Source organism: Pinus tabuliformis, chromosome 7 (assembly GCF_031772625.1).
Source record: "Pinus tabuliformis cultivar Carrire ecotype Pingquan chromosome 7, CPIR1, whole genome shotgun sequence".
NCBI lineage: Eukaryota > Viridiplantae > Streptophyta > Pinopsida > Pinales > Pinaceae > Pinus > Pinus tabuliformis.
This window is the reverse complement of record NC_142293.1, coordinates 320078497-320366854: the sequence shown is the minus strand read 5'-3', so window position 1 is coordinate 320366854 and position 288358 is coordinate 320078497. Positions and strand designations below refer to the sequence as shown.

Here is a 288358-nt window from a genome sequence, read left to right as displayed (position 1 = left end):
TGGCAAAGGCTGTAGAAAATTTCATGGTAGGTTAACCTGATAATGCAATATAAATCAAAGTAGAGTACTATAACCTACTTCTACTATCAATTTGCGGAAGCTTAAATATTGACCTGAACAATATAACTAGGAGAAGGAGAATCAATGGCACAATACACATGAAAATACTTTGGGGAAAGCCTCAGCTAAAAACCCCACACTATTGTATTATCATACATGGTGGAAATACATAGGAATTATACAAAGCCTTAGCTCTCACAGCTAGCTAGCTCTCAGTACAATCCTCACAGATGCTCACAGGAAATCTTGGCTTCTCTCCAGCCTTCCTCTCTGTCCTCCAAACCCCTATTTCCTTGCGTTGTTCCTTGTGGATGATTCCCAGTTACCAAGTGGAAAACCCTGCCTCCAAAACTGCGCAATCCTCAAGGATTTATCCTTGACTGCATGCATGAGTTTTCTCCATGCTAAAACACATGCAACTGATAGTACATTTTCCTTGAATTTAATCTCAACTAGGTCTTTCTCAGAATAGACATGCATGAGTTTCTGATGAGGGAATCTTCAGTTAACTGGAGTAGCACTAGTTGAGTGCACTAATGCATCAACTAACTGTTAACTCACTATTAGTTCCTCAAACAGTTTGGAACTAATTTAACTGGACTTAACTCAGTAAACTTAGTTAACTAATTACAACTCAATCTTATCTCCTTAATTTAAGGGATAACTCTTGCATGAATTCAAAAAGACTTCTAGCTTGAATTTCTCCAACTAAGTAATTTAAAATAAATTAATTAATTATTTCCAAGCAGCTGTTAAGACTAAATTCGATTTTAATTCATAATTTAATTCAAGGACAAATTAAATTGGAATATTCCTGTTTCCACATTTCAACACTCCCTCTCAACAAGAAATGGATTAATTTCCACCCTGATCCTGTCTCTATGGAACTCGAATTTACACTTTGACAATGCCTTTGTCAAAATGTCAGCATCTTGTTCCTCTATCGAAATATACTACAGCAACATGATCCTCTCGACCTGAGAAAAGCCACGGGCAACAAATATTGCCTTATGCTTCTCCACACTACCATCAACAACTTACTTTACCTTGCAAAGCAAACGGGAACTCACAACTGACTTGTTCTATAGTCTCGGAACCACATCCCAAACACTGTTACGAACTATGGAGTCATACTCCTCCACCATAGCATCAACCCAAATCGGCTACTGCACTGTTTCCTCAAAGGAAGATAGCTCGGTCTCAACACATTCCCCAGCAAGGGCCATGTATCCATTGTACCTCTCAGGTGACCTCCTCTATCTGTGCTGAGAATATGTTACTCCCACATTCTCTCTCACATCCTCCAACAATCTCTCAGCTTCTCTTGTACGCTTTCATCCATCTCTTGAAGACTCTGCTTGAGTGGATGTATCCACTCCTGGAACCTCTGCATGCGGCTGCTCCGCATCAGTCTGAGGCTCCTCCTCCTTAGGAACCAAAAATTCCTCCATATCCTGTAGTTGGAGCTCCCTCTCAAGGGAAACTCGCATGGCCTTCTGCTCATCAAACTTGAGATCTCTGCGAACCACTGTCCTCTGACTAGTAGGCAAGTACACCCGATAGTGGTGAGGTGTATCAATGTACCCCAAAAATATCCCCAAATCTGTTGTCGACTCAAGCTTCTTCCATGCATCTTTTGTCACATGGAAATATACCGATGAGCCAAATATCCTGAAGTGACCCACATTTGGTCTCTTATCGGAGAAAGCTTCCTCTGGTGTCTTCATCCCAAGTATGCAATGCGGGCTTCTATTATGCAATAGACTATTGTGTTGCATGCCTCGGCCCACAAGTGAAGTGGTAGCCTTGGTCATGCAACATTTCCCGTGCTGCCCCTACAATAGTTTTGTTCTTCCTCTCAGCCACCCAATTCTTCTGTGGGTTATGAGGTTCCGTTAACTCTCATTTAATTCCTTCCACTGCACAGAAGTCCTTAAACTCTTGAGAGACATATTCTCCACCGTTTTCACTTCTCAAGGCCTTGATCTTCATCCCTGAATCTTTCTCGACCAAAGCTTTGAACTCACAAAACTTTGTGAAAGTTTGGTCCTTCTTCTCCATGAAATAAATCCAGCATTTACGAGAATAGTCATCAATGAAAATCACATAATACCTTTGCTTTGCTGTGGATTCCATCGAGAATCGTCCACACAAATCAGTATGAACTCGCTCTAAGATATCCTCTACTTGACTGTCTCGACCATGAAAGGAAGACTTGGTGTACATTCCCAAGGTACAACCTTTGCATCTGTCAACTTGCTCAAGTTGACCTTTGGGAAGTCCTGTAGATATCTGCTGCATTATCTTCAAAGCCCCATGATGCAAATGGCCCAACTGCCTGTGCCACAACTCGCCAATGTCTTGGCTTTGAACCAATTGTACTTTCGTACTCAATGCTACACAATCATCTACCTCTAGTTTATAAATATTCTTCACCCGAATCCCTATCCTCTTGGTCTAACCCGTGTCTATGTGTCTTAGGAATGCCTTTCCTTTACTGAAGACAACATTGTAGCCTTTGTCCTCCAACATCGCGACCGATACCAAGTTCTTCTTTAGTCTAGGCACATATCACATCTATCAAGGTGAGAGGAGCTCCATGATCCCTCTGGAAAGCAACCATACCTCTCCTGAAACACTATACCTTCCGTCGTCACCCATCTCTATGCGCATCTTGAGATCTTTCTCCTTTAAGGCACTGAATAAATTTTTATCACTGGTCATGTGGAATGAGGCTCCACTGTCAAGATACCAGACACAACCAATCATCGATGACACCATGCATGTGATGAGGGTAAAGTCCATTTCGAACTAAGAGGCTAATGCCTCACCTTCCGATCCTTCCGTGGATCCCTTCTTGGACTTCTTCGATGGGAAATTAGTCGCATAATGTCCCATCTTGTGACAATTAAAGCATCTTACTTTGGACTTGTCACCTTTCTTCCCTCCATGAGAAGAATTCGATTTGAAATGGAAAGCCTTCCCCTTCCCTTTCCTCGCCTTACTTTCTAAGGCCAAATTTTCTTCATCATCATTTTTGGATGAAGAATCATCTCGTGTGCTCCTCCTGATCTCCTCCTGCATAAGATCCGACCACAGTCATTCCCAATCCGACAGTTTATCCCTTTCATTCACAGAGTCTTGGTAGCTATTCCAACTCTTTGGAAGGCTAAGAAGAGCGATGCTCACCATATCATCATCGAAAATAGTTATTCCCACACTGCCAAGCTCATCTTTGGAGGTGGTGAGCTTGTTTAGATATGTGGAAATAGTATCACCCTTCTCCATCTTGATTCTTTGAAGCTTATCCTTGAGCTCCAATTTCCTCTGGTCGCTATTGTTCTAGTAGAGGTCCTTCAATGTCTTCCACATTGAAAATGGAGTATCCTTCCCATGGAGACTCGAAACAATATGGTCTTGAACTCCCTCAAGGATGATTCGTCTCACCTTCGCCACACACTTCTTCCACTTAGCCAACTCTTGTGCATTAGTTGAAGCTGGCTTTGGGATTTCTTGATCAATGAATTCCTTCAAGCCATTGTCTTCTAATACAACCTTCATTCTATCTTTCCATGCTATGTAATTCGAGCTACCTTCGAAGGCATACTCGAGTCTCAAGCCATAGAATGCCATTGGCCAACCTTTAAGTATGATATGAATTCAATTTGCACCTACAACCCCGAACTTCAAACTCCGAATTCTCTTCTCAGTATACTATTCATAGCTCTGATACCATGTAGAAAATTTCTACAAGTCTAGCTCTGATACCATGTAGAAAATTTCTACAAATCTAGTTTTGATACCATGTAGAAAATTTCTACAAATCTAGCTCTGGTACCATGTAGAAAATCTGATGGTAGGTTAACCCAATAATGCAATATATATTAAAGCAAAATACTATAACCTATTTCTACTATCAATTTGCGGAAGCTTAAAGATCGAGCTAAACAATATAACTAGAAGAAGAAGAATCAATGGCACAATACACATGAAAATATTTTGGGGAAAGCCACAGCTAAAATCCCCACACTATTGTATTATCATACATGGTGGAAATACATAGGAATTATACAAAGCCTTAACTCTCACAGCTAGGCAGCTCTCAGTATAATCCTCACAGATGCTCACAGGAAATCTTGGCTTCTATCTAGCCTTCCTCTGTGCCCTACAAGCTCCTATTTCCTTGCGTTGTTCCTTGTGGATGATTCCCAGTTACCAAGTGGAAAACCCTGCCTCCAAAACTGCGCAATCCTCAAGGATTTATCCTTGATTGCATGCATAAGTTTTCTCCATGAGAAAACACATGCAACTGAGAGTAAACTTTCCTTGACTTTAATCTCAACTGGGTATTTCTCAAAATAGACATGCATGAGTTTTTGATGAAGGAATCTTCAGTTAACTGGAGTAGCACTAGTTGAGTGCATTAATGCATCAACTGACTGTTAACTCACTATTAGTTCCTCAAACAGTTTGGAACTAATTTAACTGGACTTAACTTAGTAAAATGAGATAACTAATTACAACTCAAATATAACTCAATCTTATCTCCTTAATTTAAGAGATAACTCTTGCATGACTTCAGAAAGACGTCTAACTTGAATTTCTCCAACTAATTAACTTAAAATAAATTAATTAATTATTTCCAAGTAGCTGTTAAGACTAAATTCGATTTTAATTCACAATTTAATTCAAGGACAAATTAAATTCGAATATTCTTGTTGCCATATTTCAACAAAGGCTTTGGAAAGGCTTTCATAAAGAAATGGCATTTTGGCACATTTACTTATGAAAATAATGGAAATTAGGAGAAAAGGGAGGTGAAAGGTCATAGGTTGCATGTGAGGAGGAAAATGAAGGAAAATAATGGAAAATGAAGAAAATAGAGGCCTCATTAATAAAAAGTCTTATGAGGATCGGTTCACACACTTTTGTTAGTTCAATTTTGGAGCTCTCTCTCTATTCTCTCTCTCATACTCTTGGACACTTAGAGTTTTCTTGGAGCACTCTTGGAGGAGTGTGTCATACTTGGATTTTTGGAGCACGAAGGCAAAGGAAGAGCAGGAAAGTGCAAGAGGACATGGGGATGAATAGCTACAATGGGTTTTGTTTGCAGGTATCAAGTTTCATGTATGTGGTATATAGGTTATGATCTGTAATTGGCATGGAGGATCGCCTAGATTGACAGTGGATTTGCCTAGCCTTGCCATTTCCTAGATAGCCATTGTGTTGTGGGTTCATTTCCTATATACAGTGATTTACACGTATTAAAATGGTACCGAAAGGTACTTGGGGTCACTTGAAAGTAAACCTCCAATTGATCATGTGGAGGAGACCATTTAGCCCATCTAGATGAAAATCATCATAATGTTGTATTGGCTAGCGAAGCTTACCAGAAATGTGTCAAATCCCAATACGATCAAAACGTTAATCCTCGTACATATTCAGAAGGTGACCTAGTCTTGGTATATGATCAAGCTCATGACAAGCTAGGTGCAGGGAAATTTGAGCCCATGTGGCATGGACCTTACATCATAAAACATGTATTAGCTAAAGGTGCCTATGAGCTAGTTAATTACGATGGTGTTCCTTTGGGAAAGCCCATAAATGGTCTTTACCTAAAGAAATATTTTGCATAAAATTTTGGTGAATATTTGTACATTATTTACCATTTTTAGATATGTGTGATAAATTAGTGTTTTTTACTACTTCTCTTGCTTATCTCATTTTTACACTTGATTTGCAGATGTCGACGTTTTCTCCGACTTACATTGGCTTCGTTGATGGCACTAGTCATAATAGCCATAATTTATCTTCCACAACCTGGTTTATCTATTCACCCAATGGCGAGCTAGTCTCTATTCACAGAATATATCTCGGTCAAACAAAAACAATATAGCAGAATATAGCACAGCCATTGAGCTATTAGTTGATGCCATTACAATTGGTATCTGATGTTTAATCGTTAGGTTAGATTCACAACTCACAATATTACATTTAAAAGATGTCTATTTAGTAAGGAGTCCAACCATGTTAAGGGTATTTTTATGAGTCCGTCTCTTGGAAAGGCAATTTGATTATATTGATATCAACACATCCCGAGATATTTAAACACATTTACAGATGCACTAGCAAAACATGTGTTAAATAGACATTTGTAACGTTTGTAAATTAAAAACAATATTCATACATTGATCGAGATAAAAATAGGTAAAAATTAGAAGATCTTTCATTAAAATAGAGTTTGGGTGTGACTATAAAATATGTCATCCAAGGACATAAGGCCTGGTGGCCTTTTATTTTTCTGAATATGCTGACACCGAAAAGTAAAAAATGGTCCTAAAAAATAGAACAACTAAGCCTAACGATGCTCATGATAACACATGATAGCACGAGCAACTTGACATAGCAAAGGTCTGAGAGACCCTGGAACCCCAACTACATGCATCTGATAGGCACGTGGAATGTCATCGACTCCAGTCTCTGGGTTGTTGGCAGTCAACCTCTTAAGGTTGTGCTCCAACTTTGTCATGATGCCATCTACCTCTGGGTTCGCTACCACAACTACCATAGGATTCTCACCTCGTCTATCGTACCATCTCATCCCGGCTAGTCAGGTTGGACCCACATCATTTCAGATAATTAGCCTCTGAAGACAAAAACACTTAAAAATTTGAAAATTTTGAACATGTGTCAAAATGATAAATTATTACCTAGATCACCCCACTAAGCTCTGGCTAGAAGTGGGATATCAAGATCACCTCTGTAATCCATCCTAGCATACATAAAGTCCTTGATTAGAATAATCTACTGGCTCAGCCAGTCAAAAAAATATGTGTATACCTCACTACAGGGCCATCACCGCCATGGCGTGCCATCAGTGCAACCCACCTCATCAAGTGTGGATCCCTCGAACCCCCCTCATCTGCCAGAATCTGTTGTGGCCGAAGAATAGGAACCCTCTTTAGGGCAAAAACAACTAGAATGGCACCATAACCGAAATTTTTTAGTTTACCATTCTTGCACCTAGTCAACTGGCCCTTCATATTTACCACTACTGCCTCACACCAGTTGTATACCGTGGACTCCCAACATTCCACAACCGTCTACATCTATGCCCATGTGGCTAGATGAAGGGCAGCATTGCCACACAGTTTGCAAACAGTGAAAGCAATGGTCCTCAAGGGTAAAAATTCGATGGTCTGAATGTCAATCCGTCCATCTTTGGGTGGTGCACCCCTACAAAAGCGTCATAGGTATCCATCAGTAGTATCTCCCCCTGCTCTCGATCCAAATAGTGAAAGATTGGCTCCTTGATGAGACAACCCAATCAAGAAATAGATTTCATTGGCATCAATGGTGAGGCGATGATCAACAATCACAAAACACTGTTCTTGGACATTCCAGGTCCTCACCAACCACGTCATCAGATCTACCTGGGCTTTCATCCCAGGGATTAGCCATTATTTCAGGAGGCCACAAGTCCTGAGAGCCTGCAAAGTGGTCAGATCCGCCAAAGCAGCCAAATCATTAGCTTCATGCTCTCTTTCCCTCCACTCCATTTTTGAGCAATCAAATGACCTGAAATGACCATTTTAAAGTAGTTAGAAGCATTTTTGAAACTTATTTCATGTTTTTTTGGGCTTCTAAATTTGTTTTAAAAATAGCCCACGGCACGTGCGCAGCCGCCCTTTTATGGACAGGGTGCTGCTGCACGTAAATTTCCAGTAGAATTACGCGCAGGCTGAGAATTTCCGTATGGAAAATTTTATCGTCCTACGGGGGCCCAATTGAACAAAACCCGCATAGGGTGAAGGACACATCTTTGGACAAATATTTGTCGCAAAAAACAAAATGAAAGCTTAAAATGAAAAAATAAATGAATAGAAAGCTAAGTTATGGAGAGATCTTCTACCTAGAGGAGACAGTGAGCGATTTCGTCCATTGGTTGGCTCAGAATCTGTCATGGAAGTTTCATGGTAAAAACCCATCTCTCTGCTATGAACTGGTGAAAATGCAAATGGTAAAAATAAATTATTTTTCCCCACTTTTATAAGTTTTTTTTAGCTTAAAAAATATTATTTTTTATATTTTGAATCTTTTTGAGAGGGAAAACACCTTTTGGAGCAGTTATGACGGGTTATTGAGTTTAAATGTGCAGGATTGTTTACGGAGTCAAGATAAATAATTTTTGACATTTTAGCAAACTTTTATCGCTTTTTATGCTATTTAAAAATTATGAAAAGAGAAAATCATGGAGTCTTCTTTTAAGCCCTTTTTATACTTTTTCAAAATGAAAATATTGTCGAGTACTTGCTTGTTTGAACTCGTAAAAGTAAATGAACAATCGTCCACTCAGTATAAGTTTACCCCTTTTACGGACTGAGCCAGGACTGTTTATGAAAAAGGTATATGTTGATCAAACATGGTCAATAGAGTTATCTCTTGTATTATTTTATCCTTTTTCAAACCTGAGAGACTAAACTGATGAAAAAGAACTTGATGGAGTCTACTTATGTTTTTCTTCTGACTCTCTAAAAATGAAAAACGTCGAGCTTTACTTTCTTCGAGCTCATTAAAATTTTACGGTTAAAGAGCTGAATGAGTTTTCTTTTTGTGTCTTTTTCAAACTCAAAAAATAAAACGACATCAAGTTACCCCTTTACTGGACTCGTAAAAAATTAAATGGTATAGGACTCGTTAAGCATAACGAGACCAAACCATTCCTTCTTAGGGTTCGTTAAAAATACTTCGATGGACTCATCCAAAAAATCAGCTTACAATCCAAGCATATGTTATCCTCCTCAAGATTGTAAAAAATAAAGAGGTACTTTCAAGTAATGATGGGGGAAATTTGGGGAAAGTGCCCATTCTACATCATCAATTAAAAGGTAGCATGTCACTCTTGAACACGACGCTCCATCACATTCATGTCCGGGTTGGGAAATCCATTTGCCTTATAGTTAATCAAACCTTAGTGAAAGTCTTCATCGTTTTGGGTATTATTGCTAAGTCAAATGCTTCCAATCATTATAGTGTCGTTATTTGTTCAAGACAAATTCAACCTTGTTTCAAATTCCTTTGCAAAATATTTACCTTCATTCGCATCGGCCATCCTTGAGTCAGTCCTTGCAATTATTTTCAAAACTTGATATCATGTTTCGTGTCGTAAGATTTCCTATGACAAATCACTTCCTATCAACTTCAACTCATTATCTAGGAAGCTAATTTAGAAACCTTCAGTACCTTGAAACCTGCATGCCTTAATGGCAGGTTTTTCGCTTTCGATGACAGGTTCTCATCATTGGCCTTCGATCGAACAATTCTATGAGTGTTCGACATCAGATCACATATTCACACTTCATAGAGTGTACTGGGAGTATCTTGAGAGCCATTGTCATTATTGGTGGTTTCTCTCGCGCTTGTTAACTGTTCACATCATTGACTGGTAATCAATTGGTTTCTGCCATGTTTAACTTCGAGACACTCACTCACATGGTTAGAATCGTACTATGGATAGAGAGATGGAGATTAAGACCCTGGATCTAGTTTCATCAATCCAGGTTGCGAGGAGATTTTATATTCATGATTAGGTAGATAGGTGGCTATGTCCATGCTATGTTGACCATCTATATGATCTTAGTTTTTCCATGCTTGTTCATTGAGTTCTCTTTACTCTAAGTATGGGAATGCCTACCTCAAAGATGATTTTTGATATATATTTTGCATTATGTTCCCTTGAATGTTCCTTGCAGGTTTCTGACCATTGCCTTTGATCCAATCCTTGGAATGATAAAGCGCTTTAATATTTTAAACTTATTTTTCAGACTTCGCACTTTAGGGGGAAATCTATTACATGTCAATTTGTCTCCATGAGACTTGATCAATTTATGGATATTTTTACCATCTATGAACATGTTGAAACCAGCTCCCTTAGAAGTCAAACAACTCAATATATGTTGAAGTACATGAGAAATTTGGGTCAAATAGTTCTCACACCTTGTTAAGTTCCACCTGCACCGATTTCTCTAGTGTTTCCCGTGCATGCATTGAAATTGACTCTGAGAATAGCACAAAGTTGTGCTCTGTCTGTAACTATAAACCCACGCAAGTGAATTCTAGAAAGTAAAAATAAAAAGTACATTCTAGAAACATAATTGGTCGAATATTTCCCAACTAAAAGCTTCCAGGTGATGATTATTCGAACTATAACCCTCATAAGATGCATCTCCATCCCTTTTCTCATGGTAACCTAATCCATCATTAAAGGAAGTTCATACTCTTCTTAGGAATCTGAAACTTCCTCCACTTTGATCTATAAAAGGACTAGAGGGTTGAGGGATGAAGGAGGTCAGAATTCAGAAAATACAAACTTATGATATTAGTTTGAGATTGGAGAGCTTGTCATCTAAGGAGGATATTGAAGGCATTTGGGAGGGACCTCACGGCATCAAGGCGAAGGTTGTAAGGCTCCTCTTATCTTCTGATTAATACAAATGAACACTTTCTCCCATTGATTTTATCTTTTGTGAAGATAAATAGTTTGCAATTGTTTATTATATTTATTAATACAAATTCAATCCCTTATTTTCTTGATCATTAGGCTAAGTTGTTTGGATTATTATATCACATGTGATTTTGATCCTTTTATGGTTTATGTTTGCAGGTCCAATCAAGCATTGAAGAGATGCATCAAGTTATAGCCAGGGGTCTTCATCAAGCATTTCTTGAAACCGGTAAGAGGTCTATCCATTTGCTATATTTCTTATAATTCGAACAAGTTCAACTTAGGGAAAGATTTAGTTCATTGTCATGATTGTTTCTAGTTTCCGTTTAGGATCTAGGGAGATTGCTCTTGTTCACAAGAGGGACTGTCTGGTGTAACAATCAGTAGGCTGCATCTGCTGAGATTGATAAGTTGTCATCCAAATTGGAGGAAGAGTTTGCCATGATCACCAAGTTACCTCCAAGGGTGAGGTGGGGTGATTTAGAGTTGTAGCCCCAGAGAGCTACAACATGGGCATGATTCTTGAGGAGGTCCACCTCATGAATTAATACGTTTCTATGGGAACCTAAGACATGTAGTAGCAAGATGGATCAATGGCAATTGGTGCAGTCAGGTGTCAAATTGACAGATGCAATAGCTAGTAGCAGGTCAGAGACTGAGCAGGGTTGGTAGTAGTGCAGATGGCACATAGCAGAGTTAGCAGTAGCGCAGAGGCTTCAATGACAGTGTAGAGTCTAGCAACAGTCAATACTCAGGTGACAGATGCATCATAATGACCATAATTGGTTCAATATTTTGGATACTTTTCCGTTGCAGTTGCAACAACAACAGTTGGAAAGGGTTGCAGTGCAGATGAAATGTTGGCAGCAGTTCAACAGGGCCAACAACAATCAGATTTGCACAGTAGTTGATGGGTAGCAAATCCAAACATCAGCAATGCAACAAGAGATGGCACAGAGATAGAGTGATGCTTTAGTGGGTTGCAACACTAGAGCACATTCCTCGGTAAGAGGGAGTGTTGATTTCTGTAGCATCGGATGTGATCTAGCCTTGAAATTTTGCAAAGATGATAAGACACATGCATTCTCTAAGACTCATAAATCATTTTGGAAAATTCCACCTATATATGTTTTAATTAAAATAATTAATCATTTTTAATGTATTCCTAATTCTAAACATAGGAAATGTGATTAATTAAAGGGTATTAATTAAATCTGGTGCAAATCTTCTAAAAGAAGACGAGGATCAACTCCCAGTTAATATTATCCTTTGATTATGTTTTAATCTTGGCCATTGGTGCTCCAATGAGATATGATAAGAAGGAGCTTGATGGGCACTTGGAGAACACACCAAGATAGTGAGATCTAGAGATCGAATTCTCAAGAGTAGCAGCGTGAGTTGTCAGAGAGAGATCAAGTGACCTTCTTGCAGTGAGGGACAGGTATAGTAGATCGAACGAGATTTTTCCAATCCTAGTGAGTGCAAGGTAGAGAAGGCATTGATAGGTCCAGAGAAGTATTGTAGTGCCATGCAGAGGCAACATAGTGCTTCAGAGGGAGTCCGATATTTTACTAAGGAATAGTCAAGATCTAGTGCCAGAAGCGGGGGTGTGAGTCCTGAAGGCCATGGGGTCGAGTTTCCAATGGGTAGAAGATTAGAAGAGCGTGACACAGTACCTTGAGCTGTGACGCAGTGACTGCATGAGCCCATGCATAGACTGCGCAGAGATAGCGTAGGGAAACTCATCCAAAACCCGAATCAGTGTCGGATCTCCAGTGACAGTGTGAAATATTTTCTCATTACTTCTTTTCCAATTTATTCTCCGTATCGAATAGCTAGTTTTGGCATCCAATGATTTGTACTCAGATTACTGTTGCATAATAATCAAACCCTTAGTTGCTACACCAGTTTTCCCAAGTTGAGTTTTTTGCGGGGACGTTTGTCCAAAAACAACGGTGTAATTGTGTGTGTGTGTTTATTTCTCTCCTGTGTAGTATTTTTCTTCCGTAGTATTTTATGTTGTGAAGGCTATAATATATTTATTTCAATGTTTACGATGTAACACTGTAAATAAATTGATTAAAAAATTAACAAGTAGGATAAGTCTAATCAGTTGATGCAGTAGGAATTTGGGTTTCTGAATTTTCACACTACATGTACCTGTACCTGTACCTATACCTATACCACTACCTATACTCTGCTGCAACATATGCACAATCTCCATATACCTGTCATCCTGCTGACATGCCTGCAAGATCCTATCCTATAGATATGCCTCATAGGAGCTCATAGCTGTTATGTGATTTACTTGTATCTGTGTGCTAAGAGCATCTGCCACCATGTTTTTTTTACCTTTGATATACTTGATCTCAAAGTCAAACTCACTAATCATGGCCAACTACCGATCATCCCTGCCATTCAGATTTGGTTGGTCAAATAGATACCACAAACCAATGTGAGCACTCATCAATACAAACCTCCTGCCAAGAAGATAGTGCCTCCACATATTCAATGCATGTATGGTTGCTACCAACTCAAGATCATGTGTTGGGTAGTTGTTCTCGTGCTCATTCAACTTCCATGATGCATAGCATACCACCTATCCATCCTGCATAAGGACTCAACCAAGTCCTTTCTTGCAAGCATATGTACACACTACAAACTCTTTGTCCAGATCTACAACCTTTAACACAGGTGCATATGTCAACAACTGCTTGAGCTGCCCAAAAATGGCTGCACACTCCTCTATCCATTAAAATGTCTTACCTTTCCTATGCAATGATGTGATAGGATAAGAAATCTGCAAGAATTTCTTGATGAATCTTTTGTAATAACCTGTTGACCCCATGAAAGATCTCATCTCATCCACATTCATGGGAACTGCCCACTCCATGATAGCTCTTACCTTTTTTAGATCCATTGCTATGCCCTCCTTAGAGACAACATGTCCCAAGTAATGTACCTCAGTCTAAAAGAAACTACACTTGCTGAGCTTAGCATACAACTAATGCTCCCTCAACAATCTCAACACTGCTGCCAAATGCCCACATTGCTCTTCTTCATTTTTATAATATACCAATTTATCATCAATGAACACAATAACAAACTTGTCCAAATACATATGAAACACACTATTCATCAAGCACATAGAGGTAGCTGGAGAATTATTTAAACCAAATGGAACCACAAAAAAATCATAATGCCCATACCTAGTCCGGAAAGTTTTCTTGTAGATGTCCTTTCTTTAATGTGTACCTAATGATATCCGGATCTCAGATCAATCTTCGAGAACACTGCTTCTCTCTTCAACTGATCGAACAAGTCATCAATACTTAATAACATATACCTATTCTTGATGTTCACTTTGTTCAACTACCTATAATCAATGCATAACCTAAGAGTACCATCCTTCTTCTTCACAAACAATAATAGTGCACCCCATGGTGATACACTTGGCCTAATGTATCCCTTGCCCAACATTTCATTAAACTGTAGCTTCAACTCTACCAACTAGAGTGTACTCATCCTGTAAGGTGCCTTTGATGTCGGAGTTTCCCCTGGCACCAACTCAATAGAAAAATATACTTCCCTGTGAAGTGGAAACTTTGAAATATATGCATGAAATACATTCTAAAACTGTTGTAGAATTGGGTACCTGCTCAAAACATCTGCATCCTCAATTTCCTTACCTTTGTCATTAGAAATGTGCACTACAAATAACTCACACCCTTTCCTGCGACTATGCTTGGCCTGCATAACTATCACCATTCTCACTGATGTTGCTTTCTTCTTACGCTGCAATACTCTTTGTTCCCCATTGTCATCCAACCACTCAATGGCTTAGTCATAATGTAATATCCCTGATGAAAATTCCATGCAGTAAAAGTTAATAAAGGAAAAAATAAGACCATGGGTAAGGGACACATATTCCAAACTGAATGTTGGGCAAAGATATCCTAGTGGGCATCACTGGATGTGTTTATGGCTAAAGGAAATTGGAAAAGGCAAAGGAAAAGGCGTTAAAAAGGAAAAAGGTATTTTTGGCACACTTATTTATGAAAATAAAGGAAAATAGGAGAAAAGGGAGGTGAAATGTCACAGGTTGCATGTGAGGAGGAAAATGAAGGAAAATAATGGAAATTGGAGAAAATAGAGGCATGATTGTAAAAAGGCTTCTGAGGATCAATTGGCAAGCTAGGCCAGTTTAATTTTGGATCTCTCTCATTATTCTTTCTCTCTCTCTCTCCTCTTGGACACTTAGAATTTTCTTGGAGCCCTCTAGCTTTGGGGCAAGGAAGGAAAAGCAAGCAAAGGGAAAGGAAGGAAAACAAGGATCAAGCAAGGAAGAGTAGGATCAAGCAACTTCAGTAGGAATACTTGCAGGTAACATATTGCATGTGTGATTTCCTAGCTGTTTTTGACATGCATGGCTTTGCATGTTGGTGTATGGTTCTCTTGCTGTCGGTGGCATGGTTTTTCCGAGTTATGACATTGGTTTTTAGCCTAGCCTTGCCTTTTTCTGGATGTTGTGGTGTGTTGGGATGTTGATCCCGGTTTTGAGCTTTGGAATTTCTGAATGGATTTTGGAATCCGCAGTGGAGATGGTCTCAAGGTTCATTCCCAAAGGCCTAGGAAGCCCTTGACCAATTTTGGTGAGATACACGGTAAATCTTGAGGGAGGTGTCTCAGTTTAGGGCCTAGTGATTTGAGATTGGTTTGCGGTAAAGCTTGAGAGCCAGGGAGATGAAAAATTCCTCAATGATAGTGACGGATTCCATATGGCATTCCAAGTTCGGTTCGATTTTGTGATTAGAGCACCGGTTTTGGTGTGATCATAGTTTATTGAGGGTGGATGTGGTTTAACCTCTGGATTACCTTGGTTGATTTTGGATTGGTTTATCCATGATATCCCACATTCATGCTTGGAATATGGCACAGGGGTCAACTGACTGAAAGAAATATTTGGTTCAACCATGTATATAGTCGGGTGGTACGTGGAAGTCCCGAACCTGGTCAGATTTGCCTATGTTTAATAAAAGCTAAGTTCTCTTACTTTTGTACTTGTTTATATGTGGATTTAATGGATGTTATATCATTGTCATTTTCATGGTTTAATGTTGGTTATAAGCATGGTTATATGACTAGTTATTGTCATGGACATTTCATGTATTTACTTGTAACTGAAAGGATAATTGATGCAAAACCTAATTGATGTCACAACAATTCAAGGGAGAAGGTGGTGATCCTTCTTGTCATGTCTCATAAGATTTTTCATTCATTCATGCTCTGTCTTGTATCCTAGACCCGTAGATTGTATTAATGCCAAGTGTTTGACAAAATGTCAGTCCTGGTTGGGGATGGTCAAGTCTAGACTTGGAGTTAGTTTTAGGTTTATTAGTCTTGTCATATAGTGTTTAATGGATTCTGGAAGTTACAACAAGTTCTAGGCTGTGGCCGGAATTTTGGGCTTGAAAAGCGCCTTAAATCCCGTGGACTCTAGCATAGTTCTGCTGGAAATAGTCCCTGGACGCAAGCATGCAAGATTATGGGAGCGTCTAGAGCTCTCTGGATGTTGGCATGCCCATAGTATGTGAGCATCCATAGGTTTAATATCTTAAAAACTTAGTGGGACACAAGGACATGATACATGTGTGGTTGGGATGGCCAATGGGAGTGTTGTTGTTGAAGTGGAAGATATGTTTGATGGGTTTCCGTCGATTCCACTTCTTTAAGGATACCTAGGAGGTTGAATCATATCATAGTAGCCTTTCATCACATGTTTACCCTGGTTGGCCAGTTACTTGGGTAGATATGGGAGGAGGGCGTTACAGAGTGGTATTAAAGCAGGTTGCGCTCTCTTTGGGGCATGGTTCACCCCTCAGATTGGATAGGTTACGTGTTGGTCATGCATTCATATCGATTGCATGTGTCCCTTGTATTGTAGTCCATGTGCTTGTTGCATTTGCATGGCGTTGATCATGGTGGTAGTGATGTCACCATGTGGAGGTTGATAGTGTTGTTGTGGAATGTGTCGTCACAAGTGTATGGTTGTATACGTATTTGTTATGCATGTTGGTGTCTATATGTTGTTATGCATGCATTTTCATGGTTATAGTTATGAATGTATAGTATGTCAAACATGCATTGTGAGGTCATTGTATGAAATTAGGTCATAATGGTGCTTTTGTTATGTTATGATGCTGACATGTTGGCTGAGATAGCGCAGGAGATGTAGATCATCAAAGGCAAGTTGCAACAAAGGACTTCGGGGTAAGAGCAGATCATCATACAAGTTTGTATGGTGGGCATGCAGGTATGTTAGTTAATGGAATGTTATATGCATTAAGGTTATATACATTAGGTTTATGTACATGTCTATTGATGTTATGGTTACATACATGATAGATGCTAGTTGATTAGTGTAGTCATATGCACATGTGTCAGATAGTCATGAGTGGTAGTAACCTATGGTTGTATGCATTTGTCTTGTTGTTTTATGTTAGATAACTTGATGATTATGCTATAAGTTAACTTGTTATTTTTATATGATAGTTAACTTGATGATTAGGTTATATGTTTTTTATGAGCATGATATATAACTTGTTGTTGTTATATGCTATTAACTTGATGATTAGGGTTATTACATTAAGATCTTGATGTTATATGTATCACGCTAAATTGGATTGGCCTATGCAGATGGTTAGGGTTATGACATTCAGGTATGAGTCAACTTGTTTGTGACATTGTATTATACTAATCTATACTGATCATACATATGTGATTGCTATGCATAAATGAAAAATGTTTATGAGTTTATGATGTGAACATGTTAGCTAGTGACTATTATGGATATCACGACCTTATTTATTTTTGAGTTGATATGTCGTGAAGTTATATCGTGCTAATCTGGATTGATTGTGAAGACAAGATAGCCTCCCCTGAGATACATTAAGGTATGATCTTGCTTATGTCATCTAATTTGTGCTTGAATGCTTGATTGGTGTTTGAGTGTTGGTTTCTATTATGTCTCCTATATGTTGTCTAAAAGTTTGATTACTTGCATGATATGAGTATGTGTCTATAAGATTACCTGAATGAACGATATTGTTTTAAGATGATTGTATTAACACATATGTGTTGAGATAGCTGACATGTACTTGAGTGTAGTAGGTGACAACCGTAGTATTATGTCTAATGACTATGAGTTGACTATGAATTATGACATGATTCCCAATCTTGGTAAAGGTTGATTTCAAATTGATAGATATGATCGTATTGATATTTGGAACATGTGTTTGACATGCGTAAACAATGCAGGAAGAATGATTGGTATTAGCATGACAAGGTAAAATTTGATGTCTTTATATAACTAACAGTTGGGTGAATCATGTGACAATGCATAGTAACACTCAATTACAGCAAGGAAATGGTCAAAGAAAGGAATTGGGCAAGATTTTTTTTTGCTATGTTTGGAAACCCTAATTCCAAACGAATGAGCGCTTTGCATACATGAAGTCTTCTTAACCTTAATATTGTTTGACATTATGTGGATTTGTGCTAGATTCATGAACTTGTATTTGACAAGTATATTAGCTAGTCTCTAGTTACAGGTGAATTTGTAAAGGGAATTGGAGTCCCTTGAGAGTTGGTGTGGATGTGTTCAGTTGCAAGCAACATGCTTGGAACAACAAGGTAAGGTAACTAGTGTATTGTTATGTTTATTTAAGCACTGACAATTATGTGTTGATGGCAGTATGATGCAATGGAATGCATGGAAAAGATATTGCCATGGAATCTTGAAGAAGGCTCAGGTTCAACTTTCCCTTGGAAGCACTGGGAACCATGGGGATTGAGTCATGGTGCATGTTGTTAGTCTTGTGCTTTGGTCCTTTGATGATTTTTTGTGCCTGATTGTGATTTTGTTTGCATCTTATGCATGGCCATGCCACTTTGGTTGTGGTGTCATATTGTTTTTGGTTTGACATGGTTTTAACTTGTTTATTTCTTGCGTTTCCTTTTATGTTTGGGGTTTGGGGAATTGGTTGGGAAAGAGGAAAGTGAATGGAGCCCAGGGAGATATCAATGAAAGCCAACACATTATGTAAGTCCAGGATGAAGCTTAGTGCATGTATAAGGGTAGCTGAAGGCAAGCGTATAACAACTAGTTGGATTGGTTGGGTCCATTGGTGTAAATGCATGATGGCTAAACAATCATGAGAAAAGTAATCGAGAAAGGTAAATAAAATATATTTGAGGCGTCAGATGCCTTAGCTATGTTGGGAATTGTTGTTCTCAATGTTGTACATGCGTTGCATGGATAAAGGAAGTTCTCTTAACCTTGACCTTACGATATCTGGTAATTATGTTGTGATCGTGATTGTGTCGATGTATATATATGTATACATGTATGTATGTAGGTATGTTGTTTTCTAACGAGATCATGATTTTTTTGTGCTAATGTTATATATATATGTATGTATGTATGTATATATCTAACTATGTCACTATCTGACATGAAGAATCGTTCTTGTGGAGGAATGATTGCTTATGCAGGTGAATGGCATGAAGAGATTCTCGGTTCATGAGAAATCAAGTGGGAAGAATAGCTTGACAGATCTCTAAGGTCAATATCATGTGGATATGAATTGATATTATGTGATTATACTATGTCTATGTTTATGTTATAAACAGGCTAATGCCGAGATATACATCAACGAAATGAAAATTGTTATGCAACCAACTCACAAAATAGAAGAAATAAATAGATCAATGACTTCAAAAGTAGCCTCTTCGAGGGGGAAACCTACTTTACATTAAAAAAATGAACAATTCTTGGATGATACAAATGAAAAGACCTCCTTTCTATATATAGGATTCTAAGGGGCCCCAATACAATCAAAGCCTACATAACAATAATATTGTAGGGGCACAAAAATAACAATAGTGGGCTTTGGCATAATAATAACAACATGGGGACTACATGGGCATAATAATACAATAAGGGGGTTGCACTTGTTGTCCCTTAAGAAACCAACTTCTTGGATGTGGAGAAATTATGCTTAATACATTAAATTTTATTATGCATGTCACTTATTTTTATAATGTACCTTCATGTGAAGGACCTGAAGGACCTAACTTTTAACCCTTAATATTTAGGTGATATGAAAATCTTAAAATGCCATGTGATGTTGGATATAAATGTTGTGTGAAGAATATCTTAAGAAATTAAAGATAATATGTTGTGTTTGATAGAAACTATTCTCTGTAACTTAGAAGAAATATAGAGGAAAGAACTTTACATATGGGAGCACTCTTTTAAGGAATTTTAACTTTATTCACATAAATAAACAAAGACATGTAGCTTCATTACCAGAGAGGAAGAAACATAATGAAAGATAACAAAAAATTACAAAATCATACCCAACATTGTATGGAAAACCCCTGATTCTTTCATTAATAATCAACCTATCAAGTACACAATAGCATAGTCTTCAGGTTCTTCAAAATTCAGACCTTTCTTCTATAATTTTGCCTCTTTTTATACATCATGAGATAGTTGGTAACTACCAAAACTGCCAAGCTGCTTAACTACCTTCTAACTGTCTAAAGTAAAATTCATTACAGAATATCACATTAGAGGGTAAAAGACACCTCATTTTTCTCAAGAAATAAGATAACATGAAGTAACAAAAATTAAAGTATGATTGGTGATTGTTGCTCACTATTTGAATCTATAGGTTGAGTAGGTGGTGGTCTTGCTGATGCATCTTTGGTTTGCTCTATCATCCATTCTTTGCATTTTCTCCATAATGGTACATTTGACTTTGGTGCTTCCTCTAACTTGTCAAGTGCTATTCTGCAAGTTGCAATCCTACTATAAGTAGGCTTATCTGTAAACAGAGTCTTTACCATCCAGAGAAGCTTAAAATCTTTGTTAAGGTAGTTCACAATGGTGGCTCCCTTTAATACTGCTATCTTTTCATGAGTGTTATCAACTTTTCTCTTTGCCTCAACTAGCAAAGTCTCATATGTCTTCCATGGCAGCAAGTTTCCTTGTAGATCCCAGCAAGAGGGAAGTCCAACTCTAACTCTTTTATGAAACAGGATGTTAAACTTGGAAACTGCTTCCTTCATCTCATTTATCTTCTTCTCAGCAGTATTCCTGTAAATATTTCAGACAATCATCTTGTTAAGATGTATTGCACATAATGTTTTGTCTGGCATGTCATGCTCCTTCAATACTGAAGTAGATTTAGAATTAATGAAATCTATCATTCTCTTTGCAAACTTTGATCTATCTAAATCTTTTTGCTTATTTTTCATGACCATCTCTTCCATGTCTCCGACTATTGTTTTCTCTTAAGAGATAATAATAAGAAATTCCCAAATTCCCTTGATAATCTCAATGATTTCATCCCATAGGATTTCCCTGGCTTGAATCAAGGACATGTTGCCCTTCATTTTTTCCTTTAGCCTTTTGATTTCATCTTCAACCCTTAGAAGATCTTCCCTGTACTTCTTCTTCACTCAAATTCAATAGCTTGCAAGTTGTTTCCAATTCTCTTTGTGCTTTCTTTACATCATGCTCAACCATTTTAAGCTTTGTTCCCATCTGTAAAACCTATGTTGCTGGATCATCTGTGTTGGCTGGCATTAATATTGTACAAACATGAGTGTCTACCTGTCGTTGCAGCTTATCCAAAGATTCTGTTAGAGTCGGTCTAGTAACCCTCCATCAGCGATCAAAACTCTTTGCATTTGCATAAGTAGGTGTCTCATCAGTGTCAATTTTTGCATTCCATTAGGCATGCCATAACCCTGATGGAGGAGCTGGTGTTTTTGTCTTCCTCTTGGCATTGTTGGATCAAAGTCATTTCAGTCCTTAATCTCTTTCAAGCTTACTTGTCTTGTCTTGAGGTCAAATTCCTAGGTCTAGGGCTTTGGTCAAGTTTGTTTACAAGGTCATGTCTCTGAAGGTCAATAAGTGCTCAACAAGCCAGAGGGATGATTTTCAAAATGTTTCTTCGCAAATTTCTATCTTGTACAGTTAATTTTCACCTTGGATTTAAAAACCCTGTTTTTAAAGCCAAGGTCATTTTTCAAATTTTTGTAAAAAGTGATGAAATTTCAAAAAGCTTCCAAGGACAGCATGTAACCCTGGCTCCCTTGCCAAGATCCCTCAGATGATATCCTTGCAAAAAGTATCGAGCAAAAGCATTAAATGAGTCAATTTCAGGACAAAGGAAACCAAAATGGTCAATTTTATAAAGTGTCAAAGAAAAACATTATAAAGTGGGTTTGGGCATGAAATTATTTCAAATCAAAGTTATAAAAGCCCAATCTCCCTCCATTTACCCTCATTGTGCATCTAACTCACTTGCAAGAGAGATTGGGCGAGGGTTGGAGCGAAATTGTGAGCAGACCAGGCGCGCGACCCGTCAGACCAGGCGCGCGACCCGTCAGAGGCGCGCGACCCATCAAGCGCCTTCCAGCAGTGTTATTTTCTAACGGGCGCGACCCGTCAGTGGCGCGCGACCCGTTGGGTGAGGCGCGCGACCCGTCAGCGCCCTCCTTACCAAATCACCTGCAAATTCATCCAAGGAGCCAACAAAATTGCTAAATTGCCTAAGGTAGGCCCTCCAACTTACAAATTGCTGCATGTTATGGTTAAAGACATCATGAATACATGTTTTAAAGATCTCATTGTGCAAGAGAAAAAGCTCTATATGGCTGTGGTTTAAAATTGTAAAATATGCCTAGGGTTTTATGCTGTTTTAAGGTTTTTCCCTTGTAAATCATTTTTCCCATTTCCCATGTCATTTTCCTTGTCTTTCTATATAAATTTCCCTTTTAAATTTGTAATGAAAACCTAAACCCTACCCCTTTTCCCTAAAAAATGAAGAATCAAGCCCTAACCCTACCTCTCATTATACCCATGTAAACAATGTATATAATGATGCATATGCAATGATTTTTGCAATGTTTTTTCCCTTAAATCCCTGTTTTATATATTTATTCCCATTTTCCCTTTAAAGGTGTCCCTCCCCTAACATTCCCCTCGTGCTCCTTGTCCCCTTGAAACAACATATAAATCAGCATTTTACAAGGTAGAAACAGCAGTACATTTTGGCCACTCTGCTCCTTAAACAATGTCAGAAACCGAAACCTATGAGCAGAGTGATGACCAGGCATCAGCTTCAGAGATTGAGGTACAGAGGAGGCCTCATAAGGGTGGAAAGGGTGGTCATCATAGGCGAGAGGAGCCCACCTCTTTGACAGATTTACAAGCTTGTCCTATGGCAGTCTCATGTTTCCAGTACATGTCTTGCTATGAGTTTTGCGAGAGGATCTCTCGGATTCAGCACCACAGAGAGTTGGCTCGCCTATTTGTTTTACAATTGCATGATGGACATGTCAACCTTGCCGTGGTGGACTTTACATTAACACCCGAGATGATTGCACAGGCCACAGGGATACCTAATGTCGGAGAGGTATGGAATAAGCGCAAGGTGTTGGACAATGTTCATTTTGAGCCTTTCGTTAGACCAGCACTCATGAGACACTTGCCAGGAGTGTTTCCCTTCAGATTTCTCAGGAGTGAGTATGCTCCCATGATGAGGCTCATCATGCTCTATTTTACCTGTGAGGGCAGATTTTCACAGGTATATTCGTACCATATTCGCCTATTGATGCACTTCACACGGGTACAGATGATGAACATCCCTGTTTTCTTTTATCAGAACATTGAGAGGATGGTGTCCATGATGCAGAGGAAGAGCTCGACACAGCAGTATAGGAGCCTTTACCATTATGGTTTGATTCAGCTTGTGGTGTTACATCAGTTGGCTCAACAGGGCATCTCATGGGAGGAGTTCATCTCTCGTGAGCTTTTCACAGCACCACCACCGCCACATCCTGAGGTTATTCACGAGGAGGGAGGACCATCACAGCAGCATGACATCCCCGTCACTAGACATGTCAGCTCCTCACCTTTGGTTACTTATCAGAGAGGCCAGAGGGCCTTATTTGCAGCAGCTCGGCGAGTACTTCCTCCACAGCATGTGGAAGGGGTCTCGCCTTCTTCATCAGCTCAGCGAGTGTTATCTCCACAGTAGGTGGAAGGGGCCTCGATTTCTTTAGCAGAACAGGCAGCACAGAGGGGCAAGCAGCCCAAGATTGATGAGGGGCCATCAGGTGTTCCAGCTATCGAGCTTATTGATCTTGATGTCAGTTCTCCTAGCCTAGAGTCGAAGGAGATCATTCAACACCTTAGAGCTGAAAATGATGCATTGCAGAGGAGATTAGAGGGGGCACAATGGACAATCTCATATCTAGAGCAGCGCAACAAACAGTTGGAGGATGAGCAAGCTCTTGATGAGTTGTGGAGGATCCGTAGTGACCGCAACTTGAATCGAAGAAGACCCGGTGATCCATTGCCCGCTGAGCGAGAGTCCATGCTTATCCAGCTCAATGTTCACTTGGAGAGGTTGTTGGCTAAGGCCAACCAAGATAAAAAATTGTTGAGAAACATGAAGAACCATTATTGAGCGAGAATGCACGTGTGCAAGGCAAAGATGAAGATGTTCCAAAGGCGGTTGGCCAAGGAACAAAAAAGGAGAAAGAGGCCCGATCCCCTCCATATCTTGGCCGAGGCCTCACTGAAGGACCAAGGCACTAAATAGCCTAGCCACAGCACAAATCCCAAGAAATTTTGAGCATTTTTGGTAAATTTTGGTTTTTTCAGGCAATTTACAGGTTTTCTCCATTAACGGGTCTCACCCCCCGCGCGACCCTTCATCCTGGCAACTCCATTTTGCAAAAACTCAGCATTTCCAGATTTGTCATGAGAAGTTACATATGCTCATCCATGGCCAAGAGATTTTATGAAGTTTTGGGCCTCCAGAAAGTCAAAAAACAAGCAAAAAATGACTTTCTGCCACATTTTTGAGACACAGAAAGCAGTCTTGGGAGATTGAAATTTTGGAGGGGCAAATGACCACCAAATTCAGAAATTCCAGTTGGGTTGGAAAGTAGACTCACAGAACTTTCCAACAAGCCTACTCTTGCTCAATTTGGACACCTAAAAGTTCCCCAAAAGTGGTCCCAAAGGCGCGCGACCCGTCAGGCAGAGGCGCGCGACCCGTCAGGAAAATTTCTCCAAATTTCAGTGTACAGCTCAGAAAAACGCAGTTTGACCCTGTTTGACTTTTTGGGGTGGATTATTATCCTCTTTGATGTAATTAATGTACTTTTATGACACTTTTACACTTATGTACCTCTTCTAGAAGATTCATTCATGAAATAGGTGAAAATTAAATGAATGAATTGGTTTCCTAGCTTATAGAGGCAAGTTGTTTTGACTGCCTAGTTTTCAGTGCTTAGTTTAGAAGTGGTTGAAACAGCTCCTAGGATAGTGAGATCGACCCATGGAGGTAGGGAAAGAGGTTAGATGATCTATATTATGTACTTTCTTGCTCATTTTCATGGTTGGACTCTTGAGGGAAAAGCTATCATTGTATTATTCACTGTATCTCTGCAATTTTTGGCTAAGGAAAACCAGGGTTTTGCAGTCCTTTTTGGGATTCTTGTGGTTACATGTATTGATGGTGTGTTTCTCTATGTACTTGTAAGTGTGTTATGTGAATCATTTCCTTACTTTTCCTTCTGCACATTAAACAAATGAAGTGATAAAGTAGAATTCATGACTGTCATGCTCTGCTTTTAAGTTTGTTTAATTTCAATGTTTTCTACTGTTTAAGGAGAATTCAAAGTTATTGTTTTCTCTCCTTAGCTCCTCACCTGTCTTTCTGATCCATTCACCTCAATCTAAGGCGTCAATACTGTATCCTATCCCGCCCCAAAGAACCCCCTGCAGAAACTGTGTCCTATCCCCGCACCCAAAATTGCCACTCCTCAATTTGCCACCAATAACCCTAAAAATTCCAAATCAACCCTTTTGATCAGTTTACTAGCCTAAAATCAGTGTTACCCTATTGGTTATCTCGCCCATTGAAGATCTTTATCGAGATAGACCGGAGAGAGCCCTCTCCCGCCCCGTAGGGCTAGCTACGAGGCTAAGTGGTTTGATGTTGCCTTGAGGTTTACCTTCCTCAGCCTGAGGTGAAATTTCAAGCGCTAACATATTGGCGACCATACTGGGGAGAACAAACTAATCGTTTGCTCATTGACGTGTTATTTCATAAGTCTTAGACGGAGCCTGAAGATACGCCAGGTAGCCTTCGAAAACGCTCTTGTTTTACATCAGCGTTAGTAGATAAACGCTGCTTCAGTCAATCTCCGTGAGCTTGTGAACGTAGTGCTTCATTGACACTTTATCCTAGTATAATTGTTAACTCTGAGCCGTGGATGATAGGTTGAGAGTTTTCACAGGCTGAATGGTTTTTCTTTCCTAGCCTTTTTGAGAAAAACAAGCTGGCTACAGATCCTAGACCCATTTTCAAATCCCATTCATCTCCAGCTATAATCAAGTATTTCGAAGATCTAGACTTTAACGAAAGCTTTGAGTTGTCTCTGTTTAAAGTCAAGTCTGAAAGTGCGCTCGACTCTCTAGTCCTTGACCCTGATTTTGCAGCTGATATTGAGTTTGAGAGATATAACAAGTTGGTCGAAAATTTCATTTTGAGACATCTCCAGACACATATTCAAGCTACTACCCTTGCTGATTTTGTTGAGAATATCTCTGATCATATTGGATCCACTATCACGGCTCACGAAGAATCTTATCCTCCTTATGTTTCAGTTTCGCCTATAATCACCTATCCCGAATCCACAGTCGGTTCTCCTTCTACAACCCATACCCCTCCTACTTCTCCTACCCCTCCGACTCCCCCAACTCCACAAACTACAGCTCCTCTTATTATAGTCCCTGCTATCACAGCTCCTCCTCCTCATACTCATCCTACTCCTCTTCCTAAAGCAATGGCTGCCCGGTTTGCCCCACTTGCTCTTCCACAAAATCTTCATGATATGCCAGCCGATTATCAAAGTAAAATCCCCATGTTTGATGGCACTCCACAAAGTATTTCTGCTCAACAACATATTGAAAAAATGACAACTTTCTTCGATCTATATGAGATAGATGAAGAAGATGTTACCATGCGATTGTTCGTGCAAACATTTGGGGGAGAAATTAGAAAGTGGTTCAGAGGGTTGACAACTAGCAGCATTGCCACCTTGGAAGCACTTCAGAATCAGTTTTTAGATCGATGGGAAATCAGAAAGGATCCGCTTCAGATTAATGCCGAATACAACAACCTCAAGCGTAATCCGGGTGAGTCCGTTCAAGATTACATAATCAGATTTAATACAGTTTACAACGCTATTCCTGATGATTTGAGACCGTCAAGAAAATCAACACTTCTTAAGTTCCCGGATGGCTTTGATCCGGAGATGGCCTACTCATTGAGAGACAGAGATCCTCCTACCTTGGAGGATATGCAGAAAATTGCTGTCAGTGTTGAGGCAAACTTAAATGATAAAAGGGCAAGAATGAAGGCAGAAAAGCGAGTCACAATCAAAGAAGAAGCATCCACATCAGATCAGCTTCTTCGTGAAGTTGAAAAGCTTAAAAGGGCATTTGAAAATGTTCGTATTGATAAGCCGGAGCCTCAGATTCGTAATCCTAATTTCCGAGGTGCACAACAGCAACAATATAGAATTAAGCAGCGTGAAACAAAGGCACAAGAGACAGCAGTTCAGCAGCAAATGAAACCTCCTTTTCAGCAGAATTTTGTTAGCAAAGAATCAGAGGATGAAGGTGATAATGTTGGAGAGGAAAATCACTTCTTCACTCCTGATGATATGCCCACTTATATTACAGAAGAGGAAGAGTTGGTGAGTAATTCCATCATTCCCCAAGATGAGCATTATATTTTGTCAAACGATGCAATACTTGAAGAAGAATCCGAAGAGTATCAAAGAGGGTATTTGCATGCTTTATCAGCTCAGCAAGGTCAGCAAAGGCAATTGAGAAACCGAGCTGCTCCCATAAATCCCATTCAGAAAAGGAAAGATACATCAGCAAAGAATGATTCGGCTCCCCCACACACAACAGGAAAAGACATCGTTGGTCCTTCAACAAGTCAATCACCATCAGCAGCCAAGATAGACCAGCCATCAAACGCACCAAGAGATAGAGGTGAAAAAAGAGATAATCCGGCCAAAGAAGGTGAGAAGATTTCAGCTTTCAGTTTGGAGAATGAGATTGCAAAGTTGAAGGTGTCTATTCCCTTGACGGAAATCATGAAGAACAACACTTACCGAGGCCAAATCTCCAAGATGCTGAATTTCGATCCAATGCTAGACACGATGAATGTAGAAGATGATCAGCCTGAGCTGATTTTTGGGCCCGCTTTAGATGGTGAGTCTCTCGAGAGTGATGTTCCTCCGTTCTATATCAGTTTGCGACTACATGAGTATGTGCTACAAAATGCAATGTTTGATTCAGGAGCTTCACATAATTTGATGCCCAAAGCGATTATGGAGAAGCTGGGACTTGACATCACAAGGAAGTATCATGATTTGTATTCGTTTGATTCCAGCCGGGTGAAATGTATTGGTTTGATCAAGGACTTGGTGGTGAGTCTAGATCAAATCCCAGCAAAGAATGTTTTGATGGACATGGTAGTGGCGGATATTCCTCCGCGATTTGGCATGTTGCTTTCGAGGTCATGGGGAGCCAAGCTCAAAGGTACACTTCAGCTCGATTTTTCCTATGCTACAATTCCAGTTTTTGGTCAGATGAGGAAGTTATATCGGGAGCAAAAGATGAAATACATGATCACTAGTAAGGAAAAGCCCGTCAATCATCCTGTAAATTATGTACAAACAGATTTAGAATCTTTTGTTTTGTTTGCGGATAATTTCAATGAGATAGATAGTCAGTTAGTTCAAGCAGAAGATATACCAGATATTACAGAGAATTTTAGAGAAGTTTTGAGAAAGGAAAGTGAAGAAAGGTCTGCTGTCATAAAGCCAATGGCTGAAACAAATGGGCAGCAAACAGAGAATGCATCGACATCACAATTTCAGCACTTAGAAGACGATGAAGATGGTCTTTGGACCATGGATTTTGATGGCGCGGTGGGCAGCGATGGTGCTGGTATAGGTGTGTGGATTCGAAGCCCATTTTCAGTTCAAAACCAAGTTCCAAGCAAGGTACGGGTATGTTCATATAAATTGGCATTTGATTGTTAAAATAATGAGGCGGAATACGAGGCTCTTATTGCTGGTCTGAAAATCCTTTGGAAGTTGAAGGCAAAGAAGATAGCGGTATATGGCGACTCCGAGTTGGTTATCAAGCAAGTGAAAGGTGAATTTCAGGCCAAACATCCTCATATGCGAGCATATCGGAATGCTGTCCTAGATATCTTAAAACTGTTTTCAGAACATACTTTGACATGTGTGCCCCGGATTCAAAATGGTGTTGCGGATGCATTGGCTAAGGCAGCAAGTAATCTGAAAATACCCATGAATTCCAGCAATAAGTTTGAGATATATGTGAAGCATCGTCCTACAGTTCTAGATAATCAAAGGTGTTGGCAAGTTTTCCAAGATGACAAAGAAATCAAAGATTTTCTGCAAATTGAGGGTAAATTCGAAGACATCTCAATAGACACGGAAGCTGAAGGAGTAAATCAGATGGACGTGTTGCAGCTCAAGGACAATTACATTCCTAAAGGATTAATTCCTTTAGAAGAATTGTTCGATCAAGATGATGTGGCCCGCAAACCAACTTTGAGGCCAACGGAAGAAGGTGTCGAAGATGTGAATCTCGGGACAACCGAAAATCCAAAGATGGTGAAGCTCTCGAAAGCATTGTCGCCCAAGGTAAAGAAAGAGTATATCAGATTGTTGTCTTCGTTTTCTAATGTTTTTGCATGGGACTATTCAGATTTGAAAACTTATGACACAAGTATCATTCAGCATACCATTCCCATAAAGCCAAATCAAAAGCCTTTCCGACAAAAGTTGAGAAGAATTAATCCTAAGTTGCTGCCATTGATCGAGAAGGAGGTCAACAGGTTATATAAGTCTGGAATCATAGTGCCAATCCGATTTTCTGATTGGATTTCCAACTTGGTGCCCGTGAGAAAGAAGACCGGTGAGATTCGCTTGTGTATAGACTTCAGAAATCTCAACAAGGTGTCGCTGAAGGACAATTATCCGCTGCCCAAAATGGATCATATATTGCAGCGGGTAGTTGGGGCATCAAGGATGTCATTACTTGATGGTTATTCCGGGTATAATCAGATTTTGGTACATGAAGATGACCGAGACAAGACAACGTTCACTACTCCGTGGGGGACATTTCATTATGCCAAGATGCCGTTTGGATTGAAGAACGCAGGTGCCACATTTTAGCGGGCAATGGACATGGCCTTTGCTAATGAGAAAGATGTCTTTTTGGTCGTTTATCTTGATGATCTGACCGTGTTTTCTAAATCTGATGAAGAGCATTTGTTTCATTTGACTAAGGTGTTCCAAAAGTGCAGAAAGTATGGTATCTCGTTGAATCCGAAGAAGAGCCTTTTCGCTATGAGCGAAGGCAAGCTGCTGGGTCATATTATTTCTAAAGATGGCATTCGTATCGATCCTGCACGGGTGGAAGCAATTCAGCAGTTAGAGCAGCCCCGAAGCAAGAAAGAGATTCAGTCCTTCAATGGTAAATTGAATTTTCTGCGTCGCTTTATTCCCAATCTTGCCGAACATCTTAGAGAGATAACCAACATGCTCAAAAAGGACAGCGAGCTCAAATGGACTGAAGAGGCGGTAAAGTCTTTCAACTTGGTAAAATTAATTTTATCTTCAGCCCCAACTTTGATCAGTCCAGATTATACACAAGATTTTTTTTTTTTTTCATTTGCTTCTGAGCATACGTTGGCAGCCGTGTTAATGCAAAAGAGAGATGGAATTGAGAAGCCCATAACTTTTTTCAGCCGCATCATAAGGGACGGAGCGCTGAATTATAATATCATTGAAAAGCAAGCATTGGCATTGGTAAAAGCTTTGAAAGATTTCCGGGTGTACATACTGAATTCTCATATTTTGGCCTATGTTCCCAACGCAGCTGTTAAGGATGTCTTGGTACAAGCGGAACCGGAAGGAAGAAGGGGTAAGTGGATCGCTGCACTATTAGAGTATGATGTGGAAATTAAACCTACCAAGTTGATCAAGGGTCAAGGTCTTGCTAAGTTGATGGCTGAAACGAATCTTCATGTCCTTGACATCAATTTGATTGCTGCCTTATTCGATGAAGACGAAGAGAATTCAGCTCTACAGGTATCAGATATCTTTGTTTCCTCTCCTTGGTATGCTGATATAGTATATTTGCTTCAAAATTTGTCTTCACCCCCTGGGATGCCTAGAAACAAAGCTAGAACATTGAAGTTAAAGGCTGCCAAATTTTGCATTATCAAATCTGCGCTTTTTTGGAAAGACCCTGGTGGCATATTGCTGAATTGTTTAGTTGAAGAAGAAGCTAAGACAGCTGTTGAGGATTTTCACAAAGGTGACTGTGGGGGTCACTTGTTTTGGAAGACCACGGCCAATAAGATCTTAAGAGCTGGTTTCTATTGGCCTTCTTTATTTTCTGATGTATATAAAGCAGTTAAGAGTTGTCATGAATGTCAAATTTTTCAAGGAAAGCAGAAATTACAGCCGTTACCTCTCAAACCCATTGAAATCAGCGCACCATTTCAGCAATGGGGCTTGGATTTTATTGGCGGAATCCACCCAGCATCTTTCGGGCAGCATCGATGGATCTTGACCTCCACAGATTACTTCACGAAGTGGATTGAAGACATTCCCACCCGGCAGGCCACGGATTCGGTAATTATTTCTTTTCTTGAGAATAACATATTGTCACGTTTCGGCTGTCCACATAAGTTGATTACAGATAATGCAGCAGCCTTTAAGTCGAAGAAAATGGTTGATTTTTGCTACAAATATAACATCAGCTTGGGGCATTCAACTGCCTACCATCCGCAAGGAAATGGGCTGGCCGAATCTTCGAACAAATCTCTAGTGAACATCATAAAGAAATTGCTGGAAATAAATAAGAAGAGTTGGCACAAAAAGTTAGTAAATGCATTATGGGCTGATCGGGTAAGTCAAAAGAAGTCAATTGGTATGTCACCCTTTGAACTGGTTTATGGGACAGATGCAGTGTTTCCTACTTCTCTTAGTATTCCGGTAGCAAAGTTGCTTCAAGAAGCAGGTGGCGAGGAGAATCCTATGCAACGGCGATTAGTCAAATGATTCATTTACATCAGACACGAGAGGAGGTTCTTCAAAATTCTCTTAAGTTGCAGGAGCGCATAAAGAAAATCTATGGCAAAAAGGCCAAACCAGATGATTTTCAGATAGATGATGTTGTTTTGAGATGGGATGCCCGAAATGAAGACAAAGGGAAACATGGAAAATTCGACAACTTGTGGAAAGGTCCCTACAAAATTGCAGCATACCGTGGTCCAAATGCTTTTCTTCTCAAAGAAATGAACGGTGATGATTGTCTCGGTGGGTCGGTGAATGGCCGGTTGCTCAAAAGGTATCATGCTTGAGCATTTTCTGCTCTAATCACTCTCATTGTAATTACCATTTTACTTTCATTCTGCATCAAGTGTGAACTGATCTCCCATCTTTAGGCTGGGGCCCGCGGTGAAGGCTATAATTCTGAAGATGGTGATTAGTTGGTGTGAGTTTTTAAAGTTGTTTCAGTCAGTCTATTTTCTGCATAAAGTGAGTCGGTTTGTGTCAAAGTTAGTTTAAATTTCAGTCAATTGTCAAAGTCAATAAAGTTGTCCAACTTTGGGTCACATGTGTAAATATTGACTCCATTGCCCAATGATGATAAAGCACTGGTCTGCTTTCCCAGAGGTCTAAGGTTCTTGGTACCTCCAAGGAGCTACCATCCCCATTGGAGCCAATGTTAGAGTCGGTCTAGTAGCCCTCCATCAACGATCAAAACTCTTTGCATTTGCATAAGTAGGTGTCTCATCAGTGTCAATTTTTGCATTCCATTAGGCATGCCATAACCCTGATGGAGGAGCTGGTGTTTTTGTCCCCCTCTTGGCATTGCTGGATCAAAGTCATTTCAGTCCTTAATCTCTTTCAAGCTTACTTGTCTTGTCTTGAGGTCAAATTCCTAGGTCTAGGGCTTTGGTCAAGTTTGTTTACAAGGTCATGTCTCTGAAGGTCAATAAGTGCTCAGCAAGCCAGAGGGATGATTTTCAAAATGTTTCTTCGCAAATTTCTATCTTGTACAGTTAATTTTCACCTTGGATTTAAAAACCCTGTTTTTAAAGCCAAGGTCATTTTTCAAATTTTTGTAAAAAGTGATGAAATTTCAAAAAGCTTCCAAGGACAACATGTAACCCTGGCTCCCTTGCCAAGATCCCTCAGATTATATCCCTGCAAAAAGTATCGAGCAAAAGCATTAAATGAGTCAATTTCAGGACAAAGGAAACCAAAATGGTCAATTTTATAAAGTTTCAAAGAAAAACATTATAAAGTGGGTTTGGGCATGAAATTATTTCAAATCAAAGTTATAAAAGCCCAATCTCCCTCCATTTACCCTCATTGTGCATCTAACTCACTTGCAAGAGAGATTGGGCGAGGGTTGGAGCGAAATTGTGAGCAGACCAGGCGCGCGACCCGTCAGACCAGGCGCGCGACCCGTCAGAGGCGCGCGACCCGTCAAGTGCCTTCCAGCAGTGTTATTTTCTAACGGGCGCGACCCGTCAGTGGCGCGCGACCCGTTGGGTGAGGCACGTGACCCGTCAGCGCCCTCCTTACCAAATCACCTGCAAATTCATCCAAGGAGCCAACAAAATTGCTAAATTGCCTAAGGTAGGCCCTCCAACTTACAAATTGCTGCTTGTTATGGTTAAAGACATCATGAATACATGTTTTAAAGATCTCATTGTGCAAGAGAAAAAGCTCTATATGGCTGTGGTTTAAAATTGTAAAATATGCCTAGGGTTTTATGTTGTTTTAAGGTTTTTCCCTTGTAAATCATTTTTCCCATTTCCCATGTCATTTTCCTTGTCTTTCTATATAAATTTCCCTTTTAAATTTGTAAATAAAACCTAAACCCTACCCCTTTTCCCTAAAAAATGAAGAATCAAGCCCTAACCCTACCTCTCATTATACCCATGTAAACAATGTATATAATGATGCATATGCAATGATTTTTTCAATGTTTTTTCCCTTAAATCCCTGTTTTATATATTTATTCCCATTTTCCCTTTAAAGGTGTCCCTCCCCTAACATTCCCCTCGTGCTCCTTGTCCCCTTGAAACAACATATAAATCAGCATTTTACAAGGTAGAAACAACAGTACATTTTGGCCACTCTGCTCCTTAAACAATGTCAGAAACCGAAACCTATGAGCAGAGTGATGACCAGGCATCAGCTTCAGAGATTGAGGTACAGAGGAGGCCTCATAAGGGTGGAAAGGGCGGTCATCATAGGCGAGAGGATCCCACCTCTTTGACATATTTACAAGCTTGTCCTATGGCAGTCTCATGTTTCCAGTACATGTCTTGCTATGAGTTTTGCGAGAGGATCTCTGGGATTCAGCACCACAGAGAGTTGGCTCGCCTATTTGTTTTACACTTGCATGATGGACATGTCAACCTTGCCGGGGTGGACTTTACATTAACACCCGAGATGATTGCACAGGCCACAGGGATACCTAATGTCGGAGAGGTATGGAATAAGCGCAAGGTGTTGGAAAGTGTTCATTTTGAGCCTTTCGTTAGACCAACACTCATGAGACACTTGACAGGAGTGTTTCCCTTCAGATTTCTCAGGAGTGAGTATGCTCCCATGATGAGGCTCATCATGCTCTATTTTACCTGTGAGGGCAGATTTTCACAGGTATATTCGTACCATATTCGCCTATTGATGCACTTCACACGGGTACGGATGATGAACATCCCTGTTTTCTTTTATCAGAACATTGAGAGGATGGTGTCCATGATGCAAAGGAAGAGCCCGACACAGTAGTATAGGAGCCTTTACCATTATGGTTTGATTTAGCTTGTGGTGTTACATCAGTTGGCTCAGCAGGGCATCTCATGGGAGGAGTTCATCTCTCGTGAGCTTTTCACAGCACCACCACCGCCACATCCTGAGGTTATTCACGAGGAGGGAGGACCATCACAGCAAGATGACATCCCCGTCACTAGACATGTCAGCTCCTCACCTTTGGTTACTTATCAGAGAGGCCAGAGGGCCTTATTTGCAGCAGCTCGGCGAGTACTTCCTCCACAGCATGTGGAAGGGGTCTCGCCTTCTTCATCAGCTCAGCGAGTGTTATCTCCACAGCAGGTGGAAGGGGCCTCGCTTTCTTCAGCAGCACAGGCAGCACAGAGGGGCAAGCAGCCCAAGATTGATGAGGGGCCATCAGGTGTTCCAGCTATCGAGCTTATTGATCTTGATGTCAGTTCTCCTAGCCTAGAGTCGAAGGAGATCATTCAGCACCTTAGAGCTGAAAATGATGCATTGCAGAGGAGATTAGAGGGGGCACAATGGACAATCTCATATCTAGAGCAGTGCAACAAACAGTTGGAGGATGAGCAAGCTCTTGATGAGTTATGGAGGATCCGTAGTGACCACAACTTGAATTGAAGAAGACCTGGTGATCCATTGCCCGCTGAGCGAGAGTCCATGCTTATCCAGCTCAATGCTCACTTGGAGAGGTTGTTGGCTAAGGCCAACCAAGATAAAAAATTGTTGAGAAACATGAAGAACCATTATTGGGCGAGAATGCACGTGTGCAAGGCAAAGATGAAGATGTTCCAAAGGCGGTTGGCCAAGGCACAAAAAAGGAGAAAGAGGCCCGATCCCCTCCATATCTTGGCCGAGGCCTCACTGAAGGACCAAGGCACTAAATAGCCTAGCCACAACACAAATCCCAAGAAATTTTGAGCATTTTTGGTAAATTTTGGTTTTTTCAGGCAATTTACAGGTTTTCTCCATTAACGGGTCTCACCCCCCGCGCGACCCTTCATCCTGGCAACTCCATTTTGCAAAAACTCAGCATTTCCAGATTTTTCATGAGAATTTACATATGCTCATCCATGGCCAAGAGATTTTATGAAGTTTTGGGCCTCCAAAAAGTCAAAAAACAAGCAAAAAATGACTTTCTGCCACATTTTTGAGACACAGAAAGCAGTCTTGGGAGATTGCAATTTTGGAGGGGCAAATGACCACCAAATTCAGAAATTCCAGTTGGGTTGGAAAGTAGACTCATAGACCTTTCCAACAAGCCTACTCTTGCTCAATTTGGACACCTGGAAGTGCCCCAAAAGTGGTCCCAAAGGCGCGCGACCCGTCAGGTAGAGGCGCGCGACCCGTCAGGCAAATTTCTCCAAATTTCAGTGTACAGCTCAGAAAAACGCAGTTTGACCCTGTTTGACTTTTTGGGGTGGATTATTATCCTCTTTGATGTAATTAATGTACTTTTATGACACTTTTACACTTATGTACCTCTTCTAGAAGATTCATTCATGAAATAGGTGAAAATTAAATGAATGAATTGGTTTCCTAGCTTATAGAGGCAAGTTGTTTTGACTGCCTAGTTTTCAGTGCTTAGTTTAGAAGTGGTTGAAACAGCTCCTAGGATAGTGAGCTCGACCCATGGAGGCAGGGAAAGAGGTTAGATGATCTATATTATGTACTTTCTTGCTCATTTTCATGGTTGGACTCTTGAGGGAAAAGCTATCATTGTATTATTCACTGTATCTCTGCAATTTTTGGCTAAGAAAGACCAGGGTTTTGCAGTCCTTTTTAGGATTCTTGTGGTTACATGTATTGATGGTGTGTTTCTCTATGTAATTGTAAGTGTGTTATGTGAATCATTTCCTTACTTTTCCTTCTGCACATTAAACAAATGAAGTGTTAAAGTAGAATTCATGACTGTCATGCTCTGCTTTTAAGTTTGTTTAATTTCAATGTTTTCTGCTGTTTAAGGAGAATTCAAAGTTATTGTTTGCGCTCCTTAGCTCCTCACCTGTCTTTCTCATCCATTCACCTCAATCTAAGGCATCAATACTGTATCCTATCCCGCCCCAAAGAACCTCCCGCAGAAACTGTGTCCTATCCCCGCACCCAAAATTGCCACTCCTCAATTTGCCACCAAAAACCCTAAAAATTCCAAATCAACCCTTTTGATCAGTTTACTAGCCTAAAATCAGTGTTACCCTATTGGTTATCTCGCCCATTGAAGATCTTTATCGAGATAGACCGGAGAGAGCCCTCTCCCACCTCGTAGGGCTAGCTACGAGGCTAAGTGGTTTGATGTTGCCTTGAGGTTTACCTTCCTCAGCCTGAGGTGAAATTTCAAGCGCTAACAGATTCTTTAAGTAAAGAATCTTCTTCAGTTTTCTGCAACACATCTTGTAGGATATTTTCCTTTTCATTTTCTACTTCATCTATCCCTGCAGCAATGGGATTCTCACTTGTAGGTAAATTCAATTTTTTCTTCAAAACCCCAATCTCTAACCTAGCAGATTGCAACAATTTCTGAATGGCAGGCTAATCATCAGGATTGACACCTATTTTTATGATAATTTTCTTTAGTTCATCCACCAGAGCATTCAAAGCTCTGGTGTTGGATTTCTCCAACTTCAATTGTTGAATTACCTTATTTAGCATTTTTTCTACCTTAACAGTTGCTGCATTTGTTTTATGTAGATCATTTACGATCAATTTCCCATTTTTCATGTGCAAATTGATCTTATTAAGCATTGGAAGCTTGTGAGTGTCAACAGGCAAATTTACAGTCTTGAAATTACTAGTGGACCCAACTGATATTTCAGTAGGATGAGAAAAAACAATTTTAAGTTGGCTCTTCTCCAAATCCATAGCAAATAACAATCTAGTTTGTTTAGGAGCAACTTGAGACTTAGCTTGAGTCTCCATATTTAGCTTCACCTTCTCATTTCTCTCAGCTATTTGAGAAAACATACTTTGAATTAAAGGAAACTGATCATGAGCAAGTTCAATGGAAGATGGGGAAGCCGGGGCACCTTCTGTTTCTCCTAACTAAATCACCAAACCAGGTTGTCCTGAAGACATTGCTTCTTGAAGCTTAGTCCTTTTTGTTGCTTTAGATTATTCCTCATCCAAATCAATAACTTCTTCTCTAGCCCTCTTGACACCTTTTCTGTAATGCTAGGGGTTTCAATCTCTGTCCCCTGAATGTTCTGCAAACCTCCATTTGCCAATTTCTTTGTTTCTAGTCTACTTTCATGCACAAAGGCTAAATATGCATTCTCTAGCCTTCTCTTGGAAATAATTTGATGAGGGTCATAAGCCCACTCAACCACCAGTAAAAGGCACATGTCATTCAATAGCCTCTCGACCTCTTGGGAAGCCTGTCTGGTGTTCACAATGAAGGGTCCTACTGCTTTGGGCAACTTAAAGAAATAGCCTTTCTTCATAGGAACAAAATGAACCTGATCTACATTCAAGCTCTACCTGATAAATTCAAGGGAAAAAAGCCTCATTGGCACAAATTTTGGTAATCTGTAAGGCTTGAGAGAGGCTCCATAAAGCCTAATCTTTGCATGCTCTTCAAAGATGAACCAATCTCCACACCTCACATCCTTACTAAATTGAATAAATTCTTGAGCTTTAGGAAGAAATGTTGGGCGCAAGATTCCATTCAATATCTTATAAACCACTAGAAGGAATAAAGAAGTGAACTCAAATAAACCACTATCTCCTAGATCACCTCTTATCAGGTCTGTCCATAATACCATTGACTGCCTCTTCTTATTTATGTCAACAAAATTTAGTCCCAAATCTGTAAAATGTTCAGCATTCTGGTAGAAAGATGATAAGTAATAACTGAAGGAAACTTGAAGGACCTTGTAAGAGGCAAAGTCATGAATTGGGTATTGATAGTATCCACCCAGAATGTTGGAATATCTAGTACTACCTCTGGCTTCATCATTAAAGAGAAAAATCCCAACAATACTTTATCAACCTACTTGGAGTCTTCTTTCCCTAGAATCTTAGAAATTACTTGCAAGACAAATTTTATATCAACTGCAAAAATGTCTAAAGAGAACAGATTCCAATCTAGAGAGAATTGACCAGATTTAGGAGCCAGGAAAGAGGTAACATGAGAAGATTCATGGGGGATAGGTCATCATAATATGAAGCCAAAGACTCTTCAGTAAAGGTGGTGTACGCTCCAGATGTAGGGTAATTCAAAGCTTGGTGAATTAATTATGAAGTTTTGAAAAACACTCTCCCCTGACTGATTCATTACAAAACACTTCTTGGGGTACATTGCTGAGGCTAACCATTGAATAAATTTAGGGAACAAATGAGTCCTTGGGACAAAAGCAACTAAAACACCTGACCTAACCATTGCCATGAATATAGGGGACTTTTTATGGTTCAGAATGACTTCTTGATACAGTGAAAGATGCTTAATTGTGCAGAGGGTATTAGAAATATCACGTTCGACATCCATTAATGGGGTATGGATGACTGAGGAAGAACTTACTTGTTTGGCCATGGTGTCTGTAGAAGACAGTTGCTGGGGACAGTTGTTGATGACAGTTGCTAGGATGGTTACTGACTCAGAATGCTGAACTAGAGGTGAGTTTGCTTAGTACTAAAAACAAAAGACTAATGCAACAGGGTTTCACTGTTCTTTTATATATATGGTAAGCAAAACAGAGGGAAAACCTGTAATTAATGTAACTTATTAATGGAGTGGCAGATGAAGTGACGGGGTACAGTAGGTGAGGTGGACGGTAATGAATGAGAGTGGCGTTTGACGTGGAGGAGACAAGGTGGAGTGAAATGATGGGGGTGGCTCGTTGTGGGGGCAAGGAATGTACGAGAGGTTCATCAGGCTTGAACCCCCGCATCGATCTCAAGTTTTAGATCTTAGTCAACTACCTCGACATCATGGTCAACTGCGAGGGTTGAGCCTGATTTATAACTCGTGCTCGTTGTTCCCCCGCAGAGCACTTTACCCACCTCTTAAGCCATCACTTGTTTATATTTCATAATGTCACTCGAGCTTTAGCATATTAGTCAGGCCCCACCTTATATTGCATTTGAATGCCGCGGACAGTATAAATTAAATCACTATTTTCAAACTTTCGAACTCTCTTTTGATTTTTAAACATAATATTTGATTTTTTATTTTTATTTTTTGTGATAACATTGAAAATTAAATTCAAATAACGATGGATGCTACAACATCACTAATAACAATAAGGGGTTACACTAGTAGTATAGGGACCTAACATGCCCCTCTCCTTCAAAAAGTGTTGTCCTCACTGCTTGAGTAGTTCTGGATGCTTCTGTATAAAATTCTCATCCTCCCATGTGGAATCTTAAACGGGTAAGTTCTTCCACTTGATGAGATATTATGAAATTGATTGATTTCATAGTTGTCAATTTCTTTTTTCTGTGACTGCTTCAAGTTCCATTATGACTTTTCCTTCCTTGTCAAGTTCTGGCACTATTGTTTGAACTGGGATCTTCTCACCTATAACCTTCTTTAAGCATGAAACATGGAAAACTGGGTGCACTCAGGAAGATGCAGGAAGCTCCAATTTGTATGCCATAGTACCAATCTTTTGTAACACCTTGTATGAACCATCATACTTTGGTGATAATTTAGTATCCTTCTTAACTTGCTTGAGGGATATTTTTTTGTATGGTTGTAGTCGTAGAGATACCCAATCACCTACATCAAAACTTATTTCGCTATGATGTTGATCGAATTGTTGTTTCATTCTATTTTGCGCCAAAGTGAGGTTATCCTTTAAGAGTTTGAAAACTTGTTGTTAAATCCCAATGTGATCTTCCACTACTTGAACGTTAGAATTTTCTTTTAAATATGATGTGATGGACGGTGGATGATATCCATGAAGTGCCATAAATGGGGTTATTTTTTCTACAATATGGAAGGAAGTGTTATACCACCATTCAGCCAGAGGAAACCACTTGACCCATTATGTTTGTTTATCAGATACAAAGCAATGAAGATATCCTTCCAAACATTTGTTCACTATCTCAGTTTCCCTTCATATTGAGGATGATAAGATGAGCTATGAGCTAACTGAGTACCCAGACAAGAAAATAGTTCTGTCCAAAAATTTCCAGTGAAAATGGGATCTTTGTCGTGTACAATAATCTTTGGGTTTCCATGTAGCTTTTGAATTGTTTCCATAAATGCAGTAGCAACTGTACTAGCTTTAAATGGATGAGATAATGCACAAAAGTGTGCATACTTGTTAAGTCTATCAACTACCACCATGATGACACTCTTTCCTTCGGACTTGGGTAAACCTGCGATAAAATCCATTAAAACCTCCTCCCAACGTTGGCTTGGAATAGATAAAGGTTGTAATAGACTTGGGGTCTTAATTGTCTCAACTTTATTTTGTTGGCAAACCAAACATTCTACCACAAACTTTTGAATATCAAATTTAAGGCCATCCCAAAAAAATTCCTTCTTAACCCTGTGGTATGATTTTACAAATCCCAAATTCCCTCCTAAGGGAGAGGTGTGAAATTTGAGAATAATCTTTTGTTTGAGTTGCGAATTCTTACAAAGGTATAAGAGACTTTGTACCATAACGAATCATTTTTCCAGCTAAATGTATTATATGTACTAGGATCTTGCTGCAACTTTTGAATGAGTGCCCACACTTCTTCATCATTCTTTCATTCATCCCTTGCTTTGTTTATCCAATCTGGTTGGATAATAGAAATGGAACAAAGAAATGCTTCCACATCCTCATCCTTTCTTGAGAGTGCATCTGCAACAACATTTTTCTTCCATTTTTTGTAGATGATTTCAAAGTCATAACCCAACATCTTTGTGACCCATTTTTGCTGCTCTTTTGAATATAATCTTTGTTCTAAAAAGTATTTAAGATTATAATGATCTAATTTTACTTTGAAGTGTCTTCCCATTAGATAAGGTTGCTATTTCTTAAGTGCATGTAGTATTACCAACATTTCCTTCTCATAAATAGCTTTGTTAAATACTTTCCTTTGATTGGACGACTTTCCAAAGCCATTGGTATTTCTTCTTGCATTAAAACAACACCAATACCATTTCCTGAGGCATCACATTCCACAATGAACCTTTTTGTGAAGTCTGGTGTAGCTAAGACCAGTGCTTGGCACATTGCCTCTTTAAGATATTCAAAGACATTCGTTGCTTCTGGAGTCCAAGAATTCATCTTTCTTCAGTAATGTTGTTAAATGTGTTGCTATTCTCCCATAATTGTTAACAAACTTGCGATAATACTCTCTCAACCTGAGAAATCCTCACAAATAATTTATGGATGTGGGGATTTTCCATTCCTTAATGGCTTTAATTTTTCTAGGGTCTACCTTAACACATTCATGAAATACAATATGACCCAAATATTCCACCTCTTTTACTCCAAAGAAACATTTAGAGGTTTTTGCATATAATTGTTTCTCCTCCAATAGTTTGAGCACTCTATCAACATGTTGAACATGATCATTCCAAGACTTGTTGTAGATTAGTATATCATCAAAAAATACTAACACAAATTTTCTAAGGAAGGGTTTGAAAATGGAATTCATCAAACCTTGAAATGTAGAAGGTGCATTGGTAAGGCCAAAAGGCATGACCAAAAATTCATAATGACCCTCATGAGTTCTAAATCCTGTTTTCATAATGTCTTTTGTCTTCATTCTGATTCTATAATATCCTGAATGAAGGTCCAACTTGGTGAAGTAAATTGTTCCATGCAATTCATCCAATAATTCATCAATGATAGGAATGGGAAATTTATCTTTAATAGTGAGCTTGTTGAGCTCCCTATAATCCGAACACATGCGCCATGATCCATCCTTATTGTGCACCAATACTACTAGAGTAGAGAAAGAACTTTGACTAGCTTGAATTATACTAGCCTCTACCATTTCTGCAACCATACGTTCAATTTCACTCTTTTGGGAATAGGGATATATGAAAGTCCTAATGTTTGGAGGAACACTTCCTGGAATCAAATGAATAGCATGATCATAATCACGAATAGGGGGGAGGCCTTTGGGAGTCTCAAATACCTTTGAATGATTGTCCAAGACTTTTTGGAGATCTAGAGAAATAGATGATTTCGATGTGGGAACTTCTAGCGAACATAATTGTGAAATTACGTCTCATTTTTATTTCTTTAGAATATTTTTCATGCCGTTAGAGTTGATTATATTTCCCACTTTCCCTGCGATATCCCTTAATTCAATTTCGTTTCCTTCCGAAAAAAAATTTCATGAAAAGTTCTTGAAAATTAAAAGTTATCATACCCAAAGATTGTAGCCATTGGACTCCTAGTACAACATTAACACTACCCATTGGAATGGAAAGCATTGGACTATTCAACACATATTCTCCTATGGATAGCTTGATATTATGGAACTTTCCAGAGCAATTTATGCTTCCTACATTTGCAACCATCACTTGACACTCTAGTGTTGAATATAGGAAGCAATTCAATTCCTTGGCTATCTTACAATAAATAAAATTATGGGTACTTCCCGAATCAATCAACATTATTACCTTTTTTTTCTTGATATGTCCTTCTATCTTGATAATTTGAGGAGCGGTAATTCCGAATAATGCATTACAAGATATGGTTGGATTCATTTATTCTTTATCTAGGGTTTGTTCCTGGTGTGTATCCTCTTCTTTTGATGTTTCTTGTTCATTTTCTTCATCCTCTTCAAAATCTATGTAAAATAATTTCTTCTTAGCACACTTATGACCTTTAGTGTATTTGCTATCACAACTATAATAAAGCCATTTTGCTCTTTTTTCTTCCAATTGTTGTAGTGTCAACTTTGTAGGTTGTGGAAGGCTAGGAGCAACAACACTTCCATCTTTATAGTTGAGAATGATAGGCTTCCTTGTTGCCATAATTTTGCTTTCAATTTTTCTTGCCAACCTAAATGCCTTCTCCAATGAATCAGATTCCCAAAGGTGAACCTCATGTTGGATGTTATCCTTTAAAGTCCCTATGAACACATCAATCTTATGCTCCTCTGGAATATCTTTTACCCTTATATTCAATTTTTGGAAGTCCTCAATTTGCTCCACCATTGAACCCTTTTGTTTGAGATTTATCAATTGGCTATAAAAATTGTTGCTTTTTGCATCCTTATAATGTGCTATCATTTCTTCCATAAAAATTTCCCAAGTGACAATTTTTTTACGAGAGAAAAGCCATCGATACCATACAAACTGGTTGGGTTCCAAATATAAAGTTGCAATGCGTACCTTTTGTGTGTTTTGCACATTATGGAGATCGAAATATTGCTCCATATGTAGTATACATGTTACAAGATCCTTGCCATCAAAATTCCTCATATCGATATTTGGAACATGGTGGGTCTTCAATCCAACGTTAGAGTCTATGAAATCACGAGTAACATTTATTTTGTTCTCATCATGAGTTTCCTTTACTATCCTTTCGCTATTAGTAAGAATTTATTGTAGAAACTTTGTAAAATCTATCTTCAAATCTTCCATGTTGCCTTTAAGTTTTGCTTCTATACCATCCATCTTAGCTTCCACTCCATTCTTTAAACCATCCATCTTAGCTTCAATTACTTTTTTTGAGAGCGAAATTTGTTGCACTTGGTCTCATAATTTTGATATATCATGTTTCATTTCTTCGTCTTCTTCATGTGTCATAGAAGAGATTTCAGGTTGCTTACTAGGTGTTTCCATTTTCTTTCTTTGGGTCATTAATAAATGATAATTATGCTTCACAATTCCCTTTGAATCACTTCAAACTACTTTCTTAAACAAAACTTATGCAAAATTTAAAAAAAAACTACACACCTTTTTTGTTTTTTCGCTTTGTATGAGCTCGATATTCAAACAACTGTAACTCTGTAATTTCAGATCTCCAAGTTGTGAAATTTCGGCCTGTGATAGCCCTCGACGTTCTCTTTCCAAAACCACAAGTCTAATCACAATTGGATTCTCCAAGAAATAGTTATGCCCAATCTCCCACGATGACCTAATTATAGACTCCTTCAGTAGAGAGAACTTGTATGACGTGCCACATGTCACTGTTTCGACCTTCAGCTTTGAAAACGATACCCAACAAACTACTTTCCATCTTCTTTCTATCACTTTTTATGAAATTTTAATATGACCTTCAGAGAGAGAGTTATCATGATTTTCTCAAGGTGACCTATTTGAGATCGAATTCGGGAGACTGCAAAAACCCTAACTTCCTCAGTTCATATCTTCGAAAATATAGCGATACAAGATCTGAAATTCAGTCATGAGATTCATCACGATTTGGACTCAAATGGGTTTTAATTTCAGCTTCTGAAATCTTCGTAGAAAAAAAATATATAGAGAAAATTCCACGATGGCCTGTTTGAAGCAGTGAAACCCTAGAATCCAAAGCTCTGATACCAATTGTTATGCAACCAGCTCACAAAATAGAAAAAAGAGAGAGATCAATGAATTCAAAAGTAGCATCTTCAAGGGGGAAACCTCCTTTACATTACACAATTGAACAATTATTGGATGATACAAATGACAATACCTCTTTTCTATATATAGGAGTCTAAGGGGTCCCAATACAATCAAAGCCTACATAACAATAATAATGTAGGGGCACAAAAATAAAAATAGTGGGCTTCTATGGGGCATAATACTAACAACATGGGGACTACATGGGCACAATAATACAATAAAGGGGTTGCACTAATAACAATAAGGGGTTACACTAGTAGTATAAGAACCTAACAAAAACAACGTGATGCGCAACATGCTAGGATAAGCATGGATGGCAGAGAGACCCTGGAAGCAAGGTTGCTTGGTAGAGATAATGTGGTTTTGGGTGTGTGGTACTACTGTTGTGCATATATTGTATATGTTTTACATGTTGCATCTGTGATGTTGTGTGCATGTGTTATTGTATATATAGTGTGTGTACATGTTGTTATGCAATGTTATGTACAGGGTGGGACATATAATGTTGTGTGAATATTGCGTATGCAGTGTTGGGCATAGATGTGTGTGATGCAAAATATGTGTATGTGCACTTGGTTAAGGAGAAGGCACTAAGTGTTTGTCTGGTGTGGAAACCAATCCGGAGTCTGTACGGAATAAAGACAAAGGTAAAAGCTAAGTGATCACCAAAAAAGATCTTTAATTGAAATTGTGATTTATTCGCTGTTAGAAAGTGTTAATGCATGATTTAAAAACACCATTAAATACATAAGCATGGACAACTGAATAATAATATTATAGCAAATTAGAACAACAAACCATGAGAAGAAAAGTGACGCAAGAGATTGATAACGGAGTTCGGCTATCTCAAAGCCTACATCTCTGGGCCCAGTCTTCAACGGGGAGGCCTTTATATTAGAAATTCAAAGCCCAAAAAATACATCAAAGTTACATCAACAAGATCCCTAGCTGGTCCAGTTGTGTTCTGCTCGACCTCAAAAATCCGATGCAACAACTGGCGCTAAAAAAGACCCCCTACAACTCCCAGAATAAACATGCAAAGTTCTGCCTCCAAATCTCCAAAGCTACACATAAATTATTTTATGTTGTACAAAATGTCACAACTCTCCTCCTTTTTTTTAACATGGACTTACATTACAAGTATATGTAGTATATGAATAACCCACATATAGTAATGTATTAAAAAATTCTCGTATTGTTATAACCAACTCCATATATAACATATTCGTTATAAATCAAACCCATATAAAATAATACATATAGTTTTCGGTGCAATCAAAACTATACTCATCGCATAACATTCTCAGCGGTGGTATAACATTAGAACCCGTGGCCTGTCGTTGAACTGTATTTTTGGTGAATCCAAATGATGCCATATCCCACACCATGTGACACCTAATGCAGTGGAACTATGGCATATAGTCGTTACAACCATATAGTATGTGATAATTTCGGCGGTTTCGGAGTATGAATGTTACCATACACTCCGCACCATATGGTTATACCATAAACTCCACACATTTTGGTTATATCATAAACTATGTTTAACACATAGTTTAACATATACATATTGTCCATGGTCGTGTTTAACTTTATGTAATATTCTCACCATATATGCGTTCAACCTTATGTTGTAATATATGTGTTGGATTATTTTTCATTGCCTTAGTTTTAACATAGGTTTATAAAATGCACCATTTAATATATGTTGTCTATAATAAATCAAATGCGCCATATGGATTTTGAATATATGGTTTTTTTTTTAAATGACATTTTAATATATTATCACCATGTATATTTATCTTTTTAATTCATTCAATCCATTATTTCACCTTGTAACCAAACTGAAGATATTACCACTATAACGAAGGTGGAGATTTTCCACTGAGTTGAACCTGTACTTCTGCCATGTGTCAAGCAGTAAAACATTGTTTCGTCACAAACTTCCACAAGCAATTTCTCATTCATCTGGAGCCCAAATGCACTCGTTCAAGTTCTGTTGGAGTCATTTTTATGAGCTCTACGCAATGACGTTGCTTCCACCTAAATCCAATAACTTTGAATTTTAGGCTTTTTCTAGATCCTTGATCAATTTCAGATAATTTCCTCCCCACTTAGACCCTTTTGGACCACCAAAACGCTTAAGTTCCATAAAATAAATGTGGGTTCCATTTTTGTACTTAGCCAGTATTTATCTACTCTGTTTTGAACCTGTACACTTTACTCAGTCATGCAATCGTCAACAAAACACACAAACTGCAGAAGATATCAAGTCCTTTTTCACCCACATCTACATTCATATTTGTTGTTAATATCCAGGAACCACTAAACAATAATAAACCCATTAACAACATTGAAAGTATTGACATAGCTGAAACCATACCTTACTTTCCTTTCATAGCTAAAACAAAACTCAACTTATCATGCTGCAACTCTTGTTGATGTACAATTTTGGATTCCTTAAGTAGAGCTATCTGTTTGTAATTAACTTTAATGATCTCTTGCTTAGGTTCTTTAGATTGTACAACAACATCTTTATTAGCATAAGCTACTTGTTTTAATTGTTCAACTATAAAAAGAGATTTATCTGCTTTTGTGTGATGAGAATGTACAACATATTCAATTCCTTTTTTGAACAAGTGATATTGATTTTGTTCCCTGTAAAAGATTGTTTTTCTATCATATAAATACGGGCTACCCAAGACCATCCCACATGTATCTAGTTTTACCACATCACACATCACCTTATCCTTAAATTGAGAAGTTATTGCAAACGGTAACATGCATTCCTCAGTTACTTGTAATTTATGATTTCTTCTCATCCAAATTAAAGTATACAGTTTACGATACTTTATGGTTTTCAATCCCAATTTCTTAACCACTTTTTCTGAAATTATATTAACTTGAGATTCACTATCTAACAATGTGTCGATCTTTTTATGTCCCATAACAACCCTTATATGAAATAACTTGCCTCTGGAACTATTAGAATCATTACCTTCATCAAATTTACTAGTCATAATCAATGATCCAATCTGCGTCTCATTGCCTAAATCTGACCCTAGGTCCAATGGTTTCATTGTTGCTGCAACCTTTTTCTTCCCTTTTCTGATCCACTTTGGTTTCATTTCAGGATGCAATTGCCCACAATGATCCTCATCGTGGCCCTCTTTCTTATAATGCTTACAAGAGAGATTTTCAACCTCCTTCTTGCCGAAGTTTACTTTCTTCACTTTCCCTTTCCCCTTGCTCTCCATTCTGGCTGTCAATTTTGATGATACCCCAACTCCCAGCTTACCTGCTTCAATGTAAGTCACTTGTACTACCACTTCATCCAAGTTAGTAGGACTGAACATAAATACAATATTACGAACATACTCAGGTAATCCTCCTATGTATTTCATTAGAGTTTCTTGAGTATACAAAGGAATATCTAACATCAACGCCTTCTTACGAAACTCATTTGTATATTCCTGCACTGATTGACCTTTCCTAACTTTTAGTCCTTGCCATTCTATTAAAGGTTTTTAACTATATCCCAATGGATAAAATTTATTTCTAAGTGCAGTAATAAAATCAAACCATGATGGAAAAATCTTACTGATATGCTTAGTACCTTTTTGTAACTTACTCAGCCACCAGATCAACAATGTGCCCATTAAACAAAACGATGATAGTTTGATTTTGACTTCATCTTCAGCGATTTGTTGCACGCTACAATATACCTCCATTTTCCTGACCCAATTGTCAAGCTTCTCGACATCAACTTCTCCATTGTACATGGGTAACTCAAACTTAACATCGAGTTTCAACAACGGTTTCGAAGTTTTAGATGGATTCAAGAGAGAAGTGATAGGGTCTTTTTGATCGCTTTCATCTTCTTTTCTAGATTGTGATGGCTGCCCTTCTTCATCTTTAGACTTTGTTGTCTTAAAATCTCAATACATTTCTTCGACCATGGCTCACAAGGTCATGAAAGCATCTACGAAGCTTGCATCAGATCCAAACGGATGATCACTACTTGCCTCTTCAGCCATTTCGTCTCCTCGAGTTGTCCTTCTTCTCGAGCAACTTCTAGATCTCCTACAACAAGTTCTCATTCACCAAGCTTATATTTTCTCTTGGTGATCATGCCCAGTCGAAATCATAGTTAACAACAACCTACTTTGATACCATATGATCCCCAAAAAAGATCTTTAATTGAAATTGTGATTTATTCGTTGTTAAAAAGTGTTAATGCATGATTTAAAAACACCATTAAATACATAAGCATGGAGAACTGAATAATAATATTGCAGCAAATTAGAACAGCAAACCATGAGAAGAAAAGTGACGCAAGAGATTGATAACGGAGTTCGGCTATCTCAAAGCCTACATCTCTAGGCCAAATCTTCAACGAGGAGGTCTTTATATTAGAAATTCAAAGCCCAAAAAATACATCAAAGTTACATCAACAAGATCCTTGGCTGGTCTAGTTTTGTTCTGCTCGACCTCAAAAATCTGATGCAACTGACGGCGCTGAAAAAGACCCCCTACAACTCCCAGAATAAACCTGCAAAGTTCTGCCTCCAAATCTCCAAAGCTACACAAAAATTCCTCTCTGTTGTACAAAATGTCACAGCTCTCCTCCTTTTTTTTACATGGAATTACATTGCAAGTACATTTAGTATATGAATAACCCACATATAGAAATGTATTAAAAAATCTCGTATTGTTATAACCAACTCCATATATAACATATCCGTTATAAATCAAACCCATATAGAAATTATAATACATATAGTTTTCAGTGCAATCAAAACTATATTCATTGCATAACATTCTCATCAGTGGTATAACATTAGAACCCATGACCTGTCGTTGAACTGCATTCTCAGTGAATCCAAACGATGCCAAATCTCGTGTCATGTGACACCTAACACGGTAGAACCATTGCATATAATCGTTACAACCATATAGTATGTGATAATTCTGGCGGTTTCGGAGTATGAATGTTACCATACACTCCACACCATATGGTTATACCATAAACTCTGCACATTTTGTTTATTTCATAAACTATGTTTAATACATAGTTTAACATATACATATTATCCATGGTCGTGTTTAACTTTATGTAATATTCCCACCATATATGCGTTAAACCTTATGTTGTAATATATGTGTTGGATTATTTCTCATTGCCTTAGTTTTAACATAGGTTTATAAAATGCGCCATTTAATATATGTTGTATATAATAAATCAAATGCGCCTTATGGATTTTTAATATCTGATTTTTTTTTCTAAATGACATTTTAATATATTATCACCATGTATAATTATCTTTTTAATCCATTATTTCACCTTGCAACCAAATAGAAGACATTACCACTGTAACGAAGTTGGAGATTTGTCACTGAGCTGAACCTGTACTTCTACCATCCTTCGAGCAGTAAAACATTGTTTCGTCACAAACTTCCATTTCTCATTAATCTGGAGTCCAAATGCACCCATTCAAGTTGCGTTGGAGTCGTTTCTACGAGCTCTACACAATGATGTTGCTTCCACATGAATCAAGTAACTTGTGAATTTTAGGCCTTTTCTAGATCCTTGATCAATTTTGGATCACAAATGATTGATTAAATGATAAGTATCAGTATATTATTTCAATTTTATTATGCGTGTGAATTATGATTCTGGTTACATGTGATTTATGATTTTGATCTATGATGGTTGTGTTTTGAGCTAAGCTAATGTAATATATTTATACATAATGATTTGGTCAAAGATGCTAGTTTGACTTGTTGTGACAAGAAGTAAACAAGATAGCAAGTGTACCTTATTTATGGGCTACCAATGAGCTATGATTTGAAGGTATTTCAATTTATTTTAGTCTAATGGCAGTTATGTTCTTGGTGTAGGGAGCACAAAAATGCCCGGGTTGGATGATTGAAACTTGCAAGCATTAGCAACAACGACAAAAAGAATTAGAACAAGTAACGGTATGTTGGTAAAGCACTTCAGGAGTAGGGCCATTAATACATAGTTTAACATATACATATTATCCATGGTCGTGTTTAACTTTATGTAATATTCCCACCATATATGCGTTCAACCTTATGTTGTAATATATGTGTTGGATTATTTCTCATTGCCTTAGTTTTAACATAGGTTTATAAAATGCGCCATTTAATATATGTTGTATATAATAAATCAAATGTGCCATATGGATTTTTAATATCTTCTTCTTCTTCTTTTTTCTTCTTCTCTCCTTTTTTTTTTTTTTCTAAATGACATTTTAATATATTATCACCATGTATAATTATCTTTTTAATCCATTCAATCCATTATTTCACCTTGCAACCAAACGGAAGACATTACCACTGTAACGAAGATGGAGATCTGTCATTGAGCTGAACCTGTACTTCTGCCATGCCTCGAGCTATAAAACATTGTTTCGTGACAAACTTCCACAAGCAGTTTCTCATTAATCTGGAGTCCAAATGCACCCATTCAAGTTGCGTTGGAGTTGTTTTTGCGAGCTCTACGCAATGACGCTGCTTCCACCTGAATCAAGTAACTTGTGAATTTTAGGCTTTTTCTAGATCCTTGATCAATTTTGGATCACAAATGATTGACTAAATGATAAGTATCAATATTTTATTTCAATTTTATTATGCGTGTGAATTATGATTCTGGTTACATGTGATTTATGATTTTGATCTATGATGGTTGTGTTTTGAGCTAACTTAATGTGATATATTTATACATAATGATTTGGTCAAAGATGCTAGTTTGACTTATTGTGACAAGAAGTAAACAAGATAGCAAGTGTACTTTATTTATGAGCTACCAATGAGGTATGATTTGAAGGTATTTCAATTTATTTTAATCTAATGGCAGTTATGTTCTTGGTGTAGGGAGCACAAAAATGCCCGGGTTGGATGATTGAAACTTGCAAGCATTAGCAACAATGACAAAAGGAATTAGAACAAGTAGCAGAATGTTGGCAAAGCACTTCAGGAGTAGGGCCATTGTGGGACATTGGTACCCAATAGTGTTCATTGATTGCCATGAGCATGCTATGGCCGGTATGATGGTTTTGAGGCAGGTATATGCCTTGGCTGTTGACCTTCTGATGCGAGGAAGCCTTTCAAAGGGATGGATTGCCTAGGATAGGGGATGTCAGGGAACTTGGAAGGTGAGTGACTACACAAAAGGAGTGACCGGATTGGCCGAGGGACTGTGTAGCAGAGAAGGGAAGGTCATGGATATATATTTTTTTGGTCATTAGCATTGCCAAATGGAATCAAATGCACATTGGAAGTGTGCCCTAGAACAATGAGCCGATAATTATTCACTGAGAGGACAAGTGGTGCAGGATTATAGCGCTAGACATTAGATGCAGTTTGACTGTGGCAGTGGATTTTGGACTTCGTGGGAAGGAGGTGAATCCTAGTATTACTTTGAGGGTGGAGGTGTGAGCCTCTACATTCCCTTGTTACAGATCTAGGCATTGTATCCTTTTATTTGTTGGTTTAGAAAATATGCATATGTGTATATGTGGTTATTGCAAATACTATAATGAGCTATGTTATAAAGCTCTAGTAAGTGGTATGGTTGTTATATGGTCATGTTGTCATGATGTTTTTCTTTTGAGCAAGTATTTCATTGTAAATACTACAACGAGCTAAGTTATAACACTACATGGGCAGTCTGTTTTCTTTTAAGCGATTTTGTTGAGGTCTTGGTGTGGCTTAACACTGAGGATGGTGTTCCCTAAGGGGGAGGGTTATGTAACAACCCTCGTGAAAATTCCCTGTAATAAAAGTTAATAAAGGAAAAAATAAGACCATGGGTAAGGGACACGTATTCCAAGCTGAATGTTGGGAAAATATATCCTAGTGGGAATCACTGGATATGTTTATGGCTAAACGAAATTGGCAAAGGCAAAGGAATTAAAAAGAAAAAAGGCATTTTTGGCACAATTATTTATGAAAATAAAGGAAAATAAGAGAAAAGGGAGGTGAAAGGTCACATGTTGCATGTGAGGAGGAAAATGAAGGAAAATAATGGAAATTGAAGAAAATAGAGGCATGATTGATAAAAAGCCTTCTGAGGATCAGTTGACAAGCTTGGCCAGTTCAATTTTGGAGCTCTCTCATTATTCTCTCTCTCTCTCTCTCACTCTTGGACACTTCGAATTTTCTGGGAGCACTCTAGCTTTGGAGCAAGGAAGGAAAGCAAGGACGAGTAGGATCAAGCATCTTCAACAGGAATATTTGCAGGTAACATATTGCATGTGTGATTTCATAGCTGGTTTTGACATGCATGGCTTTTCATGTTGGTGTATGGTTCTCTTGTTGTCGGTGGCATGGTTTTTCTGAGTTATGATAGTGGTTTTTAGCCTAGCCTTGTCTTTTTCTGGATGCCATGGTGTGTTGGGATGTTGATCTCGATTTTGAGCTTTGGAATTTCCTGATGGATTTCAGAATTCAGAGCAGAGGTGCTCTCAAGGTCCATTCCCAAAGGCCTAGGAATCCCTTGACCAGTTTTGGCAGGATACACGGTAAATCTTGAGGGAGGTGTCTTGGTTTAGGGCCTAGTGTGTAGAAATTCCCACTGTAGATCACCTGATAATGCAATATACTAAAGCAAAATACAATATCTACTTCTACAACACTTTGCGGAAGCTTAATCAATTTGAGCACAATCAATGAGAACACATATAACTGAGAATGAGAAGCAATCACACATAACAGAGAAGAAATATCATGGGGAAAGCCTCAGCCTAAAACCCCAACTCTGTATTATCATACAAGTGGAAATGTAGTCCAGATTACAAAAAGAATCAGCTCACAAGCTATCCTGCTCTCTCTGCAATCCCTCTGATGCTCATAGACAGTCAAAGGCCTCCCTCAAACCTTCTCCTCTATCCTCTAAGTCTCCTATATTATTGTGCAATTTTTCTTGGGGTCCACTGAAGCCACATGTGTGAATTGGCCTCTTCACACACTCACTAACCTCTAATCTAACTGCGCAGTCCTGAAGGAGATAAATCCTTCTCCATGGATGAGTTTCCTTTATAGGAAAAATCCATCCAACTGATAGTACACTTTCCCTCCTCTGATCTCAACTGGGTATCTGTCTGAACTGACATGCATGAGTTATTCATGAGAGAATATTCAGTTATCTGAAGAACAACAGTTATATGCATGCAAGCATTAACTAACTGAACTCACATTAATTTAAACAAACTATTTAAATCAATCTAACTGGAATTGACTCAGTTAACTGAGTCAACTAACTACAACTAAAATTAGAACTCATCCTTATCTCTTTAACTTATTGATACATTCCTCAATTAATAGAGAAATTGTTGCATGTCCTCACATAGACTTCATGTTTGATTTTTCACAACTAATTAACTCATGGTGAACTAATTTATTTATTTTCAAATAGATGTTAAGTTCAAATTCGAATTTTACTTCCTATTTTAGTCTAGGGACTAACTTAAAATAGGAATCCATCCTGAACTACTAAAAATAGAATGTTATTTTTAGCACTTCCATTTTTCATTCCCTGTTGCTCAATCTAGCACTGGTACCCAAACTGCTATTTATAGCAGTGCTATTTTTAATACTTCTATTTTTAGCATTTCTTGTTGCCATTTTCAACACTCCCTCTCAACAAGAAAGACTTCAACTCAAACCTGATCCTGTACCTTTGAAATGTTCTACATGCAACACTTCTACCAAGTGTGGTTGCTCCAGCAACTCTAGAAACAAAAAAACTCCCAACTGACCTCTCTGTTGGGATAGAAACATACTCTAATGCTGAAGCTCTAACTGCTACTGACAAGTGCTCCCTCTTTGACCTCTGAGCTGCTGCAACACTCTATGCATCTCACACCGTTGCACACCTCTCTGTGCCATTCGGCACTGGTGCAACGCTCCTGTGCATCTCGCATTGTTGCAGCCTGCTATCTCTACACTGTCATGGGACTCCTGCACTGTAGCTCTCTCTTCCGCTCCATCCGCATCTTTCTCTACCCAATCAGCGATTCCTACTACTCCTCATCGGGGCTCCCATAGCAAGGTCTAATCAAAGAGGTTGGGTGCTTCAATGATCCTGCCCCCATTCCAGCCTTCTTGGGACTGTCACTCCACATCGCCCGACCTCCTACCTGGAGGTATGGATGCATGTGATCCCTCTGCCCACCTGGCTCGAAATTTCCCCCTACTGGAGGTCTCTACATGAGTAGATGTCTCTACTCGATCTCCTCTCAACTTCTCTAGTTGTGGCTACTCCACAACCTCCTGAAGCTGCTTCACCAATCATGGCTCCTCCACAATCTTTTGAGACTTCTTCTGGCGCTGCATGTTGAGAGGTAATGTACTCTCCCTCTCAACCACCAAGTCTCCATCAGTTTCCTTGCTCTTCAACTTGAGCCTCAAGAGCATACATGTTCTTGGCTAGCACACCAATCTAATTCATCTTTTCCGCCGTCACGAAATTTTCTAGAAAAAAAGCTGATTTTAAATCAGCGATATCTCCCTCATCCGAACTCCAATTCAGCCGATTTTTTTGTTTTGAATTTTGGTCTTTTTCTGCAAGGAATCCAGATCTACTATTTGTTTCTAAAAATTTGCACAAAAAATTTAGATATGCTCTGAAAACTCGCGGCCCAAAACTCAAAACTTCGAAATCTTCTCTAGTATATTGTTCTCCACTTTGATCACCTTTGCTCCGATACCATGTAGAACTTTTTTTAAAAAACCTCGCTCTGATACCATGTAGAAATTCCCACTGTAGATCACCTGATAGCAATATACTAAAGCAAAATACAAGATCTACAACTACAACACTTTGCGAAAGCTTAATCAATTTGAGCACAATCAATGAGAACACATATAACTGAGAATGAGAAGCAATCACACATAGCACAGAGGAAATATCATGGTGAAAGCCTTAGCCTAAAACCACAACTCTGTATTATTATACAAGTGGAAATATAGTCTGGATTACAAAAAGAATCAACTCACAAGCTATCCTGCTCTCTCTGCAATCCCTCTGCTGCTCATAGACAGTTAAAGGCCTCTCTCAAACCTTCTCCTCTGCCCTCCAAGCCTCCTATTTCTTTGGGCAATTTTTCTTGGGGTCCAGTGAAGCCACATGTGTGAATTGGCCTCTTCACACACTCACTAACCTCTGATCTAACTGCGCAGTCCTGAAGGAGATAAATCCTTCTCCATGGATGAGTTTCCTTTATAGGAAAATCCATCCAACTGATAGTACATTGTCCCTCCTCTGATCTCAACTGGGTCTCTGTCTGAACTGACATGCATGAGTTATTCATGAGAGAATATTTAGTTATCTGAAGAACAACAGTTACATGCATGCAAGCATTAACTAACTGAACTCACATTAATTTAAACAAACTGTTTAAATCAATCTAACTGGATTTGACTCAGTTAACTGAGTCAACTAATTACAACTCAAATTAGAAATCATCCTTATCTCTTTAACTGATGGGTAAATTCCTCAATTAATAGAGAAACTGTTGCATGTCCTCACATAGACTTCATGTTTGATTTTTCACAACTAATTAACTCATGGTGAATTAATTAATTTATTTTCAAACAACTGTTAAGTTTAAATTCGAATTTTACTTCCTATTTTAGTCCAGGGACTGACTAAAAATAGGAATCCATCCCAAACTGCTAAAAATAGAATGTTATTTTTAGCACTTCCATTTTGTATTCCCTATTGCTCAATCTAGCACTGGTACCCAAACTGCTATTTATAGCAATGCTATTTTTATAACTTCTATTTTTAGCATTTCTTGTTGCCATTTTCAACATAGTGATCCAAGATTGGTTTGCAGTAAAGCCTGAGAGACAGGGAGACGGAAAATTCCTCAATGATAGTGATGGATTCCATATGGAATTCCAAGTTCAATTTGGTTTTGTGATTGGAGCACCGGTTTCGGTGTGATCACAATTTATTGAGGATGGAGGTGGTTTAACCTCTGGATTCCCTTGGTTACTTTTGGATTGGTTTATCCATGAAATTCCACATTCATGCTTGGAATACATCATGGGGGTGACTAATTGAAAGAAATATTTGGTTCAACCATGTCTACAATCAGGTGGTACATGGAAGTCCCGAACCTGGTCGAATTATCCTATGTTTAATAAAAGCTAAGTTCTCTTGCTTTTGTACGTGTTTATATGTGGATTTGATGGATGTTATATCATTGTTATTTTCATGGTTTAATGCTGGTTATAAGCATGGTTATATGACTGGTTATTGTCATGGATATTTCATGTATTTACTTGTAACTGAAAGGATAATTGATGAAAAACCTAATTGATGTCACAAAAATTCAAGGGAGAAGGTGGTGATCCTTCTTGTCATGTCTCATAAGATTTTTCAATCATTCATGCTTTGTCTTGTATCCTGCACCTGTAGATTGTATTGATGTCAAGTGTTTGACAAAATTTCAGTCCTGGTTGGGGATGGTCAGGTCAAGTCTTGGAGTTAGTTTTAGGTTTATTAGTCTTGTCATCATGTGTTTAATGGATTCTGGAAGTTACAACAAGTTTTAGGCAGTGGCCGGAATTTTGGTCTTGAAAAGCACCTTAAATCCTATGGACTCTAGCACAGGTCTGTTGGAAATATTCCCTGGATGCAAGCATGCAGGATTATGGGAGCGTTTAGAGCTCTCTAGATGTTGGCATGTCCATAGCATGGGAGCATCCAGAGGTTTAATATCTTAAAAACTCAATGGGACCCGGGGGCATAAAACCTATGTGGTTGGGATGGCTCTTGGGAGTGTTGTTGCTGATGTGGAAGGTATGTTTGATGGGTTTATGTTGATTCCACTTCCTTAAGGATACCTAGGAGGTTGAATCATATCATAGTAGCCTCTCATCACATTTTTACCTTGTTTGGCCAATTACTTGGGTAGATATGGGAGGAGGGTGTTACACCTAACAATCCACCTTGGTTCTATGAAGGTACAACCAATCCATGCCCAACAACATACTATATGATCCCAATGGTAATACATTCAAATGTGTTGAGCTAAGCATACCATTCAAATAAAATGTACAAGCTCTTACACAGTGATGAACTCTCTTCTTGGTACCTGTAGCCAACTGCACTAACCAAGACTTTGCATGCACTTATTTATTCAAACCACACTTATCCACCAGGTCAAGATTAACATAACTATAATTAGATCCATGGTCAATCAAAATAGAAACAAATTGACCACAAAGCTTATTGTCCATCTCGATAATAGACGCCTGGTGATTTGCATGTTTGTTATCTAGTGCTGCATAGATCCTAGGAATACTTTGCCAAACATCTCCCACTGCTTGTGCCTCCTTAATATTGTAGATCTGTGTTCTGCCACCTTGATGTTGTGGACAATCTCTCCTACGATTCTCTCCTCGACAAGTCCAACACTACACAGGATCCTTATTCTGCTCAGATTGAATTCCTTGTCCTCTGTCAGATGCATTGAACTTTTTAGATGTCGTTGCATTATCTTTATTAGTTGTACCCTGAGGTCTTGCTCACTTCTTGTCCCAATTTCCTTTGTTATTTACATTACCTTTCTAGTCCGTCTTAGCCTCAGATCTGTGCTTTGATTGCTCATAGCAATGCTTTAGCTTTCAGATGGACTCCTCCAATGATCTAGGCTCATTGAACTCAATCTTGTCTTTGAATGCAATCGATAATCCATTAATGAATCTCTGAATCTTGGCCTTCTCTTCCTTGATGTAAGGCACATACCTCAACAGCTCCAAGGACCTGCTAGTGTACTCCTCATCGATCATGGATCCCATCTTTAGCTCATAAAATTCTTTTTCCTTGTCATCAAAATATATTTCTGATAGATACTTCTTTCAGAATAGACTCTCAAACTCACTCCACATCAAATCCTCCTCATGAATGCCATTGAAATTCTTCACATCTTTCCACCAAATATATTCTTTACCTTTGAGACTGAATGTAACTATTTGGGCTTTCATGTTCTCTGAATAATCATGCAACCTGAAGAACTTACTTATACCAAGCAACCATGCCTCTGCATCCTATGTTTTCTTCATCTCTCCATCAAATGTAGGTGTCTTTGCTTTCTTAAACTCGTCCGGAAAATATCCCCTGTCACTCCTCATGTAAGGATGATAACAATGTCGATCATAATGCCTGTCAAAACTAGAACTAGAATAGTAATTGTGTCAAAGGGAAGGTAATAACATCATTATTATCTTCAGAAATATCCCATCTTACATAAATCACCTCCACAATACTTCACCCTTCTACAAAGATAATACTTTGATATTCCTCTCATGGGACTCCCTGGGCTCTATTATATACCAAGAAATATGGAGGAATTACATCCCAATAATACATGTGTGATCATGTAATTTCACATATTTATATAATAAATTATTACATGGGTATTTTACTCCATGATGAATGTGGGATATACCTCTTTTACATAATATTAAAGTTTTGTTTGATATGCTTAAACATTATAACCTTCCAAAGGGGCATATTCCAACACTCCCCCTTAGTTATGGCTATGGATATGGAACACTTATGGAAGAAGATTATGTTACATCAATACTCCCCGTTGATGAAAACTTCCCACATTCCCAACAACTTTCAAAGTTGCACAAACTTCGTCTCTATCATGGATTTGGTCAATATGTCGATTACTGTTTTTTTGGTGGAACAATACTCCAAAGAATATTGAACACAGTCACAAGCAACAAGCAACACTTCCAAAGAAGTTTGAACACTATCACTATTGCCACTTCTGAGGAAGTAAAAAACACTCCTAAAGAAACCTAAAAACTAGCACAAGAAATAGGAAATACTCTTTAAGAAGTTTGAATAATTCCACCAATAGTGTTGATCAAACATAATTTTATAAATATACATAAATATAACTCCTAATAACAGTGGATGATACACAGTAATATGAAGTCCTCAAGCATATATGAAATGCACTTTGTGACTTTCATCACTCCAACCACGGTCTACATTGGTAGTCGACATTGGTCCACAATTTTACCTTTCACATCTTCGTTGCAAAGATTTGAAAGCATGGTTTCCTTGTTTCCAAGAATTTGGATTCTTTGGTAAATTCCTTTGATTCTTATGAGGATGATGATATGGCATATATGTGGGCTCAAGTTATGACTCACTAACAAAAGTAAAATAAACTTGTACATCAACAACATTGTCGTCAACAACAATATTTTCAATCATCTCATCTGTTTGCTCAATGCAATAAATAGAGCATGACTCTTCTAACAATGTAATTTTGAACTATTCTTGCAACAAATAACACCACCTTGCATTTAACAGGACTAGATGTAGGTATTCAAGCAAGAGTAGCAACATTATATCGAAGATCTACTCTATATGGTTATATCTCAAGGGAAATAGAATTAGCAATGCCCTTTCAAATCTCCCCAAGTCTACCTCTGGTATATCCCATCTTCCTCAACAATCAGGACAAAATACACATAGTTTGTTTTTTAAAGTTGGGAGAAATAACCTGAGTAGTGGCCAATAAACCATGTGATGAAACAAAAATATCAACATCTATAGTCTTCTAATCAACTAAAATACAAGCAATATAATTAATAGATGAGCTTGGTTGTTCAACATCATCAATTTTCTTTTCAACATTCTACAGTCCTATAGGTTTTGAATAGTCTCATCATTTTTAGTCAACCCAATCAAAAAGGGGTCATGATCTTCCTTCAAAGCTTGATATTGTTTTTTCAATCCTTCTTACTATGTTTGCAATTGAGCAACAATATGCCACAAGGTAAGGAATTATTGACAAAGTATATCACAACCTTTATCTCCAAAGAATGGGCAGTAACATCATCAGTCTTGTCATACAAAGAAGCTAATTTTTCCACCCCTCAACCGGGTTATTTTCAACTATTACATGTACTTGAAAATTGTCCGAGATAGTTTTCCCATTGAGACATCCTGCCTATTTACAATGTTCCTCCCATATAGATAAATATTTGGCATCAATTGGTTTCTTATTGACATCATTGATTATGCGCCACAGGTTCTTACTCTTAAGAATACCTATCAACTTTATCCTTTGAAGATAGTTATAACCAATGAGTTGAAAAACCGAAGCTAATTTTGAAGTCATTATGATGAATAAGCAAGAGATGAAACTAAAAAGCAAATCAAAAAACCAAATAACTAGTAGAAAAGTGTAATAAATTGATTTTTTTTACTTACCAATAACTTACCTTTGCAAGATTTCAAGGGAGCCCATCCTCTCCAGGCAAAATCCCCCAACTTATTATAAAAGAAAATCTTTCCAAAAGCATTGGAATTTTAAATAACAAAAAATATTTTATTATTTTGAAATTATCATATTATATTCTATGATAATGTAAATAATATTTTACTATTATTATATTATATTATATAATAATAACAAATTATTTCGAAATATAGCTCATGAAACACTATAGATTTAACTCCCTTTCACCTTTAGAAAGTATCTTATTTTAAAAAATATTTAAGATATTATTAAACCTTGTTTGATGGTATATATATATATATATATATATATATATATATATATATATATATATATATATAAACACACACACAAAAAATATTTATCCTTGGCATTTAACAAAGGGAGAGATCTTTGCAGACACGATGATGGAGGACATTAACAATGGTAAACCCTAGACGAAGTCATAGAGTTTGTTGAACCTAAACCTTCATGTTCATAATTATGTGAACCCAAAAAAAAAATTAATCCATTGAGGTTTGTCAAACCTCAAAACCAAACCCAAACTCCAATTGAATTGAATTAGTTGTCAAACCTAAAGCCAAATCAAACTGAACTAAACCCTAACCCAAACCAAAACACGAATTTCAAGGAAAAATGATTTCTTTTGGTGAGGTTTATTAAGTTCTAGGGTTTTGTTATGGCGCAAAATCACTTTTTCTATTTCTTGAGCCTAATGATGTATTCACATTCATGTTGTGGAGAGTCCAAACTGGAGTTTGTTTACTAAGTTGTGAGGTGTGGATGGTGATTGTTGTGAGTTGTTAGTCATGAAGCACTAGAGATTGTTGGCTAGAGATTGTCTAGAGGAGTCATGAGCCACCAAGCCATGAGTAGTGAGTCGTTGGAGATTATTGTCTCATTTTGAGCTTATTTGTTGAGTCATGACTCTGTGAGTCGTTCTCATGGTTGGAGATTAATACTCTGGACAAGTTCAGCATGAGCACTCATCAATGTCGAACAATGATTGTATGTGTTCTAGATTTATCATTTATGTTTGTTGTTGTCCCTTGACCTCCCATTTATGTCTATTGTGTCATTTTTGTTAGGAATGTTGATGTGTTCCTTCTCACATTGCCTCTACATGCCTTTTGTTTCACCCATGTGTCTCTACCATACATATTTCCAGCACCCACATATGATTTCAAATGTTGTTCTTCACATCGACACTACTCACGCCACCTTCTATGGCATAAAATTTAATGGTTTCCCATGTTAAATCTCATAAGATAAATCTCCTATCAGCAACCACCTCATTTACATATCTTCTCAGAACTTTAGATGTACCGATGACCTGGAAATTTATGCTTTGTTAAGTCAGTTTGATACCATCAATCATGTTATTTATATTGAAATTCAGTCCATGTTGATCACTTATTGCATAGATCTTTCAAAATCACATCCACATGATGTTTTTTCTATACAACTCACTTGTGTTGGCCCCTTTTTAAAGGTCCTAGACATGCCTTGCTTGATTGTTTCCAAGCCACATCACACACTGCTAGAAGTCTTTATATGCCTCGCACCCAACACAAACCAACTGCAACACCTCCCAACACAAAACACACGATAGGTTTTAGACCACAACTTTGTTGATTTTTTATGCAACATCAGGAGGTATTCTCGTATGCCAAGTGGCCTCATAAAGTTGGCCAAAGCAAAATATGCAAAATGAAAAATTTTAACTATGAATTTTGGGCTTCATGTAGGCCCCAAGTGTCAAGTCGGCCCCACCATGAAGGGGCGTGATTTTTGGACAAAAATTCACCCATTTAAGTAATATAAAAACTTAAGATGAACCCCAGATTTGGACCAATTCGACCAACACACATTCTTCTATTTTTTGATCCACATGTGTCAAGTCAAAGAGGAAGAAATCTAAAGTTTGATCGAAATAAAGAGGTTGTCAATTGACTGAGTTTTACCTTCTCTATTTAGACTAAGATTCTGTTGAGTTTGAACAAAAGTTTGACTAAGTTTGACCATTGAAAAGGGTCAAGTTTGACTGCAAAAGAAAGGAGACTTTGACCGCAGACTTGGGACATAGTCAACCACAGTTGACCGCAGACCTCTTGCTGCAAGATTGAGTTGACATCAGGGCAAATTTCAGATTGTTGACTAGCTTTGACCAACATTGAATTTTCTTATATTTGGAGGTTTGACTAGCATTTACTAAGCTAGTATTTGACCAAGTTTGACTAGTATCTTGGGCTTGAATTTGTGGCACAAATTTCTAGTCTAATGCTTGGATTTGTAAATATTGTTGAAGAACAAATTCTCCTTAGAAGAAGAGTTGTTGGGTGTTTCCTAGGGTAATTTTGTTGTCTCTATTGTGCATGACTATCTCTTTTTGGTCATACTATTCTCATTGCATTATTGTTGAAATTTTATGTGTGTAATTTCTTAATGATATATGTGATATAAGATAACTGAATTGGAAATCATTGGAAAGTAATTATCAAGATCAGAAGATCAGTTTCTACTTTGCATTATTGTAGAAAATTCAACATACTTCACCCACAAGTACAGGTGATGTTTGTGACCTCTAAAGATGAAATATCAAATGATGCAAAATAACCACAAAAACACTTTATGAGTGTCACTAACATGCTGAAATAGGAGAAGAGAACATGTCCCAAAACTAGTTTTAAAAAGTTTTTGCATGTTGAAAGGACTTGAAAATTGTCCCCAAACCATTGGTAACTTCCATCAAAATAGTCCCTGACAAATGAATGAATATGGTAGAAACTATAAGCATTAAATTGGCCTCAACTCAGCGCAAGAAAATGATCAAGGAAGTTCCCACCTTTCATCTACATAATTGCCAATTTTCATGTCAAGACAAATCTAGATTACTCCATTTTTATCATTTTTTATTAGTATATTGGGACTCATCATGGTCGTCATTAGTGTGGCAATCAAATTTGTCCACTTCAAATTCATCCTCAACATCATCTTCATCAACTTTTATGAAATGCAGAATGTCAATTGCTTTATTATCATACCCTGAAGCACCAAAAATATCTTCCAACATTGTAATATGCTTGGTCTCTTTGCTAACTGTTTACTTAAACTTAGCACAATGACCTCACAAGTAAAAGCTATGTGTACAAGTGGAAAATCATAAAAGGAAAACCCAAATTTTCATATTTATGATGAGTATTGGTTTCTTGATGCAAAAAAAATTGTTATGGCACTTCCAAGTCAACAGTCAAGGAATGGAAATATGTGGAGGAATCAGAAGGGTTGGGAGACATCTGAAATGTACATTATGTAATGTTGAATTTGTTGTGTCTTTAACAAGAGTGACGGACCACCTATTTTCTATCACTAATGGTAAAGGAGATGGTGTTGAAGGCTACGAAACTGTATCTGTTGAACTCAAAGAGACACTTGAAAGGATTATGATAAAATAAAAGGCCAGGTGGATGCAAGAAAACAAATTGCAACCCATTCAAACTGAGGTTGGAATGAAATGCAAATGCAACTTACGTTCCTTATTTTCTTCAAGCATGGCTACAACTGGAAGTTCATCTCAACCAATGAAATCAAGTGGGATAATGACAATTAATTCTTTATGGAAGTTTGTACAGAATCAAGTAGTTGATGATGGTGTGGCTGGCATCTTTTTCGAAACTGCGATCCCATTTAATGTGACCAAAATCCCTTACTTTATCAATGCCATTAATATGGTTGCAGATTTTAAAAAAGGATATGTACCTCCCAACTTTGTGACTATAAGGATGACTCTTATCAAGAGGTCAAAATAAAGAGTGACAAGTAGATTTATGAAAATAAAAGTCTTGGAAAGAAACAGAATGCACAATCTTATCAAATGGTTGGTCATATATGATTCATAGGTCACTACTCAATGTTTTGGTTTATTTCTCTTAAGGATTATTATTCTTTAAGGTATTTGATGCAGCAGGACATAAGAAAATTGTTGAATACATTTTCAATATTATAGGGGAAACCATTCTTGAAGTTGGAGAAGGAAATGTGGTCCAAATTGTAACTGATAGTGTCTCAAATTTTGTGGGAGAAAATGTTTTTTTTTGTTTCCACTGGAAAAATCCGTAATTTTCATTATATTAAGAAAATTACATATAGTAGATGTCGTTGGCATATGCTGTAGTGTTCATACAAAATCCACCACGCAGGGTGATGTATCAGAGTATATACAAAAATGAGATAGAACATGTATGAGTCTGGCTGTATAGCCTGTTCGAGATCATGTAGGATCTATTTGCATTCAGTATGATAAACATATCTATGTACAGCTTTTCATCAAAGTCAAAAATACTACATTACTGTCGGTTACCGGGACTGTTGTCCCGCTGATCTCTCTGATCTATGTATGGCCTATGAAAAAACCTGTATTCTTCAGTCCCCTGCTGCTCCACAATTAGCCATTCGCCTCTGGGAAGTATCGTGGCCTCTTTGGATAATTTGTCAGCCTCGCTGTTATGTTTTGTGTAAATGTGTAGACAAGAGAAATGATTAAATGCTGCCTTGAGTGTATGTGCATCATATAATATATTGCTGAGAGTGTGTGTATGACATATAGTGGCATTATTGATCCAATTAACATTGTGGGAGAAAATGTTATAACCCAACCCACCCCTTTTAATTATGTGGAATTTAATCTATATTCAGGAACATTCCTTCTTCTCTTCCCCCCTTTCTAAAGCCATTGCTTAAAATATTAATCAATAGAAGTATTAACCTAAATGGCTAAGACGTGACCTTAAGTGCAATCGAACCATGGTTTTAATCAACAATTCACGTACATATATCAAGGTTTGAATTATAAAAATTTTAATCGAACATTGTTTTTCCTATCAATTATCTCACGAGCTCAATCTGTGAAGATCTTCCTACCTGTTTCAAATCAATGGCGAAAACGCGTCATCGAGCACTAACGTGATCGTTATTTAAACAATCTGCATTTCCCTGATGAATCTTAGTCGTTACACCTCTTTACATTTGAAGGCTCTCAAGTTCGTCAAGCAAGAAAGAGCGAGTGCATTAACACACTTCCCTCCACCCCATGAGATTTAACCGTCCACCATTTGCATGCTCAACGATCGATAAGAGCGCTAGGCCCAAATATACGAGGAACTTGACCTGTTCGTCGGACCTAATGGATGGGACCGTGCATCAATTTTCGAGCACATTTATTCTCCCTTAATTAGATTGTAATGGGTCTCTAACCGACATTTAACATGGTTTTTCCAATAAATACTTCTCTTCTACTAACTTTCAAGCTTATTTGCTCCTGCGAGCTCGCTCTCCCTGCATTTCTTTTATGGTCTCTCCGCCATAGCAATGGTCTTTTTTGTGCGAATTGTGAAACCAATCTCAACCCATTACCCCCTTTTTACTAAGTACGTACTCGTTGAACACTAATTATTCTACCTTGTATTATAAGTTGGTTTATCTTCAGAAGGTGTTAGAATGTCCAAAGAAATCTCAAAGGAAGTCTGTATAATTAAGCTAGTAGGTATTAGGGATGTAAAACCCACCTTACCGATGTTTTAACTTTGAAGTGAACCTTGAATTACCCATCCAGAAACTCCCAAGATAGCACTTGTCTTATTCATTTTGGGGTCTTCGCTGCCACCCTACCACCTGTACATTTCGACCCTGACTCTATTCTCCTCTTAGCCAAGTATTTTAGGACGGAATCTCGAACTATTCTCTCATCGGTAGATAATCAGGCTTTCTTGGAGGTAAATGAAGTTGTTATTTCTAAAATGTTGAACCTACCTACCTTGGGAATTGATATTACAAATAAGGGATTGGATGAATAATTCATCACTTGGGCAAAAGAAGATAAAACCCAATTCTACAGAAGCCTATTTCAAAACCCTAGCCTGGACCAGAAGCTAGAGTTCCCCTTGTCCAATACTTTGCTCAAACCCTTCTTTCAGAATATAGCCTCACTGCTCGTCCTTATTTTTGGCCTACAAACGACTCAGAGCTAGATGAAACTATTTTTCTGGCTATTCAACTTATCACCACCAACCCCAACAACATATTTATAAATTTTCCTAAGTATTTGGCCAGGGCCATTTGCCATTGATCTCATCATTTTTATCCCTTTTAATGCATGTCGCCATTATACTTATTTACTATATCTTATCTTATTCAATTATCCTATTTTTTTTGTCAACCAAGCTGATACAAACCTTCAAAGATAAAGATGACAAGGAAATGCAAATATTTCAATGGATAGGCCTTATATACCCAAGACGGGTTCCACATGGTTACCTCTAGTACATTAACCGTTTTTCTTTCTATCTAAGAATTAAATTACTTGGAGAAGCTACAGATAGGATATCTGAGGAGCAAAAGAGAATTTTATGATTGACTAAGGAAGAGAGTATAGGGATTGGTTCCTATATCCTGATTATTCCGCGATTAGGATATATGGTTTTGAAGAGGAACCCCACTGCTTACCTAAATTCATCACTCCTCAAATATTTTCTTACGAGGTTCAAAGGCAGAGGATCACTGTGAATGAGTTCCATTTCATCTCAAAAAACAAAAAAAACACCTTTTAGTTATCCATGCTCAATTATGTTTCTCATTGCTAAAAATAAGAATGTTGTTAATGTTATTGAAAAATAAATGATTATGTTTGGTTTAATACATGATGATTGTTAGCGTTATGATCCCAATGGTGTTGAAAAGTGTAACTAGGTACAGTCTTCATAATAGCATGTAATTATGATTTTATGTAATGAGATGTAAAGAACAAAATAAATTTATTGTATTGCTTACTTCATGGGTTTCATGAGCAAGAGATTTTATTTTTGAGTCAAGACTCCCATTGAGAGATTTTAGGAATTATTTTTCATCTAGTCATAAAATGATAGAGTCACTCATGTAATGAAGTCATATTACACTTTGTAAAAGGTTAATCTTGTCTATGTAAAGTATCCTCCAAGACCTTGTCACTTATCCTCTTCAATTTAGCCTACAACAATGGAAGAACATGCTAGAAGAAGTCGACCTAACTACTTGTGATCATGTCAGCGTAAAGGACATGAGATGAAGTGTATATATAGCCACACTCGACCTCACTTAGAGGTAAGAAACTCATAAGTCATTCAGTGACGAAGTGCAAAGAAGAAGGATACTAAACAGAAGTGTGAAGAAGTGATAAGGAGAGTTTCTTCTAGACAAGTGAAGAAGGATTCTTTTGGGAAAGCAAAGAAGGATTATTCTGGGTCAACAAATGAGAGATTCTTCTAGGTCAGCAAAGGAGAGATTCTTCTGGGTCAACGAAGTAAATTTTCTTATGGGATAGCGAAGGAAGGATTCTTCCAGGGCAGCGAAGAAAGGATTCTTTTGGGGTACTTGTTCTGGATAATCGAGATAGAGTACTAGAGACCGAGATTCTTTAGAGGAAGACAGTAAGATCATAGAGATCGAGTTTCTCTATAAGAAGTCGAGGAGAATCCAATGTGTAGGATAGATACTGAGTTTCTCTAGAAGGAATCGAGGAGAGCAGTTCAAGATCAAGAAGAAAGTCGAAAGAGGAAGAGAAAGAACATCAAGGTCAGTGACAAGGTTCTTGGGAGGATACTAGAGTCAAAGGTCTTTGTCATGGTCTTGGTACTCATCAATTGAAGATCTAGAAGAATAATTTTTATTGGGTTTTCCTCTCAAGAGGTGAGAGGTTTTAGCCTTGGATGACAAGCCTACATACTATGTCACTTGTCTTTTATTGTGCATATTGGTAATTGTCATAATGAAAAGAACACAATAATAACATAACGGAGAAAAGACTATAAGCTAAGAAGTAAAAGTAAATCACAAACAATTATCAAGCAGAGAAATCTTTTAACTATTTCTGCCCTAGATTTATCAACATGTCATCAGAGCTAAGATGTTGAAGTTAAGAAGGGGCATTCAATCAAGAAGACATCAAGCCTTGAAGAAGGATCGTAGCAAATCCAAGGGCTACCAAGGGCAAGATCTTCAAAACCCTAGATAGAACAAATCTACACCAGCAAGAGTCTTGAAACCATCTTCAAGAAGGAAGACTAGAACATTTAAGGAGGACCATGCATCAAGCTCTCTCTCATCATTCTCTCAAGAAGAAAATCCTTCGTCAACATCAAGATGAAGGAGGAAGCAAGTAACAATCACTCAAGTAAGTCTATGACTATATCTGATAATACCAAAATGTCCTTTTGTAAGGAAAGCAATAAGTTAGTTGGGGCTGCAAATTCCCTTGCATGGAAGAAAAGGACAGACCTAAATATTATTGAAAATGAGGTTATATATCACATCAAGGGGTCGATAACCCAACCTCCAAAAGAAGATACTCAAGCACGTGCTAGATTCATGAAGGGAGAAGTGAGAGCCCAGAGAATTCTTATAGAATCTATATAAGACTCTCTAATCCCATGTGTATCAAAGTTGGAGATTGCAAAAGCAATATATGGCAAACTAGTAGAGTTGTTTTCCGTAAGTACTACATGAGAAGTAATCTCAATAAGGCAAGCACTATACAAACTGAAGATATTCAAGGAAGATGGAATAGCCTCATACTTTATGAGGATATCAGAAATTTGAGATCAACTACAAGAACTGGGAGAAGTCATGTATGATAGAGAGATGACCACAGTGGTACTAAATGCACTACCAGAAGAATGGGGTAACTTCACTTCAAGTTTATATGGGAAGAAAGAGACTACTCCATTTCAAGATCTATGGTCACTCTATAAGATCGAAGAAACCATACTGAAGGAAAAAGTTGATGTAGGACCAAATGGGCAGAATCAAGCATATGCTATCATGACAAGAAGAAAAAGAAAAATTGAAAAGTTTGGCCCTCCAAAGAAAAAGAAGAACATAGCCAAGTTAAGATGCTATGGTTGTCAGAAACTTGGGCACCATAGAAAAGATTGTGCTAAACGTAATAAGGGCAAGAGGGATAGGGAAGAAGCCCACTATGACTGAGATGATCTTCTTCACTAAAAGGTACTTTTCACTTGTAATTTATAGATAGTAAGCAATGTAAATAAGATAAGATGCATCAGATTAGAAAATAACATCGTGATAGAAGCAATATTAAGAGCTCTTGACATGGGAATCATAAAGGATGTATGGAATAAATTCTATTAATTACAAAGAATGGTAGCTCTTGAAACCCTCATTAAAACCTCAAGTGATACTTATAGAAAGAATTAGAGATCATCATCGATTGGGATCATCATCCAATAGTCAATAAGGAAACATCCGCCGGGTGAGGATATGAAAGATCCTCAAGTTTCTCTGATAGAATCCTCATCAAAGGATTCACCGATCTAAAGGAAAGCAAGTGTTTCATCAAGAATTCGAACTCGTGGGATTCTAGGGGTGATGGTATGATGACATATCAAGAAAGCAAGTCTAAAGGATAAAGTTCTTTCATTCAAATGAAGCTACTTCAAGAAGTCTAGATGACCAAAAGGAAAGATGAGGTATGTATGCTTACATAGGATATTATGAAAGTCATGCCATATGGTTGCAGATAATATGGATCACTATTTCCATCTTGGGAAACATGATCAAAGAGAAGAATGGATCTCCTCCTCCAAAAGAAGGCAGAAAAGCATAAGTGACACTAAATGAAATCAACATAATATGTTCTCATATGAATCATGAAGGATCTCACTACAATTAAGAAACTCTGATTAAAAGCTCCAGATAATGGAGTGTGTGGAAAGAAAGGAAGAGATCGTGAAAAATATGCAATAGAGGGAGAAGGCATTCAACATTCGATACCAAGTAGAGTTTACTAGAATATCTCCCTGAAAATATATGAAGACTCTTATAGGATTCAGAAAAAGGTGGAGAACCTTTACAATGGATATCTGTGGGAGATGTGTCAACATGTACGCAGGATGTTGATACCTATAGGGAGATTTCATGATGAAAGACCATCACAAAGGTAATGTTTGATACAAGTATTTTTGAACTAATCTTTGGATGGGCGTATGTAGGACTGCCAAAAGGAAGATCTGTGGTTTCGGAAAACATGGCATGAAGAAAGCAGCATGACGTGAAGCAAAACCAAATGGAAAATTGATGGATCACTTTCTGATGAAAGAAGGACATGACTAACTCATGGATGAAAGTGATGGATGGTCTGTGCCCTATGAAGAAGTCCCCAAAAGATGAAGACTCCACAACAAAGAAAAAAGTGATGACATCGAAGAAGAGAGGAGTTCTTCAAGCAACTGGTTGTTCCATGATCTCCACATGAGGAGTTGTTGTAGGTCCCTAGTTAAGAGGGAGCCTGAAAAGAAGTTTCTTACTTGGTAAATTTGAAATTCCTAAGCCAAGAGAGAGCTTAGGTACATTCCTTTTGTAGGAATGAGTACATTCCTTTATTGGAATATGTCCTCCCTATTATATAGGGAGAGATAGACATGTCATTCTAGTATTAACCTAGGAAGACAAAATGGAGGATTGGGTAATCATTTGGCATCCGATACTCTTTAAGGATGAGATAGGTCATCCAATAGAAGAGTAGTCATGGAGGACCGATATTCTTTGAGGAGTGGGAAGTCCAAGATAAGAATAGTCCTCATGGAACACACCATGAGTACCTGAGTAAGGGATGTTCCGAGAGAGACAATGATGAGAGTGTTTATGAATCATTGGTCTCGTCAGCATTGAGCTCAATCTTGTGGAGAGATGGACTTATTAGTCAAGGCCTTCCTATGCAACAATGTTGTTTGATATGAAGCTATACAAATGAGTTACCAATTCGAATTCTTCTTATGAGAGATTCTTCAGCTTGAGAGAGTCCAAGTACCATTATGAATACCTCTCTATTTAAGAGGGAGTGTTGAAAAGTGTAACTAGGTTCGGTCTTCATAATGACATGTAATTATGATTTTATCTAATGAGATGTAAAGAAGAAAAATAAATTTATTGTATTGCTTGCTTCAGGGGTTTCATGAGCAAGAGATTTTATTTTTGATTCAAGACTCCCATTGAGAGTTTTTAGGAATTATTTTTCATCTAGTCATAAAATGATAAGAGTCAAGGTCATGTAATGAAGTCATGTTGCACTTTGTAAAAGGTTAATCTTGTCTATGTAAAGTATCCTCCAAGACCTTGTCACTTATCCTCTTCAAGTCGACCTACAACGATGGAAGAACATGCTAGAAGAAGCCAACCTAACTACTTGTGATCATGTCAGCCTAACGGACATGAGATGAAGTGTATATATAGCCACACTCAGCCTCACTTAGAGATAAGAAACTCGTAAAGCATTCGATGAGGAAGTGAAAAGAAGAACGTTGCTAAACAGAAGTGCGAACAAGTGATAAGGAGAGTTTCTTTTGGGCAAGCGAAGGAGGATTCTTCTGGGTTAGCGAAGGAATGATTCTTCTACATTAGCGAAGGAGAGATTCTTCTACACCAATGAAGTAAAGTTTCTTCTGGAATAGTGAAATAAGGATTCTTCTGGGGCAGTGAAGGAAGGATTCTTCTAGGGTACTTGTTCTGGATAACCAAGATAGAGGTCTAGAGATCGAGATTCTCTAGAGGAAGACAATAACATCATAGAGACCAAGTTTCTCTATAGGAAGTCGAGGAGAAGCAAGTGTGTAGGATACAAACCGATTTTCTCTTGAAGGAGTCGAGGAGAGCAGTTCAAGATCAAGAAGAAAGTCGAAAGAGGGAAGAGGCAGAACATCAAGGTTAGTGACAAGGTTCTTGGGAGGATACTAGAGTCAAGAGTCTTTGTCATGGTCTTGGTACTCATCAATTGAAGATCTAGAAGAAGAATTTTGATCGGGTTTTCCTCTCAAGAGATGAGAGGTTTTGGCCTTGGCTGACAAGCCTACATACTGTGTCACTTGTGTTTTATTGTGCATATTGGCAATTGTCTTGATGAAAAGAACACAATAATAACATAACGAAGAAAAGACTATAATCTAAGAAGTAAAAGTAAATCACAAGCAATTATCAATCAGAGAAATCATTTAACTATTTCTACCCTAGATTTCTCAGCACGTGGCATAATTTCTACTCTGAGAAAACAATCAGGTTTGTCAGCTTACATCCACGAGACCAACAAAGAGGTTGAAAAAATGGTTGATATTCTTTCCCTACCTCCAACTAGTCAAATTCAGGTAGTAATGCAGATGGAAGTGGAGCAGGACCAGACAAGAAACCACGGAAAGGAAAAAGAAAATCAAACTCTGATGGCTATAACAACTCACGCTACTGATACAGAACCCGCCCAGTGTTCAACATCTACACTAGCCCCTATTATGAAAAGAAAATCAAAATCTATGGAATTAGAGGAAGTCAAACGCAGCGTTAAAGCTAGAGAAGGCCAAGATGTGGACACTGAAGCCTTCGAAGAAATAGTGGAGCAATTAAACATAGAAATGCAACAAATTATTCATGAGGCTCAACCTAAAGACTTAGGAGGGCAAGCTTTAGATGTGAGGCATAGTTTCATTAAGGAGAAGTGAGTTGACATCCTCAGGAAAGAATTGAGGTTATTACCTCTACAGGCCCAAATGGTTGGAAGTGGTACTAGATGAAATGGTCCCCGCTGCTAAGCCAAGGTTTATTATATTTGGTGATTTTGAGACAAATACTTTTAATCTTACTACGCTACAACCCGAAGTTGATGAGAAACAACAATTGGTTGCCTCAAGGGCCTCTTCCATGGCCATTAATTTAAGAAAGCTATATGACTTTGATATGTTGAATTGGCATAGGAAGACTGGCAAAATTGTTGCCAGATGATTATTTTCCTCTACTACCAGCGATAGGAAGTTGCAAGCAATGTTGGAAAAGGTCTCGGAACAACCTTATATTGAACAAGTGGCCTTGAAAACTAGAGCTAACAAGATAAAGGAGCTTGAAGACAAGATAATAAAATAAGTGGGGCAACCCAAACATGTTAACTCCTTTAAGAGGTTATTAGAGGAGAAAAAAAAGGAGATAGAGGGTCTAAAAGTGTTAATTTTAGTTAACAATGGTATGTTCTATGCTTAGCACAATTTACTTCAATGTTTCTTATCAGCCCAATCACAATAATCACATTGATAGTAAAAGAAGATAGAACATGAAACAAAATGGAGAAGACAAGCCAAGAAGAGAGGACACAAGATTTGGCAGATGCCACGGAAAACACCAATGTGGGGAAAACTCGTTGATCAATTATTCTTATTATTATACCAAAATTTCAATAGACAGAGGGAGTAAAAAAGTCAAATTGACTTGCCCAATTCAAAGTCAAAACAACCCTGTAAATTTTTACAGTCGACTGTAGTCAAACTCCAGGCCTAACTAGGAAGTCAATGATGGTCAAAACAACAATCAAACTCCTCTTTTGAAGCTTGGTCAAAGGAAATCAAAATCGACCTCCGACAGCAGTGAAATTCAACCCAAAAAAGTCACAAAAGCTACGATCAAACTTGGTCAACTTGTGGTCAACCATGCAATCAACACAGATCAAACAACCCAAAAAATCTCGATTTTTGTGCCAGTCAATGCGGCCTAGTTAAACAAAAGTGTTCATCCAAAAATCACAGTCAAAATTGGTCAAGAAGCCCTTGGTCAGCGTTGGTCAAATCTGGTCAAACTCTCTGAAAATATGAAATTTTGGTTATGCAATTCAACCTAGAAAAATTCATCCTTCTTGCCACATGTGTGAGAGAGAGAGGTTGTCCAATGTTTGTACAAACCAATGAGAGAAGGAGAGAATGAGTGAATGATAAATGTGCCAAATGAGGAGGAGGGACACTTGTATTAATACAAGTCGATGAGGGTGAAGAGTCACGTCTATTGGGCTCCATGACCCTACATGGTGATGAGGCTAACCTAAACAAATTGTACATGAGTGGAATATATTCAAAATCATACATCTGCTTGTCCAAATGAGATGATCTTTATATCAATCTTGGTCCTCTCGAAAAGAGGAATCTAATGCAATCATCATCTCCACTGTCAAGTGAGTTGTCCCAAGGTAGAATTTGGCCCTAGTTTCCAATTTTAACACTCCCTCTCAACTAAGGAGAATTCCACCTGCCAATACATCTAACGTCATCAATCATCATGCCATCTTGTCGTCATGTATCATCTTTGTCATCTCATCTCTATTCTACTGAACCATGAGGTAATAATGAAGAAGAATTGATCGAAAGTGAGTCACAAGACCTTACCACTCTCCACTGATAAAAGTCAATCCAAAGGTAGAACCTCAAATTATTCCAGATAAAGTTGTTGAACACCATGCATCTTAAACATAGGGAGTACGAAAGTACACGATGCGTCCATCAGTAATGTTATAGTCCCTATCCATGTTTCCCAACTCATTGGCCAGATGAGAGGTACTTCCCATGAGTCTCAGACTACGTGGGTAAGATGTATGTTGGCACATCAACAAGAGAAGGTGAACCACTTATCCTGCTCATATGCCATAGGAGAAGGTGAGCCACTCATCCTATGCATATGTCAATCGTAGGGGAAGGTGAACCACTCACCCTACACACATGTGAATCATGATGGGGTTTCATAGGGGAAGGTGAACCACTCACCCTATACATAGTGCACCAATAAGGGAAGGTGAGCAACTCACCCTATGGTCACTCATAGCTCCAAGAAGAACCCCAAGTCCCCAAGAGCTTCTAGAGCTCAATGTCCAACTCAAGCAGGACCCTCATGGGAGGGTCTTTCCACGATTCCAAGTCTCGAAAGGTTAAGAATTTGATCCTCCCCAAGGGCTTCGTGAGGATATCTGCGACATACTCATCAGTCTTGATGTGTTGAAGCCTTATTGGTCCTTTTTGTACCATATCCCGGATAAAGTGGTACTTGATATCAATGTGCTTGGAGCGGTCGTGGAACATGGGATTCTCTGAAAGGTGAATCCCACTCTAGCTATCATAGAAGATCATGGTGGTATCCAGCACATGCTCAAATAGCTCACTGAAGAGCTTCCTCAACCAAATAGCTTCACAATAGGCCATACTAGCTGCAATGTATTCTGCCTCGATGGTGGTTAGTGCAACCGATTTTTGCTTCCTACTCATCCAAGAAATTGAAGTAGATCCTCATGAAAAGCAACATCCATACGTGCTCTTCTGATCCACCACACTTCCAGCCCAATCAACATATGTATATCCATGTGGCCTCAAACTCCCGATAGTGTATCTCAATCCATAATAGATTGTGCCTCAGAGATATCTCAAGAGATTCTTAACAACAATCCAATGTATGTGATGAGACTCGACCATAAATTGACTCAATGTATTCATAGTGAAGTGTATGTTAGGATGGGAGTTTACCAAGTGTTGACCTAGGTTGTCATTGATGTCAATATGGCAATATTCTAGATACTAGATGATGATATGAAGCCAAGGGGAAGCAAAGCAAATCCATGAAGAAACAAGAGCAAGGCCATCAAGAAAGCCAAGCCATGAGCCATCTTTGCAAGACATTGCAAAGCCAAAGGAAGACATTGGAGCAAGAGGAGCCACATCGGAGGAGCATTGCATGTAATACATGCCCAAGAAGAACCGAGAGGAAGAAGTCATCAAAAGAGGAGTTAACACATCAGAGGAGTATTACAGAATATAAAAGCAGAGCATTTCGGAGGAGGCAAAACAAAGCTATCAGAGCTAGAGGAGTATTGCAGAATATAAAAGCAGAGCATATCGAAGAAGAAAAACAGAGCATATCGGAGCTACAGAAGGAGCCATATATATGCCAAAGAAGAACTATCGAAGGAGCCATATATACGCCAAAGAACTATCGGAGAAGCACAAAGAAGAGCGGAAGAGTTAAAAGAGGTGGAGCAGTATATATATATATATATATATATATATATATATATATGCAATATACACTATCAAAGGCGAAATATAATGTATATATTGGAATACACTATCGGAGGCGGAAAATAGTGCATATATCGGAATACACTATCGAAGGCGGAAAATACATATATATCGAAGTATAGAGTATATATATATATATATATCGGCGAGTTCTCCTATGAGCCACTACCCGAAACCCCCGACTGCGATATACATGTGCGATATATATATATATATATATATATATATAAGTGTTCTGAAGCATGCTTTTAATTGTATTTCATATATTCGGGCTTTAAGCCTTGCCACGTTAAAACATGTGAATTGCATATATATATATATATATATAACTGCGATATGTTGCGAACCCGTTGCAACATTATGCAATGGTCTATTGTTATATCGCATTCGTCTATCGGTACTCGCATATCGCAATATACAAAGGGTTTTCACCCCTGAAAGCGCCAATTGCGATAAAGAATGCAGACCCACTGCAACATTGCAATATGACATAAGACTATGTCACATCCGCCATATCGCAAGTGCTTAAGGCCTTGCCGCATTTGAAGAGCCGATTGCGATATATGTTGTGGACCCAATCGTCCTATTGTAACACAGTTTAATACTATATCGCATCCAGCAGGGCCATCAGCCATCGACGATGTTATGGGCTCAACTTATATAGAACTTCCGGATGCTGCAACTGTCGATTGCGATTACACAGCAGACCCGATGAGTTTATAGATGCGGGCATAAGGCATTTGAAGTCTGGCCTTAAGCATTCAGTCGGTTTTTCCTTATATAATTGTATTGTCCATGGTTCTGAAGGCCAAAATACATAAATAAACACTCCCAATAGTTTAATGGCACTGAACGATGGCAATTGCGATTGTGATGGTGACGTGGCATGTGGGGCCTCCCTGAGTGGTACAGTCTCTCTGTTAACAGTAAAGTCATGTGTATGAACGTTATTAAAGAAAAAAGGGCTCTCTCTGATATTGTTTAATAAACATCATTTCCTTTGTAATTTGTCCTTCTCTTTTGAATTAACATGTCTGTGAAGCATTGGTTAATTCGAATAGGCAAAGGAAACTACAGCAATCGAGGAGGGAATCCAAAGGATCAAGCGAGCGCAGAGGAAACTACAGCGACCGAGGAGGAAGCCAAAGAGCTAGTGGAAAGGGGAAACCGACGGTCAGAGGCATCAGGAATATACAAAAACAGAGAACAAGGAAAGTTGAAGTGTGGTTGAAAAAGCTGGAAGAAACAGAGGCAGCCGTAGGGTCCAGTAGAACAAAAAAGGGCCGAAGGTCCAACAGGACAGGAGGCATTCGAAGGAAGAGCATCTCTGCTGATCGTGTTACCCTGTGAAAGACTCAGACCTGTGATGAATTAATCAGGTACACAATGCAGTTTGTAGAACAATTCTGTGATGTAATAAATAATGTTTTATCTGACATTGTTTGAAGGGAGAAGTAGCCAGCAGAAAAATAGTCATGCTAAAGCATTTACTGTGACAATGAGAACAAATGCTTGAACAGAAAGTTGGTTCTTGTGCAGAGCTTAGTGCAGCTAATAGTAGACTCACTAAAGCTGTGTGGAGACATTATCAGAGATCATGGTGGCTATTGCAGAGTCTGTGTGGCCAGAATGAAGAGTTGTAAAGACTCCTTCATAAGAATACTGGTTGCCATTGATGTTGTAGCATGGAGACTACAATGAAGCTGTAAACAGACAGAAGTCAGTAAAGAAGAGTTCTGAGAGCAAAACATTACTATCAAACATGCCTTGACAAGATTGGGTCGGAACCCTTGGGGTTGGTGCCTCAGAAGTAGGAAGGATTGGTGTCCTTAGGGCTAGTGCCTTAGAAGTTGGAAAGATTGGTGTCCTTGGGATTGGTGCCTCAGAAACTAGAAGGATTGGTGTCTTTGAGGTTGGTGCCTCAGAACTGAAAGGATTGATGTCTTGCGAGTTGGTGCTCCTGAGTCCAAGGTTGGTGCCTTAACAAAAATGGAGTTGGTGCTCTGGAGGTTGGAGCCTCACAAAAGTCCAAGTTAGTGCTTGGCAACTGATTGCAACCATTTATATATTGTATCTATTTTATTGCAAAGATTATATTAATAAAAGCATTGAGACTTCTTGTTCATCTTGTGTTCTGAATATAAATGTTTTAACTAGTAAAATAATAGTTGAAAAAGAAACATTGATTCACCCCCTCCCCCCACTCTCAGTATTTCCAACACCAAGAACATTAGGGCCCCCACAAATTGGCTATATTCGGAATAATTTGCCAATTCAGGCCCAACAACACTTCCACGTAGCTTCTTGAAGTTGAGTTCCATCAGAGTAGACACAAACTTGCAATCCACCATCCCACATCTCTCGAGCAGCTTCACAATGTATTTTCCTTGAAAAAGGAAAATCTCACTTGGATTTTTCCAGACCTTCGGGACTAGGAAGTAGTGCATTGGTCCTAGGTCCTTCATCTCGAACTTGGAAGCCAACTCCCTCTTGCATTGATAAATAAGAGGGTGTGCACCTGTCAGAAAGGGATCATCCACATAAAAGACCAGAATGAGAGGCATGTCATTTTCAACCTTGAAATATAGGTTAGGGTCAACTTCGCTCCTTGTAAACCCTAGCTTCATAAGATAGCTATCAATCCTCTCATACCAAGTCCTATAGGCTTTCTTCAACCCATAGAGGACTTTCTTCAATTTGCATGTGTGTGTCCTTCGATCCTATACTTTGAACCCCTCAAGTTGTTCCAAGTAGACTTCCTCCTTAAGCGAGGCAAGCAAGAAAACAATCTTAACATCCATTTGGTGTAGGCTCCATCGTTGAGAGGCAGCAAGAGCAATAATCGAACGGACAGTGGTATATCGAGCAATTGGTGCAAATATCTCATCATAGTCCACTCCTTCCTTTTGAGAGAAACCTCGAACAACGAACCTGGCCTTGTATTTTTCAGCACTCCCATCAGCGCCATGTTTGATTTTGTAAAGAAATTTAGAAGTGACCACAAACTTGTCCTTGGGTCTAGGAACCACATCTTAGACATCATTCTTCATGACAGATTCGTACACCTCATTCATCGCATCCTTTCATACTTGGTGTTTCATGGCTTCTTCGAACGTACAAGGCTCAAATTGAACAATAGTACTCATAACAGCAAAGTACCCTTGATACATGTTTGGCTTCTTACTTTCACGAAATGTCCCACTTGGAGCAATATGCTTTTAGCGTCTTCAAGAGTGTCTTTGAGCCACAAAGGTCTTTTTCTTGAGGAACAGAGATCACTAGGAGGTGGATCAATAGGATCCATCGAGCCTTCAACATCGGGCATAGACCCATCAGACAAAGGTACATCCTACTTTCCTGTAGCATCATCAGTGTCTTTTCCTGAAATGGGGAGATCTTTGGCTTTCCCAAGAGCAATGTCTTCATTGAATGTAAAATCACGGCTTACTTCCACATCTCGTTGACCAGGCACATAGATTCTATATGCCTTCGAATTTTCATTATAGCCCACAAATGTTCCTTTCTTCCTGCATGCTCCTAACTTGTTTCTCGTCTTTAGGCGCATGAAAATACACGAGACAAACAAATATTCTAAAATAAGAAACATTAGGTTTCTTACTAGTGAAAACTTCTTCGGGTGTCTTGAAATTTAATGCTTGATGTGGACACCTATTTTGAACATATATGACAACATTTGCAGCTTCTCCCCATAAGAACTTTGGTGGGCCTAGATCATGAAGCATGCCACAGGTGGCTTCCATGATCGTTCGATTATTTCTTTCAGCGATCCCATTTTTCTCAGGAGTGTATGCAATGGTTGTCTCCTTCTTAATGTCAACCTCTTAGCAAAAGTCATTGAATTCATTTGATTCATATTCAGTTCCATTGTCGATCCTTAATATTTTTATCTTCTTCCTTGTTTGATTCTCCAGGATTTGAAAGAACAAAACCGTTTGAACACTTCATCCTTCTTCAAGAAATAGATCCATATTTTGCGAGAGAAGACATCCACAAAGATATCATAATATAAGTATCCTCCTAATGATGTTATGGGCAACATACCAGATATGTCAGAATGGTTTGACTTTCACTTGAAGGGAATGGTCCCCTTGTAAGTTTCCAAGTTGCACAACCTTGACAAATACCTTCATGGTTCATGTTGAAGTCGGGCACACCTGCGACCATCTTCCTTACCCTGGGTAAGGCTTTGTAATGAAGATGGGAAAATCTTCGATGCCATAATCCAAATTGAAGAGAAGTATCGCAAGACATTGCTCCCAAAGGACTTCCCTCCAACTTGATAAATACCATCAACCCTAAACTAAAGTGTAAATGCATCTTTAGGGTTTCTTTGCCAAAGACATACTTTTCCATAAATGAATACTACCTTGAAGCCTTTATCTTCCATCGCAAAAATAGATAGCAAGTTCTTCAAATCAGGCACATACAATACTTCTTGTAGATGAATGGTTTGACCTTGATTCAAGTGAAGAGTGACAGTACCTATTCCTTTCACGGGATAGGTGGCATTATCTCCAAGTATGATTTCCAAGTTAGTCTTCTTTTCAACCAAATTTGAGAGGGCCTCTTTGTACCCATTGAAGTGCCTTGAGGCTCCACTATTAATCAAATAATGATCCAATGTATATGGAGGAGAGACAGTAGATAAAGAGGAAATAAGATAAAATTCATTTTGTTTTTCTACAACATTACTTTCCTTAAACCTGGAATTTCTTGACCTTTTGCGAGGTTGACCATTTCCATATCGAGCTGCAAAGCATTCATCTTTCCTTTATTGTTGAACTTGTTGTTCCTTTAATTGTCATTGCCTTTGTAATTGTTGTGCTTGTTGTTGTCATCATCCCTTGGAGTATCCTTCTTGTGAGAACACTCTCTAGCATAATGGCCAAACCTGTTGCAATTGTAGCATCTTCCTTTTCTTCCTTCTTTGAATCCCAGCTTAAATCCTTGACCTTGTTTCCTTGGACCAACATTGTTCTTCCTCTTAGCATGAGCAAAGAAAGCAGTAGGATCGTTTCCATTTGAGGACTTAGCTATCTCCATCATCCTTGTTTCTTCTTGAGTACATCTAGCCAATAATTCATCAAAACTAGGAATCCTATCATTGTTGAGGATGGTGGTGTTAAACACATCCCATGCTTTTGTAATACCTCCAAGTGCAATGAGAGTAAGCTCCATGTCATCAACAACTTCTCCAATAGATAGAAGGTCATTCTTGATTTCGGTAATCCTCGTGAAGTAGGACTAAATAGACTCTCCTCTATTCATCTTGAAGTCCTTCAACTTGTTCTTGAGAAAGAGGATTTGATTTGTATTGTTTACTTTGAACATCCTAACCAACTTATCATACATCTCCTTAGATGTTTCCAAATCAGAAATATAGGCAACCAAATGATTTTGAATGGAGTCTACAATAATTTTCTTAGCTTTGACCTCACATTTCTTGTATTGTCTTTGCAGTAGCAGGAGCATTTGAAGGAGGTTGCACCACTCTTCTCTTTACGTAGCCCATAACATCATTCTCTTCCAAAGTCAAATCCAAACTCACCTTCCATACATGATAATCGGATTTGTCCTTGGATTTGAAGTATGATGTAGTCGTCCTTAAAGCTAGACCAATATTCTTGTCCAACAACTTTCCTTGTTGATTGCTTTTCTCACTCTTGCTTGGGCTTTGTCTTCAACTGGGCTCTGGTACCATGTTAATTTTAGTTAACAATGGTATGTTCTATGCTTAGCACAATTTACTTCAGTGTTTCTTATCAGCTCAATCACAATAATCACATTGAAAATAAAAGCAGATAGAACATGAAACAAAATGCAAAAGACGAGCCAAGACAAGAGGACACCAGATTTGGCGGATGTCAAGGAAAAACCCCAATGTGGGGAAAGCTCTTTGATCAAATTCTTCTTATATTATATCAAAAGTTCAGCGAAGAGAGAGTACAAAAGTCAAATTGACTTGCCCAATTCAAAGTCAAAACAAGCCTGTAAATTTCTGCAGTCAAACATTAGCCATAACCAGAAAGTCAACGTTGGTCAAAACAACAGTCAAACTCTTTTGAAGCTCGATCAAAGGCAATCAAACTCAGCCTCCAACAACGGTCAACGTCAGTGCAAAACAGTCACAAAAGTTGCAATCAAACTTGCTTAACCTGTGGTCAACCCTACGATCAAATAAGCCTGCAATCAATGCAGGGTAAACAACCCATAAAATCTCGATTTTTGTGCCAATCAATGCGCCCTAGTCAAACATAAATTATCCTCCAAAAATCGCAGTCAAAACTGGTCAACAAGCCCTTAGTCAATGTTGGTCAAACTGTCTGAAATTTTGAAATTTCAGTTCTACAATTCAACCCAGAAAAACTCGTTCTTCTTGCCACATGTGAGAGAGAGAAGTTGTCCAATGTTTATACGAACCAATGAGAGGAGAGAGAATGAGCGAGTGATGAATATGCCAAATGAGGAGGAGGGACACCTGTATTTATACAAGTCAATGAGGGTGAAGAGTCATGTTTATTGGGCTCCATGAGGCTACATGATGATGAGGCCAACATGAACAAATTGTACATGAGTGGGAATCAATTCAAAATCATACTTCTGCTTGTCCGAACGAGATGATCTTTATATCAATCTTGGTCCTCTCAAAAAGAGGAATCTAATGCAATCATCATCTCCATTGTGTGAGTTGTCCCAAGGTGGAACTTGGCCCTAGTTTCCAATTTTAACAAAAAGCAATAGCTAAAATCTCAAATTATGATGATAATGTCCTGATACAGGGTTTTGAAAAATGAGAAGAGGTCGAAAGTCAATTGCCGACAATATAGAATTGTCTTGAAGCAAAGGATAAAGAACTTAGAGAATTGGAAAGCCAAATGGAAAAATTGAAGGAATAATTTGTAGCCAAAGAGAGTTTCTTAAAACAATGGCAGAATATAAGGAGACTATTGATAAAGCTCATCACTAACCACCACGTCCAAAAAGTCAAAGGAAGCCAAATTATCTAAAAGGAGAAGCTACTCGTAGAAATCTTCTTTTATCTCTTAAGTTATTTAAATTTTAATGTTCGTTTATTTAGGGACAGTTACCATCAAACTGTTATTTTTGGAAAAACTCTTATAAAAGATCATGTTCCTCGCTTAGAGGGGACCGACGACAGGGCTTATTTTTGATGTTATAAGATCTGCATGTACTTGCTATACAGATTCGTTATTGGCTTAATGACTCACTCATGCACCTTTGATGAATCCGTTGTTTTCTTTTTTGCGTGTACGTTTACAGTAGTTTATGATGTTATGAATTGTTGAACTTGTTTCATGATTCAATAACGTCAAATTTATTTTCCTTACCTTCCTAATATATACTACTGAAAGTTCACTTATTAAAGTATTTAGTTTTCAACATGCAAGTTGAAGCTCCATGAGCGTGCCTTTAGAACTTCGAATCAATGGCTTACTAGATAAATTTTAATTGTTGTGTTTATCGTGATTTTACAGTTATGTTAGTTTTATGTATTTATGAAACAAGTCTTACTTCGAATTGATTTGACTCATTCTCTTTAATTCGAAGCAAATTGTTTGTGATACTCTTGTTTTGATATATATACTATTAACTCAAAGTTTATTACTAGATTAATCTGAGAATTGTGAAATGACTATACTTGTTGTAGTGCCTCCTATGATTTTGTTTGCTTAGAACAATAACTTGAATCTTAAGCTCATATGTTAATTTGATATTCTTCTTGTGTAATATTTTCTCTATCTTTAATAGTTATGTGGTTCTTTACATTCATTTCTAATGCATGAAATGTGACAATGAGTCAATGGTGTTTTTACTTTAAGGAACTACAACTTCTGTCTATGGCTTTTAATTACTACAACTTTCGTTCTCTATCAGTAGTTGGTCTAATTCTATTTTCTTATTGGAAATTTATATAATTATAATTGGGGAATACCCCTGTGGTGTACAGAAGACCAGCCCGAAGCATCTAGAGTGGGAGGACAAGGTCATCATCAAATGTGTTCTTGAACAGTTTCTGCTCAAACAATTTGGGAACTAATAGCACGAAATATGATAATAGAAAAATAAATATGAATCTATTGGACCCCTTGTGTTACTCATCGTCTTGACTTCTTGTTGCATGATTTAACAAAGTCTCCATGGATTAATGAGGTTGTTCAAAAGGGAAAACAAATTTCCCACTTCATATTTAACCATCAACTCACATTGGTCTTGTATAGAAAGCAAGCATCAACTAACATTGGGCTTATATGTAGCACCATGTGGGAAACATCTCACCTTTCAAAGGAAGCTAAAGTGAAGGAGTTGGAACAAATCATTTTTGGAAATGCTTTTTGGGAAAACTCCATGAAAGTTCTCAAGATATGTTAACCAATCATTGATATGCTTCGCATGGTTGATAGCAAGACCCCTTCTATGGGTTTTGTTTATGAGGGCATGGATCATTGTAAAGAAGCTATTGCAAAATCCTTAAACAACGTGAAAAATGAATACATGGAAATATGTGAGGTAATAGATGAAGGGTTGAAGAAGTTGCATAACACGTTGCACACAGAGGCTTATTATTTGGACCCTAGATTGTCTGGGATAAAAACAAATAATGATTTAAAAGTCACAAGTGGCCTTTATGTAGGAATTGAGTGGTTGACTCCAGATCTAAAAGAGATTAGGAAGCTTAGAGAGCAATTTCGAGCTTGCAAGTCAAAAGAGGGGATATTTGGAAGCATTTATGTCACACAAGATAAGCCTAATACTCCTTCGGGAAAATGGTAGGAGTTGTATGGATCACAAACACCTGAATTGCAACATTTTGCAATTTGTGTTTTGAGCCAAGGATCAAGTACCTCTACTTCTGAAAGGATTTGAAGTAACTTTAAACACATACAATCAAAGAAAAGAAACCAATTACTATCTACAAGGTTGGAAGACCTAGTTATGTTTGTAGTAATTTACAATTTGGTTTGAGTAATGTGATGAAAGATACATCTAGCTCTCCTCTACCATGCTTTGAGGCTATTCAAAGTGCATAAGAAGATGATCTTGGTAGTGATGGTGATTCAATAGATGAGACTATTGATGATAGAGTTCCACTTATTGATCAGTTCAATGATCACACTTCTAGTGCCTTTATTAGGCGGAGCCCATGTGCTCTTGATGATTTAGAGTTTTTTGATGTTAAATTTTGTACAACAAGTACAAGGATTACAAGTGTTTGATATTATAACTATTTGACGTTATGGAATTCTTTTTAAGTTTTGAAATTTGATGAATATGTTCTACTTTATGTTCATTTCTTATTTCTTTGTGTATTGATACTCATTTTTTATTCTTATATATATATATATATATAGATAGATAGATAGATATATATATATATATCAGAAAATTCGAACCCAAATCAAAATTAATTGTTGTCGAACCTGAACCATGTGACTTAGACCCTAGAAAATTGTTTGTACAACACTAAAATGGGGGCTACCAAAACCTTTCAACATGGAGACAAAAGAAGGAAAGCTCAGTGAGAGCCAGACACACACAAAAGGAACAAAACTTGTATGCAAGCTCGTGCAATGCATAGATAGCTCAGTACATTTGTACATCTATACGATTTCCATACAATAAACTAAAGAACTACTCAATAACAAATAGTTTGTTTTGGCCCAAAGAAAACCTTTTGGAGCAATCGAATCCAAAAAATATTATGCCTCCAAATAAAAAACAAATCTAAAAACCCCCCAAAAAATTCCACATAACAACAGTAAACTTCATTCGTACACAGCGATACAAATTTTGTACTAGGTCTTACAATGCATCAACTTGAAAGAGGAAGGTCCCTTGTTTAAAAAAATCATTGAAAATAGATCCCTACAACAAAAGATATAAGCTTTGGAAATATAACTAGGCTAGGTGAAAAAAATAGGCCTCATAAAAACCAAATCTAAAAGTGCCAAAAAAACTTACCAACACTAGCTTATGCAAACTAAATAAAAACTTAGCAAACCAAAGTCGAAATTTCAACACTCAATCCTAGCCAACTTCATTGTTTCGAAGCCAACGATGAAGTCAAAATTTGAAAAATACAACATTGAGTGAAAGTTCCCAGATCTAGAAAGAAGCCTTAATGGCTACTATATTTGACATCACAATTGCGAAATAATAAACACTCAACAAATTGATAAACCAGTTGTTATGAAAAAATAATTCCCTGAAGGATATAGAAAATATTTACCAATTTTGATAACATGTTAGAATATTGAGAATATGAAATAATTATACAACAATACAAAACACCATAGAATTTTAGTAATTTAATCTCATGTGCATAATAACAATACTTAATCAATAAAAAATAAAAAGACAAGAAACAAAAGAACAAACACACATAATTAACATGGTAAAACCCTGATTAAGAAAACACCCACGGGAAAGTAATAACGTCTTTATTATCTTCAGAAATCTCCAATCTTGAGCACCTCCACAAATACTTCACCCTTTTATAAAGATACACTTTGATATTCAATTGTGTTATCTCATGGAGCTCCCTAACCTCTATTAAATACCAAAAGATCAAAAGATGTAAAGGAATTGCATCCCAATAATACATGTAAGATAATGTAATTTTATCTCTCTATAGAATAAATAATTACAAAGGCATTTTACTCCATGATGAATGTAAAATATACATCATTGACATAAGACATAAGAAAAACATAAGACATAAGAATAAATATTTTTCTGATGTAACCTATTACCTTCCAAAAGAACACATTCCAACAATAATATTGTTGGAATTGATGCCAATCAATATGATCACAATAAACCAAAATTGCATGTATATTTTACTATTTGTATTGCCATTCAAGTGATTTGTGGTTTATGGTTTTAAGCCTACAACTTCTTTGACTATTCATTTCTTGTATTGTGTTGTGTATTTATACTGAGAGTTGGGTATAAAAGAATTTATCAATTACAATGGACATAAATACTTTTTACCAAAAAATAAAAATCATAATCATATATAGGTGCATTGTAATCGTGTAATTGGGATAAACTAGCCCAAATCCATTAGAATATGCAGACACGTGGATCAAATTCTTTAAGTGCAAACCTTGTTTAGATTACATAAATTCAAGGAAAGTTTTGCACTTCAAAGGAACTCTTATCGCTCTCAATGATTGATAAATCCGAAGTTAAGATGAATCTGCATTGGTTATTATTTATTTTCTTTTTCTATTTTGATATACATTAGTGTGACAAACATGACACATCTCCCTATGTTATAGAAAGCACCTCTCAGCACACTAGTTCAACACAAAGTGAAACTTGTATGGATGACTTCAACCATATAGTAATTGACAATAAAGAAATATAAAAGACTGTTGCGGGTTGCAAAGACCACAGATGAGAGCAAGACATGCAATAGCACAAAGCTCTTATAGAAAAGATGAAAACTTGTTTCAAAATAAAAGTGTACTTCACTTTAAAGAAAAAAAACCCAATTCATAATACTAACAAGCAAAATTTGAACGCAATCAATTTACTTTTTCACTCTATGACTCAACTTCAGCACATTTTTTGCAAACCAAATTTTTATCAAGAAAATGCTTTCAGATAATACACAAATCCAACTCTTTGGAATAGAAAGTTGAAGAGACAAAAATATAAGAGTGACCAACTTCTTTTGGGATGTACAAGATACTAGAGCACTGGACTAACTAATAGCAGGGCTCCGATTAACTTCACAGGGACAATAAAATAGACTTGGACACAAGGCATTAAAAAAGGACCACAAGGATTGTTACGAGTTCCGAAATGACTGATAATGCTAGAGAAATAACCTAAACCTATTCACTCAAGTTGGTACTTCATAGTGGATGTCCTAAGCAGGGCCCTAATTTGAAAAGGAATTGACAGCCAAATCCATTGCACCTTTATCACATTAAATAAACAAACAAAAAAAATGCAATAGTAATTATTAGCCTTTCTTCATAAGCAATACACGGACAAGGGATTATATCGCATAGCAATTGTGGCTTCCCTACCCTGGCTTATATGCTGCCCCAAATGACAATATGCTTTGTACGTGGAAGTTTTATTAGTAGATAGTGGCTCCTTGGTCGTGGCTTATATGTTGCTCGTTTTCGTAATATACTTTGCAATTAGAGTTTTTTTAATAGAAAATATAAAGATATTTTTGAAGAAAGTACATACGTGGATATGAAGTCTGTTGCTTCATGAACAGAAAAATATCCCAATAATCACTTTCATTAGTCTTCATCAGCTTCAAGAACAATCGCTCAAGTTGGATGTAAACGATAACTCCACCCCTTTACTTTCAAAACACACAACTTATTAATAAATCCATGAGAAGACTCAAAACTACCTTTTCCACTTGTATCATCTCAAAACTTCTATTTCGTGAGCAGAAAATACTGGAACACTAACAAAATCAATCCCAAAATACAAAATTCTACAACAATTGCCTTCCATAAAACTATTTACCAAAAGAAAGTCCTTTAAAGCTGCAGCCCATTAACTAGACCTTGGATTCACATGCCACTAGAAATTTAATCTTGAAATTAGAAAAATCCAGACTTATCAATGACTAAACAATTTTCTGCCAGAGTTTAATAAGCGCAGACCCCAAAAATCATAGAGTTTCAACAAAAGTACTCATACTGGTAGCCCTCTGATAACAAAACAACCACCATCCTCTGACAGATATCCTTTCACCAACAATGTACATACAAGACCACATTGAGCCTCAGAGCAACCCTTCTCTGCCACAGCCAAACACATATTAAAGACTAAGTGGACAAAAATAACACACCAATGGAACTCATAGTGATAACACTGCAACAACACAACAAAGATTCAAAGTGCTTGACGCAAGCAGAAGTGGCAAAAAGCATCAAAAAGTCATCATGCAGTCAAGAGATAAACATGAGTTGGAAGTAACTTTGTTGAACCCCCAACCTCCAAACTGCACTTTAACCAACTGAACTAAACACCCATACATAACTCACAATATTCATGCCACAGATTTTGTCCATCTTTATATCCTCTCAACACTTCTCTTCACTGAAACGACCAAGTGACTTCAAAAATTCTGTTAAGAGACAGTTATCAAAGGATAAAGAGGTCCCTCTCTGCGGACCTAATAAGGTATTACAGAAAAAGTTTGTGTTTACAGCAGCACTAGGAAAAAATTTATCTGTGGATTAATCAAGTCCCTTGATACAGCCAAGGTGGGAATGAACCGTTGTATTTCAATCTGACAAACATGTGGGGAAAGCAGAGAAATGTGGCAATTCAAAACCACTTGCATGGGGAGCAACTTCTACGTGGACTGTCAGGAAATAATAAAGGCAACAGTGGCAATGAGACTGTGGGCTTAAGTGTACATCACTATGCAAACCTTCTAAGCATCTTCTTTCTAAAATGCAAACTATAAAATTTGAAATCTAAGGTCGCCTTTTATTTTGAAAATAAAAGAGTTGGATTCAACATTCCCCACAAAAAGAGGCCAAGTAAGCCTACTTCCATGTTAGGCAGGTAAAGAAATAATCTCCAGGAGAGGTTTCCAAAACTGGGGAGGCCTTTCGAGCTCTTATTCCCATGCATGACTAGATTGTGAACAGTAAACAGAACATGATGCCTCCCATTTGCAATAAAGATAATAGCTTGAAGTTTCATAAAACATTCCCAGGGCACAGTCTATTCAAAATGCATCTTATTTGTGTTAGCACTATCTGGAAGAAACCTAACTAGAAGAATGATAACTAGATTTCGACACCACAATGCTTTCTGAAATCTAGCAACCAAATATTTCATTTGAAGAAAGATTAAATTGAAAATGGGGGCTTCTAACAAAAGATGTAAGATTAAAAGATGCCAGTCCATTTAAAAAATCAGAGGCGCTAAAATCCTATGTTACGGGTTAGTTAGCCCTTTGTCAGAACCTGGCAGTTAATGATAGACTCCATGAAACGTGTATCTAATGGACCTTACATATTATTTGTCAAAAGTAAAATATTGAGGCATGTTTTTCGAAGTATCTTGAATCAGAATAAGCATATCTGTGGTCATTTTACACAAGGGACAAATAGTTGTTGATTAGAACAATTGGCAAGGATCTTCATGCCACAAAAAGAATCACAGGAATCTCATTCTTACCGAGGAGGTACAGGACAACCTTTAATGATGAGCTCAAACTTCAAACAGATTGAACTTAAGGGAATTTCTGGCCTGTCAGGCTTATCGGTTTAAATAAAGAATGAACAGAGAGGACACCATGCTCATAAGAAGGGTACCATCGGATTGTGATTTATCAAATCATAATGTCTTCATAAAAATGTACAAATGAAGAGCAGAAAGATGTTAGATAACATCTTCCTGTTTATTCATTGTTAATTGTAAAGTACTTAAATACTATGTATTTATGTAAAGTAAAAGCTAATTACTAATAATTCTAGTAGCATCCTCTCTTAATGGACACTCTGGAAAATACACCAAGATTCTCTAAAATTTGGAAACTTATCTAAACCAAGTGGCTTGGTGAAGAAGTCTACAGCCTGCCCTTGTGTTCTACAATATTGAAGTTCAACATCATCTTCTGAGAGTTGTCTGATGAAGTGACCCTGTACATCATTGTGTTTGGTGCAATCATGAATTGACATGGAAAATAAATGTTAGCATGGTTTGTTCAAGCATCAAATCTCCAGCCATTCTTCTAAGTCAAACTACCGCACATTCTCCTCTCACTGCTGCCATATTCCATGCCTCAATAGAAGAAAGCAAAACAAAATCTTGTTTCTTGCTAACCCATGAAACAGCAATTAAAATAAATACTTGTTGATTTCCAATCATCCACTGATCTTGCCCAATAGGAATCCATATAACCAGTCAACTAAAGTGCAGCACTTTTCACCATATAATAATGCAAAATCCATTGTCCCTTTAACATATCTCAAAACCCTTTTCATTGTTTCCCAATATTCCAGTTTAGTGTTTATCATATATCTAGATATGTAGCTGACTGCAAAACTAGGCTCTGGCCTAGTGGCTGAAGAATAAATCAAACATCCGACCAATTCCCTGTAAATCAACTTATTTATTGTTTGAGTCAACTTTAGCATAAATTTCCAGCCCTTTCTCCATAAATGTAGATGAATTTTAACAATCCATCATTTTGTATTTGCCTAACAGACCTTTGGTATTATTAGTTTGTGAAACAAAAACACATTTGTTATTCTGCCAAACTTAAGCCATAATGTAGGGGGCCTAAATCTGCTATATCAAAAGCGCAAGATAATTCAGATTTTACCTTAGTAATTGTTTTGACCTCACTAATTTTGATAGTAATGTCATCTACATATATCATCAATATTACCACATCACCATCCTTGCTTTTGAGGTAAAAACTGGAATAAAAAAAGCTTCTTCTGATTCCATTATCCTACAAATGTTTAACAATCTTTATGTACGATTGTGCAAAGCCATAAAGAGACTTAACCAATCTACATACCATATGTTTCTTTTCAACGACTTGAAAACCTTCAGGTTGATACATAGCAATCTCTTCCTCCAAATGACCCATTGAGGAAACCACTCTTGACATCCATTCAATAAATAGTTGAGCCACAATGAGCAGCAAAAGCTAAAACTAACCTTATCTTGACCAACTTTACAGTAGAAGTGAATGTCTCCTCATAGTCTATCCCTTCCCGCTGATCAAAGCACTTCACAACCAACATTGCTTTGTGCTTGTCAAGTGTACCATCTGTCATGTAATTGACGTTGATTTCTGTAGCATTGGATGTGCTCTAGCCTCAAGGTTTTGCAGAGAGGCTAAGACATGAATTCTCCAAGATGCAGAAATCGTTTGGGAAATTCCACCTAGAGACGGTTTAATCAAAATAATTAATCATTTTTAATGTATTCCTAAGTCTAAACATAGGAAATGTGATTAATTAAAAGGTATTAATTAAATCTGGTGCGAATCTTCTAGAAGAAGATGAGGATCAACTCCAAGTTAATCTTAGCCTTTGAATATGTTTTAATCTTGGTTGTTGGTGCTCCAACGAGAGATTATAAGGAGGAGCTTGATGGGAACTTGGAGTACACACCAAGATAGTGAGATCTAGAGATCAAATTTCTCAAGAGTAGCAGCGCTGAGTTGCCGGAGACAAATTGAGTGATTTTCTTGCAGTGAGGGGCAAGGATAGTAGACCGGAGGAGCATTTTCCAGTTTCGGAGAGTCCAATGCAGAGAAGGCAACAAGAGGTTCAAAGAGGCAGCACGGTGCCATAGAGAGGCAACGCAAAGCTTTACAGGGACTCTGTATTTTTGTTAGGAGTAGTCGAGATCTAGAGCCAGAAGTCGGGGTGTGAGACCGGAGGGCCAGAGGGTCGAAGTTCCGGACAACAATAGATCAGCTGGAAGGGTGACACAGTTCCTAGAAGTTGTGACACAGATCTGTGTAGGCTGACGCAGAGACTGCGCAGAGGCAGCGTGGGGCTAGCTATTCAAAGCCTAGATCAGATTTAGATCGCCAATGACAGTGTGAGAATATTTCTCACTACCTCTTTGCTGGTATATTCTCTATATCAAATTGCCAGTTTGGGCATCTAATGGTTTGTACTCAGATTACTACTGCATAATAAAAAAACCCTCAACTGCCAAACCTGTTTTCCCAAGTTGGGCTTTTCTAGGGACATTGGTCCAAAAACAACAGTGTAATTGTGTGTGTGTTTATTTCTCTCCTGGGACTAGAATATCATTAAGATAAACAATGAAAAACTTGCTTACATATTCCTTCAAGACTTCATTCATCAATCTCATGAATGTGTTGGGTGCATTAGTGAGTCCAAAAGGCATCACTAACCACTCATACAACCCACTGTTTGTTTTAAATGCAGTCTTCCATTCCTCTCCTTCTATAATCTTTATTTGATGGTATCCACTCTTCAGATCTATTTTAGTAAAATACTTTGACCCACTTAAACAATCCATCAAATCATCCATGCGTGGTAAAGTAAATCTATACCTGATAGTAATCTTGTTTATGGCTCTGGAATCAATGCACATGCGCCATTCACCTCCTTTCTTTGGACTGAGTACTGTCGGTACAACACATGGACTAAGACTCTCTCTAATTAATCCCTTATCCATCAGTTCTTGCACTTGTCTCCCAACTTCAGCATTTTCTTGAGGAGTTAACTTGTACGCTGCTTTGTTTGGCAAACTTGCTCCAGGTATTAGATCAATGTGATGACTAATACTCTTGATTGGTGGTAATGCATTTGGTAGCTCATCCACAATAATATCAACAAAATCATTCAACATAGATTTGATTTCTTTGAATAAATCATCTAAGTTTGTGGAAGTCAAAATTACCTTAGGTCTCCTTATGACAACAAAATGTATCTGTTCATCCTTCTTGACTTCTTGTAGCAATTCCTTCCCACTCATCAGCATAACACTGTTTCCAGACGCTTCTTTGTCTGCTTCATTCTTCAATGGCAACAGTGTATGTTTATTCCCATCCTTCTCTAGAGTATAAGTATTTCTACTTCCATCATGTATAGCTTTCCGATCAAATTGCTAAGGTCTTCCCAGCAATACATGGCATACATCCATTGGCATTACATCACATAATACCACATCCTTATAAGTACCAATTTGGATTTCTACTTTGCATTGTTCTGTCACAATAAGCTGATGTCCTTTTTGCAGCCATGATACTTTGTAAGGAGTAGGGTGTATTGTTTTCACTAATCCTAACTTGTCCACCATTTCTGTAGAAACTAGGTTATCAGTGCTTCCACTGTCAATTATCACTTTACAACATTTTCCTTTGGACTTGCATGTAGTTCTGAATAAACTCTTTCTCTGAGTTGGTTCTCCTGTCTCTTTCTCTGCTTTAAGCAATACCCTTTTCAATAACAAAGATTCTCCTACTTCGGGTGATTCTTCCTTATTTGCAATTTGAGGTTTTTCTTCCTTTGCCTCAGCCACATTCACATTCCACTGATTTGTTGCTTTATTATGAGGACAGTCCCATGATCCATGTCCCCATTCTCCACATGTATAACACTAAATTTCTCTTCCTCAGCCTCTTCCTCTGGGTGCAAATCTTCCTCTACTAAAGTCTCCTCTCTGTGGTGGTCTACTACTTGAACCTCCTGCTTCACCTGAGGGTGCTGAAATCTTGATCTGGTAGTTCCTCTACCTCTTGTTGAACTTTTACCTTTGTTCCTTTGATTTTGTTTCCTCAACATCTTCCCCTCTACTTTCAAAGTTGCTTGATAGGCATCTTCAATTGTCTTCAGACTCAACAAGCTGATTTCAACCTGTATGTCATATCTCAACCCATTGATGTATCTGGCTACCTTTTCTACGTCATCCTTTGCATGTCCTGCTCTAATGCTCAACTTATAAAATTCTTTTGTATATTCTTTGACAGTCATCCCCTTTTGTCTCAAATTCTGTAACTATCTGAAAAGATTTAACTGATAATCTTTTGGCATGAATTTACCTTTCAACCTACTCACCATTTTATCCCATTGTTTGATCTTGGACTTCCCCTTTCTTTCTCTGGATGTTTGTAGTTCATCCCACTAGATAGCTACATGACCCTTCAATCTGGTAACTGCAAATTTCACCTTCTTTTTGTCATCAACCTCCTCATAGTCGAAATACTTGTCCAATGAACTAATCCAATCCATCAACTCTTCTACATTGAGATTCCCATCATACAAAGGTATTTCCACCTTTGGTCTTCCACTTACTTTGGCCAACATTTTGAGAACTTTGGTAGCTTCGCTTTCATCCTCTTCTTCTTCCTCAGAAGATTCCTCTACAGCACTGGCATCTCCTTCATCAAGTGCTCTCCTTTGAGCAGTTTCCATTGTCTCCATCCTTGTACGCAAGTTTCGAATCTCTTCCAGCAGAACTGCATTCACTACAGGTCTCCCCCGACCTATGCCAGCTCCTCTCCTAGGTGGCATGTTTACTGTAGCAGACTTAATCCTTGAGCTCTGATACCAAATGATGTGGATGGTTACCAAAATTGATGTGGTAGTCTACAATTAGACTAATGGTTCACTTAAAAACCAATCAGTTGCACGTTAATAAGATTATGTACGTGTATTTCCTCCTGAGGGTCCCGCTAAGCTAACTAATCACCGTCGGTCCCACTTTGACTTTTCCTCTCCCGAGCGCTTCAATCTACACCATTGATTTTTTTACCCAATCCTACAGATATCACGACGTATCTTAAGCCAACTAGCCCGGTCGATCTCCACCGTCAATCTATCTTGTCCGATCCAACGGCTAAAGCACAATATCGCGTGCTATCTAGCACGATCGATATCAGGTCGAGAGCGCGCGAGAAAAGTGGTTTTCCCGTGCTACATGTCACCAGCTTAGGTTAATCGTGTGAATTTGAGAAATACCATTTACCATTCTTTAAGCACGCGAGGTACCGCTTACCACTTGGGAATATTGCCCATGTGCTTAATACGCACTTTTAATAAATACATTTTAACAAAGGTTTAGTGCTTAAGCCTGGAATAACCCTTAATGCTAACCGACTGTGACTTATCAATAAAATGCATAAACAGAAAATAATGATCGATTAGGGTCCAGAACGCCAATACACAGACTCGAGAGAATTTCACACGAGGAATAATACACAACGCCACACTTAATCAATTATTTCAATAAAATAGAAATTACAGAGTCTTGGCTCTCTCAGCTTGATTACAACAATTTGTCTTACCTCTGTTTTACTCGCAAACCCTACCTCTCTCTCTATCTCTCGCTTACTTAGTCTCCTATTCCATTCCCCCAATCTATCATTACGTTTTTTCCTTTCTTTTATGGATCAAATCCTATCCTAACAACATTGACAACTCAATCTCTATTTTTATCAGCTCAACCATTAAATCCCTATTTTCAAGCTCTGATACACACCTATACTAACACTTATCTCATGTTCTAAAAATAATACAATGATTTTAATTGTTACAATAATTGGAGTAAAGATCAATTCGAGAGATCCAACCCTCTCTCCTAAGAATTGATTTTGACCACTCAGGTCAATAAAATTCATCTCTTGTTAGCCACAACATGTGAACATACAATCACATTGTTGGCTAAGTCCAGATGCCCCTGCATCAGACTCCCGGGGAAGACAAGAATCATTCATCAAACTGTCAGGATTGACTCTGTATTCCTATAATTTTGTTGTTATTAACCAACTGGCATCCTCCATTGGTTGTCCCTTCCATTTGACTAGATACTGAAAATAATCTTGTCCTCTGGTTCTTTTGGATACTCTTTTCTCCAAAACAGCTTCCACCTCTTTCTTGATTGTCTTTGGCATTTGTTCTTCCCAATTTAAAGTCTGAACTTCATCTTCTGTAGGTTCCTTCTGTAACTCTGCCTCTATCTCCTTGTATGGATATAAATCTGCAACATTGAAGATAGGTGATATTCCAATCCTTTCTGGTAACTCAATTTCATAAGCATTGGTTGAAAACTTCCTCACAATTCTGCATGGCCTTATCTTTTTCATCTTTAGTTTATTATAAGTCCCAACAGGAAATCTTTCTTTCCTCAAGTACACCATCACTAGATCTCCCACTTGGAATTCTTTCTCTTTCCTCCTCATATCAGCTCTATGTTTGTATTTGCCAATATTTTCCTGCAATCTGTCTTTGACATCTTCTTGTAGTCTCTGCATCTGCTCTGCAAACTCTTCGGCCATTGCACTTCTTATCTCTTGTTTGCCCAAATTTCTGATCTCATACACACCTCTTGGATTCATTCCAAAAACAATTTGAAATGGACTCATCCCAATACTTCGGTTTGGAGTGTCATTATAAGCAAACTCAGCTTGAGCAAGTGCTAAATCCCACTGCTTAGGATTTTGATACACTAAACTTCTTGATATGTTTCCCAAGCTTCTATTTACCACTTCGGTCTGTCCATATGTTTGAGGGTGATATGTTGAACTGAAACTAAGGTTGGCACCTAGTTTCTTCCAAAGAGTTCTCCATAAATGACCAATAAACTTTGTATCCCTATCAGACACAATACTTATAGGCAATCCATGTAACCTTACAACTTCTAAAAAAATAGATTAGCAATATGTGTTGCATCACTAGTCTTTTTGCATGCAATGAAATGTGCCATTTTAGAAAATCTATCTACCACAACATAAATGGAATCATTTCCTCTTTGAGTTTTAGGTAATCCCAAAACAAAATCCATACTAACTGCATCCCATGGTCGGTCTGGTATTGGTAATGGATGGTACAATCCTGTACTTTGTCCCCTTAGCATGCTGACAGATCCTGCACTTCCCAACAAATTTCTTAACATCAATTTGCATCTTTGGCCAGTAGTAAAAGGCATTTACCTAAGCAAAGGTTTTGTCTTGTCCAAAATGCCCAAATAACCCTCCACTGTGTTTCTCCTTGATTATGTTTTCCCTCATAGAACATTTGGGAATGCACAGTTTGTTACCTTTAAACAGTAAACCTCCTTGGATAAGATAATCTAACCACTGGCTTCTATTATGAACTGCCGGATTTTGTACAACTACATAAATATCTTTAAATTTTGCATCATCTTTATACATATCAACCATTTCTTCAAATCCTACAACACCAACTCTTAATTCTTGCACAATGAAATTTACCCTGCTTAGAGCATTAGCAACTTTGTTCAACTTACCACTTGTATGTTTTATCACAAAAGTGAAACTCTGCAAAAATTCTACCCACTTGGCATGCTTCTGATTTAATTTTGGTTGGTTGTTTATGAACTGTAATGCATGATTATCAAAATACAATACAAACTCCTTTGGTAGCAAATAATGTCTCCATTTTTTTAAAGCTTGCACAATAGCATAAAATTCTTTATCATAAGAAGAATATTTCTTCTTAGCTTCATTTAGTTTCTCACTAAAGTATGCTATTGGTCTCTGTTCTTGACTTAAAACTGCTCCAATTGCAACTCCACTAGCATCAGTTTCAACTTGAAAAACTTTTCCAATATCAAGCAAAGCTAAAACTGATTTTTTGGTAATTTTCTTCTTCAACAACTTAAAATTTCGGTGTGCTGCTTCTGTCCACTTGAATGGCTGATTAGTCTCTTTGATTGTTTCAATAATTGGTGCACAAATCTGACTAAAACTTTTGATAAATTTTCTATAAAAACTTGCAAGACCATGAAAGCTTCTTACCTCAAATATGTTTCTTGGAATAGGCTAGTTCCAAATTGCTTGGACTTTCTCTGGATCCATTTTCAGACCTTCTTTAGAAACTACAAACCCCAAATAGATTAATTCTTCTTTCATGAAACTACATTTCTTCAATTTATCAGCAGTTTCTCTTTCTGTAGAGTTCTTAGAACCAACTTAAGATGCTCCAGATGTTCTTCTTTGCTTCTACTGAAAACTAGAATATCATCAAGATAAACAATGACAAACTTGCCTGCATATTCCTTCAAGACTTCATTCATCAATCTCATGAATGTGCTGGGTGCATTAGTGAGTCCAAAAGGCATCACTAACCACTCATACAACCCACTGTTTGTTTTAAATGCAGTCTTCCATTCATCTCCTTCTCTAATCCTTATTTGATGGTATCCACTCTTCAGATCTATTTTAGTAAAATACTTTGACCCACTTAAACAATCCATCAAATCATCCATGCGTGGTAAAGGAAATCTATACCTGATAGTAATCTTGTTTATGGCTCTGGAATCAGTACACATGCGCCATTCACCTCTTTTCTTTGCACTGAGTACTGTTGTTGGTACAGCACATGGACTAAGACTCTCTCTGATTAATCCCTTATCCATCAGTTCTTGCACTTGTCTCCCAACTTCTGCATTTTCTTGAGGAATTAACCTGTATGCTGCTTTGTTTGGCAAACTTGCTCCAGGTATTAGATCCATGTGATGACTAATACCCCTGATTGGTGGTAATGCATTTGGTAGCTCATCCACAATAATATCAGCAAAATCATTCAACAGAGTTTTGATTTCTTCAGATAAATCATCTTCGGGTGATTCTTCTTTATTTGCAATTTGAGGTTTTTCTTCCTTTGCCTCAGCCACATTCACATTCCGCTTATTTTTTGCTTTATTACGAGGACAATCCCATGATTCATGTCTCCATTCTCCACATGTATAACACTGAATTTCTCTTCCTCGACCTCTTCCTCTTGGTGCAAATCTTTCTCTACTAAAGTCTCCTCTCTGTGGTGGTCTACTACTTGAACCTCTTGCTTCACCCTTAGGGTGCTGAAATCTTGATCTGGTAGTTCATCTACCTCTTGCTGAACTTCTCCCTCTGTTCCTCTGATTTTGTTTCCTTAACATCTTCTCCTCTGCTTTCAAAGTTGGTAGATAGGCATCTTCAATTGTCTTCAGACTCAGCAAGTTGATTTCATCCTGTATGTCATATCTCAAGCCATTGATGTATCTGGCTACCTTTTCTACGTCATCCTCTGCATGTCCTACTCTAATGCTCAGCTTATAAAATTCTTCTGTATATTCTTTGACAGTCATCCCCTTTTGTCTCAAATTTTGTAACTGTCTGAAAAGATTTAACTGATAATCTTTTGGCATGAATTTACCTTTAACCCTACTCACCATTTTATCCCATTGTTTGATCTTGGACTTTCCCTTTCTTTCTCTGGATGTTTGTAGTTCATCCCACCAAATAGCTGCATGACCCTTCAATCTGGTAACTGCAAATTTCACCTTCCTTTTGTCATCGACCTCCTCATAGTCTAAATACTTGTCCAATGAACTGATCCAATCCATCAACTCTTCTACATTGAGATTCCCTTCATACAAAAGTATTTCCACCTTGGTCTTCCACTTACTTTGGCCAACATTTTGAGAACTTTGGTAGCTTCGCTTTCATCCTCTTCTTCTTCCTCAAAAGGTTCCTCTGCAGCACTGGCATCTCCTTCATCAGGTGCTCTCCTTTGAGCAGTTTCCATTGTCTCCATCCTTGTACGCAGGTTTCGAATCTCTTCCAACAGAACTGCATTCGCTACAAGTCTCTCCCGACCTATGCCAGCTCCTCTCCTAGGTGGCATGTTTACTGTAACAGACTTAATCCTTGAGCTCTGATACCAAATGATGTGGATGGTTACCAAAATTGATGTGGTAGTCTACAATTAGACTAATGGTTCACTTAAAAACCAATCAGCTGCGCGTTAATAAGATTATGTATGTGTATTTCCTCCCGAGGGTCCCGCTAAGCTGACCAATCACTGTCGGTCCCACTTTGACTTTTCCTCTCCCGAGCGCTTCAATCTGCACCGTTGATTTGTTTACCCAATCCTACGGATATCGCGACATATCGTGCGCCAACTAGCCTGGCCAATCTCCACCGTCGATCTATCCCGTCCGATCCAACGGCTACTGCACAATATCGCACGCTGTCTAGCACGATCGATATCAAGTCGAGAGCGCACGAGAAAAGTGGTTTTTGTGTGCTACATGTCACCAACTTAGATTAATCACGTGAATTTGAGAAATACCATTTACTATTCTTTCAGCGTGCGAGATACGGCTTACCACTTGGGAATATTGCCCACGTGCTTAATACGCGCTTTTAATAAATACGTTTTAACAAAGGTTTAGCACTTAAGCCTGGAATAACCCTTAATGCTAACCGGCTGTGACTTATTAATAAAATGCATAAACAAAAAATAATACCTGATTAGGGTCCAGAACGCCAATACACAGACTCGAGAGAATTTCACAAAAGGAATAATACGCAACGCCATACTTAATCAATTATTTCAATAAAATAGAAATTACAAAGTCTTGGCTCTCTTGGCTTGATTACAACAATTTGTCTGACCTCTATTTTACTCGCAAACCCTATCCCTCTCTCTATCTCTCGCTTACTTACTCTCCTATTCCATTCCCCCGATCTATCATTACGTTTTTTCCTTTCTTTTATGGATCAAATCCTATCCTAGCAACATTGACAACTCAATCTCTATTTTTATCAGCTCAACCATTAAATCCCTATTCTCAAGCTCTGATACACACCTATCCTAACACTTATCTCATGTTCTAAAAATAATACAATGATTTTAATTGTTACAATAATTGAAGTAAAGATCAATTCAAGAGATCCAACACTCTCTCCTAAGAATTGATTTTGACCACTTAGGTCAATAAAATTCATCTCTTGTTAGCCACAACATGTGAACATTTCACTTTGCTGATCTAGGGTTTGTTGTCGTTGATATAAAATTACAGAATTCAGCTTTTGTACTATTTCTCTCTGCTGAACTATTGAAGATAAAAGAAGATTTGATCAAAGGGTTTCCCCGCATTGGGGTTTGTCCGTGGCTAGCTGCCACATCTTGTGTCTCTTGTCTTGGCTTGTTTTCTGTTGATCATTTAATGTTCTATCTGCACTTTACTTAATGTATATGTGATTGCTAATCTGTGGCTAAGAAGAAGAAAAATAAGTAAACTTCTCTAAGCATAGAACATAGCATAATTTAACATGGTATCAGAGTTCAGGTGAGGACAAAGCCCAAGCAAGAGCAAGAGCAAGAGCAATCACCAAAGAGAAGGTTGGCAAGGCTATCTTAAAGAAATCATGGGGTCCTCAACACACTTCCCTGTTGAAGACAAACTCCGTGAGAAATTTGACTATCACAAATGGAAGATGTCTCTCGATCTAACATTAGAAGAGCAGAGAGTGTTGGACCATGTGAGAGGCGGGATTGTTGAGCCTCCATCAAACGCATTTGCTGCTGCTAGGAACAAATGGACCAAGGGAGAAGTCAAAGCAAGGAAGATCATTCGGGACTCTATCAACAAACGCTTGGTGGCCTATGTTTCCGAGCTGAACACCTCCAAGGAAATCTACGATAGACTAGTCAGTTTATTTAAAGTTAATGATGCAAATGAAGTCTTGCTTCTTAGAAATAAGCTTAAGGAAATTAAGAAGGGCAAAGATGAGAATATGCAAGCATATTTCTTAAGGATCACCGAGATCAAGAACGATCTCCTATCTATTGGGGAAGTAATTCCTGACAGGGAAATGACACTCACAACTCTTGGAGGACTGCCATTTGAATGGTATATATTCAAGACTACTCTTCTCAACAATAACGTAATTCCTGGATTTGAGGAATTAATGCCAAGATGCATTCTAGAAGAAAAGAGGATGGAAGAGCAAGAAATGCCCATACTTAAAGGTCATCCCTCTGCCTTTTCTTCTCATACTAAAAGAAGAAACAATTCTGGGCTAAATTCAAAGGAAAGGGTGGAAGTAAAGGACAATGTTAGAATTACAATAAAACGGGTCACTATGCTAGGGAGTGCCCTGATAAAAGGGACTTACACCAGGACGATGATCAAAATCCCTCTCAAGGCAATCAAAGGAATGGCAAGTCAAATGGCAGAGGTAAAATCACTGGCAGAAATCAAGGAAGAGGACAACCATTCAAGAAGGCAAGAAATTCTACGTATGAATCTAACATTGTTAATAATAAGCAAGATGAATATTATCTACCAACAGCTCTATCTACTACTGCTCCCCCGGACTCACTAGGAAATTGGCTTATTGATAGTGGTGCCTCAAGGAACTTCACTGGTTACAAAGAAGCTCTCTATAATCTGATAGAAAAGGAAACCAACCTAGAAATTGTTCTTGGAGATAATTCAAAATATCCCGTGAAAGGCGTAGGAAATGTCACTCTTCAATTGAATCAGGGTAATACCATCCACTTACAAGATGTATTATATGTACTTGATCTCAATAAGAACCTGGTGTCCATTTCAGCAATGGAAGACAAAGGCTACAAGGTGGCCTTCAGCGATGGCAAGGTACGTGTATGGAAAAAGAACTCTAAAGATGCTTTTACTCTTGGGTTTCAGTTGATTCATTATATCAGGTCGGTGGAAGTCCGCTGGGTGTCATGTCTTGTGACACATCTCTTCAGTCCGAACTATGGCATCGAAGGTTTGCTCACCTTCATTATAAAGCTCTACCCGATGTCAGAAAAATGGTGACCAAGATACCTAAGTTCACATTAGGGCAAGAAGGTGTATGTCTAGGATGTGCTGAATGGAAGCTCAAAAGGGAACCATTCCCCTCAAGCCAAAGCAAGACCTCTGATATATTGCATTTGGTTCACTCAGACATATTCATATGATGCCTGTGAACTCCTTGGGAGGATATTTATCTTACCTCACTTTTATAGATGATTATTCTCCAAAGGCTTGGATATACTTCTTGAAAAAGAAGGATGAAGTGTTCTCCTGGTTTCGGCACTTCAGTGCCTTGATCGAGAATCAAACCGAAAATAAGATCAAGATCTTAAGGACTGATAATGGGACTGAATATGAATCCAATGAGTTTCATGACTTTTGTAAAGAGGCTGGCATTAAGAGGGACACTACTACACCATATACTCCTGAACAGAATGGTGTGGCGGAAAGGAAGAATTGTACAATTGTGGAAGTTGTCCCAACATACATAGGAGGGGAAGGTATTCCAGTCATTCGTTATATATGTAATAAGAGTCATTCGATCGCTAAGTGATTGAAGTCATTCGTTATATACGATAGTACTGGAAAAAACAAGATTGCTTATATGTAAAACAGATACAACAAGCTTATCATAGTTGTGATAAAGTGGACCATAGTGCGATAGGACTGGGTTGGGCCGAGCCCTGTAGACGTAGGTAGATTGGTCAATGACTCTTGTTGGCCCGGTGTGCGTTCCAGGCTCAAGCTAACAACAAGATGGTTGTCCGTGCTATGCTCCATGATCAAAGACTTCTGAAGTTTCTATGGGCCGAAGCTGCAAATACCACCGTATATGTACAAAACCAATGCCCTCATCAAGCATTGGGTTCCAAGGCTCCCGAAGAAAAGTTCACCAGTAAAAAATCTGACATATCTCATTTTAGAATTTTTGGAAGCCCTGTATATTTTCATGTGCCTAAAGAAAAAAGGAATAAATTTGGTGCATCTGAAAAGAAAGGAATCTTCTTGTGCTATAGCGAAAATACTAAGGGCTATAGAATCTATGTAGCAAGTCAAAGGGAAGTTGAGATTAGTCATGATGTCACTTTTGACGAAGATATGGCTCTTACCAAGGTAGACAATCTTCATATTTTAAGGGGATCTAAAGAAGTTGACACCGGGGAACCGAAGGAAAACGAAGATGAGACGATGCCCGATGTGGAAGAACCTATGGATCCTATTGATCCTCCTCCGCAAGAGCCTTCCTCTTCTAGGAAGAGGCCTTCATGGCTTAGGGGGACACTTGATGATGTTGAAGGACACATTGCACCCCGAAGAACCTTCCATGAAAGTAAGAAGCCGAACAGGTATCAGGGATACCTGACCATCATGAGCACGATCATCCAAAATGAGCCCTCGTCATTCACACATGCCGTCAAGCATCAAGTATGGAAGGATGCTATGACTGAGGAATATGAGTCGATTATGAAAAACGATGTTTGGGATGTGGTCCCCAGACCCCCAGGACAAAGCATTTGTCACTTCAAAATGGATTTACAAGATAAAGCATGCAGTTGATGGAAGTGTGGAAAAGTATAAGGCTGATTTTGTCGCTCGTGGCTTCTCCCAGAAGGAAGGTATAGACTATGACGAGATATTTTCACCTGTTGCCTGATATACCACAATCCGCTCGATCATAGCCCTTGTTGCTTCGCAAGGATGGAACCTACATCAAATGGATGTCAAGACTGCATTCTTACATGGTTCGATCAAAGAGGAGGTCTATGTGGAGCAACCCGAAGTATTTGAGATTTATGATCGAGAATCTCATGTGTGTAGGTTGAAGAAGGCCCTCTATGGGCTAAAGCAAGCACCCCGAGCATCATATGAGAGGGGATCGACAGCTACTTGATGAAGCTGGGATTCACTAGGAGTGAAACCGACCCTAACCTTTACTTTAAGGTTATCGATGACAAGCCTCTCATACTGGTGCTATATGTCGACGACCTCTTTTTAACGAGTGCCGACGCTCTCATTCACGAATGTGAGAGGGCGCTGGCTTCTAATATCGAGATGAAAGACCTAAGACTTATGCACTATTTCCTAGGACTGGAAGTCTGGCAGAAATCAGGGGATATTTTCCTATCTCAAGGAAAATATGTGGTGAAGATATTGGAGAGATTCGGCATAGTGGACTGCAAGCCCGTAACTACCCCGATGGAGCTTGACTTCAAGAAGTTAAGCGGTAGTGCTGCCGGACCTGTTTTACGAAATGCTACCAAGTATCGTCAACTCGTCGGAGCATTAATGTTCTTTGTGAACTCCCGTTCGGAGATATGCTTTGTAGTCAACACATTGAGTTAACATATGGTTGAGCCTCACCACTCACATTGGATTGGTGCCAAGAATCTGTTGAGATATCTTCGTGGCACAATCACTCATGGGTTGAGATACTCTGCCGGAGATGTGAGACTACTTGGGTATACTGATGCTAATTGGGCAGGCAGTGTGGTGGACTGAAAGAGCACTTCCGGGTGCTATTTCTGTTTGGGATCTGCCTCGATATACTAGATGAGAAGGAAGCAGAAGTCAGTGGCTTTGAGCACCGCCGAGGCAGAGTACATTGCTGCTAGCATGGCCTCCTGTGAGGCAGTCTGGTTGTGAAAGCTCTTCAGCGAGCTGTTTGGATTTACATTGGACACCATCGTGATTCTGTGTGACAACCAAAGCGGGATCTGTTTATCAGAGAATCCCATATTTCATGATCGCTCCAAGCATATCGATATCCGGTACCACTATATTCGAGATATGTTGCATCGAGCAGCAATAAGGCTCGAACATATCAGTACAAATGAACAGGTTGCCGATATTTTGACAAAGCCCCTAGGAAAGGTCAAATTCATGACTTTCCGAGAATGACTTGGTGTCATTCAGAGACCCTCTTATGAGGGTCAAGTATGATGTATTGAGCTTTGGGAGCTCCAAGGGGGTGCGAGGTACTTCTTGGAGCGACATGTGACCACAGGGAGACTCACCATCCCCTGGTGGTGCACTTTGTACAGGGTAAAGGTTCAACCTTCCCCTGTGACACCCCGTGACAACTGTGGAACAGGATGACTAGTTCTCCTATGGGCCAGGATGATTCGTTCTCCATGGCCACTGTGGAGCAGGATGATTAGTTCTCCTGTAGGCCAGAATGATTAGTTCTCTGTGGCATCCACTGGACAGGATGATTCGTTCTCCTGTGGACAAGATGATTAGTTCTCCTGTCAAGGCATCCTACCCATGCAGTCTGGGACTCATGGGAAGTACCTCTCATCTGATCAATGAGCAAGGAAATGAGGATAGGGACCATAGTAGTACTATCGATGGGCGCATCATTGTATCTACCGTACTCCCTATGCTAGGATGACCTCCATTGATCTGCGATCAATGATACTGATCTGGGATCAGTGAGAGTGGTTCACACTCTGAGACTGACTTCGGGTCAGTGGAGGATGATATGATACATCCTCAATCATTTCTTATTCTTCATAGTTCGAGTAGAGCACAACAGAGCAAAGAAAAGCAGAGCAGAGAGGGGTCAAGCTGTACAAGACAGTACATTTGATGGATGGATAGCAGTGACGATCTGACGGATTTCAAATGAAGTTCTCCCTACTTGAGAGGGAGTTAAAATTGGCAACTAGGGCCAAACTCCATGTGGATCACCTTATTTTTCCAAGATTCCTCTCATCGAGAGGTGTAGGGTTGATCTAAAGATCATCCGATTCCAATAAGTATTTATGGAGATGTGAATTTATTTTGATTATGGACAAATTGTCAAGGTCGGCCAACAAACTTATGTAGGCTCAGAAGCCCAACAATGATGTCTATTCAACCTCAACGTTTACATATAAATACAAGGAGCATTCTCCTCATTTGGAAAATTCAATTCACTCATCTTCTCTCTCTCTCTCTCCTACGCATAAAAGGAGCCTCTCTCTCTCCCTCACATGTGGCTGAAAGGGAGACGTCCTAGGGCAAGGAAGACGCAGAAAGGACGCTTGGGCAGCAGGTCATCTCTTTGACTAGCATTGACCTTCCAAAAGTGCGGATTGGGTGTAGTTGCCTCTCCTAGGCAGACCGCAATTTTTGACACGAAAATTGAGGTGATCTGACCTCTGGTTTGACCGGTGTTGACTGCCCTAGTTTAGGGCTGCAAGTTGACTTCAGAAATCTGCAAATTGACTGAACTTTTGGGGTTGTTCAAGGGTTGTTTCTTCAGGCTGTTCGAGGACAAGTTGACCGGAAATTGACCAAGTATTTTAAAGGTCAATTTCATCTAGTTTGACCAAGTTTGACTTTGCTGATCTAGGGTTTGCTGCTGTTGATATAAAATTACAGAATTCAGATTTTGTACTATTTCTCTCTGCTGAACTATTGAAGATAAAAGAAGATTTGATGAAAGGGTTTCTCCGCATTGGAGTTTGTCCTTAGCTAGCCGCCACATCTTGTGTCTCTTGTCTTGGCTTGTTTTCTGTTGATCATTTAATGTTCTATCTGCACTTTACTTAATGTATATGTGATTGCTAATCTGTGGCTAATAAGAAGAAAAATAGGAACACTACTCTAAGCATAGAACATGCCATAATTTAACAAAGTTCTAGTCAGCATAAGACCAACGAGAAGGGTGACGCAGTTCCTAGAAGTTGTGACACGGATCTACGTAGGCTGACGCAGAGACTGCGCAGAGGCAACATGGGGCTAGCCATTCAAAACCTAGATCAGATTCACATCACCAGTGACAGTGTGAGAATATTTCTCACTACCTCTTTGCCAGTTTATTCTCTGTATCAGATTGCCATTTTGGGCATTTAATGATTTGTACTCAGATTACTACTGCATAATAATAAAACCCTCAGCTGCCAAACCATTTTTCCCAAGTTGGGTTTTTCCAAAAACAACGGTGTAATTATCTGTGTTTTTATTTCTCTCCTCTGCAGTATTTTATATTGTGAAGGCTGCAATAGATTTTTTTTGATGTTTACCGTGTAATATTGTAAATAACTTGATTCAGAAATTAATAAGTAAGAGATATTTAATCAGTTGTTGCAATAGGAATTCGGGGTTAGCCGAATTTTCACAATTGACCTCATATACACCTTTGCAACCAATAGGTTTTTAATGAAAGGGAACGTCCTCCAACAACCAATTCTCATTTTTCAACAAGAGATCATATTCAACTTGCATAGCTTTCTCCCATTCTGATCGCCGTTTGACTTGTCCACAACTCTTAAGGTTCACAAAAACATTGAATGTTAGCAAGTAAAGCATAATTGCAAAAATCAAATTTTTACCTCAAGTCCTTCCTCTCCTGGTTAAGGAATCTCATCTAAGAAAACATCATTAAATGTCTGGTAGAACCTTTCAGGTCATCTCTTAACTTCAGTAGTTTGTAAATCAACATAGATATCATGCCAATTTGAATTGATTATTAAATGTCTGGTAGAACCTTTCAGGCCATCTCTTAACTTCATTAGTTTGTAAATCAGCATAGATATCATGCCAATTTGAATTGATATCAGCACAAATATTGTGCTCATTTGGACTAATCTCAATAGCCTCATTACTCCCATAGATCTGGTCATGTTTGGTTGAACTATTCAAAATAGTTAGATTTTCAACAATATCAAAGCCATCTGCAAGAAATGTCAAACCTAGTTTATGGTTTCAACTGTCCAGAAACACGCTAGCATGTTCATCTGTCATAACACCCTAACTAAAAATACACTTGTCCGCTTCCATATCAACCAATCTATAGGCTTTATGATAGTCACTATACGGTATACCCCATAAACATTAATCTCTTTCAATCCAACTCATTGTGCTTCTCATCAAGAATCTATACATAAGCCACTGAACCAAAGGCCTTGAGATGACTCCAGAACAAGCCTCCTCAAGAGTCACAATTTGAACCAACTTTGTAAGAGAACTATTTACAAATATATAATGGTATGGACTGCCTCTGCCCAATATATGCTAGGAAAGGAATTGTTCTCTAGCATGCACCTTGCCATTTCCATAAAAAAGCACTTTTGTCTTTTTACAACCTCATTTTGTTGTGTAGTATATAGCATAGTATATGGTCTCTGTACAGTGTATACCTTCTTGATTACAAAAAAATATTGAAACTATGAGAACAAAATGCACCAACATTATCAATCCTACTAAATATGATGCTTCTTTCTAGTTGCTTCTAAACTATAACTTTAAATTTTTTTAATTTGAAAAATATATTTAATTTTGGTTTTAGGAAATACACCCACATTCTTTTGGAAGAATCATCTACAAGCAGCAAAATGTACCTTGCACCATAAAATGTACTGTCTTAATCGGACCACAGAATGAATTCAGGTAGTTTGTCTCTCCAAGCATTCCCTTCATCAAAAGGCATTCTCCATTGCTTCCCCACAAGAGATGTACCACAGATAATGTCTTGCTTATCCAAAGCATCCATAAAGCCATCCACCATTTTCCTATTAATCAAGAAGGAAAGGTAACATAAATTGAGATGGGCATACCTCGTGAACTCATATCTTGTCCTCTGCCATCCATTGAAGCATGCTCCTCAATTGTACTAGCACTCACCAAGTGAAACAATCCATCCTCTTCAATATTTGTGCCAGCTAATTTCTTGTTATACTTTATCAACAATATAGCAGATGTTGTTGCTAAAGATCACATTTAAATGAGGATTATGCTTCCTAATTTCACAAAGAAAAATGATTCTTGTCTAATTCAGGGACAAAGAAGACATTAAAGAAAAGAAAACCACTAAGACAATCCTTTTTCACCATCTTTATATTCTTCCCACCACCAAAAATCACAGGAATCAGAACCTTTCTTATCTGTTGTAAAATCAAGACATCAATCCTTTATGTTAGTGAAATGACTAGAAACACCAAAATCAATATTACAAACAGTTGAGTTTACATAGACCTCCTTATTCCTTGCCATAAAAACATAACAATCATCCTCTTCATTATGCTCAGCCAAATTGGCCTGCTTCAGTTCAGTTTGACAAGCACCAGAATTGTGCTTTTCATGCCACAACATCCTTCAACAAAACTTGCTTTATGACAAATGTCTCTGCAAAAAGAGCATTGACAAATTTGTGTCAATTTTCAAATTACTTGAATAACTAGGCTTGTTGCTTTCTTTGTGACCACCATGAGCCTTACTACCCTTTCCTTTTACTTTAAAATCCACTACCAAGGTTACCTATGAAGTGTCATGACCACTGTTAAGTCCAAATTGCTTCCTCTCCCTATCTTTCTACAAAAGCTTATTGCGAAGTTGTTCAAACATTTGTTCAATATTAGAAAGTAATATTGAATTTCCAATAAATTTTTGGAGGGTAGACAATTCCATGTTATGATGACATGATCATGGCCTTTCATCCTTCTATCGGCAGCCTTTACTAGTCTTGAATATCTTTTATCTTTGATAATGATTTGGAGTAGAGACATGCCCTTCCATCTCAATAAAAATACAAAATATTCTTCAAAAAATAGCCCAACCTTTATTGGAAGTTTATTGCAAATTCCAAAGATTCTGCCAAATGGTGAATGCATCATCCCAGTTTGAACTTTAAAGAGCATCTCATCCATGACAGAAAGCTTAATAAGCATGACAACCTCTCTATTCTTCACATCATACTTTTCTTGGGCATCTATATCGATTCGATTCTAGATTTACTTTCCCTACACCAATTTGATCAAACCTCAATACTCAAAGATTGGTGTTTCCATGTACTAAAATTTTTTCCATTAAGTTTTTGGTTACCCTCGAGCATAATATTTGACAATGTACCCATTTTCAAATTATTAACCCAAAATTAATTTTGTTCCAAATGGTAACAAAAATACTTTCACTAAAAATGGAAACAATCCATAATACATATAAAGCAAACTAGCAAAGTGGCAGTACGGTGTCAACTGTATGGGGCAAATTGAAAGCAGCTTCTCAAAAAGGCAGTTGTATGATGTGAATTACAGAGGCAGTTCTCAAAATTACCAAAAAACAAAAGAAGACTTACCTTGACTCCTAGACACATGTGGACTAAACTCATACGACAATGAACACATTCTTCATATGTTAACTACTTTCGTATACGTGTAAAGGCTATCAAATTCATATGGCCATCACTAAGTCACTTTGAACAGAAATCATTCTTCCTTCTCTACATTGGACTTGATATACTATGGTGACTTCCTTATCTATGTTCAAGATGTACTGCAATGCCTCGTACCATCACTGGTCAAGGCAACACCTAGGGCTTCAGCCAATTTCAGCCTTGGTTTCTTCTCTTCATCACTTTGACACCATATCAGATTATAAAAATGCCTCATACCATCACTGATCAAGGCAGCGCCTAGGGCTTCACCCACTTTCGGTCTTTGGTTTCTTCTCTCCATCGCTTTGACACCATATCAGATCATACAAAGAGTGAACAAAGAGGACAACTTGCTCATGAGAACAGAACCACCAGATTGTTATTCATCAAACCATAATGTCTTCTTACATATGTACAAATGAAGAGAAGAAAGACATTACTTAACCTCACCCTATTTAATCATTAATAATTCCTAAGTACTTGGTGCACTAGGCATTTACAAAGAGTAAAGCTAATCACTAATAAATAACCATTATTGATAATTACATAAACAGGGCTGAATTAGCAGGTCAGATCACAGCTAGGGTTAATATATTCAGGAAAGGTGTGCAATCCCTAGACCTCAAAGCTAAAATTGACAACTTGGCTTTCCTAGCATATGTTGTGTAAAAAATCCAGATCACAGCTAGGGTTAATATATTCAGGAAAGGTGTGCAATCACTAGACCTCAAAGCTAAAATTGACAACTTGGCTTTCCTAGCATATGTTGTGTAAGATGACTGCATATAGGACCGAACTAATTGTAAATTGGAAGAGGAAAAAAGATGGAGCTAGGGTTTTTACTGCGCAAGAATGCGTTTCTGGGTGTGGCCGCCTTGCTCTATCCTTTAGATGGCTTGAAGGGCAGTCATGGTGGCCATGATTCATGGAGGCGATGGAGGAGTTTATACCATACGACTTCATCGTCCACGCTTGGTCTCTCTGGTTTATTTTTATCTCATGGGCTCTCGGTGGTCTGTCCTCACAGGCCAACTGGAATGCTATGGGCGCCTTGTGGTTTGTTGATACAGACGGTTTTGGGGTCTCGACGGCTGAAGCGGGCTTCCCTCCACAGTTTGCTTTGCGCTCAGGAAGTGGGTCAAGCAGGGTATGCGCCCAGTGGTGACCCAGGTTTTGGGCATGGGCTTTTGTCTACCCAAGGTATGCAGCAGGGGGTAGTGCTGGGATTTCCCGGCGGAATCTCTGGCTCGGGGGTGGACACAGGTCGGACACTCTACCTGCTCTGGTCACTTGACGTCACAGGCAATGAATCTTTCTTCCTCCTGGTAGTTTTGGACCTCGGAATTACAGAGGAGGTGATGCTTTGTCTCTTCTCGGAACTGTTCTTTTGCAGGTTTCCCTTGAAGCAACAGACCTGCTCATTGAGCTTGGCAATCGAGGCGTGGGCTCAAAATTTCTCGTATGCCATCACCTGCCCAGAGCGGCCCTCGGTGGCTTGTGCCCTCTCCTTTGACGCGTGCCCTGGGAGCAAAAAGCGAGAGGAAGGCACCAAGTTCCAGGCTGGTCAAGGAACCGAAATAGAGCGGAGATCTGCAACGACATCCTGGCTATCATCTGGAAAGAGGAAACCCAGTAAAATAGTAAGGGGGCTGACCACAGAGGCTTCCTTAGAGCGGGGAGCTGAGACAGGGTATGCCAAAAATGAGTCGAATAAACAAGATCTGGTGACCCTAGGGGGAGGACAAAAAAAAAACAGGGGAGCGATGGATATTATACAGAACACATCCAATCTACAGAAGCTCTCCCACAAAGTGGCTGAACCACACTGCTAGGATGAAAATAGGATTCAAATCTTTATAAAATCAACTGGGGGGCAGCCACCGTTGCATGAGACTCAGTATGGGATCAAACATACAAGAGCTTAAAAAAGAAATACAACATCAACTTGGAATACCATCAAATCACCAGAACCTGATTTGTGCAGGTCGTAGTCTACAGGACCAACTTACTCTTCAGGAATATGGGATCTGTCAAGATACAACCATATTTCTTAACCTAAGGCTGCGCGGTGGATGCAACGGATCTGGATCAAAGACGCCAGCCTCCTTCCGTGATGCAGTCAAGGGAAAAGAAAAAATGCAGAACAAACCAGTGATACCAACAGAGCAACCAGGTCCATATATAGTAGATCAAAAACTGGAATCCCCAATGCTCCAAGTTACAATGCCAGAGGTAATAGATCTACACTCTGACCTCACTAAAACTGTTGTAATATGTAGATTCAATGGATTCTGGCCAAAATCCGATGCTTTACATCAGTGGATTTACTCCAATTGGACACCAGACTGCGATATACATCTATGTGCAAAAGGTTTCTTCATAGTTAGCTTCCATACAGAAGAAGAAAGGGATAGTATCATCATTGAGGGGCCTTGGTTTTGGGGTAATGCTGGTCTTTTTGTTACCCCTTGGTCCGCTGATTTTGATGCAAACACTATGAAAATCTCAACAATGCATGTTTGGGTGAGGCTTCATAATCTCCCATTACACTTCTGGCATTATTTAGTTTTAACCGCCATTGGGAATACCTTAGGGAAATTCCTAAAAATGGATGAGGACAGAGTTAGCAGAGGAATCTTCTCCTTCGCCAGAATTTGCGTTGAAGTGGATCTGAGTCAGGGGCTGCCTGATCATATCTCGCTAAACTTCAACAACACTCAGTGGATTCAGCCCCTTGACTATGAAAACACCGCATTCAGATGCCGCAATTGCAGGCAAACAGGACACCTCCAATACTCTTGCCCCCTGGTCAAAAAGAATCCTAAAGGAAACAAGAACAGAAAAAAAAAGCCCAATGGGTGGCAGCACACGGAACCGTCGGAAGAAGAGGACATACTGTCAGAACAGGCAGTAGACCAAGAGGAACCTGATACAAATATGGAACAGAAGGGTACACAAAATGATAATACTCCAGACCCTCATATGGAAGCACCCCAAAATCAAATTCAGCAAAATCCTCAGCTGGATGTAAGTGGCATCAAAAGATCTCATGGATCGGAAGGCTCTAAATCCGACAAGGAACCACCAGTGAACACTCTGGAGTCCATGCAGGCTATCATTGTTCCCTCTCCTGACTCTCAGGGTTGGCGTAGGGTGGAGAAGAAAAAGGGTAGAAAAGTATAGGCTTGCGGTTTTTTTTATTTTATTATTTTCTTTTTATTGTATCAGTCCTTCTCATGGACAGCTATCTGCATATGCTTACAAGCATCTACAACATGTAATTTTTTTCATTTTATGAATATAAATTACGCGCTCTTTTTCCTTGGAAAAAGCATATGTTGTGTAAAAAATCCATTATAGATTACCTTTGGTTCTTAAACGTAACAATTGATATAATCCGTCCTTTTAATGGAAGACAATAAACATATCCCCAAAGAAAGGAACTCAAACAAAGACTAGATTTTCCAATTCATATATATTATGATCTTGTTAATTAATTTTACTAGAAGATAGTCCAGCAGCTGATTGTTGTTGAAGTTTCTAAGTTTACTTAGTTAGAAACCCTCCATGCACTTTACCTGATTTATTCCTACCTACTTGTTATTTTCCTGAACAAGTTATTTACAATGTAAACACTGAAAATAAACACTAGTGCATGCTCAACATATTACAGATCAGCAACTAAAAAAAACAGAAACAAACACACCATATGACACCATTATTTTTGGACTAATGTCCTCGGAAAAACCCAATGTGGGAAAACTGGTGCAGCTATCTAAGGGTTTTCTTATTAAGCAATATCAGAGTACAATCTGGGTGCCGAAACTAGCCTACCCAACAGAGAATTTCCTTGGCAGTAATACCTCTTAGTTTCTGACAAATCTCCTGGCTGAAACCCTGGATAATCCTTCTGGCAACTACTCAGCACCAATCTGCCCCAGAAACCCCAGCGTCAGCCTCTCTCTGGACTGTGTCAGCCCCTCTCTGCCTCACGTTGGCCCTGCGTCACCCCGGATGGGTCTGCGTCGGCCCTAGAAGGCCCTGCGTCAGCCCTCGAAGGCCCTCTACATCAGCAACGTTGGCCTCTCTGAGGCTCTGCGCAGCTCCCGGCTGCCTTTGCATGGCCCTACATGAGTCCTGGCTGGCTCTACATCACTCTCCTTGGCTACTGCGCTGCTCTCCCGGCACTATCTCTGCCTCTTTGTCTCTCTGTACTCAAATGCCCCTCAGTTGCATCTCCCGATCACTAATTCTATCTCTCTTAGCAAACCCCACTCTAGAGAATAGAATGACTAATCACTCTGGTGTATTCTCCAAGTGACCCTCAAGCCTCCTCTTATATTTTTCCTGTTGACATATCAACGGCCGAGATTAAGTCCCTAATCAACGGCTAAGATTAGATCTCGCTTGATCCATGTCTTTTGGAGCATTCTAACACATATTCATATTAATACACATTAATATTTTATTTTCCCTAAGTTTAGACCTAGGGACTCCATTAAAAATATTAATTATTTTCATATCTCCTTATCTGTTTAGAATATGCCCAAACCCTTTCTGGGTATTGGAGATCTCATGTGCCCCAACCTCTCCACCAAATTTCGTGTTTAGAGCACATCCGATGCTACCCCAAATCAACAATTGCTTAGGTGAGATACCAATTAATTTAAATATCATTCATGAGTTTAAACCAACGTTGCAGGAAGCGCCCCCCCCCCCCCGGATCCTAGGCCGGAATCGCACTCCGTACGGAAGCGTTCCGAAAGCTCACCAGGAAGCGCGATTCCAAAAATTCCGAAGCGCGGATCCGTTTTTTTAAAACGCTTCCTGGTTTTTAAGAAGCGTGGGCCCCGAAGCGCGCTTCGGAAGGCACTTCGGGCCTCCGAAGCGCCACGCTTCGGGCCCGGAAGCGTGCGCTTCACGCAGCGCTTCGGGCGCTTCCGAAAAAACCGCGCGGGCAAGGGAAAATACCTCAATTTTTTTTAATTTTTTTTTAAAGTTAACTTAACTTAGCAATGAGGGGGTGGGTTAGGGTGAGTTTAGGGTGAGTTTAGGGTGAGGAATGAATAGAATAAAGCCCCCATTCATTCCTCATTTTCTCACTTTGAGTTTATGAGAGTTGGAGAAGAGAAGACAGGAGAGGAGAAGAGAAGAGAGGAAAGGAGAGGAGAAGAGAGGAGAGCTTGGAGGAGTGAAGAAGGAGGAGCTAGGAGAAGGAGGAGGAGCTTGGAGCAAGAGCTTGGAGGACTTCATCTACAAGAGCTAAAGAGGTAAGTTCAAACCCCAAACTCCCTTGTTTTTTTGAAAAAAAATTTGTATTTTTCTCCTCCCTCTCCTACTCTTTCCCATTGTTTCTACTTGCTCCTTTATTTATAGGTTGTCCACCACCTATATCCATATTCCAAGATGGTGTTCTTTTGGCTTCTATGTATCATTCCACTCTTGGTTTTAATGATGGCAAGGGTGAAGAATAGAAGGGAAGAAACAGAAGAGGACATTGGTGATGGTCCTAATAGTAGTGACCCAATGTATGATGAGGAGGAAGGGTTTGAAGAGGAAGGGGATGAACTTGAAGGGGACACTGAAGCACAAGATGGGAAAGGTACATCAACACCCTTGTGGAACCATGTGACCAAACTTGATGGGGGAAAGGGTGGTGGATCTTACAAATTTGTGTGCCCTCATGGTTGTCATGGAGGAAAACCATATTGTGGTTCATATACCCGTCTGAGGAGGCATCTTTGTGGGGTGTTGGACAGTGATGAAAAAAAGGGTTCTGTGGGGGTACAAATTTGCCCAAACATTTCAACTGAAGAAAGAAGAAAATACATCCAAATAGAGATGGCTGCACAACAAAAAAACAAGAAACCAAAAACTCATTCTGAATCAAGTGCAACCTCTAAATTTGGTAGTTGCTCATCTCCTCATGGTACTTCTGCAACCTCTGTAGGTAGAAGAACAATAGGGGATTTCCTTAATGTTGCTGGGAGGGATGATGTGGATGGAAAGATAGTCCGTTTTCTTTGTGCTTGCGGTGTACCATTCAATGTGCTTCGCTCTCCCTATTGGCATGACATGGTAAAGGGCATCAATGAAGCCCCAAAAGGATACAAGGCCCCCAACTATGAGAAAGCTAGAACAGTGTTATTAGAAAGAGAAAAAGCTAAGGTTCAAAGAGCTTTGACACGTTTTACAAATGAGTGGGTGGATTCTGGGGTATCAATTGTATCAGATGGGTGGACAAATATTAGAAACCAACATTTGATAAATGTTCTTGGTGTTTCTTCTAGTGGTGCAGTATTTATTGCATGTCATGACTCCTCCTCCATCAGTGCAACTGCACAAAACATTGCAGATCTCCTATTGAAATCAATCAAAGATGTTGGTCCGAATAATGTGGTTCAAGTGATCACAGATAATGCAGCAAATTGTAAGGCAGCAGGAAAAATTATTGAGCGTACTCATCCAAACATCTTTTGGTCTGGGTGCCTGGTTCACACATTGAACCTTTTGATGCATGATATTGTGAAACACAAAGATTGTGGGTGGATTGCTGAGGTTTACAGGAAAGGGAAGCAGCTCATTAAATTCATCATAGGGCATACAAGGGTAAACTACTTCTATGGCACTTACTCCAAGTTGCAATTGCTTAAAATTGCAAAGACAAGATTTGCTAGTTATTACCTCACCTTTAAGCGGCTAGTGAAGGTGAGACAAGCTTTAACTAATCTGGTGTGTGCTGAAACATGGGATGAAATTAACACTGACACAGATGGTGCTAATGCAATCAAGGACACTGTTCTTGACAGTTACTTTTGGTCACAGGTTAAATATATTTTGCAATTCACCAAACCAAATTTATTACATGATCAAGTTTGCAGATTTAGATCGACCAGTAATTGGGGAGGTGTATGAGCAAATGGATAGCATGTTGGGGCAGATTAAAGACATTGTTGAGCCTAGAGATACCACCTTGTACAATTATATTCGTGTAGAGGTGCAAAACCGATGGGAAATGCTAAATATTCCATTGCATGCATTAGCATATGTTTTGACACCTAAATACTATCATCCATCATGGCTTTCAACACCAGCACCTGGGGGGGGAAGCAGGAGAAAACCACACCAAGATCAAGAGGTTCACCAAAAATATATGGCTGCATTGAGTAAATTAATCCCTGATGAGGAGGAGGCTGCATTGGTACGGAGACAGGTGAGCAACTATACGCTCAACACTGGTCCATTTGGGAGCATGCATGCAATTAGAGATCGAGAGATTTTTTCTGCTCTTGAGTGGTGGAACATGCATGGAGGGGGTACTCCACTTCTACAGAGTTTGGCATTGCGGGTGCTATCACAGGTGGTAAACACTTCTTCTGCAGAGAGGTGTTGGAGCTCTTATTCTTTCATCCACAGTGTTAAAAGGAACAGGTTGAGTTTAGACCGGGCAGAGAGCTTGGTTTATGTTCATTACAACTTGCGATTGTTGTCCCATTACTGTGAAGATGCAAAGTCTAATAAAGACTTGTTGATTTGGGACAACAATCCAGAGGAGCCCAATTTGGAGGATGGAGTGTTGCGACTAGAGCAATTAGAGGATTCTCTTTTCCAGGTATGTCCATTGTGGTATGAATTTTCCAATTTTCCCTTATAAAGCATTTCTCTAATTCATGTTTTTAATTTTTTTGTTAACTAGTGCTTTTTTTTTGCATGAATTTTTTGAGCGATTCTAGGATGATGATGACCGTGTTGATATGCCACCACCCCCATCTGGTCCCTTGGTTCCTAGGTTCCATGGTTCAACACCAACAGCAGGGGGTTATTCTTCATCAGTTTCAGTGCCACGACTTCCACAGGCACCATCTTCTTCATTGCCACCACGTGGAGGCCCGCCACCACGTTCTATTCGTGGTGGAAGGAGGAGAGATTAGTAGATATATTCACAATCTACTACTTTTTGTCATAGATTACTCATTAGACTTGTAGACTTGTGAATTTGAATTTTGAACCTTTTTGGCTTGGCGGTGACCAAGTGACATATTTTGTAAACATTATTATTTGAATTTTGGACATGACAAATGTTGACAGTTGCTCACTTGCTAGATAAATCATAATATGCTCTATGTTTTATGTTTTATAATATGCTTAAATGTTTTATGTTTTATAATATGCTTAAAAATTTGATGTATGTTTGTAATAGCTAGAATATAGATGATTGTTGTACATACTAGTAACTACAATGGAATCATGGATGCCATATCTATCTTGATTTATGCAAAAATATGCATGTTTTCATGTCTTCTACAATTAATTTGGTATTTGGGATGTTTGTTTTGAGTATAAATGCAAAAAAATATAAAAATATATATATATATAGCAGACGCTTCCGCGGACGCTTCGCTTCCTAGATTTTTGGAAAATGACGCTTCCGCGCTCCCGCTTCGTGCAACATTGGTTTAAACAAATGTGTTATTGATATACATCATATAAACAGGCTTGAAAACAAGTCACTTCATCCAATCACCACATTTCTTATCCCAATTTATATCACTCAACTACTACACTATTGAAAGTTGAAACCAAAGAGGATATTGTTTTTTTTAAGTTTGGAGCAGTATTTAATTAGTTATTTTAATTTTTTACACATACTAAAAAAACGTAAGATGATATCATGTTTCATTGATGTTATTTGAAACATAAGTCACGTTGCACTAAAGAAACATCCTCAGCGTTTTCCTGTCCCCAACTTCCAAGGGACATAGGGACTGCAGGGGATGTCCACAGTGACCTCTCAAAACCAGCAAATTTTAGGCATTGTTTTTGCGAAAAAATTATAAAGAGAGAGAGAGAGAGAGAGATTACACAACACTGGTGAGGCTGAAATTACTAGGAAAGTAAAAGGCTAAAGCCAATGTATCAGCTCATAGGTATTTTCGAAGGCTTCTACATTCTGAGCATTTTCGGCCTCTCTCACCCATTGTGATATGAAGTATGAACTATATTTTTCTCACTTTGACATTTTGGACTATGTACTTGTTAATTTTTATTGAAATTCAATCACTAGAGCAGTGTTAATAAGTCATCTTTTATCATTTCATGGAGTTTGTTCAATTTATGATCATTGATTCTGGTTTATCATTCAAGTTTACAAGATATTTCATTTATTTAATGTAATTAACATTTTCATTATTTCAGGTTTTCACATATTTTATTCCTTGTAAATTTTATTTCCTAAATATTTTTTGCCATCCCCATCCTCCACTCCCTAGGAAGTGGAGGGAATGTCCTGTCCCTAAAATTTGGTGCAATATAGGATATAACATAAGAAAAAAGTTTTCCTAATAAGAGGATTTTGTTTTCATCAGTTCTATGCCTTCTAGAAATGCCTGCTTTCATAGAGTGAATTCAATTTAATAACAATGTGCTCCGGTGAACAGTAACATAATGCCATTTACCGTAGAAACATTTAGAATAAACACTGAAGCCATTAATCAGGTAAGTCAAGACTTCAGAGCACAGGTATTGGCTATTAAGATCTGGATAAACAGAAGAATTAGACATTATTCTAAATTATAAAAGGAGACTCACTAAAATGGAATGATTATTACATGTTGGCATTGATGTTGCTTGAAATCTGCTTCAGATTTACCAGATAAATCAGCTAGACCAATTTATGAAATTTGAGAATTACATGCAAACTGACCAGAAAACCCTTAATTGCCAAGCAGGGCTACCACTAAGAACCTATGCACTAGGGTTAGTGCCACAGACTACATGACACTTGCGTGTCTTGTGTGATAATACACCAGAGAGAGCTTTTCCCATTTCTTGCTGGTGAAACACTTTATAATATATGATCATACCTGTTAAGGAGTACAATAATGATCAATCACTTCAGCTAAGATTGAGCCTGGTCCATGCTAAAATGAATCAACAGAACCCAATTCTTCAACATTCACCTTTTGCTTGGAAAGACTGCACTTCACCGCAACCTTTAATAAAAGGAGATCCTTTGTAGCTTTTATAGCCTGGAACAAAGTACATGAACATGCTACGAGCTGTAACAACCCGCACATCAAGTTCAGGAGCATAATCATACATGCTGCTTCTCTGGCACTAGGCTAACGTGAGATTGCTCCACTGATGCTGAACAAAAAGTATCACCTGCCCTTTGATTACATTCTACAGGAGATGTTTTAATTTAGGCATAATACATGTATAAACTATTTGAAGCTGCACATGCAATGACATTTGCAGCTGGATGCCATGCTAAGTGAAGTAACTTTGAATTGAAATCGGATGCACCTCCATTTATTTCCCCACTTGGGCTTTCATTTCCTGGTCAAAGTACAACAATGGAGACAAAAACTTAGACAACGAGTAGATAAAGAACCCTAAAAGCCAAGAATATATGAAACTAATTTGCAACTTCAAAGCAAGAAGCACCTAAAATATGAATGGGAATGAAATTCAAAATAATCAATGATTGTTGTAACAACCTCGACGAGTGCGACTACGTGTAAGACTTGCAAGAGACCTCCCAGGCCTTGAAGGTGTTGGCAAAATCCGTCTTCTGACATGAACCACAAAAAACCATACAAGAGACAAAACAGCAATAAAATTGACATAATTCTTGTCTAATCAAAATTGGAATACAAAACTTTAATCCTAACCATTTCAACAATAATATGTCTATTTTTCACTTTTATTGTCCATTAATAATGTCGGTGAAGACTAGTTTTGAGATTCTAATTTAGCCCTTATTCCAAAATAAATGTATAAATCAATATAGCAACAGTAGCAGAAATAGTCACCGGATATTGAAACTACATATACAATGGTTTACTTAAGAGCATGATGCTAAATTACAGCCAGAAAAAAACTCAGAAAATCAATGCATGATACAATATGATAAATAAGTATGCAAAGTGGATGCGTTTGTTTTTCGTGCTCTCATATTAGTCGCAATGTTGTGGACTGTGCCCCATACAAGAACATAGTCCCAATCCATAACATATATATCCAATACAAAGTTCAAACGCCCACCCTCTCACTGTAAATGCAAATGCATAATAAAAGAGTATTTAAGCATATTAGATAGTCCAAGCTGTTAATATGAAAATATGCCTCTAGAGAGGCTCCTTGTAATGCTACAAGAAAAGTTACATACCTATTTGGACTTTTGCTAGCTTCCAAAATGGTTCCTTCATCATTACCAGCAGAGCAACCAAAGACTTGGAACATATTACTGTGGCCACAACACAAAGCATGTTTTTGTCAATGTGTTGCTGAAGAATGCAAAAAGTTAAATCAGAAGATCCAGAAACAATTGTCTAAAACAGCTCAATCTAGATAATCAGTGAAGATCTTGGAAGAAACGAACTTTCAAAACTTATACCAATGTGTATGAATATATATTTATATATATGTATCAAGACATCATTATCTGGTAGCAGAAACATATAATAGCAAAAAGGGTTAATTCAAAAAATGAGAAAATTCAGAAAAGGGCCATTTTTTAAATTTTTCCTTTTCATTCAACATAAATATTATAAAATTAAATTAAAATACAGTTGAACCAAAGTTTAAGCTGCATAGCCCTAAATCACAGCATATTTTTTATCAGGCCACCTATTTGCCATAAAACTACATCTCCACTGTTATGATTTGATATTAAATATGAACTTACTAATTCTACTATGCATCATACCAAACCAACTGTCCAAGATCAATGAACACCTGCAGCAAATATTTCCCTCCTATATTACTTAACAATTTTTAATATTTAAATTTTTCTTGGTTGATATCACGCAAGTGAGATACATGTTGCAAGGGGTGGAAGAGTGGAAATGTGCTTGCAAACATCCACAGTGCACAGACAATACATAGGCATGATTAAACATACATGTGCACAGCTTTGTATCCTCATTCTGTGTTGAGAAATCAAGGGCAGCTAGATTAGGGTGGTTTCTCTTATTTTGATAACTGCTTGTGATGTTCTTTTATTTTTCTTTCTTATTAGCTTCTTCTTTACTTATTATTATGTTGTTCTTATCATCAAACAGCTACCAAAACATAAAGATCAATAGTACACAGGACCACAGATGTAGACTGCTAGCCAGGGCCAAAACCTCTCCTCTTGAGAGGAAAACCCAAAAGAATTCTCCTCTTCTTATAGAATGTTCAAATGACGAATTTGAAAAATGATGCAATAGTAACGAAATTGAATTGCTTGAAGCACTAGCACAGTAGGTCTGTCAAATCGAGAAAGACAAACCTGTAAGACCCAGTTGCAACATGAAGTCCATCTCCACTAAGGGAGCACTCAAACTTGTCAAAAATTGAATCGTTTTCATATAAATCACATAACTGCAAGACCCCACAAGAAAGCCTCTTAGTATTACATTTAACAGTTGAAACTGCAGTTCATGACAAGATACGTACAATGAAAAAGTAATGCATAAAAAATCCATTTGCAAACTGTTTATCTTGCAGCAAAATACAGATATTGAATTCTAAGATAATAAGTGCATTTTAAAAAGAAAAAAGGATAGAGAAGAACGACTTAATATTTCACGGGTCCATATGCATGTCATCTCTGCATGTACAGATATAGCAGAGAAACATCCAGAATTTATGATTCATGTTATAAATATTATAGATATTTGAGTCATTTTGTCAACTTAACAAGCTGCTAATTCTAGTTTGTAGAGGTTTATCACTAAGAGTAAGACAATTGAACTTTAGTTGCCAAGGGAAAGAAAATTTCCAAAAAATTGAATAAAATTATAAACTTTAAGCCATATAAAAGAACAATAATAATTGAAAAATAGAGAGATATGATTGCAAAAAGACCAATATAGTGTTACAGTTTCAAAAAATCGATGATGCACCAAACAATGAGTCCACCATCGTCACTTGTATATCCACACATTTAATAATTAAATGGCTCAGAATTCAACATCCAGCATATGTAACGTGGACCTATGACACAATGCCACCGTGGACAGAATTTTATAAGGATGCCACCACTTGAGCTACTTAACAAGAGCCATTGACAACAAGCAGTTCCCAGCTATTTCTGCACTGCTTCACTTGATTCCCTCAACAGGTATAAAAACCTTCCATTGATTTGCAGTCACTAGAAGTCATCAGCAAAGCATCAGTCGAGATGCCATTAATCTGAAATCGTTATACTTCCACCTCAGATAATCAACTCCACATATAAAGCATGGGCACACACAATATAAAATATAACTGAAGGACATCTTCACCAGGATGCAGTATCTGTTACTTCAGATGAAAATCTAAACATAATTATGAGATAAAAACCTGCAATTTATCTGGATGCAATACATCAATTACAACCATGTTGATTTCAAAGAGGGTAACAATGTACCTACTCCTAGTTATGGATAAACCCTGAAACATGAGAGACTTACAGAATCAAGTTGTAACAGTTGTTACAATTCCTAGGAACCAATTTACAGCAATAATGTTTGATAGATAAAAGAAACCAGGTTTGTCCATTAGAAAGGAAGAATCCTATCACTTCAGTTTTTGAAGCTGGCAATTATTACCATAAAGCAAATTTAAACTACTGAACTGCAAAAAGAAAAAAAAAAATTGACATAAAAGTAGTTTAAGAAACAGGAGCCAGTTTGAATTCACTAAGTTACCTATGCAGACCTGCAGTGCTAGTCTGTCAATTCAGACTTTATCACATTCTCTAAAAACCATATCCTGCCATGAAACTGACTAACCAATGACTATCAGGTCCAATATCTAATGTCTAATAGATGGATTTATACATAACGAAAATCTGGTGTCTACCACAATCATAATGCTCGGTACAAGATGATGCAATGAAATTATGAATCACACATCCATTCAAGAATATGACATTCAATATGAGGAAAAATAAAATGAACTCAGAAAGAGTGTTTAAATAGCCTTATGGAGGCATCTAAATTTCTAAGTTTAGTTGACCAATTATGTAAAATTACAATACAATCTAAAAAATTGGGATAACATCTGATTTTCATCCAGGGATAAATGCCTGCACAAGCAGTGAAGCCTTCCACAGCAGGGGTTAACATCAATACATGGCAAGGCCATTTGGCAATCTGATGCAGACATAGTCTGCGGCATGTAACATAGCTGTCATTAAAAGCTTTGTTACGAAATAGCCTTTTTTTTTAAATCCATGCAAGTCCTATTTTTGCTTCGGTCATTATTAACTTGGCAAAATAGTGCTCTGAATCATATCAACAGCTTTAGTGGCCATAGTGATTAAGAACATGTGTTTGCTCCTAAGTGGTCACAGATTCAAATCCAGAGGGGGGTAGAGTATGCACACCTCTGTAAACTTTAGCAGTTAAATCACTCCATGGAGGCAGGTCCACTGTCCCACAAACAAGGGGGTCTCAAACACCAATTTGGTCTCTGGCTTGGGTGTGACCTTAAAATTAGATTATTCTTATTATTTTATTTATAAAGAAGAAAACGAGTATTTTGATGTTACAAAGGTTACTATGATCATATTAATTGATGACATAAAAATTTCTTCCTGTTAATTTTACTTATGAAATTCTTCCTATCTTGCATTTTTCCTTGTATGTTGCAATATTTTCTATACATTCATGCTTTGTCAGAATCCCATAATTATACCATACTTTGGGAATTTTAAATGTGCTTTGTGACTATGATTTAAAGTTTCATACCAAGCCACTATTTGAACATTCAAAATGAAACTGCCTGTCAATAGAAAAGGCAGACCGATGATGAATCTGCCTGACAAAAACAAAGTGGGAGCAGAAACTGGCAATCAAAACAAACTATGAATGCAAGTAAAAGGCCAGAAGAAATATTGGGAAGGTTGGAATAAATCAAGTCCCAATTGGAACACTGACCTTAGGCCTTAGATGTTCATGAACCTTGAAAGTTGCAATTGGACTTGATTCCATGTTTATGTCCCATAGCTGCAAATAAAGATGGAAAAAGCATAAAAGATATCAATGCATAACATCTCACGCATCACATATATCATTAACAAAATGAAACTCATTTCTACTGTACCGTATGCCTCAAAGTTAAAATATATTCTCTTGCAGCATAAATAAATGTTATCAAACATGTGTTATCTATCAAAGTCGCTACAAAAACATCCATAGTATAATACAGTTTCCAGGTTAAGAGAGATACAGATGTTGAGGTACTTGGCTCTGTTGAAAATGTAACTAGTATCGGTCTTCATAATTGTTGTATGACTCTTGACATGATGTAATCCTTATATATTTGTAAAAAGAAGAAAAGAAAATTATTGTAAAGATCAAAGAAAATTTGTTTTTTTAAGCATGGATTTTATGCTCAATTTATTTTGTTTACAGGTCAAAGCACCCATTGAGTGCTTCTAGGATTGAGTCATAAGTCATAATCCTTGTCATCATGTAATAGACCCTTCTTGGGCTTTTTGTGTCAAGAAAGAAATTTGTATTTGTATAAAAAATGTAAAGTTTACCCTCCATCAAGTTGGCCTCATGAAGGTGATTCGATCACTCACTATATATAGACAAGCATTCAACTTAGTTTGGAATCAATCAAGCAAGGAACTCAATCTGCAATCTTGAGAAGTGCGAAGGCAAGAAAAAAGGAGTGAAGGCTTAAAGAAGGAAGAATAACCCTAGCAAAGGAAGGACGAACCCTAGTGAAGGAAAGGAGGTTCTTTATAGTCCACGTGCGAAATTTCTGAGTTGCAGGAGGGCCGAAAGTTGCAGGTCTGCAGTAAAGACCAAAATTCTGTTGCAGGACATCGAGATCTGAAATTTGACTGAGTTTGGAGAAGGTTGGCTTGGATTAACTTTGTTGGATTAAGCTCACTTGAAAGAACTTGTCTTGGAAGGCTAACTTGGTGGATGGAGAGAGGTTGGATGTTGGTCTAGAGGTCTTGGTTGTCTCATTTGATTTGGTTCTTGAAGAAGAGAAGAGAATTTTGTTGGGTTTTCCCCTAAGAAAGGGGTTTTGCCCTGGTTGAAAATCCTACATCTTGTGTCCTTGATCCTCATGTTTTGGGTTTTGATAGTTGCTTGATGATAAGAAGATAAAAGAAGACATCAAAGAAGTCAACAAGAATTCTAATACATCACAAGTAATTATCAAGATAAGAAAATCTCTCTGCCTTTCTGATTTTCTAACATGGAATCAAAGCTAAGGTGAAGAAAGGAAAAAGGCAGCTTGAAGATCATCTTATTCTCTAGTAAGGGTTCAAGAAAGGATTCAAGGAGAAAGAAGAGAAGTTTTTGGACTCTTGAAGATTTATTTGGAAGAAAGAAGTAAGTTTTGAAAGAAATTTTTGGACCTCCCTTGGAAAAGGTATTAGAATAGTAAGCAACCCTTTGGAAGATCAATAGAAGACCTCAAAGAGTTTTAGTCCTCATCAAAAGTAACATTATCAAATATATCTATGGCATCATCAATGAAATCCGAGAATAAACTTCAAGGAGCTTCTAACTTTAGAGCATGGAAAACAAGGATGGACCTCATCCTTGCAAGAAATAAAGTATTGGACTTAGTACAAGGAAAAGTCAAAGAACCAACTGATGATGCTGGAAAGGAGAAGTACAAGGAAAATGACATTATAGCCATGAGCCTAATTGTGGATGGAGTTAAAGACAACTTGATTCCCTACATATCCACACTAGATACTTCAAAGAAAATGTATGATGCCCTCTCCAAGTTATTTACAATCAAGAATATTGGACAAGTGGCAAGTCTAAAGAATGAACTTCGAACTGTCAAAATGACCAAAGATGATACAGTGTCCTCTTATTTTGTAAGGATTGCCCGTATAAGAGATGAATTACAAGCAGTTGATGAAATAATCCCTGATAAGGAACTTGTGATTGCTGCCCTACTAGGACTACCAAAGTCTTGGAATGCCTTTGCAGCTGGAATTAGTAGTTGGAAAAAATCTCCCTCCTTTGAGGAAATGTGGTCTACCTACGAAGCTTGTCTTGCCTTGATAGAAGGAAAGCAAGAAGAAGAAGAGAATGCCACTTCAAATGCATATTCTGCTCATTTCAAGAAGAAAGGAGGAAATAAGAAATCTAACGGGTCAAAGAAAAATCATCATGGGAAGATTGACCTTTCTAAAATAGAATGCTTTCATTGTCACAAAATGGGACACTATAAGAACCAATGTCTTGATAATCCTAAGAACAAGAAGAGAGAAAGAGACCAAGCTACAATTGCCATTGATAATGATCCTCCAAAGAAGACCAAAACTAAGGATTCTGAAGTCAAAGACTTATTCTATTAAGTCTTAAGGGATGTTATCCCTTGTACATCCTTTATTTATAGTATAGGTCATTATTTTTAGGTTTTATAGATTTTTCTCTTTCTTTTGATTCCTAAGGTTTGTAGATATAACATGATTTGATAGAAAATTCTTAAGTTGTTTTGATAAATTGAAGAAATCCCTCACAATGTCCACATCAATGCAAAATCAAAAGGGAGCTTCTATTTTTCTCAAAAGATAAGTATTATTTACCTTGTTGATTCCCTCTATATATTTAGTTTTATTTTTGTTGCTTGATTATAATCCTTTCTTTATGTTTTCTTTGAAAAAAGGTCTACATGAATATTCTAAAGAAAGGATTGTGGCTAGATTCAGAGGAAACCCTAAAGGAAAACTTGAGTCTTGTATGAAGCCTTGTTGCAGAGGGAGCCTTTCAAAAGGAAGCCTTGTAAGGTTTCTAGAAGGAACAACTCAAGGTATGCTTAAAAGTTATAAGATTTGTAGCAAGTCTTCATCATAAGAGAAGATCAATTTAAATCTGACTCTCTCCTATCTAGGGTTTTGAAGATTCATATACTGTTAGGGAGTTTGATCTCTAGATTAAGTCAACCCTTGTAGTATTATCTTTTACTATTTATTCACTTTGGTAAAACCCTAGTTTTTTAGGGATTGATGATAATATCTAGGGTTTATAAAAAAACCCTAGCAAAGGTTGATATAAGATCCTAGGGCATGAAAGTGAAACCCTAGGTGTAAATGCTTCCGTACAATTAAAACCCTAACAAGGTTTAGATTTTGGATATCTAAGGTTTAATTTCTTATTTGAAGTTTTGATAACCCTAGATGCTCTCCTTGTGATAACATGATAACCCTAGTTTGATAAAGTTAATTTCATGCTCTTGTACATATATATTTGTGCTTGGTTGTACTTGTTAATGAGATTTGCAGGTACATGTAACATAGTTCTTAAGAGGTTGTATGCCTGCCTCATACTTGATGATGACTTTTTAATTATGTTGAGCATGATGAAAAGAGGGCATTTGTAAGAACCCTGATGACTTTGAAGTTTACATTGATGATTGAAAGATGACCTTGAAGATAAAAGGAATGATGTTTTGAAAGGACGAAATTCTTTGATGACTTGATGCAAAAGAAAGAATATGTGAAGCTGGAAGGATAAAAATTGTTGATGTTCTCCCTAAACTGAGAGGGAGCTTGGATATGTTTCCTTTATAAAGGAAAGTGTATATCCCCCCTAGTTGAAAGGGAGGACATGATTCTTTGCTTCATGTGTCATACACTAGGCCACGACTAATAGTCGTACATCTACAAAAGGTCATGAGGAGAGAATGAGATCGGAGAATAGCTAAAGCATTGCGGGTGCTTATTTTCTATAAGTCGTGAATAAGACTGGGTTGTTTTGAGTAGTGTTGAGGTTGAGTTTGGTGTTGCTTGAGAGGTTGGAAAGGAAGCTTCCATCAAGATTTTTTTGGATATTGTAATAACCTAAGAAGCATCAAAATAGTTGAGGACCCTGGATTTTATGCTAACATATTGATAATAATTACTAGTACTGGTTGGGATCGTGCATCTACAATGTGTTCTGTTGGATGAACAAGTAGTTGATGTGTTGATCTCTCCCTGCGAAGTCTGAATATTTGATAAGCATGCTTGGATTGATAGAGATCTCTGATTTAGAGGGAGAGATGAGTACCTTAGGCTACAAGCCCATATGATGGTACTAGGAAGGACATCTTGATGATTTATAAATCCCTTTCTAGGGTGGTTGAAGATGTCTAAATTCCCTGTTGTGTTGGTGTCTTGGCCTGGTTGTTTTACAGAGCTCTATTGGAATTGATATGTTTGCCTAAATGACATCGAGGGATCCATGACAAGTAGGTGTCTTGGATGACATCGAGGCCCCTGATGAGTTAGTGTCTTGGTAATTGACACTTGGATCCCTGATGATGATGAATTGGATCCTTGAATTGGTGTCTTGGCAGGAAGCCTCTATGACACCTAGATCCTTGTCAAGTGGGTACCTTGGCAGGTAGCCTAGATGGTACCCTGGTGGATTGATAGCTTGGCAATTTCGGCCTAGATGGTATCTAGCATTGTATATGTTGTTGTCAAAACATCCATTGGTCAAAACCTCATTATTTGCCAGTGTTGATTATTTCTCTCTCCTTTGACTGGTTTTGAGTTGGCAAATATTGAGGTTTTGAAGTCAAAACTAGTCAAAGGAGAGAGAAATAGTCAACACTAGTTCACATTCAAAGTATACAATAGAGGGGCCGAGTTTTGTCCTCTTCCTCAGTCTTAGAATTCGCATGAGCCACAGAACAACTAGTGCCTCAAACCTTCAGATTAGCCACAAAACAAGTGTCTCAATCCTTTGCTTTTCCACGAAGACAAGTGCCATAGATCTTTGTTTTATCACAAAGACAATTTGCCACAGATCTTCGTTTTAGTACAAAGATAGGTGCCACAGAACCTTTGCATGAACAACAAAAAGAGTGCCACAAAACTCGCATGATAGATGCCACAAAGCTTCGCACAAATGATGCCATAGAACTCGAATATGTGATGCCACAAAATTCGCATGATAGATGCCACTGAATTTCGCATAAGTGATGCCACAGAACTCAAATATGTGATGCCACAGATCTCCGATATGTGATGCCACAAAAGTCACATGAGGGATGCCACAAAACTTCGCACAAGTGATGCCACAAAACTCGGCTTGCTTAGGTCTATAGGATCAAGGAATAGGAGATAGAATATTTGCCTTTGTTTTCGGCCTCCAAATAACTTGTCTTCTTCGCATAGAATAGAAAGAGATATGAGATCATTCGAAGTGCAAATGAGGAGAAGTGGTCTCCTATAAATAGTCTTCAAAAGGAGGCCAAATGGGAGCCTCCAAGCAGCCTAGCCGACTTGACACATGTAGAGTCATTAATTCAAATTTAATTTTTCTTTTCCTTTCTTGATGAAAATACCAACCATGGCTACTAAATTTTCAACAATCTAACCTTATGGATACCTTTCCAGAACCTACACCACTAGGCTCATTACCTCCTTTTTCCAACAAGAGTCACTAGAGGTGTTATGCATCAAGCAGACACCCAACCATGGACACAAATGACATCATATGTTGGAGATAGTGCCCATCCTCCCACTACACAAGTAGGCACCTCACCCCCATAAATTCACTATAATGTACCTAGGGAGGAATGTATGAGGTACCCAAGGAGGATAATGAACATAATGTGGCCATAATCATAGAATAGGCCCATTGGGTAGTTGATCACTAATAAAGTCCCCCTAAGTAACGAAAGGAAATGAATATAACACTGATGGTGTAAAGTCCAGAACCTACACCACTAGGCCCATTACCTCCTTTTTCTAGCAAATCTCAGTCACTGGAGGTGTTATGCATCAAGCAGACACCCAACCATGGACACAAATGACATCATATGTTGGAGATAGTGCCCATCCTCCCACTACACAGGTAGGCACCTCACCCCCACAAGTTCACTATAATGTACCTAGGGAGGAATGTATGAGGTACCCAAGGAGGATAATGAACCTAATGTCGCCATAATCATAGAATAGGCCCATTGGGTAGTTGATCACTAATAAAGTCCCCCTAAGTAATGAAAGGAAATGAATATAACACTGATGGGTAGTTGGAAAAGGACCCTACAAATACACCTAAGAACGTATAAATATACATGACAATCATTGTATTCAGCTGATATGTTGAGTATTGTATTAGAACAAGCATGGCTTATGGAGTGATTCCTTCCACAAGGGGTATTTCATGGTGTACCCTACCTTAAGGGTTCTCTATACTCCGGGGTCGTCTATGGTGTGAAGATAATTTGGTTATTCTCAAGTTAAGGGTTATCTTCTATCATTAATCTACCAAGGTTTACTACAACTGATATGAAACGTCTTGCTTGGGCAAGGAAAAAGAAAATTGTTTTTCTTATTGCAGATTCATCAAGGGAAAAGAGAACAGTGGCACTCAAATCTATTCATGTAGCTTCCTATACAGAATCTAAAGAAAGCAATTGTAGATATGAATGCCTCTTGAAAAAGCACCCATTACAAAGGAGATTTTTTTGAGAAAGTGCCCAATTTTCTGCAAGACTAGTGCCAATAGATGCAAAGTAGACAAGGCATTTCGTATTTGTGGTCATAATACATATTACCATCAATATCAAGGGAGCTATGTTTATTTCAAATTTGCCACCTCAAAAAGCTAACAACACAAATGAGCTCCAATGAAAAGTAATTTAGTTTTTCAAAGCCCTAGTTCTATTTATGGCTTATAGCAAGAAATATGTTTTCTTACAGGAAAATATGGCGGTCCTAGTATTGAAGAATACAATAAGTATACAAGTCATTATGGCAAATCATTGAAGAATAGGGCTATGCTTTGGTTTAAAAGACACTACCATATGGTAGAAGTTGCTTACTTTGACAAGATGACAACTTTTCAGATGAAGAATATGAACAATTATTTTAGACAGGTGGACTCATGCTTTGAAGAAGGATTTATTTTCATGTAACAACTCCATATTACAAGTTCACATATGTCTTCAACAACAAAAAGGTTATGTTTCATAAATGATAGTAGCAAGCATAATTTCATCAATGTTAACTTGGCTAAAAGAATGCAAATCCCTGCAAAGCATATTCAAAGCACACAGCTTGGAGCTCATAAGATTTGATTTTTCAATATTTGAAAATTACTATGGATAAATATGTGTGGCCCTTAGATTTTAATGCCATAGATATGGATGATGGGATATTATTCTTGGATGTCCTTGGATGGACTTGGTATGAATAATATTAATGTGCAAACAAAATTTATGTAGCTTTAGTACAAGGAAAACAAAACCACACTGCAAGAATTTTCTCTTACTAAACAAGAAGGGTGATGGCACAAGAAGAATTGATTGTCTAGAAACTCATTGCAGTACCTACAAAGACATTAGATCAAGGTTGCAGGAAGCAGGGACGTTTTTAGGAAGCGAAGTGTTGAAAGCGTCATTTTCCAAAAATCCTCAAAAGCAAAGCATCCCATAAGCATTGCATTTGTATTCAAAAAAACATCCAGAATGCCAAATTAGTTGTAGAATATATCAAAGCATACATATTGTACAAAAATCAAGATAGAAGTGGCATCCATAGTACATTAATGGTTAAATATTCAAGCATCAACCATCTAGACTATAGATTCCCCTCCTCTTGTCTAGTCTTTGCCTCTACTTCGATTCTTTAGGGATAGTAGTCAACATTGCCCAATTTTGATCAAACTTCCTAATCCAAGTCTTATAATATGGTAAAGAAAGCTTAACATGCTTGATCAATGATTTTGACTTGAGAGAAGGGTACATATAGGGCTTGGTGCTCTTGATTAAATGCCAATCACATACCCTCATACATGATATAATCTAATGAAATGCCACAATCCCATTGATCCTGAAATCCTGAAAACTATAAAGTCTGTTAAATTTTTAATGTGATATGAAATTCTATTTTCTCCATATTAGGTCCAATGAGGTTGCAACCACTCTCAAACATCTTGAGTCATTTCATGGTATAAAATTTAAGTAGAAGGACGAAAATGAAAGATAAAAGAGAATGTCACTTTTACTTTAAGAAATTAGCATTACCATTAGGGAGCATCTAGGAACCGTCTAGGGAGCATCAAGGGAACACCTTGGGAGTGTCCGGGAAGCATGGTTTCTCACATAGCGGTTCAAAAATTCCAGAAAAATCCCTGCGGAACCGTGTGAGCAGTTTCCGAAATCGTGGTGCAATTGTGGTTCGAGCCTGCAGAACCGCAGTTCGGGCCTATTGAACCATGGTTAGTAACTGTCATGGTTCTAAAAGTCCAGAAACCGCAAAAAAAGGTTGAAACCACAATTTCAATTTTCGGAACCACAGTTCTCCTCGAGTATCTGTCTAATACGAAGATATGCCTCCTAAACCAAGGGGGTGGTTCCTGCAACTCTGCATTAGATGAAGACTCGAAGAGTCTACAAAAGAAGCCAAAGGAAAGCCTGGGAAGGCCAAAATAATGGAAGAAGAATCTAAAGAGCTACATGACAAGGAACCACAAGTTGAAAAGTCAAATATTAAAAATTAAGTTACAAAAAAAGGCTAAGGTTGATGGGCATTACCACCCACATCACCTTGAGGAACTAATACTAATAGTCATAAAGCTAAGGTCATGGGAATCAACAAACTTACTATGGACCACCATGGAACCAAAAAGGCACTTAGTATCGAGTTAAGTGAAGGACTAAAAGCAATCAAGGGAGATATTGAATAGCATGCAAACAAGAAGGAACCAAACGAGCAACTTGAATCAAGATCAAGGTGGAAAAGTTATGGTTTTAACCCCATGTCCACATTTCACCAGGTGTTGAAATATGGTTGTCATTGATGTCAACCCAAGTAGCACTAGAAGATGCCCCACCTTTGTTGACCAAAATGACATGGCAAATCATCGTTTTTCGAATTCGGATCATTCTTGTTGGATTCTTCTCATCGAGATGATTCCGGTGGTACGTGGCATGCCACGAGAGCCCTCACAGTTTGTGAGATATCCTTGTTTAAAGATAAATCCCCCAACGTGTGGGCAAAAACCCCAAAGGTTGATGATGTGGCATCCTTTTATTTGGCAAAGTCATGAAGTCAAAAAAAAGTCTTATTATGATGAATTAATTAAATATTTTGTTGAGGGCATCTAACATTTAAAAAAATTGGCCCAAGGTATCATGGGCTTTGGCCTAAGAATTTGAATTTAAAAATTCAAATTCCTTCGTAAAGGCAACAATCTCATGAATTGGCTTCGACCTAAAAAATTTGAATTTACAATTAATTGCATTTCCCTCCTTAAACTCATCAAGTCGACTCATCCATTGAAGGCAACATTCAATCAAGAGAAAATTATTTAAAGAGCTTCATTGTCCTCGTCTATGTATGGGTTAAACGTCATTCTTTGAGCTCTAAAACTTCGGACCTATGGCAATGTTGAAAATTAAACGAGAGGTTTGTATTCTTTGGGAACAACGAGGATATGTGGTTATTGGCTTATGAGTTTAGGCTTTTCTTGAGGTTTCTTTGCAGAAAATGAAAAGTCCATTCTAGCCGCAATATTTTATTGTATTTGGCCCTCCTCAAATCAATCTTGAACGCATATTCTTGAGGTGATTAAGCCCTAAAAAAAATTCGATCCAGTGGAGAAATTGCTAGATCAAGATGTGGAGTTATTGTTGCAAGATTGTCTTCGCTCCAAGTTGGAAATCAAATGCACATCTTTCAGTCCAATATACTTCCTTGAAGATTTGTCTTATGAGACCGAAGATCTGAAGAAACTCGACCTCTTTTAGGGTTCTATTGTGACACCTGTGCTTGTCCAAATTCCAAAAGCAACTGCATTCCGAGCTCCCATTTGCAATATTATTCACTAAAAGATTACATTGAAACGTTGAGCAAGTAATCCATGACTTCTAAGGCAGAACTCGTTGGATTGAGCTAAAGGTGAAGATTTATCTTAAGGGCAGATTTGCATAGACCTTGTTAGCAATGAATCTCTAGACAATATAGTGACATACTTGAGCAAATGTCGATTGGTTATGAAGATAATTCTAACTAACCATTGCTTCAAGGCGTCTAGCAATAAAGTGTTGTTGGGTTTAATCATTTGAAGTAAAAGTTCTTGCTTAGTATTTTCAGATTGTCATTCTCAAGCAGTAAGAGACAAAAGTGTAACCTACAATGGTATTCCTTCAGCAATCTCATTCATTGTTATTATTTCACAACTGATTGGCAAAATGATTGTGATAGTCTTTAGTTCAATTCTTGCAATAAGGGTTACGTGATTTGTGTAAGGGGATTCATGGTTAGCTGTCTAGTCATTGTAAGTAGGTCATTGTCCCTAGTACGAGGACCCACAAGAGTTTGCAGAAGTTTACTCATTGTAAGTGAGCAATTGTCCCTGGTACCCGAGCCCACAATAATGGCCAAATTCATTATCATTTTCAGGGTGGTTGGGTGGTGTTAGGCAGGTGATTAGAATCACCTTCAGGTTGGAGCCTGAAGACACTTCAGGGTGGTAGGGTGGTGTTATGGTAAGTGAAGCTTACAAGGGTGTTGGAGCATCCTTTCAACAGTCGTTCATAAAACTAGGGCGTTGGAGTTGGAAAATTGAACGCATCTCTAGAGTAATAGGGAGTTGGGGCACCCCCTTTCAGTTGGAGCTGAAGCATTGATGTACTCGTAAAATCATTAGAGAAGCGTTCGACAATTTTTCTCCCTTAAGGGTTTCCACCAGAAAATTTTGGTGTCTATTGTCTATTGATTCTGTGCACTATTGATTTATTTTTTTAATTTGATTAATGCTCTGAAAATAAAATTAACTAATCGTAAGTGAAATATTGATTCACCCCCCTCTCGGTACCAAAACTAAGATGGATGGATTCATATCCATGGTACAAATTGACTATGTTGCTTAGTTTAGTTGGAGCTGAAGCATTGATGTACTCATAAAATCATTACAGAAGCGTTCGACAATTTTTCTCCCATATGGGTTTCCACCAGAAAATTTTGGTGTCTATTGTCTATTGATTCTATGCACTATTGATTTATTTTTTTTATTTGATTAATGCTCTAAAAATAAAATTAACTAATCGTAAGTGAAATATTGATTCACCCCCCTCTCGATATTTCCAACACTAAGATGGATGGATTCACATCCACGGTACCAATTGACTATTTTGCTTAGTTTAGTTGGAGTTGAAGCCTTGATGTACTCATAAAATTATTAGAGAAGCATTCAACAATTTTTCTCCCATAATGGTTTCCACCAGAAAATTTTGGTGTCTATTGTCTATTGATTTTGTGCACTATTGATTACTTTTTTATTAATGCTCTAAAAATAAAATTAACTAATCATAAGTGAAATATTGATTCACCCCCCTCTCGGTATTTCCAACACTAAGATGGATGGATTCACATCCATGGTACCAATTGACTATGTTGCTTAGTTTATCATATTATATGGCTTCTGCTCATATTTCAAGGATGAAGCATGCTAAGTGGGATTTGAGTAATGTACCTAGATAGGAGGGGGATAATGAATATAATGTGGCCACAATCACGGAAAAAGCCCACTTGGTAGTTAGTGGACAATAAATAGGTGCACTAGGTAGTTACAAGAAATGAATATAATAACGAGGTGTGGTTGGCATAGACCCCTAGGAATACTCATGAGAATGTACAAATGCACGAGTATCATTGTATTAAGATATGTTGAATTTTGATATTTGTATTGTAGCAAGCATGGCTTGTGGAGTGATTCCATCCATAGGGAGTATTTGACAACGTTACCCTACCTTAAGGGTTGTTCTCTATATTTTTTATTGTGTGGGTGTATTTTATCATTCTCAAGTTAAGGGTTTATCTTTCATCCTTTATCTACCAACCTTTACTACAATCATTAGGTCATACCCTCTCCTTGCATGGCATTACCCCCTAGCTTATATCGAGCAATCAAATGCTCATTGTTAACACTCATACATGCAAACATGATCAGTTGCTCATGTTAAAACCTTTTTCAAACAAATTCTAGCCTTTAGAAGATCAAACTTGCATTACAATTTGTGTGAATGAGGTAGCTTACTCCTTGATCAAAGTTCTAGAGATGTGTGTTGAGGAATGACATGCATAGGTTTCTTAATACCTAAGCTCAAGTCAAAACATCCATTTGAATCCATTTATGACTTTTCATCAAAAAACAAGCAAAGCTCTTCTGTGACTTGTTCTTAGTGCTAGTTTCAAATTTGCGAAACAATTCAGTATTGAAGCCAATTCTGTTGTTTTCATCATCAAAACACCATCTTGGGAGGAGATTAAGACCTCTTTGCAGATGAGTAGGTGCTATCCTTTTCATCTTATGAGGCATTGCTATGGAAGCATGTTTCTGAGGGATATGCCAGCATAAGGGGCATAGCTTCTGAGGCTAATATTGGAATCATGAGTGTTGATGTTAGCGGTTTATTTTCAACATATAGACATGCTATCCTTGGATCAATTTTCATTGGGAGGCACTATTACCCACCCAAATGTCTGGGTAACCCTAGGAGAACATTTTTCTCCTATGATGTAGTTGTCTACCAATAGCCCCATCATGATTCACAGATAGCCAACCTTGGATGCCTCTCATCCACTCTCCAATCAGTTCATTCTTTCATTTATCTTGCTCATTCAATGAAGATAGGTCAGCAACTGAAGGTACATTAACCATTCTTATATTCAAGTACTTTCATATGTTTAATGGCATTTTAGTATGGATTACAAGTTGATTTGGATAATAGACCATTATTGGCTGTAAACATGTTCCCTTACTTCAGCTTGATGGTGATCACTTGCCTCTAGTCCAGCGTGACCTTACCTAAGGCCTTTATTTCACTATCTAGGAGGGGCACACATAGGAAGCTCTAATGATAGTAGTGTTCCATGTTACCCATGCTTAACAGTTGTCATCTTTACCTCGCTGCAGTGTCCCATTTTTTAATTGGTTGTTGTCAATTGCTTGTGCTAGTTCATTGTTGACCTCGTTCTGTGAGAAGGGGTTGTATATACCTGAGATTCATACAGTTGAAGAAATGAAAAGGCATGAGCCAAATGTTAAAATGCAAAAGAATGGCAAGGGATGTAAAGCAAGGAAAAACCAAATTGTAGCCTGAGCTCTACTCCTTATATAGCCACTCCTCCTCAAGAGTATCCATGCATATTATGCCTATCAAAGTAAACGGAACTCTTTATGAATATCTTGACCCTAATGAAGCGATAAACTGCCCATCACAAAAAAGGGAGTTATCTTATTATTACATGATAATCAATAAGCTTTCCAAACAAACCATCTAAAGAAAAGAAAAAGGCAAGTATGGGGGCTTGGAAAAACAAAGGCAAGGAAGGTAACTAAGGCATTGCTAAGCACTCCCTCTACAAAGGCTCATGGACAGTAGTTTGATATAACCTAGCATCAAACTATGACTCCAATCATGAAGTACGCCCCATTCCATTTCACCCATCACTTACACCTATTTTCTAATAGGGTCGACCTAGGAATTGTTCCTGCCATTGCGTTTGGAAGTGCCTAATAGGGCATTGTAATAACCCTCCCATACCTAAGCATGGTAACTTATGTAAAAATCATAAGCTAGGAAGACATTTGAAGATGATGCTTGTAGCAAGTATTTTGATACCTTTGACATTAAATATGGCCCACTCTGATAATCTTATGATTTTGCACCCATGATGTTAATCTTTCTTGACTCCTTGAGTATGTCCAGATGTTTGCTCCTAGGTACAGTTCCTATCCCTTAAGAGATTGTCTGATGCTTCCCCAACACTTCAAAAAGGACATCCAACCCCATTTGATGATAACTCAGTACACTTTGACAAAGGATGTTGGGCACTTATTGAAGGACGTTGACCTTGGGATGCCTTAAGATAGTTCAGGATGTTTTGCTCACATGTCTGGGCTATTTTTAGGATAAAATTTCATGTTATAATCATAGTTTTAAAAACCGTTCCGGTCCAACCGGTTACCGGCCTAACCGGCCGGTTGGGAGGCTCACCGGTCAGAACCGGTGAAAAAACCCGGTTAGAAGCCCCATGTGCCCGGAAAATTGACCTAACCGGTAAAAACCGGCCGGTTTAGGTCAAAACCGGCCGGTTTATTGCTAACCGGCCGGTTTTGTCCTAAACCGGCCGGTTTATGGACAGCCCATTGAAACATGACAAAAAACGCAGTTGTTTAGTGGTTTAGTGGTTTAGGGGTTATGATTTTCATGACTTTATCAATAGGAATGATACATGTTCTAGATACTTCATCTCTCAAACCTTACTACAATTTTCTAAGTTCTTAAAATATCACTGCAATTCGGGAAAATTGAAATACCATTGTAATTCAGACCTTTGTAATCCACTGAAATCTTCAGACCTTCTTTAGTATCATTATAGTTTCGGACCTCTATTAACCAAGGAAGATTTTGTACCTCTGCAATGTTATTAGGCCTACAATCTTCGGACTTCTATACGAAGTTACTGTGATTCTTGGGTTTCTGTAATACTCCGGACTTTGGATCTTTGTGATTCTTGGGTCTCTGAAATACACCAGACTTTGAACCTCTATGATTCTCGTGTCTCTGAAACACCTCAGACTTTGGACCTCTATGCAGACCTATTTTAATTTAGGGGCAGACTTTTTGTCTGTCATTTGGTTCTCTTCTTTTGTATAAGCTTCTTGCTAGTCTTGTTATACTTGATCTCCAAATGATCAAGCTACAGATGAAATAGTGATATTTCCAGCTACCAAGGATACAAACCATAGCTTTGATACCATGTTGGAAAATGGTTAGGGCAACATATTAAACCTAACATTTTCCTTAGATGAAATTTACTTGTGATATTAATATCTTCTTAGTGGTTTAGAGCCTCATTGCTTATGTATTTTGTCGATGATATGTATTGCACTCGGTGCCATTTTGATATATTCACCTTTACATGGTATATAAATGAGCAATCTTTGCATATTTTGTCTCTATTGGCTTGGAATCATGCTTTTAAATCTTAAAAATAGTTTTTTTCATTAAAAAATAATTATTTAATGTATTTTTCTAAAACCGGTTCGTTTAGACCAAACCAGTCCCGGTTAGACCGGTTCCGGTCGGTAAACCGGTTCATTAGGTGGACCGGTCCGATCACCGGTTCCGGTTTTAAAAACACTGGTTATAATATAATTTTAGCAATCTTTGAGGTCATCTTAGTTAGTTAGCTACTCGTATCTTGGATTTCTTGTATTTTAGGGCTTCTTGAAGCCAATTAAAGGAAATCATCCTACAGAGGCTTGTATAAATAGTAGGTCAATTCCTTTGTCACACTTGGTGATCAACTCACACTAGTAAAATTGTCTTTTCTCTCTTCTATGCAATGTAATATGAAGCACTAGTTTAGCAGATTCCATTTGGAGGAGTTTTCATGGATGGTTCTCTATCTATGATGATTATTGGTGATTCTTTGATGATATGAGCTATGTTAATGTAAGTTATCTCCTTCCATCTTGTTCTTGTTAACAAGTTAGGGCTTAATGAAATTTTCGCCAAGGTTTTCTTGATGTTTTATAGTTCTAAAATCTCCTTACATAAGATTTTCATCAGATTTCCATTTAGTTCCAAAGATTTTTACTCCTAGACTTAATTAGCCCTAGGCTGAAAAAGTAACTAGTCTCATCTCCTATGCTAATCTTTGAAAAATCTCTAAATATTTTTATTTTATGTTTTCTAGGGCGAATTAGGGTTAGGTTACAACAAATTTATTTATTTTCAACATTATTTTCCATGGACATTATTATCCTATGGTTTGAACTTGTATGTATTTATTTTAAAAAGTATAAATATCATTTTACACACATTTCTCGGCCACACATTAGGGTTGATGTCTAGGGCTTATCGTGTTGTTATATGTATCTTCAACCATTGAAACTTGTTGTAATCACTTCTTTTACTTACTCTTTATTTAGCCTTAAATTTGCACCTATTTATCATGGATTTATGGGGCTTATTTTATTGTTGTTCTACACTATTTGCATGTTGTAAATTGCTAGTTAAAACCCTAGTTTATAACAACCAACTGTAATTTATTGATTACATATGTTTGGGAACCTATTGGAGCCTTTATTGGATAACCTTAGCCCTATATATTGAGGCAAAGGAACCCTTGAATGTTAATTTTTGAATCCAACAACCTGACAATTAATTCCTAGCAGATTTATTACAGATCTACTGAATAAAAAGACCACTGGTTTCCTAACATAAACAAAAAATAACATTTAGCAGATGCACATTAAATCAACCAAACTCACACATCAACACACACGTCCACAAGTTTCTACCCAATCAACATCCCTTCATTTCATTAAATCAAAACCTAATTGGGCTCCCTTACTAGGAAAATGGCCCAAATTGACGAAAATAAATACAAAAATCTGGATCTGATCCAGCATATCAAGCCCTAGATTTGGCTGATTTTGAATCTCATCACTGCCCCCTTTGCACCTTCCTCGAACCTAGCACAGTTGAGTAGAAGTCCTTCTCTACACACCATCGAGATGCCTCTCTCAATGCCTTGTGCCTTTGTGTGTTGTGTCTTCTACCTTGACCTAGCCCTTCTTTTATAAACTTAAGTTATGACCAAATCCACAACCCTAATCTCCAAAGTGATTAATGGCTCAAATCAGATCTCGCCTCACTTGAGATCAACGATTGAGATTCATCTAAAGCAATAAATACTAGTTGCATTAGATTAGATTAAAACTCAATTTTATCTTACAAAAGAAATTACTTTAAATACTAATGTAATTGCTAAGGTTTAAAGGTGTATTAGGCAACTTCTTGCATGCCCAAACACTCATGCATGTTTAGAAGTACTTGTCCAGCCTACAAACATCAACATTGAACTCACTCTCTTAGAATTATACCCTAAATCACATAAAACCCTAATCATTGCATAATTATCCTTCTGTTACATCTTTTTTCATAGAACCGTTAGGGGGCATTTAGCTTAAGTCTAATTGGATTACTTGATACCTAAGATCTACTAGAGAGCCTCCCTTGTGGTGGGCTGTGTCCAACTATGGTGGGTTGTGTCCAACTATAGAAACAAGGGGTGTAGTTGCTAACATGATATTGGTAAGTCTCCCATTCTTATGCTCAATCTAGGTTGCTTAGTGAGATTTTGCAGTAATAGGCACCATTTGTTTGGTTTTCTTTGCATGCATGTTAACCATTGTCCATGATCTAAAATGAGCATATTTTCTCATAGGATCTCTAATAAGTTTTTGCATGCAAAGGTGTACTTTAGGAGGCATTTTTAGCAAGGGTGTTAATCTTGTGATTGTTTTTGGCATGTTCATCTCCTGAAATATCCTTGTGTCAAAGCAACATGTGACCAACAACTAGGGTGTTGCTATGGAGGATATTTTAGCTTGTTTACAGCCTAATCTTCCCCTAAGAGGTGTTGCACACTTGCATGGCTAAGCATTGACTTATTCTCAGACAACCTCCAAGTTTCTCGAAGGTCAACACTTTGTGAGTTTGCTTGTCCAACAAAAGGGCACCCCACATGAGGAGGTTTTGTGTGCCTTCTTTAGCAATGAACCGGAGAGAGATAGAGTACTTTTGTTTCATGTGGAGAGAAAGAATGGCTTTTATTCAGTGTTCTTCCTCTTCCATTTCCCGCTTTCTTTCTTTCATGTTGAGGTCTTCAATCAACATCCATATACTCTCATTGATCAAACATTTAGCGCTCCTTTATTGAGATTTCATGTAATCCCTGACGTGTAGGATAAAGTTCCTAAGTCATAATTGAATCCCCTTAGGCTTTCAGATTAGGCAAGAAAAATATCTAAATTTTTCAAACCTTGCACTTAGCTAAGCAGCGTTAATTAATGAAAGATAATGATTATCCTATCTCTTTGATTTGTGATGAATGTTCAAATGTTTGAGAATTTGTTCCTATGATCACTCTCATGTGTTTTTAGATTCAACATTGGAAAATTTTGATTAGCCTGAATCTATATTCATGCTTGACCAATTGATATCGTCATATCTACATGTCCAAAGTGGAACACGCCCTACTCGTCAGAATACCTCCCAGATTCAAAGAAGCAACCATCCATTCAAAGTTTCTTTCTTTCAACCTTGAATGTTAGGCGTATCTTATTGAGAATGGTAGCTTGGGAGGCACTCCAAACCTTAGGGTATACGGTTGTGTAGGAATTGGCACCAGAAAAGGACTTTGTGGGCTAAGTACCCAAAGGTGGGGATTTTGCACCCAAGCTTGTGGGTGTGAAACCAAGCATGCTTTTGATGACTTGGCACTTGGAGATGATGAAGCGCCCTTTAAGGAGTAGGGGGCTACTTAGTACACCGAGAGAACCCTTGTCAATTGTGAGATATTAATTTATTTGTGTGTCAAGTGTGCGCTTGTGACAAAAACTACAAGTCAGTTAGGCTTGTAGAGGTGCCCTTCAAGGGCTATTCATTACACCCATGGAGACATATAAATAGAGAGGAGGAGCATCCTCATTTCTCACATCCAAAGTGCAACGAATCATAGGAAAGCGTCATCTAAGATAGTCGCAAGATCCAAAGCAGCCTAGAGAAGGAGAAAGAGGATTGTTTTGTGTCTCCTTGTGATTGGGTTAAGGGCCGAGTTTGGTAGCAGGCAAACTGAGTCTTGGAAGAGCATCAAGGGCAATATTTTGTGCGAGTTTTTGAGTGGTACAGATCTCTGAAACCAGGCCGCATTTCTGTGCATTCTGGGAAAGAGGGTCGAGCCCTATCACTTCCAATTTGAAGGGGTCGAAAAACTTAACAGTGGACTAGAAGCAGCCCTAGGAACCAGCGTAGGAAGGTGACGTGTAGGAGAAGAACCGCAGGCAAGAGTAGGGTTTTTGGAGAAAAAAGGTAGGGATGACGTGTGTAGTCAAAAGCCCTAACCAGGCCAAGAACCTACAACAGCGTGCACAAGACCATAAATGAACGAAAACGTACGTAGTATGGTGTTTTCAAGTTGATTTTGTTGCTAGTGGATGAAAGTTCAAGTTGGACAATTGTGTTTGGGCATCTTATGGACTGCTTGGAGGGCAAAAAGTAGGTGTCCTTGTGTGCCCTAAGCGAAAACCTGTGAAGGAATATTAGGTCTGATAAGAGTGGCAGAAGTTGGAAGCTCAGGGCTTGTTCTTTGAAGGGATAAAAGGGCAGCTAAGGGAGCAGTTTGACTAGCCCTAAGTTGATTGTTGGAGGACCTTTGACAGTGGAAAGAGGGCAGCCTCCATGCCCTAATTTTGTCTTCATATAGCAGCAGAGGAAGGCGGAAGTGGGAATAAGTCCCAAAGTGTTGTATTCTTGAAGGACTAAGGAGCAGCAAGTGGGCAGCTTAGGAGTTGTGAACAACTCATAGAAGTCCTTATGTGTTGACTCATTAATGGACTAATGATCAGCTTGACTAGATCAAAATAGCTCAGAATTTGACAAAAATACGTATATGTTTTATTAATAACTTGAATGATGATTCTTACATAGAAGGGCCCCTAGCTTATATACTGCCTTGGGTGCCTCTTGGTGAAAGGGCATGATCTTCTGATCGTGCCCTTTTGCCTAATTAATCTATAATTACAAAATTACTAATTTTTTACATAACATTGCCTTCCTCTCGAAAATATGCTTTGTCCTCAAAGCATACGTAACGACGGGTGTTGTTGACGAAACACTTTTGTCTCCCAGGAAGCTTCTTCTTCTAGTAGGTCTTTCCACTTAATCAAGTATTCTTTGATTACTCGTGATCGCAACTTCTTTTCCCTAGTGGAGATGATACCTTCTGGTTCTAAAATGATCTTCCCTTCGTCATCTAATGTCGAAAGTGTTGTTTGTGCCTCTTGGTGTTTGCCAAGTGCTTTTTAAGGCAAGATACATGGAAGATGTTGTGAACACGACTTTTATCAAGAAGGCTCAAATTGTATGCTACTTAGCTGATCTTTTTATTAATCTGGTACGATCCATAGAACTTTGGTGCCAATTTGTTTCTTCCCTTTTGTTTTAAGGACAACTGCTTGTAAAGTTGGAGTTTAACAAATAACCATTCTCCAACTTCAAATTCTCTTTCGATTTTTTTTTGGTCAACGTGATGCTTCATACGATTTCTTGCAATATTTAGATTTTCCTTTAGTGCTTGGAAGACTTTCTATGTTTTTTCTAATTGATCTTTAACTGTTGGAAGCTTTGTTTCGATAATGGCTAGGTATTTCCATTTAGGAGGTTTGTGACCGTACATAGTTTGAAATGGAGTCATTTTTGCTTAAGTGTGGTAAGTGGAATTGTACCACCATTCAGCAAGATGTAACCATTGAACCCACTTATTTTGTTTGTCTATTGCATAACATCATAGATAGGCTTCTAAACATTTATTGACAACTTCTGTTTGACCATCTATTTGAGGAAGGTATGTTGAACTCATGATGAAGCAAGTTCCTATATGTTTAAAAAATTCCTTCGAGAAATAACCTTTGAATTTGGCATCTCTATCGCTAACAATGACCTTGGGAAACCCATGTAATTTGTAGAAATTCTTGCAAAATACCTCGGCGATTTGTCTCGCTGAGTCTGATTTCTTCATTCCTATGAAGTGTGCATACTTGGTGAGTCTATTGACTACTATGAGAATTTTGACCTTGCCATCAAACACGGGTAATCCTTCGATAAAGTCCATTGATATTTCCTCCCACTTCTGATTTGGAATATTTAAGGGATGGAGCAATCTGGGGGTCATAATGTTCTCATTTTTATTTCTCTAGCATTTATCACATTCTGCTACATATTTTTGAATATCATTATTCATTCCCTTCTAGAAAAATGATTGGCATGCATTATAGTAGGTTTTAAAGAAACCTACATGTCCGGCTGACAATGAATCGTGGGAATCTTTGAGAACTTTGGCTTTAAATTTAGAATTTGGACTTGGCTAAATTCTCCCCTTATACCACAGAATATCATTTTTCCAATCAAATTTTGAATTATGAGGGGGGTTATTGATTATAGCACTTGTTTTTGGATCTTTTGTATACTCACTTCAAATTTCATTAAGCCATTCTAGGACAGAAACTAAAATTGCAAGTAATGGTGATTCTTCGTCCTTCCTAGACAGAGCATCTGCTACTACGTTGTCTTTCCCTTTCTTATGTAATATATCATGTCAAAGGTAGCAATTTTTCGATCCATTTTTGTTATTCTGTAGAGAGTGTTTTCTATTGGAGGAGGTGATAAGGACTATTATGGTCTGTTCGTATTAAGAATTTAATTCCCAAGAAATATTGTCTCCACTTGGCTAATGCGTGCATAATGGCAAGAATTTCCTTGTTGTATGTAGACTTGAGACGTTCTTGCTTGTTGAGCTTCCTGCTTTCAAATGTGATTGGGTGACCATTCTACATTAATATTGCTCCTATGTCGAATCCTGAAGCGTCACATTCAATTACAAATGGCTTTGAAAAGTCTGGAATCGCCAATATAGGGGCATTAGACATAATTTCCTTCAAGTCTTCAAAACATTTTTTTGCTTCATCATCCCATCGAAATGAGTTCTTCTTTACAAGGTTCATTAGAGGTGCAATTACATGGGCATAGTTTTAATCAACCTTTGATAGTACCCAGTCAACCCTAAGAATCCTCTTAATTTGGAGATGTTAACTGGTCTAGGCCATACTTTAATCGCTTTGATCTTATTAGGATCTACTTTTACTCCTTCCTTGGATATTATGTGTCTAAGGTACTCTACCTCTTCTTTTCCAAAGGTACACTTTGACATCTTTGCATAGAACTGATGTTCTTCTAATATAGTGAGAACTTGCTCCAGGTGTTGTATATGCTCCTTCAATGTTTTACTATAGATTAGAATATCGTCAAAGAACACTAACACAAACTTCCTTAGATATGGACAAAATACCTCATTCATGGTGGCTTGGAAGGTTGTTGGACCATTAGTTAATCCAAAGGGCATTACCTTAAATTCATAATGACCCTCATGTGTTCAAGAAGCAGTCTTCACTATGTCCTCTAGCCTTATTCTGATTTGGTAGTATCCATATTTCAAGTCTAATTTTGAGAAGTATTGGGCTCCATGAAGTTCATCTAGCATTTCATCTATAAAGGGGATCGGAAACTTATTCTTAATTGTTACCTTGCTTCGTCCTCGGTAATCTACACACCGTCTAAAGGACCCATCCTTCTTCCGAACTAAAACCATTGGAGCAGCGTATGGGCTTCTACTTTTTGTGATGATTCCACACACTAAAAGATCTTGGACTAATCTTTCAATTTCAGTTTTTTGGTGGTGTGGATACCTATACGACTTCATGTTGACAGGGTTTGACCCCAATTTGACTTCAATTATGTGTTGGATTTCTCTTTCAAGCAGTATCTTCACAGGAAGATCTTAGAACACCTTTTTGTGTTTTTGGATCAATTTTTGAACTTCAAGTGTTTCTTCGCTAACCAATTTTGAAGCCAGCATCTCCATCTGATGACATTGTACTACATATGCTAGTGCTCCCTTCCGAATCAACTTCTTCATTTGGTATGACGATACAATTTGATTCTAAGGGGGTTGGAACCCAAATAACTTGTATTTCTGCCCCTCCCATCTAAACTTTATAAATTGCTTCTGATGGTCGGTGGAGTAAGTGCTTAGGGTTTCTAGCCATTGGATACCTAGGACCACATTCACTCCTCCTAATGGTATAGTGTAGAACAGAGCTTCTAGATTGTAGTCTTAAATCTGTAATTTGACTTTATGGCATTTCCCTACTTTTTCAATTTTCTTTCTGTCAATTACCATCACTTTCGTGTTGGGCATGTGAAATGCGAAAATGTTGAGCCTTTTCGCCATATTTGAGTCCACAAAGTTGTGGGTGTTTCCAGTATCTATTAGAACCATTACATTGTTTTTCTTGATATGCCATTTTAACTTTAATGTCTAGGGCTGAGATATACCTATCATCGCTTATAATCACACTTTCAAAATATTCTTGTTATCTGATTCTAGAGAAAATTGTGGAGAATCTTCAACTTCTTCAACTTCTAATTCTTCACTATTTGAATCATTGGTTGCTTCACGTGTAAATAGGTTCTTGGTCTCTTTTCCCTTAGCACATTTATGTTTAGAATCCCATTTTTTGCCACAACGTTTGCACTTACCTTCTTTCATTCTTTGCATTTCCAAATTAGTTTTTTCTCCTTCACGTAGATGTGGTGGAACATATTTCGTATTATCCATGTTAGCAGTTTGGGAAAATCTTCGTCTCAAATATACTCTTTCAACTTTTGGCCATTGTATCCTTTCGAGCTTCTTTTCTGCAACTTTTGCTTTTTGTCTTGCTTCTTCTATAGAAGTGATGTCATGAAGCTAAAGCCCAGCCTGGAGATATGGTTTAAGTCTCGTGATGTATGATTAAATAAGGTGAGTCTCTGACAACCTAGGTACTCGTGTAACTCGAGTTTCCCACTCTCTAGTGTATTCGTCCACATCTCCTTTATGTTGCAACCTAGTGAGTGCTGCGAAGAACTCTTCTTCTTTGACACCTTGGATTCTCTTAAAGAATGCATTTTTGAATTTCTTCCAACTGATAATGTGTCGTTTTCTTCCACCACATATACCAATTATATGCTTCGCCTTCCATTTGCATGGATGCATGCCTAATCTTTTCATCATCATTGTCAATACCATAAATCTCGAAATATTCTTCTGCTTTATTGAACCATGCAACATTGTATTTCTCGTTACCGTCAAATTTGGAGAGCTCAAGTTTTTCTCTTCCTTGATATGTAACAACTAGTGGGGTGAAGAGGGCGTATTGATTCGAGAGCTGCATATTTGAGTATTGATTCCAGAGCTGCATATTTGAGTATTGATTCCAGAGCTGCATATTTTGAAAATTTGTGTTATTATTTTGTTGATTGGGCATGGAAGATGTTTTTGGAGACTCAGGGATTTGATGTGAGTTTGATGAGTGTGATGTATCCGAAGAATTTGAATGTTGAGTAGCTTCGTTATTCTAGGGAATTTGATTAGGGTGTGAATTTTTAACTTTTCACAAATACAGTTCAACATCGCCATTGCTTGATCATGAGCTATTGATGCTGCATTATGATTTCGATCCACCTTATTTGAAAGGATTGCATGATCCTTTTTAAATTCATTATGATTCTACTCGAGATAATTCTCTATTCTCTTCGTTGTATCCTAGAGCTCCTCGATTTTTTCAGCATGTTCAGTGACCTTAGTCTCAAGATCTATCATTTTTTTTATTAAAATCAGCCATCGACATTGACGAAGACATTGATCGAGTATGTAGTGGTGTATATTTATCCAACATAACCTTTCTTCTTAACTTGACCCTAATATTTATTTTTTTAACTAAACAATATTTTTTTAAACTATATAATTATAAAAAATATAATTTAATAGTTATAAAGTTTTTATAACTATATAATATAACTTTAATGTAATGTAATAAATTTAAAAAGAACGACAGAACTTGCGGACGAATTAGATGGGTTAGAGGCACGAAGATCAACGGAGGTTAGGGTTCGAGTAGATACAATGTCCGACAACAAACGACCAAGGATGATCGTCACAGGGAAATGGTCGGGAAACAGCTAACTTTAATTGACCAGGCGGCAAGAGGCACAATGGATCGGGGTAGAGGAGAAATGGGGACAAGGCAGCGATGGAACAATGTGATAAGTCAGCGGCTAGGAGTGTGTATGGCAGCAGCAGGGTCGGCTTGCAAAAAATTAGACAAACAATGACAAGGGCAAGTTGCAGACCGAAGCCTGGACGAATATGTCAATGGTTTGAATTTCCAAATCTGCGGAAACAAGTGCGGACGAGGTGGAAAATGTATGATGTGAATAGTGGGAAACACAAAAAGAACATTGGTGGGGTGGATGATTTGCAGAACTAGATTGCGTAGAGATGACAGTCATTAGGATAGGAGAAGAAACGGTGGCGACAAAAGAGGAGCAGAGCAGCGAAACAATAGTATGAATCGTGTGACAGAATAAGCGATCAAATCAATCACTGGCCAGAGGATTGAAGGCTCTGATACTAGATGGAGCAAAATAGCTCAGAATTTGACAAAAATACAATATATTTTATTAATAACTTGAATGATGATTGTTACATAGAAGGGCCCCTGGCTTATATACCGCCTTAGGTGTCGCTTGCTAAAAGGGCATGATCTTCTAATCGTGCCCTTTTGCCTAATTAATCTATAGTTCCAAATTACTAATTTTTTACATAACATAGAGGGCAGATAGTTGGTGAGTCATGTTCAGTGACCTAAAGGAGCAGGATTCATTGAAGCAGATTGGTGTCGCTACAAATTGGGAGCCGAACGACTAGCATATGTGTTCAAGGTATGACCAAGTGGAGTTGTGAAGTGAACTACATTAGCTAATAGGTCAATTGCATCTTGTTCAGGGTAGATTGGATGTCGAAGGAATGACACCAAATCCTAGTTGTATTTCTTGTATCAAGGATTGTATGAGGGCCATCATCTCGGGTCCAATAGCCCTAGACAATTGTATTAGAGATTGATTAATATAACAAAGTTGGGTTGAAAATTGTAAAAAGTTGTCTATTGTGCATATGTTGATTTAATGTTGTGTTTATTCCAATATGCAAAGTAGTCTTGTTGTGGCATTTGAGTTGGTTGTGTCAGAGATTCTAGGACCCTAACCTGGATTCTCCAGTGTCATGGAAAAACAACATATCCCTCGCCCATACACCCCCCCTCGAGACCGTACAACCAAGCTTCTTCATGGTTCTAATGTTGGAAACTAGGCAATTACTGGGGGGGTGAATCAGTAATCATGTCTTTTCAATAATGACTAATTTTAACAAATTTAGTTATCTTTTAACTTCTTTATTAACAATTAACAGAGTTATATAGGGGTTCAACAATTAGCCATGAATTCAAAGGAAAACACACAAACAACACATGTAGACACCAGATATATGTGGAAACCCATAAAGGTAGAAAACCACAAATTTTTCATGTGATGTTGTAAGATTCCTTTCCAAGGATTTTTCAAGTTTCCAACAGCGTTATGGGTTTATGCTTTTAATTTTCACTTAAGCATTTTACCAAATAGCTTAATTGCACATTGTTGTATGTTTATTTTTGCAACTCCAACTAAAAATGCAAGCACAATAACCAATATTCATTCAACGAGCATATTCAAAAGAGTCAAATTGATATGTATAATACTCAGAAAGTCATATATTGTTGGTGTATGATAATAACATGATAAAAATAGCTACAACTACTCCTTTAGACTTTCAAAGAATATACAGATAGTAATGTAGGGAAACCTAGAAATTTTATTTTGATGCAACCTCCCACATAGCAATCAAAGGAATAGATGAAGTTAGCCATACAAACTCATAAAATAAGAGTTCCCAACTAATCTATGTTGCGTGAAACTTCTAGGAACCTAGTGTTTCGAACCGTACCCATACCTGAAACTTTGAAACTCGGCCAAAACTCGATCATCATGTAATCATCTATGAAAGTTAATATAGACTTGGTTTTCCTTCTAAATTGTCATCTATGGGTCTTATTCCCTTTTTCCTTGCAAGATAACGTGTTATTCCCTTATATATATATATATATATATATATATGACGTTTCAACCGATGTTTCCATTTTTAGGACGTGACGTTTCTAAACATACATGTTTCGGAAACTTTGAAATGTTTCGACGATTCGTGCAATTGAGCTCCACGAATCTAGGAAATGATTGTTCTTAGCCTTAACGTTCAATCATGGGAAACTTCAACAATTTGTCCATCCAAGAAGGGACTCACAACATGCCTAAACTAAAAATAATTTCTAGCCAGTTGCACGCTCTTCACAACCAATAAATCACTTCACAAATCGGTCCCTTAGAGAGGTAGATTTAGCTTCACACTCAAAACTCGATATGGCTCTCAACAGAGATATAATCTCATCCCTTCAGCTAGAAACTCGACCCAGAACTGTGATGATTCTTCCCACAACTAGGGTAATGTGATTCGAGCTTTGTTTCTCAGGGAAGCATGTCCAGACAGTAGAAAATAGTTGAGCTAATAAAAGGGAGATCTGATTTTTGTTAATGGAGAACTCGTGCCATTAGTGACCAGAACTCGTCCTTGTTTGTTTCCCTAACAATACAACCTCTATTATCAAGATTCAATCAGCAGAATGATGAGGACTTGTGCTCTCTCTCTAGCAAAGACTTATTTTTACCTGGACTTTGATCTTTGGCTCCCACACATTTAACTTCAACTTGAACGATGATAAATGAAGAACAATAAATCAAAAATTCAATTGGTAACACCTCTTCTAGCTCAAATATCTAGAAAATCTTCTTCTCCTCTAAATCCCAACGATGAAATCTGAGTGATTTCACTCCTTGAATCGACTAGAGTGTCTAGTTTCAACAATGAAACCAACTATGGCAGCTACGGTTTCTAAACACTAAGATTATCCTCAAGAAAACCAATGTTCCACCAAGACTCTGGTGCGGGGAGACGCACAGAGTGGACGTGTGGGAGTACCCTCAAATTTTAGGGAAATTTCAAGGGTGGGGGGAGGCATCGAGGTATATATATATAAATATATATATATATATATATATATATATAATTCAAATTCATATTCATTGTTCACTGTTCAATACTGAAAGCATAAAAATATTAAATAGACAATTGAATCATTGATCCATCCTCATCATTCATTTTGATACATACATCATTCATATGACACACTCAAGTCTCATTATTGAATTATTCATGCATACCATGAGATTCGATAAAAATAAATAAAAATCAATAATGAAATATTCAAATACATTGATCCATATCATTCATCATTCTACAATCTACATTGATTTAAAATTTAAATTCATCATTCTAGAATCTAAATTGAAAGCAAAACATACTAGTATATTTTCAAAATTTGAACAATAGATTTATATAACTCAAAGTTTGAACCTAGGTTTTAGACTTTTATTTATTTAATATCTTTTTGTTCTATTTAGTTTTAATTTTAAAATTTTTTAATTGTTTTGATTTTGATTTTTTTATTTTTTATTTTTAATTTTTAATTTGGGTCTTATTAGACAAATTTAAGGGGGACACCCAGAAGCACCCTTTTTGAAGGGGGCGCCCAAAAGCACCCTCTTTGAAGGGGGACGCCCAGACGCACCCTTTTTGGGGAGTCTAGACTCCCACACTAGGGAAACGCACCCCCTTGTGTCTCCCCGAGACACCCCAAAAAGGGTGTGCGGGGAAACGCACCCCCAAGAGACTCCCTGTCTCGAGTGCGAGCAGTGCGTGCACCCGACCTGGGAGACGCGTCCCTGTGGAACACTGAAGGAAACTCTCCAAGAGCTCTTTTCTCCAAACTGAAATGCACGAATGAAAAGACATCCCTTTATTTCTCCTTTTATAACTCACTTACCTTTTCCCTCCAATTAAATATTAAGAGCATTTTTCCTTTATTTAATAAAATGACTTTTATAAATTAATTAAAGTCACTTTTAAAGCCAGAAAATGCTTAATTCGCCTCTATGGTCACACTAGCCACCCAAACCCCATTTTCATCATCCTACCCTGCAGATCTTTTCAATCCATTCCAACGAGCTATTACACTAACGTGTTTCTCCAAGTAATCGACCTGACACAACACCTTAAGCATAATTAATTAAAACATGCCTGTTAATAACTCTGTTTCACGGAAATCGTCGGAATGCCACAAAACCAAAAGCAAACTGTGCGAAATTGATCCTGATGATGAAAAATGGTAAGTGATCTCATTCGGACCCAGTGGAGCTCCTCAAAACCCTCCAGGTCCACCAATAATGTAATCCAGCTCATGTGACTTGGCTGACGTAAGCTCTAGAGACTCCTCCAAATCTCATCACAAGTTAATGTAAAAATTGGGGACATTACAGATGTAAAGGCAAGCTCCCACTCCCTCTTTTACATCATTTTTTGTAGGCTCCTACCCACAGGAGGTTTAAACCTCTCTTCTTCTTTGCAAGATACAACTTGTTGGAAGCACACACTCCCACTTCTTACAGGCTCCAACCTATTCTTTTGCTGGTTACTACCTGAAATGAGATAACAATCCCATGATACATGAAAGTTTTATTTTGCTGGCTTATATGGTCTTTAGTTTTGAATTCTTCCTTCTCTTTGTCTCTGTTTTGTACTCTATATCTGCCCCCTTTACAGTTGTTTATCTCCTCTGCTCCTCCTCCTCAAGTCTTTCTGTACATTTCTCTTTGCCAGGCCATTCACAAACTAGGTCTCCAAGAATTCAATTGACTAGCAGCTCTACATTCCAAAAATTCATCTTTATACATATAACTCGATATCTGTTTGTATTCCAATCCAAGGATTTGAAGATAAAACGGTGGTCCAACCATTCGTTTCATATTCTTATCAAAGTCAGAAAAAACAAAACCAAAAAAAAAACTACCAAATGATGTGTAATTGCCAGACAATGTAACTCCATCTGCAAAACATGAAGTTCCTTGGATCATATTTCGTCAACCTACCAGTGTCATCTCCACTGAAGTTAGACAAGGAAAAGAATGTCTTCGATGTAAATCTGCTTCATCACCTCCTTCTGCTGCAACTTTGTTTTGAGAACTGAAGTACAGACCTGAATGTTTGGCATAGGAAAGGTATACTCTGCAATTATCTCTTTTCCCTTTGAAAACACAATATTATCTTCACCACACTTCATCTGGCTGGAACTTCAGAAATATATCAACTATCCTGTTGTATTTTCCCTTTCATCCATGTTTGTGAAAAATGCTTTTATTGTCACGTTGTGCTCTCTAGATTGACATTGAGTTGCTGGTAACTACATGATACAGTACCTCTTAACCATTTATATGCCTTAAATTTTTATCAGTTTGTTGTCTGAATCATGCACTTCTCTTTCTGATTGATACAACTTGTCTTATATGTATTTTTCTTTCCAATGTACCAATCCTAGATTGCAGATGAGAGTCTCTCTGTAAAAGACAATAGGTCAACATGGGAAATCACTGCCATTTATAAGAAAGAGGACGCTGCACCAAATCCACTTCAAACACTGTCCTCATCTGCCACTGTGCTCAAGGAAAGTCAGCTCTCCTCACAGCTACTTAGACCAGCTGCAAGGCTATTGCTGAGGTGCCGTCTATGTACAATATGATTGCCCTGCTATGCAAGTTGGGAATTTTTCCTTTTTCAGCATATTGATGCATCCACTCAAACATACGTAGAAATCCATCAACTTGGGTGAGCTATTGCATATTGACTATATCTTCAAGGACTAGTGACCACATCTCTCTCTTTAGGCTAGGGCATTCAACATATCAAGCCCTGAAAACTTGCATCAATTGCAGTGATATCAAATCTGCGATTATGAGTTAAATTGGGCTGCAATTATCATCTCAAAATAGTAATCTTTTTGGAGAAATTAGCAAACACAGGATAATGCAGGTATGAAAATGCCCCTTGAATTATGCCACTTTGATTTGCTCGCAAGACAATCCTCCTTATAATCTGCTAAAACAAATGTATTCTTAGCAAATGGCATATAGAAGGTGCATCTTCAGATCAGAGAGTTTCTTTACAACTGTTGTTCCATGATGAAACAGCTCTACCATCAATGGTATGCTAAGCACTACATTTCACCCCATGAATATTTTGCATATACTTCCAAATGTTTATGTCTCAAGCTATCCAACAGAAGACCGACAGTTTCTTTATTTTCATAAACATTCAGAATCCTTGATCTATGACCATTGAAACTCATGCGAGCAGGCTTATATGACTTGGGGAATGAAGCATTGGATTCTGCGTTGGAGAATATAATGGAGACTGCAAGATTTATAACTAACACGAGGCACTATGTTGGAGAAGCAAATGATACATTGGTACACACCACCATAAGAATGAACTAGTCTACAACCGTGTTTTCACTTCAAAAAATAATAAAATTAGTATTCACTCCCAAGTCCCAATGCTCGACAGCTTGATTTCTTAACCATACAGAGCCCAAAATTTTGATCCAGTGGAACACGGTCTTGTTGGGACGCAGAATTGGCATTCTCTTTGTACCTATTTCCCCTATCTTTTCCTATCATTTTGACTTTTAAAGCCCTGCCTTGTCACTTTGTCAGGCATACTCATTATTGACTGAAGTATGTTCCTTTTTCATGTCACACTTATTATCTAGTTTTGCTTATAATTTGACATAAAAGCTAACTGCTTTAGGCTATTTTATTAATGAATTGACGAGGGTTGTTTCAAGTGGTATGGCTTGTTGAGATGCTATTACAGGATGATATCTCCCCAGTTCTGCCTCGCTAAAGATGGAACGAAGACTCTATTGACATTGCCGTTACAACACTAAGCCTATTTTGGATACTTTGTTCTTCTATGATTAGCAACAAAGGCCAACATGGACAGACACATGGTCAGAGCCAATTTGACCGTTGAAAGGACATATTCATGGACAGTGCAGCTGACTTAGGTGAAACAATTGGGATTCCCAAATGATAAACCATTGTAATTTAGAAAGCCGTTACAGCTCTGTTTCAATTAAGACAATTTGTTACGAGACAGTTTTTGTATAATCTCGATTTGGATCACATGAGAATCAAGAGATTCTCATGATGATCCTGCTTTTCGAAAATAGGAATGTAATTTGAAATTATAAAAGAATGTACTCCTTGCCCGCGAGGCATGCATAAACAGAGATCAGAGAAGGGAGCACCAACATTGCAATCCTATACTACATCTTTCATTAATGCAACTCTTTACCATATGTGGCTCTATATCTCTTTCTTGATTAGCGTGTGTGTTGTGTAATTCACCAACACCTGCTACGGAGGAAGGGCCCTCCTTTTTAGGAGGGATCACTAGTTAGAGAGGTATTGTAGCAGTATATTTATTTTCTTTTAATTGCAAGTTATGTGTGATTTACTGTTACTATTACAAATCTTATTCATGTATTGAATAGTTGCAGGATTGTAGCCTCTATCATTGTGTAACAGCATAGGTCCTGGCCTAGTCCCTTCATTAGGTGTGATGGTTGTTGATTACTGTTACAATGCTTTGCTTTGTTTAATTGATTGAATGGGTGTTGTAGTAATTGTTTGAGTGTTGAATGGTTTCCAGGTGTGTTGTTTCTTCTAAATAAGAGGCATTTCAATCAATCTACGAATCTATATCACTCAAAACATAAACAACAAACTTATGTTCCGAAGAATATTGAAGTGTGCACAACTCGGTCTAGTGATAACAGTTCATCACAAGTCCCAGTGAACAAAATGTTTCACAAAAGATTAATTTAGGATGGTCATATCCTTTCTCCGTGCGACAATTTTATACATCACTCCAAGGATCATATCAACTTGTATCAACAAAGATGACTCTCTCGAGAAAAAGAGATCAAGCCCTTTCATCAACAAGCTTTGAGGACAAAACTTTTTGAAAAGGAAGGCAATGTTATGAATATAATTATGTAAAAGTAATAAATATAGATAATAAAAAATAAACATAATAATATGTAAATAAGTAATAACTAGTTAAACAAAGAGGCATGTCTAAAGAGACATGACCATTCTTAAAGGGACACCTGCTTGGTATACAAGCAAGCCCCTCACTCTCAATTGTATCATCATTCTCATTCATACATTTAATATATATATTCTTGTATCTCAATGGAGACCTTTATATTCCACGTCTTCTGGAGTATTTAACTTGAAGAACGAACTTTGTTCGCTTCAAATAAGTGTGGCCAAAAGCCTAATTAGACACGGTCTAAAAAAAGTGTGGCCAAGGGCCATATCAAAAACGTAGCTTTGATACCAATTAAATGAGCGAAGTTCATTTACTAATGAATATCCAACATAAGAATAGACAATTGAAATTCATATGGGGAAAAATAAATATAAAATAATTAAATGAAGAATAAGATAATGATGCTTTACAATGACCAACATGATGGTACATACACACATTGATGGGTGACCCTTAAATAGTATGTCCTTAATCATTATTATTATTATTACTACTTTTATATTTATTGTATATTTATGTTTATTACATTATCGATCAATATGAATCTTGTCAACAACAAATTTGTCGACATGGGGCTCATCGATAGTGGTTTTGTCAACCATGAAATGTTATCAATCATCTCTTCAATAAATGTACTATCAATAGGTGAGCTCATTGACAGAATAATTCATTGATCAACAATGTTGGTGCAAGGCCTCTAAGTCCATTGGCCATTAGATCTATCAATGGATCAGTCTTTTATTTGACAACCTAAACAATGCCTCCTTCAACTTCTTCACCTTCTTCACAGAAGTTGATACTATGCATTTTGCCTTGCCCCTTCCCTTAGTTTTTCCCTCTTTGGCTTCAGATTTCATTTTTACCTTAGCCAATCGTCAAATTCAAAATCAGATCAAAATTGACCATCACTGACGAATACATTAATGTCAAAACTCTTACCTTTTACAGTATAATATGTTACAAAGAATAATACATAAATTTATGTGTTCTCACTTTTAAAGAACATATTTATACAATCATAGAAGAAACTATTATAATGACTGAACTTAAATTGTTGCAGCCCTGATTTAACAAGCAAGCCCAAAAAATGTTTTGCAAATAAAATAACTACGATATAAATTATAAATAAGGACAACAACAGATGGAGACGGACAAAACTTTTCAAACAAGGATACATTTTAAACTTAAATATTTAATGTTATCATAGTAGAGCAGAAAAAAGAATGAGAAACAGACATCTTGCTTCTCCAATTAGTCGAGTATATTGTAATTTTCAGGTAAATAGGGAATGCAATGAAGAGTCTACCAACCTACCACCAGAGAGAGTACAGGACCACTAAAAAAGAACAAGATCAAATCAGTGAAGCATGACCCACATAAGACCCGCAAGTACCCGTGGGTCTGCATGGGTCCTATACCAGGTCGAGTCACCCGCATAGAACCCACGGTTAAGACCCGGACCCGACGGGTTTATCATAAAACTCGTCTCCCTGTATAGGACCTAAGGGTAGCCTATACAACCCGTATAGGACCCGTCAAGCCTCAAAAGGCACAAACTCTTCAAATCTTTTATTTTTTTATTTTTTATTTCTTTTCCTTTTTGGAAATGAGATAGAGGTAAAGGGAAATTGGAGGGAAAAAAAGCTTTATAAGCACCTCTCTCCCTTCCATTTCTCATTCACTTGTCATTTGAGTGTTTGGCTAAATTGTGAGAGTGTTGAGCAGTGAAGCTAAAGGAGGCTAAAGAAGGCTTCATCGAATCAAACTCAGCTTTAGGTAGGCTTAATGAACCTTGTTTGAATGTTTTCCATGTATCCATTTTTATTTTTATTTTAAAAAATATATATATATAGATATATATATCTGTTTGGGGCTACCTGTGGCTAAGTTTCTCAGCCACACAGTGGCCCTGTCTGGCTGAGAAACTCGGCCACAGGGCCAAAAAAGAATTGCAAATTAGAAAACGAAAAAAAAAACATATATATATATTCTTCCAGATTTTGTCACCATGCCACCAAAGGTTTCTAGAAAGTCTCATGATCCGGCATGGGCACATGGTCAACGAATCATTGCCAGTAATGACCACCATATAAAGTGTAATTATTGCAATGCTACAATGCACGCAGGCATAAACAGGCTGAAATACCACCTAGCCAAAATTCTTGGGAATGGTGTGGGATGTTGTCAAAGTTGCCCTGATGAAGTCACTACTGAAATGGCAGCTGCTTTGGAATCCATTAAAGAAGAAAGTTCTAAGAGGGCAAGAAGGAAGGATGAGATTGTTGGGATAGGTAGATCTTCATCTCAGAGTGAAACACAGTTTCAAAGTCCAAGTATTGGTAACTCCTCTTCAAGTGTTGTGGCAAGCAGGTGTATAACCTCTTCTTTCTTTAGTCCTCATACAACTTCGGGATCCCAACTAACCTTTGAGAGTTTTAATTTAAAGAAGAGGAAGGAGGCAGATATGGCAGTGAGGAGGTTTTGGCACCATAACAGTGTTTCATTCAACTATGCAAAGTCTTATTTTTATCAGCCCATTGTGGATGCCATTGCAAGTGTTGGCCCTGGATACAAAGCCCCATCTTATAATGCACTTAGGGGGAAAGAGCTAGATGAGGAGCTTGAATGTGTCAAGGAACAATTGGAAAGTATTAAAAGCTCATGGAAATTTACAGTTTGTACAATTATGTCTGATGGGTGGACAGATCAGAGGGGTAGAACAATAATTGATTTTGTTGTAGCTTGCCCTAAAGGAACCATGTTCCTAAAATCCATTGAAGCATCTGCAAATGTAAGAGATGCACATTTGATTTTTTCATTGTTGGATGATGCGGTGTAGCAAGTTGGGGTTGCAAATCTTGTCCATGTAATCACGGACAATGCAGCAAATTATGTGGCAGCTGGAAGGTTTATTTGTGCCAAATAAACCACCATTTTCTGGACTCCATGTGTTGCCCATTGCATAGACTTGATGCTAGAGGACATTGGGAAGTTGGAGTGGGTGTAAGACGTTCTGCAAGAATGCAAGCAAATTACCAAGTATATTTATAATCATGCTTGGGTGTTGAACCTTATGAGGGAATTCACACAAGGTGAGCTTAGTCGCCCAGTTGTCACACGGTTTGCTACAAACTTTCTTTCCCTCCGAAGCCTTTTGTATGAGTACCAAGCTTTGAGAAGAATGTTTTGTAGCCAGCAATGGGTATTTTGGAAAGATAGCACAAAACCAGAAGCATTGTTTCCGAAAGCATTTGTCTTTGGTGATAGTTTGTGGGACAAAGTCGTTGAGATTGTCAGCTTCATTGAGCCCCTTGTGAAATTCTTGAGATTGATGGATGGAGAGAAACCTGCACAGTGCAATGGGATATATTTATGAAGGCATGAACAGGGCCAAAGAGGCCATCAAGACTTTCTATAAGGGAAATGAATCCAAATATCTCACTATATGGCAAATTATTGATTCTAGGTGGGACAGGCAACTACATTCACCATTGTATGCAACAGCATCATATCTCATCTCAATCCGAGCTTACTCTATAACGAGGGGTCTAGCATTCAAAAAGATCCTGAGGTGATGAGAGGTGTCATGATATGCATTGAGAAGATGTTCCCGGATCAAGATATTCAGAACAAAATCAACATACAACGAGATATGTACAAGAAAGCATTTGGCATGTTTGGATTCAGCTCAAGCCAACGTCTCAAGGACAAGAAAATGCCTTGTAAGTGCAAATTGTTAGAACTTAACTTGTAATTTTGCTAGTTCTCTTTTATATGTTTGGCATTGCAAACTGATAATCTTTGTTATTTTTTTTACAACTCATTGGTGGATAGATTGTGGCATTGAGGCACCATTATTACAAGAATTTGCCATCAGAGTTCTGAGTCAACCCTACAGTGCTTTTTCTTGTAAGCGCAATTGGTTAGCGTTTGAGCACATCCACAGCAAAAAGAGAAACAGATCGGAGCATGAGAGGTTGGAGAAGTTGGTTTTCATCTACTACAACCTTCGAATGCTCACAAAAACAAGTGTAACCAAAGGATACAGATCCAATTTTATTGGATACTATTGATTTAGAGTCTGATTGGGTTGTGGAGGAGAAGGCCCCTGATTGGAGTTGGCTTGATGAAGAGACTGAGGATCTCTCTATTTTGCCATCTCAAATGGAGACTCCAAATACACTTGCCTCATAGTTGCTTCAGCGTTCTGATGTTACCACTAGCTCCACGAGGGCTTATTGTAGGCGTGGTCGTCCATGGGTGATGAGACTCAAGATTGTTATGAGATAATCATTTATCATTTATGACATGTATTTGAATTTTGAACTTGTTGTCATTTTTTATTTTAATTATGGAATCATGAGCCCTTTTTTTATTCGGTATCTAAATGTTTTGCTTACAAAAATAGAATATGTTATGTTGTACTTTTATAGATATGAAATGATGTTATGAATTATTGCATATATTGTGGTTTTTATAACTTATAAGGATTGGAATTGCTTAAAATTTATCATATTTTAAGTTTTTTTGTATTTTGACGAGCTATGTTGCACGAAACTTCTAGGAACCTGGCGTTTCAGGCCGTACCCGTACCCGAAACTCCAAAACTCGACCATCATGTAATCATGTATGAGTTAATATAGAATGGTTTTCCTTCTAAACTGTCATCTATGGGTCTTATTCCCTTTTTTCTTGCAAGATATTGTGTTATTCACTTATTTATAACCTTTTTTATATATATCTAGAGTCTATACATATATGACATTTCAGCTGACGTTTCGGCCAACGTTTCCATTTTTGGGAGGTGACGTTTCTAAACATACCCGTTTCGGAAACTCTGAAACGTTTCGACATTTCGTGCAACTTAGTTGTCGAGTCTTATACGAATATTATAAGGGTCGTTCCCGAGTCTTATAAGGCTCGTTCCTAAGTCTTATACGAGTCGACGAGTCAATGCCGTGACGAGTCTTATATGAGTACGAGTCGTGCAACATTGGATCAAATGGGCTCAAGACTTGAAAGAAAAATGCAATTTCCTGCACACATTAGCTGATTCAAAATCTATACTTACACCTCAATATATTCCATTCATTCACAAGCTCGACCATTTCTATACATGACAATCTAAAACTCTCTGAATAGCGGTCAGACACAAAACAAAAGGCAGTAGCCCTGGCATCTTTTCAAATTGGTTCAAAACACATTTCCCTGCACACATTAGCTGATTCAAAACATAAATTTATGCCCAACCATACACTGATTCAAAACATATAGTTAAGCCCAACCATACATGTAAGTGACAACCTAAATCCATCTGAATAGCTGTCGCCCAAACCAAAAGACAGCAGCCCTGCCATTTTTTTCAAAGGCAGACAAATTGCCAATGCCTCTCATATCTGTTAATCTAGGATAAACTAATTGAAACTTACAAATCACAGTAAGCATGCATGAAAGTCCAAGTAATTAAATAACCAGTGAAAATATCTGCCATCAAACAGCAGAGAAAGGAAGGTTATACCTTAAGTGTCATGTAATCACGACTCAAAATGTGTCGTCCATCTTTTGCAAACTTTATATCTGAAATTGAAGCAATTATCTCTGTAAAAAATGATCTAGAACCTGGCGCTTCCTGTTCCTCAAATCTACAACATAGAGAGAGTAAGAGTTCCAATAAAGAATACTGCTGATTTTAAATATCTTGTCTAAGTCACACAAAGACAGGAGTATAACCTAGTTTAATCCAAAGGAAAACTTTCATAGCTTGCACATTTTTAGCAATCAAAATAAACTTTGGCCTGAAATAATAAACAAGGAAATGTCTCACAGTTTTGAATGTCTATCACATAAAGCTGATTGCCGCATGTCAATAAGTCGAATAGTGCCCTTTGAGCTGCTATAAGCAAAGATGTTGCAATGACTAGGATGGAATTCTGCTGACGTTATCACCTCTGCAAATTTCATATGACAAAACAGAATGGACCAACTAAATTTATCAGAACAACAAAATGCTGAAGAGGCTCCAAATTCAGGAGGATTTAATAGAAGAAACTGCTTTTGAAGAATGAAAAATATAAAACAGCTAGAGATACTCTCTTGAGAAATACAGGAAAGCAACCACCAGAAAACAGAGATTCAGATTACATATATAGGACATCCTCTTTGTCGCTGTGCATGGTATCTATTCTAAGATTTTCAACATATGTCAAAATGATTATGGCTGTTTCTCAAATTCATAATATCACAACAATCCTCTTCCTCAGGTAACTTACCACCGAGACATATATGTGCAATCTTAGCAAAAGCCAAACTAATCAAAAAATTTGGTAAGGCCCAGACCTGAAAATAATCTAGCATCTAGCTGATTATAACCACCACGAACCCAAGTATAAATTGTCTTGTCATCTTGTTTCCTCATTGGCATGTTTTTCTGGACTAGAAGCATTTTTGTATTCTCATAAAAAAAACATTACTTGAAAGGTCCTCATTGACACTGAAGAAATTTTATGCCCCAAAGAAACAAATGAGAAATTTCAATGGAAACAGAGAAATTAGCAAAAATTACTTGTATTGATAATATTTCAATTGTAATTACATGCAATGGATTTTTGGGGGAGCACTCTGCATTCCCCCCTAGGCAAATAGGTGCACTCTGAGACACAAATAAGATAATTCAGAGCACTCTACCACCCAAATGAGAAGGAAATCATCCCAAAATGAGTTCTAAATGAATGCATGCCTAAGGATTCATTTGCAGAGGATAAAGCTTACTTTTAGCCAAAAATAAATTTTCATTCCTTTGGAGAAGTGATGAAAGCCTATTTACAGCCAAAAGGAAATTTTCCTAGCCTAAAAGGCATAAGCTATGTATAAGAAGTGACTTTAAATTTAAGTTGCCAATCAGTTAAGCATATGTTTGAACTGTTTATGACTTACACAAGTATGTGTAGGGGCTCATTAAGGGTGCCTTGTGTTCGGGACTGATATGGCTTAATTAGAAGGGCTTTAAGGCTTTTCAAGTCCTATTTAACCCATGACTATCAATTTAGGGCTATTTGAAGCTTAATTAACCTTCTAAAACTTACATATTCAGGTCATGAAATTAAGCTCTTTGCATCATAATTAACATTATCATGACCTAGAGAAGTTGACACCCTAATGAAACTCAATTTGGCACAAGAATACTGCTAGACCAAATTGTATCATGAAGTTATATCGTCTTTTCGTCTATGTTCTCATGTAGTGATGTTGGCATAGTAATAAAAGCACATGTAACTATTGAGTTTTTGGAAAGCATTTCAAATTTAAGAGTTGTCATTAGGAAATCAGGATTAAGAAATCCTCATGTGGAAGTTCTGATTGGATAGGGGTGGGCACTTGCTTACACGACCATCACACACAACCTCAATGTCTATAAGAGTCCCCACTCCTTCCCCCTCCCTCAATTATTCAAAATTCAAATAGAGTTACCATCATTAGTGGAGGCATCATTTCTAGTACTGAGCTTCCCATCTTCATTTTTTTGCTCACTTGTACATGTGTAAGAAGATTGCTAGGTTGAGTATTGAAGGCAATGCTACTCTGTGTCCTGTCATAAATATTGCTATTTTTGCTTTCATTCATTTAGGTCATGCGCACATGCATGCTCCCTGTTTACATTTTCAATGCTCTAGAGTCTAAACTTATAGCAATGGGAATTCCATATTCAACATTTCAGTATAGTTGCATGATTTAAAGTTCAACGAGCACCCAGGACCAAGATATAGCATTTGGAATTCTTAAAATGTTCATTAGTGTGAATTTAGCATATTGATGGCTCTTGGAAATGGAAGATTCAAATTTCATACCATATGCAAACACAAGAATTCCATTACCTCAACCAATATTGTGTGCATGTTCCTTCAAGATAATCCAAAGACAACTGATGTTTTCGGACAGCACAGTAACCATTCAGATGCAAATCTTTGCAAAGTAGGGGATTGGGAAGGAGACCAATCAGTGCAATCAATGCCACTTGCATTGAATAATAAAGAACTAGATGGCTTGTCATCATGCTTGGTATCTAATTTGAACATCAACCCCAGGAGAGTGACAAGGAAATTTCTTGCAAGGCTCAGGACACTTGCAAAGCCAAAGTAAAGGCCAACAGAGAAGTAACTCCATTTGAAAAGGTCTAAGAGAGAAAAAAATCAAGTTTAGGTTCACTAAGTGGTGGTGAGGAGTTCAAGGGCCAAGAAGGTAATGTTCAAGCAGGCAAGGAGGGAGTCAAGGAGAAGACAACCAGAGAAACTCTCAAAGTGTGATCATGGCAATTATGCTGGAAAGAAGAATGATATGTTAAAATTGGCAACTAGGGCCAAATTCCGCTTTCAACAGCTCCCATGGGGAAGATTATTGCAGCATTCAATTCCTCCCTTCGAGAGGACAAGAATCGATATAAAGATTGTCTCATTTGAACCAGCAGAAGTGGATTTTTGTATTTATTTTCTCTCACAAGTAAATTTATGAGGTCAGCCTCATTCTTATGTCAACTCATATGCCCAAAAGTCATGTCTCTTCCACTCCAACGACTAGTATATATAGAGGTGCTTTCAACCTCATTTTACACATTGAAAAAGGGTAAAATCAGATCTGAGGCAGCCAAGCTAAGAAGGAGGACGCATGAGTATTCTGTTTTGGGTTTTCTCTTCCATCACAGGGCTGAGAATCTTCTGTTGCGAAAGCCGCAGGTTGTTAGGGCATGTCTGGACTAGTTTCATGTGGTAAGCTCTTCCCCACTTCAGGCTGAGTATCTCAGGCAGAAGACCGAGGCTGTTGGTGGCATTTCTGAACTAGATCGATGGGTGTTCATGACAGTTCGGGACCATATTCATCTTACCTTGCTGGCCGCAGACCCTCCTTGGAGTCTAGCAGGTTCAGACCCTGACTGGCTAAGCTATTAGCCTGGCCTAAGCCACTTTCACAGCTAAGAAGATCGAATGTTTTGAGGTTAATATCATGTGTTTGCTGCTGTAGGTTAGGGCAGATGTATGCCCTAGCCAGATCTTCATTCAGTCCAGATTAATCTACTTTGGGTAACTCTTCTTCAGCTAAGAAGGCTGCATATATGTATCCAGGATCCAACCGCTTTTGAAGTCGGAAATTGGAACATCTGATGAGATCAAGAAGTGCAGACTTGACAGACATCTGGACTGTGGTATTGCTCAGTCAATTTGACTTTAAGTGTACTCTCCTTCTCTTTCTCTGCTGAACATTTGATAATAATAATAAGAAGAATTGATCAAGGGTTTTCCCCTTCTTGGGGTTTTTCCCTGGCTTGAGCCAATTTTTGTGTTCTCTTGTCTTGGCTTGTCTTCTGCATGTATGGTTTATGTTCTTTCTTCAGTTATAATGGTTAATGTGATTACAAAAGGAAAGAAATGGATTGGTAACTGAACACACGTTGATCTAACTGTCGCAGTATCGGCAAAAATATCAGCAAAATATCGGCAAATATCGGCAAGCATAAAAATGCATAATATATTCATTTTTTCAGGTTTTTAAACATATAAAGCAATAGCAACATGAACTAAACAAATTGGCACATAAATATGAAGAAAGCACTGATATATATGATGTCAAATAGAAATGATACATCAAAGGCGATACCAAATCCTGCTGATCCCTGATAATTGTCCAATCAATAACTCAAATGTGGAGAACCAATACAAAATAACATCACATATATAAAAGTATCTCATCATCATGAGTTATAAACTTATATGTAGCAAACAAATAAAACTAGCAGCTATCTATCTGAGACCAGTGCCCTCTCCCTAGCAGCTATCTTTTTGTCTTGTTCAGTGATTGCTTCAAGAGCTTTTTGTATAACCTCCGCACTAGAAACCATACAAGGCATTACATCTGCATCATGTGCAAGGAGTCTAGCCAGATGGTATTTCAATCATGTAACCCCTCCTGACATCTTGGTCCCACACAATTTGCATGATAGATATGCCTGATTTGCCCCACCAACAGGGTCCCCATACTCCCAAAATGGGTCCAAGGCTTTTGGCATATTTGACATTTGTAGTGAACTAATTCAAACCTAGGGCACAAAAAAATAAAAAATTGCCATTAAACCCCCCAACACAAAAAATAATAAGTAATAACCACCTCATTTAAAAAAAATTACTACATTATTTGCAATGTGAATGAAAAATGGGAATAAGAGGGTGCATAAGAAAGTTGAAAAAAAAATGAAGCTTGCTGTGCAAATATGGAGAAAACCCTTGCACTGGCTCATAGGCATGAAAATCATAGCAAATGGAAAAAAAAAACAAAGAAACAAAATGGTGGTAGGCAAAGAGGCAAGCAAGCATAATCTGAAATCTATTAAAAAATCATTAACATTGGGGTTTTTAAGAACATACTTGTTAATGGTTAGAAATGAAGTTTGTCTCACTATTCTTCAATCTTTGATCCACAAAAAAATCTTAGTTGGTGGTGATAATCGGTGTTTGATCCTCAATCACTCCTTGACAACCACCACAAAACTCTTCCCCTTCCTTCTCCAACACTCAGAAACAGAAATGACGAAAAAAAAGGCAAATTTCACTTTTTCTAGTCGTGGCCTAGCCTACCCAGCAATATTTTATATCGTCGCGCGATATTTTGCCGAGATATCGGCGATATCTCGGAAATATCGCGATATTTTCGGGAGCCAAAATATCGCAATATTTTCTCACCGATATTTCGGCTCGCTGAAAATATCGTGATATTTCCAATATTCAGCAATATCTCGCCGATATTATCATCACTGATGTACAGGAATAGAACACAACCTCTAAGAAATTAGTTTCATGCCCAACATATGTAAAATGTTCTGCCTGTAGTAGTGCTTCACCCCCACACGCACAAGCCATCAACCGATACGCAGCTCATGAAGATAGGAAAACTAGCTATGCTCATAGCCATGACTGGGTATTTGAGCTGCCCCTCCGAAGAGTAAATCGAACCATAGGCACAAGTTTTCTGAAAAATTCAGAGTTATTAGAATCGTTTGAACTTTGAAGTGCCTTAGATCAAAACATCTCTTGCGCTAACATTCTCCAGCGATGGGACTAATGATCTGTTTATCCAAAACAAGTACTGTAAATCTACAGAGGTTAGTCCCAATCTCCAAAGTCAACCTTCTGCCACAAACAAATGCTTAGTAGTATCAGCCAGAAATAAGGAGAATAGTCCTACTGTTGTAGAAATTTCTGATTTCCCACCCCGGTTTTCAGTTTCACCTTATTTCTCCCATGTAGTTAAATGCCCTTTCCCATAACCATACATTTAACAAGCTAAAAAAATAAATATTGCTGAAAACACAAATTCTGGAAATTTTACAGAATGTTGGAAATTGCAGAAATAAAAATCAGCAGTAATAAACAGCCATTAAAACTCATTTAAACACTGAGATTTTTGGTCAACTTGACCCTGGAAAAACCCCCTACAACTCTTGGGGAAAACCAGTTTGAGAGCTCTTCTTTATTTCTGGAAAATGCCTTTTTACAGAGAGAAAATTTTCAGCAAAAAAAATCAGCAAAACAGAATTTTTCCAGCAAGCAAACTTATCTGTTTTCAGCCAACAGAGAATCTGAAAATGCGCTGTACGAGCTGTACGGACCGTACGGATGTACGGACTAACCGTACGGTCTATACGGACAGACCTCGAAAACTGTGCAGAAAATCGCCTCCTCGATATTCGTGCTGAAAATCAATTTTTTTCACTGTTTGCTCACAAAAATCTGCCTTTTTCTGCTTGTTCTTTATGCTGTTCGGATTTGCTGAAGTGCTGCCTTGGTATGTGTGCCAAACTGCTGCCTCTTTCTCCTCCTTGTCCAGAAATCTCCCTTGCTCTCTTGCTCTCCTTCTCCCAATCTGCTCATGAAAGAATGAATGATCTTTTTCTCCCTTTCCTCCCTTAACCCAACCCTAAATGACTTTTGGGTGATCCCTAAATCCAATGGCTGAAATAGATTTAGATCAATGGCTGAGATTAAATGCTCATTTAAATCTCACTTTCTATTTTTTAATTCACCCCATTTTAATAAAGACCCACTTAGTCATTTATTTCCAAAGTCACTTTTCCTTTCTAATTTTTCATTGACTTTATAAAAGTCACTTTAAAATTAGACTTAGTAACTTTATCACTTAAAGTCACTTTTAAATTAGATTTAACTTTATAAAAAATTATAAAGTTACTTTAGGAGAAAAATTAAATTCTTTTGGACACTTTTCCCTAGGCCAAAGATCAAACCCTAAGGGAACCACCTGTCCTCCGGTACCAAATTTCAACACTCCCTCTTACCGAGGAAGGTGTTCCTCACCACACCCATCTTGTCTCTGAAGTAAACATGCTTGCCCCGTGGTAAGGCTTTGGTAAGAATATCTGCAACCTGCTCATCAGTGGAAATATACTCAAGCTTCACAGCTCCCTTCTGAACATAGTCTCTGATGAAATGATATCTGATCCCGATATGCTTTGACCTGTCATGAAATACTGGATTCTCCATGAGTTTAATGCAACTCTGATTATCACAGTAAATCACTGAAGGTCTCAACGGCTGACCAAATAAGCAAAACAACATCTTGCGAAGCCAGATGGCCTCACAACTAGCTAGACTGGCTGCCATATACTCTGCTTCCGCTGAACTCAGTGCTACTGACTGCTGCTTCCGGCTGAACCATGACACTACTGCTGAACCCAACACAAAACAGCACCCCGAAGTGCTCTTCCTATCAGAAGCACAATTTGCCCAATCAGAATCAGTGTATCCTGCCAATCTCACTCCATCTCCCTGCCTGTAGTCCAGACCATAATCCATTGTCCCCTGCAAGTACCGCAAAATGTGTTTTGCAGCCACCCAGTGAACCTTCCTAGGCTCACACATAAACTGACTCATCGTGTTGACTGCAAAACAGATATCTGGTCTAGTGTTGACCAAATACATCAAGGAACCAATCAGCTGCCTGTACAATGTGGGATCCACCAACTCGGAATCCGAAGCATGAAGCTTCTTCCAGTTGGTGATCATCGGTGTCGACATGGGTCTACAATCCTCCATGTCGAATCTGCTAAGGATGTCCACAATATACTTCCCCTGCCCTAGGAAGAAATGCCCCTCCTCCTGCCACACCTCCAAACCCAAAAAGTAATGCATCAAGCCGATGTCCTTCATCTCAAACTCCGCCGCAAGATCTCTCTTGCAGTGCTCTATGAGTCTCTCTGCACCTATAATGATCAAGTCATCCACATACAGCACCAGAATGAGAGGCTCCTCACCAATCACAATAAAGTAAAGGTTCGGATCTGCCTCACTCTTTGTGAAACCCATCCCCTGCAAGTATGTATCTATCCTGGAGTACCAAGCTCTGGGAGCTTGCTTCAGGCCATAAAGGGCCTTCTTCAATCTGCACACATGGGACTCCTTCCCATGCACCTCAAAGCCCTGTGGCTGCTCAATGTACACCTCCTCCTGTATGAAGCCATTGAGAAATGCGGTCTTCACATCCATCTGGTGGATCTTCCAACCCATCTCTGCTGCTATCGATATAATGGAGCGAATCGAAGTATATCGAGCCACGGGAGCGAAGGTCTCCTCATAATCAACTCCCTCTACCTGGGAGAACCCTCTAGCCACAAACCTCGCTTTGAATTTCTCAATGCTGCCATCTGCAGCATGCTTTACCTTGTAAAGCCATCTGGAAGTAACCACGGATTTGCACTCAGGCCTCGGCACCACCTCCCAAACATCATTCTTCATGATAGAAGAATACTCCTCCTGCATGGCCTCTCTCCAGACCTGCTGGCTAGCTGCCTCCTCATAGCTAGAAGGCTCAGAGTCAAGGACGCTGGTAACCATCGCCATATAGCTACAAAACCTCTCAGGTGGTCTACTCTCTCTGACCGGCCTCTTCGGCTCAGCAACAGATGTGGCATCTCTCAAGGTGTCCTGAAGCCACTTGGGCTTCCTCTTCCCTGAGCATGCTTCTCCCATAGGAGAATGAAACTCCTCCTCCTCATCACCATCAGTAGCCTGAACTCCTGACTGTCTGTCTGCTGTCCTCCTGCCTGCACCTGAACCTGTAGAAGCTGAGGTACCGTGTGAACTATCCATCAGTGGACTCCCTAGTGAACTGCTCTGCATGCTGCCCGAAGCACCACCCCTCTGGCTCGGCGAGCCACTGCTCACTGATGGACCTGACATCCTCATAGATGTACCTCCGGATCCTCCTGATCCCTGCCCACTGGATCCCTGTGACTGACTCAACTGCTGCTGAGGGTCTGCCTGATCCAGATACTCTAACTCCCGTGACCTCCTAAAGGCCCTGTCCTCCTCGAACTTCACATCCCGTCTGACAACAACTCTCCTCTGTGCAGGAATGTAAATCCGAAAGGCCTTTGAGGTCTCACTGTAGCCCACAAAGATACCCTTCTCTGCGGTGGGCTCTAGTTTGGTCCTCTTCTCCTTCGGTATATAGGAGTATGTAATGCATCCAAAGATATGAAGATGACCAATATCAGGCTTCTTCCCAGAGAAAGCCTCCTCCGGAGTCATGTGCCCCAAGGCACGATGCGGACTCCTGTTCTGCAAGTAAACAGCTGTGTTGCAGGCCTCTGCCCACAAGAACAATGGCAACCCCTGATCATGTAACATAGCTTTGGCAGCCCCTATGATGGATCTGTTCTTCCTCTCCGCAACCCCGTTCTGCTGGGGGTTGTAAGGAACAGTGAACTCCCTCCTAATGCCTGCCTCCGCACAATAATCAGCAAACTCTCCAAGGGTGTACTCTCCTCCATTGTCCGACCTCAGGGACTTGATCTTCCGACCTGTCTGTGTCTCCACAAGAGCTCTGAACTCCTGAAACCGCTTGAAGACCTCACTCTTGGTCTTCAAGAAATAAATCCAGGTCCTCCTGGAGTGATCATCAATGAATAAAACATAGTACTCATATCCACTCAAGGAAACATGAGACATCCGACCGCTCACATCGGAATGAATCAAATCAAGTATCCCCGTCGCTCTGCTGTCACTGCTGGGAAAAGGGGATTTGGCAAACTTGCCCATAGCACAACCTCTGCAAGTATCAAAGTGATCAGTACTGAAATCTGGCACACCTGTAGTGATCTCCCGCAATGTCCTCAAGGCTCCATGATACATGTGTCCCATCCTGCGATGCCAAATCTCACACAGCTCAGAATTGCTAGCTCTGTTGTCGGTACTACTGCTCAATGCCAAAAGGGGCTAGAATGCAAACTTGTACACCTTTGCATGGCGTACACCTATCACTCTAGCTGAATCAGCTGGAGCGCCCCTGGGATACATCAACACCTGTCCTCCCCTGAACAGTACCTCATATCCTCTGTCCTCCAAAGCTGAGACGGATATGAGGTTCTTCCTCAACCCTGGCACATAAAGAACATCTGACACTTTCAAGGGAGGTTTGGACTCCCTCTGAAATGTCAATGTCCCCACCCCGACTGCTCTAACAACTCTGTCATCACCGAGTACTACCTCTATATCAGTGCCACTCTCTGAAAACTCTGAGAAGTACTCACGGACTCCTGTCATGTGACGTGAAGCCCCACTGTCCACAAACCAGATACCTGAAGATGCTCCGCTAATCGAGGGAAAAGCATGCTCCCTCTGATCCTGTGTGGCAGGTGATCCTGCACTAGAGAACTCACACATAGTGAACGCAAACTCCCGGTCAAACCGACCTACAAAGTCCTCAATCTCTGCTGAAGCTGCCACGTCCTGGTTCTTCCCCTTCTTCTTCTTCTTCTCCGGACACGCAACTGCATAGTGTCCCATCTTCTGACAATTCCAACACTTCACCTTGGAATAGTCCTTCTGTGTGTTCCCCTGTTTACCTTTACCTTTGCCTTTGCCCCCACCACCGCTTCTGGAAGCCTGCTTCTTCCCTTTGCCTTTCTTGCCTCCTGCCTCTAGTGCTACGTCCTCATCCTGCTCAACTGGCTTGGCTACCCCAAGCTGTCCTTTCCTGATCTCTGTCTGAATGCAATCATCCCAAAACCTCTCCCATGTGGGAAGGGTCTCACGTGCACAAACCCCATCAGCAAAGTTCAACCATGAACGGGGGAGGCCATTCACTGCAATCCGCACCAACTCAGTGGGTGGAATGGCCTCTCCAATCGCTGCCAACTCATCTCTCACATTGGTAATCTTTGTGAGATATCCAGCTGCACTATCATTACCCATCTTAATGTTCTTCAGCTTCTCCTTCAGGACCATCTTCCGGTTCTCATTGGTACTCTGGAAGAGATTGGACAATGTTGTCCACATCTCATGGGCATTGCTCTTTCCTCTCACATGAGGAATGCAATGGTCTTTGATTCCGTCTAGAATCAACCTCTTACCCTTGTTGTTCTTTTTATTATAAGCAGCCAACTGAGTAGCATCAGTAGGAACAACAACAGGGTTCTGTGCTGTATGCACCATGATATCCCAGACTTCTGCCTCCTCAAAGATACTCTGCATTCTCTCCTTCCAAACGCTGTAATTTGTATGCCCATCCAGCCTATCCTCCACCCTCAATCCCAATGACATCCTGCTGTCCTAAAACTGAAAAATAGCACTGCTGTGGTAAAAATAAAACTGTTGTTTATGAAAAAATCAGCTTGCTGGAATTTTCTAAGTGAAAAATCAGCCGCTGTAATTTTTTTCTTTTGCTGTCCCAAACTGCCCTTCAGCACTCAAGCTTTGATACCATGTAGAAATTTCTGATTTCCCACCCCGGTTTTCAGTTTCACCTTATTTCTCCCATGTAGTTAAATGTCCTTTCCCATAACCATACATTTAACAAAGCTGAAAAAATAAATATTGCTGAAAACACAAATTCTGGAAATTTTACAGAATGCTGGAAATTGCAGAAATAAAAATCAGCAGTAATAAACAGCCATTAAAACTCATTTAAACACTGAGATTTTTGGTCAACTTGACCCTGGAAAAACCCCCTACAACTCTTGGGGAAAACCAGTTTGAGAGCTCTTCTTTATTTCTGGAAAATGCCTTTTTACAGAGAGAATTTTCAGCAAAAAAATCAGCAAAACAGAATTTTTCCAGCAAGCAAACTTATCTGTTTTCAGCCAACAGACAATCTGAAAATGTGTTGTACGAGCTGTATGGACCGTACGGATGTACGGACTGACCGTACGGACTGTACTGATGGACGTACGGACTTGTACGGACAGACCTCAAAAACTGTGCAGAAAATCGCCTCCTCGATATTCGTGCTGAAAATCAATTTTTTTCACTGTTTGCTCACAAAAATCTGCCTTTTTCTGCTTGTTCTTTATGCTGTTCGGATTTGCTGAAGTGCTGCCTTGGTATGTGTGCCAAACTGCTGCCTCTTTCTCCTCCTTGTCCAGAAATCTCCCTTGCTCTCTTGCTCTCCTTCTCCCAATCTGCTCATGAAAGAATGAATGATCTTTTTCTCATTTTTCTCCCTTAACCCAACCCTAAATGACTTTTGGGTGATCCCTAAATCCAATGGCTGAAATAGATTTAGATCAATGGCTGAGATTAAATGCTCATTTAAATCTCACTTTCTATTTTTTAATTCACCCCACTTTAATAAAGACCCACTTAGTCATTTATTTCCAAAGTCACTTTTCCTTTCTAATTTTTCATTGACTTTATAAAAGTCACTTTAAAATTAGACTTAGTAACTTTATCACTTAAAGTCACTTTTAAATTAGATTTAACTTTATAAAAAATTATAAAGTTACTTTAGGAGAAAAATTAAATTCTTTTGGACACTTTTCCCTAGGCCAAAGATCAAAGCCTAAGGGAACCACCTATCCTCCGGTACCAAATTTCAACAGCTGTTACGCGGAAAATATAGCTGGAGATCTCGGCCAAAATTTGATTTAATGCCATAAGGAGCTCGATCCTGGGAATGCTTCTGCCTTTCTGATGAAGCCTTGACTTTTGAAGAGAGAGAAGGTCACGGAGACTTATCAACGAGCTTCTTAGTGATTGCATTCCTTCTAGCTTGGGCTTGTCCTCAATCTAGCTCTGATACCATGTTAATTTTAACATGCTCTTTGCTTACGACAGTAACATAACCACAAGTTCTGGAAGTCATACTAAGATGGACGAAGATCATTCCTGTACACTCCAGTGCTGCGGTAGCTTCTCTGTTGGGACTGTGTGCTATCTCAGGAACAAACTTTATGTGGTTTGATGGTGATACAAGCACCGTTATGATGTGTTGTGTCTGTATATCAAATTCTGGGCAGACTCTAACACTTTACTTATGGTGGACTATAAAACACTCAGGTTCCATCTTTCTAATTCCCCTCACTGAGTGTTCAATTTTTGAATGAAGAAACGACCTTTTGTGGGTATTATTGGATCAACAGATATTGCAATGGATATTCTATTGAGTTCGAAGAGATTTGTTGGGCTCATTCTCATTGCAGATGATAGACTTAAGCTCTATAGACCGGACTACCATGTACTACTTATTTTTGCCTACCCTGAGGATCTATAATTGCAATTTACAATAGTGATTTCGATACTATGTTTTGTCATCCCTGCGCTTAACATTATCCCTCAAATCTGATGACAGTGGCATCATAGTAATATCGATATGTAGTATTGATATCTGTATCACAATACCTCAGCACATCAGCATCTCAGTGAAGCAGTTATTATGATGGTATGGCAACTCAGAAACCTTGTTGAAAGTGTCATCACTGTTAGGTTTGGTCTCTGATAAGTTGGCATTGCATATAGTCTCACTGCACTTGGATTTACATCTCTCCTATGTAATTATGTGTAGATCAGTTTGGATACTTGTCAAATCTATATAGTTACAGTTCTGAACCAGTGATGATAGCTATGTTACAGCTCATATGACCATGACTGTGTTATGCAGTAGTTTTGTTCACAAATGAAGTTGTGAACAAGACTGATTCACATCTTGGATAGCTTAATTCACGAGATCTTGTACTCTGTATCTTTCTGATGATCTTTCAGTGTCAACTAATTAAAGAAAACCAAAGATCAGGTGAAAGAAGGATCATTTGAAGTCAAACTCTATTCTTTGCGGATCCTTCTCTCATTACAATTCTACTTAGCATATATACCTTCAGTAGACCAACCAACAATGGCACTAACAAAAGAAGAATTCATTGTTCTCTCTCTGAAATCACGTATGGCCTTAAGGAACTTTAAAAGATTTGGCGAGCGGACAAATTTTGAAAGGGCTTATGGGCTTGTAGCTTACTTCATTCTTTTAAGGATTTCGTTGAGCACATTTACAGGTGGTTCTGATGTAATGAGGTAATCCATATGCCGTAAAAGTGTTAATTCCATCCATAACTAGTCAAAGGTTATACTCCATCTATAACTTTTCAACTTTCTAAGACAATTCAAAATTCCTGGTAATGCATCAAGATTGAAAGAAAAGGCTCAACCCTCCTCTCACTGTTCTACATATGGCCATGGTCATAGCTCTCATGATTTTGGCATCACTATGTTATTCCTCTTCGCTTGGCATCACTATGGTTATAGCATCTCAGTGGCAGCTATATTGGCATCACAGTCGTATACCATCTCAGTAGTATGATTGATCTTTGCCATTGTCATCTTGGCTTATAATAACATGGTTGACTTCTTATGTAAGATGGCATCACCACTGTGTATGAAACAATGTTACTTGGGAGCGGGAGCGGGGAGCGGGAGCGAAAACGGGAGCGGGAGCGAAAACTGGAGTGGGAGCGACCATTTTCAGAAGCTCCCGGTTTTGGAGCGAATCCGGGAGCGATTTTTTAAAAATATATATTTTTTTTATATTTTTTAATTTTTGATACATATATGTCAACAAAAACATGTAGAATGATGAATTAGACATAAAAAACATAAAAAAACATAGATTGATCATTGAACCATATCACATCAATCATCTAGAAATTATAATCGTCATCAACCATGTCCACAAGTTAGTAAAATACATATTACAACTGCAACATATTGAGTCTTAGACTCTTATAAATCATGATTCATCAAATTCAATCTTAAAGTTTCAACTTCAAGCTTTCAGAATTGAAAATTTCAAAATTCAATAACATTTATCATCATTGATCACCAAAGTTGTACTTGTAAGCTAAGTTTAACCATTACAAGAAGTAATATCGAAGATATTTCTAAGTCCTAACTTCTAACTGTTAACATGATATGAAATGTTAAAAATTTATAAAATGAAACATGAATAATGAGATGAAATGAAACAACTTTAGTCTTTCACAAAGCATCATATTCATAATTCACAATCATTACCAATGAGTTATAATTGCCAAGGCCCAACTTCAAACTTCAAATTTTCATTGTCACAATGATATGATGTTTACAAAAAATATCATTATGATATGAAAGAGTCAAGAGTCAAGGACTCAAAACTCAACAGTTATGAAAACTAAAGTCTAATAGAAACTAAAAAAGACAAGTAAACTGTAAATCTACATGTGGCCCTTGCCACGACAGTCTCCAGGAGTATAAGCAGGTCGTGGTGGTCTTCTAGGAGTCTCCCGCACAGACCGACGACCAGAACTAGAACCTCCACGCGAGGGTGTAGATGGAGGTGGCAACAGCAAAGGAACAAGACTCGGACCTCGAGCACTGCTACCAGTAGATGGTGGAGGTGGAGGTGGAGGTGGCATGGCTGCTGCAGCTGCTTCATTTTCATCCCTTACAAGTTCATCTTCTAGTTCTTCAATATGTACAACACCATCCTCCAAATTGTCATCCTCTGGGTGATTGTCCCAAATTTTATATGTGGGATCCTCATTAGCCCGATCACAGTAATGACTCAACAACCTCAAGTTGTAGTGCACATAAACCAAGCTTTCTGCTCGGTTTTCATTGAGTCTGTTTCTTTTCACATTATGTATATAGTTGTAGGTGCTCCAACACCTCTCTGCAGAAGAAGAATTTACAACCTGTGAAAGAACTTTTTTTGCCAATTTTGGCAAAAGTCCGTGGCCGCCATATGTTTCCCACCATGTGAGAGTATCAAATTTATCTTTGTCGACCATTGCATGGAAGTTACCATACAAACCAGTGCCACTGAAGTATCTGCCTATTTCAAGGCGCACAGCTGCACATTCCTCCCTGTCAGGTACCAACTTTTCTAATGCTTCCAAATATCCTTTAGTTACCTCTGGATCTAAATGGGGTTTGGTCCTAACCCCACCCCCTGCTGCAGGTTGGCCCAACCAAGATGTAGAGTAGTATTTTGGCGTAAGGATATACGCCAAGCAATGTAGTGGAACATTAAGCTTATTCCACCGTTCACACACACAATCATGAATTAGTTTGTACAAGTTGGGATCTCTATTATGAACAATATCTTTTATTTGCCCCAACATGGTATCCATTTGCTCATACACCTCGCCAATCACTGGTTTGTCTGTATCTGCAAACCGAATCATGTCATAAATTGGCTTGGTGAAATCCAATACCTGCCTCACACTTGTCCAAAACTGCCCATCAAGAGCGGCCTCCTCCACCATTTCAAAACCTCCCATGTCAGCTGCATTTGTAGCCCTTTCCTTTAATACCTGCCAATGTGGACTTGATACCATGCTAGCTAATGCCTCTCTTACCTTCAAAAGGCGCCTGAAGGTGAGGTAATAGCTACCAAATCTAGTCTTCGCAATCTTCAGCAACTCCAATCTCGAGTGACTGCGGAAAAGGCCATGGGTATTGCTATGATTTGTAATAAATTTTATCATTTGTTTGCCTTTCTTGTACAAATTACCAATCCATTGGTATTGTTCATTTTTGTTTTTGACAATATCATGCAACAGAAGGTTCAATGTGTGAACCAAACATCCAGACCAAAATATGTTGGGGTATTTATCCTCAATAATTGCTCCCGCTGCCTTACAATTAGGAGCATTATCAGTGATGACTTGGATGACATTGTATGGGCCAATACGCTCAATTGTTTCAAGTAATGCTTCTGCAATGTTGATGGCGGTCTTGAACTTGTCTGAGTAATCATGTGCAGCTAGAAAGATGGGACCACTAACAGACACAGCAAGAAAACTTATCAATGGCTTGCCTTTTACATTTGTCCATCCATCAGATACAATGGACACCCCATGGTCAGTCCAAGAACTTGTCATTTTATTCAAAGAATGTGATATTTTTGCTTTTTCATGATCAAGGCCAACGGTTCTTGCCTTGTCATACCCAGGGCTCTTGTATCCTTTAAGGGCATCATTTATGGCAGAAACCATTTCGTGCCAATAAGGTGAGCGTAGAACATTGAATGGTATCCCACATGCATAGAGAAACCTGTAAACTTTTGAATCCACATCATTCCTACACCCCTCATCAAGGAAATTTGATATGGTTCTACGCCTTAAAGATGATGACCCTGTGCCTCCATGTCCATATCCACTGCCTTGGGAGGATGCTGAAGGAGTTCTTTGTGATTGTGAGCTTGGTTCAAAGAAACCCCTTGATTTTTTTGTTCTGTATTGGGCTTCCTCCTCTTCCCTTATGTATTTGGCTCTATCCGCTGTTGACACCGTTGTACAAGTTTTGATTCCTATTTGTTTCTCTCCATCCCATGGCCTTTTCCCGCCGAGGTGTCTTCTAGCACGGGTGTATGAACCTGTGAAATCAGTGTTGCAATGGGGGCAATGAAATTTAGTGGTTCCACCCCCTCTCCCTGTTTCAGCCCTGTGAACATATTTCCACAATGGAGTTTGGTCTTGTTTAGTTTTTTGAGGGTCATTTTCACCCTCCTCCAGCTCCTCCTCATCGGGGTTTTCACCCATTTGACTTTCTCCGGCTTCTTCATCCCCCTCTTCAGTTTGGGGCCCCCTCTGTTTCCTACTCTCCAGCACCATAATAACCATAAAAGGGACCAGGAAGAGGAAAATGCCAATAAATATAGCCAGGTCCATGGTGTTTGATGTTTGTAGGGTTTTGATTCTGAATCTGCAAATTAATTTAATTTATTGGGATTAATTTACTTAATTTATTAATTTAATTTAAATACATGAATTTTAAACTCAAACAGTTAAATTAAATTAACTAAATTACTATCTAACCAACTAAACTAACTAAATTACTAAGTTACTTACCTCTGCAGGCTTGCTCCTCGCTCCTTGGCACTTGCTCCTCGCTCCTCAGCACTTCCTCCTCGCTCCTCAGCACTTGCTCCTCGCTCCTTTGCTCTTGCTCCAAACTCAAGCTCAATGAAGTTAGAATGAATTTTTTTTGGCCCATTGGGCTTTTAAAACCCAAAAAAAAATTTAAATTTTTTTTATTTTTCGGGTCCGCGGATTTTTTTTCCGCCGAACCGCTCCCGGCCCGGCTCGAATCGCTCCCGGAGCGATTTTTAATGCCCGGGAGCAATCAGGGAGCGATCGCTCCCCGATCGCTCTCGAGCGTTAAAAATCGCTCCGGGAGCGCCGGAGCGATCGCTCCCTATATCGCTTCCTAACAGACCAGGGAGCGTGCTCCCGAAAATCGCTCCCGTCCGGGAGCGATTTTGGGAGCGCGCTCCCGAGCTGCTCCATCCGGAGCACAATTCGGGAGCGGGTTCGAGGGGGGGGCGCTCCCCCGCAACATAGCTCCAGAACCTTTCCTAATTGGGCAAATTTTCTCTGCCACTCACTACAATCCTGGAAACCATACCAAGATTTATGAGTCCCAAAAGCACAAGACTAACAAGGTCTTTTTATGCTACTTTCTCGCCCACACCACCTAGCTCAACCCAAACCTGAGTGAACTTTGAAAGATATGTGACAATGGGCTCTCCTTTGCTCATTGAATACTTCTTAGGTTTTCCTTGAGAGCTAGCTTCCTGAAATCATTGGAACCCTGAACCAAATCTAATATGGCTTTAAACATCTCAAATGTTATCTTCTTCCCATGGAGATGAGGAATGATATGGTCCTTGACCCCTTCTAGAATGATCCTCCTCGCCTTGGTATCATTCTTGTTATGTTGGGCCAACTGTTGGGGATCTTGAGGTGGTACTTCAACCTACTTTATAAACTCGAGCACCCCATGATCTTCCAACACTATTCATATCCACTCATTCCATGAGCAGAGGTTAGAGGCTCCCTCTAAACAGTGATCTACTCTCAGTCCTTGAACCAACATCTTTCTTATCCCAAGAACTGCTTCTTCAAAACTTTGATTTATGCTCTTCACTAATGGTCAACTTGGTGTTGGTCTTTATACTGATCTCTACTCTGATACCGTGTTAATTTTCCACAAAATTCTGCAACTACTTAGTGAAAAACTGAAAACAAGGCAACCAATACTGAAACCAAGTTTCCTTTCCCCAAGATACAGAATTTTTTAACTGATAAGCAACAAAATATAATGCAAAGATAAAAACACAATCGCATAAATTTACGCACTTGATTTCATGGGAAACCCAACTAGGAAAACCCTCTTCTTTGCTGTAACATTTTATTGATTGGGCAATTGAATCAATTACAAGGTAATTTGTTTCACTAAGAACAAACTTGTTCTCTATTGAACTAGCCTAAAACACCCTACGAATACACTAACCCAACTCCTGCTTCCTTGTGGTCTACCTGACCTCATTTTCCTTGCACACAGGGCTCCTATTTCCTAGCGCAAAGAGCCTCCCATTCTTTAGGACGCAACTCCTAAATCCTAGCACAGAATTGCCTCCTATTTCTTAGGGCAATTCTGCCACAAGAAAGCCTCCTCAATACGCACTCCACAAGCAAAGAGATCTCTCACACAAAACTTTGTGCACTCAACAATGAATAACTTTGTGCCTTCATCCTTCCTTTATAGATTCGATCCATGCTAAAATTGTGAAGTACAAATTTAGAACTCGTGTGGTTGACAAGTTAACTGAGTTCGAATTGGTTCTCTCTCTAATCATAACTAGAGTCACAATTTGTCCTTACTTCAATCAATCGTTGAAGCTCCAACTCGTTCTATCAGCACTCATAACTGCCACTCGATCATATAGTCAAACTAAAGAAGGATCCACATAACTGATCCTCCAAAACTATGCATGAACTTCTTAATATTATTCCAGCAAACTAGAAATAAATTCACCATCTCCATGAACTCGCTCCATGGTCAAAGGAAAGAGAAACTATTGGTATTTCTAGCTAAGGCACGAGCCAGACAAGACGTTCACTTGCTATGATTTTCAACAAACTAGTTAAAGTATATGTTATTATGATAAGGATGTCGATAAGGTATTTTTGTAATATGATTTCCCTTTATTGTGCTTGATGTTTTCTTGCCTTATTTTTGGTATATGATCTTCTTCACCTACTAATGTTGCTAGGTTTATTGGTGGACCTTCACTTGGAATTTCCATCATTTGTACTGCAACATCTAAGTATGTCCTTACTTTAATTAGATTAGCATCTTTCCGAGTCACCATATTAATAAGATTTATATTTGTTCTCTTCTTTATCCTTTTTGAGCATCTTAATTTGTGTAAGCAATTTTTCACTTATGGTCCTTGTGGCGAAAAATTTCTTGATTTTTGTCTACAATAATTTTGTCAACTTCTTTTTACATATTTTGCACTAACTTCTGATTTTCTTGAAGGATTACTTTTGAGATAGCTTTACAATCTTATGGCGTTATTGAATTTGGCTCCAACGTCATATTCTATAATGTCATGTTTTTTCTTATAGCAAAATGTTAAGAACTTCTTCGTATTTACAAAAAAGTCCCAAGTGCTTCCATCTAGGTTGATCCTAAAACTATGTCACTATCATCACAAAATAAAGATTTAATGGTGAATTGTGAGACAAAAGTAGTCTCCAATACTTAATTGTAAATTGCTTGGGTCGTATTGTTTATCATCCCCCAATCTAGCGTTTTAATTATATTCAACTCAGAAATCACTAATTAGCTAGCGCACTCATTACCCACATAATTATTATCTAAAATAGGAGGGATAGAGATAGTAATTGCTTTCTTGCAAGCGTTCCTTTTATTCTAAGTAATGTGAAAAAAGTTTTTTATGAATTTTAGGAAATCTTCCACTACTCGTCTCCATTTTGGTTTGTCGACAACTTACATCACACAATGCTTCAATTATGAACCTTATGTATTCTTTGTAATGAGTGAGTATGCAAGGTGTGAAAGGCCCACTTTTTCAATATTCCTTCAATATGTAATTGGATACTTGCTTACAACATTTTATTAACCATAACTTCATGATATCTACATACATTATATTTTATAAAAGATAACTTCAAGATACACACACACACTATATTTTATAAAGTATATCTTCAAGATATATATATACATACACCCTTTTTATAACTTCAAAAAATATTTCTTATATATATACAATTTCACATCCTCCACATAAAAAGATAAAACTTGCCATTCACATAAATAGATACTTGCATCCTTTTGTTTTTCATTGCCTCGCAAATACCATGAGAAATTACCAAAAGTTGCCAAAAACACGAGCTTGTAAACCACCAATGGTGAACTCATTATAGAATATTTCTTCCTCATACACTCTTAAGATACTAGTACAATTCACTTTTTACTTTTTTACTTGCACTTATACCAATACTTGGAAACATTTTTTATATATCAATGATTTTAGCCACAATCCTTACCTTTTTACTTCTTCTTCTTTCTTAATTACGATAACGAAAGTGGCCAAAAGCCTAAATAGAGTCCAAGACCCAGAGAATAGAGAGAAACTCCAAGATTTTTTAGAATGGCTAAAAGCCTATGTGTCCAATGGCCAAAATTAGAAAACGAGGCTCTGATAACAAATGTGATAACCAAACCTAGCTCACAAATTAATTATCCAAAATATTTGGAATATAAAGATATCCATTTAGGGTAATATAATGTATATAAACATATGAGTAAAAGTGATATGATATGATATGATTTACAAATGAGGGTCCATATATATACTAGACAGAAGTCCCCTTTCATAAGAAGTCATCTCTTTCCATTGAACATGACCTTTCACGTGTCTCTTCATTAATTATTTATTTTTATTTTATGTTATTTCTGTTTATAACAAAAACTTTGTCCAGCCATCTACCTCTAAATAATAAGACACACAACCATGAACTTTCAATAGACCAACTAACCAATCCACCACATAATGTACTCATGAATCATCGATGCCAAATGATGAACTCCATAACAATGAGATCACCCCCAATGATATCCATGAATAATGAAATGCAGATTAACACTCATAATTATAAGGTTAAATATGACGTTAACACAACCCAAAGGCCAATAGGATTAAGTCATCAACGAAAAGGAGTAGAGAGATCAACACATGACATACAAGGCAACCATCCCCATCCTGAACATGCTCATGAAGAAAGGATTCCAACTCGTCAATGTAGTTCCCAAAGATATTTGATGACCTGGGGCACCAATATTTATCTCCACTAATGCTTTAGATAAAGTTAGAGAGGTTGTGCATTATATGAAGCCAACCAACACTCAACTCAAAGAGTCTATTAACGGAGGCTAGAAGGGTCTCTAAAAAGCCAATGTCATGGAGCCTCTGAAACAAAGCCTCTTTGACATCATAGTCAAATGATTTCAAAAAGTCTATAAAACAACAAAATACTTTCAAAGGGCAACAATCATGAGCCTCCTCATTAATGGCCAAGAGAGATTGCAATCCTCCTTCATAATGGGCATGAGAAAGGGGGAAGGGTGCCAATTCCCAACCCTATAAAAGAAAATAGTGGTGTGAGATGGGTGATAGGGGTAGGAGAGAATGAGAGGGAGTGGGAGGAGGCAATGATCGAAAGGTGAGAAAAGCATGGTTTGTAAGGGGAAGGGAAAAGATAAAGAAATATCAACATGCAAGAGAAGGTCTTGATTGGACAAGACATAATCAACCGTACTGGCTCCACCCATATGGGGGAACCATGTAAAACCCCTCGAGCCAACGTAGCAAGGTAGAGCATTCGATAGCAAGAGATCATCATATTCCCCACATTGTAAAAGGTGCCTCCCATTTGCTACTATGATTGGCTCGATCCTATTGTCAAAATTCCTGTGAAGGCCCACAATCTCCAAGTTAATCTCTTTAAGGCAAAGTGCATTCAAAGATATGTCATTGATGGCCCCTATGAGTTCCTAGTACAAACATTGAATTCCCCCAAAACAATAACCTCACAAGAAATGTATTGGAAAATATTTTAATAAAGGTTGAGGTTAAGGTCCCTCTTAATCTCTCTATGAAGTGAAAAATGTGACGAGGTTGGTGGAAATAGCGAAGTTGCAATGTAAATATCCCAAGGTAGGGGAATGTTCCTACAAATTTGGACCCACAAGAACTTAGCATGCTTATCCAAGGTTGCCATGGAAACACAAACCATAGAGAGACTCGAGAGTGAGGCATGCAACTCCACTGGAGCCTTTGATGTTGTAACGCTCCCTCCCACCCCTTTGGATTAACCTAGGCTGAACGGCAAGTGTTACATTCAATTAACCCAACCTCCAATGTCTCACTATGTTAATGTGGTTACAAAATTACCTCACCCAAAGTGTGTGGAACTCACTTTCTATAACACCATCGCATCCAACTCGTCAAGAGCTTTCCTGCGATATAACTTTTATCTCAATCCGACCATTGGATCGAAAGTTATGCCCCTTTAAAGACAAGACAAACCAGCCAGGCAGTGTCATGTGGCACCCGCATGGCAATGGTTAAACCATTTGACTGGCTTGAATAGATCAATGGCCTATATCAATTGTGGGGCCCCATACCTCTCCAACAGCTAACAAGGAAAGGGGGGGGATCTGCAATTTATGACTTATGCAAATAAACCCCTTATAGTTCCCCCCTACCCTATCTCCTCCACATGACCACCTCTTTACATTGACAGCCTATGTTAATAGCGGGTCCCCCTGCCTTCCTGGCAAATAACGAGGGGAGGGGGGTCCACTATTTATCATTTATGCAACCATGCTCCCCACCACACTCACGTACATGTCATATGTGCCTATGCCAATTAACCCGTGGTCCAATGTGGCATCCATTACGTCATCGCGCCACATCTCTAGGAAGGTCCCAATCCAAAACATTCGTGGCGCGACATAGATATTTACGTTAGTCACTGGGGAAATTGCTCATCTAGCACCTTTCGTCTATAGCAAATTTTGTCAACACCATGCCCCACTATGAGAAGACACTACAAAAAATCACCAAGGAACCGAGCTTCACAGTGGCATGGCTCCTGGCCATGTCAACTCCATGCCAGTACCACGTGGCACCCCCAAGACATGTGGCACCACAAAACCACTACCATGTGTCAAGTGGACTCAGTTGAATCAGCATCTAAAAGCACCCATTCCAACTGCCACCTAGGTGCCACATCAGCATAATCCTCCACATCACCCGCTTCCACTACGTCTTGCTGACATCAAAGTGGCATCACCCTACCATGTGGTATTCTCTAGTGATGCCACGTGTCATCAAAAAACCAATTACTTGGCCATCCAAAAAAGGCCATTCCTGCCTACCACGTGCCATGCTAACAGTGTCCCACCTCAGCAGCTTTGCCACGTCAGATATCTACGCCCTCCCAAATCCCACGTGGCATCAATGTAGCCTTTTACTCAAACTACATGGCATTTGCCACCTCACCCTAGTCCATGGGTCCCACCGAGTCTTAGTCCTTACAAATCAACGTTTTCATGTTAGAAGTCCTTATGCTTCTCCACATTTTCGTTCCACGAAAAAAATGTATCTCTGTCTTCGTCCCCCCAAGGCATATATATCAGTGTTGAAAAAGTCAAAATCATCAAAAAATCGGCAAGGGTTCTAACAACATCATTTCGAAAAAATAAGCAAAAAAATCGAAATCAAAAATAAATAGAAGAAAAAAAACTAAAAACCCGCGGAAAACATTAAGAAATGGAAAATATATTCATTTTTTTTCATATTTTTAAACATATAGAGCAACACAACATCAAATAAACACATTGGCACATAAATATGAAGAAAGAATTGGTATATATAATGTAGTGGATGTCAAATAAAAATGATACATCAAAGGCGATACTAAATCCTACTGATCCATGATCATTGTCCAATTAAGGACTCAAATGTGGAGACCCAAAATATCTTTTGTCAAAAAAAAATTCCAATAATTATTAGGACGAAATAATAATAATATTTGTCAGAAAGATAATTGTCAAAAAAACTATTATCATAACAAAATAATAATTGTCCAATCAAGGACTCAAATATGGAGAACCAAAATATTTTTTGTCAAAAAAAAATTATTATTATTATTTTGTCATGATAATTATTTGAAAATTTTCCATTGTGCTTTGTTTTCACCATACTTTAATAGATATACCTTATTTCTTGTGATCTATGGTTTTAGACTCCAAAAAGATCCATCCACATTATGCAAAATCATATGTTAGTGGGTAATGTTAAGATATGCCGACAAGAATCTCAATCTAAAGATTGTTGCACAGACCTTGACGCTATAAAATTCCTGCCAATATTAAGGATTAGTTAATCAGCGTAAATCAATTGAGTCTTCAAAAGTTATGCAAGTAACTTATATATAGCTTATGAATGAAAAGCAAATATATAAATATTGAAAGTAGAGTTGAAAAGAACTCCAATATTGCAACCACAGTTCATTAATTCGATATATAGGAAATATTTAAGATATCATTATGCCATTACAAGATACTATGGATATGTAATTTGGTCAATTTACATGAAACCTCTAATATTACCCATCAGCATGCCTACCATCAATCTTCCTAGATAATAACAACAATGTCGATAAAGTTGGCATATACAAAAATATTATCAAGGCAAAATAATAATAACAATTGTCAGAAAAATAACTGTCATAATTATTCTCAAAACAAAAAATATTGAGCACACTTCTTTGCGACATTTTCAAAAGAAGCGCGATTTTTTCGAAAGCACGATTTTGTCAAAAGAAGTGTGATTTTTCAACTATTAAAAAAGTACAATTTTTACTCATCAATTTTTCAGGAGGGATTTTATCAACATATATATATATATATATATATATATATATATATATATATATATATATATATATATGTTGATATATATATATCTATATATATACATATATATATATATGTCCAAACACCAAAGTTTATCGCCCAAGCAGACATATCTTCGTCTTCCGAAACATATATATTCCCATCTCCATGCGTCAAAGTTTTCCCATCCCGAGGAGACATATCTCCATATCCTGGAACATATATCTTCCTGTCTCCAAAAGACAAAGTTTCTCGCCCCAAGGAGACATATCTCTATCCTCGAAATTGTTTACTCTATTACAAGTCTAACAAGGCTTATTTGGCCCAAATACTAGCCTATTACTCTCCAACGACCAGGCTTAGAAGCCTTAAGGACTTTGATGGCTTGGCAAAGCCTTTCTCAGTATCAATCAATGCTCAACACCCTTATCACAACAGGAATGAAACCTTTACTCTAACACAATCATTCCAGACATTGAACATAGCCATGATACGATAGACGAAGCTAATCTCATACCTACTAACAGACACTGAACAGGCCCAAGCCATGGCGGACATGACTCAATGACTTTCAAACACAGCACCAACATATGAACCCACAAAATGCATCCTGACCCACTTTATCAAATCCATTAATATACTATGCAATGCGAACATAATAAACAATCTTAATCAATCAAATATCCATGGCCATGCCAAGCAATGGAAATCACACACAATAACAGTTTAACTGAGCACATCAAGTAGCCATGTAACTAGATTTGTAACTTAGGAACATAACAGCAACCACAAAGATCTAGAAATCCTTCAAAACCATGAGAACATCCACATAACCATCTCATTTTAGACAACTAGGAATAACACATTCCTCCATAAACAATGTTGATACAATCATTGTTATAACACATAACAACTTCATTCATTATTCACAATATAACATATATGTGTGTGTGTGTGTGTGTGTGAATATATGTATTCGAGTAACTTAATGACTAACAACTAAGGGAGGGACTTTAACTCTCCACCCAACCATAGGGAAACTACACTGCAATCTTTCTTGCAGCTAACCACACCCGAACTAGATTCTGAGTCTGAGTTAAGTGCTCAAGGGAATTCACGCCAATGCCAATCAACTAGATCACATAGGAATCCAAATCTCACGGTGCCTCCACCTGCTTATAGGAATCCAGAGCACGGGGTGTCTCCTCCTGCTAAATGCTACAGAAAACCATAGTTCGCAGTGTATCCACTTACTCAATGGGGATCCAAAGTACATTGTTTCCACCTGATAAACCCCACAGGTATGCAAACTCACAAAGTTACCACTCTATTATGCAAGGTTCTAGAGCATAAAATGGTTCCACCCACTAAACCTACGGGTATCCAGACTACATTGTCTCCACCTGCTCACTCTAGTCGTCTCTTCACCCCACACTTCTCTGTGTGCTCCTACTCTTGAACCAATGTTGCTCCCTTGCATTCTTCTTCCGCAAGTTCTATCGGAATTATCATATGCCTATCCTTGGCATACTCTGTGTATCTGCATATAGTTTGTGTCAATATGCCTCTACATAACTCTCTCATAATTTCTTTTGCACATCAAAGCATATCGCTCCACACACTCTGGATGACCCCATTCTCTTCCATGTCGGCCTTTTCTTTCGTCAAACCACGTCTCCCCTTTTGCATGTTAACGACACCAAGACTCCCATCGAGGGCAGAGGTGGTATGGGGCTTCTCCTTCACTTAGGAAACCCATACTCAACCTTCCTGCCTACTGTGCAAACCATTAAAACCACTCAAGGAAATGGTAGCACATTAAACAAAACAACCTAAGTTTAAGCACTTCCAAAGCAACTCCTCCTCAGACCTTTGAATCCATCTCCACTCCTCAGCCTAGTCATTATGTTTACATTTCCACAATATTTACATGAACTACAATTCAGATTGACTTTTACAAAAGGGGTAGCAAAAAGGGTTGTCACAAATGTCGTCAAAATGATGTCCCTTGTCAACAAAACCAAACGCAATGATACCCACATGTGTCTCTATGAGAAAGAGGAGGTCCTGAGGGTCAACCATGTTGCATATCGTGCTCGAAGAACACCAAAATTATCAACTGCAATTCCAATAAGCAATAGAAACGGCATACAAAACCCCTACCTCAACAAACCCATCAGGACGAAGGGCAAGACTTCCCAAGGGGGGAGTGCCACATAATTGTTTTAAGGTCTCATATGAGACCCCAATTCCCCTCTTTCCTTGCTGTTGTACCATGTTTCCTACACTATCTAATTCAACCAAATAAGCTCTAGTGAGGTCAACATCAAGAAAGTTTCGTGCAAGTGGGAGGACAGTCATCTCTTGGCCTAAAGGGCTCTCAACCGGTCACCTAAAGTCCTAAAGCCAAGGAAGAGTACCAACTTGGCACCCATCCAAGTGTGCTTGATGCTGATATCCTTCAAGTCCAATATGACATGAAGGAAAGACATGCCTAATTGTAAAGCATCGAATCGTGCCAGAGGGAGGGAGTCAACAAACCCTAAGGTTGATTCCTTGGTCTATCTAGTGCAATCCTCTACTATCTTGGTTCATACCACTTCCACTACTCTAGCGATCGAGAGGAGACTGCTTCCTCTTCTGGACCACTTGTGCCCATGAAATTAGGGACTGCTGCTGTGTTTTTCTCATTTAAACAATTCCCGCTGTGATCTCATCTCTTCCAATATATTTTTCATGTCTGAGACTTCAGATAAGTGTCAGAGAGTCCCCAAGAGCATTTTGGAGGCAGGCATTCTCTTGGTGTATCATTTTGTAGACTAGCTGTTTGAGGTCATGAACCTCTGATAGTAACTTCTTGTTCCCGGTTTTGAGTCATCCCATTCTTTCAAGGAGGTTTTAGTATGTGCCGACCAGAAGGAGAAGTCCTGCTGTTGATACATTGTCAACCAGGTGGGTGACTCTGGGGCTGTAGTTTGTTTTGTACTTGCTTTTCCAGCTGAAATGTTCATCCAGGAATCCTGCCAATTCTTGAAAAGCCTTTACCACTCACAATGACATTTATTCTACTTGGCTTCCACCAGGTGCTACAGGTGAACTTAAAAATTATATCAATTAAGTGTCAAACTTGCCATTAATACAGCCACCAAAATACCAAATCTCAGTTCTCAAATCTTTGAACCAAAGGTAGCAAAAACAAAAGAAGCAAGCAGAACCTCCCACCAAGGACCAGCCTGCTTGGAAGTTTCATTGTCAGCTGCCTTCCCACAATGCTGAAGGGCAGCAGAAAAGGAATGTAAGGCCAATGGAGCAGACAAAGCAACCTTCCAGACTATGGAAGTATATAAAGTTTAAACAGCATTCTTTTCGGATCTTGCTTGATCTGGAGCTGGAATCAAAGATATCTAAAGCAATGGAGAAGTCAATTAAGCAAGGGGGGATAGCACTTCAAACAAAGCAGGAGATAACCAAACTGCTATCTCTATGTTTTAAAGATACATATTATATCTCTATATACTTTAAATCAGTCCCTGTAGAAGTGGACAATCTACAGTCTTTGAAAAGTAGTAAAACTTTATGAGCATGGTCAGAAGTATAGCAAAAGAGTGGAAATAAAAGTGTTAGTAAGGCTTCCAATCTGGTTTCCAGGACAACCAAATAACTGCATCAAAAAGCATGGAAACTGAGTACTACATTCATCTGGGACAACATAGTTAGCAAGTAAACAAGTAATAGTTTACATGCACATTAATTTGATGACTTGAATTGTCTTAAGCCCCTGCTTCAAGAAAATTCACCTAAATAGTTACATCTTACAGACCATCAGGAAGAAAAGCTTGGAGTATTTCTCAACTCAAACTATGATACTTTTTATTTATTAGCCCCAAAGTACTGCATAATTCTATATAGCACATCAAGCTGATTATCACTGAATGAGAATTTTTGACCATTCAAAGATTGGATGATCAAGGTACATCAATAATAAACTAAACACAAACAAAACGGGTAACTAATAACCACTACCTAGCAAAAGAAAAGTATATACGTGATTATAAAGATCTAAATTAACTAAATAATTTGACAGATTATTCAAATTTAAATGCCTGACAAATTACGCGAGTTACACTAACACCATTGGGTTTTCAGATTAACTTACCGATAGCCCATTCTTATCCAGCAGACAAAAAATGAATTCAAACTTGTACCACTACTAACTATTACCTGTAAGTTCCTCCATGTTGGCAGGCTTAATATCAACAATATTGAAGCATTGATCACTTATTTCCAAGTTCCATAAATTTATTCTCAGATCATCTGCTGATATGTAAGTTTCATCATCACTGCATGACAAGCAGACGAGAATTTTTAAGGGTCAACAATCTCTTGAGTGTTGACGAACAAATGCATGTATATATCAAGTCATACAAACAAGGATAATGATTCAATATTAAAAGTCAACAATCTCTGAAATGTGCCCAAACAAATGGATACACACAATAATAATCAGCTTTACTTTAGTTACTATTATATATGTTCATGAGTATTGTTTTAACCCAAAAAGACAAAATAAATTGAACTAACATACAGGGACAACAGAATAGTTGTCACAAAATGATAAGCACCTGTTTTAATTCTGGTCCTTAAAGAGTAAGAGCTACTTTCTAGAAAGAATAGCTATATCCAGGATTTAAACAAGTTAAAACTGGAATGAAGACATTCAAAGGTGTTTCTATCACTAGAAATCCAAGACGTGTATCAAATCAAATGACTATAAATTCAATGACCTGCAAACAGAAGCAATATTGCATGCAATCAACTCCAATAACAAATCTAAAGATTGTCCTTTCCAGGCTAAATCTTTAGACGAGAAAAGAAACAGCTTTCCAAAAGTTCACTAGTTCTAATGTGAACTTTTATTTGACATATGCTAAAGGCCCAAAAGTACAAAAATGTGTAAATTTCATGTATATAAATTACACTGAAACAAAGAGTTTACAGAAGTCAAGTAGGACATAGTAACAGACAATAGAAGGTCGAGATTTATATAATAAACACATCAATAATTAAGGGGTCTTTTATACTCATTTTTTTTATTTTATCTATTTTCATAAGAAGGATATCATAGTTTTGAGAAACATATGACAACAAACATTCAGCCACGCCAAGCAACTTAATATTTCACCCTAGATTAATCCTCAACTTTTAAATTTTATCCAATTTTCTGTTTTGTTCTCAACCAATTACCTCTAGACTACTAGACTTTTCAGAGTTGCCATTTAATGAAATTTTGCAATGTAACTATTTGATTGCACATAATTACAAGCATGTGCATGTTTTCTGATTATTTTATATTTGCATAAAACCAATTCACATAACATTTTATCACATGACGTGTTTATAAGAAAAACATGTTTTTCTATAAACTGGAGTATTTTGTCACGAAAGAAAAAGGCTTTTCACAGAGTAGAGAATTCAAACAAGGGAGTATCTTCCACCAGTCAACTTTTAATTATTACTCGAAATTCAGTCTTGCAAATCTCTGATTGTATTTATTATTCACTCCAGTTGTGTTTTTCTATCATATATTGCAGCGACTTGGTTGGGTCTTGTCCCTATCCTAATAAATTTAATTTGGTTAGAATGAAAAATTGCATCCACTTCCCATGGTTATGTAAATTCATTATACCTTGGCATGAACTCGATATTCGTAACATCCAGGTAGAGACTCCAAGCAACTGTTCCACACCCCCTTCCCCCAACAACATTTAAAGAATAACAATTCAGTGGTTAAATGAATTCTCTTTACAAATACAAGCTTTTTTTTCACTTGCATTTTCTTTAGAAAAAGAACATATTTGCCATGTCACCATTCATGTGGGATCAGGACATAATTTGAGATTCTTCTTCCTCTTCTCTCGTTAAGGGAATCCACTAGTTATAGCATAGAGTGCCATCACTTTCCAAACCTGTGATTGTTTTCAGAAAACCATCACAAGCAGAGGCACATTTTCACTTACCGATTTCTGGAGAAAAAGAATGCTTGGGAGCAAATAAAAATATGTGGCCCAATTGGCTTTCAACCATAACTCCCCCATTCTCGTAGTCTCGCAAGTCAATGAGATGCCAGAATTTGTTCCAAACTCAGATAGATTGGTTTCAGAAGCATATACATTTAGCAATGTTTTAAAATTCAGCCGAGACGTTTCCAAATCAGTCGAGCCAACTGAGCCGGACCCTTGCCTGGGCCAGCTCGGGCCCACAAAAACCTGTCCAAAGGTCGGTCTGTTACCGAACCGGCCGAGCCGGTCATCGACTAGACCAGTTCAGTGACAGACCGGCCGGCTCGTGTTGGAATTTCTAAGTCTATCTGTTAGAAATCCTTCATGTACTTTCTGATTTATTTCTTCCTACTTGTTCTGTTAATTAACAAGTTATTTACCATGTAAATACTGAAAATAAATACAAGTACATGCTCAACACATACAGATCATCAACTGAAGGAAAAACAAGCACACAAGTGACACTGTTATTTTTGGACTAATGTCCCTGGAAAAACCCAATGTGGGAAAACCGGTGCAGCTATTTGAGGGTTTTATTATTAAGCAGTTTCAGAATACAATCTGGGTGCCAGAAATGGCTCACCCAACAGAGAATGCTCTCGGCAATAGTACCTCTCAGTGGGAGACAAATATTCCGGCTAAAAACCCCGGATGTACAATCCCACAGCTCTCAGCTCCAATCTGCCCCACGAAATCTCCCAGCGTCAACCTCTAGGGTCTGCGTCAGCCTCTCTGGCCCAGCGTCACCCCAACTAGCCCTACGTCAGCCTCTGGAGCCTCTGCGTCACCCACGTTGGCTCTCTCTGGCACTGCGCAACTCCTGGCTGCCTCTGCATGGCCTCTAGTTGGCTCTGCGTCAACCCTCTCTCGGCGCCTGCGCTGATGCTCCCAGTACCCTCTCTGTCTCTCTCCTTCTATATTCACTACCTATCAGCTGCAACTTTGATCACTCCTTCGATTTCTTCAGCAAGCCATGCCCCAGAAAATCGAATTCTTGATCAACTCTGTGTGTTCTCCAAGTGACCCTCAAGCCTCCTCTTATACTTTTCTTGTTGACAATTCAACAGTCAAGATTAAGTCCCTAATCAATGGCTAAGATTAGATCTGGCTTGATCCATGACTTTTGGACCATTCTAACTCAGTTTTATATTAATATCTCTCAAACTAGTTAGATTCTGCCCAAAACATTTCTGGGTATTGGAGATCTCATGTGATTTAGCCTCTCCACCAATTTTCATGGCTAGAGCACATCTGATACTACCCCAAATCAACAGCTCGGCCAAGTCCGACTTAAACCGGTTGAGCCAGTCAAACATGATCAGCAGTGAAATTTGGAGGGCTACCCAACCCCCTCACATTTCCTCACAACTATCTCATTGATTTGTGTGAGCATTTGTGAGGAGTTTGTGTAGAGTTGTGGAGTTGGTTTTTGGAGCAGTAGTGAGGAGTCTTGGGCAGACATTCTTGCAGCAATGTGGAGCTTCTTGGGCAGTCATTGGAGCAACATTCAGAAGGCTAGAGCATAGATGTATTTTTTTTCACTACTCAAATTTGTCTTTGCTTGTGTTTTTTTTTTTGCAAATCTGGAAATTGAAAAGAATAATTTTTGTAAAAGAAATGAGCATTGAAGAGTTGTTTTTTCTTTTCATTTTCATATTTGTTTCCTTTCATTTCCAAGTCCAAATATTAGAAAATGGCTCCTAGAATGAAAGATGTTGCTTGGGCATACACGGAGATGATTGATAATCAAATGCATTGCAAATTTTGTCATAGAAAAATTAAGGTGGATGGAGGGGGCATTCATAGGCTGAAACAACACTTGGCTGGTATTAGAGGCCAAATTGCTCCATGTGCAACACTAGCAGAACAAATTGGGGATATTAAGGAGTTGGTAGAAAAATTTGACTCTTGAGATGTTTGAGAAAGAAAAAGCTAGGCAAAAAGAAATAGAGGTTGAAATTGGGAGGAAGAGGAATATAAAACACATGATGATTGTCAACCCCAATTTTTATTATGAGGGCCCTTCATCTATCCCTTGAATTGATGCATCCAACCCCTTTCGCTATGTTCCTCCCTCTTTGGAGTCTATTCAAGAAAAGGGTAAGGGTAAAATTAAAAAGAAGGGTGATATCAAAAGTTATTTCACACCCTCCTCTCCCTCTGATAGTGCACATGGTCCTCAAGCTAATAGATGTCAAATGTAGCACACTTTAGATGACCATTGGAAGAAAGAATTGAGAGAAATTGCAATGATTACATAGCTAGATGGTGGTATGATGTTGATATCCCCTTCAATGCTTATCGTTCACCATATTATGAACCTATTTTTGATACCATATTTGTTGCTGGAAAGGGCTTCAAAGGGGATCTCTTTTGCAAAAAGAGGTTTTGTCCATTGATGAATATTTGAAAGATTTCAAAAGCTCATGGGCAAAAACAAGTCGTACCATCATGTAAGATGGATGGGTTGATCAAAGGAACCGTACCATCATAAACTTTCTTATCTTTTACCCACAGGGAACCATGGTTCTAAAATCAATTGATGCGTCTGATAGGGTGAAAGATGCACACTTGTTGTTTCAGCTTTTGGATGAGGTTGTTGAAGAGGTGGGGGTGACTAATGTTGTTCAAATCATCACAAATAATGCCTCTATGTTCTTGTCGGTAAAATGTTAGAGGAAAAACACAAAACTATCTTTTGGACCCCATGTGTTGCACGTTGCATAGACCTCATGCTCGAGGATATTGGTAAAATAGATTGGATCAAGAACACACCTGGCGAGGAGACACACAGGGGGCAAGGATATTGTTAGGCTTGCCATCACTAGATTTGCAGCTCATTTTTTGGCATTGCAATATATGCTTTCCCAACATAAAAACTTGCAAAGGGTGTTTTCCAATGATGAATGGAATGAATGTCAATGGTCTCGCAAACAAGATGACAAAGATGCGAGAAAGAGAGTTAATGAAAAAATATTTTGGAAAAAGGCAACAGAGATTGTGAAGGTTGTTGAGCCACTGGTTAAGGTGTTGCGGTTGGTGGATGGGGAAAGACTGGCTATGGGCTTCATTTATGAGGCTATGGATCAAGCAAAGGAGCAAATAAAGGCAGCATACAAGGTTAGAGTGGTTAAGTATGGGCCCATTTGGAAAATCATTGATCAAAGATGGAACAATCAACTCCATCGCCCTATACATTCAGTTGGGTATTTTCTGAACCCAATGTATCATTATAAAGCTCTGGAGGCAGAAGCCTTGACTGGGGAGGTTAGAGATGGATTGATTGATTGCATTGATCGCATGGTCCTTAAGGAGAGTGACCAGTTGGAGATACACCAACAGATCACTTGTTTCAGCAAAGCCACAAGTACCTTTGGCAAGAACCTAGCAAGGATTGCAAGGGAAGCAGATGAGCCAGGTAAACAAACAATTTCAATTTAAGTTCTTATTTTGTTAAATTGTTTGTAATTTGAAAGTTGGATATAATTTGTTGAGCTAACTCATTACACAACTATGTTTTTTGCAGCACAATGGTGGGAGGCATTTGGTAGGCATTGTCCTCAACTGCAGAAGTTTGCAATCCGCATTTTGAGTCAAACTTGCAGTGCTACTGGGGGTGAGTATAGTTGGTCTATCTTCGAGAGGATTCACACGAAGAAGAGAAACCATTTGGAACAAAAACGGTTAAATGATCTAGTCTGTGTCCAATACAACCTTCGGCTAAGACACAACCAATTGTTGAACAAAAGACCTGATACAGATCCCATTGTGTTGGAAGATATTGATCCAACATCAGATTGGGTAATGGAGAGTCATCCAGCAGAGTTTGATTCTAATGAGGATATTGGTATTGATTTGAATTTGATTTACAGATAGAGTCAGTAGTTGAACATCATGTTCAGTTAAATGCAAATCCACTAGTACCAGGCCTAGCCCCAAGTCCTCCAGTTGCAGGCACTTCTTCTACTCAGCCACGACGCAAGCACATAGCTCGTCTATCTCAACGTGCAGTTGTTGCGCCTGCTAGTGCTACTACTTCTACAGTTACAAGTGGAGATCGTGATGAGAAGGACGAGCCATGGGTTTCCCTCTCTGACTCTGATTCAAAGTCTGAGCCAAATGATGTTGACTTCTCTAGCAGTAGCCAGTAGTGACTACTGACTAGTGACTAGTGATGTTTTACTTTTGTTATAGAGGCCATTTAGACCCTCTTTGGTTATGTGTTTTGTTCTGATCTCTATATCATGTATGTATTGGAAAGTGCACTGGGTATCATTTTGATATAATGGATATATTCATGAGCCTACTTTGATCATATGTTGTCTTCTCTCTATATTCTAATGCTTTGTGTTCGGAAACATGAATGAAAAGCTTTAAAATTATGTTTTTCATAAATAAAATAAATAAATAAATTATTATTATTATTATTATTATTATTATTATTTAATGTATTTTTTACAACGATCGAGTCATTAAAATCAAACCGTTCGAGTCGATACCGAGTTAGAGTCAACCCTCAGCCAGTTCCAAACCCGAGTCAGAGTTATAAAACATTGATATTTAGCTTTATGGTTGAAACCAGTTGAATGAAGTTTCAAACCATATCTTGAGAATTGTTTACAAAACATTAATCTTTATTAACACTTCCAATGTGAAGCACACACTCCACCACAGAAACTGCCTCAAATTATTAGCCAACAATTAGCACCAGTATTAAAGTGCCTAAACACTTGAGAGTCTTGCCTATCCTCGTCGACTATTATAAAATCCCTAGAACCTGCCTATGGATGTTACCTGGTGAAATTGTGACCATGGGACAGATGTTAACTGGTGAAGAATTGTGACCATGGGACCCTATTGTGAAATCCTCATGTCTAATCATATTTCTCAATCATGCAACAGAGGAGCCTTGTCTTTATCATTTATGATCAGTATTTCATGCATAATAATTTTACAATGTACTCACAACTGGAGATTTGCTCTAGTGTGTGCCTTTTATGGTCCTTCATGGTACGTTAGTAAGTAAGTAGATTTATTAATGTCCAACTGATGACCACAAAAGTAGGTCAATGGCATTGAAGAAGAGTACAGTCCCATTGAAAAGTAAGTTTGTGGAATGGCATTGTCACCTAGAAGAACTTATCGACAATGTCATAGAGATATATAGGCATCATTTGTATCTAAGATCCATTTGTTTCGAGTAATAGACATAATGCATAAAATAAGGTAATATGATAAAACTTAACCATATTTTAGGTGATGCGATAAACCCTGACCATTCTTTACCCATCTTTCAATAAGTGTTTTACCATATTTTAAGTAACATGATAAAACCTAACCATTCTTTACCCATATTTCAGTAAAGTGTTGTGTGTGTTAAGTAAGATCTCTTCACAAACAATAAAATATGTATTTTGTATTTACATCAAAAAAAAGTGAGAATCCCTCGTACATATCTGAGCAACAAAAATGATATCAAGTGAAATCAACAATGATATTAACTATTCACTTGAAAATAAAATGCTACTCTACCTCTAGCTCCAGAGACCAATGAGAACACATGCCCTTCTCCTTTGATGTATGGCATTTTACATCAAATCTAAAGCTGACATCAATGAACCTAAGTTCATCTCACAAACCATGCAACAGACAATATTTAGAATGAGCATATAGACTGCCTAATGTGTGTGCATGTTAAAGACAAAAGGCTAGCTCAGGTCCTAGGGTTAGAACTCCTTGGTGGAACACTAGTTACTTTCAGTATATTCCCAATAGATATCATATCAAATAACTACACAAATCCCATTCTTTATTGATCGGAGATTAGGTGCAGTCAAGGAGGAAACAAAGAGAATTTGACAATCTATAGAGATCATTGTGGAACAGCCTAATTAATGTGAATATATTCCAATTTGCAATAGATGTAACCTCAAACAACTTCATGATTGCTTCTTTCTACTGGTTGGAGTCCAGAGGTTTTCAAGAAGAAACTAAAGGGTTTGACAAATGATAGACACCCATTGTTATAAGAGAAAGGTAAACTAAAAAATGCCTATTCAGTGGGCGAATTATAGCCTCTCAAGAAGGATCAAGGAACAAGATAAGGACACTTGACCCTCCTAGTCATCAAGTCACCAAAACAATATATCCTTTACAGAAAAGAAACAAATTCTAACTCCAAAACAAAAGCTCATAATACGAACAACTCATAGGGAATATAACTTTATAGCATACAATTGTTCCAAATGTTATGGTCAATGCTTCTCAATGGCAGTGTTTGTCACCACATATAACTAGTAACAAAGCATAGGGAGTGTTATAACAAAATGTAACATCCATAAAGTGTAAAGTCCCAACCACCAATTACAAGCTTGGTGTAACTCAGGAAGGGTAACCATTGTCACCTCAGTAGATCTCTCTCTCTTCAGGTTGCCTCTTCTGCAACACAAGGGGGGTAACACTAAGTAGGATTGCTAAGGCTATGGAGTGGAGGATCTAGGTGGTGCTTGACGAATAAGCCTTAACAAAATAAGTGGTTGTAGGTGCCAAACTCACTCACAAAAATAGACAAAAATTAAAATAAGTTTGAGATTCTTTTCTCATTGATATGATACACATTAAGACAAGTTGTGTGACTCTTAGTTCTATATTCCAGGAGGTCTCTTGGACTTCTCATGATTGTTGGTATTCACTTGAGGCTTTTCGCCTTCCTCTCAAGTGAAGAAGCCAAATTCACATATCCCCAAAGGGTTATGTTTTCAGCATCCCCCACTTTAATCCGAAGGGGTGTATATGAATCCAAGAAGAGAGCTGAAATACAAAGGTGGATAGCAGCCAATGGTTGGATGTGCTCTCTAAATCTGACGGTTTAAGGAAGGCCACAAACCAAATGAGGTAGCAAAATTTGAAGGCTAAGGCTTCTACCAGTAGTGGTTTAACATTGTCCACCAACTCTAGAACTTGGCTAGAAGCAATGCCTAGAACAATTTCGCATCTAGCTAGAAGTTGAAGTCTTCTGCGAAATGGAAGTGCTCCCTGATGATGGTTTAATGATGACCACAAACTGATGTGATGCATAGTAGAAGTCGCAAACTTCTACGGGTGGTGATTTAAGGTAGACCAACAACCTAATCATGCTCATGGAACATGAGTCTCTCTCTGGCTACAGCTCTAACTCTAGCATTGGTTGACTCTGGTTGCAGGCTCTAGTTCAGCCTTTGGCTCAAGCTCATCTAATATGACTTAAAATCTAGTGTCGACCATCAATTCACCCCTGTCAAATACAAGGTGAGAAGATGAAAATATCTCCATTGCAAGACGTGTCAATACTCGAGAATGAACTCTGTGGTATGACCGATATATCATCTTGGTCGTTGAAAACCATTTCCAAGAAGCGATTCATCAGTTTAAGTATGTTTTCCAAGATTCTCACAAGGGTGGAGATCGAAACACTAATCTTTCACATGGCCAACCCAATCACAATGTTGGCATTTGCGAATCTGAAGTGGGTGGAATTAGAGCAGGTGAAGATGGGTTGTCTTGAGGAAACCTGGGAATCTAAAATTAGAAGGGTTTCGGGTAGTTTGGGATGTGAAAGGTCACTTCCTTTTCATATCCAAGTCCAGTTTTGTGCCTGTTGTTAATAAATTCTTCCCAAAGTCTGATGATGGGCTTGGGAAGTGCAGGTTGAACTTCTGCATCTGCATGTGAATCTGCACTTCTAAAGTGGCCTCGTTGATATGATTAGGTGCTAGATGCTGATGGGAATCAACCTCAAACAAAGATTGTTCTAAACAAGAACTAGTTTAGAACGTTGATTCCTTTGTTGTAATTCATCTCGTTGGAGTTGAGATTCAAGATGAAGAAACTCAATCTTGTCATGTGCATTTTGTAAATAGGTTTGAATATCAATGAGAATGGCCTTGTTGATTTGGAATGTGTCATAAACAATAGAGTAGTAGAGTGTTCAGTTACTCTTATACTTCACCAATTCAACTCGTTTTTAAACACGAGGGTTGTGCTTAGAGGTTGTTGTTGGGGTTGCGCTCGCTGTTGGTGATAGTGTTGCATAACTTGTACTAGCATACTCAGAGGAATAACCTGTTGGAGACTTGAAGAAGCATGTTGTTGCACTTGTGACTGGTAGATAGGTAAGTGTCCATATCGAGATAACCACTATCGTGACAATGGTAGCCAACCAAATTGGGGTTGTTGAGCAAGTCGTTGTAAATGTTGATGTTGAAATGGAGTTTGCATCTGTTGTTGCAACTGGAGTGGTTGTCATATTGGTGCCATCTAACCTTGAGGCTGAGACTGCCCCTCTACAGGAGGTGAATTAAAACCTGACAGCTGAGAAGGGGTTGTCATCCTTGCAAGACCACCTGTTATGGAAGAGGTGTGAACAGATCCCTGAATCAGACCATTCATTTCATTTGTGAAACATTCGTTGGGCCTACCATCGGTGACTGTCCTCCAAAAGATCTTCATCTCCCACTAGGAGTTGAAGGACTTATATAAGGATCCTGGATGGGAAACAACTTGTGGAGAAGGGTTTCTCACACTTGCTACACCAATGGGGCACCAATTTCAATGCATGCCATGTCCTCCCATGTGCCCTCCACCACCAAAAGATGGCCTTGATCCAAATGGCCTTTGCAATTTTGTACCATAGCCTAGACCTCCAAATGCAGGAACACTTCTCATTCTCCAGCTTTAGCTCTCTTAGCCTCAGCAGATCATACAGCCAAATGTTGATTGAAACCTCTCATCACATAAGTTCCATTCAATCCATTAATAGCTTCTGCTGCCATTTCTCTGGATGGGTACTTCACAAATGCACACCCTCTACTCTGCTTATGCTCATCTCTCATGATATATATGTAATCGACAAGACCAAACCTGACAAAAATATCTTCAATTTCATCTTTCGATGCTTGTTTATTAAAGCAACCAACAAATAATTTATGCTCCACCACTTTCTTCCAAAATGGATTCAGTCTCAACTATTAAAAAAATGTTCAAGGTATGTAACACATTCACGATTGATTCAACAACAAATGAGCAAAGGGGAATTGATCCCTTTTACCTCTAGAAACAATCCATGGACATCGTATCACTATAGCAAAAAGCAGAATTGGGGACTGGGGGCCTTTAGTTAATTGCGTAGAACTAAGAATCGATGTCAATGTGACTTTGCAGGGTTCACTTAATAGCAAAACAATAGCATGTAGAAGCAACATAACTGACAAATGTCCCTCAAATAAGTGTGATTGGCAGATGCATGAGCCCATCGCTTCCTTTGAGGTTGTATGTTGGTGTTTGAACAGAAGAAATCTGGATTTCAGAGTGACAAGAAATATGACTAAAAATACATTGCAACAGTGCTATTTTCTTCCCCATCGATCCTGCCCCCAAAAATACTCCAACGAAGATGCAATCACAAAAATTCAATCACACAAGCAGTTTCTTGTAAGAACATTCGAAGCCAACTGAACCAAACCCTGAAGCAAAACCAAGCTTGCAATAAAGACACCCAGAGCCAACAGAAAGAAACCCAATAACACCTTCATTCAAGCGAAACCAAGTGATGCAGGAAATGTTGTCATTCGATGTTGCATTCAAGCAAATCCAAGTCGTCAGGAGAAACTCCCGGAGCCAAATGGGAAGAGGCCAACAATGCCCAACCAAAACAGAAAGAGGTCTAGGCCAAAATGGAAAGATTGGAAGAGATCTTGATCTCAGAACACGCTCAACAAAATGCTCCTACTACAAAAGCTTGATCAAAATGCAGTTTGGCAGAGTTTCCTGTAAGAACGCTTGTCGAGGCAAAAATCCCAAGGAAGCTTCAAACCACATCGCGTTCACAGAATGGCAAATGTGAAGGGTAACGCCCAAGTGGAGGGAGATCAAATAGAGAGAGGACGTGGATGATTATGACAGAAGAAACACAAAGTTAGATAAAGGGGTATGTTATTCACTATCAACCACATACATGAATGAGCAAAATAAATGCTCAGCTCCTAGTGCAATTTAAATTTGATTTCGGAAAGAAGGCAGAGATGGTTATCCATGTGACTGGAGCACTACAAAATGAGACCCCGCTAAGTTGTTGGTTTAGCCAAAGACAGAGTGTATTCAGAATGGCAGAGGTGTTTTTAGCCAAACCAAGATCCGATACCTAATTGGTTAGATGGCACATAATCGGTGACAGAGAAACCATCGCTACAGAGTGCAAAGGAAATAAATGCCAGGCAAAGACACATGAGTGATGGGCTCAGAATAGCAAAAATGCTGAGGCACTTTTCTGAGCGAGACCCGCTCTGATACCATGTTAAAATCACTCACAAAAATAGATAGAAATTAAGATAAGTGTGAGATTATTTTCTCCTTCATATGATACATATTAATACAAGTTGTGTGACCCTTGGTTTTGTATTCCAGGAGGTCTCTTCGACTTCTAATGATTGTTGGCAATCACTTGAGGCGATGGTTGATCTGTTGGAAAGTATTATGTTTCCAATAGGAGTGGTGAAAATACAATGTTCCACCAAGTTTATAGGATGTGGGAGTGCAGAAGCATGGAGACACACATGGCTGTTGTGTGGAAGCAGCCCCAAATTTTGGGCAAATTCAAAGGGGCAGGGGGGACGTCGGGAGCCTAGCATAGGGGTCCGCTTCTCGAAAAATATAAAAGTAATAATAATAAAATCCCAACAATAACAATTCATCCCATGCAAATTCATCATTATGCAACGTAAAATACTTAATAGTGAACAATAAAATAGTACTAAATTCAAATTTGTAATTTGTATAAAGTTTAAACATGATTTAGATTAAGATTCAATAATGAAATACATTGATTTATAAACCATAAATGAAACAAAAATAGTAAAATATTGATACATTGATTTAAATCAGTGTTACCAACATCACGATAAAATAGGCAAATTGAGATTTTTTCAACTTGCCGATCTTATCAGCCGAGTCAAAGAATCAGTCTAAGGTCACCCATATCTAGAATCAAGACTCGAAAGTTAAAATCGAAAATTAAAAATGGACAATGAGCTTTGAAGGAGTGTCGTGAGGGAGGAGAGGCAACAATTAACTAGTAAGTCAAATAGCACTGCGCAGTAAGTCAAGTAGAGGTAAGCTTGGTCAGTCGAATGAGTGAGTTAGGGATTGCAAATTAGTTTACGTTTTGATATTTGTTATGTAGTTTTACCTTTTCCTTTAATTGCTTTTCTGTTTATTTTTAAATTTCAAGGTTTATTAGACAAAATCGAGGGGGGGACACATCCCCCCTCAAAAGCGGTTCTTTTGGGCTCGGTGCTCTTGATTAAATGCTAAAGCCAAACCCTTACACGCGATAGAATCCAATGGAAACATTGCAATCCCCCCAATCCTAAAATCCTGAAAACTATCAAGTCTGATGGATTTTGAATGGGATCTAAAATTCTACTTTCTCCATATGAAATCCAATGAGGTCAAAACCACTCTCAAACATCCTGAGTCAATTAATGGTAATCTTAAAAATTTAAGTTAAAGGATGAAAATGAAAGATAAAGGAGATTGTCACTTTTACTTTAAGAATTTAACATTACCATTAATTACATAGCATTAGTAGGGCCCTAAGGTTGAATATTAAGCTTCCCCACTCAAATTATTGTTTTCAAGCAAAATTAAGGAGGGACGCCTAGCCCTTACTGAGGTGGAACGCCCACAAGCACCCCTTTTGGGGAAACGCGTCCCCCACACTAGGGAAACGTTCCCCCATGTGTCTTCCCAAAAGGGGGACGTGGGGAAAAGTTTCCCCACACATCCCCCATCCCACATGCATGGGAAGTACCCTAGGGACACGTCCTTGTGGAACATTGATTTATAATTTACAACCCTCACCCTCATACAGGTTAGAGTCATAACGCCTTAATTACATGGTCTACATCTACTACAATCTCCAAGTATGGGTGAGGCAACTTCAGAAAACCCTTGACGTGGTAGCCATCTCATTGGATCATATTAACACCACTGCTACATGGAAGGTTGAGACCGAGAGGGCTATCATGGAATTGATCCCTGACTGGTTAGAGGTGGAGCCAAAGGCACCGGAGGAGGTAACAGTCGCAAGGGAGAGAGAGGTAGAGAAGGAGCAGGAGCAAGAACAGGAGGTGGAGCAAGAGCAAGAGGAGGTGACACCATTTAGAATGGGCAATAGCAGAGGACAGAGGCAACCTCCTGTTTTTGCTTCTAGAAAACATCAGGGGCCATTTCTAGCCCTACGGGTAGGGCCTTCCTCTAGAGGAAAATCCATTCACTATTCTTGTAAAAGGGGCAGAGAAACTCAGTGAGTCACTAGTTTATGACATGTAGATGACTCATGATGATGAGATACATTTATTATATTTTTTGATGATATTTTGACTCTTGAGACTGAGTCAAGAATCACGATTCGGGACTTGATTCATTGTTGATATGTGATGTAGCACTAGAGTTATACATCTTATATATTAGCTTTCTTTCATATTTATGTGGCAATGCATTTCTCTGATGTTCTGGATACTTTAGATGCTAAAAGAAATGAAAAAATTAAAATTTTCGTACTTTTTTAATTTTGCAAAGTTTTTGCCAATTTTTTCAATTCTCTCTCAACTTCTACGACTTTTTCAATTTCCAAACCCTTGCCAATTTATTCCCAATTTCAACTTTTGCAACATTGAATTAAATTCATCATTCTATAATCTAATTAGTACTAAGAAAAATAGTAGAACTAGATACTAAACTCTGAAATAGTAAACTAAAATTACTAAACTCAAAAATAGTAAAGAGTGACAAGTCAAAGACTTGGTCTAAGGTCATCAATATCTCGAGACAAGACTCAAAATTTAAACATGAAAATTAACAATGGGAAATGAACATTGAAAATAAAATGAGCTTCAAGGTAAATAAAAGTGAAAGTGAGATAGGGTATTTTCATATATTGTTTTTGCCCCTTTTTTTGCTTTTAATTTTCTTCATTTTTAAGCTTTTATAGGCAGAAATTTGGAGGGGGGCTCCCAAAAGCACTGCTTTTTATGGGGTAACGCCTAGAAGTCCGCCTTGACTAGGGGGATGCCTAGAAGCACCCCTTTCTAGGGGGGACACTTAGAAGTCCCCCTTTTGGGGAAATGCATCCCCCACACTAGGGAAACAATTACTATTGTGTTTCCCCATGTGTCCCCCCATCCCAAGAGCATGAGAAACATGGGAGGCGCACCCTCCACCCCAAGGGACATGTCCCTGTGGTACATGGTGAAAATATGAATAATATAAGAAGGAAATATTAAGGAAAACCCAAATACTAATGCCTATCAAATCTTGGATAAAATGAAGTTAAGGTACGTCACTCTACAAAGGATTGTTTTGTCAATATTTGAGGAAAGGGCTGCAAATAGCATGCCACAATCATCATTAATAGTGCTGGAAATAACTACAAAAATAACAGTTGGGGAGTCCTATCAATGCCACTCTTGAACAAGCTGATGAAACAGCCCTACTGTGATATATTGATCACAATAACCACTTGTTTGATAGGTGAAGGATTAATATATGCAGAATATAACAGCAGAAGGAGATAAGAAGAACCTCCTCACATGACTCCTATCCAAATGGAAAATATTTCATTTCAAGGTCTTCATAAAACATTCTTTGCAGAAGGCTCCTGAAATTATCCAACAACATTAAAAGCATGCATAAAAATGAAGCCTCACATATGATAGAATGATACCTCCAATCCTCCATTTGGCTTGCCAAAATTGCGTAAAATGTAGCCCAATGGTACAGCTCCTCAATCCCCAAATTCCCACCAACATCTACCATGGATAGAGAGCTCCTCTTTATAGAATGGGACTCTCTCATACAATAAAATATCTCTATTTGCTAACTAACTCTATGACAAGTCAAACAAATATTATAATAATGGATTAGTTAGATCCCTCCTCAATCCATGGCTGACCATGTCACATCATGTGGACAGAAACCTCTCAAGGAAACTTGAACCATCTAAAAATGGTGGTGAAATAACAAAAAATACTCATGAAAGGGGGAATAACACTAAAACAAGCACCGAACCAAGTCAAATTCCAAGTGTCCACATGGAATGTGCCCTCCAAGAATGCATGCATGCAAGATATAATAAAATAAGTCTCCACAAAGGAGGATGTGCTCCAAGATCCACCTAAGAGAACTCATTAAAGTGTGCCCTCCAATATGCATGGGAGGATAAGCAACATACTAATCCTCTTAGGAAAATGCTCCACAACAGCCTCCTCTAAAAATAGTAACAGGTCCACAAGATGTATGCAACCAATCCATATATGTGAATTTAACGCAACCAACTCCATGAAATGAAGTAGACAAAACCCCAAATAGCAGGGGGACCATTTCCATAAGACAACCCCGAGGAGACAAGGGAAAAGTAGAGCTTTGACCATGCCAAAACTCCATGAAATAATAAAAAATATTATATATATCTCCAAGAATACCAAGAAGTATCTTCATAAGTGCACTCTACAAGGATATGCTCAAAACTAACAATAGGACCAAGTAAATGCATGCAAAATCCACAAGTGTGGCCCTCAACATATGCTACACACCCCTCCATAAAACTTCTCCATCACCTCCAATAAAATAATATATATGCCAAGTCAAAGAGGTGAAGGCATTCACCAATGAAGGTCAAATGCTGACAAGTGTAGCTGAAATATCTGTGCAATAAAAATGAGAGCACCTAGGAGAGGTGCATGCTAGAAAAGTGTGCCACGTAACTACCTCAACCACCCACAAATCATAAAATACTCTCCAATGAAGTGCACACCAAGAGAATGTGCCAACGGCCGTTAAACATCAATAATAAAATATTACTCCACAACCAAGTCATAGAGATGTCCAACCAACCCAAGAGAATGAACCCTAGAGAAGTGCGCAACCTCTCCAAGAAACAATATAATAATGCATGCCTTGAGAATATGCCCAAGATGGAGGGGGGGGCACACCATTAGAAAGCGCCAACCAACTACAAATAACCCCTTCAAGTGTGGAAAGGAAGCCAATGAAGTAGGGTGTTGACTTTTCATGATTGCCTTAACTGATAATTACTTTCCAAGGATTATCAAATCAATTCACCTTATACCATATTCATCATTAAGTAATTATACAAGAATATATTCAACAATAAAACAATAATGACAGTAGAGACAGCCAAACACAAGAGACACAAAACTTATCCTAGGAAAACCCAAACCAGGGGAAAAACCCAACAACCTTTTCTTAGAGAAATTTGTCCAATTCAACAAGAGATACATTCTGATTTTTCCAATCAAATTAAGTCAAACTAACCAGTAATCAAACCCAGGTCAAACTTGGTCAAACTATCCATGAGCCGAGTCAAACTGCTACTTAGAAAATTTGGTCAGCCTCGGAGAATAGTTCTTTTCCAAAAGCTCGATCTACCACAAAGAATTAATCTACCCATAAGCTCGGTCAGCGACAGATAATAACTTCACATGAATAAAAGAAGGGTGATCCGAACTGTGCCTCAGATTTCGTCCTTGATCAGCCTCGAACATCGTCCTAGATGAGATCTGAATTGTGCCTCAGATGATCTGAATTCAAGTCCAAATGAAGAGGATGAATGGCCATAATAAGTGCCCCAAATGGTGTGACTATTGGGTTGAGCCGACACAAGCTTATGGAGGAGTCAACCTTACATTTTTGGAGGCAAAATTCACAATTTGAAAATTCAAATTTTACTTCTTTTGGAGTCGAGTTGGAATCCACAATTTTATTTATCATTTCACAATTATGAAGACCGACCGAAGTTATAAAAATTCAAAATTGGGTACCCAAGTTATTAATCTTAATCTTGACAAATTAGATTAATTTAACAATTGAACAGTTAAATCAACCTCAACAAGTGTGCACGAAGGCTAATTCGGGTCAATATGAGTGGTTTGAGACACTCTCTGATGATATTGATCTGGGATCAATGAAACTGACTTCGAGTCAGTATGAGTGGTTTGAGACACTCTCCTGTGATATTGATCTGGGATCAATGAAACTGACTTCGGGTCAGTATGAGTGGTTTGAGACACTCTCTTGTGATATTGATCTGTGTTAAAGTTGGCAACTAGGGCCAAACTCCATGTGGGTCACCTCATTTATGGCAGTTGATAAGTTTCCTAGATTCCTCTTGTCGAGAGGTATAGGATTGATTTAAAGATCATCTGATTCCGACAAGTATTTATGGAGATACAAATTTATTTGTAATTACTTGACAAATTGTCAAGGTTGGCCAGCAACTAAATGTGTGGTACAAATCATATAAATACAAGTGAGGTTGATTCATTTCAACTCATCTCATCATCTCTCATTCTTCTCGCTCTCCTTGTATGATTGGGTATACACAAGGAAGAGGATCTCTCACACATGGGAAGCAAGAAGACGCGGGCTGAAAGAGGACACAGAAATTGTTGACTGCGTTGACTGAGTTTGACTAACGCAGCAGAAGGCATCTTTGACCTGCGTTGACCAAGCATTGACTCATCAAGGGTGCGGTTTTGGTGTAGCTGCCTCTCTTAGGCAGACTGCATATTTTGGCGCAGAAACCAAGGCAATCTGACCTCTAGTTTGATTAGCGTTGACTGCCCTAGTTTTGGGTAGCAGGTTGACTTCAGCCAACAGCAATTTCACTGTGTTTTTGGGGTCGTTCAAGGGTTGTTTCTTCAGGCTGTTCGAGGGCTAGTTGACTAGAAATTGACCAAGCATATTGGAGGTCAATTTCAACTCGTTTGACCTAGTTTGACTTTACTGATCTAGGGTTTGCTGCTACTGATATAAAATTACAGAATTCTAATTTTGTACTATTTCTCTCTGCTGAACTATTGAAGATAAAAGGAGATTTGATTAAAGGGTTTCCCCGCATTGGGGTTTGTCCCTGGCTAGCCGCCACATCTTGTGTCTCTTGTCTTGGCTTGTTTTCTATTGATCATTTAATGTTCTATCTGCACTTTACTTAATGTTTATGTGATTGCTAATCTGTAATAAGAAGAAAAGAAGTAAACTGCTCTAAGCATAGAACATACCATAATTTAACATGGTATCAGAGCTGAGGTGAAGAGAAAGCCCAAGCAAGAGCAAAAGAAATCACCGAAGAGAAGGTTGGAAAGGCTATCCTAAAAACTTCATGTGGTCCTCAGCACTCTTCCCCGCCGAAGACAAGCTCTGTAAGCAGTCTAACTATCACGAATGGAAAATGTCTCTCGATCTGACTTTAGAAGATCAGGAAGTGTTGGACCATGTGAGAGGCAATATTGTTACGCCTCCATCAAATGCATCCACTGCTGCCAAAAGCAAGTGGTCCAAGGGAGAAGTCAAAGCAAGGAAGATCATCCAGGACTCTATCGACAAGCGCCTGGTGGCCTATGTTTCCGAGCTGACAACCTCCAAGGAAATCTACAATAGACTGGTAAGTTTATTTAAAGTTAATGATGCAAATCAAGTTCTATTCCTTAGAAATAAGCTGAAGGAAATTAATAAGGGCAAAGACGAGAGTATGCAAGCATATTTCTTAAGGATCACCGAGATCAAGAATGATCTCCTATCTATTGGGGAAGTAGTTCCTGACAAGGAAATGACTATCACAACTCTTGGAGGACTGCCACCTGAATGGTATATATTCAAGACTACTCTTCTCAACAATAATGTCATCCCAGGATTTGAGGAATTGATGGCTAGATGTTTTCAGGAAGAGACAAGGATGGAAGAGCAAGAAATGCCCGCACTTAAAGGCCATCCCTCTGCCTTTTCTTCTCATGCTAGAAGAAGAAACAATTCTGGGGCTAAATCCAAAGGAAAGCCTGGACCAAAGGGTGGAAGAAAAGGTCGATGTTACAATTGCAACAAAATGGGCCACTATGCAAGGGAGTGCCCTGATAAAAGGGACTCACACCATTGCAATGACCAAAATCACTCTCAAGGCAATCAAAGGAATGGCGGCTCCAATGGCAAAGGTAAAAGAAATGTCGAAAATCAAGGAAGAGGACAACCCTTCAAGAAGGCAAGAAACTCCAGGTATGAATCTAATGTTGTTAACAATAAGCAAGATGAATATTGTCTACCAGCGGCCCTCTCTACTACTGCTCCCCCGAACTCGCTAGGAAATTGGCTTATTGATAGTGGTGCCTCAAGGCACTTCACTGATTACAAAGAACCTCTCTCCAATCTGATAGAAAAGGAGACCAACCTGGAAATTGTTCTTGGGGACAAAGCAAAATATCCCGTGAAAGGCGTAAGGAATGTCACTCTTCAATTGAATCAGGTAATACAATTCATTTCCAAGAAGTCCTATATGTACCTGATCTCAAAAAGAACCTGGTGTCCGTTTCGGCAATGGAGGACAAAGGCTACAAGGTAACCTTCATCCATGGCAAGGTAAGTGTACGGAAAAAGAATTTTAAGGAAGCTTTCACTCTTGGGTTTCAAGTTCATTCATTATATCAAGTCGAAGGAAGTCTGCTGGGTGTCATGTCTTGTGACACATCACTTCAGTCCGAACAATGGCATCGGAGGTTTGCTCACCTTCATTATAAAGCTCTACCCAATGCAAGACAAATGGTGACAGGGATGCCCGAGTTCCGAGTAGAGCAAGAAGGTGTATGTCCTAGATGTGTCGAAGGAAAGCTCAAAAGGGGACCATTCCCCTCAAGCCAAAGCAAGACCTCTAATATATTATAGTTGGTTCACTCAAGCATATTTGGTATGATGCATGTGAACTCTTTGGGAGGATATTTATATTACCTCACTTTTACAGATGATTATTCTCACAAGTCTTGGATATACTCCTTGAAAAAGAAGGATGAAGTGTTCACTTGGTTTCGTCACTTCAAAGCCTTGATCGAGAATCAAAACGAAAAGAAGATCAAGATCTTAAGGATTGGTAATGGGACTGAGTATGAATCCAATGAGTTCCATGACTTTTTCAAAGAGGCTGGTATTAAGAGGGAGACTACAACACCATATACTCCTGAGCAGAATGGTGTGGCAGAAAGGATAAATCGTACGATTGTGGAAGTTGTCCATGCTATGCTTCACAATCAAAGACTTCTGAAGTTTCTATGGGTCGAAGCTGTGAATGCGGCCGTATATGTGCAAAACCGATGCCCTCATCAAGCACTGGGTTCCAAGACTCCCGAAGAGATGTTCACTGGTAAGAAACCTGACGTATCTCATTTTAGAATTTTTGGAAGTTCGGTATATTCCCATGTGTCGAAGGAGAAGAGGAATAAATTGGTTGCATCTGGAAAGAAAGGAATCTTTGTGGGCTATAGCAAAAACACTAAGGACTATAGAATCTATGTGGCTAGGCAAAGGGAAATCGAGATTAGCCATGATGTCACCTTTGACGAAGATATGGCTCTTAGCAAAGTTGACAATCTTCCTACTCAAAGGGGATCTAAAGAAGCTGACACCAGGGAACCCAAGGAAAAGGAAGATGAGACGATGCCCGATGTGGAAGAACCTATGGATCCTATTGATTCTCCTCCGCAAGAGCCTTCCTCTTCTAGGAATAGGCCTTCATGGCTTTGGGGGACACTTGATGATGCTAAAGGGCACGTTGCACCCAGGGGAACCTTCCAGGAAAGTAAGAAGTCAACCAAGTATCAGGGATACTTAACCATCATGAGCACGATCATCCAAAATGAGCCTTCGTCATTCGCAGAAGTTGTCATGCTTCAAGTATGGAAGGATGTTATGACTGAGGAATATGAATCCATCATGAAAAACAATGTCTGGAATGTAGTCCCCAGACCCCAGGACAAAGCATTTGTCACTTCGAAATGGCTTTACAAGATAAAGCATGCAATTGATGGAAGCGCCGAAAAGTATAAGGCTCGTTTTGTCGCTCATGGCTTCTCTCAGAAGGCAGGTATAGACTATGACGAGATATTTGCCCCTGTTGCCCGATACACCACCATCCACTCGATCATAGCCCTTGCTACTTCACAAGGATGGAACCTACATCAAATGGATGTCAAGAACACGTTCTTGCATGGTTCGATCAAATAGGAGGTCTATGTGGAGCAACCCGAAGGATTTGAGATTCATGATCGAGAACCTCATGTGTGCGGGTTGAAGAAGGCCCTCTATGGGCTGAAGCAACCACCCCGATTGTGGTATGAGAGGATCGATAGCTACTTGATTTAGTTGGGATTCACTAGGAGTGAAGCCGACCCTAACCTTTACTTTAAGGTTGAAGATGACAATCCTCTCATACTGGTGTTGTACGTTGACGACCTCTTTCTAACAGGTGCAAACCCTCTCATTCACAAATGTAAGAGGGAGTTGGCTTCTGAATTTGAGATAAAGGACCTAGGACTGATGCACTATTTCCTAGGTCTAGAAGTCTGGCAGAAGCTAGGGGAGATTTTCCTATCTCAAGGAAAATATGTGGTGAAGATATTGGAGAGATTCAGTATGGTGGACTACAAGCCCGTGACTACCCTGATGGAGCTTGACTTCAAGAAGTTAAGCGGTAGTGTTGCTGGACCCGTTTTTACAAATGCTACTGAGTATTGTCAACTCATCAGAGCATTGATGTTCTTGGTGAACTCTCGTCTGGATATATGTTTTGCAGTCAACACGTTGAGTCAACATATGGTTGAGCCTCACCACTCACATTGGATTGGTGCCAAGAATCTGTTGAGAACTTGAGATATCTTCGTGGCACAATCACTCATGGGTTGAGATACACTGTTGGAGATGTGAGACTACATGGACATACCGGTGTTGATTGGGCAGGCAGTGTGGTGGACCAAAGCACTTCCAGGTGTTGTTTCTCTTTGGGATCTGCCTCGATATCCTGGATGAGCAGGAAGCAGAATTCGGTGGTTTTAAGCACCGCCGAGGCAGAGTATATTGCTACTAGTATGGCTTCTTGTGAGGCAGTCTAGTTGTGAAAGCTCTTCAGTGAGTTGTTTGGATTGACATTGGATACCACCGTGATCCTGTGTGACAACCAGAGCAGGATTTGTTTATCAGAAAATCTCGTATTTCATGATAGCCCCAAGCATATTGATATCAGGTACCACTATATTTGGGATATGGTGCAGCGGGGAGCAATAAGGCTCCAACATATTGGTACAAATGAACAGGTCGCCGACATTTTGACGAAGCCCCTGGGAAAGATCAAATTCTTGACTTTCCGAGAACGACTTGGTGTCGTTCAGAGACCCTCTTATGAGGGTCGAGTATGATGTATTGAGCTCTGGGAGCTCTAGGGGGGCGCGGGGTACTTCTTGGAACGACATGCGACCACGGGGCAACTCACCATCCCCTGGTGGTGTACTATGTACAGGGTGAAAGGTTCAACCTTCCCCTGTGGCGACTGTAGGACAGGATGATTAGTTCTCCTGTGGGCCAGGATGATTAGTTCTCCATGGCGACTGTAGGACAGGATGTTTAGTTCTCCTGTGGGCCAGGATGATTAGTTCTCCGTGGCCACTATAGGACAGGATGTTTAGTTCTCCTGTGGGCCAGGATGATTAGTTCTCCATGGCGATTGTGGAACGGGATGATTAGTTCTCCTGTGGACCAGGATGATTAGTTCTCCTGTGGCGACTGTTCGACAGGATGATTCGTTCTCCTATCGAGGCATCCTACCCATGCAGTCTGGGACTCATGGGAAGTACCTCTCATCTGATCAATGAGTAGGGAAATGGGGTTAGGGACCATTGTAGTACTATCGACGGACGCATCGTTGTATCTACGTACTCCCTATTCTAGGATGACCTCCATTGATCTGGGATCAATGATACTAATCTGGGATCAGCGAGAATGGTATGACACACTCTGAGACTGACTTCGGGTCAGTGGCGGATGGTATGATACATCCTCGATCATTTCTTCTTTTTCATAGTTCGAGCAAAGCAGAGCAGAGCAAGGGCCAAGCAGTGCAGGGCAGTGAATTTGATGGTTGGTATAGTAGCGACGATCAGACGGATTGCAGATGGAGTTCTCCCTAGTTGAGAGGGAGTGTTAAAATTGGCAACTAGGGCCAAACTCCATGTGGGTCACCTCATTTATGGCAATTGATATGTTTCCTAGATTCCTCTTTTCGAGAGGTGTAGGATTGATCTAAAGATCATCAGATTCCGACAAGTATTTATGGAGATATGAATTTATTTGTAATTACTTGACAAATTGTCAAGGTCGGCCAACAACTAAATGTGTGGCACAAATCATATAAATACAAGTGAGGTTGATTCATTTCAACTCATCTCATCATCTCTCATTCTTCTCTCTCTCCTTGTATGATTGGGTATACACAAGGAAGAGGATCTCTCACACGTGGGAAGCAAGAAGACGCAAGCTGAAAGAGGACGCAAAAATTGTTGACTGTGTTGACCGAGTTTGACTGAGGTAGCAGAAGGCATCTTTGACCTGCGTTGACTCATCAAGGGTGCGGTTTTGGTGTGGCTGCCTCTCCTAGGCAGGCCACAGATTTTGGCGCAGAAACCAAGGCAATCTGACCTCTGGTTTGACCAGCGTTGACTGCCCTAGTTTTGGGCAGCAGGTTGACTTCAGTCAACAGTAGTTTGACTGTGTTTTTGGGGTTGTTCAAGGGTTGTTTCTTCAGGCTGTTCAAGGGCTAGTTGACCGGAAATTGACCAAGCACATTGCAGGTCAATTTCAACTCGTTTGACCAAGTTTGACTTTGTTGATCTAGGGTTTGCTGCTACTGATATAAAATTACAGAATTCTAATTTTGTACTATTTCTCTCTGCTGAACTATTGAAGATAAAAGAAGATTTGATCAGAGGGATTCCCCGCATTAGGGTTTGTCCCTGGCTCGCCGCCACATCTTGTGTCTCTTGTCTTGGGTTGTTTTTTGTTGATCGTTTAATGTTCTATCTGCACTTTACTTAATGTATATGTGATTGCTAATCTATAATAAGAAGAAAAGAAGTAAACTGCTCTGAACATAGAACATACCATAATTTAACAATCTGGGATCAGTGAAACTGACTTCGGGTCGGTATGAGTGGTTTGAGACACTCTCTTGCGATATTGATCTGGGATCAACGAAATTGACTTCGGGTCACTAAGAGTGATATAACTCACTCTCTTTTGGAACTAATCTGGGATCAGTAAGAGTGGTATGACACACTCTCTTCATATGGGACTAACTTCGGGTCAGTAGAGAATGGTATAAGACATTCTCGACCAATTCTTCTTCTTCATGGTTCAGCAGTGCAAGGCACTGATGGCAGAGATAGTAACAGTCTGGCAGATGGAATTCTCCCTAGTTGAGAGGGAGTGTTAAAATTGGCAACTAGGGCCAAACTCCATGTGGGTCATCTTATTTATGGCAGCTGATATTTTTCTTGGACTCCTTCATCGAGAGGTGTAGGATTGATCTAAAGATCATCCGATTCCTATAAGTATTCATGGAGATATGAATTTATTTGTGTTATGGGGCAATTCGTCAAGGTCGGCCAGCAACTAAACTGTCCCCACTTGTGCTCCACGTTTTGGTATAAATACAAGTGCCTTGCAAGTCATTTACACACAACTCTCTTGAGATTTCTTCTTCTCCACTTGTTTTGTGTTTTAGTGGAAAGAAGAATCTCTAGGGGAAAAACGCAGTCCTAGAGGATAATGCCCTAACGCAGTCCTAGAAGATGATGCCCCAGCTCATGATAGCTCTACGCATGACCTAGATCTAGGATGCAGTCATGTTGTGAAGAAGATATGCCCTAATCCTCTACGTTGTTAAGGAAGACAACCCTTATCTAATACGTTGCCCCAAGGCCGACCCTAACTGCAGTTATGGAGATGCCCTAAATACGCAGCCATGGAAATGAAGGCAGAAACCCTAGTCGTAGGACTAAGGGAGAGGAGATGCCCTAAACTTAGTTGCTACGCTGCCTAATGGAGATGGCACATAAACGTTGTCTTAAAAGAGTGTTCTACACAAGTAATGCCCTCGCTGTCATGGAAGGAAAAGCCCTCATCCTACATCCTACACTCAGTCATAAAAGGAATACCCTCACTGTCATGGAAGGAATGCTCTCACACTTAAATGCTGAGGTAAAGAAGCCACACTTTCAGCTATCCTTAACATTGTTCTCTAACTGCTGTTTTGATTGAATCACAGTCATAGATTGTTGTCTTAATGGAAGCATAGTGTTGTCACTCTAACGCTGTCATAGAGGAGAAGACATCGGCATTGCTATGTGCTAGGCCGCAGGCCATAGCACTATAGCTAGCCACCTTGATCTTATGATGAATGTTGTAACATTATAGACAGCATAGTATATGACAGCAGGATGTATAGTGCAGCATAGTGCACAAAGTAGCAGCAATGGGTTCAGGAAGCATAGTGCACACAGTAGCAGCGATGGGTACAGGATGTATGGTGCAGCATGGTGTAGCTCAGTGATGCTAGACATAGTGATAGGTGGCAGGGTGATGAAAGCAACATGGTGCAGCAATGGGACAACATGGTAATGATGGGCATATGGCAGCAGCAAGATGATAGCATCAAAAAAAAAAAATTGCACAAGACATCCCAGCATAACTGGAAACAATGTCTCTCCAAAACTGCAAGGAAGGCATATTCCTTGCATACGTCGGGTTAACATGCAGATTGCATGCTAAAGAGAAGGATTGAAGAACTATCACCCAAGAAGATATAAGAAGTCGTTTGATAACAAATGACACAGGAATTATTACGAGGCATTTATGGATGTATTGAAACTCGTGAATTTAGTTATACTAAGTCTGATTAATGTCAACCAAAATTAAATTGAGCAGTCCACTGAGGATGGAGGGCATTCATACAAAATCATTTAAAAGATATAGATCAATATGCCATGTAAAAGACAGCTACCATCCCCCTAACATGTCTCCCAAACATGGTGGTTGAGCCACATAAAGTCAAGACACAGCATCCTCATGAAATAAATATGTTGATTTTTGAGTGGATTTGGCTATAATTCCTGCACGATTACAGGGGTCATGGGAATAGTGTTGCAAAATCTCCAATTTTTCCCAATATTTCTGATAAATTTCTTTCTGGACCCTCTGAGATATATTCTTCGAAATGACATTTGCAACATTGGAATTTAGCTTCCAAGTTTTTATAGACATGGAATGGGTAGTGAAAGAGTTTCGTCGATTTGTGTTCTTTCTCAGTGAAGCATACACAGCACAGAATACAAGCAGCCCAGATTCCCTACCTGAGTTCCTTTGCGCAGAAGAGAGGAACGTGGAGTGGATATGCAGCAGAGACAATGTCTGGGAGAGCATGCAACACAAATAGACAGTGATAGAGGTCACATGAATGCTCCAGCCTTCGACTATTTCCAGCTTAGCACTTGCCATGATTAGTCCAGTTCCAGATTTAGACTTTTCCTTCGTTAGAAACTATTTTTTTATTTTCAATTTTGCTTTTCCTGATTTAGAAAAGCAAAATGGTTAGGGAGTATTGCTAGATTTAGGTAAGCCACAGTTTGCTAGAAAGCTCTCTTCTTGGGTGCCCTATTCCAAGGAATTTACTCATGTAGAGAGGGTGCACTGCTCTAGGCATGGTTAGGGTTTGATAACGCTATCCTAGGGGCCTCAAATAAACTGTCTACAAGCAACGTACATCCTATTCTATAAAGGAGGGGCAGAGGCAGCTGATCAAGACATACCTTAGAAATTTTGGCAAGTTAGTTCCTGTGCAATTTTCTGTTTTGGAGTTAATAGACAGTGTAATTAGTTGTCGCAATTCTTAGCTTACTCTTCAGTTTTTCAAGTATCCATGTGTTTGTAAATCTAGCAGTCTTGCAACCACTTTTGAGAGGTTTTCAGTTCTAATCTAAGGTTTGTGAGATTGTGGATCTTCTTTTCATGAATTGAAAATCAACATGGTGTCAGAGCTGCAGAGATCTGAAATCTTCCAGAAATCCATGAAAGAAGGCAGCTGCTGTCTGCAACAACGAGTCATTGGAGGATTTCAGTGGGTGTGATGCCCTATCCTAACTGGTTGAAGATGATATATGCCTCAGATAGGTGCTGGGAACTGATAGAGGTTGTTGGGTGAGATGCCCATGAGGCTCCCATGATTGGAGTGTTGTTTATCGCTAGAGAGGGAATCTGCACCTGTGATAGGTTGGTTTTCCAAACAATCTCTTTGGTTGAGGTGTGCTTCAGGTGTTGCAGATATGACTAGTCTTGACATCAAAGAGTGTGACTGTCTAGACGGCACTTCCAACCTTAAACCTTCGAAGTGAAACTATAGATGTTACTGGATGAGGTTGATCTGTTGTGTTTCATGGAGTTAAGATTATAGCTCCTACCAATCTTGTGCAGTTCGCTGGACAGAATAAGCAGACCAAAGTGAAGAGAGTAATTCTTAATTCTATGAAGAACTACTTGATCCATCACATCTTGAAGTAGACAGCAACAAAGATGTATGATGCCTTGATAACTATGTACCGTAAAATACAAATCTCTTGCATGATGTTGAAGAATGAACTCGCTACCACACACATGAGCAATACAAACACAGTCACCAGCTACTTGATGAAGATTACGGATCTTCGAGATCAGCTCATTGCTATCAGAATGAAGGTAGAATTTGAGGAGTTGGTCCCCATTGTACTAAATGAGGTCTCTTCATCTTGGCACCCATTTGTCCATGGTATCTATGCCCATGGGTAACTTTCCAACTTTGCGAAGATTTGAGATATTTTCTTTCAAGGGGAAACCAAGCTAAGGGCAAGGAGGAAGAAGCACAACCCTAAAACTAGAGGAAGAAAAAATTGAGTTGCATGAAGTGTTTCAAGTGCCACGAGATGGGCCACTAACATATCAAAAACTGAGAAGAAGAAATTCAAGCAACAATAGAAGCCTGTATCTGTGGTCAATCTTGGCCACCGAGGTTCTGACCTAAGCCACAAGTCCCTTTCCTGTGGATATCAGGGACAGCAAGGTCTCTAGGGCAATTATCTGTGGTCAGCTTTCTTTTCCTGGACTGTTTTGGACAACAAAACAGTGTATAAGTCCTCCCTGAGGGTGTCTAGGGCAGCGATATGTCACCGCATTGTTTCCTGCGACTGTTCGAGGGCAGCGGAGCAGTCCTGACCCCATTCATGAGGTGGCGAACTGGCGAGGAGACAGAACAAGATTCCTGGTGACAGAGTAGAACTGTGGGACGTCTGGAAGATTTGTGGCCTATACTCCCAAAGGCCTGTTGGATAAGCATTGGACTGGGCAGTGCACACAACCTTGGGTAGCAGGAATGGGTAAAACAGTAAAACAGCCAGCCCAGTTAGGACATTACTAGGTAGCAGGATTCTTTGTAGGCCAAGATCAAGCTGTTTAGTAGCTCAAATCATTTTGCAAGTTAATTAAAGTTGATTGTAGAATCAGTACTGTTGATTAGAAATTGATTACTGTTGTAAATACAGAAGTGGACAATTACATTGGATAGACAACTACTGTTGGTATAACAGTCCTGGGAGCAGTTGTAAGAGTAAGATAGATGTGGACTAATTGATGTGCTGTGAAATCTACTGTTATTGTAAAATCCATATTATCTCTGCTAGAAGTTGAAGAATACTGTAAAACTAATAGGGTTTATCTTATGATTTCATAACCCTAAACGTAAAAATTCCCTAGGGACACTGCATTTTTTGATGATCATATTATAAAAGAGAATTACAATATGTATACAAGAGAATGTAAGGGTTGCGTTGTCGCACAAAATGTCTAGGCACCGCGACAATGGCTCAAATAGGGCGCTGTCACCCTAATCCCCAATCTCTTCGTTTAAGTTGTCTCCCTACAACAGGCTAAGGGGGATAGACCCTACGGAAATGGAATGAAGAAGAACTAGTTGGGAACCAACCAATTCAGGGGACAGTGAAACGACCAAGTACTTGATTAAGATTTAGCAAGACTTATAGGATTTGATTAAATTTAAACGATTGATACCAGTGCCTTATGGAGTCAACGATCTTGCTAGGGATATTAAGACAAAGTAATTGATTAGCAACTATTGCTTGGATGAATAACTATCTTATATGAAATGCAGATCCTAAAACTAATGTGAGTTGCAGGAATCTTGGTTAATTTTAGTTAAATGCCTATCTAAGTTTTAACCCTTCTATCTTTTCTATATCGAGCCTGATTTTGTAGTAATTGGCAAAGAGAAAATAAGGTGAAGCACACTAAGGTGTGATTAACAATACCTTTCCTGAAAATCTAACACACCTGATGCCTCCGGCGCTGCAAAGAGTTATGGCTCTAACAACTGCAAGGTTGCCGTTTTAAGCACTATTAAAGCAGGCTTCTCAAACAAAGATGGATGGGTACTTATATTTCTATCGACCAAGCTTATGCTCGGAAATACATTTTAATTATGTAGAACTAACTTAACATGCAATTGCACAAGATGATTAGAAAATGAGATGAAGTTAGATTCAAGGATGAAAAGCGCTTATGCCACAATCTATCAAAGCTCTTAATCACCAAAATGAAATGTTCACTTCACTAGACAAAGATTGAAAGATAAACTCTTAGCAATATCACAATTAAACCACACGTTTACTTCAAAAAAAAAAATTAATACAATTATAGCTCAAAGAGAACAAAACCTTCTTCACAATTTAATATCAAATGCTCAAAAAATACTCAACTTATGAAACCAAAGATATGCAATTTATCACAATTCCATGACAGAGTACTTCAATAATTACTTGAAAATTTCACAAAATATTTAACATGCAATAAACATCAAATAATTCAAGCAATTAACACCACATTTAAAGTTATTTAACGACGAGCAATTTCAATAAATGTCAAGCATAAAATAATGCTCTATACCTTAGCCTGCAAAATATTCTAGCAATTAAATTTCAAAAATTTAAATACCATGAAGAACTATGAAATTTAAATGCTAGGCAATTTTAAACAATTCCAGAATTAAAATGATTGTTCCTTAATGCCCCAAATCTAGAAAAAAATTGTCACTTTTCTATAATCTTTAGAGACGATTTAAAAGATATTAAGAGTGTTCGACTATAGAGAGAATTCAAAAAAAAAAAAAAATTAATACCACAAAATTTTCCCTTTAAATTTTAAAGTTCCAAACCTCTAACACAAAAAAACCAAGAAGGAACTTTAGATTAAAAATTTAATTATTCCTTAAGCAATTTTTAATGTGCTAAGTTTTATGAAAAAAATGTAATGTGGAAAATGATCATTTAAATTTTTTAATGTAACAAAAACAAAAAAATCAAAAGACTTTAATAAGTTAAATTTTTAATGGGCCAAAGGGCACATAAAAATTTAAATTTTTAATGTGAAAGCATAAAGTTCTCTTTTGATTTAATTTTCTAGAAATATCAAAGTCACATTTTAAAAAAATGGAAATGAAGAATTTTTTAAATTTTTGTTTTCATTATTTTTATTTTTATTTTTAATTTAAAAATAAAAATCAAAACAAAAGGGAAAAGCCAAAATTTTAAAAAATGAAATTTTATTCCTGAAACAAAAACAAAAAACAAAAACAAATCGAAGTTACACACCAAAAAAAAAAAAAATTGAAAACAAACTTTTTTTAGAGTTTATAGCTAATTTAAACAAAAGTCAAAAAAAAAAAGCAAACTCTTAAAAAAAAATCGAATTATAATGTCAAACCTAACTCTAACGCAATATGAAAACATAAGAAAGAAAAAAAAGAAATCGGATTTGTTTTGGGATTTGCAAGTCGAAGAGGAGACGTGGCGACGATGGCAAAGAGCGAGTTTCAATGCTAGAGGGAGTTGGACGCAAAGGAAGGGCGAGCAGAATGGAGCTTCGAGGGATGGAGCTCGATGGAGATGGGATCCATGCGCAGCGAAGAGGATAGAAGGATGCAAGGAGAGCCATGACAAGGGAGCAGCGAGGGTAGGAGCTGCAAGCCGAGGAGCGATAAGGGAAACGAGTGTCGTGGGCAGGAGCAAGGGTTAGAGCTCGAAGGAGCTCGAGGAACGCAGGGACAACAACATATGGAAGAATGGGAATGCAATCAGGGAAGGATGTAGGTTCGAAGAGAATGGAGGAAACGGCGATCTGTGTGCACGCCAAGAAGATTAGGGTTGCGGGTAAAGAGAGACGCAGAGAAAGATGGAACTGCACGAGAGCTTGGCAGCAAGGACGCAAGTAGAACAATGATGAAGGAAGATGGCAGCGACGGAAAAATAAAACGCAGAAGGTTAAAGAAAGTGAAGACGCAGGCAACAAGGACGAGGGAGAAAAGAAAAACGCAGAAATGAGAAGCAGAGAAATGGATAAACAAAGAGAAAACGCAGCAGCAGAAGAAAAACGTAGACGGAGAGGGCTACAATTTTTTGAAGAGCTTCAAGGCAGCAGACGGTAGCCCAAAAACTTGAAAAAAAATTCCCAAAAAATTATTTCATTAAAAAGATATGCCTTTGCTTCAGATTTGTCCTCGAAAAAACTTATAAAAATCTTCACATCTAAATTTGAAACCCTCAAACTGAAAATAATTTTTGAATAATGTCCCTGGAAAATGGTATTGAGACCAGATCTTACCCTCCAAGGCCTAGATCTGGCTTCAAGTTAAACTTCTCTTTCAAATTTGCACCTGCAAAAACAAAAACAAAACACCTAGAACCCAGATATACAAAAATAAATAAAACCCAAATCAGAAAACTAAAAAAAATTACAGATCTATGCACAAAGGTGGTAGATCTATCATATATGAGGAGTATGAGTCCAACTCCGCTTCCAGATCTGATAATCTAATGCTCTTAATAGCCAGATCTTCCGATTTTCCACAAAATATTTTAAAAATAAGTTTTGAAAATTTTGGAGAGGTAATAACCCAAAAATACGCTGTAGGAAAAATAATTTAATCTTAAGATAAGTCTCGAAGCTTATGTGAAGTAGGCTCTTCAAAAAATATACGCTAAGAGTTGGCTGGTTCAACCAAGAACTATCCCCAAATGCTTAACGAAAACTTGAAAGATCTCCTACAAACACTAGATCAACCATCAAACCAAGTAGATAAATAGAACAACAATGAAATTCTGAAGAAATAGAGATACCTGCTGCTTCGATCAAAATTAAGAATGTTATCCTAGATCCAACAAATTGAATAAGATATTTGTATTCAGATTATTTTAAAGAAGTTATTGATTGATAGTTTTTACATAGCATTAAGCAAAAATTTAAAACAATGTTACCACAAATTTGTGAAGAGAAACACCACAGCAAGTTGAATCCCCAAAGACTTGCGTTAATTCAAAAAGTATACAAGATAGCTTGAGAGCTTAGTACACGCTTCAAAGATCGGATGAAAAGACAAACTAACACTAACCTCTAATTTATAAGTAAAATTTCAAACGGCTAATTCATTTGATCCCTGTCAAATTAATCTCGATCATTCATAAAGATTTAACTAATCTTTAATCATCACCGTTGAAATTATTTAATTTGAGGAAAAATCGAATTTATCATTTAATTGATTTTTAATTAACTCAAAAATAATTATTTTGAGTTAATTTCCTCAAAAAATTGACTTTGACTTAACCACCAAGGCCCAAGGGTCCAAAATTTCTTGATTTCCTCAATATTCCCTTGGTCGGGGCCTCCAAAAATTAACTTCTTTAAAACTCACGAATTTCACCTTTGGAGAAATTTATTTTACCTAAGACACAAAATTAATTAAATTTCTGCCTTAGGATTTAATTTAATTTTGCAAGAAAATTTAATTAATTGACTTGTGACGGGATTAATATTTTTTCCAACCCTCTAATATTTAACCATGGTGTCTAATTATGAGGGACCATGCACTAAATATTTTTTACATCAAGATTTTACAATTTTATACATAAAGGGGGAATACTTGTTCGCTATAGACCCTCGACATTTACCCATTTTTGCAACACAAAATATGATCCAGTAGACCAAGTAATTTTTGGCATTATGATGCACGTGTTGTACTTGATGGCAACCCACTTGTAGCATAACAACTCACTTGTATATGGTAACTAGATGAATCTACAGTTGTGTTTACAAATGTGACAAAATGCAGGAATCAGTTCAGAAGTAATGTACAATGGCAACTCTCTCATATGATAGTTCACAGTGCAGCAAGTTAACAGTAAAGAATTACAGATCAGACTACAATGAATGAAAAAAGAGAGGTATACGCAGGTTCACCTTGACCAAGTTGCGTATACACGCAGGTTCACTGAACACAAGTAGCATATACGTACACACACAGGTTCACAGAAAGAAAAGTGCGTATATCTTGGAAAACTAAGTTTTTGGTCCGAGGTATTTGGTCCAAGGTATTTTGATCCATGGTATTGGTCCAAGGTATTTGGTCCGAGGTATTGGTCCTAAATGGTTTTGGTCCATGGTATTGAGAAAGGCCTAAAACTATATAAGGAGGAGAATATCATTAGGCCAAGTGTGCAAGTATTGAATATCTAATGAAGTGTGAGATCCAGTATGCAGGTTATCGGCTTATGGTGCTTTGTTTGATTTGAACCAAAGATAAACCTTAGCGGTTTATGAGGGATAAAATCTAATGATGGATCGGGATCTTGAGGCTTGAAATGAATTATCATTATATGGTTTGATCATGTATAGTCTAGATCTGAATACTGATGCATGTGTTGTTCTGTAAATGTTATGATCTGGGTATGACTGAAGTCTGGAATAGCTGCAAAATTATGAATTAATATTTACAGACATATACGTTGGTTGGCTTTGATAAAAACGTGTATACACACTAGTTCAACACATCTAAGTAGCGTATACATTATGTAATATGATATTTGAAGTTACAAATGGATCTGACTGTTGTTGCAGAATTCTAAGTTCTGCTCTGTGTTCTAGTGACTGTTATTTGATGACAGTATATTGAATGTTCAGATTGATTGATTGTGATTTGCTTCAGTGACAATGGGCTTTCAGTGATTCAGTTATGGGTGATTCGAATATTTATGATTGAGTTTCAATGATTGGTTAATGCAGATGCATTTGATGGTTGTAGTGCAGTGGTGATTAATTTTGAGCTTCAATGTTGATAAAGGGTCCAGTATGAAAATTAGATGAAACGAGGCCTTTATGTGTATTGTTGTGTACCAAGAGCATCCAATCTAAAAATTTATGAAACGTGGTCCCTGGAGGAAGAGAAAAGATTGTAGCCTTCTGTGGGTTGGTGCCTACGTACTAGTAAACATATCGGCTAGTACACAGCTAGGGGGTTGTAGCTCCCTTCTAGTAGACGTTGGAGAACGAGAGAAGATAGTAACCTTCTATAGGTAGAAGCCTGCGTACTGGTATGATTCTGCACCAGTACAATGTTGTAAACAGATTTTCTTATTATTAAAAGAAGACAGAGACGACAGCAGCAGATGGTTTTCACCCACATTGGGTTTCCACCTTAAATCTTGGTGTTCATGTGTGTTGCTTATGTGTGATGGTTCATTCTGTTATTAATTGCACATGGTTACTCTTTAATGTTTAATAAAGTATTGATGCACAGATTAAAGATCAACATATGATGAATTAACTAAATCATTAGTTTGTTGGATATATGCTTGTTTCCTTAAACATAGATGCATGTACACATGGGTTACTTTCATTGAAGTAGCGTATATAAATTTGAGTATGAAAAAAAAAAGATTATTGACTTAACTAATATTGATTCACCCCCCCTCTCAATATTATTTCCAACGGTAATCTGTAATAAAATAATTATTCCTAAATTGTTTTTACAAAGACTCGATAAAAAAAACTAGGACTCACTTAATATCTTGTCGACAAAATCCACCCTAGCTTTGGGGTGATGTTGGAGGGAAAAACTTTGCCGATCATTTGTGTCTAGAAACATAGACGAATCAGTGAGACAAAAAACCTCCTAAGGTAGAAATCGTCATCAAAATATTATGCTTACCTAGGTTGTTACATACATGATGGTCTTACTAAAATCATTTATATGATAACCATGCAGAATGGGTTTACATATTTAACAAAACTGTCGGCTGATGATGAAATTTGACAAGCGCGAACACTCGAACATGATAGATCCCTTTTGCAAAAAAAGGGGGTGTACTGCTATGGGGTCGTTGACACAGAGTGGTCAACAGGTTGCAACCCTACAAATGGACAATAAAAGACCCGATGACTAATAAACAATTAATTAATTAATTATAGACTCAGTACAAGTCATCCCATCCTAAAATTCTTCGACCACGAAGCATAGGTAAAAAGGTGTGCTTCGAGCTAAATTCCTCATTCTTCTATGTAGCTTCATCTTCATGAAAATTTCTTCCATTTGATAAGATATTCGTTGACACATCTGAAACAAAGGACCTTAGTTCGGACATATGTCACAAGGTTCATCGAACTTCAACCTTGAGGTTCGAATTTTGGTGAACCTTAAAAAGATTTTGAGGTTCAGCGAACCTCATCGAACCTCATGGCCATTAACCAAGTCCATAGATCAAAACTCATAACCTCATGTCACAACTCAAGCTTGTAATCTATCCTTGGAGTTTCCATGTTTGCGATAGCATTATTTTTTATTGATGTTGATTTCTTAGAATTTTATCCCATATTTCATTTTTAATTTATTATATCTATACATATAGAAAAAGTATATAGATGAACCTAATGGCAAACCTTATCCGAGCCCCATTAAAAAATTCGAACTTGAACCGAACCTAATCATTGCTGAACCCAAATTCGAACCCGAACCATGTGACATTGGTTCGAACTGCCTTGAGAAATGAATACTAACTGAATACTAACTTTCCTTCTTCATTTAAAATAGGTAATTCTCTGTGTATGAATTGAAGGGGCCAACTTTTTGCTTCAAACAAGAAACACGAAAAATGTCATGCAATTTTCCCTTGTTCAGAATATCAAGCGCATATGAAACTTGATCGACTTCCTTCAAATTTGAGAAGGGCCATAAAACTTAAGCACGAGTTTATGTTTCTCGTTTTCGAGAGAGCTCTACTTGTAGGGTTGTAGTTCAACAAACACCCATCTCCTACCACAAATTCACAATAAGTTCTTCGTTTGTCATCTTGTTGTTTGATTTGATTCCTTGCTTGGTCGAGTTGATTTTTCAGAATACACAAGACCTCATCAGAAGTATAGCTAGATAATCATTTACAACAAGAACCTTGGAATTGACAACATATTCATTAATTAATGGAGGCGGATAACCATACAAAGCCTCAAAAGAGGTCATTTTTGTTGAGGTGTGCTATGTACTGTTGTACCACCATTCTACAAAATCTAACCAATTAATCCATCATGTCTGATGTTCATTCATAAAATTCCTCAAGTACCCCTAAAGGCATTTATTAACCACTTCAATCTGACCACCTATATAGGGATGGTATGAAGTGCGTGTGGTTAAGATGTCCCAACAATTCCTTCCAAAAGTTGCTAGTAAACTTGGGATCCCTAATGATACCTTAGGGAACCGATGGGGCTTAAAGATATTTTTAACATAGCTATCAGCAACTTGACTAGTTTCGGCCTTTGATGAATTTCCAATAAAGTGGGCATATTTCGTTAATCAATCGACAATTACAAATATCACATCTTTCCCTTCAAAGGTAAGAATACCCGTGATAAAATCCATAGATATTTTAGACCATTGTTTATCTGAAATGTGAAGGGATTGACGAAGACCTGGAGAAGCAATTGTTTCAAACTTTTGTAATTGAGACACGTCACATTCTGCCACATATTTCTGAATATTGATCTTCATACTCGTCCAAAAGAAGGATTGGCCTATATTGTAGTATGCTTTGAAAAACTCTTTTAAAATTTGAAGTTTGAATTTAGAAGAGTTGGGTAAACATATCATTTGTTTGTAACATAGTAGGTCATTCTCCCAAGTAAATTTATGCTTTGTTGCTAGGTTGCTTTCAACTTCCTCTATTAGCTTCCTTATCTCCAGATTTTTGACATACTCAGGTTGATCCTCTAAGATCAATCGAGGATGACTACGGAAATAGCAAATAGTGTAATGTCACTATCATGTTTTCTTGATAAGCTATCCACAACCAAGTTTTCCCTTCCCTTCTTCTAAAGAATATCAAAGTCAAAGACCTAAATTCTGCTCACCCGTTTTTGTTGTTCTAATGAATGGTTCTTTTGAGTTAGAAAATATTTCAAATTGTTGTTGTCTGTTTTCACAAGAAATTTGGTTCCCAACAAGTATTGTTTCCATTTAACTAAGGCAAGCATTATTGCCAACATTTCTTTGTAGATTTTGATTGCTCCTTTGGTTTTAATCTTCAACTTTCAAAAGCAATGGGGTGATTATCTTGCATGAGTACAGCACCTTATCCCGTTCCTAAAACATCACATTCAATGACAATTTTTTTTGTAGAAATCTGGGGCTACCAGAACAGGGGTAGATGTCATTAAGGTCTTCGTCTTTTTAAAACAAGCTTCAGTATCTTCATTCCATTTAAAAGCATCACTTTTCAATGGTGTCGTTAACGAGGCCATAATTTTATGCGTAGTTTTGAACAAATCTTCCATAATAACTAGTAAGACCTAGGAGCCCTCTTAGTGATGTGATTGTTTTGGGGTTAGGCCACTCAGAAATTATGGCAATTTATTTTAGATCTACCTTGATTCCTTCATCTGATACAGAATGGCCCAAAAATTCTCTCTCTTTATCCAAAGTTGCATTTAGATTTGTTAGCATAGAACTTATTCTCTTCTAGCAGCTATAATGTTGTCTCTACATGCTTGAGATGTAAGTTCTGGTATTTACTATAAACAAGGATATCATCGAAGAAGACAAGTACAATTTTTTATAGGTAGAGCTGGTAGTTCTAGTCAGCCACTTTCCTGCTGGCTGCTGGTACTGTCCTTCGTGCCTGCCACTGGATACTACCAGCAAGTGTTATTATATTGGCATTAGAAAAACAAGACAAGCACCTAATGAAATGAAAAAAAAAATGTGGAAAAGTCAGGTTGCATTTATGCTCCAAAAAAGATAGTGGCTCAAATCTTTTAGCCAAGACTCTCCTTCTGTGTTTCTTATTGGAGATTGCAAATAATTATCTACAAATATCTGGTTCTAACTGTTCACAAACTTTGGAACTCATAAAACACTACCATGGACTCTTTGTTTTGGCATTTAAATATAAAACAATTAAAAGATATGCACAATAACTTACTTCACTGCAATAGTAATGAAACAGAACAAAACATAATGGTGCTAAATGAAGAAGCTCATCTTTTGAAATGTAAGATTGTATCTATGCTCAGAGAAAGACATGAACTTCGATAGTCATTGCAAGTAATTATATGAAAATAGATATCTGAGTCAACCTATTTATAAAATTTGGAGTTTATCAAACACTACCACAAAACATTGCCTTGGCATTTTAGAATAATTAAAAGAACTGCATGATAACTTCATTTCCAGCAATAATAATGCAACATAGCACTCAATAAAGGACCTTATCTTCTGTGGAGTTTTGTTGCCCCATCACATATAATAGTGTGTCCCCCTCCGTCATCTGAACAGCCAGACTCTAGAAATATGTACAATCTAGATTTATTCATATGTTTTCAAGACTGCCCTGAGAATGTCAGTTAGTATCTCATATGTTGAAGAATGATAACTTTGATCTTAGCACTTCAAGTTTGCTTGTTCTCAGAAGAGTGTACCATGTTCAGTTAATCACTTCTGCTACAGCAAATTCAAGACGACTGAACTTGTTCCATGTTTGCTCGTAGAAAATTTGAACCAGTAAGTTATATCGGAAGCAGCTCAGAAATAAGGATCCTAAAAATCATGTGGTCAGGTTCAGAACACATTTCAGACCGAAACAAATTTAATACATTATTTTTTGACGACTAAAACACCCCCAATAACAAATTCACGTTTACACTTTCTAGACTTCATGCATTGAACAGTCATTATGTGGTTTTCAATTTTCCATAATGTTGCATAAATAAACCATATATGGTCCACCTTCCAATTTGAATTTCAAAAAGGCTCCTCCTTCGGTCTGTTAGATTCCAGAAATTTCATTTATGCTTCAAACAATATTTTAGGTTAAAGCATTCCTTCCCCATCTGCTGATGGAGTTACTAATCTTATGCTCATCACGGGATTCATGGTCTTAATATGGTCCCCCATCTCACTTTTTTCATGCCATTGATAGCATTCGAAGACATAGCTAAAGCAAAAGATTAACATGTGGCAGAAAAGAACTGAAAAGGATGAAATTTTCCATAAGAAAACAATAAACATTTGTTGCATATCCCTTGCAAAAGTATCTTTTCAGTGCTTAAATGTTTTAAATTGACAAGGTGTTAAAAAATGCTGTTCCATGCTCACAGCAGCTGCTTTATGCAGCCCATTTTCTGGAATAAAATGCCAACTACATATCGTCATATTAATAGTCAAAGGGAGGCATTTTATTTTAAAAAATGGTGTCCAGACTTCAGAACGCAAAAGGTAAACTTTTGAGATTTAAACCATTGCAAATGCTTGATTGATTATATCTCTTTTCATATAATGTGTATAACTATTGAAACTTTCAACCATACTTCAAATTGATACAACAAATCTATGAGGATCAATGTCGAGAAAAATGAAACAAATGTCTGCAAAATCACCAATAATGTTTTATAATTTGAATACTTTAGCTCATTTTTCCTTACTGCCACATTTAAGATATCCTGTAAGATATATACCTTAATATAGCATAATTGGAAATAGTGAACTATGCTAAGTGAATTGAATTTCAGATATTGCTTTAATTTAAATTTCCATGTTAAGAAATAATGGGAAAACAACAAAGAAGTACTGTGCTAAGTGATAACACATCAGGAAGGTTAAATCTGCAGTCCAATTTATGCCCCATAACCAAGCTGTTGTACATAAATTTTTCTTAAAGAATTATGATGTGTATTTAAATTAAATGATCATAATTTTCATAGATAACTATATCTTTTTCAAATTTAGACCAGTACAGAAATGTCATATCGAGCATATCAATACGCTTCACTAAGAGGAGAAGAAAACATGTGTGATGCAAACAATGGACAAATCTGCAAATTGGAATATATGTAAAAATAGTAAAACTAGACACTAGTAAGAGCGAATCCATATTACCAAAACTAATCTTAGGACTGTTTAAATATTCAAAACTAAAAATAGCAAAGCCGTATTCATAAAAATATCAAAATCTAAATTTAGCCAGGGCAATAAGTCATTCCAACATCACCAAATATGAACAGAGTTAGACTAATATGTATCTGAGCTTCATACGGTCATATGTTGGATTCTCGACCTGGAAACTAGGAAAATGAAAAGAAGAAAGATGGAAGAGATTGAGAAAGGACACATGCCATGCTACCTGTTGATTGAAATCGAGTTTATGTGATAATCATGAGCATGACTGTACACCCTACGACATTTGGCCACGGGTGTCATTTCACTGGTAGCTACCTATTCAAATAAAAGGTTTCAACAAATTAGCTTTTTGGGCCCATGCTAAATAAACTGCATTCACAGTTGCACCAACCATAGAATATGACACACTACAGAGTTCCTTCATATTGGCTTCAAAGTAGCCATTCAAACATGTTTGTTTTCAAAAGAAACACATCCTAAGAAAACACCAAAAGCAAAATGATGTAAGCGGTGCTTCTGATAGCTTCCCTGCACATAAGATAACTAGCATTCTTCTAGAGTATATAAAATTAAGATATGGAAGGAATATAGGTACAACTACCATGGGCAATCGGAGTGAAGGAATGGACCCCAGAGGAATTACAAAGTCATTGCCCAGAGATCTACTCATCAACTGAGAAGAAATGCCATTAGAAGCAGGAATTGTCCTTGGAGTTGCCCCAGGAATATTTCTGACTAAACTTCCATTTTCCAAGCGTGTTGAGGAGCCTGCATTCATTTCACATACTTTTCTGATCTTCTTGTCCTGAACCTGTTCCACCAAATTTGACACTGTAACCATAATAAAATAAAACATTGCCAAACAAGTTTAAATTGAGTGGCAATAAAAATAACAAATAGCAGACTCTACCAATGAAATTTATTTCCAGTGTCCTGTCCAAATGCTTAACTGGATAAATTTAATCAATAATGATGAATCCATAGTCATTCAAAAAAGAGTAACCTTAAAGCAGTCTTCCTAGAGGGACACATCCTAGGGATTAGGGTATGCTTCCTTTGCACACCAGATGGGGGAGATGGAGTGGGGATTCAGATGTTTCCCAGAACCCCTTTTTTAGGGGAGACCCACTACATCCCAGGGACCTCCCCTTAAAAAGGGGATGCTTGGGCATTCCCAATCAAAACAGAAAGTATGATCGTCCCTTAAAGTAGCAACCATATTTAAAAATAAATAAAAGCCCTACTTGTTTACACTAACACATACTTGTATGCCCCACCAACAGTCATAAACCAAACCATACTTGTAAGCCACAGTAAAAATCTTAACCTAACATGCACAAGTCATGATTACAATTAATCTCCTGGTGATCTATCCATCTACCATTGCCTTTTTAGATTGCCTATTAATGTAGAAAATCAAACATTCACCTATTTCATGATTCATTAATTCAAATGCCTAAATGGGTGTCAGATTGGCCATGCTGTTGTTTGTAACTTTTTTGAATGAATCAGACACACACTGTAACCTGGAACGTGGAAACAGGTATGAATTTCTGAACTGGTGTGGATTTCCCATGTACCTTTTTTTGGACAAAACAGTAGATAGAGGGGTTTTAGAAATGGCACTTTCAAATTTTAGGAAACAAGAAAGTCGCACACAAACAATGGACATTCTTCTCTCTTTCACTAATAACAGAAATAAAATGGTATTGAAAACATTCTAATTTAAAGAATTAAGTACCTTCCATAGTTTTATGGTTTTATCATTGGTAGAAAGGAGAAACAAGGCACCATTTGCTGCTGCACACCACCTGATCTTATTTATTTTCTCCTCTATCTCCAAGCTCTTCAGATAATCAAACTGTCAATAGCAAGCACACATTCAGTTCATTCTCTGATTGCCATACTCTGGAAGACATGTGACTCATTGTTCAGCTTGCCAGGAAATGGAAAAAAAGTTGAAATATACCTCAGGCTCATGGCTCTGAAATTCTGTCTTATACCGATATTCAGGATGTTTAGGTACTGGACCTTCTCCTCTTTCGAGCTCTCTTTGAGAATGTGGCTACAGGTAATTTTGTAAGGAAAATAAAATTAAAGAGCTTTTGGAGATAAGCATCACAAACATGAATGAACAAGAAAAATAATGTCTTAGAGGAATAATATCTTTGAATATGGCATAAAGGGGTGTTGATGTAAACCAAGGACCAAAGTTCAATGATCCACTATTCATTTGAATAAAATGAACAAGATAAGAGTGATAAGCATAGAATTTAAAATATAAATGTGCCATTAATGCATTATCAAACTTACATCCTTTTCATCTATCCTTTCAAAAAGTACAACACGACCACCACGATCTCCCGTAGCCAAATGCTCGCCACTCTTATCAAACTCAATTGCCGAGATGATATCAACTAATTCAAAATAAATATGCCATCAAAAACATTTATCAAGACACAGTATAGCTGGAAAATCTTACATAAAATTAGCATTTATTTCTAGTTGATTGTGATGCCGACCAAAACATCCATTCCTCTAGGCTCTAACGAGTAGAAAACCAGGTCCAAAAAAATAACATGGAGGTAGAGAAGAAAAACAAGATAGCTTATGTATTCCACTTTGATCTTCAAGCCATTTTCTTCAAACTGCAAAAACTTAAAACTACTCAAATCTCATATTCTTGTCTATCCCATAGTTGAATTCTGCATTCGCAAAAGGTGTTCATAAGGCACGTATGATGCTAAATCTTTTACAGACTGAAAGCAGGGTTTGGGATGCCAATCCCCAATCTTGGAAACAGGTACAAGTTTCAAAAACAGGAATGCCTAGCAATGTGACACCAGCTTCCCCCCTTCCCCACCCTGGCAAAACGGGTACATCAGTGGAAACACAGTATATAAAAATACAAATTAATAAATATATATATTTGTGTATCATTCTTGTTTTCTGGTATATATATATATATATATATATATATATTACCAGAAAACAAGAATGATACACAAAAATGGCATTTTAGAAGGGAACGTGTCTATATTAAGTTTTAACTCCCATAGATTATTACATTATACACAAATTCAAAGGCATTTTTTATAGATGAGGCAGTACAGAAACTTGGGGCATTTTACTTTGAATCAGATAGCTGATCCTCTGATCGCTGATATTTGGCTCCAACGATGGAAGACAGCAGAGGGGGAGAAGGCAGATTCTTTAAGGGATTTCTAGATGAGTTAAAGAGAAGTCACGTCAAGCTGTGTGGAGATTAAGATGCAGTGGTTTGGGTTAAAGTTAAGGTAGCTGAGTATTATACAGACGGACTCACGTCAAGCTGTGTGGAGATTAAGATGCAGTGGTGCGGGTTAAAGTTAAGGTAGCTGAGTATTATACAGCCGGACTAGGGTACAGACCTATGCAGGAACCAGTGACACAGGAGAGATGCTGGTGGTGGTCCAAAATTTGGCAAGTCAAATTTCCAAAGAAGACAAACGTTTTCGTGTGGTTAGTACTGAGGAATAGAGCCCATGCCTGCGAATAAGTACAGAAAGGAACAAACATGGATCAAGCATTTGTATTCTGTGTAAGAGGGCTCAGAAACATATCTCACATTTATTTATTCAGTGCTAATTTGCCCAGCATGTCTGGAAAGATCTAGATCAGTGGATTAGCATCTCAAATATATGGCAGCGTAACAATCTTGATGTTTGCTACAAATGGTGGTTTCAAAATCAGGCCTGAAAGATTACAGAGCCCTCCCTTTCCTGACTATTTGGGGAATCTGGTTAGCTCATAATGCTTTGCTATTAGAGGAAAGACAGTTGCAAACATTCCAAGTCTATGCACAAATTTGTGCAATACTTAAATATTGTTGAATGGCCATAAAAGCGCCTATCACCAGACAGATTAGTGACAATAATTTTCGAGTCTATCCCTTGGAGATATTTTCATGGGGTATGCCAAAACATCAGCAATAGTGGAGGCTCATTATATCTCTCTCTGAGAATCACCATTACAAATTCAAAGCCAATCTGTGCAACGGGATGAATAATTTGACTGAGTTTATGGCTGCTCAATCTCTTTTGAAGCTGGCACTGGAAGAGGAGGCTCACTCCTTAACAGTATATAAGGACTCGATGACGGTGATTAAGTAAATAGGCAATGAACGAGCAATACACAGTATTACTTTAAAGGTGTTGGCAGAGCAACTAAAGGAGAATACTCAGCAAATCACTAAGATCACTTTTATTCATGTATACAGAGTGTTCAATTCTAAGACAGACACATTATCCAAGGAGGGTCTTCTTTTGAGAGCTGATCAATTATTTCTGCAGGAGTACCTGGATTGAGTTGTAGGTGAGTCCCGGCACTCTGTTTAGTGGTCTTGCTGATTATCTAGTAGTGTTTATTATTGTATTTTGTCAGAGGTTATGAGATAATATGCAACACTTTGTAGCTTATAAGCTAGAAGACTGTACCTTTAGAACCATATCGATTCTTTGCAAACTATTTATTTTAGAATTTTGGAATGTTGAATTTAAAACAGTTGTTTTAGGATAGTATAGTGATAGTGAACTTTTTACAGTTATTATGAAATTTCTGAGATATGTCACTGAATATCTTCAGAGTTTTGTAAAATGACACCTGCATATGAAGAAGGTGTTTAGCATTCTTATTTGAAATAAAAAAATGTGCTTTTTTTCTTGGAAACCAAAAATAACAAAAAAACAAAAAGCTATACATCCAAATTTCAAAATTAACCTTTATAGAAGAGGCTATACATCTAAAATCAGCCTTTACATGTGAGGCTATATGTGCCAAAATAAAACATGAGGTAAAGCCTAATGCATATCCATCTCAAAATTCATTGTCATCAATAAAAGTAGAACAAGATGCCTGTTCTGCAGAATGAGAGTCGATTGGAAAAAGAGGGAGCTCCACTTCCACCTGCACCATCACCAATGTCAGAGCAGCAAAAGAAAGTTCCAAGGCTGAGCATTCTGGACCCACAACCCGGTGTTTATGAAACCCACTTGAATACTCTTCACCTCTATGAAACACAATACAGGTTCATGGAAGAGGTTTCTTACAGAAAAAGAGAGGCTGTTAAGATTTTTAGAGGATCTCTATTTCTTTCCAAGTGAATATAAAAATTTATTAAGTCTGAACGAATTAGAGGTTAATTTGTCTTCAATTTCCATAGATTAGGGATTTTGGACTTCTTATGCCCCTCATAAGCACTTGGCAGGGCCCAAACAACTTTAAATCACACCAAAATGTGGAAATTTCATGCCAAAATGGACTAGAAATGCCCTAAGCCATAGTATATGGAGTTTCCAAATGATGAAACATCGTACAGTATGGCTCGGGACATTTCCTAACCTTTTCATACACATTTCGGTGGGTTTTTGGTACCGTTATAAGGGTTGGTTGGGTACTTCTCTCTACCATACTTGTATTGCTTCATGGCATAGTCACAAAAATGGACAGATTGCTTGCTGGCAACATTTCCTTTTCACTCTCTATCACATTTGCTCAGTTACTCTATGTCACCAGGGGAGGCATCTCCCCATCCCAAGGGAAGTGTTTCACATCTCGAGTTCAAGAAAGCCCTCTCCCTATCCCAAGGAATGTGTCTCACATCTTGAGTGCAGGAAAGCACCCTCCCTATCCCAAGGGATGTGTCTCACATCCTGAGTGCAAGAAACCGCCCCCAACCAAGCTCGAGAAAATGTCCCCTTGAAAAAAATCCAAAATTATGATTTTATGATCTAGTGACATGCCTAGTATTCTCTATTTAAGGCCTAATCTGTGTCAATTTGCATTTTCATGCCCTGTGATCTATTACATGAATATGTCCAGAATGTTATATTCTAAGAGTCTAATCCTTTTACAGGGATTTGTTAGTGGTAGCCAGCAGTACATATATAACAAAATAATTCCTCGGTTTACAGCTGTATTCAGATTTTTGGTTTTCTCAGTTAGTGCTCATTTTCAGGTTTAGATTTTCACTTTCACTCTTCTTAATTGCAATTTCCACATCATTCGTGAAAAAATCATACTATTTCATGTTTTATTTTTTTCTGACTCACATATATCTCAGCCTTTTTTGCTAATTTCATTTTTTTCATATATATAAAAAAAATTGTATGAGAAGCACTTGCAACTCCCATGCCCTAATTTCAAAATGTGGCATTTCCATAGCCATGTACCCTGGCAACTTGAGAATCAACAATTTTTTTGCAGTTCAAAAAACTGTCAATGGGGGTCAGCTTGGGTGGTAAACGCAGATTGTTGATTGCCACCCCACCCAGGTTCAATCCTCTGTACATGATTGCCTTTAATGGACTGGTGCGCTTCCGCTCAGGACAGATTTTTGCTTATCCCTCATGGGCTGAACCAGCTCTGTAAGGAGCTGCCTCAAAGTAGATGGAGCCAGGTGCAATCCCTGGGTGACTTTAATGGAATAGAAACCCCACAGTCACAATTGCTTAGCCAAGAATACTGTTCGCAAGTCAAGCCAGGTACAATTCCTACCGCTCAAGAAGCATCTGAACAAAAAAAGTATTGGAAAACCAGGAGTCAAAACAGAGAGGAAAAGAATATAAATAAATATACTGCTAACAGGGTTTCGGATCACTAGTCAGGTCAATGCACTGTTAAGCCATCCATCAGGGTTCCCTTCTCGCCATGTTCAGCCTTAGTGTGGCAAAAATTAGCGTTTAATCAGCCAGTCAATCTCTTTCTAGGAAATCGGCGGAAAAAATCACCCAAAAATCAGCCTGCTGTAAAACTCGCCAAGTAAAAGAGTTTTGGATCACTAGTCAGGCCAATGCACTACTAAGCCATCCACCAGGGTTCCCTTCTCACCATCCTCAGCCTTAGTGTGGTAAAAATTGGCGTTTAATCAGCCAGTCAATCTCTGTCTGAGAAATTGGCGGAAAAAATCACCTGAAAATCAACCTGCTGTAAAACTCACCAAGTTTTTCAAAATATTGTGGAAACTCCGAAGTTTTTAGCAAAACATTAATAGTCAAGCGTCAGCATCGTTCCAAAAGCAAATTATTCCCTCGTTTTTCCATTTTGTGCTTGTCAATATCGATCAAATTTATGCATTTTTGCCCTTATTTGCTTGCTGATTTAGTCGAGAAAAATATGAAATTTCTGTAATTTTTATTGCTCTGCGACTCCTTAGCGCTTTTTCGATTTGGTCCAGATATTTTTTCCAATCTTCATTTCCCAGACCCTTGCAAGTCTAATTTTCACAACAATGGTATGCCCCAACATGAAAGACATGTAAAAAACAGGAGAGACCAGGCGCAGGTCCTCCAAAACTTTCTAAAATATGTACCCCTCAGACCGGGCCCCTAAATCGATGGAAGTCTCTGATATGCAGTGCAGCCACCAAACTCCGGAAGTGTCTTTTGAAGTAATTTCTAATAAACAAACAAAAAATATATACATAGAATAATTTCTGAAGAGTTTCTGCACGGGATGGATCAAGATAGTAGAGGACGTGGTCTCTGGACCACCGTAGCCAGCAACAATCCTACACTGCAACAGTTGTTCAAAACAGAGTTTCATTGAAATAAACAACTCAAAAGTCAAAACCACTTACACATAGATATGGATCCTTAACAAAAAAAACCTAACAGCGATCTTCGGCAACTTAATATCATATACTCTAAGATCACAGACTTACACTGTTAACACACTGCAACGAGGTCCGATAGACAATACAAGTCTTAATCCACCATAACTCGATCTTCAATTCAACAATTTCATAAAGTGAACCAGTGCATTCACTGGCCACCAAGGCCGAGGCCCCGACTGGGCAAGCGGGTAATAACTCCATGAGAATTGAACCGATGACACTGGGAGGTAAACCTAATGCTATTTTTTTCAGTATGCCCTGTATGTAAATATTATAGGAAACATTTTCTTCCCAAAAATAAAACTACCGTGAAAAGAACAGAACCGGACCTTACAGTCAGGCACACTTTGCAGTAACCCGCCTCCCCAATGTTAATAAAATTAGTTTTCCAGCATATTAAATATCAAGTACTAGGTTCGACTTAAAGTGCAAAAATCTTCAAATGCAGTAAGCTAACAAAGCCATTAACAGCTTTCATCTGATAAATTTTGGTCAATTTACTCTTGGCGAGCTCTACCCGATAACCTGAAGCTTGACCTTCATTAATCAAACCCCCGAGGTATTTATCAGCTGAGTAAGCGGGAACAGAGGGTGTAAATGGACACAGCTGAGAGCAATTAAAATTAAATTTAACGGTATTTGTTTCCTTACCCTCTTGAATCTCTTCTCCCGCCGCTCGCTCGCCGAAAACCTGCGAGAACTTCCACTCGAGGGAAGCTCCTCCTCCTCCCCCGCCCGGGATCATCACTGCTGATACTCAACAGAGAATGGCTAATTATGATTAGTACTGTTGGGCGGTGGTGTCGGCGTATTGCTATCCGCGACCCCTGGTCACATGGAAGCAGATTTCTGCGATGGTTCTCTGGATAAATAAGCCTCTCATGATGCTGATGGTGGCTCCGATCACCAGTCACAGGGCTGGGCCATGTAGTTCGAGATACAGGGGTCGCAGCGGCGAGGACGGACGGAAAAAGAAAAAAAGGAAAAATATAAAAATAATAATAAAGGATGAAGGAATTAGAGAGATAATAAACGTACAAGGCAAGTAAATAACGAAGTTTTATGAAATTTAAGCGAAGAATGGTAAAATCCAAGGACCGCTGCCCGCGCAAACCCGGGCAGCTTGTAGATTTTCTACTATCTAGATCTGCCTCTGTTTTTCCTGTTTGTTTTTTTCTGTAAGCATAGAAAAAGTATGTGGTGTACTTTCATTCCATTGAAACTTTATATTTTTTAATTATATGCTTCAAAAAATTATATATTTTAATTTAATTTTATAAATGTGTAATGAATAATTTATGTAAAGTTAAGTTAATGGGTAAAAGAAAATAGATAAAAGGTTAAATCGAAATAAATGTTTAGTATCTTTACTAATTTATTTCTCTAATGTCCCTAAGGAATCAAGTTGAGTTCCTGAGGTGGTAGTGGTTGAGGATATAAACTTTGAAATTGTTTGGGGCTATTTTTATTGAGCATGCCCTCAATGAGGAAGGTGGGGGTGGAGGGCTGGTTTTTTACTTCAACCAAGTTTATTATTTAAAATCAAAAATAGGTTTGAGAAGGGGATAAATAATTTTGCAAAGATTTTATTTTTTAATTTTAAATTACTTTTGTGTTAGGGTGTGGAGATGAGATGCAATTTTTATAAATTTTTGGAGATTTTTTAAATGTGATAAATTGGTTCAATATTGTTGAGAGATGCCACAATCATATTTTATGGCTTATTTTAGAAAAAATGTTCAACTAAAATTATCTTTTGACTTTTTTCTTGTTGCCATATATACATGGAAAGTCTTAGACACCTAATCTAAAGAGGTTGTTAGACACATCAGATCTTTTGGCATATTAGTAAATCCAAGGGTAAGTAAGCACCGGTCTTTTTTGGGCATCTGATGATATGCATATTACATGTTCATCTATGTTTCTTTTTGTTTTTTGGACATATCTTTTAGGTTGCAAATTATTTATATATTATTGCAGAAGGCACTACTCTGGTCATATGTATAGATTAGACTACTAGCTCTTTTATGACTACTGGATAGACTTAATTTTTTTGTGACTATTTGGGCTAGGGGTTTATCTTCTTAAAGCACCAAGAGTGAAATGCTTCAAGCATGTACTCATGTAACTTTTTATATATCTTAATAAAAGGTTACTATTTTTCTACAATGAACAAAAAAGTTATTAATTTATAGTATTAAAGGAAGTGAAATTGAAATTAAAGTGAGTAGTATGATTTATTTATGCTATTATAGTTAAATGTTATTAGAAATATATGATGTTATTGTAGATAATTTTAATGATGATTATAAAGGATATTTTTTTTTTTTGAAAATAGTTGTTTAGTTTACTTCAATTATTTTTTCTTAGAATAAAATTTAAAATTAATTCTAAATAATTAAGATTTTTTTTCTTTTTACTAACCAAGTATTTAACAACCTAAAATCTAGATACATCCATTAAAATTCAAATTTACTCCCTTATAAACCATTGAGAAATTACATTTATTAATAATTAGAAATAATAATCCTCATTAAATTATAAATTATTTTTTAAAGAAAATTTACTTCATTCATATTTTGAAAATTCAAATTACTTAAATGTATTCATATTTTGAAAATTCAATGGGCGAAAATATTTATTAAAAAAAAATTGAGTTTTTCAATTTACTAAAAAAACTTCTAATTAAAAACATGAGTTTTGTAATAAGTTATAATAATAGATAAATAATATTTCCCAAAAAAATAAAAATATTTAAAATTCTTAATTTAAAAAAATAAATTAAGTTATTATTATTAATATAATATTTGAGGAGTTCTCTGCTGAGGTGGTGACTGACTTGAGAAGCACGTTGTTTTACTGGTGTGCCTCTGGAGGCAGTGTGAGTAGTGGGGTTTGAACCTATGGTCCGTTGGTGGATAGTCCAAGCGAGAGGGAATCCTACAAGTTTCTGAGGAAGATGTAGTAATGGGGCAATTTCTCTTAACCCAGTATGGTTGGTATTTTGGGGCTTGTTGGGCACCTGGCCGTTCAAGGTGTGTGTGTCTAGAGTGGGGTTGGGTAGCAACAAACGAAGCTGATGATGGTCCTTCGCTTAGAGGTATTATTGCACCATGTTTTATTTGTATCCTGTGATGTCAATATTTCTGTTACCGAGGTTTCTGGGCTCGTCTCATCTCTTGGGGAGAGCCTGTTTTTTTGCTAGGGCCAGAGCATGAGCAATACAATGTGCTTTTGAGTAGGGTGGTCAATTGGTGGGGTAAACCCCTTGTTGTGAGGCCTTGGTGCAAAGTCCATTAACTACAGGCAGAAGAGATGATACGCCAACATGGGCGTGTCCAACAAGGTGGCATCTTTCATGGCCAGCATGGTGCTCGGTCTCATCGAGTGGGGGAGCAAAATGAGGACGAGGTGGGAGGTGTGGATATGAAAGGTGAGGTAGCGCATGTCTCGACCCAGTCTCTGGGCCGCGTAAAATAACCTCCCTCACTTGGAACAATAGTTGATCAACTGTTAGATATTCATGCCAACCTAGACATCATCCGCCAACAGAGGTATGATGACCAGAATGAGATCTTAGCTTACATCAACAATGTTCAGTACAACTAGCGAGATATTCTTGAGTGGTTGGCTTTTGTGAGACGCAGCCAGTGACGCAACAATGAGAGAATGGATGAGATTGAGGCTTGTCTAACGCATATCGACTAGCATGTCCATGAAGGTCACGACCCTCTAGCACCTCCGAGCAATCAAGCTCTAAATCCTCCTCATTGGTATGAAAATTGCAGGATGTTTTCTATTTTTGTATTTGTTTTGGGCAATCTGGACATTTTGTCCTTGGTGTTGGAAATAATACTGAGAGGGGGGGTGGATCAGTATTATCAGGTCAATATAACTTTTTCTCTTTCCATATTAAGATTCTTATGTGATGCAACAAGTATATATCAATTAAACATATGATTCAGTTAGTTGATCTCTAATGAGTGCATCAGAACATTATTAACCATATGAGCAGTGAACCGGAGCAGTAAAATAGAACAGATCATCACACACAAGAAGCACACATGAACACCATGATGTAAGGTGGAAACCCAATGTGGGTGAAAACCACCTGCTGCAAGTCGTCTCAATCTTCTTTAATAAGAAATACCTTTTGCAATAGTTCTGTACTAGTGCAGACTTATACCAGTACACAGGCTTCTACCTGCAGAAGGCTGCAACCTTCTCTCGTTCTCCAGACTCTCCTGGAAGGGAGCTACAACCTCCTTTGCGCAGGGTGCTACCTGCTGAGATGCTCCAACCTTTACTTGTTTTCCAGCTGCTACTAGAAGGGAGCTACCACCCCCTTGGCTCTTGTACTAGCTGATGTACTAGTACGTAGGTGCTGACCTACCGAATGCTACAACCTTCTCTTTCTTCCTCCAGGTACCACGTTTCATCAATTTTCATACTGGATACACTGAAGCACAACATCATATCTGAAAGGCCATGTTTCATCCAATTTTCATACTGGACCCATTAATATCATTGAAGCTCATAATCAATCAATACTAGCATCATCAATCTTTGAATTACCCAATACTGAATCAATGCTTTCACCAAAGCCAACCCGCATACAGATCTGCAAATATTTCCTTATAACTTTGCAGTTGTTCCATACATCAGACATACCCTGATCATACCATTCATAAAACATACGTCAATAATTCAGATCTAGTCTATCAAACCAGATAATGATAAACATTCCAATCCTTAAGATCCCGATCCATCAAGTATCAAATAGATCTGCAATCAACCAACTTCCTTGTGCATAAACTGAATTAATACTTTCTCAACACACAGCAACCAGATATCTAATCAGAACCTTGAACACCGCAGTAATAGATAAAAACAGCTAAAACATATTTAAAGTAAAGTCCGCAACTTCACCAACAGAAACCTGCGTATAGATCTATAAATTCATTATTTCAAACATTCAGATATTAGTTATCCCAGATTATCATATTTATAGATCAAGCGTGCACCACATATCACAGATCAAAATCATATAGAGATACCACTATTCAAGCCTTAAGATTTTGACCCATCAATAGAACTTATCCTTCTCCTTGCGCTCAGGTTCCTTCTTTATTCAGATCTAGATCTTCACCATAACCCAATCACCGTATTCTAGATCTAGCACTTTATCAGATATTCAATTAATCAGAAGATGCCTTGCCAAATGATCTCCTTCCTCTTTTATAGCCTTAGGCCTTTCACAATACCACGGACCAAAAACCATAACAATTCAATACCATGGACCCAATACTTGGGATCAACACTTTTGGATGCAATACCACGGACCAAAACCATAGGATCAAAAACTGTCAGACTAATACCATGAACCAACCATGAAAGTGCGTGAACTTTTCTCTGCATGAAAAGAACTTTTCTCTGCATGAAAGTGCGTGAACTTTTCTCTTCATGAAAGGAACTTTTCTCTACATGAAAGCGCGTGAACTTTTCTCTACATGAAAGAAACTTTTCTCTGCATGAAAGTGCGTGAACTTTTCTCTACATGAAAGAAACTTTTCTCTGCATGAAAGTGCGTGAACTTTTCTCTACATGAAAGAAACTTTTCTCTACATGAAAGTGCATGAACTTGAAATAACTTTGTTGCACTATAATTTATCATCTGTGTGATTTTCCATCAAGGACAACACTTGTCTCATAATGCCAACACTTGGGACATATGTAAGACATGGACATGTCATTTAAGCTTTTGTCTGGCTCTCCTCACTAACAAATTCAGTCAGAGTGAAGCGAGGAGAGTTGAAGACCATCAGAATGTATGTTGTTTCTCTTGATAATATAATGAAATTTCCCTCACCGACAAAACAAAAATTATAATATTTAAGGAGTTGTACATTTATTTAATAATTGTCTTTCTTTTAGGAAAGATTTACATTTTCTTACTATATAAAGTAATTGTGTTTATGGAAAGATGTATCACATTAATGTACAATGTTAATTTTTTATAAAAAATTATATTTACATTTATTATAAGTAATTTGCAATGTTAGTGTTTATTATTAATACAAACTTTTATATAAATTATCTTTATATAATATTTGTTAGTGTATATTTATTTTAAATCTAGATTTATTAAATATTAAAAATGATTAAGAAATTTAAAGTGTAAAATTTTTAATCATTAAACTTTATGTCATGTATTAATTCTTTTATATTAAATAATTATAAAACTACACTCTAAGAGTGGTGGCTAGAGGAGAGGGGTAATTTTTTTTCAAAAGAAAAAAATGGAACATACCTTCATTAATCAAGGAAGGTTTTACATAGACATGGATCAAAATCATAATTGCATACTATTATGTTGTCCTACAGCAATCCTGGACTACAAAAATGTCAAAAAGAAAAGGACAAAAACCCCTTTCTTTCTCATAAACAACAAGCATAGGATCCCAACACATGGGAGGAACTACAAAACCAAATTGTCATAGATAAAACGAGGCAGAAAGAAGAGGACAGGAACCGAAATTGCAGAGAATGCAAAAAAAAATTGTTGCCAAGGAAACATAGATTAGATCTTGAAAGTACCCTGACCACAGAACATTCCTTCGATAAGTTGTTCAGAAAACATATGTCCAGTAAGGAGGGATAGTCCTCGCTTGGAGAGAGCATCGGCGTCAATGTTTTCTTTTTTGTATACATGCTGAAAAGTAATGCCATAGATTGAGGCCTTTAAATCCCAAATTGGTTGCATCCAATTGCAAAGTGTAGGGACCTCCAACGCATTCGCCTTTGGATCCATTGAATCATAGAAAGTGAATCCCCAACTATCAAAATTTTTTCAACGCTGACCCACGATATACATTGTAGAACTCCCTATAATGTGATCATTTCAGCCATGCAGTTGTCCCCATAACCTCCAAACCAATAATAATGATATTGCAAATAGGGGTCAATTTGGAGAGAAACTCCACATCTGCATCTTCCACCTGAGGAAGCCCCATCAAATGAGAAAATTAGGTAGATTCCAGTCAAATCTACAAGAGTAGTAGACCGAGAAGTGGCATTGGGAACCCAAGGGCCAATTTCCCGAAAATATGCAACAATCTTCAAGAATCGATCTTAACATCAGGGGATTTTCGTTCAAAAGTGTTAGGATATTCTAACACATAGCAAATAGTTAAGTATAACTTGGTCTAATGTAGAGTTAGGTAAAGTTGTTTCTTTACTATGTACATTTGTAACTTACAATCTGACGGTCACGATATGTTCTAGACATTAAGTGATCCGACAGTTCATTCTCTCCTTGGTATTACCAACACTTGATCTGTGGCTTAACACCCGATTGGTCCATGATCTCTATTTAAAGAGCATAGAGGGTCATTTGCAAGGTGACCATTCATGAGACAAGCTTATGTAAATTTTATTTCTTTTATCAATAAATTGTCTGAAGTGGTCGCGTTGGCTCAGGTCGTGGATTGTTTCCCTCTTTGAGGGTTTTAACCACGTCAAGAATATTAGTGTATTGATTTGTGATCTATTTGTGAGCAGTGTCCTTTGGTGTTCTATTTGAGGAACTTACCCTGTAAATTCCTACATGGTATCAGAGCTATTTGAGGGCCGCATCCATTGGTGATCCAAATCCGAAGCCAGTACAACTGCATCTGACTATCGTTTCATAGATCTACTGTTTCTAACTGCTTTCGGGCTGAGAGGAATGCTCTATTGTGTTAGGAGCATATGTTCCAGTGAGGAACCCCTCTCGTTTCACGCAAAAAGGTTTCTGGTAACTCTAGTTACGTCATTTTTAAGATCTCGAAGTATACAGTCTTTATTTGCAGTTTTAGTTATTCATCTCTCTGCTTATTTCGATTTATTTAGTTCTATGTTTTTTATTACCGGATCTATACCTTTCATTTCTGCATATGCTCTTTGCCTCGCGACTCTATGCAATCTGGGCAAATCAGAAACAGAAAGGAAGGATTTTTCTCATGTGTATGCTCTTTCCGCCACGCCTTAGTGTGATCTCATAAAATCGGAAACATAGAAGAAAAATATTTAGTTTCCGGCGAAAGCTAACTTCAAGCCGTAAGGTTTGGTTTTTTTGCATGTCCGTGTTGGGTTATGTGGTTTTTTGTTTTGTAGGCAAAAAAGAGCTTTTTTAAGTAAGCACGCACCCCAAAGCTTCAGTGACTAAAAAAAAAAAAAAACCCTTCCTTTTTTCCAAAAATTATTAACCTTTTAAACGAGCTCACTTGGTCCAAAGTTACTTTATGGGAATAGAGGTATTGGGTTCAAGTTTTTCCTTTTGTTGAGTTACTTTTTCAAAAAGCACATGTAACTTATGTTTTTAAGTTACTTTATGTAAAAACGTTCTCACCCATTATAAAAAGTGAGTCACTTATAATTCTAAAGTCTCTTTATCTTTTATTTAAGTTACAATTTAGTGAGTAGCTCATAAAGTACCATTGTAAAAGTGACTTTCACTTATTTATAAAAGTGGGTCACATAAAATCTTTTTAAAGTGAACTAATTAGATTAAGTTTGGAAAGGGGGGGGATTTTTTTTTTAAATATAACATTATTATTCACTTCCGCACATTCACACACTTCGTCGGCATCTTCAACAACTTTTCTTCAAAAAGTCGTAATTTCTTCATTCGGAAGCTGTTCTTTTTAATCGGCCTAATTTTTCAAGATCTTCCCATTGGAACACTTAGTTTCAGCATCTACAGCTTCAGTTTCTGTTAAAATGGATAGTCCATGCCAAGTTATTCTTGACAGCACCAACTACTTTCAATGGTGGTCCTACATTGCGGATTCACTTAGAAATAAAGGTATTTACAAAATAGCCTCGGGCCAAGAAACTAAACCTAAAATGAAGATAAGGCGGCGAAATGGGAAAATAGGCAAGATCAAGCACGTGGGTTGATAGGGATGTTTATTTCTCCAGACCTTAGATTCCATATCGCAAAACTTGATACCCCTAATGAAGCAATGAAATAACTGACTAAAGTTTTTGGAATTAAAAATGAAATTAAAGCCCATCAACTCGAAAATGAGTTGCTTACATTGGACCCCAATAATTTTTCTTCCATTGAAGATTTTTTGTCCAAGTTCAAGACCCTTAGACTTCTCTTGGAATGTGTTAAGGTTAAGAAAGAAGATGGAAGCCTTATCTATTCCATTCTTATTAAGTTGGGACCAGCATACTCTGTGTTTGTTTCCATCTTCCATTCTATTAGAGAAGCCTTTATTTCTCAAGGACAAGACTACAAGTCCCCCTCTTTTGATGCCTTTTGTGATTCTTTAATAAGAGAACAAGAAAAACTCTTACCTCGTGGTCTTCTTAATCTTGAAACTCTTCTAAGAAAGCCTTAGCCACCCAGCAACAACCAAATTCAAAGAATCCTAAGAAGCAGTATCCTAAAAAGAATGGTCCTAAACCAAACAAGGGTCCTAAGCAATTTCAGTCTCAAAATGAAAAACCAATTCAACAAAACGATAAGGCAAATAAAAACAAAGGGAATAAAACTGATAGACATTGCAACTTTTGTAATCAAGATGGCCACTTAGAATCCAAATGCTTTAAGAAGATGGAAGCCATGGAAGCAACAATGAAGAAGCATAACATCCATTTGGAGCACTCTTCAACTTCAACTTCATCTTCAGGAATAACACTTTCTGCATGTGGTTGTCAAGCATCTCGGTCTGGTTATGCACTAAGTGTATCTTATTCTTCTCATTCTCATGAGTGGCTTGTTGATTCTGGAGCTTCTTATCACATGGCAAAAAACAAGCCATGTTTTCATCTTTAAATGATTGTAACACCAAAAATATATATGTTTGTGATGATAGATCTCTTAGCGTTGTAGGGACTGGAATTGTTCATCTAGATAATGGTCAATTTAATGATGTATTATGTGTTCCAATCTTATCCTGCAACCTTCTATTTGTATATCAAATAACTCATTCAGGTAAAATCGTTGAATTTTCACCTCACGATGTTGTAATTAAGGACCTAAGGGATCCTAAACAAATTTTAGCTACTGCCATTGCTGATGATTCTACAAGGTTGTATAAGTTTAACAACTTTGGGTCATCAACTCTTCCCTTGGTATTTGTTGCTCATAATGATGAAGTGAGCAAACTTTGGCATGAGCGATTTGGTCACTTAAACTATTGCTCCCTTCAAAACCCGTGTAAAGAAAATATGGTGGCAGGTCTTCCTATGGTATCTTGCAGAGATGGTGTTTGTTCCAGATGTGTACTTAGGAAACATCATCAAGACAGTTTTGAAAAACGTGCATCTTGGCATGCCTCAACCCCCTTACAACTTGTGCATAGTGATTTATGTGGTCCACTTCCAGTTGTTTCATTCTCTGGCTACAAGTATTTCTTAACTTTCATTGATGATTTCTCCAAACGCACTTGGGTATACTTCTTAAAACTCAAGAGTGAAGTATTAACATGTTCTTGGCCTTTAAGGCCTTTGTTGAAAAATAATTTGGACATCAAATTCTTAAGCTAAGATCTGATAATGGCGAAGAATATGTTAACAACAAATTGATCAACTTTTGCACTAAGCATGGAATTCAAATGCAACATATTGTTCCATATACTCCACAACAAAATGGTGTAACTGAAAGGAAGAATCACACCTTAAAGGAAATGGTTAATTGTATGCTTCAATCTAAAGGACTTAGTCTTAATTTTTGGGCAGAAGCAATTAACTGTGCAAATTACATAGTAAATCGCACTCCTACTATGGTTTTAAAGAATATCACTCCAAAAGAAGCATGGAGCTCAATTAAACCAGATGTCAGTCACTTTTGTGTTTTTGGAAGTGAAGCATAGGCCCATATTCCAGATGAGAAACATAAAGCCTTAGAACCTGAGAGTGAAAAATGTATTTTTGTTGGATATTTTGAAGATGTTAAAGGATATAGACTTATTCCATTTAAGTCCAAAAATGTTACCATTAGGAGAGATGTAAAGTTTGCTGAAAATATATCGGCCTACGAGCCTAGTTCGGTGGATGTGCCACCTCTCTCTATCCCTACTACTTCTGAAAATATTTCTTCTTCAGATGATGACAACGAGGATGACAATCCTCCCCCACCTTCTCAAGATCCTCCTTCAGCTCCTCAGCTTCCAAAATGGGTCTGTGATACCCAGGATGCAGTAGGTGCTCTTGCAAGTGATCCTACAGATCAATGACGTACACGTTCTTAGTTCGATAGAGCCTCTTCTTTACTGGCTCAAGCTTCAACAAATTATGATCTTGACACCTTTGTAGAAGCTTCAGGCCATCCAGATTGGGACACAGCTATGAATGAAGAATATCGTTCATTATTGGCAAATGATACATGAGATCTTGTTCCTCTTCCAAAGGGACGAAAACTTGTTAGATGCAAATGGTTTTACAAAACCAAGTATGGACTAGATGGAAAAGTTGATAAACATAAAGCTCGTCTTGTTGCTAAGGGATTTTCACAAGTTGAAGGCATTGACTATATTGAAACCTTCTCCCCTGTTGCCAAAATGAACTGTATCCGCCTCGTTCTTTCCATCGTTGCCTCTTTCAAATGGGAAGTCCGTTAGATGGATGTTAAATCTGCCTTCTTGCATGGGGACTTGCATGAAGAAATCTACATGGAAGAACCTCATGCATTTATACAAACAAACTCCAACCTTGTATGTCAGCTTAAGAAATCCCTTTATGGTCTCAAGCAAGCCCCTCAGGCTTGGTATGCCAAAATGGATAGCTTTCTTTTAGATACTGGCTTTTCTAGGTGTCATTCTGACAACACTGTCTACACCAAGAAAGTGGGTAAGTCTCTTATCATTCGTGTTCTTTATGTTGATGATCTTACCTTACTGGTAGTGATCCCAACCTCATAAACCATGTGAAGTCCAACCTTAAAAAACAGTTTGAAATGATAGACTTAGGACACTTGCATTATTTTCTTGGTCTTCAAGTCTTGAAATCCAAGAAAGGTATTTCCCTTTCCAAGTCCAAGTATGCCTGTGATCTTCTACACCATTTTCACATGGAAGACTGTAAGTTATCCCCTTCTCCCTTTCAGTCTGGAGCGAAACTTCAAGTCACTTGTACTTCCCCTGAAGTCGATGCTACCTTATACCGTCATCTTGTAGGAAAACTTTTGTATCTGACCCATACCTGTGTTGACCTTTCCTTTGTTGATGGCCTTATTGCTCGGTTTATGCAAAAGCCACATGAAAGTCATTGGAAAGCAGCTAAAATAATACTTCATTGTGTTCGAGGTACAATTTAGTTTAGGATTCATTACAATGTAGACACATTTCCTCTATTGGCTGGTTTCACTAATTCCGATTGGGCTGGTGACCCTGATGATCGGAAGTCTATTGTAGGTTATGTCTTCACTCTTGGTTCTGGACCTATTACATGGGCTTGCAAGAAACAAAGTGCCATTTCACTTTCTTCATCGGAAGCAAAGTATCGTGGCACCGTATAAGCTAGTAAGGAATTCATGTGGCTTCGTTAGATCCTGTCAGAGTTTGGCTTTCAGCAGCAACATCCGACTACACTTTGGTGTGATAATCAAAGTGCCATTCAACTATGCAAAGATCCAGTCCAACATCAGGGAAACAAACACATTGAACTACACGTGCACTTCATCAAAAAGCTCATTCATGACCATGTTCTTGAAGTGCAATATTGTTCAACCGATGATCAAGTTGCAGACATCTTTACAAAGGCTCTCACGAGGTGAAGTTTACTAAACTTCGATTTATGGTTGGAGTTAAGGAAGTTTTCACTAAGGGGGGATAGGTTCCAATGCCTCCTTCCTTCTCCAATTGTGTCATATTTGTACATCCTTCAATCCTATCCCAAGTTGTTCTTAAGGGGGGATGTTAGGATATTCTGAAACATAGGAAATAGTTAAGTATAACTTGGTCTAGTGTAGAGTTAGGTAAAGTGGGTTTCTTTACTATGTACAATTCTAACTTACAATCTGACGGTCACGATATATTCTAGACATGAAGTGATCCGACGGTTCATTCTCTACTCAGTATTACTAACACTTGATCCGTGGCTTAACCCCTGATTGGTCCACGATCTGTATTTGAAGAGCATGGAGGGTCATTTGTAGGGTGATCATTCAAGAGAGAATCTTATGTAAATTTTCTTTCTTTTATCAATAAATTGCCTGAAGTGGTCGCGTTGGCTCACGTTGTGGACTGTTTCCCTCTTTGAGGGTTTTAACCACGTCAAGAATACTGGTGTATTGATTTGTGATATGTTTGTGAGCGGTGTCCTTTGGTGTTCTATCTGAGGAACTTACCCTGTAAATTCCTACAAAAAGTATGATCATTTCTAGATTGTCATATGCCCCACAGGACATATAGAGGGACTGTCCTGAAGGCTTTCACTCAGTGTACCTAAGAGATGATACAAGCAGTAATAGAGGAGTATTCTCTGTTAACATTGACCCCTGATAGTGTGGATACCTCCTCCCAAATAAAAACTGCAAAGGGACATTTTAAGAATAGATGGTTGCAGTGCTCTACATTCACACCGCAAAGCGAGCATCTGCTTGGCTCCACAAACCTCTTCTTGAGAAGATTGCCCCATGTTAGAATGTGGTTATGAATAGCTAACCATGTGAAGCATTTGATCTTTAATAGGGTGTCCCACCCCCATAATTGAGCAATGCAGTCCACATAGGATAAAGTTTGGATGTTCGAGGTAATATAGGCATATACTTCTTTCGCAACAATCCTCCCATTCACAATATGACCGCCCCATACCAATTGATCATGTTGATGCGAAAAGGTGATTCCAACCTGACAAAGGAGGTTGCGATAGCCTTCCCATTATCCCTCCAAAAAACACAGAATACCAATCTGTCAAGCATGAGGCCAAGCAGGGGCAACATATGGCATTTGATTGCCCTCCCAAAGACTCGCAAGAGTGTTCATCCCTTGTAGATTAAGTATCTGGATAATTGGGGCTGAAAGGAAATGACATTTGGCCATTCCTTTAATGGCGTCCAACCTAATATGTATATTTTAACCATCTCCCACTAACCAACAGATATTACTGCATAGTCATGGGATCACATACCTTAGGTTTCGTCAGATTATCGATGCACAAGAATTAGACGGTGCCCCTGCAGCTACCCACTCCTCCAGCCCCTATTATTGTATTTATTTGCTAAAAATAATACTCTACCAAAGCCCCCTTTCATTGAAAACCCTCCATATATTCATAGTCAATAGAGCAAGGTTGAAGCTTCTGGAATATAGAATGCCCCATCCACCCATCTGAATCGGCCTTGAGATCGCAGTTAATCGAATAAGGTGTATCTTTCTATTAGAATCGGCGCCAAACCAAAGAAATCTAGTAATTATAGTATCAATTTTGTGTATGATTGATTGGGAAATATGGAATAGGTGCATCCAAGACAAAGGAATGCCTTGTAATACAACCTTTATCATAATAACCCTACCCCCAAGGGTTAACCATTTATGGTCCCAACATGTCAGCTTCTTTTCAAATCTTGTGACGAGTCCGTCCCAGTATTATTATATTTGCAAGGTTTTAAATAACATCCCAAGTACTTAAAACCCTCAGACATAGGACAAATTTTTACCCCAAATAATGAGGCTATCTCAAGTATCTCCATCAATTCCCCATTTATCATAAATTAATTTTGTCTCTTCTTTGGTAATGATCAGCCTATAAGCTTTACCAAAATTCTCATATATCTTGTAGAAGTACTCCCACTCAGAGATTTTAGCTACCCCTACACATAGGACGTCGTCCACGAACATAAGGTGAGACAATTTGTTATTTCTTGAGATCCCACAGCCTGAAATAGAGCCAACCTCCTTCATGGATTTGATCCTTCTACTGAAGGCATCCATGACAAGGATAAATAGTAGGGGTGACAACGCACAACCTTGTCTAAGCCCCATGTGGATTTTGAAAAATTTTGTGGCCTCACCATTGATTAGAGCCGCCATAGATGTCATGGTGATGCAAGTCATGATCCATTGAACATGTCTATACAGGAACCCAATTTTGTATAAAATCATGGTGAGGAACTTCCAAACCACACAGTCATATGCCCGGTTGAGATCAATTTTCATAAGGCAATATTTTAACTTACTTGTTTTAACCAAGTGAATGCACCCTTGAGCTATAGCAACAACATCCTGAATCCTCCTATTAGACAAGAAACCAAACTGCTCCAACGAAATGTGTGGGGAAATAATAATTTTTACTCTGTTAGCAAGGAGCTTGGACATCATTTTATAAACTGAATAACATAAGCAAATTAGTCTATAGTCAGAGAAATGCAAAGAGTTTGCTTTTTGGAGAATTAAAGTAAGGAAAGTAGAATTTATTGCACCTGGAATGTGTCCGAAGCACCTAATTGCCTCCGCTATACTGACAAGCTCAAATCCCATCAACTCGAAAAAATATAGGAAAAGATCAACATGCCAACCATTATGCCATGGTATCTTGTCCTTGGTCATCTCCTTTAGTGTTTGAAGTAACTCCACTTTCGAGATTGGAGCATCCATCAATGTAACATCCTCGTCATTGACCATCATTGGAAATAGGTTGACGAGCTCCAATTTTTCTATCATGTTGTCTCCCTCCCTTTCCATGAATTGTTTTATGAAAAATTGAAGTGCCTCCTCTTTTATTTCCTTGGTTGAGGTAAGGATGTGCCCAGATTCGTATTTTATAGCCCATATGGAGTTTAAGTGTTTCCTTTTGGATGCAACCTTGTGAAAAAAAATTGTATTTTGGTCTTCGCCATTCCTCTCCCTGTAATTTGAGAATTTTGTCCTTCCTTATCACTAGATTCAATATAGCCTGTTGTCGCTGCTCGGAAAAGTAACCATGGGAAACCAGGTCCAATAATAGAGATATTTTGTTTTCAATTGATAACAACTCCTGCGTGAGAACTTTTCTATGATTATATACCTAAAATCTGACTTTTGATTTCAGCCTCTTGAGTTTATCATTGATAAAAAATATAGGATTATTAATGGTCTGAGAGACCAGGGAGGTCCATGAGTGGTGAACCAACTCCTGGAAGTTTGGATCATTTACCCACATAGAATTGAATTTCAAGGGTAAATTATGATGCTCCATCTCTTCTTGCCATTCTAGGATTATGGCATCATGATCATAGACATCGAAGAAAAATGTCCAAGATTGAATTTGTTTCATCCTCTGACACGAAAGTGAGTCCACAAAGAATCTATCGATCCTTTTCACTATACCCTCCTCCCCAGATCGACCATTACATTAGGTCGAGCATAAAGGGACAGAAGCAATGTCTGTGAGTGCCTTTGGATTAAATATCTCTTTGAAGAAGCCCACCAATGGGTCCAATTTAACCTTATGGCCCCAACACTCTCCCGCTTCGAATGTGAAGTTCAAATCCCCATAAATGATCATCAGATGGATGTCCAGTATCTCAGTAGAGTCAACTAATTCCCAAAATGATTTACGATTATTGTATGGGGCATAGATGTTCAAGCTATGAAATTTGTGTGTTGTTCCCCTACCTTAACCAATCAATATAATCCCTGCACATGATCTATATGCTTGGAAAGTGAAAAATGTTGGATCCCAAATCGTTGCGAACCCGCCCGAATTTCCATGCAAGTTTGTGGCACAGCCAAGCCATGAAGGACATATCTTAAGCAGTATATTGAGGGCATTCTCCTTAGTCAACATTGTTTCTTGAAGCAAGACTATGGGCATGCTTTTTGTTTTTATATAGTATTTTAAGGATATTTTGGTTTCAGCCGATCCTAAACATCTTATATTTAAGGACATTGCCCTCATTGAGGAATGCTTGAAGCAAGATATGTTGCTCTAAGGTCCTGATAAAGTGTATCCTCCATTGATCCATTTGATTCATTGGAAGGGCCTGGATCAAATGGAGCGTATTGTGTCTCCTCCATGGCTTCAGAGAACCGAGTGTTTAGATTCACCTCAATCTCACCACATAGTGTGAGATTTTTATATTTGATCCCTTTTATCTTCCTCCTATTGGGATCATATTTGTTTGATCCCCCTCCAGCCATAGATTCCACATTTTGTAAGATGTTTTTCTTTATTGGCATAGGTTCTAGGCCTAGTCCAGGATTTCCTACTAGAGCCTGTAAATCCACATCAACCGAAATTGGAGATATGTTTACATCATAGTCTTTCCTATTGCAAATTGGAGACAATAATGAGAGTCTGCTCGACTTATTGGCAGATTTTTTTATTTCTTTTCCCTTCCTCTTTGTGGGGGTCCGAGCAGGTTTATTCGTGGATTTTTCCTTGACTCTTTTGGCCATGTTGTTGGGCTTTGCATCCATAATTGTTTCATGGGCCTTCCCAATTTTCAAACATGAGGGATTCACATCAGAAGGGTCACTTTCCATTGCCAACTCCATCAATCTTTGAGGGGACCTATCATTGATGTTTCCATAGTCCATCCTTACTTGTTGCTTGCTTTCTAAGGTAAGCTCTTTAATCCTCCAGCTTCTCCCCTCATGGCAATTAGGATAGTTAACCAACAGATTCCTGGTTTTGTGACAATCTAGGCACCTAAAGGGGATTCCCCAATAGTCAACATGTTGTCAGATATAGAAGGTAGCCCAGTAAATATCAATTGCAACAGGTAAACCAACCGAAAGATCAACTTCCACTAGAAACCATGATGATTTCTTATCTAGTAGACCCACACAACCTTCGTCCACATAATATAATTTTCCAATTTTACTGGAAATTTCCTGAATTTCTCCCTTCGTCCATAACTCAATAGGGAGGTTGGGCATTTTGGCCCATATGATTTTTCTCATGGGCACCTCCATCATGGGATCAAATCCAAGCTTCCAATTTCGGAGCACCATGAATCCACACCCTTTAACCTAGGGTAATGTTGCGATTTTGGTTCCATCTTCTTCCTTTAAGAAATGAAACCTGAACCATCCATTAAGCATCATGGTGACCTTTGGTATGTATCCAAGAAGGGAAGCCCAACTTTTTATGTATCCATTCTTTAATCTGAACTCCATTCATTATGAAAACTCCCATCATCCTACCAACATCATTTTTCTTAATATGACCAAATTTTCCCAGTATAAATCAAACCCCAATATCAACTTTTTTTTTTTAAATGGCCTTGATTGGTTTCTTGCATTTTCCTTGTTTTTTCTCTCTTGTAAATGGCGGTCTAATTGTGGCATCTTAGGCCGGACCTCCCCATTTTTTTTGAAAGATTCATCCAGCCCTGATGAGAATGTTGTATCATATTTGATGTTTTGTGGTCCATTGGCAGTTGCTTTGTCCAGATCCTGCAATAATCCCTACCGATCCCCTGTTTTCGTGACCATTGTTTCCTTATTTCGGCTTCTGAAGGCATTTTCATTTTCCGCTGCCACCGTAACTTATATGAGCCTATCAACGTTAAAATCCAAATCGATGATCATTGACTGAATCTCCATGTAGGTGTAAACGAACCAATCCCCGACTTCCAGATGTGTTGGTTAGATTTGTAGGCAAATGGGTTTCTATTAGGTAGATTTTAATAAACTAGTAAAATAGCAAATGCTCTGCAGTGTGGAAACCAAAAGTCTTGTATCAAAGAACCCCTCTGGCAATGACATTATTAAATACACGTTCCATTATACTTTGTTGGCATTCTAGCAACCAATCAGACCCCAAAGGAACATCAACATTATAGAGGGAAGACCATTTATGGGTTATTATTTGCTAGACAACAGGCACACGTGGCACTCCAAAATGAAAAGAGTCATTGGCCCCACGATAAAATCAAACATTTTCCAATAAGATTAAATAGATCGATCCACAAATTAGTGCTTTTATGATTTTGTGTTGACCCCACACCAACATCCCTCCTTAATGGATGTCCATTTTGAGTAAAGATGTTGCCTTGAGGGGGCCTAACCCAGGTTTAGAGTTATTTAGCCAAACAAACCCCTACACTACTGGCCCTTTCGGCATTAGCCCACGGAGCACGGACTGAAGTCTCACCCGAAGTAGTATGGGGGGATGCTGGAACCAAGTTTCCGCACCCTTGAGATGTCTGAGATGTCGACTTAGTCCAACTAGATTTGTCTTCGCGCAGGTCATTTCGCGCACTTGTCTAGCCTTCAATACATTCGTGATATGTTATAATCGTCTTTCACACAACCCTAACCAAGGGCTGAGATGCTTTCACGCTGCTATGGTAGTGAACTTCACTATTTCCCCAAACTACACCGCGTATCTTACTTATCTTCTTAACAAATCTTAGTTAACTTCGCGTAAACATATATTCTTCCTCGCATTCACTTAATCAACACATTCATATATATTCACGCATCATATAAATAATAGAAGTGCAATTTATACCCAATATATTCAATGCATAAAACAGGAAATAAATACACAGAATTGATATGAAACTTCTCTTTATTAATACTTCCAACTGTTACAGACTCGACTCGCCATGCGCACTCAGCTCTATGGGTCTGCGCACTCAGCTGCGGACTACTAGGCCTCTGCGCACTCAGCTGGAGAGCCTTCTCCTACTCTATGACCCAAAAACTAGACTTTACTCCACATATACGACTCAACTCTTCATCATTCTCCTGATCATTAAATTAGATTTTTAGATGTCTTAACTACTTAAGCCTCGCTCTATTTATATAATCCCATGGTCAACGAACTATGGGTAGGTCTCTACAGCCGACATTACAATAAAAAAATTAAGGGTGAACAACCCTATGACTCTTTTACAAGCTACGCACTCCGTGCCCACAAAATGCGGAGTCTTTACATTGGAGTTACAATGTTTTACCAAAATATGGGCTCTAAGCCCCAAAGCTTCCCTCAAGGGATCCCCCGCCCAACAAGCCCCCAACACAAACATCGTGACTCTCCCTCGAGTCACTCTGTCAGTGCGGAGATCTTTGCGCGAAGACCTCCCAATTCTGCCTGAATTGCTGCAAGATCGGCAGCGCACTGAGCGGCTGCCTGCTGTACTTCCTCGATGTGCTGTTCACGGACCGCTATGGCTGAACTGCTGCCCTAAACCTTTTCTTATATTGCTTGCAGCTACACGAGCTTTGCTTCAATGGAGGTTGTAATGATATACGCCTTATCAATCCACGACTGTAAGCGCGCCTTCAAAACTGCTTCCTTATGGTGAGCAACATCTACATGTTCCTTGAGTGCTTTTGCTTGTTACATCCTCGCGAGCCTTTGTGTAAGGGCCACCGTCTGTGCGGTCCCTTTTACTTCATTATATTTCTGTTGTAGCTTATGCACCTCTGTCTCTAGGCGTTGTATGTTCAGGTCCTCCTACAGGGTAGTGAGAACCTCGAACCACTGCTCGAACAGCTTTGTGCAGTTTGTCACTGCATTGTTAACCTCCGCTATTGTTGTTATAATGCGATGGCACGCTGTTCCTTAATCTCCAATGGAGTTGAAGGCTGCACCTTCAATTGTAGTTCAGTTATTTGAACGTTAAGCTCCAACTGAACCCTGGCCACTTCTTCCTTTGCCTCACGCACCCCTGCTGCTAATTTTCGGACGTGCGCCTCCACTGGTTCTTCTGCTTGGATGGCCAGCTCCGGGACCATCTGGCAGGCTTCCTCCACCACCTGCACGATCTTTCAATTATGTGCCACTACCTCGTTGCACTGTAGGCTCATCTATTCAATGTTGATGCGCTGCTCGCTAATTACTTGGAGCGTGCGACCCTCCTTGGCTCGTAGTTCTACAACGATACCATCTAGTAGAACATAGAGCATTTCCCAAGGGAGTGCAGCCACATTTAACCCGATTCCCTTCAACCCACTGACCATAAGCCTGTCGGCCTCATTTTCTGTAACGAGTGCTCCATCTCGCAACACTATGGTGTTGGTCATACGGGCGCGCAACAGTTCCTCAACCGCAGACGTGCCTATTGCGACGCTGGTTGACATAGTGCCAGCATGTGGAATGTACACCTGCAACTCATGTATTTGTGCTCGGAGGGCCCCCAACACCATCTCGTGTTCCTCCTCAAACTGTTGGAGGGTCTTTGCGGTGACGTCCCTCACCATCTAGCCAATTTCGTGTAGATCCCCCTTAGTGAGGGTGATCACGTTGAAAGAAATCTTTGAAGCCTTTGACTTCTTTAGCGGCCCTACCTGCTCTCTTGGGCATGGATGTTTCAGCTGGGTGGATGCTGTTTGCAGGTCCGCACCACCTTACTCTATATCTATCTCCGGCTTGGACGAAGGTGACTTCTATCCTTCGCACTCTTCCTCTGCTATTTTTTGCTACTCTTTCACCAACTTCGCAGCGTCGCGTGCCTCTTGGGCCTTAACTACTGCCGCTTCGTTTCTGCACTTTTTTTGCTAGTTGTGCCATCCGTAGTTTCTACTGTTCCTTTTTTCGTTGCGCGGCGGACTTCTCTACTACTGTAGAGCTAGCTGGAGCGCGCGACTCTAGTGGCCATGACTCAAGGACCGTAAAGATGACATTGTTTGTCGCCAGATAGGGTAGCTCGCGCCATGTCTACGCGGGGTCCTTCCGCACCTTGATGTAAACGTGGTGGAAATCTGCCTTGAACTCCGCGAAGCTCTGCAGACTATTGTAGACTGTGGGCAATAATTGTGGCTTGTGACTAATCCCCATTCTGATGTTCATCTCCATGAGCACCCAAAATATTTTGTTGTTCCTTATCCTTTGCGCATCCCTGGTTGCCCACAGCGAAGCGTACTTCACTGCCTCCGGAAGGTCCTGTGCAATCGTTGGGAATTGGCTGCCTTCGGGCAATTCCCATGCAACTAGTACTATGGACAACAGAAGCCAAGCATAGTGAAAATCTTTTCCCTACTCCTGTGCCTTGCAACAGTTCTCAAGGAACTCTTCGCATAAGTATTTTGCCCAGTTGAACTGGACCCCTTTTGCGCATTGCGCTACCAGTGCAACCACCGGCGCGGGCACCTCATCCATGTGACACTTTTTCTTAACCTTCCCTGCCAATATCTGCATCGTGAATTTAACCGCAGGGTTGTTGATGTTGGAAATGGCGTACCCTCTCTTCTTCTTCTTCAGCTTAAACTTCTTCATGGTCTCCACGATGGCCAAATCATCACTCTTGCCCTCCGAGATGTTTGTTGGATCCTCCCCTTTGCAAGGGAATCGGGTAATTCTGTGAATCAAATGGTCTGTGATGGGGATGGGCTCCTTCAGCCATAGGCACCCATCATGCACCAAGCAAAGCAACTTCTTGATGACAAAAATGGTCACTGGGGCATGATGGTATTGTGGCACCCAAAGCAGGTTTAGCGACCCTGCTTTCTCAACTCTTGTCAGCCATTTACGCGGCTCTAACTCTTTGATTCCAGTCAGCGCATCTTTCTTCTAGCGCATTAGCTGCGCGGTTGCCAAATGTGGGAACTTCTCGTGGTTCGCGAGATCTCAGTGTTCAAATTTTAGTATGGGCACTTGTCCCAAGTGCGCTCCTTCAAAAATAATGTCATCAGGGAGTAGAGAAGTCTGCAGAGAGCTCTTGCTCTCATCTATATCTTTGGGCACCTTTGCTTTACCCTTCCGCGAAGGAACATATGCGGGCAGCCTGGTAAGAGGGTCTGCACCCTGGGTCTCAACCTCCATTTCTACATCCTCCTCCTCTACCAGTATTTCTTCAAATTCTTCCTCCTCATCGACATCCAAATTGATAACCTTCCCGTTTTCTTCCATGATGAGCCTTGTCCTCAGTGGATTTCTAGGTGATACGTGCACCGGTACCATGGCCTGCTTGTCTTTCTTGGGTCTCGGCATGCGCGGTGATTTCGGGATTTTTGTGACTATCCCGGCACTTTTTGGGGCTTCCACTTCCGTAATGGCCTGCGTGGCTTCCTCAACGATCATTACTCCAGTATCCATGGCTTCTTTAGGTGCTGCCATAGTACGATTCCACAAGTCTCTCAACATTTCGGGTAATTTCTCGAGCAACAAATTCACCTTCAGAAGATCGAACAAGTCTGGGTTCATGAGTGTTTGTGTGCGCAACAACTCAGTTCTCAAATTGCCAAGTGTTGTTTGCTGGACAACCCTTTGTAATTTATAGCACCTTTTGAATTTGAATTCGACCGTTCCCCCCACATTTGTTCCATTAATGCTAGATTGGCGGCAGATTTTCAAGAATCTAGCTCATAAAGTTCTCCTTAAATGCATGCCGCCCACTCCATTTGGTCTCAAACCAAGCATCACATCGTGAATAGTGGTTGTAACAGTCACTTTCTAGTCGAACCATGCGACAGCGCAGCTACCCTCATGCTATCGCGGACCTTGTGACACTTCACTACTATGCGCAATCCTAACATCGCGTAGTCCCCAGGCAGAGTAGTTTATGTCCCACGCCTCCTTTCAGCTGCCTAGAGCGTTAAAACTGTGCTTTTGTCGGCTAGTCAAATGGCCGAGCCCCCTGTGTGTGTTTACAAATGACTGCCATTTACTTTTCCTGGGAAGAGTTCTTCATTTAACTTTACCAACTACACCGCACCACCAATTGTGATCTCCTTAATAATATATGGTCCCAACCAATGCATTCGGAGCTTCCCTAGGAATTTATCAAACTTACTATCATACAACAACACCAAATCATTTACCTTGAAGGTGCGCAACTTAATATGTCGATCGTGCCAAGCCGGCAATAGAACCATTTGTTGGCTTGAGGAGGCCTGACCCAGGTTCAGAGTTATTTAGCCAAACAAATCCCTACACTACTAGCCCTTTTGGCATTAGCTTGTGGAGCGTGGACTAAAGTCTCACCTGAAGCAGTATGGGGGGACGCTGGAACCAAGTTTCCACACCCTTGAGATGTCTGAGATGTCGAGTTAGTCCAACTAGATCTGTCTTCGCACAGGTCGCTTCGCGCACTTGTCCAACCTTCAATACCTTCACGATTTGTTATAATCGTCTTTTGCACAGCCCTAACCAGGCACTGAGATGCTTTCGTGCTGCTATGGTAGCGAACTGCACTATTTCCCCAACTACACCATGTATCTTACTTATCTTCTTAACAGATCTTAGTTAACTTCGTGTAAACATATATTCTACCTCACATTCACTTAATCAACACATTCATATATATTCATGCATCATATAAACAATAGAAGTGCAATTTATACCCAATATATTCAATGCATAAAACAGGAAATAAATACACAAAATTGATATGAAACTTCTCTTTATTAATGCTTCCAACTGTTACAAACTCGACTCGCCCTGCGCACTTAGCTGCAAGGGTCCGCGCACTCAGCTGCGGTCTACTAGGCCTCTGCGCACTCAACTGTAGAGCCTTCTCCTACTCTATGACCCAAAAACCCGACTTTATTCCACAGATACGACTCAACTCTTCATCCTTCTCCTAATCATTAGATTAGATTTTTAGATGTCTTAACTACTTAGAGCCTCGCTCTATTTATACAATCCCATGGTCTGCGAACCATGGGTAGGTCTCTACAGCCGACATTACAATAACAAAATTAAGGATGAACAACCCTATGACTATTTTACAAGCTACGCGCCCTGCGCCCACAAAATGCGGAGTCTTTACATTGGAGTTACAATTTTTGACCAAAATCTGGGCTCTAAGCCCCAAAACTTCCCTTGGGGGATCCCGCACCCAACAAAAGATAACACTTCCCGAAGATTATTCAAACCGTCGGTTGTGTTGAAAATAGCAACAAGAAATGATAAAAGTAGAAATGTTATAAATAGCATTGCTATAGATAGCATTTCAGGATATATTTCAATTTTAATTTGTCCTTGAATTAAAATTCGAATTTAGTCTCACCATTTGTTTGAAAAATAATTAATTAATTTATCTTGAGTTAATTAGTTGGTGAAATTCAAACATGAAGTCTTTGTGAAGACATGTAACAATTATCCCTTTGATTGAGGAAGTTATCCCTTAATTAAGGAGATAAGGATGAGTTGTAATTAGTTAGCTCAGTTAACTGAGTTAAGTCCAGTTAAATTAGTTCCAAACAGTTTGTGGAACTAATTGTGAGTTCAGTCAGTTAATGCATGCATGCATGCAACTGGTGTTCTCTAGATAACTGGATATTCTCTCATAAATAACTCATGCATGTCAGTTCAGACAAAGACCCAGTTGAGATTAAAGATGGGGACAATGTACTATTAGTTGCTAGAATATTCCCATGTGAATATCTCTTGCATGCAAAAGGAATTCATTCCTTGAGGATTGCACAGTTACTACAGAGGTCAGAGCAGTGTGTGAGGTGAGAATCACACAGGTTACAGCTGGATCACCTAGGAGAAACAACGCAAGGAAATAGGAGGCTTGGAGGACAGAGGAGTAGGCATATGTGTTGTCTATTCTGTCTATGAGCAACATAGAGGGATTATATTGAGAGCTGGATAGCTTGAGAGCTAAAGTTTTGTGTAATCCTGAGATATTTCCACTTGTATGATAATACAGATAGAGGGGTTTTTAGCTGAGGCTTTCCCCAGAGTATTCTTCTGTGTTTCATGTGTGATTGAATCTTCTTCTCTGTTATATGTGTTTTGTTTGATCTTGCTCAAAATCAATTAAGCTTCTGCAAGTTTGATTGTAGAAGTAGATTAAGTATTTTACTTTAGTACATTGCACAACTAGTTTAATCTACTGTGAGAATTTCTATAGGTTGACAGTTTGATACCACCCCCGCTGATTGGATGGATGGATTCAAGAAAGTATAGAATTGATAGGGAATTAGATATATGCCCCAATATTCTTTTGTGATTTATCTGCTCAAGGCACCGAGGAAGGTAGGTCAAGTCGATCCAAACTTAAATTAATTCTTATACTCCTGATTGTGTGAATCTATCAATCATGTCAACAATTTATGGAAATCTAATGACGACGCCAAACTCATTGATTAGTCTTAAAGGGCCTAACTACCACAATTCAAATTTATCTACCACCACCTGCCCTCTTAATTGGGTATGGGAGCCATGGAAACTTGCAACTAATCTGGTTCGAGATCTAGCTATCTGAGTTCAAAGATCCTAATGGATATAAGGATTTGATTAGTTTGGATACTCCAATAAAATGTAATAGATAAAGATGACCCAGATATTCCACCAAAAGTTACATTTTGATGCACTTTCTCTCCAAGAGCATAAATCTTGCAGCCAACAACACCAGATGTCACACCACCAAAAACTGCACTTAATCCACTTATCTGTCACTCTGCATTTGAAATAATTGATCTTGTCCTCTTCAATGTTTTCACCCTCACAATTTTCTTCCAAAATTTGTTTTATAATTTTGGAAGGTTGCATCCCTCTATAATCTATAGGTAATATAACTCTGCAAGGCCTTTTTGTGCAAAACTTGTTCACACACTTGAAGCCATACACCTGCGTTCCTTGTTCCAAGATTATCTCCACCAAAGACCACTGTATATCTCCTACCAACGCTACCACCTTTGTGAGACTCGGCCCCAAGTTTATATTACTCTTCTTTCAAGATGCTTTCTACCTTTTAACTGCTTAGAGACATATAGGAGCTTCATCCCTTTTATTCTTATAGAAGAATGTTCAATTTGTTCCACTTATGACGCTGTAATCTTCCCAAATTTTCTTAAATTGCAAATCATTAGACGAAGGAGCAAAATAGCAACAGTAACCAATATCACTAGTAAAAAAACATTCAAACATGTCCTTCCTACCCATTTTCAATAGATCAAAAGTTGTACCTCATACTAAGAACATCCCAAAGATGACAATGCATGACATATGACAACCTTCCATCATTACCAATATTCCACTATTAAGAGCGTTCCTCCCTTACCAACATTTCTCCATTACCAAGGTTCCCTTTGATGGATTACCTATGGTAAAAGGGAAGCGACTACGTGTAAACAAACCAGGGGAAGGGTCATTTATGGTCTAAAAGAAATTGAAGTTTTAAAGTATTCATGGGGTTTGGGGAAGATGACAAATAATTAGGCAAAAGCTTATGGATTACTCCAAGGCATTATTCTCATACAAAAGAAAATAAAAAATTTCAGGTCTCTTCTCTCATTGTGTTGGGTGACTCTCTTTTAATAATTCAATTTTTGGTCAAAGGATCTTCCCTTGGAGACAAAGTTCTAGATAATCACTTAAATAGAATTAAGGATGTATGAAAATATATCCCAAAGGTGAGTTTCAAGCACATTCTAAATGATAATAACTAGGAAGCAGATCAATGTGCCCATCAAGGTTGCAACTTAAAGTTTGCAGAGTTGATGGTTAATGGTCAATTATGATCATCCTCTATCCCTTAGTGGATTAAGCATGAATCCTCTGTTCAAATTCAAAAAAAATTTGGAAAAACATGCCAATTTAATGAGATGTGTAATGGTAAGTGTAAGTTAAAATTTAAATATATATATATACTAAAAAAACCCCAAAAAAATAATCAAACATCCCCTTACCAATGACATGTATAATGGTAATTTTAAATTAAAAGTAAAAATAAAATATGTGTACAAAAAAATTTGAAAAAATTGAAAATAAATAACATCCGCTTGTAAATGAGATGTATAATGATAATTGTAAATTAAAATTTGAATTATATATATCTGTGTGTGTTTTCTTATTTGTTATCATTTATTAGATTGGGGAGAAGGTTAATTATTTATAAAATTGACTTTTTAGATTTGTTGAAATTCAACTTCACAACTTTGTTAAAATTGTAATTTTGGAATAATGAAATTATTATTTTTGTATGTAAAGGCGTTGAGTTTAGTGTCGGGAAATATTGTAGGGGAGCCTCAATAAGATGTTATGTAGAAATAAAAATATAAAATGTTGTATTGAAGCATTAGATAAGGGCGTTGTAATGAAGTGTTTAATTAAAAAAAAAAACAACAACAACTTAATGTAAGTTTAATTAAAAAAGTAGTAAATCAACTAAATTTAGTTTGCTATATTGCAATTTTGTTTTTATTATTAAAATAATATATTCTTTTCGAAAGGAATAAAATATTATAAAATGCATATTACATTAAAAGAAAGTTAAATAAAGATTATTCATATTCGTAACCATGATATTTCAAGGTCTTAGGTCTAAATTTATTTAATAACCATATAAAGACTTAATATTTACAATAGTCCCTCTCTATATATGTCCATTTTGCTAAGAGTTAGTATGGTATTTGACAAGTAACTAGAAATCCTTCAAGATTTTTGTGCTAGGATGAGTATCACTGTTTGTTACACAATATTTTGTCACACCTCCTGTTCACTTCATGTTCCACATCCCGAAGTTCCAAAATATTGACAACTGTAAAGTGTACTCATCGAGAAACACATACTGAAACATCCCTGAAGAATGGAAGAAAAACTGCCCTTAGTCAATTCTAGAGAAGGTTGGCTAAAACCCTAAATTTTAGGACCAATGCTCTTTGCTCCACTGCTTGCTTATGCTGATGGCAGTCTACAATGCTTTGACCTAGCGTTGCCAGCACAGATTTTCATATCAAAACCCGCATTGAACCTTTTCTGGCAAGTTTTCACAAAATGGAGGAGAAGCTTCGTATGCTGGAAACTTCGAGAAACAACGACTTGGATGTTGTTGGGTAGAGATATGGCCGAGCTCTCTCATTTGGATCTCTTGATCCTACCTTTAAGGGCCTCCCCATTGAGATGTGGACCTTCATCCCTGCTTTGTGGATCCCTAACTCCCTTTCCCTTCCTATAAATAAAATCCCCTCCATTCCCAAATGGTTGGTCATTGATTGCTTGCATTCTTGTGCTGAGATTATGCCTAATGTTGCCCATCTAACTTGGAGAAGGAGTGCTTGAAGAGTCTTAGCTTGAACTTGGACATCCACCAAAAGGAGATCTTCAACATCAAGGAAATGGTTGTATGCTTCCCTTTTTTATTCATTAATATATACATCTGATGTTCACTTTCCATAAATTTCTAAATATTTATGCATTTAGCTTGATACTCCTTGATCTATCAAGTAGTTTATGTTTGATATATACTATGTATGCTCTTGTATCTTGTATTGTCTTTTTATATCTTTCGCGGGTACTTGGACGTAAGGAACAAGCAAGGAGCGACCCTGGAAGCTAAGGGATCGAATCCGTCACCAAACGATTGAGCAATTAACATCAGAGTGAGCTAGGTCTCTCTCTTTCTCTCTATGCATTTTTAAACCTAAGCTAGGAAAGTCTGCGTTAGTTTGTTCAGTTTGTTGATAGACCCACTCATTGGGATAGAGAGATCGCCTCTATCCACAGAGGGGATTTATCTTCACAACAAAATGACGACTCCACTGGGGAAGTTATAACTTCTTCAATCTCTTTTCTTGATTTGGTCTTTTGATCACTTTGGCCGACCATTGAGTTATCAGTTAGTCTGGGTCTGTATAGGTTTGCACATTGAATAATCATTGTTTTAGAGTGTTAGGTATGGACTCTTTGTTAAAATTCTTTTTGTTTTTTCCCAACTTTCTCGCCCAACGCATTTTTTACCTGAACAGTCGTGCTACCAGCGCGTTTTTGCTTGAAACACTAGCACTGAAGCCACTTTCAGCACGTTTTTGGCTATGACAGTCGCACTAATCTCATAAGTTTGAGAAAAATTAGGGTTTCTGCGCTAGGATCTAGTGTGTCTTGACCTCTGAAGGTCTTTTCCTGTCCTCTGAGTCTGGATTTGCTAGTGTTTTTGTCTAATTGTCTTGTTTAATTAGCAAATTAGTCTCTTTGACTTTGAAGTGCTTGAAGTGAGAATTTGATTGAGTTCTAGGGTTTCTAGGTCAATTAGTCACCACTTGTTACTTGTTGTGTCGCTGAGATATTGGTTTGCTAATTGATTGAGTCTTGTTTTCTGTGGAAATCATTGAAAACATTAGTTTGCATTTGTTTTAACTTGTCTTTCACAAAGTTGCTTTTCAAGTTGCATTAGGTCATTTGCATTTGGAAATCATCTTTGTTTTTAATCAAGCATAGATTACGTTGTTTGATTTTCAAGCTGAAAGGAGTGCATCATTTATTTGTTCAAAAGGAAAAAGTGAAAGTTATTTTCATTTAGGTTCTTTTGAATTGGATTTGGTGTTTCTTTGGTTGATGCATTAGTTTCATTGGAGCATTTGAATCATTTTTTTTTCATTTTGCTTTAGTTGGTGCTTTAGTTGCATTAGAGCATTCAAATATCGAAGAAAAAACATAATATATGTGCATCTTAGTAAAAGTGAAAATCATTTTCCTTTCAAAAAGTTGCATTTAGGATAGTGAAAAGTGAAGATCAATTTTACTTTCGAGCACTGCATTTGGAGAGTGAATGTGAAAGTTAGTGGAAGGCATGTTGTTTGATGCATTATTGATTGAAACTTCTTCCCTTGGTTAGTCTAGCTTTCATCAAAGTGGAAAGTTTTCCTTTTCTCATATAGTTGCATCTTAGGGATTCAGGTGACATTATTTTGAGCCCAAAATTGAAACATAATTTAAGATAAACGTTAAAATTTACTCAATTAACCTAAGAATAGTTTGGAACTTAATGCAAAAATTTAGAGGTCTAGGCTAAAGACGTGTTCCAACATCTATAAACCTAGTAGTTGTTGTTATCTGCTAGCATTGTATCCCAGGGGTGAAATATCGTTCCACTTACGGAAGTATATAGGATCATTCTCCAGTACTCTCGGGTATATCGAAGGCTCTCCACGTATAGCAAGTATATGGGAATGCTCTCATCAAATGATTATGCATTAGACAACGCTAACACAGACTTGTGCTCCTCGTACCATCGCATATATATTAGGAGACCCCACTAGGTTGCTATCTTTTAGCCAGGGATAACCGAGTCAGTCGCCTTGTAAACATGATACACTAAACACAACATTCGGGGAGATTGGTCATCATACGTTAAGTCCTTGGTTTCGGCTAAGGTGTCTATTGCGGTTCACAGATACTTGGTAAACCCTCTTGCCCAGATCACCCCTCTTTTATATTGTTTTGTTAATTTATAAAATCAATTAGTTGACCGTGGAACAACATCCTTCTTATGGAAATACTCCTTAGTAGATGGAAACATTTCCTGAGTCTACCAGTCAAGGAAACCCCTCTGAAAAGAATCCTAGTCCTTTTCCTTCTTTTGGAAATACTAGTGCTCCTTATATGGCATCGTTGTCCCTTCCTGGATTGACAATTGGTATGCTAGTTTGGTTGTTTTCGGCCTCGGTGGTTCCGAGTGTCCAAACTGATTTTCAACAAAGTTCTCCTCCACCTGGACAACATCAACCTCATGTTGATCCTAAAGTTGAGTCCTCACATTCTCCACCTATTTCTTCACCCCGTTCCTCCTCTTCACCTGGTGAAAGTATGGATTATAGTAAACGGGAAGCTAAGAAGACGAAGAAGAGGACGAAGAAGAAGAAGCAAAATAAGCAAGGGGGCAACCAAACAACCATTGCTACAGATGCAACTGATGTAGAAAAATCTTCGAGCCACCTCCGGAAAGTAAAATTATCTTGAATGTTATGTAAGGGTGACAACCTTCTTTGAAATTTTCCAGGTATTCCCAAGGTCTTAGAAGTATGGTCCATAGGTTCACATCAACCTTTGTCATTAGCCTCTGGAGATCATGCTGGTGATAAACCTTCAATTATAAATAATAAGGTCCATGGGAAAAAGGGAAAAGTCAAATTTCCCTGTAAGTTGTGTGAAGGTAATCATCCCATTCACCTTTGTCCTTTTATGGATGAGGCTTCCAAAGAGTTGGAAAACCTTACAACTTCTCAGCCTTGTCTTCTGACGAATTATCAGAAGCTTTCCCCTAATCCTTCACTAGTTGATCAAATGATTGATCAAAAGCCATCTTTGGTCAACCCCACTCTCTCTGAAAGTGAGTCTCGTGAGTCCATTCCCAACCAACCATTGGTTGAAAAAACGGTAGACTTGGCTCCACCTTCAGTTAACCATACCTTTCTGGTAGAGAGTGAACCTCATATCACTCAGGTTCTTCTGGCTTCTTCAGTTTTGAATGAACTGGAGGGAAATCCTCTTATTCCCAAGGTGCATGAGATAAGTTCTCATATTCCCATAGCATAAGAGGGAAACTCTCACGTTCCTACGACACACCCTTCGAATAGTTTAGTCACTTATTTTCATTGGAGTCGACTGGCAGGACATCGTCTTCAATTTTATGTGCCTTTCCAGATCATAATACAGTCTTATAATATGGTTGTATCTAGCACAATCATAGATGAGGGCACATCTATTAGCGTTATGTCCTCAACTACTTGGAAAGCTTTAGGTTCTCCTCAACTTGTCCCTATCACCCAGAATCTGCTAGCTTTTAATGGAGGAACCAATCAACGATTACAGATCCTTCCTAAGTTACCTATTACTTTGGGAGGAAAGATTGTCTATATAGATGTGATGTTTGTCCAAACCCTGTTGGATTTTAATATACTCCTTAGGCATGACTATGTTTATGCCATGGGAGCTCTTATCTCTTTCGTGTGATGTGTTTCCCGCATGAAGGAAGAATTGTTATAATTGATCATCTTACATTCATTAGTCTTGAATCAACTTCCAATCAACCATCATCCTTAAATGGTTCTTATATGCAAGCAGTATCACCCCCACCACAGGTTAATTACGTGGCCAACTGTTCCATGCCCACATCTACTAATGATCTAGTAGGTGATGTAGTACATCATGTATTGGGGGCATTGGAGCTCGATTTTTCATTTGGATCCCTAGACATGTTTCCCTTTCAGAGCGTTGTTCTCCCATATGATGAGAACCTCATGGAAGCCATGGTCTCTTATAGTCCATGATAAAGGTCACGAGGATAGTTCTTTTACTATGTCAACCTCATTAAAAAATGAAATAGGTGCCATGAGGATAATTCTTTTACTATGTCAACCTCGTTACAAAATGAAATAGGTCCCCGTGAGGATAGTTCTTTTCTTGTGTCAAGCTCATTAAAAAATGAAACAAAACCCCTTCCTATTCGAGTCTTTGATTAGATCTCATAAAATCTCAGTCGAATCTTTCACTTGATCCTGTAAGTGAACCTTCATTCCATCCACCTGTCAATAACCAATAGTCTGCTTCGATGATTGAAATGAAGCTTGGGGGGCATGTACCTAGATTTGAATCATTATGTTGGGGGCATGCAAACTCATCTCAAGCATAGTTTATCTTTTTTTCAAGCTTGTGTAAAAATGAAACCAAATCCAAGCATGGTTTGTCTCCATTTCAAGCTTGTGTAAAAACGGAACCATTCCCACTTTACCTCTTGTGATTTCCATTTTTATCAACTTGTTTTGGCTAGTTGAGCCTTGGTTTTTGCATCCCATCATCACCATCTCTTTGGTCGATCATACGCTTTCACTTAGTAGTTTTACCCTTGCCTTAGGAACATCTGTGATGAGTGGCCTTACTAGCCAACCTCTTGACCTTTACATATTTTTAGCAGTTCCATCATAACTGGAACCAGTTGTTATCCTTTTATACCGCTCGTTCCTCTAGGTGGAATCCTCTTTCATCTTTTTTCAGACTTGTTGTAGCGGCTACAACCACCCTCCATAATTTTGGCCTACACCAATTTCGGAGCCTCCCTTGAAGAGTTTCACTTGATGACTCCACACACTCGGGTTCACTTCGTGAGCTCGTGTGAGTCTTTACATCCACCTTGCTTGTTCATTGCATTCAAGTCTCTACATGTTGATGTCTAAGTCATGCTTGCGACCATGTTTTGGTTATGCTCAAAGTATTCGCTTCGTATGTGCTTGTTGTGTTCCTCATGAAAGCATCTGTCGCACTCACACACGAAGTCACATTCACTATCGCGCAAGCGTTGTATCGATCAATGAATGATCAATCATGAGTGTCGCGCTTGTCACTTACACCGTCGGTCAATCATGTTGAACATGTGTGTCTAAATGGTTTGGTTGTTTCATCGTCAAGTCATGCAAGTGTGTGTTCGTATGATCACCTATGCATCTTTTGATTGTTCACACACTTAGACATTTTTGCCGAAATTTTTGATTACCAGACACCCCTCTGACAACCGAACCATCACCTTACCATCAACTCGATCAACTATCAACTAGAACAATACCAAAGCACCAAGCTAGTCTTTTCAAGCTGTGCTATCCACAAGCAATTCAATCAGCTCTCATGTTGGACACCTAGACAGTCAGCCTCGGCAGTCACCGCAGGACTGACTCCCCTCAAAAATTTCACAGAGGCCATTGACCTCATCCACTCAACTGACTGAGGAAATTGCGTAGACATGCCAGCCAGACACCAAGCGCCCGTCCTTTTCTCCCTCAGAAAATTGTGCAATTTTCCTAGTTAGTCATCCCGACAGTCGACCAACTATTTATCTCAAAAATTGCGTAATGTTCATGAGCAGGCCTTCTACTGCCCATCAATCAGCTTAGCTCAGAAATTGTGCAGAGATGATCAGCAGGTCGGCCTCCCGGCCTTAGTGCAGTTTTCCTTGCCAGCAGCAGACTGCCAGTTCCCTTTGGGAATTGCGCAGTTTCTGTTGCTAGTCTCTCGGGTAGCCAACTAGCAATTCCCTCTGGGAATTGCGCAATTTTCGCTGCCAGTCTCCCAGGCAGTTCCCTAGAAAAACTGCGCAATCCCTGCCTGCTAACCCTTCATGCAACCCGGCCCGTTCCTCTGGAAAATTACGCACATTTGGCTGTCCAGCCTTGTTTCCCATTCGTTCTGAAAAATGCGTGGAGCATGCCTGCCTTGCCTTCCAACAACCCAGACTGTTCTTGCCAAAATTTGCGTAATTTTGCCTCCCAACTGAGCTAGACCTTGCAGACAGTCACTGTCGACTCAGATTGCCTGTCTCCATCTCTTAGTGACTCTTCCGTAGTTTTCATCAGCAATTGCCCGGAGCCATCATCCCGCATCATAGCCTTGCTACGTCTCCCGGTCACCTGCATCTGAAATGGTCATGTGTAATGGTAGACTAGGAGGTTTTAGATTTGATGTCATCTTGTCATGAGTGACTGAAAGTACAGGTACACCAACAAACATGACAAGACGATGAATGGGATGAATGAAGGGAGCACATGCAGAAGGACAAGTTCACCAATGGACGAATGAATGAAGCATGCGAAGCGGATGAATGCGACGAACATGCACCTTCGCGAACAGATGAGCCTGTCAAGCCTTCCAGCATGCAAGCAAGGAACAACATGCTAAAGCTTCATCAAGTGAACCAAGGACCATCAAAGACTCCGCGCACTTCACCATGCAGAGGTGAAGCTATGATACACCATGAAGACATCCATCACCCAGCAACACTATAGCTCGACATGCACTCCAGCAGCAGCACGAATGTACCAACATTTTCATGTCAAGTCATGTCGAGTCATGTCATGAGTCATGTCACCCACATCTCCATTATGGGCTTGTTGTCAATCAATGTGATGTAACGTGGAAGTCCAAGAGACCCACTTGTTGAGAAAAGAGTCATGTAAGTCGAAAAGTCATGGAATTCAAACAGTCATGAGGGTAGTTGAACAACCACAAGGGTCAATTTCACCCTTGGCTATAAATACCGGTATTTGTACATGCAAAGGACTTTTCACCTCAACTCCTCTCACATAGCCAAGAGAGTCTGTAATCTTTATTTTGAGGAGTAAGCAGTGGATCCAATGCCCCACACTAGGGGTTAGTGATGTATGGTGTAACGATGTGTCTTGGAACTTTTTATTAATTTAGAAGCCTGCTAACAGGCCAACACATTTTCACATATGTATTTTATTTGTTGTAAGACTACTCTTGAACACTTTTAATGCATGTTGATTTAACCTGTGTTCTACATCTGAACTGCTTCATTTGTTGTAATGCATAATCTATTAATGGAAACCTGTTGTGTATGTTGTTAACGTTGTCTCGCCCGTTTAGACTTCTCTGCCGGACATCAAACATACCTTTCACAACAGAAGCTTGCTGTAACAACTGTTGCACTCGTTCGGACTGCTTTGTGAATGTTGTACTGTTATCTCACCTTGTATGTTGTGACTTTTGCATTTGTGTTGACTGCTCTGCTAGAAGTTGTGCATGTCCTGTTGTGTTGTGTGTTCCTAGTAGTGTTGGGACTGCTCCCAACCGACCTGGAACTCACTGTCACCCTCTCCCTTGACAGCGAAAGAACCATTGACGCAAGTGACACTTACACTCACCATGCACGCGAACCTCATTTCTCAAAGACAAAGCAAACCACTCTCCAGTGCTGACAAGCAAGGGTTGAGGCAAATCCTTAATACAGTGGCAAACGGGCCATCATACCAGATGGGACTCCCACACCAAAAGGTGTGAGGTCTAGTTGGGACTTCATACTGGGGTGATCCCCTGAATTTTGGCGGGTCCAACACCGTCAACAAGACTCCAAAAGTATGAAAATATTGTCGAGTACTTGCCATTTCGAACTCATAAAAGTAAACGAAAAGATGTCTACTCAATATAAGTTTAACCCTTTTCTGGACTGAGAGAGACTAGATACGAAAAAGGAATACCTCAGTCGAACATGGCTAAGAGGTTCTTTTGAGTATTGTTTTCTACCTTATCGGACTTAAGAGACTATCTATGAAAAGGGACCTATGGAGTTTCCTTTTTTCCTTTTTTTTCAAACTCTCTAAACATGAAAAAGACGTTGCGTTACGCCTCCGTCAAACTCGTAAAACTTAAACAACGCAGGACTTGTCATCATGACGAGATCGAGTTTATCCCTCCTAGGACTCATTAAACTTACTAGGATGGATTCATCTAAAGGATGAACTTATATGAAAAACATATGGTATCCTCTTCAAGATTGTGTAAAAATAAAGAGGTAGTCATTAGAAATAGTGGGGGGAAGAATGAAAGTGAACATCCCTTGTATTTTGTGCAAAGGAAACATGTCGCTCTTGAACATGACACTTATTTGTTGCTCGTGTTGGGTTTGGGATATCTTCACTTCGTCACTTGCCTTCCTAGGTTTGGGAAATCCATTTCGCCTCTCATCTTATTATACTGCTTCGTCATCATGACCTCTGATCCCATGTTGATTCAAATGTTGCAAAACTCCAAAGTCATGTCACTAATATGTTCAATAGAAGTCTTATTTGCAGTTTTTCCGCTTATACATTGTCTGATCTTTCTGCCACAATCCTGAATCAAACTTACCTACTCTACTATATCCTTTGTTTCATGTCGATGATGTGGGATACATTATGGTCCTCCTTCGTTGGATTGTTTCCTGTACACTTCATCTCATTATCCAACAAGTTGATCTAGAAACTGCCTTCCAGTACCTTGGAGCTCGCATGCCTCAATGGCAAGTTCTTTGCATTCGACGTCAGGTTTACGTCATTGGCCTTCGATTGAATTATTCTACAAGTTTTCGACTTTAACTTCATTGTTCACACTTGTGGATTGTGCTGATTGTACCTTGAGAGCCATTGTCATTATTGGTGGTTTCTCTTGTACCTATTAACACTTTACATCATTGATCGATAATCAATTCGTTTCTATCATGTTCGACATCAGCACATCTATTTGCGTGTTTAGAATCGTAGTTTGGATCGGGATAGAGCCCTGGATCTTATCTGATAAATCCAGCTTGTGACCAGTTACTGAGTATTCATGATTGTATACATGATCCTTTTCATACGGATGGTTGTGTCCATTTCATGGATCCATATACATGATCCTTTATAGTCGAATGGTTGCGTCCATGCCGTGGATTCATGTATTATTATATGCCTATTCATGTATCATTAGGTAGGTTTATATCAGAGATGTATATGTATATGCTTTATTTGGAGGTCTCCTGACGGTGTTTTTCTGGTCCTTGCCTTCACTTGTACATCATTTCACCCATCACTCCCTGTTCTACCTTCATGCTTTAGGGGGCATATGTTACATAGTATTTTGTCACACCTCATGTTCATTTCGTGTTCCACGTCCCGAAGTGCCAAAATATTGACAACTATGAAGTATACTCATCATGAAACACATATTGAAACATGGCCGAAGAATGGAAGAAAAACTTCCCCGAGTCAATTGTGGAGAAGGTTGACTGAAACCCTAACTTTCAGGACCAACAGTCTTTGCTCCACTGCTTGCTCGTGCTGATGGTAGGCTACGGTTCTTTGACCTAACGCTATTAGCGCAAGTTTTCATATCAAAACCCGCACTGAACCTCTTCTGACATGTTTTCTCAAAATGGAGGAGAAGCTTCATATGATGGAAACTTCTAGAAACAATGAGTTGGATGTTGTTGGGTAGAGATATGGTCAAGATCTCTCATTTGGAGCTCTTGATTCTACCTTTAAGAGCATTCCCCTTGAGATGTGGACCTCCCTCCCTCCTTTGTGGGTCCCTAATTCCCTCTCCCTTCCTATAAACCAAATCCTTTCCATTCCCAAACGGTTGGTCATTGATTGCCTGCATTCTTATGCTGAGATTATGCCTAAATGTTGCCCATCTAACTTGGAGAAGGAGTGCTTGAAGAGTCTTGGCTTGGACTTGGACATCCACCAAAAGGAGGTCTCCAACATCAAGGCAATGGTTGTATGCTTCCCTTTTTGATTCATTAATATATACATATGATGTTCACTTTCCATAAATGTCTAAATATTTATGCATTTAGCTTGATACTCCTTGATCTATCAAGTAGTTTATGTTTGATATATACTATGTATGCTCTTGTATCTTGTATTGTCTTTTGATCTCTTTTGCAGGTACTCGGATGTAAGGAACAAGCAAGGAGCGAGCCTGGAAGCTAAGGGATCAAAGCCATCACCAAAGGATTGAGCAATTAACATCAGAGTGAGGTAGGTTTCTCTCTCTCTCTCTGCATTTTTAAACATAAGCTAGGAAAGTTTGCATTAGTTTGTTGCTAGACCCACTCATTGGGCTAGAGAGATCGCCTCTGTCTGCAAAGGGGATTTATCTTCACAACATTGTTAATACTGACAAAACAAAGGTCATGACAACCAAATCCAAAAAGGACTCGTATGATACTTTCATGTATGACAACAACAAATTGTAGGGGGTTTCTTTGTGGGAATTTATTTTCATCACAAGTTCAACTAGAATTATAGCATTGAGAAAAAGATAAATGGGGGATGGAAAGCTTATTATGGCCTTGAAAACTATTGTCTGTAGGAAGTCTTTGAATATGAGATAAGAAGAAACCCCTTGTGATGACTCTCGTCGCCTCTATTATATTAAATGGATGTGAATTGTGGGGTTGTAGTATCTCTAGAGAGTCATGGAGGAAGATAGAACAAATCCAAAAGCAATGTATAACATAAATCTTAAGATTAGAGAAAACACACCATATCATATCCTCCTCATAAAAACAAGTCTCTCCCCCATTGAAAGCATGTTTATGACTAGGTACCTTGTAACGTCCTCGGCCACCACCTAGGAAACACTAGGTACTTTGATACGAAATTCATCAACAATTTTCACCAATCTTTCTGTTGATTTGGATTGGATCATTATATTATTTGTCATCCATCTCAATGCATTCAGAGTGTAAAAAGTGGTGGGATCGCTTTTACCAATAGGACCCACTTTGGCGAAATGGGGTCTGAAACCTTCCCGAAGTGTTTAGAGGCATCAAATGATGTTTTTTTGGGGTAAAACTTTGCTGCTCCAACGCCGCACCTTTTCATGATATTCTACACACAAAGATTTTTCTAACGATGTAAGAAACGTGTTAATCGGAGTCTGTATGCAAAATTTATGCCACCCAGAAGTTGACCTTCATGTTTTCACACCTATAATTTGGGAGGATGTCACGCCAGGCCCCATTATTCATGGAAAAGGGGCTAGCCATGTGTGTGTGTGTGCATGTTTTTTTTGGTAAAAGACTCTAGAAGATTCTATATTGTAACTCTAGATAAGAGTTGATGTACTCAAAATTAACCATCAGTAGCCTATCGATTTGTGTAACCAGGAAACTATGAGGAAGAGACATTCCATTCTTTTGAGAGAATTTTGTTCCATAGATGAGAAAATATAGCCAAGAGAGATAGTAGGTAGAGCACACAGAGAGGATATGTGCACTGTAGCAGCCCACGCGCCACAAGAATTACTTCTTTGTACCTGCAACCATATTTCCAGACAAAGAAAGAGAGCAAAGCGACCTCACCTTCAAGCTGGGATTTCTCTCGAAATGGTTTCTCAGAGAGCATATCTTGTGTCTTATGTGTGTTTATGAGCTTATTTTGTCGTTCTCTACTTTTCTACATAATTTCCATTCGCATGCATGCACTAATTACAGTGAAATCTACGGATCTAGAATTTTAACAAAACTGTAATAGTGTAAAAATTCAGTATTTTAATATAGTAGTATTAGATCTGTTGTGATGAATTGTTCAGTGGAATATCCACAACAATTTATGAAGAACATGTTTCTTTGGTTATTTGTGGAGATTGTAGGGATCTAGATCGTAAAACCCTAATCATGGCTGACAAATCTATAAACGAACCTCGTGACCTTGCGGAGGTGAGGTTCATGTGGCTGGAACAAAAAGTCATAGATATCAATCAAAATGTAAAACCTCCTCAAGGCGACCTTGAATAGAAATTTGGGGATATTTAGAGAAGACGGGGATTCAAATGCAGAGGACAAATCAAAACGGGGATTAGAATATTGAGGAGAAATGGAGAACAAGTTGAAGAAAGAATTCAGAAAAGATAACCTCGTTTCGAGTGTCGTGAATCAGTCCTTATTTGAAATGGAAGAAAAAATCAATATCAAGCCATATCATGGTGAGATCGATGCTCTAAAGCTGAACTTTTGGTTGCAGCAACTGGAAGTTTATTTGAGCATCCGCTAGATTGAGGAAGGACAGAAGATCTCATTCGCGCAGCTGAAATTAAAGGGCCATGCACTGAATTGGTGGGAAAGCCACACGAAAACCTTGAAGTTTGAGGGAGAACCTCCAATGACTAAGTGGGAAGATTTCAAAACCCTCACTAAGTCACAATTTTATCCCAATGGGTACGTGGAGGACTAGTGGATCCGGTGGCATTACTTCAGGCAAATGTCGGGTCAAAGCGTGCAGGAGTACACCAAAAAATTCAAAAATATGGCTATAATGTTGGGTATCTCTCCAAAGATCCCATATGTACTCCTATTGATGGTGCTGGACCCGCCAATATGTTAGGGGATCTCCCCGGTAAGAAGTCCCATTTAGACCTCAGACTGTTTGGTGTAGGAGTCCCAGTAGTGGGTCATACGGTATCGCCTTGATTACGGTTTCGCACAGAGGCAAGTAAGATGTCCCTATTGGTAGCAAGGGTGTGACATATGCGGCAAGTCAAGGAAGGTGCATGAGCAGTTCTAACACAAGGAGGGTGGGGTGAGTGTGCCCCTTGGAAACCTGTGATAAAATGGAGCTAAGAAGGGAACACATGAGCAAAGATGCATCACAACATGGAAGGCAAGTTAGCTAGAAATCCAAAGTGATGGTTATTCCAACAACACATTTCAGTAAGATTCATACATACATATACAAAAAATAGCTACACATGCATGCGTAAGCAAACATATACATATATTGGTTAGAGTAAACAAGATAGTTGGAATACAATACGACATATGCATGAAACGTGTTGGCTCTGTTATATTAAGAAGTGTAGGTTCCAGTCATACAATGCAACCATGACCGACCACTAGTTCCGACAGCGGAACGTTATAGTCACTGCCGCTTGCTTCTCCAAAGAGATATACTAGCTCTGCGTAGTGGAGAAGCTAAGGCTCGTTACAATATTGTCCGAGGTTTCTCTAAGATACTCCTATTAGAAGCTTGGCTAACCAAAAGCCTTTACAATGAGTTATGAGGGACTATATCTAGGAAAGGGTGGGGTGACCCTTGGCATTCCCCTTTGTGACAGTTCACCTACCCCCACGACTCTTCATCTACTCTATGACTCTTACATCCAACTATCGACACCTGAACTTACACTTGACAAGACATTACATACAATTTGCACATGTACCGATGTAAGACAAAATAGGCTCGAGCAAGCCAGGCAAGACATCACTATGACTCAGACAACTGTGGGAAGACCAGCTCTTTGACATTCTCATGGTGGTCGACAGTAGCAAATTGATGCCAATCTTGGTAGTCCGCGATGGTGTCTATGTACTCTAAGGTGACATCTTTTTGGAAATGAACTCTTGCCTCCATAGCATCCGGGTACACTGCTCAGGCTCCTTTGTCTAACTCATCTAATAGCATGTGCATCATTGTCTTGAGTGCGGTCAAACCAACAACATACTTGTGCATGGTGTCTGCATTGATCACCAAGTTCGGGTTGGTGGTTATGCGCATCAACTCGTCAAAGTACGAGTCAAGCTCTAGTCGGACCTGTGCCTTTGTCTTCGCTTGGGTGAGTGTCCCAATAGATGGGATCGAATGTGCGTGCACTACAACATCCATACTACCCGTGCATGAGAAGCCTGTAGACTAGTGATGAGTTGCAGGAGATCTTCATAGTTCCGGATCTGACTCTGGATGTATGCCTTCAACTCGACCACTATGGGCTTCAACATCTTAAGCAAGTGTAACGGGGCTCCCTTGTATATCATTGTCCATGTTTGCATGTAATCAATAGCAGCATGCATGTTCGACAAGATACGTGCTCTCCTAGCACATCGTCGCTGCCAACCATTGAGATGGTAAACTTCCTTATCCATGGTACCAAACTTGGAATACAATGCCCGCATGACTGTGTCAAGGGACAATACTTCATCCAGTATTGCATTCTTCAATTTTGCTTGGGTGGATGCTATAACCAATTCTCCTCCCTGCTTGGTCGTCTGTAACTCCTTAGTCATTCACTTGTTTCTCAGCTATTAAGAAGTGAACACTCCAGCTAGTGGCCTCGACATATGCTCTAGTAGCATCGACCAATACTGTTGGATGCTTGCGCACGTCAGACACGATCACTCATTCCTCAAACTGCGCAGGAAATGTGTGATCTTCCGGAGTTGACACTCTGCAAGATTGTGCAACTCTATGTTGGGACTTGTCGAATGAGATGTTGTGCATCTCTCCCTCCGGATTGTCTCCAAGGATTTCAGTGTCTCCTTGGTCGCTTGGGACTTGCTTCACTTCTGAATCTGGTGAAGCTGGTGGGTCAACCTCTTGGTGATGAGGCATGAGGTCGATGTCTTTCTCTAACTCCTTTTGCTCCATGTCCATATCCATCTGCTCAAGTGCTTGTTCAATCTCTTTAGCAAAGTCCTACTCCTACGATGGCTCACCTTATCTGCTTGGTGCCAACTGTTCAAATGAGTTGACTACTTGTACGGGCATAGTTTCATCTTTCTGTACATGTTTCGCCCCTTGTTGTACCTGTTCTTGATGCGCTACCTTCCCCTTTCTGCGCAGCTCATGTTCCTTGAGGAGTTGCTCCTTCAACTCATGCAACTCCTTCTTTGTTTGCTCCATTCTCCGTTTTTCCCTCTGCCTTTGTGCGTTCCTCTTGTCACGCTGTTACCTCTTCAACTCTATTGCAAAAGCTGCTTTTTGCACAAGTGGGCCTACTCGTAACTTGCAACTTTGTTCCTCCTCCATGTTGTCAACAATATTTACTTTCCCTTGTCGCGCACTCACATGTTCACCTCTGCTATTGCTGTTGCTGGGGCTCTCTGGGATGTTGCATCATGCTGCTTTGCTAACCATTCCACAGTGATGTCGACCGGTTCATTGGGCCTGGAGAAGCTATAACAATATCTCCATGGGTCCTCATCTGCCCAATGCCATACCCCATGGATCCACTGAAACTGTACTCTCGTGCAATGATATTTTACAAGACAATGCGGGCATACGGATTGTAGCTTCGAGCATCGAATGGATACTTCTTGATCTCCTCTGCTTTGACATCCGCATGCCTGAAATTCATTATCTTGCATAACCTGATCCACAACGAAAGAGCGGGCCAAGGTGCCTTCTTCTTCCGGTGCAGCCTAGACGACAATCTTTCCGAGATGTGGTATTATACTTCCTACATTACGAGCTTGTCCAAGGAAAACTTTGGTAGAACATGCAGAGGCTTCTCCGCGCTGTACATTCGTTTGAATGTGTCGAACGATGAGGCATACCAATATGCTATATCGATCAGTGCCTCCA

At 38.5% G+C, this 288358-nt stretch overlaps 1 protein-coding gene and 1 long non-coding RNA gene across 6 annotated transcripts; both read right to left on the bottom strand.

Annotated features, from left to right (window-relative positions):
• Positions 1 to 89857: 89857 nt before the first annotated feature.
• Positions 89858 to 122653, bottom strand: LOC149247222 (uncharacterized). Its single transcript, XR_016266610.1, has 2 exons — positions 122512 to 122653; positions 89858 to 90140 (listed from the first exon to the last, which is right to left on the bottom strand). It is a non-coding gene; the product is annotated as an uncharacterized LOC149247222 (long non-coding RNA).
• Positions 122094 to 245169, bottom strand: LOC149247221 (serine/threonine protein phosphatase 2A 55 kDa regulatory subunit B beta isoform-like). Of its 5 annotated transcripts, none has more exons than XM_089458152.1 (14): positions 244806 to 245168; positions 238817 to 238920; positions 238473 to 238568; positions 238245 to 238364; positions 237102 to 237314; positions 236727 to 236818; positions 195434 to 195552; positions 165952 to 166075; positions 165646 to 165769; positions 127465 to 127533; positions 124830 to 124921; positions 123723 to 123800; positions 123052 to 123122; positions 122094 to 122890 (listed from the first exon to the last, which is right to left on the bottom strand). In XM_089458152.1, the coding sequence occupies exons 1-14, from the start codon at positions 244897 to 244899 to the stop codon at positions 122754 to 122756; spliced, it is 1533 nt and encodes a 510-aa protein (XP_089314278.1). In that variant the 5' UTR covers positions 244900 to 245168; the 3' UTR covers positions 122094 to 122753. The 5 variants fall into 5 exon arrangements, with proteins under 5 accessions (XP_089314278.1, XP_089314276.1, XP_089314279.1 ...); XM_089458150.1 differs by having other exon boundaries at positions 123052 to 123125; positions 244806 to 245167; XM_089458153.1 differs by having other exon boundaries at positions 237105 to 237314; positions 244806 to 245167.
• Between the last annotated feature and the right edge of the window lie 43189 nt (positions 245170 to 288358).

Excerpts from the sequence above, each read along its gene's own strand:
- LOC149247221 (XM_089458150.1), bottom strand. The coding sequence starts at position 244,899 with ATGATCCCGGGCGGGGGAGGAGGAGGAGCTTCCCTCGAGTGGAAGTTC. Across the intron at positions 123,801-124,829 it reads GTTGCAACTGGGTCTTACAG|TAATATGTTCCAAGTCTTTG; the intron begins GTTTGTCTTTCT and ends TTGTGGCCACAG. Across the intron at positions 123,126-123,722 it reads GCTAGCAAAAGTCCAAATAG|AAGACGGATTTTGCCAACAC; the intron begins GTATGTAACTTT and ends GGTTCATGTCAG.